General features: G+C 39.4%; 3 protein-coding genes across 15 annotated transcripts; 2 read left to right on the forward strand and 1 right to left on the reverse strand.

Annotated features, from left to right (window-relative positions):
• Window positions 1-18,575: 18,575 nt before the first annotated feature.
• MUC6 (mucin 6, oligomeric mucus/gel-forming) lies at window positions 18,576-65,256 on the forward strand. Its single transcript, XM_037402610.1, is given in 35 exon segments — window positions 18,576-18,624; window positions 24,482-24,544; window positions 27,781-28,021; window positions 29,621-29,747; window positions 30,884-30,971; window positions 32,116-32,225; window positions 34,090-34,297; window positions 36,608-36,730; window positions 37,752-37,872; window positions 38,783-38,921; window positions 39,083-39,187; window positions 39,553-39,625; window positions 39,905-40,042; window positions 40,914-41,075; window positions 41,638-41,732; window positions 42,368-42,500; window positions 43,396-43,645; window positions 44,778-44,830; window positions 44,936-45,045; window positions 45,817-45,968; window positions 46,720-46,861; window positions 47,323-47,433; window positions 50,057-50,242; window positions 50,702-50,941; window positions 51,867-52,023; window positions 52,775-52,918; window positions 53,490-53,552; window positions 54,507-54,554; window positions 56,324-56,506; window positions 58,620-58,667; window positions 59,006-59,258; window positions 60,184-61,009; window positions 61,294-62,101; window positions 63,947-64,049; window positions 64,952-65,256. Coding segments are annotated over 35 exon segments (6,030 nt in total). The 3' UTR covers window positions 65,130-65,256.
• Window positions 65,257-67,857: 2,601 nt separating this feature from the next.
• AP2A2 (adaptor related protein complex 2 subunit alpha 2) lies at window positions 67,858-115,828 on the reverse strand. Of its 4 annotated transcripts, none has more exons than XM_037401704.1 (23): window positions 115,643-115,828; window positions 101,849-101,917; window positions 92,440-92,582; window positions 91,616-91,809; window positions 87,727-87,856; window positions 86,589-86,690; window positions 85,373-85,481; window positions 84,715-84,862; window positions 84,119-84,287; window positions 82,864-83,001; window positions 81,581-81,763; window positions 80,430-80,527; window positions 80,025-80,256; window positions 78,994-79,167; window positions 76,950-77,113; window positions 75,190-75,267; window positions 74,209-74,291; window positions 73,344-73,433; window positions 72,391-72,514; window positions 71,503-71,619; window positions 71,245-71,314; window positions 70,520-70,654; window positions 67,858-69,744 (listed from the first exon to the last, which is right to left on the reverse strand). In XM_037401704.1, exons 1-23 carry the CDS (start codon window positions 115,707-115,709, stop codon window positions 69,667-69,669), a joined length of 2,895 nt encoding a protein of 964 aa, XP_037257601.1. In that variant the 5' UTR covers window positions 115,710-115,828; the 3' UTR covers window positions 67,858-69,666. The 4 variants fall into 4 exon arrangements, with proteins under 4 accessions (XP_037257601.1, XP_037257600.1, XP_037257603.1 ...); XM_037401703.1 differs by having other exon boundaries at window positions 84,715-84,865; XM_037401706.1 differs by lacking the exon at window positions 75,190-75,267 and having other exon boundaries at window positions 115,643-115,827.
• A 254-nt stretch (window positions 115,829-116,082) lies between these two features.
• On the forward strand, window positions 116,083-243,544 carry CHID1 (chitinase domain containing 1). Of its 10 annotated transcripts, none has more exons than XM_037402936.1 (14): window positions 116,083-116,358; window positions 120,937-121,011; window positions 124,457-124,599; window positions 126,007-126,156; window positions 126,938-127,070; window positions 128,039-128,083; window positions 129,388-129,494; window positions 130,937-130,998; window positions 140,286-140,378; window positions 170,685-170,786; window positions 173,165-173,320; window positions 238,750-238,830; window positions 242,118-242,160; window positions 243,278-243,543. In XM_037402936.1, exons 3-14 carry the CDS (start codon window positions 124,474-124,476, stop codon window positions 243,374-243,376), a joined length of 1,197 nt encoding a protein of 398 aa, XP_037258833.1. In that variant the 5' UTR covers window positions 116,083-116,358; window positions 120,937-121,011; window positions 124,457-124,473; the 3' UTR covers window positions 243,377-243,543. The 10 variants fall into 10 exon arrangements, with proteins under 10 accessions (XP_037258833.1, XP_037258836.1, XP_037258832.1 ...); XM_037402941.1 differs by lacking the exons at window positions 116,083-116,358; window positions 120,937-121,011 and adding exons at window positions 121,665-121,767; window positions 239,004-239,005 and having other exon boundaries at window positions 243,278-243,389; XM_037402939.1 differs by lacking the exons at window positions 116,083-116,358; window positions 120,937-121,011 and adding an exon at window positions 121,498-121,521.
• Window positions 243,545-243,793: the final 249 nt, after the last annotated feature.

Consider the following 243,793-nt stretch of genomic DNA (forward strand, 5'->3'; position numbering starts at 1 on the left):
CAATTGTTGTAGTTGGAGCCCAACTCAGCCTCACACAGGGCACCAATTATTGCAGCACAATCAAACTAGTAGACTGCAACAAAGCTTTACCATTGGTCAGATTCTATTGTCTGTGCTGTATCTCCTTCCTCCAGAGGTCAGACCACACTACTCCTCCTCGGTCTGACACCACACACACCCCACCCCCCAATCCTCAGGGCTATTTAACCACTTAGCTGGAACGAGCTACACCTGCACATCATCCATGTCAATCAACCCACTGCCTCTGAGGCAAAGCCACAGCTGCATGTTACCAATGCTAATCAACCCACTGCCTGCATTCCTCTACAGACATGGTCCTGCCCTAGCAGGGGAGTTAGACCCCTTCCAAACTTTAAGATTCTGTGATTCTTAGGCAGTTTTACTCACCTTCTAGCATTACTTTTATAGCCTTTATAATAGGAAGGAAATGAAAGTGAAAAATTTAAAAAGAGGAAGGAATGAGACAAGCTGAACTGAAATTAAGAAAAAAAATTGAAACTACACTGTTTAAGATTTACTAAGACCTATTTAGATAGCATGTTCCAAAGAAAATTTAAGATCATTCTCACAGCAAAGTGATTTTTTTAATCCCACTCATAGAGAATGGATCCCAAATATAAGCTTTCTGTTTGCTGTAGAAGAAAATGAAGTTTCCATCCTCACAAATCTCATACTAATTACTAGATAATGCCTGATAATTTGTAATATATATATAATACCATTATTTTTTTCCCCGCTTATTTTTAAATGGAAGTAGAGACAATGCTTGGAACCAGAGTCCAAGTTAACTGGCAAGACCTAGTAAAAGTACCAAAACCCTGACACTTTAATTAGTTTTGTACCGGGTTTGCATGGCAAGCTTTTTTTTTTTTTTTTGCTTTTTTTTGGGGGGGGGGGGTGCGGGTGGGGTGGTGGAGGTGGGGGGCAGCCTGCACAGGTGGCTTCTGTGAGAAGCTGCTAGAAGCTTCCCTTATATCCAATGGAGCCCATACCAGCCTGCTCCAAGTCAGACCCACCACTGGCTAAGGCCAAGCCCATGAGCAACAGTGGTTGCACCTCTGGGGTAACATATTTAAAAAGGGGGAAAAGTTGCTGCACAACAGCAATTTCTGCCAAAGAGGTGAGTGAGAATCTGTGAGAGCAACAGCCCTGCAGACACCCAGGTCCGTGCAGAAGGAGGGCAGGAGGAGCTCCAGGTACCCAAGCAGAGATTCCCCTGCAGCCCATGGTGAAGACCCTGGTGAAGCAGGCTATCCCTCAGCCCACGGAAGTCCAGGGGGAAACAGATCCCCATCTGCAGCCTGTGGAGAACCCCACACTGGAGCAGGGAGGCGTCCAAGGGAGGCTGTAACCCTGTGGGAAGCCTGTGCTGGAGCAGGCTCCTGGCAAGACCTGTGGCCCTGGGGGGAGAGGAGCCCAGGCTGGGGCAGGGTTGCTGGCAGGGCTTGTGACCCCGTGGGGGACCCATGCTGGAGCGGGCTGTTCCTGAAGGACTGCACCCCGTGGGAGGTACCCACACTGGAACAGTTTGTGAAGAACCGCATTCTGTGAGGACACATGTTGGAAAGTTCACGAAGAACTGCCTCCTGTGTGAGGGACCCCATGCTGGAGCAGGGGAAGAGTGTGAGGAGTCCTGGCCCTGATGAGGAAGGAGTGGCAGAGATAACGCGTGAATAACTGACTGCATCCCCCATTCCCATCCCTCTGTGCCACTGTGCAGGAGGAGGTGAAGAAAATTGGGAGTGAAGTTGAGCTGGGGAAGACAGGAGGGGTGGGGGCAAGTTGTTTTTAAATTTTAGTTTTATTTCTCTTTACCCTATTCTGATTTCATTGGTAATAAACTAATTTTCCAAGTCAAGTCTGTTTTGCCTGTGACACTAATTGGCAACTGATCTTGCTGTCCTTATCTCAATCCATGAACCTTTCATTACATTTTCTCTCTCCCATTCAGTTGAAGAGGGAAGTGGTAGCTTTTGGTGGGCACCCTGCCAGGGTCAACCCACCACAATTTCTTACTTCAGATAGGCAACACTTGAAAGCTCTCCTATAGAAGTTCAGTAATTGTCCCAAAGAAATGCTGCCAAAAGATGTCAAGCAGCTATTTTCTCCGTATCTGCTCTGCTTCAAACAATTCAATTTGGTCCTTTGAACAAAATCTATACAAATAGCCTGAAAATTTCTTTAGATACCATAGGCACAAGGTGTTAGACCAGCAGTGTAAAAGAACCTGTATGGAATTTGCAGAGATACCACAATCTGGTATTAAAACCATCCTTGCTGAATGCAAATACCGAATAGTGACTCACTCACTGCTAGCAATATGTAAACATACTCTATCTATTGATTGCGTAGTTAAAGTCCTGGAAACTTTGTTAAAAGTAAACATTTTAAATTTTATTGGATTCCTTGATATAAAAGTGATGCTGGAGATTATTAACATACTCAGAATCCTGAATTCCAGAGATTCCAAAGTGCCTGTTGACCCTTTAAGATTAAAACAATAATATTTACAACCAACAAAAATCAAAAATCAAACACACATACCCCCCCTCAAACCCCATTAATTATTACTGATTTACAAAATGAAAAGCATTTAAAAGAAAAATATCCTATTATTCAATTTCCTGCTTTTGGCCCAGAACATATGAAGTGAACTTATTTTCTTAGCATGCTAGATTTAAATTACATCAAAACGATGATGCTTTTTGACACCTCACTGGCAACTGTATTTTAAAGGAAAGCTTATATCCTTTTTAATAAATTACAGTAAAGAATTTATGAAAAAAGAAGACTGAAATTTAAATAATCCAAACAGACTAAATCAATCTCATAGCTGAATACAGTTAGATAGACCGTATCTACATAAATGACTGTTGTGCTTTATTGGTTTTTCTTTTATGGTGATGTACTTCAACACAGAGTTTCAAAATTGCACACTACAAACAAAGAAAACATAGGTTCAAATTAAACTGGAGAAACAGGGCTGGGAGAACTTTTCACTTACACGCAAGAATATTGTGTCCTTCAAAGTAAGGATAGCTGTAAAGGCAACACGATCTTTGATAGCTGTAATAATTCCTTTTCCACCAGCAGGTACACAATGTTTTCCAAGTGCGGGGGTTTTTATAATCATCTAAATATGCTTATTATTCACAATATTATTATTTTAAAACCACAGTAGTAAAATTTGGTGTTAAAAATCAGCCAGGTTGCCATTCTCTGTAGTGGCAACATGCCCAACACTCAAGACAGAAAATAGATTCAGGCCTGAAACAAACTCCATCAGGTTCACACACACCAACATCACTAACTTTTATATTTCAGTATAAAAAAAAATCTGGTATTGCACATTGCTTACATGCCATTCCCACTTTGCTGCATGTGATAACCAGCCAGCCAGGGCGCACCGAGTTCCACCACACACTCCTTAAAGCACTTACAGCAAATGCCCCTTCTGAGTGATGGTTTCAGGGAGCGCTGTCAGACTGACCACAGCTATTAGGGACCACAGGGTGCTGACTGACTCCCAAAGAGGCACCTGAGGAATACACGGGAGGCCACGGCTGCAGGGAGGTTTCAGAAGATGGCTGCCCCAGCCTGCTGACAGGGGAGAGCCTCACTCACCCTTCAGCGGCCACAAACTTCCTCCAGCGACTGGTGAAGGAGGCTCATGTTCAGGCAGCTCCCTGTTTCCTAAGAAAACATAAACCCTCCCAATGCAGAGGCACAGGAGGTAGATTCTAACACTAACAGTACCTCTGCTCATACCCCCAAGCAGCTCACCATCCAGGCTCTCTCTGGTATTTGCCTGACACATCACAGAACACAGCACATGCCACATCAGCCCATCTCCCCACTTCAAATAAAAGGGCTAGTACACATGTTGTCCACTTGCCTGCAATTTAGTGCGTATTTTATAGTATTTCGCATTGAAAGAGAGGAGGTGAGCAGTAAAGGAGAAAACCGCGGGCTGTTTCCTCACAGCAGCGCCTCTCGCTGGCGGTGCAGCCCTCAGGCAGGGCGGGGCGGGGCTTTCCCTGAGGGCGCCAGGGCTCGCTGAGGGGAGCGAAGGTTCCAGGCGCGAAGCGGGGAGGGCTGTAGGCGAGAGGCACGGCAGGTGCTGTGAGGAGGGCTGCAGTGCAGCGCGCCTGGCGCTGTTGGGAAAGGTAAGGAGCTGGTATTCCTTCCCAGCAGCGAGAGTCTGAGAACCAACACACAGGGGATTGTGCACAGGGTGGCTGAAGCCGTGGAGGTTTGCTGTCCCAAGTTAGCAGGCTGTGCTGTGAGTGGAGAGCTGTGTTCTCCCATTCCCACCCACCCCTGCTTTATTTTTATCAAAAGGATTCAGTGCCCTGTTGTTTAAAACACTAATTGTTCTAATCTGTTTTTCAGGAAAACTCAGTTTTATTGCGAAAGCAGCTCTAAGGCCTCCCTGTAGTCTTGATTCCACTTACCACAGTGCAGTGTTGAAGGCTCAGATACATCTGGTTTTGGTTAAATTCCTGAGTACAAGAGGTTAAAGTACTCCAATACTACCAAATACACCACCCTATGAGTCACAAACAACTGCTGAAGGATGAGGAATGTTACAGCAGATGTTTGCAATGACACTAAATTCGTAAGTCATTTCAAGAAAGACCATGCTGCCAGGAAGCTGAGGTCTCCCCCGCCTCTAAAAAGAGCCTATGAATAGTCTAGAATTTGTAAAAGATCTTTAATCACATGATTTGGATCATTTTGTAGAGAAATGCTTAAAAGTTAAGTGATGTCACAGCATCTTGAGAAGTAATTTTGTTTGTAATTTTCTGTGTGTTTGCAGTAGTTCTGAGTTGCTAGACATAACTTTTGGCTAACAGTTTCAACTTGCATGGTAGCTGGATGTGCTGCTTTTAACACCCTCCTTCAGCATAGCCTGCCACAGAGGTATTTCATCATAAGTTTATGGACTAAAATACTTTGATCTCACCCGATGGTTTTCTTAATCAGGCATCCCCTTCACACCTGCATGAGCCTACACTGCTGTTGGAACTTTGAGAGTCATTTTCAAGGCCAGAGTCTGGATGAATATGCTCCAACAGAAAACACAGCACATTCATGATTGATTTTCTTTACTTGTGAGTAAGCCTGTAATGAACGATTGCTATTTAGTATAACATTCAATAGCATGAGGGGCTATAGATGGAAATGTTAACTAGTTGCTGGAGAGAGAGAGACTCTTTAGCACTGTATTTCACTCCATACAAACCACAAACAAGCCACTACTGCCATAATTACAGGGTTAGGTTTGTTGTTTTGGGTTTTTTTAATTCCACTGATGAATGCTTCTGTTTCTGCTTCTGTATATTTTTGTTCAGTTAACATCAGTGTTACTGGATAGTAGGTTTTCTGAGAACAGGTCCAATGTCATGTGTCAAAATGTCACAGATAATCATTAAAAGTCTTGTTTTGTCATATTAGAAAGAATAGAATCACATCTCAGTAACTTCTTACTGGTTTTGAATGCTTCTGCCTATTTTTTCATTGGTATCCATAGACCTTAGTATCAGAGAGGTAGGGGAGAACTTCAGCATGTTTTTTGTAATTCGAAATAGAAACCTGGTAAAAATTGAGGAATCAAAATTAATATACAAGCCTAATGTTCGGATTTTGTCTCCAGGACATTCATTATGAGTTGAGTTTATCTGATGTACTCTCAGGTAGATGCCGTATAGCTCCAAACTTCTTAAAGCTGCTCAGAAGTTTCTTTCTCAGATGATCCCAAAGTAAGGATATATATAAAGGATTATACCATATAGGATTTTGGAAATCAGATTCCATGGAGTACTGGAAACAAAATCCTAGCTAAAATGGGAATTTTGATTTGGAGGTGTCTGTCTCAGGCTCATGATTTCTTGAGCATCTGCAGTGTATTGATGGTAAGTTGTTGGCATATTTGGACACTTGGTCCTGGCAAAAGCAATAAGAAATTGATTTGTTAAGATCACAGGTCACAGATACTTTGTAACTGCCTGGTTAATAGAGCCTTTATAATTTCCACAAACTTATGCTGTTGTTCTGCTTTTGTATTGCTACACTGGATACTGTGAGTACAGTACCATTTTGTGTGGGTGTTCAAACAGAAGTTCTCTGGTTCAATGCAGTATTCCACTCAGTAGAAATCTTTAGCCTCCAGTCTCAAGGTATGTTACTGGTCTTTATGCAGCTCATCATTATTTTCAGTTCCAGAGTTACCTTGATGATCTTTTATGTCTCTCAATGCTGCAGAAGACAGCTGCAGAAACATGTCTTTTTAAATCCCTCTTCTTTAATAATGTGTACAGATTAGATGCTGATACTTAACAGTACATACTTGAGTAATGATGAGAGTTTCTCATCCTTCCCTCCTTGCCAGTAGCCTTGAGTGAACATTTCCTTTGGCAGAACCAATAACCTGACTGCTCTAAATCCAGATGCTTCACAGTGCACTAAATACATGGAAAGGCAACATGAAAAGAGCAGATAGGTTGCATCTTCACTGAAAATAAGCAATCAAAAACCTGGAGTCAAATTCCATTTGTATATTCTTATATTTGTATCCATTAGAGAATGTTGCTGTAAATATTCCAAAGCCTCAAAACACTCAAGGATATCCTGATATGGTGAATGATGTTTATGTCATTCTTGGGATACCTGTTGAGTTTGATGCTTGCTGGCAAGAATTTTAATTATGGTCATTTAATAGCTTCTGCCAGTCTCTTTAAGATTTGATTCAGCAAGTAGACAGTATTAAAGTGCTAAATCTTGAACATCATACACAGTATGATTTTTCACATGTTGTTAAAAAAAAAATCTTGAACATTATAAGCTCAGTGGTGCAACTCTGTAGCAGTACATACAACAGTGTCCTAAGTGGTGTGCTGCTTTTATCTGTGAAACTGGAAAGAACTTTCATGCGGGGACAGGGTGTATGGGCAATAAATGTGCCTTCAGCAATCCAGTGGTTTCCCTGTCTGACTGTTATGAAAGCAATTGTATATGAATGATCATATAAATTATGAATGTTCTTGGCACAGATTGTCAAGAGAATGGGCAAGATTGTTTATCTTGTTTGCTTCAACATAAAGATCTTTTCAAGTAAGAATCCCACAATGCAGGTTGTCTTGAGTTCCTCAATGTATTCTAGCCATATGAAGTTGTAGGAGGTGAAGGCTTTCTACTATTTTCTAACAGCAGCTGCTCCACAGTTCTTATTGTTTACTCTCAGTGCTCACACCCTAAACAGGATATGAGGAGAGAGATCTTAAACTGCATTCAAGTTTAGCCACTGTAAAAACTGTTGGAAAACACCATTTCCCCTCTCTCATCATCATTCATCACTGTTGCAAGCATAACAAAATAGCAGAAGATACCATTAGTACTGGCAAAGCCAGCAGAAGTGTTTTGACAGTTACTAATGTATTTCAGCTTAGTAACATTTCAATATAATTGTAGCTCGCAGCCCTTGTGAAATTTTCCTTTCTGCAGAAAAACTACCACCCTTTCTCAGTATAGGCTGTAATGCGTAAGTATTCTCAGATAGCAACTATTGGCTCCAAACAATTCTTTCTGTTGCCTCTCATTGAATATAAGGATATTAGGCTATTAAACATCTTTCCAAACCATGATGTGGGCTTTTTATTGCTTGGCTGGAAGAAACAGGTTATATCTGGACATGAAGTTTTCACTGTATGGGAAACAGCAGCCAGTGAAAAATGCTGCAGAGCACCTTCTCAAACAGTCCTTTACATGTATAGCATGTTTGTCCTTTGTTATCTATGCTGCCTTCCCACACAATTTCAAATCCAGTCCCAGTCCTTATCTTCAGCAGACTCCCTTATCTGAATTCAGTATTCTGAAGTCTGTTGAAAACGCTGAAAAAAAAGGCTGTAGTCATCAGCAATGCTCTTCTAGCAAATTGGTAGTCTTTCCAATAAGCTAACCACTAAGAGGAACAAGCTTACCTGAGAGTCTGAAGGACTGCCATAATGCTCACTACTTGTCATGCATCATGTGCAAGGCATTGACCTCAACATTTCTTTTACCTGTAATGGTGTTGATGTTTTATAAACTCTTTAAAAAAGAGTGCAGCTGCATACATCTTTCTCACCTTAGTGAAAGAATAAGTGATTGAACCAGTACCAGGCAGACGTGTAACCTTGTTTCTCAGTACGTTACTGGAAGAAACTTGAGCAAGATCATTAATGTGATACAGCAGAAGATAGGTATAGCAGTAGTAATTAGTACAAATGCAATATACTGTTTGAAACTGAATTTCAGTCCTCAAAATAGATCTGTGTGGGAAGCCCACCTTCCTATATGAAGCCTAGTAGAAGTCAATAAGGATGCTCCGAGAATTAAATTCTCTTGCACCTGTATTTGTGGTTCTTGCAGGAGAATGAAGGATAACACAAAGAAGGTCATTCCATTTGTTTCTGACTCTGTATGAAACATCTGACATTACAATGTCTGCTGCTTATTGAAAACCCCAAACCCCAGAGTAACCAGAAGTGTGCAATTCCTCAGTGAGGGCAAGGAATACCTGACCTTTCCTTCAAGCTGTTCATTTACATAGGCACCACTGCACCACATAATGAGGGGGTTGTAGTAATTGATGAGAATATATGTAAACATCGTAAGGTCTAGCTTTTCAGGTAAGATCAATGAAACACAAATAAATTTAGTTTTGCCTGGAAATGTATGGAAGAAAGATTAAAATGGTAAAAGAAAAGCTAAAGTTTCACTATTTTTAAATTGCCTCTACATTCTGGTGCTACTCAGATATGAATTTTCCACTGCTTTTGAGATTTGGGGAATATTACCATTAAAGTGCATGAGAGTTTTATCATAGACGTCAGCAACTGCCAGCATTTATGAGTGTGTTGGTTTAGTTTAATTAAAAATATGTAAACACAGGAGCAGTTCAACTTGCCAGATTTCCCACAGGCAGTTTCAGGTTCCCATATACTTTATATTCTCAACAAGCAAGTACTCCACTGATAATCTATTGAGAAACTAAGGTAAGTGTACTATATACAGCTCATCAGTCACAGGCTTTGGAACAACTGTGACATTAACTCGAATGGAATTACTGACACCACACCAGAATTACATCACTGAAACAAAACCTGGCCCTGCACTTTTTTCACATGCTTTGGGCCATGTTAAGTGCTTTGATTGGTCAAAGTTTTCAGTTCTGTGTAGAGTTGTCAGTCTGACAGCAGCATGGTTCTCTGGACTCACCAGAAAAGGACAAAAGAGTATTCATATATGTACAAGATGTATATGTATATACATTTGTATATGTGTGATACACATACAGTATGTGCATACATTTACATACATGGTAAGTATTAACAGGTGGAAAATATATTGAGACTTGTTAGAAAAGTGAAGTTGAATTAGATGCATTTAGCAATGTATGGTCTGACTTCTTAGGAAAACAGCATATTGTACCTTAGATAAAATATACATTTGGGGAATATCTTGTTTATATTGTATTGTAGGGACATAACATATGTACATGTTTTCGTTATTCCTCCCTCTGCTTGTTCTTAAACTGAAAAATGAGAAACTAGAGATTTCAAGTCAATAATTGAAGTAGTGAAACATATCTGAAAGGAAAGAAAATCTAGAATAAAAAAGGTGGAGAGTACCTACTACTAATTTAGTAATCACTTTAACAAAGAGGACAAGGGAGTAGTCATACTCACAAGTACTGAAATTTAATTTGCATCCTACCTAAGCATTCTGAAATAGTTCTTTATATTTGTCCTGTACATTTACATATAAGACACCCACTACCTGACTCAAGGGGAGAAAATCCAAACTTGAAATATTAAAGATATAACTACATGGCACAATGCAGCAATTCAGTGCTGTGTTATGCTTAGTTTAAAAAACGGAAAAGTGAAACTGCCAAATAAAGGCAACTGAATATTTAATTCTCATTTTCCAACTGATTCTTCATACCTTATTATTTTTAATCTTCCTTAGAAACTTTAGAGTGTTAAAAGTGCATGTGTGCTTAATTAAACAGAACTTTCAAATAGTGGGGTTTTTTCCCCATGAGAAAAACTGTTCTTACTGTAACAGTGTGACTGATAATAGCATATAGATTCGATTATATTTAATCACACGGAAGTAAAGAGCTTTCAGGTCTGAATCTGTAGCATATATTAGGGTGAAATTAGGACAAAAATGTCAAATCTTTGTGAGAAAGCATAGTGCTGACAACTTTATTCTGCATGAAAATAAACACAAAATGGCTGCCAGTGTCTCCAGGGAGTGAAGTCTTAACACATTAAATGATCAGCTGACAGAAAGAGACATGACAGAAACATAGCTGTCTGGACTATGAGGCAAAGCAGCCGTAAATAACATTGCAAGTTGCAGCTGCAGTTCCATTGTGTTTATACTAGTCAAAAGTAGAGATTTGCAGAAGTGATGCAAGTTGTTCATTTTTGCTGCAAGAGAATGTATGATCTCTGTGTATGCATTCTTCCTACGATTCTCTATATGTAGTGCTCTCTGGCCATGGCAAAAAATAGCCACACTCTCCTTTGTTCTTAAAACTGTATGCACAGAAACTACCTTCATTAATCCCTTCATACTTTTCACACCTTAACTGTGTTTCATTCTCTCAGTAACTTCATTTCTTTAGAACCGGAAACAGGTTTCCTAATTTCAGAACAAGATATAAGTCATGCTTTTCAAGTTTTTCCTATCATGATTCAGAATTCTAAGGGGTTTGGCAAAGTGAGTATCTCTTTTGTAGGTTTTTGTTGTTGTTTCTAAAATCCAAATCAACCAAAATGCCTAAAAAAGAAAAGGATCAGAACGTATCAAGTAAAGGGTAAAAAGAAGTATATACTTGACTGTATTATCTTAGCGGATATGTTATATTAGCATCAATTGGAGACTATCTGTTCTAAAATGCACACACAGTAAAGGGCAAGTTAAACGTGATTGCCACTGACTTCCTGTTCCAAGCTCTTAATATTTGTGTAAATACAGGTTTTATTTTACTTTCTTACCAGTAGAGGTCAAAGCCTGTACTTAATGGATTCCTGCTTCATATAATGTATTTGCTTTTCATTCTATATCTGGTAATAAAATCCACCTGATTATTAAATTAATAGACCTATGATGTAACAAGGGGCAAATAACTTTATTTTTTCTAAGTCCGGTTTGAACATTAATGAGAAACTACAAATTTGGCTCAGCTCAGCGGCATGGCAATTGTGAATAGAGCAATTAGGAGAACCTAGGCTGTTTCCTGTTTGTGTGACTCAGTGAACTAAGTTCTAAGCTAGAAACGTTTGAGCCACAGCTGCTTTCATGTGTAATGCTTTCCATTTGTTTGCTGTACTGCATGGAGTCAAAATGCATACTTCCCAGAAGAACTGTTGACATGTAATTCAGGTTAATTCCTGAACTTCCCTTAGAGAGGAAATACCAATTAATTGTTAAAGCCTAAAAGCTGGGGAAAAAAATTGGCCTTTGCTTTCCCAAATTTTTGCTTATAGGATAATTTCTCTCCATGCTAATACAGCCCGGGGAGGGGGAAAAATATTAGGAATTTTAAAAAATATAATAATTTGGTATCAACATTTCTATTTGGGCAAAAAAGGAGCAATCCAAGTTTGGATTTAATTCAAAATGAAGTCTAACCTGTCTCTAGACTTTGATATGAGATCATCATGAATAGTCAAGAAATAGCAAGAAGGAATACCTTTACTCTCTCTGCTGGAAGCAAGTGAAAATGAAAGAATCAATGTCTTCCTCTACAGGCTAATTAAGCACTGGAAGATAAATTTGGCCTTAAGAGATACTACACAGATTTTGTGCACAATTACAGTGTTTGAGGGAAATTTTAATGGAAAAGGTCATACTCGAGTATCAAGAGAGAGAAGACAGACATGAATAAAGGGCACATTCCCTCTATGGTTTCTCTTTCCTCCATTGTATCATCGGGTTCTTTTCTGTCAGCACTGCAGCTAAAATTACCAGGATTTAGGATAAAGTGTTGTAGAACAAGCTGTGCAGTCCAGACTGCTCCAGAGATCAGCATGCAAGCCAGTTTGAGCCCAGCATGAACAGCACAGAATTCAGGATCAGGAGATGAGAGCTAACAGTTTGCCTTCCCTGTGTCTTGTGCATGGGAAGGACAACATGGTATTGTGTGTGCGAGCACACTCACGGTGGCAGGCCTTGCTGTTTGTGTAGGGCATTTGTTTTCACCCATGTTTTACTCCAGAAGTACTTCAAATATTTTGTCCAAGTTTGTCTTCGGGGCAGCAGTTATGCTTCAGAGAGCTGTGGGAGTAGCAGGCTTTCTCAGCCTCTCATGTTGGCAGGATACAGAGCGAGAACGACAGCAGGCGAGGTCCCCACAGCTGTAGTATTTGAGATATTCATCAACATGAATGCCAGAGGCATAAAGCCAACACGGGGAGGTCTCAGGCCATTGTACCCAACAAATTATAATTAAAAGGTAAGTGCCAGTTAATGAAGTATCTACCACTTTCAGAGCCATGTGTTTTAAATTTTTTTCTACATTTTTTTCTTAACCAGTATATAGGAAAGGCTTGACTTTACAGTCATTTAAGTACAAAAGTACTTGTGGAACAGTGAAAGAGTGCTGTTAGTTATTTCTTAGTTTATATTCTTTTTCCAGCTATACGCACTGAAAAACAAGAAATTAAATCCACCATGACACCTATAGCCCCTGTATCTCTGTATGTTGCAACAAAACATAATTTACATTGTTAAATGAAATTTTACATTTAAATAGCTGTAGTCAGATACTCAAGGACAGCAGAGCTGGCTCCAGGTGAATGACAGCCCTAATAGTCTACTCAATAGCATTTCTTCTGGTTGTGTGTGAGCTATCTTGTCTATTTTGAAGACTGTATCTGATAAATTTCAGAATTATGGACCATTTCCTAGGTGTTGAGAAAGAATTCTCTTTGGTTTGGTGACCAAAAGCAAAGGACGAATTATGGATTTCTACTAAAACCATAAGGTGGATTATTTAGTGTCTGATGGCACAGTCACACTGGGCTTTTAAGTACTGTTTGGGGAAGGAGATTTAATGGTACAAAAAGTATGAAGAGGTGGGTAGAAAGGCACACAGAATGAACATAAATATCAGAGGATTCTAAAGGTGGGACATAGGCTGAGGACAAGGGCCTAGCTAGTTATGGGGTTTTTTTTATTTCTCAGCTGAAAATACCGTATTTACCACAATTGGAACATTCTCAGAATATGTATCTGATTTACTGTCAGTTTCTTTGGAAAGCATCTTGGCAGCAGGGGCAGCCAGCTGGCTATGTGGTGGTTGCCTGCCAGCTACTCAGACAAAAAGGCAGGAGCCCCTGGTGCGTGCAGTGAGCTTAGCCTGGAGAAGCAGCAGTATATGTAATCCTTCGCTTCCTGGTTAAATTACCTGAAAGATAACAAATACAAACAAGCAGACAAAATGGGAGCCTGTTTTCTTAAGTTTAGGATAGTAATGCCAGTTATGTTGACCTTTGGTTTATTTTGATAGTGTTATGGTAATGAAATAATCTTTCGCAAGGTGAAGCACTAATGCTTCCCCATTTCATTCTGACTTGACTAATAATTGCATCCCTCTTTTCCTTTCTGTCAGCTATTCACAGTACTGAATTTTCTGGCCCTTATTGAAAGTGTTTTATATAAAATGCCTAATACTGACTACTTGCCTTTCTTTCTTTAGTTTTTCACTCTAAGCTGTTTTTGTGAGAACAGAAGACCAGGACATAAAATATTCAGTATGTGTTACAGCATAGGAATAATTCCTTTTAGCTCCTTTCCACTGTAGGGGAGAAATCAAAAATACTCCGTTTTATTCCACAATAGTACAGAGAAAAGATTACTCGGCTCTTTTTTTTTGGTTGTCCATGTCTCATTCAGTTATTCATTGTTTAAAGCTTTGCACAGTCTGAAGCTGAATTCTGTTTATATTAATTACTTGTAAATTTTGCATGAGAGATGCAGTCAGCATATATTCAGTTGTGCCTATAGGAATTTAGTGGTTTTGCCTTATATGGCAGAGATACCACTGTTCAATGACAATCTCGAGTTATGTGGACGTGCTTCTGCTCTTGTCAAATGCAAAATTCATTAAAGGAAGTGAGATATTTCTGACGATCATCCCCATTTGTTACTATTGCACCCCACAGTATGATCTTACTAAGATTTTAAAATGGCTTAGAAACTGAAGGAAACATTCTATCATACCTGTTGTGAAATTTCTAAGGCAAATTTGCAGTGATCTTTTGAACAGGATACTGGATAAAAATTGGCCTGAAATCTTCATGTGGCAATCCTATCTTCCAGTTTCATGTTTGAAGGATTTCAGACTTCTTTCCAAGTCTGTGTTCATACTAGACATGTTAAAATACACATATAGTTAAGGTATACTAATAGAAAATAAATAGTTACTTTGAGACAGTCTGTACCAAAAAAGCCCCACAAATTTCCCTGGAATGTCAAGCTTTCCTACTGAAATTCTACAGTTCATTTGATTGCAGATAGAAACTGAGATTTCCCTGCCAGTCATAGTGGATGTCTCAGTCATACAGAACAAAGATAATCCAGTTGTATTCAAGAGCCTCATTTTATCTAATTCTGATACAGCATTTCTAAGATACTAAATGTTATATTGTACATAAATGATGCTACCATGAATATTCTAAAACATTTGTTTGAAGGCCAGTCATCTACAATAATCTGGAAGTTAAAGTATATATGATTTTAATAGTCTCATGTTAAACCAGTATATCTTACAACAATTTAAAACTTGAGCAAGACAGAAAATCAAATATCAGAGCTCAAAGAAAAAAAAACCACACCAGATCAGCTGCTGTGTCAGATTGCTATCAAGCTGTAGCCAGTATCTTTATATAACAGAAGGAGCAAAGGAATCTTAGAGGCACAAGCTTCAAAGGTTGGAAATGACTTGAACACCCACAAGACACAGGGCTAATCAAACGCTGTATTTTGGTTTGACTCTTTATAAAGATATGTAGCTATTTGTCCAAATATATGCAAGGCTGCTAAAATCATACACAAAGATGGGGTATATTACTGGAAGTGGAATATTTTCTTAGGGATCTTTGTAAAACCATCAAAATATTCTATAATTCATACACCTGTAATTTTCTAGATGCATTAAACTGTGCAAGATGGTCTGTTACTTAAAGTGTTATGACTCTCTCAATATGCATAATTTCTGGCTTAATATAAAGTCCTTTGAGATTTCAGAATCGTCCAGAAGTATTATACATGATCCTGGAAAGTAAACTATACCTAAATACTGAGAAATTTTTACTGAATAATGTAGAGGGCCACAATAATCTCTGCTTAGGTTTACAATGCCAGTTTGTGACAGTTAATGATGTTACTAAGTCAGTTATAATAATTACATAGAAAAAAACCCCATTAATTAGAGGTGTCATTCTTTCACTACAGCTGGATAGACAATTTTCCAGAAACCTTTTCCACATAAAATAATTGTCTGTGTACTGCAGACTTAGTCACTTCTCATAGACCTGCAGCAAATGCCTTTTTCTTGGTCTTGAGTCCTGACTTAAATGTAGTTGTAGATCAATGCTTTTGATTAACTGTATTTACATCATCATTGTATGTCCTTATAAAATACCAAGCTGCCTGCTGAATTGTAAGTATTTAGGCTGATTCAGTGAAATTCTTTCCAGGATAGCTGAAGGTAAAATCTTCTCAGATAGAATGAGTGTTAGTTAAGAACATTGCTACAAATATGGAGAACTGAAAACAATATTTTGGATAAGTATTTGTAGTAACTTTTGCTACTATTTGCATTTAATGAGTTCTTCTTAAGGTTCATATAATAAAGACATAAAAGGTTTTGGTAAACGTAAATGCTACAGTGAGATGCTTGAAGGCATGGTAATGGAAGAGCAAAGGTAGCTGTTAGGTGCTATATAAAGGCTTTAGGACCTTCTCATGCTTTGACGGTGATCTTAATGCCATGAGGTGTCAGTCTGGTACCTCTGATAGCAAAAATGTTGCTTTCAGGTGCCCAGCTGTGGAAATGAGCAAGTCGTGGAATGTTCATTGATATCAGCTATTTTAATTTTTACTACTTGACAGAAAGATTATGTAAATACGTAAAAAACAAAAATAAATACCTGTTTGACAACAGTGATGGATTTTTTTTTTTTCATTTTTTGTGTCAGAGGAAGGTAAATTTCTGCATGACATTATTAGTGATCAAGTTTGAATTGTTAGGGAGCACTTCAGTTCCTGATCTTCACAGAGCAGTTATTTCTTAGAAGTGTGAAAAATGAAATTCTGTTTTGGATTTCATTAGTAAGAACTTAAGAGGTGATTTGCCAGACATTAATGTGATATATACAGTTGTGAAATCTTAGTAATTATAGATTTATTGATCATCAGTCTAATTATTTTGCCTGTTTTGAGGACTTAATATTTTTGCATTTTGATCCAGATTTTCAGAAGTCATGAGGGATATGGGTTATTTGTGGTCACACCTTTTGGGAAAAGGTACTGTTTATTCAGAAAGTGCTGAGCAGTTATGATGCACTTTTAAAGTATATGAACTCCTGCATCCAAGAAGGGAGCTACACAAAAGTCACATAAAAGTTTAATTACTGGAGTCAAATAGTAATTCTCACATTATTACATTTAATTTTAAAATTTCTATTGTTTTAACTACATTAAGGTGAAATCTGTGAAAAGGATCTGTAAACAAAAAAAATATTGCATCAACTGTGACGGAGTCAAAGGTGATGAGATTGTTCTTGTCTTGTGGAGGATTTTAATATTAAATTTTCACAATCCAGTTGAAACCATGGGATATGCTAATGATCAGTATGTAGATGCATAAAATTCTTTCTTAAGTGTCTGAGATTTAACTAAACAGATTTTTTTTCTCACTGAGAATTTTTCTCTTGATTTTGTTCATTTACTTTGTTTTGTTAGAAGGCAGATGCAGATAATTTTCAACAGAAGTTTTGGAATTTAGGGTCACAATTCTTTTATCAACAACTGTATATTTACCCCTTAGTTGCCAGGGGTCAGGCATGGGGGAAGGGAAGAAAAGGCAAAATAATTAAGACAGACCTCAATTTCAATTAAAATTTAATGTTTTTATTTTAATCACAACCAAGTAACCAAGTTGAGCCAGGGCTTAAAATACATTAAAGGATGGTCACTGTCTCTCCTGTGCTTCTTCCCACTACTCAGAAGGGGTAGCTCTCAGAACACAATGAGGAGCCAGTTTTAAGCAAAGGTGATACCAGATAATATATATGGTATGATATATGTGGTATGGTATATATGGTAATGATACCAAAGAAGGATGAAACAGTAGGAATCCAGGAATATAATGAATTACATAAAATAAGTATTGCATAGGTGAAACAGAAAAGGCTGAAGAGATTAATATGGAGAGGTAATCCATACCTTTTATATTTTATGGGGAAAGTTGTCTTCTAATTAGACTTTTTTCCTGAAGTAATAAATGTGCTAGTGAAAAATGACAGGATCAAGCAAGTGAAGGTCTTGTATTGTGGCAGTGATACAGTGAACATTTTCAGTGCATTCAGCTTTTAACCTCTGATGTGGAGAGAGCCAAGTGTTGTAACAGAACTGGAACTGATCTTTTGGTATGTTGGTGAGAAGGTGGAGATCAACTTGTCAGAGTTGCCGAAGTACTGCAGTGCAAGAGCCTTTCCTGTTTCATAACACGGATTGCCCTGCGCGCTTGGCAGTGCTAAGGTGGTAGGCAAGAGCTTACTCAGCTTCCTTGCAAACTGAGGAAAGAAGCTGTAACGTGGACAGCCCTTTTTGCTGAGGCACAGTTTATCATTTTGCATAAAAAGTCACACAAGGGAGAGATTAACACAATCGTTCAGAAGAGTAAATAAAAGTTAATTAAAGAAGATTTAATAAAAATCTGTGATCTGTAGCTCTATTCATTCATCCCTTACCATCTTTTATCCACATGTTCTTCCCAGCAGTTCCAAAACTACTGCACTTCATTCTTCCACTTTGTGTACAGGTCAGATGTTACTCCTCTCTTTATCAGATAGTGATCATAATTTGTGTATTATTTGTCTTTTTGCGTATTGCTTTTGCATATAATAACAACTTTCTTCAGTAAATGAAGTTAAAAGTGTTTGAGCCGTTACAAAAAGAAACCATTGTAAAAACCTTGTAAGAGTGATAATGAACTGGAGGACGGTTGTATTTTCTTTTTTCTTTTCTTTTTTTTTTTTTTTTTTTCTAAATGGCATTTAAGAGTGTTGAACTTGATGAAGAGGAGATCCTGTTTGGCGGGCACTCTGCTGTTGCAGTTTCTGAAAGCCATGGGAATGAGGGAGGGCATTGCAATTCTATATATAAAGCATTCAAGCTTGAAGAGGTAAGCCTAGAAAGTAGCAGTAGCAGCACTGCCCATTTGGAACCGAGGAGAGTACGGGAAAACCTCTCCAGTTAGGACATGCATCATGTTTCCGATAGTAATACTGCTCATCTGCAGTTTTCTGCAATCAGCTGGTAAGTCTTAATATGCCTGTCTTCCTCTTGGTATATGATTTGAAGGAAAATACACATGTATTGAAACAAAGTAGGTGACTCCATTGTAATATTACAACCCATGAGGTTCAGGTCTTGTTCTCCTTTCCCACAACCATCAGCATTAAATCTACACATTTTATTCTCCCTCACTGCATCTTGAAACACAACTGCCTATTTAATAACATGACTGAAATAGAACTATTTCTTCTTAACTGTTTTTAGATATGTGGCTACTGATTTGTTGGATGTTTCCCTAAAACTGGTTCCCTAGGTACAAGGAGTATTTTTTAATGGACTTCTGTTGTGTTTCCATGCTGCTGAGTGCCTTCATCTTTCAGATGTTTATGATCTAGTGATGTGGTGATGTCACTGTGGAAGTTGTATGTCTTATGTGTAGAGTGATGATCAAAACCTTTTTCCTTTGTTACACAGACTGCAAAAAGTATTAAGTACGATCTATGTGAGGGCATTATTTTTTTGAGGAATGATGTAATAGAAAGAATCCTGTGCTGCAGAAAAGGCAAATTATTCCAGTCTAAAAAATTAACATGACTCAAAGTATTCCTTCATATATTATTCAGTGTAGTATAATTTGAATATTGAATATTCAGTCTTTTAAAGAGCTCTGTCTTCACTTTCTTGATCCAACCCATCTGACTATCAGATAACTGTGTAATTTTTTAAAAAAGACAAGTTAATTGACTCTGTAGCTACTCTGCCTTCTTACTTATTCCTCTTCCTGTAGTGTTTTTAATGGATTATTTGAGAGTGAGCCTTTTTTGCCAAGGTTTGGCATTGCTTGAGATAACGGTTTCTTTTTATCTCTTCTGTGTATTCTCTGTAATTAGTTGTTACAGTTCTGATTTCAAGAACAGGCTGCAAGCTGATAAAAAGCATACTTCACTTGCTTTCATTGAAGAAAAGTTAAATATTTCTTCTGTATCGTGTTTACTATATTTAGTTGAAATTGGATGGACATGCATTGCTCTTAAATCACTGACGTAAACTGTAGCATTAAAAAAATTGAAGTCTAAGCAACTCAACCCTTTTGTATACTCTCAGAGCCAATTTCTGATCTCAGCTGTATTGTTATCAGGTATTACTCCATTCACTGTATTAGCACTATTGTAAACAAGATCAAGTCAAGTACCTGAACATAGGTCCTAACCCCAAATGTAGATGCCTGCAAGTTCTTAATCTACATGGTTTCCTATGTTAGATAAGTAGATGTATTACTATAAACACTAATATTCACAATCAAATGGAAAATTACTGTTGACCCCTACTCAGCCACAAGCTTTATGTATGAATTTGGCAGTTACAAGTAGGGCCTCATCTATAAAGTACTGTGTTGTCTCAGATGGAACTTCAATTGGATTTTAACATAAAAACATAAAGTAGGATCTAGAAAATTCTTACAGAGCAGTCTTCTCACTTTGGGATGTATCAACATTTTGGGGCCCTGAAATGCCATGCAAGATTGGAGACTAAAAACAAATAAGGGTTTTCTTTCTGCGAAGTAAGTTTTTGAAAGCAGACAATTTTTGGAGGTATATCTGAACAGTAAGAGGTTGATCTGTCTGTTCTAAAACTGGCCAACAGGCAGGATGCTCATTGTTTTGAACTCTAGACCCAGGTCTTCTCTCTTCAGAATAATTTAAATCAAAGCAAGGACTGCAGTTCTCTCTTCATGGATCTGCATTTCAATTCTGTGCCTTGAGCCTATCTGTAACTAGAAATGTAATTGTAAGGATATACATTTGGTGCGAAGTTTGATGGAAACTGGAAGACCAACTTCCTCTTTCCCTTGATAACTCAAGAAAAGCAGAAAACATGCATTACCCTGATTAAAAAAAACTACAGAACTTTAAGACCAGATTGAAACTCTTAGTTCTAGCTTTTACTTAGTAACAGATGCTGATTCCTTGATTAAATTGATGCTTCACCACTTCAGCTATTTCAATAGTCAAAACTGTGCGTGGATCCTTAAGAGACGTTTTTGTTCAGTCGTGATATTTTTTTCTTACAAAGTACGCAACTAGAAAGTTACCTTGATTTATGCTGTTGAATCATCTTGTTTTGCAAGTGGCAAAGGGAGTTAATTTCATATTGAAGAGAAATCATTGTGAAAATGTGCAACTATTACAGCTATGACTGTAGCACTACCCTTGCTGTTAAATTTCATTTTAAGTTTATATAATTTATTTTAAAGATCTTTTCCTTTCCAGAACTTCTGACATTTCAACATTTCTTTTTGTCTTAAATGAGAAGATAAAAAGTGAACCCTTTACAGAACAGAAATCCTGATTTTTTTCTTTGGAAGTACACAAAAGATTTCATTTCAGTGTTTTACATCGATCAGAAATGTTTTGTTTTCGTTCATTTACTAATGTGAAATACTTTGATTGAAGTCATTACAACATAAGATTGTATTTTCCCATAGGGATATCTCATAGTAACTGTAGTATAGGAACAAAATTACTTCTTTCTTCACAGTAAGTGAGGTTTCCTGTCTGGATTGTATTATGGTCATGAACAAGACAGGCTAACCATCCAGAAATTGCACTTTGAAAGATCTAATTCTCAAGGAAGTCAGGCCAGCTAGAGCAGAGTAGGAATTGAAAGTAAAACTTCCTTTATCTAAGAAAAGTGAAAGTCTGTTTAAAGTTCTGTGGAGCTAATTAAAAATCAAGTATTTCATGGCAACTCAAAATCATCCCATTTATCAAAGGAAACCAGAATACTTGCAGCAATAGTAAAATGACAGTGAGCAAGAGTTCAGTAGTTTAGAGATCTCATTTACCACTAGGATGGCCTTTCCAATGGAAAATTCCTAAATGGTTGTCAGATACAACTTCTGCTTTGGGGCCGTAGCTCTTGCTGCATATATGCAACCTGCCATTTCATGTGGTTGTGAATGGTTATTAATATTGCCAGGATGATTTTACTAATCTCTTCAGAGTTAAGTGTGAGAAAAAGAATGTATATGCTGAGAATAATTACCATACTCTAATTAGTTTAATAGTTTGATCTGACAGGATACAGACTGGCAGATAGTCAGCAAATGGCTTTGTATTTCACTAGCTATTATTTGAGCAAATTGGTAAAGTGAGTTTCATATCCTTAGTTATTTTCAGCGTAACTTTTGCACACCTTCATGTAATCCAGGATGATTATTACCTTCAATTTTTGAATCTAAATACCAGTCCTGGAGCATTCGTAATATTTTGTAAATGTTTGGCATGCTTAGACTTGTGAATTTTGAGTTTGAAAAGCTTACAGATAAGGTTTGTAAACCAAATTGTCTGTTGTCATCTAAGATACTTGTGCATAAAGTATTAGGCTTTTTGTTTTACATCAAGCTCTCTAGATGGATCTCACTTGAAGTGTTTTGGGCATATCTTACAAGTGAAATATCCTCTGAAGGCAGATGTTACACACTTTTAAATCCCATTAATGTAGTGTTTGTAGTTCGGGGTTAAACTGTAGTGATTGGAAAACATTTAAACCAACAATAACAGGTTGTTGAACAAATAGAAATACCAAAATCAAGGGGTTCAAAAAAGGCAGCAGCAACTCTAGGTGTAAAGAATGTTAGCTTGATAGCCACACAAACTGACTCTTACTACGTTGTGTGGTGTACTTACTGTGATGCGTGGGTTTTTAGGAACTTGAAAGGACAGAGGAAGAAGCATGCTATTCCGCAGATGCCTGCTGAGTTGCAGGCTAACTGTCAGGGTAGTATGAAACACTGGCAAGATTTCAAATAATTATTAGCCAGTAATGACCAATTACAGGGGACAAGGCAGCGTGAGTAGCATCTACAATGATTTTCTGATGAGTGTGTCAGCTGTGGAAGTTGAAGTGCTGGTCATGCAGTGAGTATAGCAGCTTGCAATTCAGCAGCTAATGAGATCACTTCATACTGTTTCTTTCTTGTGGAAATGTTCCTGTTTAGTTTATCAATACATTGTTATGCTGCTAACTTACTCCAACTTCAAAAATCTGTGCATTGCACTCTTGAGTTTCATTTTTTGTTTATAGAGCACCGTCCCATTGAAACAGACACTATCTAGGAAGCAGGATAGAGATAATACATCTCACTAAACTTCTGCCTTGGCATTTACACTGCAGATAGTCACCTAAGGTTTCCGCTACACCAGTGGAGAGAAAGAAATTTTTTGTGTATAATCCATTTTTTTGATGTTAGACACATATTTTGCAAATCAAATTGTACTCAGCGAATTTGTATTTACTTTCACAGCCTGTGAAAAGGGTCTTGACAAGTGGCTGAGATGAATGTCATTTAAAGCTATTAGAGCAACATTTGGGGTGGGAGCACTTCTGTCACTGAACTTACATCCTTGATTTATTTCTCTTCTGTCTAGATACTCATTGTATACAATTCCACCAGTGTGTAGTATTTTAGCTCTTAAAAGCGTAGCTATGTTTATCCAGATAACGTCTTTTTCAGTAAGTATTATTTTAGTGAAGAACTGAGGCATGGACTAATGAGGAAGTTGGAGATGTCAGATCCAAAGCTGAAACTCTTATTCTCCAAATTGCCCCCTTGTGCCTTAATCTAGCCTCACATAAAAGGCAGAACCTCCCCTGTTTACCTACCATCCTTGAGATACAACATGTTGCCTCACATTCAGCAGCACAGCATAGAATTGTCTGGGGAGTCAATTACAATTGGTGAGCTCCTTAGAGGCTTTTACTCTCTTCAGTATATAAGAAAGCAACAGAAGCCTGCAGAGCTGTAGTGTGTGTGTGTGTATATATATATATATATATAAGTAGACTTGGCCTGGTTTATATGATTAAAGAAACCTTCTGACATAACATTTTCTCTGTTGCAAAATATCCTAAACGTATAATGGGGAATTACATGTTTTCTACAGGATATTTGTTTATACTCTCTTAAGTAATACTGGACCAGACAAACTTTGAAAATGAGTAGCACATTTCTGAAGCGCCTGGAGTCCTTTTTCTTACAGCTTGCTTTGGTTGTTACCATCCAGCTATTGACTCTGTGAAAGCACACTCCACGAATGCACCACCTCTGTCCCTGCACAGCGCTCACTAAATGCCCTTTCCAACATCTTCTCTCTCTCTCATCACACTTAGGGCAGGAAGCAAGTTGCTAGGTGGAAGAACCTTTGGGTATACATGAACACACAGTGCAGTTGTGCACATGCAGTAGGGCTGGGCTTGTGACAGAAGAGGAACCATACTGTGCTCCACATTTGCTAAACGTTCCTTGGCTTCGCATAACCAGAACAGGCTTTGTGAACAGGTGTGTGGAAGGGAGCAGGTAACAGCTTTCATCGTTCTACCTTAACATGAGTAGCAAAAGCAACAACTAGGCCTGGGGATTTCCTGCTCTTCAGCTACGGATTCCATGATTCTTGTGAAGAACACATACAACATTACTTTTCCTGTATTTTCCCAGTTTTGACTGTTCCCTCCACCGCTTCTTCCCTCATGGTGGAATAAGAATTCAGAAACGTGAGGAAAGATTTATCCCACATTTTTTTAATGAGGCACATAGGATTTGAGGATGAAGTACAAGAAAGCCCATATTGCACAGGATTTATTGCAGGTTTTGGTAACGTTTTACAAGTTGCAGAAGAATTTTTTATTACAAGCTGAAGTACGTGGTTTTCCACTATAATTTCCATTCAGTTTTGTGTGGCATGACACGAGTAATCTGTGTGGACCCTGCTTTGACTTGTACCATGTTTAAAAAAAAAAAAAAAAAACAAACCAACAAATACTCTACTTCCTTGCATTCAAAGAATAACTTCTACCTGTTGTCTTTTTCCTTTCACAGCTTTTGATGGAAATTATTGGCCTCACTTTTTTCTCCAAAAACAGAAAGAATCTCTGCAAAAAAGTAAGTGCCTGACCTGGTGTTTAATGTTCATGTTGAACTGTGAGTAACATTCAGCATCAATTCTATATTGCAGAAGACACCACAAAACACATAATAAAAATAAATCCTTGTCTCAAGGAGCATATATTTTTAAAGCATTACTTTCAAAAATTCAAAAGGAAGAGTTTGCCTATAAAAAGATGGTAGAATATGTTGTCTCACTCTGGTGAGTTTTACATTAAATGGAAAGCACTTTAGTGTGCCATGCTGACATTTTGATGCCTAAGGATAGAAACTGTGAGCAGTTTAATAGCTTTCCACATGTAGAAATTTGCTGTTGAGGTCATTTGTGTGATCTTTTAGATTTCAATTCCTGCAGATCACTGCCTAATATTATCTAAGAATTTAGGAACTTGATTATTTGATGCTGCAGAATTCAGGAAATGAAATAAAGCTGATTCTCCATATAGGCTAGGTCTATGAGATTATTTTAAAGATTTCAGGTTAAAACAAATCTATGTGCAAGGGGAAGATAAGAATATGGAATAATTCTTCCTGACCTTTATAGCTAGCAGCCAGTGGGGAGTCAGGGTATAGATAGATCTCTGCTTCAACATCCTGCTGTGCCAGCCGAAGCTGTTGTTGCCACAGTCCTGTGGCAACAGTTACCCAGAAATTTTCCCTTAACACCTAAAATGGCTTGTGTGCATGCACCCAAATCTGTAAGCAGAATTAACTCCAGCCACCTACTTGCTGCAATTTTTTGCTAGTCCTGAGTCTAAGAAATACAAAATATAGTAAGATACTACTGTCTTACTTGTGTAAAAATGTCATGCCAAAGCACAAAATAATTAGCATATTCTAGCTTCAGTGCTAGAAGTATTAGCTATCAGAAGTACTGTTAGAAAGGCAGATATCATTAAAATATTAACTCATAATTAAAATGGTAGCTTTTGACAGCAGTGATTGTAGTATTTTCTGTTACAAAGAAATTTCACTTCAGTTCAAAAGGAAGCTGCACAAGTACTTGGAAGACAGAGCACAAGGAGAGTAGGCAGACAAATCCCAGTAGCCTCGCAAAATCCCCTGAACTGAAAATAATTGGAGACTGAGAGCATATCTGTGGAAGAATACATGCTTGTCCTGATGGTACTCTTCCTTTGGACAGTCTCTTAACAATCACTGCTGCAAATAAAATGCCAAGCTACATCAGTGCTTGGTCAGAGAACCAATACCACTTTTCACACATCCTTTTCTGAAGAAATAAGAGGCATTAGCTTTTCAATTTAAAATTCATTGATTAAACATTTAGTTTTCCACATCCATGACAAGAATGAATAAAAGTCATCATGCTAAGACATGCTGTTCCTCTGATAAGACAGAATACAGAAGGCTATAACCCTTCTGAAAACATACAGTTTTCACTAGATCCTTTCTAAAATAAATACGGATATCAGTCCTAGTATTTTGAACATTTTTTCTGCCAAATTATATTTATAGTTATTCTTCCTAGTAATCTGTAATCTTGTTTTACATGAAAATACTGTGCTTTCCTGTTTGCACACTGTTAAAAAGCAACTCTGTATACTCCAGAAGTTGCTGCATTTCAGTGGCTGACAATGAAATTCTTAGTCTAGTTTGGGGAAAATGCAGAGGTGTAGAACAATAAGAATGGTCTAAAATGCATATTTATTATCATGACAAGTATTTCTTTAGGCAGCAGAAGTAGAGTGTGGCTTGAACTGGGTGAATTCTCATTCAATGTAAGCATGAAAATGCTACATAAATTCATTCTAAAGGTTCAAATAGCTGAGTGCTTGTGATCAGCAAAAAAACCCCAAATTCAGTTCAGCAACTCACCTCTGTCTTCTGTCTGTTCTTACAACAAGGGGAACAGTAGGGCATGGATATACACAAATGAAAATAAAATCCCTACGTATCACTTAATAGTAACTGAACTCAAAAGTCACTATATAATCTAGTTTTAAACTTTCTTGAGTTATTGACAGTCCTATCTGTTACTTTTCTCTGTTAAGATTTAAATAAAAACAAATACAGTGAAGGCATTCCCTTATTTACAGAAAGGGGCACATATTGCACTCTGACCATTGCACAATGCCAAGCAAAAGCTGGGATTTGATGGTCAGTATCACTTAAACACAATATATTAAAGTAGCTGGAATTGGGCATGAAGAACCAATGGTAGCAGTTAGCCAATTCCTATTTTCCAGTCAGACATTCTGGACAGCACGGAGGTATGGAAGAGGAGTATTTTTTGCTGACAGGTAACAGCTCATTGAGAAACAGTATTTTCTACATGGCTTGAATAAACCCAGTATTCTGTAGTCATTTGATTGCTCTTTAAGAGTAAAAAAATGTTTTGGCTTTAAAGCAGGGAATATAAATTGCAGTTAGACTTTGCTAAACTTACCTGATACTTTGTGCTTCTAAGGTACATTCTTAGACACCTGAGCTTCATATAACTCCATAAGCGAAAATAATTAAAAAATGAAAAGTGGTGATCTGAGTCGGAAAATACATAACAAAGGACATGTTTTAACTTCAGCAGTTCTGTCAACTTCAGAGGGACTGTTCATATGCTTTAAGTAGGTATAGAAATATCTAACATTAAGCGCTGGAGTTGCATCCCTTTTTTATGATTCATTTCAACCTCCTAAAATCTGTCAAATCAGATAAAAATTGATTACTTTTTAAAAATGAAAACTGATTAAAACATTCCATGTATTTACAAGGCTGGCTGGAACTTTGTCACACAATCACAGAGCCAAAAAAGTGGGGACTTGCAAGTTAGGCTTTGAAGACTGTCTGTAGATACCTAATGATCTGACTGTGCAATGAATCATGATGCAGTAATGCCCTAGCTGGCTTCATAAATGTTGTGCCTGAGATGTTGAAGGTCTCTCTAGTAGGAAGCTGTCACAAACAGATTGAGCAGACTGAATTATAAGAAAGTAAACCTTTATGTTACCCATGAAGGAGATGGAAAGGTGTTTCCAAAGCTAGAAAGCTAAGGAGCTCTCCTCTGCTTACAGGAAATAAGAACATTGCTCTGACTCTAAATTTTGTTTCACTTCCGGACTTCAGATAAAATTTTGATGTTACAAAAAAAAAAAAAAAAAATGTAGCTAGGTTGTTGTTTACATAATTAGTCTGAGTAGAAACTTAGTAGCTTTTCCTGCTATTTATATTTGAAATAACGATCAAAATGATTTTTTCTTTCTCTTTTACTTCTATAGTTTTGAGCAAGGATTCCTGTTCTACCTGGGGTGGAGGGCATTTTTCAACCTTTGATAAGTATCAGTATGACTTCACTGGGACCTGCAACTATATCTTTGCAACTGTATGTGATGAAACCAGCCCAGACTTCAACATTCAGTTCCGCCGTGGGCTGGACAAAAAAATTGCGAGGATCATTATTGAGCTGGGACCTTCTGTTATCATTGTTGAGAAAGGCAACATTTCCATCAGGAGTGTTGGGTAAGATTCTGTGATGAATGGGAAAAAAGTGTTTAAAGAAGGCAAGCAGTTATATAGCAGTTGCACTAAAGATTAGTTTGTATCAAAAACGAATTAACAGATTACAGAAATTGGCACACTTAACTGGACTCTACTCCCATTTCTTCCCGTCAAGTATTGACACTGTCTAGGTGAGTATTTCACCTGCATTTATTTAGCTTAGAGTACCTTTGTGTAGGCAAAGGGATAAACTAACCTCAGCCCAAAACAATGCTCACATTGAAACTCCAGTCTCCTAGATACTACCGGTTTGCTTATGCTTCTCTCTACTATGAGCACAGATGAAACAGCTTATACCCTTTAGTAGATACGAGCTGAAATTCCTGTGTTTTGCTTGAGCTCATTTGATTTGAGAGTTGAGTAACTGAACCCTCTGTGCTAAAGGTAACACCTGTATAGGGTAGGAGAGAGACATTTTGAACTACACAACCAACAGAGAAATATCGGAGGGTCTTACGAAGAAGTCCTTGTGCATGAGACCACTGACTGTTCACATTTCAAGGATTACTTTGTCCAGAAAATAGCTGTTTTACTGCCGAATTACACTGATGGGAAACTGAGTCCTGCATCATTCATTCATCTAGACAAATTGCTCCTATACAAGGAAATTTCTCAAGGGAAGTTTTCAGTATTTTTATCAGGTAGGCAGCATTGAATTTTTTTCTGTGAGTACATGCAGATACGGGAAACAATTCACTCTGGATCAACTGTATCTTATTACACTTACCTGGGTACAATAACAATCATGCCAAAAACACAACTTGCAGCTATACGTTAATTTAGCAAACTGTATTTAGAAAAACTTCCTTTAAAAATTTATGTTCCAGGAAAATTATATAAATCCATGATCCTAACCCAATGAGCTGCATTTTAAGTTTTTGTCTTCCATTCAGTAGACTCAAATTCCATGACTGACCTGGTCTATTGTTGACATAGCCCTGCTTCAGGTGGAAGGCTGGCCTGGGCAACATCAGAAAGTCCCTTTCAACCAGCTTTTCTATGGTTATGTCACATACTGAGTATTTAGCAAAATATATTTGTTCTTTAACGTTGTTAGTTTGTAGCATTAGAAGTCGGCTGCAAGGATGAACACCTAATTCTGGCACAACATTCCCCTTACAAGTTTCTGTTACTTTGTCAGTTTTCAGTCATAGCAGTAATTCCTGTATTAACAGGCTGTAGTCCGTAGAAGCTTTTCAGGGTAATCAACAACAGTTCTACCACACAAACTGTATTTTACAAGTTCTTGAAACATATAACTATACCCTAATAAAACCAAACCAAGTGAAGATGCATTTTCATCTGCACCTGTGCAGACATTTTCAGTAGTATAATCACTATGCAACCATGTCCTGGTGATTCTTCTAAGAATCTGCTGACATTCATTTTCAACAGAAATTTTACTGTATCTTGAACTGTTAACAGTTACAAAGGAAAAAAATTCTATTTCATGTTGCTGCAAGTACTGAGGTTGTATGTGTATTATATCCCCCAAAAGGTAACCAAGACCTGCATAATATTGGTATGAGAAGGTCAGTTTCTCTTCTCACCTTCTTACAGTGTCATTAAGTTGCCTTACACCAGCAATGGGATTCAAATTGCACCTTATGGCTGCAACATCCGTCTGGTGGCCAAGCTGATGGAGATGGAGCTAGTTGTCATGTGGAACAATGATGACTATCTTATGGTTAGTAAAATGTTCTCATAAAGCAGAAGAGACTATTATCACTGACTTATTGAATTTACAAGCTCTCTTTAGACTTAGTGGGTAGGTTTTGTATTTCTTTACTATTGGATATTTATTCTTTTCCTGCTTCATCCCTTATTCTTGAAGTAAACAAACTTTGTTTTTTATCCCTGCATGTTCCTTTCACTTCCAGCATTGGTAGTTAGCTAAAGCCACCAATGTTGACATTTATGGATGCTTTCACAGATTTTAAACTTCCCTCAGGCTTTTCCAGCAGCTACAATGTTTTGCTAAAGGGATGTTGTAGTTGTGTAGGATTTAGTAGTGTGTGCCATAGTTTTGTCATTTTCACTGTGCTTTCCCTGGACATCTTTCAGTTTCAAACATACAGTGCTCCTACCAGCTCCTCTGTTTCTTCCTTTTTCTGATACTTTTCATGTTTTCCCTCCAAAATCTCTGACATATTTTAGAGAAGGAGATTACATTTTCTCATCATGATCTGTATATTAATGCCACAAAAGACACTGATTTCTAAATTGGTAAGTTTGCTAAAATAGGGGAAATTGTTATGCAATAAATTATCTGGGAGATTTACGAGCATTACTATCAGAGATATAACAGGAAATACTACTATGACGGGTACACACTGTGCCTCTGATCTAAGGTTTTAATAATAATTCATTGATTTTAGCCAGTAGTAATATTATCACTTTACTCTGCAGAGCAATAGATAATTGAATAACCTTCTGAAAAAAGCCAGATTTTCTTCCTGTAACTTTCAGTTTCTTAAGAGAACAAACCTGAAGTTCATGCTCTGTCAACAAAGATGTGATCAAGGAAACAGCATAATTTCCTTTTCTATTTTTTCTGGCTACTCAGAATATTATCCCCCCTCAATTCTTTGCAAAGTCTTAGAATCTTATTCTTTTATTAAATCAAAAAATCGCTACAATCACTATCGCCTCCTTGGGAAAAGAAGTGACTGCTTTCAAAACTTTTCCTCCAGTCAAGTCACTTAAATTAATGAGAAGGGTTTCCTTTAATTGGATCCTTGAACTGAATTTGTTTGGGAAAGGTAATGCTATATAGATAATTTTACTTAGGGTGATCCTTTTAAATGTTTTGTTTTATTTTAGGTTTTGACTGAGAAAAAGTATATGGGGAAAACCTGTGGCATGTGTGGAAATTATGATGGTTATGAATTGAATGAATTTGTGAGTGAAGGTAAGATCTATGGACAAGTCAGATGGAAGGAGAACTAGTTAAACTGAGTCAAGGTGGAAATTTCATACTGTACTAACGTTACTCTGACTGCTCACTCCGTTTCAGAATTAAGCACTCCCACAGGTCACCAACATGGTTATTTTATCACTATGCTACACACTATTATTTGCTATGATGACAATATTGTGGGTTCTTCAGACAAGTGATAAGGACTCTCCTATATTTTAGAAACAGGTGGTAAGGATCACACTGTCACCCAACTTTCAGAACAGTCTAGGTTCGTAGCAAGGCACAGTTAGGGAAATGATTGCATTAAGCAGAAGCAAGAATGAGGCTATAATAAAAAGAATATAGTGGACAAAAACATTAACAAGTAGTGTGTCTGAATAGGGGTGGATCTTTAGAACAAAATAGTTGGTGCTGAGGACCTGACATCTGCACTATATATGGTTTGGGGTGTTCAGAGTCACTCTAATCTGGTCTGTTGAACTAATGCCCATTAACAGTTGGAGCTCATTACACATGCTCTTGGAGCACATCTTCTGGCTTGGTTTCATCTTGAAAGAACTTTGTATACCAAGATCACTCCACAAAGGAAATAAAATTGTACAGAGTGGAGATGGTTGGAAGATGTGATTTAAAAGCACGCTTCTAATCTAACCTACAGTGCTAGTGTGGAGACATAAAATTGCACAGTACACTAATCGCAGATGAACACAGCCAGATGCAGTTTTCTATACACATCACAGAAGAGACTTGTAAAAATAATACCATATATTTTGAGTTGTGATGATGAGTGTAACCCCACACGTAGGGGAAAATGTAAGAATGGGGGGTGAGGAGAAGAGGCACAGATTAGCTGGCAAAAGATAACACAGCTGGGAGCAAAACAGTAGCAGCTGGTCTCATGTAAGATAGTAGATGTGGTAGATAAGGAAATAGCTCAGAAAAATGATCAAGGTGATAAAAGTATGCTTTACTGAATAGAATCCAGTTAAAGGGAAAAAGAGGTAGCTGTTATCTGAAAGATTAAATAGTAGGGCCTTTCACAGTCAGAGTAGAATCTGAGTTTTGCTACATCACGGCAACAAGTAAAAAAAATCCATGTGGACTTATTTGTGACAAATAACCCTTCAATTTACAGGTAAAATCCTGGATACATATAAATTTGCTGCATTACAAAAAATGGATGATCCATCAGAGATCTGCCTGTCTGAGGAGATACCAATTTCCACGATTCCTCACAAAAAATACGTAAGGAAGATCTTGTTTTTTTCTGCAGCATGACTCCTAATAGAGGTGGAAAGATAGAAACCAACACAGAAGAGGCTGTGGTTTTATAAAACTGGCTTCTGTGAAAATGCATAAAGTAAAAATTTGTATAGCATGACATGGGAAAGAAGAAGAGTTCTTTGCATTAAGAATACATTTTTAAAAAGGCCCATGGTCATTTTTGAGGCTGCATTTATATTGCTCATATAAACCTACCAGCATTTAGCTCACAGCTTTCCTGAAATTCTGTCCAGGTCATCATGGAAATGAGTGAAGCTTTAAAGAACTTTTTATTGATCAGCTAGGGACCTGGCATTGTAAGCTGTACAGGCTTGAAGACATTTTGGTGATACTTAAAACAATTGCCAGATTGCTTGAAGACATTTCAGTGATACTTGAAACATATTCAGATTATGAACAACATTCATAACAGGGCCAATCAACTGCTATCAATTCCAGTCCTAGATGAAAAGAAAATCAGCGTACCTGAAACAGGATGCATCCATGGTTGAAAGACAAAGCTTGGTAGCAGCAAAGAACAAAAGGGCTTCTATTTCTTAGATTTTGCAGATACAGGAACCAAATCCTAATTAAGATGATCCTGTTAAGTGTACCAGAGAAACTCAGATTTTGCATTCCCACAGAGATTTTACAGAATCACAGAATGGTTTGGCTTGGAAGGGATCTCTTTACATCATCCAGTCCAACTCCTCTGCTCAAGCAAGGTCAGCGCAACTTGTCCAGACCAATGTCCTAGTAGGTTTTGAGTATCTTCTGGGAAGATCTTCCAGGCTAAGGAGCTGGAAACTCCATAGTTTCTCTCGGCAGCCTGTTCTTTTTTCTACCTAGGAGGTCATAAAGTCACCATATACCTAATGGCAAGTATTCATTGCTGTACTCTAAAAAGCATTTCACTTCACGTAGAATGATCATGCTCTTTGGTTCCATTTGTACTTCCTCACAAGAACATGATCTTACTTTGTAATTCTCATGTAGTTAATTGTATACAGTATATAGGTTACAGAATGCTTTAAAAGTTTTCTCTTGAAATAGATTTTTCTTTACTTGTTTCATCTTATTTTTCTAGCAACCCAGGAATCTTAGTTTGAACATAGAAACGATTCCTCTTGCTAAAAAGTTTAGCTTTCATGCTAGAGGAAGAGGCAGCTAGAATCCTTCTGAGATTCTCCTTTTTCCCAGAACAGAAAACCAGAGAAACATTAGTTTTATAGCATCCCTTTAACACGAAGAGCAGGAATAAAGAATAGGAGGTTTTGTGGGCCCTCTGAGGAAGATACTTTCAGAAGAAAAGGGTTGTAAATATTACTTGTATTCACACTGAAAAATTACTTTGATCTGGTGGAGAACTTCTGTTGGCTGGGAGTTTTAACCTTTTTAGGTTGTTTCTCTTTGAGACCTACACTGCAGTAGGCACCATAGGCAATACGAATGCATCAACTGTTTGCTCAGAGGGGAACAAAGTGTTACCTTCATATTGGGGATGTTTGTCCTGGGACTGAATCTCCATGAGAAAATATATTCCCTGCCTGTAATGTTCTCGGCCATTTTTAGGGGGATTGATGGTACTGAAAGAATTACTTAATTGTCAGCTTAATGAGGAGCGGAACTAATTCAACATATCCAGATCCTTCTGTTTACAATGGACTTATATTCCCTTCTATTTGTGAATTTCTTATGCATTTTGACTTAAATACATATTACTAAATTGTAGGGGGAAAAAGGCAAACAAACCAACAAGAAAATGATAACTAGTAGTGAAATTCTATTGTGGTTTTCACATGAGGGAAACACTACTAGGAACAGTTTTCTTTCTTTTTTTATTTAGGTTATGATCTGCTCTCAGCTACTTAACTCGGTGTCACCAACCTGCAGTGTGCCGAAGGATGGGTTTGTCATTCGTTGCCAGCTTGATATGCAGGACTGTAGTGAGCCAGGACAAAACAATTGCACTTGCTCTACACTGTCAGAGTATTCAAGGCAATGTGCTATGTCCCATCAAATGGTGTTCAACTGGAGAACGGAAAACCTCTGTTGTAAGTTCAAAGGTTTTATTTATAGCAGATTGTACTTAAACCTTGCTGTATCTTACACAGAGGGAGAATGATGATTAACTGGAATTCAAATCAACTGATAGAAAAGTCTCCAGTGTCTTGAATCAGACAATTTATTTTCTTAAGAGAACAATAGTGGTCTTTGGTAAAGCATTAGGGAGAGTATAGACATCTCAAAGGAGAAGGAGGAGGCATGAAGTGTAGCTCCTGCATCTTGATCAGTGACCATAGAAGAGAGAAACATCCACCAAGTGAAAACTGTTGAATTTCTCCGACTTCCAACAGGAGGCTGCTCTCTCTTAGTAAAGCTTTTTCATTATTGTACTTAACAAATTACCCAGTGAAGAGAGAGAACTTTTAAATGGCCTCTGAAGTCTTTGAAGCTTTTTGCCAACAAGTGCCATAGCCCCTTTTAGTCACAGGAGGTTTTCAGTAGTCCATTTTCAGATGCTCAACCCCCTTAAATACAACTAGGGATTGGAAGTAAATAGGAAGCAAGCCTTCCATTTCTCTCCAAGTCATACATGGTTAGGCACACTTTTTCTCAAATGCCTGCCTGTTATCAAAGTTCTGGTTTGCTTTTTGTAGTCTTTTTGAATCCACCTGAAACTTCGACCTGTAGTCAGTGTTATGTAGCAGGATTATAAAAGAACGTGCTGATAGTAAAAAAAAAAAAAGTCAAAAGTAACTTAAATTGATGTTGTTATTTCTAAACCAACTCACACACTAAATTATCAGAGATGCAGTTCATGTCAAAAAAGAGGAGCTTTCAAAATGACTTTGCTTCATATGGTAATGTCTTTCAGAAGCATATAATTTAATCATGTTTTTATTTATCCTTTATATGAATATATGGTCATGGGTAGCAAATTCATAATATAAATTGCTTTGACAGGAATATATTTCTCCTTATCCTTTGATTCTTATTCTGTTACAAAAATCTGTAATAGGGCTACCATTTAGATTTTAGCATAAGAATAGTGAAATCCTAGTTGAATTATATTCCTGAAATCATTGTTTAACTTGGCATAGTCTCATCATCTCGCCATTGTTACTTACAAGGCTTTGCATGACTTTTCCCGCCCTGCATATCCGGTGCGATATTCTTCTGCTCTCTTGATCTTCACATACTGGTGCCACTCTTCATTTTTTGTTTTGTATTTAACATTGAGTTTTCTTTCATTCTTTTCTCATACTTACTGAAAACCTTTCCTACTAAACTCCATTATTATTTGTGACACTTTAAAATTGTGCTTCTTTCTAAAATAATTTTCCCCTTCCTCTTCTCCAAGGTTATCCATCTTACATAAATTGGTAGCCCATTTTCTTCTTTGGTTGGTCTGCAATTTGTTTTAATCCTTCAAAATTATAAACTCCTTGTGCATTTTATAGATTCAGATAAATACTAGTAAGGCACTGTGTGCTTTCACAGAACTGTATAATAACTCTTACTAATCACAGTAAAATAACAGCCTTGTTTTCTCCAAATCATAGCAGTTTTCATGTTGCCAGTAGGCCTTTATTAGGAGTGGTAGTAAAGTGATAAAAGCTTAAAAAAAAAGAGGGGGGTGGGAGTGGAAACCCTTGTTTCCCCAAAAACCAAAGCTGAGAATCTAAGAAATTACAAATAAATGCCAAATATACAAAGGTAATGAACTTTTATAGTCTTTATTGTTTCTTTCTTTTGGATGTGGCTTTGAGCAACCTGGTCTAGTGGAAGGTGTCCCTGCCCATGGCAGGAGGGTTGGAACTAGATGATCTGTAAGGTCCTTTCCAACCCAAACCATTCTATGATTTGTCATCTCTAACTATCTCTGTTTCCCTATCTGACTTACTTTTAGTCTTTCAGATAAGGAAGAATCTCTGCTGGAATTTGTCACACAATAAAACATGTTCTGAGTTCCATATATTAGAATTGCTAGGTAGCTGCATTCTGAAAAGCAGATAATGTCTGAGAAGCAGGAACTATACAGAAGATCAACAGCTATATTCTTTAAATCCTTCAAGTGCTACGCAAAATCTGATTTGTGGTATTGTATTAGGCTGCAGTATAGCCTGTTCGCCATTCTTCAGGCTTCTGGAAGGAGTTTCTAATAAATAAGGCATTAAAAAATAATAAAAACTAGAGTGAATATGATGGTAATGATGAGTAGTCAGAATAATGAATTGAGTGTTGAGGGAGGATAAGAGAATGTTAGTGCCAGAAATCACAAGGTCTTCTCCATCCTGTGTGGTAAATGTTAAGATTTTTGAAGTGTGAACAGAATCTCTCACTTTCACTGTTTGTTGCAGCCGTAGGAAAATGTTCTGCTAACCAAATCTATGAGGAATGTGGTTCTCCATGTATTAAAACCTGTTCCAACCCAGAGTACAGCTGCTCCAGTCACTGTACCTATGGCTGCTTTTGTCCAGAAGGTATCGTTTTTGTATTCATCATATGCTAAATGGCCCATAGAAACATTTTTGGCATATATCCAGTCAAGTGGCATGGACTTCTTAACAATGAACTACCAGTGCATTTCAGGGCCTTGTACTGCAAGAACTGCCATTTCTTGGATAACATAATATAACTGGAGTCCTAAATAGTCATGGTCCTTAAAGATCCTTGATCACTCTTTGCAAGAAGAGAACTGTGAAAGCATTTTCCTCACAAGACTGTGATATGTTGAACTTGATCTTAAAGGTCTTTTCCAACCTAAATGATTCTGTGTTTCTATGCAATGGGGTATTTTATATGCGGCCTGCTTGAAGTTCTATACTATAATATAAGTTGAGTAAACTTCATGAATTTCCTATCCCAAACAGGTATCTAGCCTTTCAGGACACAGCAAGATGTAGTTTTCTAATAATAGTAATTACAGAGAATTTATGCGATGTTATGAGCATTTTGTAAAATCCCTTTTAGTTCAAGATTAACTTCCTACAAAAATTGTAATTATTACTATCATTTGCATCATGTCTGTTTTTTCAGAACTGAAATATCCTCCAGGGTTACTGTGATGTGGGTATTTACATCAGCATCATCACCATTTTACAGTAGTCAAAAGTAATGTGTTCTGAGCTACATATTTAAAACTAGACAGTATTCTAGGACATAGAATATGTCCATTCTTCAAAATTCCCAACTTAATTAGTGTCCTAGAAAAAAAAATGAAAAAATAACATTCAAACTTGTTATTTCAAATTGTGTTCAAATTTCAAATGAAGGCAGCTGTCTGCACTTTCATATAACAAAGTAGCCAAACATTGTTATCACTTGTAGAGTCCATTTTTTTAATTAAGAGAAAATGTCCTCCACATTATGTTGCTAAGTATGGGCACTGGCTGTGCAAGAATAGCATTCTCAAGCTAATTTTGGAAGGCATTCAAGCTACAATAACTTTAGTGCTAAGTAAAGACATGGAAAATAATTTATTTTGTTTGTCGTCTTTGGCAGGAACTGTTCTTGATGACATCTCAAAGAATCGAACGTGTGTTCACATTAAGCAGTGTCCATGTACACTGAATGGGAAAACATATGCTCCTGGTGAGGCAATGAAAGCTGCATGTAGGACCTGGTGAGTAGCAATGGGTACTTTCGTGAGAGGATGGAGAGTATCCTCACCAAGTGACTGGGAAATTTAGTCTAACTTTTCAGAGGGTAGCTGCAGATGTGTCATATCATCTCTGAGGCCACCTTCTTTGAGTACAGCAAATCATTCATTTATAATTGAAGATGTACATGTCTCATTTCCTGATTAATCTGTACAAATATAAATGCTCCTTCAGGCCACACAAAACTTTGTGGTTTTATTTCCTCTGTAAAAGCAGAGGTAAAATTAGTTCAAAACAGATATCTAGTATTTACAGTTTCTTTCTGGCCATCTCAGCATTACTCATCATTAAATCAGTACTGAAAACTAAATTTCTGTTTGGAAACAGAAAATGATGACTTCAGGCAATATTTTTTAAAATTGGAAATTTTTTCAAAAAAAAGGGGGAATTATGTATTTGTGTGTTACATGTCTTGCTATTCTAATAAAGAAAATAAAGGATAAATAATAGAATTTGATCCTCAGAACTGTAACAATGAATGCACTTTTCATGATTAATCTGTTCAGGAGCGTTTACTGACAAATCTTCAGCAGCCTTGAATTAAGATGAACAACTTCAACTGATATACACAGACAAAGAAAATCAAAGCATAGAAAGTATAAGGGGGAAAGTGATACAAATTACATCTTCCTTTACTAGGAAGTAGCTGATTCCAAAAAAGTAGCTGAGTCTAAAAGACTGTAAAGAAAAGAAATATCAAAGCAGTGGAAAATAAAATTCAGAATGTGTATGTATATTACACTGTGTTCACTAAGCAGTTTTGCATGTTGACCAGCTACAGCAAAACCCCCAGGCAGGAGGATCAAGTTGTTTGCTGATCTATAGTGCCTTAGTATGAGAATAACCTTACACAGTATTTCTTGTTTTCCTCAGTAAATGTACAATGGGTCAATGGAACTGCAAAGACTTGCCCTGCCCTGGAAGGTGTTCACTGGAAGGAGGGTCCTTTGTTACCACGTTTGATTCTAGATCATACAGGTTTCATGGGGTTTGCACTTACGTTCTTATGAAGGTAATTTCCTGCAGTTTAAAAACACCCAATATCAAATCGATATATTTCAGTCTGTCCTTGGTTTCCTATTGGAACACAAGCTGAGGTATTCCTATGCTCTGTTTACTCTACAAATCATCGTTAATTTGTCACAGACTTCCCTTTTTGCTGTTTTCCTCCAGAGTTCCAGCCTGCCACACAATGGAACCCTAATGGCTGTATATGAAAAGTCCGGTTATTCTTATTCTGAGACATCACTTAGTGCTATAATTTACCTCTCTGCAAAGGCAAGTATTCCCTCCACAGGTTCTATCCAGCATTTCAGTAACCAGTTTAGCAAGTAAATACTTAAAGTCATTGCTACTAGCCTGAACTGAAAAATTATGGGGGATAGATACTAAAGGTATGTTCCAGTTCATGCATACACTGTAAAGATCTCAGTTGCCACATCAACTCGGGAAGTTAAAGTATTTTCAAAGTGAAAACTGAAAGCAGTGTGGAATAACATGTGAGAAAAAGATTGAATCAATGTTTTCCTGTTATATAGGTCATTAACAATATAGTTCCTGAATACTGTATACTGAATAAATATAGTTCCTGAATACTGAATACTGTATAAATACCGACAGTACAGATATGTCTTTTCTTACAGGACAAAATCGTGATTTCTCAGAATGAACTCCTTACTGATGATGATGAACTTAAGCGGCTACCTTACAGATCAGGTAAAGAAAAGGGAACATGCGTAAAATCCAAATGACATTAAATGTCTGCTTTACACAACCCAGCATCTTTTCTCTTGCAACTGGCAATAGCAGAGGTTTTATAGGAAGGTTAAAATCTTTCCCATTGCATCTGTCCCTCTGTGGAGAGTTGTGTGTGGAAAGAGAAGACTTGTAGACAGAATACTGGAACACTTATATCTGCATTGAAATCATGACTTTGCAATATCCTATGTCTCAAAATCTCAAAATCTCTGTTTCTAAATTTCTGTGTTCTTTCAGGAGACATCACTATTTTCAGACAGTCCTCAATGTACATTCAAATGTATACAACCTTCGGGCTGGAACTTTTAGTTCAAACATCACCTGTGTTCCAGACCTATGTGAGAGTGGGATCACAATTCAAAGGCAGAACCCTAGGTAAGAAACCTAGTGACCATACGAAGGAGAAAATGTATGGAGTGTAATTTTGAAAGCTTAGTACTCATCCTTTAAGGAATAAACTTCCTTCTTTGGATTCAAGGGGAAAAAAAACCCAAGAAAAATGCCTGCATTGGGAAATTGATGTGCTAAGAATTTGGGGGTTTGCTAATAATTTTAAAATGACTCAAAGAAAATAGATGGGTGACATTTTTCATGTGTAATACAATACTGTTCTTCACATGTTTTGTGTGTGCCTTTTTCAGTATGTGCTTTACTACACAATGAAGGGGCAATAAATTAGCCTGTGTGGTCTCTGCATCTTGGACGTAGTTCTTTGAATGCAGTGCACAATCACTGTAAATGCAACGAGCCTAAGAATCTAAAGGCTTCTCAGCTGATAAGCACCAGATGGAGATGTTTATGTTGATTGCAAAGCAAAGTTAGCCACAAAGGCATATCCTACATTCTAATTATCTATGGGGAATTACAGAGAGGTTTTAGCTTTTAAAAAAATGTAAATGTCATTATAGACTTTATATACATAAAAAAACATGTAACTGCAAAAGAATTTCATGGCCTTTCTGTTACATGATTTCAAACCACTGAAAAAGTCTTTTTTTCTAAAAACAAGACAAAAACTTCTGTATGCATTTTTCATTGAATAGAAGTGGACAGTTGTAACTTGAGAAGGTGAAGGCTCAGTGACCGAATGTGCACATGATCAAGATTCTCTGGGTGTCTGACCTATAGTTTTCATTGACACCATGTGGAATGTTAGAATCAATTTTCTCACTGTTACAGAATGAAACATAGACCATGGGATACACAATCTTTAATTTTCAGCCATCCCTTGCATTTCTGATGTTAGGTTTGTGTGGCAATTATAATGGAGACACTACAGATGACTTCATGACTAGCATGGATATCACTGAAGGAACAGCCTCCCTGTTTGTCGATTCCTGGAGGGCAGGAAATTGCCATCCCGCTTTAGAGAGAGACACTGACCCTTGCGCTTTGAGTCAACTGAACAGTAAGTAGATGATCCTGGTGTAACTGATCTCTCCAGCTAGTTTTGTCTGACACTTCCATAAGTGGGATTGAAAGAGTTTGAGAGAAGCAGAGACTGAAAGGATTGAAGATCACAAATTCTGTCACCAACAAGGCATTTCTGATTTCTAGAATACAAATCTAGTAAAAGCTTATCAGATCCCATTCTAGAGATCTGGGATTGAGATGATGAATGACAGGGTTTTGGTGGTATTTCCAGTGAAATTGCAATATTCATGAATGTCTTAAACTTGCCCAGCAGCTCAATAGTGCTGTGACTGATATCCAGGCTTTGCCTTCTTAAGCCTCTATTGCTAGTGGTCTTTAAAAAAAAAAAAAAAAAAAAAAAAAAAGCCTTACTGAGCTGTTTGAACAAAAGTATAGTCTGAAGCTAACAAGCTAAGACATTGTCCTTTTGCTCAATTCATCACTGCAAAAAGCTCACCTAGAGTAATTTTGTCCAGGTTTTTTTTAATTTCTTTTCCATTTTTTCATTTCTTTTTCCTAATTTTCTCTGTTTAATGTCCATGATTTACTTTCATTAGAAATATCTGCTGAGACTCATTGCTCCATTCTTACCAAGAAGGGTACAGTGTTCGAGAAATGCCATGCTGTGGTGAACCCAATTCCTTTCTACAAGGTAGGAAATTATGGTAGATGCTGTACAGAGGGAGTCCAAATATGGACCAGAATGTACTTGTATACAGGATCCCACTCATTCGAATCAGCAGTGCATAGAAACTAAGGAACAAGTGTGGTTTTGTAAATTGTGTCTGCACCACAGTACAAGTCTGATTGTTCATAGGCACAGTCCCATCCCTATGAATCAGAAGTTATTTTTGCTCATGCTGCAGTTCTCCATGTCAACAACTTCCTATGCAAAGGATTGATTTTCCCATGTGCATAATTGAGCTCATCATATTTGCCAGTCTCCACAGAACATTTTGAAATTTAAAAGTGAAAGCAGTGAATAAACAAACACAATTTTAAGTACTAAGTATATTTTATTCGTCAATCAGGCATTTAATCTGATTTTTTTCATCAGTTTTAGTTATGCAATAATATATGTTTTGTATGATTTACCCCTACAATTCAGCATACAGTCGTAGAATCGTATAATCGTGTAGGTTGGAAAAGACCTTTAAGATCATTGAGTCCAACTGCAAACGTAACACTGCCAAGTCCACCACTACAGCTTTTAAATATTTCCAGGGGTTAGCACCTCCAGATGTCTGCTTCCCAGTAACAGTACACTCTCCATGTATTGGGTTTCAGAGATGTGTTTACCAAGCCTGTAATTACGAAGAGACCTTTCCTTATATTTGTTCTGCTCTGGGATCATATGCACGAACATGCAGTTCAATGGGTTTAATCCTTGAGAACTGGAGAAACAGTATGGACAACTGTAGTAAGTAATTAAACCAACTTAATAGTCTTAATAGTCTGCCGTCAGATGAATGCATGCATATGGGTCTGTCTGTTTCCATTTAGAATATCCCCATGTTTGATTCACCCATGACAACGCTGAATAAAAGCAAGAACATATTTTAAAACTACTTGTCAGTCATTAGAAAATAAGTACATATTTCTATCAGGGAGGCCAACCAGCAGGTATAAAAGCCATATTCCCAGGAGCTGCTGACTTCACAGATGTGTCATAACACAACAAAAAATGTAAATGGTAAAGCAATATCCTAAGCATTGTCCAAATAATCTTAAGAGTAATGCGGGAATTAGGGAAAAAAGAGGAAAGCAGAAAGAGAAATTTTGAATATTCATCTAGTCTGTTTCAGAAAAGGATAGTTATTTTAAGACTACGTGGGAAAGATTACTCATAAGCTTTAAGGTGAGCATGTGGATGCTTCCAGAACTTGATAATTAAGTGATGGAATAGATAGATAAAGCTATACTGTACCATAACATGAGAAATGGGAAAAACTCTGGCTGCAGATGTGATTTTGCTATTATGCAACTTAGGCATAGGTGCAAGTTCACAGTTACTCAAAAATACATTGGTATTTCTGCAAAGATTCTCTTTGCATCATTTTATTCCAAGATACACAAAGACGCAATAAGATATTTTAACTTCATAAAACTTCCAAACAGCTCCATGGTTGGTGCTAAGCCCTGCTCTGCAGTATTTCGTGCTAGAGCTCCACATCCACAGGAAAAGAAGCAATGGGAAGCATTAGGTATTGAAGCTATTGACACAATATATGCAGCACATTATGAACACAGTTATCTTTTACCAGGAAGAGGATAAGTAAACCACGTTTAACATACCCTCTTGTCTTGTTTTATAGCCATTACTTGTACTGGCAATCAAACATTCAGCTACAACACTCAGGCGTGTGACAGGACATGCTTGTCACTCTCCAACCGAGCCCTGGAATGTCATCCAGCTGACATCCCTATCGAAGGCTGCCATTGTCCTAAAGGAACATACCTGAACCACAAGAACGAGTGTGTTCGTAGATCTTATTGTCCCTGCTATTTAGAAGACAGAAAGTACATTTTGCCTGACCAGTCAACAATAACTGGTGGGATTACCTGGTAAGTGTTTCAAGTTTAAAGATTAACAAACTGAAAATGGAGGCGAGGGGTCTTCATGTTTCTGTTGAGGCTTAACAGCAGTAAGCAGCTAAGCACCACACAGCTGCTTGCCTACTCCACTTCAGGCAGATGCAGAAGAGAATCAGAAGGGTAAAAGCAGGAAAATGTGTGGGTTGAGATCGAGACAGTTTAATAACTTTCTTATTAAAAAGCAAAAATAAGCTTATTTAATAAGCAAAGTGGCATGTGCAGTCAAAGCTAAATAAGGAATTAATTCACTACTTCCCAGCAGCAGGCAGATGTTTAGACAGTTCCAGGAAGCATGAATTTGTCATGCATAATGGTTACTTGGGAAGACAAGCATCATAACTCCAAACATCCCTCCTTCCTCCTTCTTTGCCTGAGGTTTTGTTGCTGAGCATGATGTTGTGTAGTATGGAATATCTCTTTAGTCAGTTCAGGTCAGCTGTCATGGCTGTGTCCCCTCCCAGCTCCCAGTTTACTCGCTGGCAGAGCACCGTGAGAAGCAGAGAAGGCCTTGACACTGTTCAGCAATAGCTAAAACAACATGATATTATCAACACTGTTTTGGTCACAAATCCAAAGCATAACACCATCAAGCTGCTACGAAGAAAATTAACTCCATTCCAGCCAAAACAAGTACGGTCTCCTTTACTTCTAATAGCAAGGTTTATTTTTTTATTTTTTAAGACATCTTTTTGCCCTTTCCTAAAACACAAAAATTTTTAAATGAACAAAAAGCATTTCACTTACCTTAAGCTTGGAAATGTTAAGGAAAATATTAGAAAATAATAGATAAGATTGATTATTCCTAGTAGGAGATTTTGTCAACAGCGTCTGGACCTGTTTGAGAAACCTCAAAAATGACTAGATAGGCCATCATAGTAGTGAATGGCCTACTATTCACTTTCAGAATGGATGTAGTGTATACACTACAAAAAGCAGAAAGACAAATTGACTCATGCTTCACTATGAAGCATGGGGAGGAGCTAGTAACATAAATGAAATCTTTCCAACGCTGAGAAACATGAAGCCATTTTACAAAAAAATATTTTTTTTTCTTGTGAGAGAACTGCATTGAAATTCCTTTGTTTTGTTTTTCCCCCCCTAGCTACTGTGTTAATGGGAAGCTAAGTTGCACAGGCAAACCTCAAAATCCTGCAGGTATGGGCCTTACATGGTTTACTGAGAAACATATTCTTTCCCCCGATGTTGTAAAAATGCTACTTCACAGTCTCTCCAATGTTTATTTCTCTTCCTTTTTCCTAGAAAGCTGCAAAGCTCCTAAGAAATATATATCGTGTTCTGACAGCTTAGAAAACAAGTATGGAGCGGCATGTGCCCCTACCTGTCAGATGCTGGCTACTGGAATCGAATGTGTGAGTTTCACAGCTCAGGGATATTTATCCTCTTGAGAGAAAGAATGTTGTGGTTGTTACTTAGAACTTTACTACATTGCTTCTAGTGAAATGAAGGGAGATACTTCTTCTAACATGTTATGGTTAAACATTAGACTTCTTTCCACAGACTGTGGACACAAAAAATGTGCATAAATTCAAGAAGTGATTAAGGAATTATATTGTATGAATTAATTAATTAATCTATATTAAATATATAGAATAAAAATCCATTAAGGATTCTTAATTGCATGGCTATCACTTCTGGCTCATGTACTCCATAAACTGCATGTCACTGGAAACTGGTAGAACATGTGGCTTACGCTTCATGTTCTGTTCTTTCCCAACTCTCTGCTGCTGATGGTCACAGGATGCAGGAGACCTAGGCTAGGTGGACCTCTGGTCTGTCCTTATAGGGCTTTCTTATGCCTTTGTATTAAGGAAACAGACTAATTGGAAGAATTTTAATAAGCTTCCTTGACATAAAGAAACTTCTGTTGTACTTTGAAAGACTGGTAGCAATGAAAAATAGATTTTTCAGTCTTCAAGTCCGTTCAGTATCTCATGCAACAGGTATATCTTACAACTTCAGTGAAACTAGTTCAATTGACTAGTATATCAGTATAAGGAAAATCATAGAACTGATATCAAGTCAAAACTAGAACTTAGCACGGGTTCACTCTTGACACCATTCATGTACAAGAAAAAATGCATCTCACATTTCTTTTCATTTTGCAATCGGCTCCTTACCAGATACCCACTAAATGTGAGTCGGGCTGTGTCTGTGCTGATGGGCTATATGAAAATCTTGATGGCAGGTGTGTTCCAGCTGAGGAGTGTCCATGTGAATATGGTGGTCTTGCTTATGCAAAAGGTGAACAGATCCAAACTGAATGTGAGATCTGGTAAGAATCATACAGTTTTCCATTGTGGAACCTCTGTTTTGCCAACCTGTACAATTGCATAACAAAAGCATTTAGTTGACAGGAGAGTAGGAAATGGCAACAGCTGAATGGAAGGAATTCAGTGATAAAGCTTAGAGGTGACAAAGGGAAACTGAACATTTGACGATCTATATGTATAGATAAAAGAGTCATGGTACTGACTTCAGGTATAATATCTGCCATATGCTTATCCAGGAAGAAGGGCATACAGTAGGGCCTGTAACTGTATAAACTACATAAGGTCAAGGATTAACAGCTCCACCTAAATAACGAGGGCACAATCTTCCTTCTTTTTGGTAGATAAAAGCAAACTCCCCAAAAAATTGTTTCCAACTCTTTGGCAGCATTCTCAAAGTACTTTATTCCCATTGCAGTTACTAATCTAGTATTAAAAAAACACTACCCAAAGTACACAGAACAGTGACATCTGTTCTCATCAGGAGCAAAAATAAATGAGCTTTATGTTCTTTCTTTCGTGAAAAAAAAAAAAGGAAAGCAAAAATTACTTAAGATTTCTTCTTTATCATGAATTAATTTTCTAGGCAGTCCATAACTTGTAGTTATGGTTCTTATATTAATTGTGACTTGGTCACAGTGTACACAAGTCAGTTAAATTAACATCTTATCTATAAATGTGCGTTGTATATAGAGGGAAGCAGGTCGAGGTGGGATTTCTTTGAAATCTGAATATGGTTTCTTTTCTCACTCCCAGCACTTGCACAAAAGGCAAATGGAAATGTGTTCAAAAATCAAAGTGTTCTTCAACGTGTAATCTGTATGGAGAAGGCCACATCACCACTTTTGACGGACAGCGCTTCGTGTTTGATGGCAACTGTGAATACATATTAGCTATGGTAATCTGCCTCTTACTGCTTATTTCAGTAATATCTTAACACCGAGAAAGAGCTTTAAATGGCTAATGAAAATATCCTAGGATATCTCTATAACCACTTTGAATTTTATAAACACTTAATGTGTTTTTGTATTTTCTACTTATTTCAGTACTTAAGATGAAAAGACTTTACTTCTCAAAGCACAGCTTTTTCATGCAATTACAACCAATTTTAGATTTAGTAACATGTTGAAATAATCATTGATAGGTATGTATTTTGTACCAGCCAACTGTATCTTTTAGGGAATTGATGTCAGTTTGACTACCAAATCAGAGGTCATCATCTCCCAAAACAGGCAGAATCAGAATCATGACATTTTAAGTTTTCTTTACTTATGCTTTTATGTTTTAAGCTGGAAGAGTCAGTCCAGACACAGTCTGTTGTGGTTTTGTGCTTTTTGTGGTTTATTTTGGTTTTTTTAGGATGGCTGCAGTGTTAATAGACCTGCTTCCTCTTTCAAAATTGTTACGGAGAATGTCATCTGTGGGAGATCAGGGGTTACATGCTCCAGATCCATCAGCATTAACCTTGGGGTAAGATCTTAATTCTGCTGTTATCTAGCTGAATAGCTATTTTAAGCTCATGTTTGCTTCCCTTTGGAAGCTTTAGCTGTGTCTTTGAAGTGGTGTCTTGTAAGTGAAATTATGTGCTAAATCTAGAGCCTCAGTTTTAGTAGGAATTGCAACCTTTTTTTTTTTTTTCAATTCTCATCTCAATGTTTCAGTCCCCAAACTTCTTGCCTACATAGAAACTATAAACTTTTTAACTTTACTGACTCAGCAGTGAATTGCTCAGTTAAAAATACTGATTTCCACCCCCCTGCCACCCCACCACACCAACTCATGAAAACAATAGTGTGAAACTGGGGGATTCTCATCATGGACAATGAGCCAAGTGTCTCCAAATTTCTCTAAGTCCAGGTAATATCTGCCATTCAAAATATATCCAGATCTTACCTGATATATCCATGAAACTACAGCAGTGAGCATTTATCCTCATTTCCACTGCTGTGTGACAGCTTCCAGAACTGCGTGTTACTGTTCTCAGTTTCATGGGACAGTAATGCTCAGTAGTATCAGATCATCTTAGAGTCTTTCATTGTCTGACAGATAGAATAATATAGACAGATGAGACTTTATCCCAAGGAACAGTCACTACAAGCAGTACGTATTTGCCACATTTCTGAATAAATACTGGCAGTTTCAGCAGGTCAGTGCCATGGTGAAAAAGTTTGTTTGCTTAGGATCCAGCTTCATAAATGCACGCTCCAGACAGATCTTTCCATTGATTATCTAGACACTGAAACACTGCAGCATGGCAGGAGTAAAGTTGTAAGAGTACATGTGAGCATGGGAGATAATAAAAGAGCTCAATATAGATAACTGTTTTCTCTGTAACTTTTTGATTATTGATAGGAACACATGAAAACATACTTCTACTCTGCTGGCTGCATGTAGATGATGATATTATTTCCACCAAATGCTGAGTGATAGTGCACCTAACAATGAGAGTGGAACAATCTCAGATATTTTTTTTCCTGTTCAGGTTTGTGTATGCATACAAAATAATCCCAAGGGGGTAAAAAAGCCTATAAAATAGAATCATAGGATAGAGTAGAATCATATAATTGTTTGTGTTGGAAGTGACCTTTAAAGGTCATCTGCTCCAACCCTGCTGCAATGAGCAGGGACATCTTCAACTACATCAGGTTGCTCAGAGCCCCAACCAGCCTGGCCTTGGATGTTTCCAGGGATGGGGCACCTACAGCTTTTCTAGGCAACCTCTGCCAGTGTTTCACCACCCTCATCATAAAAAATTTCTTCTATCTAGTCTCAGTCTGCCCTCTTCTAGTTGAAAACCATTGCCTGTTGTCCTATCACTACTGGCCCTACTAAAAAGTCTGTCCCCACCTTTCCCGTGAGCCCCCTTCAAGTATGGAAGGCGGCTGTCAGGTCTCCCCGGAGCCTTCTCTGCTCCAGGCTGAGCAGCCCCAGCTCTCCCAGCTGCCCTCACCGAGCGGGACTCCAGCCTCTGCCCATCTCTGTGGCCCCTCTGGCCCCGCTCCAACAGGCCCATGTCTCTCCTGTGCTGAGGACCCCAGAGCTGGACGCAGCGCTGCAGGGGGGTCTCACCAGAGCGGAGAGGAGGGGCAGCATCCCCCCCTCGCCCTGCTGCCCACGCTGCTGGTGACGCAGCCCAGGACGCGGGTGGCTTTCTGGGCTGCGAGCGCACGTTGCTGGCTCACGCCCAGTTTCCACCCACCAGCACCCCCAAGTCCCTCTCCGCAGGGCTGCTCTCCATCCTTCACCCCGTATCCATACTGGGGGCTGCCCCGACCCCGGTGCAGGACCTGGCACTTGGCCTGGCTGAGCCTCAGGAGGTGCAGGTGGGCCCACTGCTGGGGCTTGTCCAGGTCCCTCTGAACGGCATCCCTTCCCTCAGGGTCGTCACTGCGCCACTCAGCTTGGTGTCACCTGCAGACTTGCTGGGGGCCCGCTCGGTCCCACTGTCCGTGTCACTGGTGAAGATATCTAACAGTACTGGTCCCAGTATGGACCCCTGAGGGACACCACTGGTCACTGATCTCCATCTGGATTTTGAGCTGTTGACCACTACCTTCTAGATGTGATCATCCAGCCAATTCCTTACCCACCAAGCAGTCCGCCCATCAAAGCTGTATCTCTCCAGTTTAGAGAGAAGGTTGTGTGGGGGACTGTGCCCAAGGCCTTACAGAATCCAGAGAGGTGACATCTGCAGCTCCTCCCTTGTCCACTGATGTAGTCACTCCGCCACAGAGAGGCCACTAGGCTGGTCAGGCAAGACTTGCCCTTGATGAAGCTGTGCCGGTTGTCTCGAATCACCTCTCTGTCCTCCGTATGCTTTAACACAGCTTCAGGATCTGTTCCGTGATCTTCCCAGGCCCAGAGGCTGACAGGTCAGAGTTCCAGCGGTCCCTTTCTGCCTTTTTTAAAAATGGGTGCGATGTTTCCCTTTCCCCAGTCACCGAGGCCTTCACCTGACATGACTTTTCAAAAATAATTGGAGATGTCAAGAGAGTCTGTAGTAGCATAGCATCTGACCTTCAGCAGTGTGACACAGAGTAAGGAAAATACTGAAACTTGGCAAGTTATAACACCCAGATAAATTTTCTTCCAGAATTTGACATTCATACTGCGTGATGAAACCTTCACTATTTCCGGGGAAAACCCTGGAGTACGATACAGCGTGAAAAAGAATGCCCTTCACCTGATGTTTGATATCATTATCCCAGGAAAATACAACATGACCCTTATCTGGAATAAGCACATGACTTTATTCATCAAGATCTCCAGAGAAACCCAGGTATTGCAGAATAACTTCCTCATAAAACTGCCCCTCAACTCAGAATGAACTGCATATTTGATGGTGGTTGCCTTGACTCTTTGTGATGGCGAATTTTTTTCAGAGATGCTACTAGCAATTCATTTTCATCATTATCTCCAAAACAGCAGAGATTTTCACTACAGGCTGATTTGTAAGTGATTACCATGCTGCATTCAGGAAACTGTTGAGCTAAGTGCTTGTATTTTATACAACTGCATGGCTGAGTTTGATCTCTGCATTATGACAGTTTATAGTTTTGAGGAGAAACACATTCATCCACTGATGAACAGAACCTCGTGCACAAGACACCAAGAATATATGAGAGAGTATTTGTAGAATTACATTCACTCCTAAAGCACGGGAGACTGTCCATCATTGAAAGGGAAGGCAAGTAATTGTAACTTGCTGAATTGATATTCCTGCTTTCATCTGATCTAGGAAACTATATGCGGTTTGTGTGGGAACTATAATGGCAATATGAAGGATGATTTTGAAACTCGAAGCAAGTATGTGGCATCAAGTGAATTGGAATTTGTCAATTCATGGAAAGAGAATCCTCTGTGTGGGGATGTATACTTCGTAGTGGACCCCTGTAACAAGAACCCTTATCGTAAAGCATGGGCAGAAAAGACATGTTCCATCATCAACAGCCAAGTCTTTTCTGCCTGTCACAATAAGGTAAGAATTTATTTGGCCTTCTTTTTATTTATAGGCATAACCTGTATTTTTCCAGAGTGCTCACATTCCAACACTTAATTTTCTCTTCCCCAGAATGTAAAATACATGTAAAATGTTTTATGGCTTTCATTTATGTTAGCCTTCTTCCTTTCTTATTTGCACTTCACCAGCCCTTTTGTAAGCACAAAAGCTAAGTCAGCTGATGAGTTAAAAATACCAGAGTGAAAAAAGAATGAAGACCTAAATATCAGAAATTAGTCAGTCTGTTGATGATGTCTGATACTGATCAATGCACTGGTTACTCTTTTGAAATCATTTTGCCTTTGTCAGAAAATCAAACTTCAGAAAAGCCTGAAAACCCTGGTTCTCATCAGTAAGTCAACATTACTTAGAAGGTGCAGATCAGCCCAAGAGTAAAGGTATCATCAACCTTCCTATCTGATTTAAGTTGCCCACTTTGTGGAAATGAAAATACTGCAAGGTTGATCAGAACCAGGCCTTCTGAAGGTAGATCTCTGTTTCCAGAAGGTGAAAACAAATGCGAAATGTGGATAATGCTGCAGAGCTCATGCAAATCCATGGCGGGTGTAGAGCTGACAAAGAGACACGTGTCCTGAATGGGTGCGAGGGTTTTAGGGGTTTTTAGCTGGCTATACAGAATATGTATACATAGGTGTCTCCACATCAACAATAGAAACTCATGACATTTTGCCACGTGTATGTCTATTGTTGATGTGAAGACCACCTACATTCTTGCTAAAAAGATTTGTATGAAGTGGGACTGTAATTGCTTTGACAAGTGTTCAGAGGAAATGCTAGTTACTCTTGCTTAGTGGAACACATGTTTAGCCCAGGGAAAAACACCTTCTTAACAAACAGGTAGAAAAAGATCCTAGAAAATCCATTACTTCATTTCCCAATGCAGGTGAATCGTATGCCCTATTATGAGGCCTGTGTTCGAGACTCTTGTGGTTGTGACATTGGAGGGGACTGTGAATGCATGTGTGATGCCATTGCAGTATATGCCATGGCGTGCTTAGATAAAGGTATCTGCATTGACTGGAGAACCCCCGAGTTCTGCCGTAAGTTTCTTTAAGCTCTCTTTAAAAAGGTTTAAGGTACTATTATTGTTGCTGTGAGTATATTAACATGGCAATGTAGGTCATTGTTTAATAAGCACCTCCTAAGTTGCATTTTCCTCTATGGGAAATAGTTAACTTCAGTCACCTGGGTTTTGAAATCTGTAGTTTTCATTTGTGCTAAATTAACCAAAATATTATATCTCTTCTTACCGTGGAGTAATGAGAGAAAATAATGTGTTCACAGAACACAGACTGATTCTTTTGCTGCCACTGTATAGTGAACTGTCAGTTTGTCAGCAGAGGGAGTATGAAATTGTGAAAAAATATGTTTTGTTTTAGCTATGATGGAATTCCTTCTGCGTGGATGTCAAGGAAACAGACAGCTGTGTTGGCTGGAACACTGTAAAACAGGAAAAAGATATCACAGTGTTACAGAACACTGTATATGGAGGAAAAAAAGAGAATGAATACGTTATAAATCAATGCTAGAGTTGCTATCTTCGATAGTTTTTTTCAACATTTCACTATATTATGTATTAAAAACTGTGGAAGTGCCTGCACAGTGCGTTTGCAAAAAACAAACTGACTTCACTGGAGCATAAATTTCAGTTTACATCAGAAGCTAATAACTTCAGTGACAAAATTGTTGATTGAAACTGTTTATTGATTTTGTACTCCCTTTAGTCCTTTGAAAATAACATGCCATTAAATTGAAAATATCTGATTTCTCTCTTCCTCTTACCTTTTTTAGCTGTCTATTGTGAATATTATAATTCTCATAAAAAACCAGGAAGTGGTGGTGCGTATTCCTATGGCTACAGCAATGACAACTGCACCTGGCATTACAGGCCTTGTAACTGCCCAAATCAAAACTACAAATATGTCAACATCGAAGGTAATAAGCTGTACTAGTGTAAACTGGGAAACAGTTACAAAATAATACTTTTCAATGCTGTTTTTTACATCACTCCTACCACAGTTAATGGTTAATAGTGGTATTCTAATTGGTGCTATCTTTAAAGAAGCTTTGCTGATCTTTACCTTACTATTACTGCTTTAAATACATAATAATTCAGTACCTGTACTATACCTAGCTTTACATTGAGCTCAGCCTGTCTTGAAGATAAATTCTCTGACTTGCGCCAAATCAAAAGAATATGCCTTACTTCGATAAGAAAACTTGGAGAGAGGAGGTTTGAAGATTTATTTTTTTTTTGACAAATGGGTATAGTTGGAGAAACCAAAAAAATCACTACATAGGCAGACCCTTCTTCTGAGGGTGACATTGGAAATGCTTACCTGAATAGATGGTGTTGCGATTGATATTTTTTTATTATTATTGCAATTGCAATTGATTTAATTGCAATTTTTAATAACAGAAACACAAGATATGAGATTATAGATAGAATTAATGAAATGCTTTTCTTTGAGAAATGTATAAAAAACTTATCTTGCCCTTTCTTCAGGCTGTTACAACTGCTCTCATGATGAATATTTTGACCATGAGAAGGGCAGATGCATGCCATGTGGTAAGCTATATACTCATTCTCTTTCTCTACAGTAATGGGAAAACTATACTAAAACATTTGTCTGTTCTCAAAGAATGTATTTTTCCTGGTACCTCTCGATTTATAATAAATGTTCATTGGAACAGAAGTTTCCTTCAAAATAACCACGTTACTGTACTGCTAGTATGTAAAACTTTGGTTGTAAGTAAAGGGTTGAAAAGAATTTTAGTAAAAAAAAATAAAAGAAAGATGAGGGTAGGGAATGCTCAAATACAGAAGCTGGATGACCCTGGCTGGTTTTAGTCAGCAGCATGAAGTTATGTTCATTGTTAAATGTAAGTACTTTTCAAAATGTGGGTCTTCCTGAAAGTGTGTTGGTATTCTGATCAGTGTGAGGGGCTGTCCCAGCAGAGCTGTGAGTCTCAGGTATGTCCAACACCTTCCATAAAAGAAGAGAACATACAGAAGAGGATGAGACCTAGCTAATGAACTCTACTTAGCAAATCTCTTTTTAGATACTTTTTTTAAAATTTATTTTACCTTTATATTTATTACCATATGGTTTACTTCTGTTAAATAGTGTTTTGGATAGACTCCAGCTGCACAGTTTGGATTTTCATGCAGATGCAAAAAAATTCAAGGACAATTTTTGTCATATTACAAAATTCTAACTTGTGTAACTGGGATCTTGGCTAGTATCTTTCCATTGTCCCTGAAAAATGAGGTGTCCTTAAGCATAAAAATCATAAGAAAGGTAGCAAAAAATTTACTCATGTTCATTATTATGAGATGTATTGGTTTATCATTAAGTCCTTTGATGTGAAGTTTACCACTAAATTATGTAATACTAAGCATTTTTAGGAGTATCTCACTAATGAACACAGTCCTTTGAATCCAATCTGAAATTTGCCTTATTTGAAGTATTTTAATATGTTTTGATTCACAAATTTAACTTGTTCTACTTTTACATTACAGGACCTAAAATCGTTAGTACCACACCTGAAATATCTTCACCTTCAACAGGTTAGTTCACATAGTTGACCAAACTAGTACTTACACACTTATATATTTCAAGTATGTGTTTATACGGTAAGCACTATCCTATTTTGTGCGATATAGTAGCATCACCAGTTTCACATGCATAAGATGTAATGATGAAAAATAACCTGGTGTCATAATTATCACCAAAAAAATCCCAGAGATACTTCTTAGACATCTTAATTAAAAAAAAAATTACTGAGAACAGTGTTTCCAGAGTATACTTAGGCATTTCCAGATATCAGTAATGAAATATCTCTGCTAGTGAAAAAGGACTTCTGTTTTGTCTCTGGTGGATGGTGAGACTGAGCGCGCCCCCAGCACCTCGGAGGTGCAGGTGACACCAAGCTGAGTGGCGCAGTGACGACCCTGAGGGAAGGGATGCCGTTCAGAGGGACCTGGACAAGCCCCAGCAGTGGGCCCACCTGCACCTCCTGAGGCTCAGCCAGGCCAAGTGCCAGGTCCTGCACCGGGGTCGGGGCAGCCCCCAGTATGGATACTGGGTGAAGGATGGAGAGCAGCCCTGCGGAGAGGGACTTGGGGGTGCTGGTGGGTGGAAACTGGGCGTGAGCCAGCAACATGCGCTCGCAGCCCAGAAAGCCACCCGTGTCCTGGGCTGCGTCACCAGCAGCGTGGGCAGCAGGGCGAGGGGGGGATGCTGCCCCTCCTCTCCGCTCTGGTGAGACCCCCCTGCAGCGCTGCGTCCAGCTCTGGGGTCCTCAGCACAGGAGAGACATGGGCCTGTTGGAGCGGGGCCAGAGGGGCCACAGAGATGGGCAGAGGCTGGAGCCCCGCTCGGTGAGGGCAGCTGGGAGAGCTGGGGCTGTTCAGCCTGGAGCAGAGAAGGCTCCGGGGAGACCTGACAGCCGCCTTCCATACTTGAAGGGGGCTCACGGGAAAGGTGGGGACAGACTTTTTAGTAGGGCCAGTAGTGATAGGACAACGGGCAATGGTTTTCAACTAGAAGAGGGCAGACTGAGACTAGATAGAAGAAATTTTTTATGATGAGGGTGGTGAAACACTGGCAGAGGTTGCCTAGAAAAGCTGTAGGTGCCCCATCCCTGGAAACATCCAAGGCCAGGCTGGTTGGGGCTCTGAGCAACCTGATGTAGTTGAAGATGTCCCTGCTCATTGCAGCAGGGTTGGAGCAGATGACCTTTAAAGGTCACTTCCAACCTAAACCATTCTGTGTTCATATGATGTACAATATCCCACAAAAATGTCATTACATTTCTTAGTGGTGATGGCCATAAAACACTTTAACAATTTTAGAAGGTCCTCATGGAATGGTATGACTGTCTATACCCAACCCCTACAGCCTGATTCAAGATAGAAATCTCTATATACTGATCTTGAATTTATTAGAAATTCCATTAATTTCCTTGAAGAAATACGGTATTGTGAAAAAGTTACACTGTCAGCTGTGTGAATAACAAAATACAATTCCATCTCTCCTGCTATGCCGAAGTATTTATGCCATATTCACTTTAAAGTGATGCAGAAGAATGTATAAAGCTTCTGCAAGATTTCCTGTTTAATATAATAACTGCATATAATAGCAAAGGAATAGATGGATAGCTTTTATCAAATGTTTTTTTCTAAAAGATAGTGGGGTTTAGTGGTTGTTACTACTATCACTTACTTAAGAGAGAGTGGTTTTGCTTCAAAAATAATTTTCAACTTGTATAGGATATTATAAATCGATTATCAAGAACTATTCCTTATCCTTTAATTTTGCTTTTTTTTTTTTTTAGTGGCAACAGTGCAGCCTAAAGTAACAAGAAGCTTTACCACAAGTACCCTGCCCACAGTACCTCATATTTCTTCTTCTGCAGCTGTTGTATCAACTGAGACTACAAATCCAACAATAACCTCAAAAATCACAGTTCCAAGGACCTCATCAGCATCACCCCTTGTCACAGTAAAGTCAACAACTGGTAGGTTTTTAGTGTTACCGTCTAAAATAAATTACAGTAAACCCTCTCTATACATAGCTGAGATAGCACTCTACTAGGGAAGCATTGCAAGCTGTCTCAACATCCAGGCATAAGACTCCAGACCATGCCACAGGGAAAGCAGGCTTCTAGAAAGGAGTTTGTAAACCAGAAGCTTCCAGAAGTATAGGTTGAAAGTGCATGTAAAGAGAAAGGATGTAGGCACTAGGTTAAAAGCACAGCTGAGAATCATTTGTGTGACTTATCTGAGAAGCACGTTAGAAGGTCTGTCAGCAGTGAGCCAGCTCAGCTCCAGTTGGCTTTATTAGCTCAGCTTCAGCTTCCTTTCCACAGCTGGTTCAGTTATGCAGTCATATTCAAGGAGGACCCAACCTATCAACTCTGATGAATGTAAGCAGGCTCCGAAGCCAAATCACACAGGTATCAGTGTAGCAGCTTTGTCTAGGATTTACAGAGTCCTGCTGTCAGGAGAATGACTTCTCCAACATAAATTACTTTCCAGTTCTGTGGCTTGTGGAGAATCATAACGTGTAGCTTCCCACCAACATGCACGTCAACTAATAAGCCATCCTGGACCCAGGCTGTCAGGGAAAGCAGAGCTGAAAAGTCCCACAGGAGTCAAAACACAACTTCAAAGGCTTCATTGTGACTCCTAAGAGCTGTGCACTGGGACAAGGCAAGTCCTATAGTGTGATGCTATTTAGCTTTGTAGTACAAATTACAGGAAGCTGAAACTGTGGCTGATTTGGAACATAAGAATAGCCAATGAAATTGTCATTTGGGCAAAGTCCATACAGACCACCCTATAAATGACAGCAAAGCTGACTTCTTAGAAAAATTGTATAAAAAATAGTCTAATACAGGAAAAATACAGAAAAAGAGAACAAAGAAAGATATGAAACAATAGAAAACAAGTAGGAGCAGAGAAAGATTTGGAGAGCTTAAGAGAATATGAATACAAACAATTACACAGAAAATATTCAAAAGATCAAGGGTGAAAACTGGGTCTGTGGAATATGGGTAGCTTCTTCATATTTTATCTATTTTAAAATATTCAATGAATTGATTACTCACAATATATCATTTACCTTTACTCCAAAAGAGCATACAATGTCAGTTTTTACCACACCAAACGTGACTACAACCATCACTGTCCCCTATATAACTACCTCAACAAAAAGAACCATGACCACTACACCAAAGCCTACGGCTGTTGGCTCCTCAACTGCTGCTTCAACAGAGACAGAACAAGTAAGGTTCACCACACCACCCTTCAAGACCACTATCAAAAAGGAAACAACCACCTCAATACCTACTCAAACCACATCTCAGATCACAACTTTCAGCAAACCTAAACTAACAACAGTAGGTAAATACCACTTTCTAAACTACCAACAGGAAGTAAATATCACTTTTTTGGTATCTGCCAGGTGAAGCCATCACTCACAAGACACATGTCAATATACTCCTTATAAAACCCCCAAGCATTCTTACTATTTGTCTTAACCATGTCCTTTGCTATCTATTTGCAATGTTAACTGAAGAAGTGTGATAAAAATAATGGAAATGTATGTGCCTTGCCAATGGAGCAAGCATCTGACATCCAAATATCTTAAACATAACATTTCTCTTCAAGGCCATACTCTACACTGCCTTCAAATACAGGCAAAATCTCCATCTGTACTTCAAAGTGAGTTCTTGAAAACTCACAAGTGACAGAATGTATGTTCCCTCTAGCCGTTGTAACAAATTCTCCCAAAAGTAAATATTAAAAAAAGGAAATTACACTGTGGGATGTCAGGTACTCCATATGCCAAAAAGGACAGTCCTCTGAGGTTGTGGCAACATGAATTGCTAGGTTCACAACTGACACCAGAGGCTGGGACAGTGCGTGGGGAGCAGTCTGCTGTAGTGGGGGCGCAGGCATACACTCCCAATCTATGTGTTTCCCACAAAATACTGTTGGGGTGCACACATCTGGGTTGTCTTGTGCCAGCAATTACAGCCTCCTCTGAGGAAGTACCACAACTCACTTTAATTAGGAACTTTACCAGCTCCCAACCATTACTAATATCCGTTCTTCCTTACGTTACAGAAAGTAAGGGAACCCAAGCGACCACTCTGTACCACCAGGTCCCTGTAGGTGAGTAAGAGGGAGCTAGGTGGTACCCTTGGCCTAAGACTGCTTTACTTAGCCCAGCTTTTCCAGATGATGTTCTTGCCCAGTCTGGAACACCCTGGAGGGAAGACATGCACATACAGAGAGGCTTTTCTTCCCTCGGGAGATCCAGGAAGAGACAGGCGTTGCTGAATAGTCACAGGGCCCCATATTTTTTTTTGTGGGGGGAAGCCACTGGTCCATTTTTCCCGCTTGCCTACCCCCACCCATTCCCTGGGGCTTCCACCAAGAAATTTCCCACCTCCTTTGCCTTCCCCTCTTGCCCTACTATCCTCAATCAACCTGTACTTTTCTCTCCGTAGTTGTCACCCACAGAAGGTCAACAAAGCCACACATTGTCCAGCATCTCATCACACAGAAGACCACCTCTGCCATATCTGCCAGCAGCACCTCTGTCCCAAGAGAGGTCAGCCTTGCCAGCAGCCCAGAAGCCCCACTGACAAGGATGTTTCCAAGCCCCAGCTCTTTACCTGCCACCTCAGCGTCATCTCCTTCTTCTCCCTCCTCAACTGTGTCCTCAACACAGCTGAGACCATCATATCCTGGTAAGGCTCCCTCCTGCTCCTCTCCACACTCCTTCAAGCTCCCACTGTTCTCTTCTAAGCAGCACAACCTTCACGGGCTTCAGTTTTGGTACTCACTCTCAATTTCCACTAGTCCTGCTAAGGGAGTCCTGGGACCCAGGGGTCCTGGGACTGGCCTGCACGTGACCCTGACTGCGTCCTCCTCCCTTGCCACCGCAGGGGTTTGGCTCTGGGGCACAGGCCTTTGTCAGGGTACAGACATCCATGAGTTCCTGCCCTACAACTGGCAAGCAGAGACAAGCTAATACACGCTCCCTCCCCTTACAGTGGTGCGTGAGAATGCACAGTGTGGGGAACAAAAGGCAGTGAAAGTAGAAACACATCTCCAGTTCCGATCTAAAGACAGTTTTGGGTAAAAGACAGTAAACAAGGCATGTCTCCAGCCAAAGGATGGCCGGGCCCAGGCACACCCATGACAAGTGTGGGTCAACAAATACCACCTCCTTGGCCAATGCAGACCCTGGGAGTAAAAGTCACCAGGGAGGGTGGGCAAGAAGGTGTACGCTCAGCTCCAGGCTAAGTTCTCCCACTTAGACCCATCGGGCTCCACATACTTGGGTTGCCTTGGTGTTGAACAGGACAGCCTGCTTTGAGGAGATGCCACAACATGCTTTGCCTAGAATCCTTCCCAAGACTCAACCATTCTTTTCTCTCCTCCCTTTCTTTGTAGCAAGGGAGCCAACCAGAGCTAAGACTCCAACTAGTAAAGTAGTAACAGGTGAGTGCTCTGGTCAGGACAGAGCTGTGAGTCATCCATGGCCAATGCGTGTCTCCCTTCATTAGCCTCGACTCCCCTTTGGATCCTTTACAGCGCAGTCTGCATCAGGCAAATTGTAGACTATCTGTAAACCAGTGGAATTGCACATGAAAGTAGTGATAGCCCTTCCCCTCTCAAGAGCTCCACAAAAAAGGACAGAAACAAACTGCGAGAAGACAAATGTCAAAATGATCACCACCCTGCAATTCCCAGAAGCTGCAGAACGGGATGGGATATACTGGGGGACGTGGACCAATACATTCATATGTGAAACAGCAACAATTACTGGGACCTGGTTCTGTCTTCCTTGTCCGTATCATAGCACGAAGAGTTTACCCCAGAAATGCCCACCTTACACACCTTCCCACCTTACACAGTCATCTTAATTGACCTGTGCTTCCCTCCCGGCAGCCTTCACCCACACAAAGCCCACTATGCCACACATTATGCCGCCTGTCACCACGCAGAAGACCACCGCCACCACCCCTGCCAGCAGCACCTCCAGGACCTCTGCCTCCAGAGGGGCCACCCCCACCAGCTCCACAGAAGCCCCTCTGACCGGGATGTCTCCAAGTCCCAGCTCTGCGCCAGCCCCCAGCAGCGCGCCCAGCACCCGGCTGCCATCTGCCACCACGTCCACAGTGTCCTCCACCACTTCCACAGTGTCCTCCACCACTTCCACAGTGTCCTCCACCGCAGCCCCGGCCACCAGCCCCCAGCCTACGCCTACGACCCTGAGGCCCAGGCCCTTTTCCCTGACGACCAGAGCTCCAACAGAGTTGCCTCCACTGCAGTCCTCTGCACCCTCCACGGCCAAAACCAGCCCGCTGCCGTCGCCTGCATCTTCCCCCTCCTCGACTGTGTCCTCGACTGTGTCCTCAACATGGCTGAGCTCCTCACACCCCGGTAAGGCTCCCTGCCTCCCTTCGCACTGCTCTGCTTGCTGTTCCCATCTCTCATGCTGGGTTTCTTCCATTCTTCCTTCCTAGACGCACACGCTGCTCAGGCTGTTGTCTTAGTACTTGCTCTCTGTTCCCACTTACTTTGGAAGTGGCACTTTGGGATGGCCCTGGAGCACAGGCCTGTCCCACGGGGCCTGGCTGCCAGTCTGGGAGGGAGCAGAGGGTGCGCTGTGCCTGCCCTGGGGGGGGACATCCATATCTGGGGGCGCTCCTTTTCCAGGGAGAGGCAGAGGGCGCCGGCTTGATGAAGGAACCCGTTAGACACTGTCCCTAGTTCCTTCTTCTAGGGGGAGAACCTGGATGGGGATTCTGCAGGCAGGAACCGCCATCCCACTGCTCCCTCTTGCCCATCAAGACTCAGTGTCCATGTTCCCTGCAGGGCGCATCTGCACACCTCCTTTGCCTTCCCCTCTTGCCCTCACCCTCAGATGACCTGTGCTTCCCTCCCGGCAGCCTTCACCCACACAAAGCCCACTATGCCACACATTATGCCGCCTGTCACCACGCAGAAGACCACCGCCACCACCCCTGCCAGCAGCACCTCCAGGACCTCTGCCTCCAGAGGGGCCACCCCCACCAGCTCCACAGAAGCCCCTCTGACCGGGATGTCTCCAAGTCCCAGCTCTGCGCCAGCCGCCAGCAGCGCGCCCAGCACCCGGCTGCCATCTGCCACCACTTCCACAGTGTCCTCCACCACGTCCACAGTGTCCTCCACCACTTCCACAGTGTCCTCCACCGCAGCCCCAAGCAGCAGGCCCACACGTACCTCTGTGCCCCTCACTACTTCCACATTTAGATCTGCTGAGAGTACTCCATATTTTTCCTCACCAAACGCAACATTTAGTCCATATGGTGAAATACCTTCATCAGTACCTCCTGCCACTGTCTCTGCCAAGTCCACTCCGGTGTTGATCCCAACTGCTTTAATTACAACTACTCTTGCTCCCGGTGTTATTACTACTGTTTCTATGGAATCAGCTGAAACGACTTCATTGCGAACAACGTTAACCACTACCCGCACCACATCATCCTCTTTTTCTACCTCTGGACTTTCAACAACTTCATCTTCTGTTGGACCATTTATAGTGCCACAAGGTAAAGTATATCTGTATCATTTCCCTTGTTTTTAGCACATCTTTTCTTGCGTGAGTGTATGAATTCTCACTTTGCATATTCTTTGTCCATGATACTATTTGTATGCACTGTCTCCATCTCCTTGTCCTTTCTGCAGTTTTTTTTTTGTAAAGTATTTGTCTGAATTCCTTCATTTCATAACTGGGTCCCTGCTACATACTGGTGTAAACATGAAAAAGCATGAGTTAAGGAGGCTGACAGGATGCGTATAAGGAAAGTCACAGAATCGTTTGGTTTTTAATCTTAAAATCCCAGCTCAATATTGTAAGAGAGCAAGATACCAAATAAAAGGTATCTTAACTTACCCTGCTGTTGCCCTGTTCGGTCTCTTAGACTTTCTGCACACTAGAGCATTGTTCAGTTTCCCCTCTGCAGCAAGCCTTTTCTCTGTTTTCAGGACACAGTGATGTTTTTTGGCTCCCGGTGTTACTACCTAGTATGTTCTGGCTAAAGGAACGCCACATCCTCCATTTTCTGTAGAATGTCACGTAAAGGGAGGCACACAAAGCAACATCCTCCTTACTGGTTTTAAATGGAAGCATCCTAAGGATGATCAGTATAGGAGTCAGGAACACTGATGCGGACGCACAGGAGACATCTATACATTGTTAACTGTGTTCTCTATAGGTGGCAGAGACCTAGTTGCTAGCCCTACTTGGAAACCGGGAGGCAGACAGGTTTTCTTCAGTGCTCCCTTATAATATGGATTAACCCTTCTAAGAATAAACCAGAATGAGATGTGCACTGTGAATCTCTGAACTGAAGGTAGATTTCCTGCGTGGTTATGTTTTACTTGCTGTGTCTATTTGTTTTAACCACTGTTTGAGGACCCAGAAAAGTTACGCTCTCCGTTTCAGCTACATTGTTGAACTTTCAGTCCAGAAAGAAAAGTTAAATACTAGCCTAGCTCCTAATTTCTAAGATACTGGTATAGCACCTTGGCCTGGGGTCCAGGCATTGCCTTGTTTTCCAACGGCAAGTTTCCAAATTCCTACTACAGCATTAACTGAGCCTTCCCCATAACAGTGTTCAGCTTTACATCCATAACCTGTCTTCAAGCAGGGAACCCAAATGTGCTCTGAAGAGCATTGTACGGGAGCACACGAGAGGTACATAAATTGCCTTCATAGTATTCAACATCTTTGTTCTCCTTAACATAAACTTCAAACACGGTCTTTAAACTCGTAGGAAAACCTGTGCTTTCAGCCAGCGCTTTGCCTTATGAAGCGCTTAGTGTCTTGCTTCAAGTCAGGAGAAAATGCAAGACACAGAATCATTACCCAGGACGTAGCGCTCTCCTTTCTATCCACTCAGCAAGACTTGAGTCAGGCATTTCGGTTGTGATCTGCTGGCTGCCCGAGTCAGTCCTTAAAGAGTATATTTAGCATTTTTCAAAAAAAAACCAAACCCAACAAACTATTACAAAGTCTGTGAACCAGAAATAATTCCAGCAGAATCAGCCAGCTGGTTGTTTTATTTGCATCTTTGTGTTCTCATCAGTGGATTAGAAGGTTTTTTTCCTGCTGGACTGGGGGTGTGCTATATTCCTTAACAGGAATTTTTTTGCTCATTCCTAATTCCTGTGACTTGCCTTTTCTTAGCTGCCCTGCAGGGCAGCCCTCTCAGGTATCTTCAGTGCCTAGTTTAAAACCCGCTCATGCTGTTACTTGTGACTTACTGTCTCATGCAACGGGAACAGTTTTCCATGAAACAGAGTATGGAGGATTTTGGCATCCAGCAAAGGTCACTTGAGAAGACTTTAAGATAAATTTCTGCTCTATTTTTTTTTCTTTTTACATTTGACAGAGCGTTGTGAAGAACACAAATATGAAGAAAAAATAAATTACAAAGGCTGTTCTACAAACGTCACTTTAAGCCGGTGTGAAGGATCGTGCCCATCTTCCACAAAGTAAGGGGGAGCTGACAGACTGCAGGGAACTAAACTGGTTTCTTTTTCTGCAGGTGGCCAAACAAGGTAGTGATCCATTAACGACTGCTGCTTTCTGGTGCAGGCAGAAATATGTGGTTGGCAGCCACCCTGCAACAGAACGTTGCAGTATAAGCCAGCTAACTCGAACCAGTGCTAGTAACACCTTTAGTATGTTGGGATTTAGAATTTAAGCAAGAAATGTTGTCTCAGTTTAAAAAAAAAACAACAAACAAAACCAGACACATTATGCTGCAGGTTTTTGGGCCTTTGTTGGTTTTGGTTTTGGGTTTCTTTTGGTTGGTTTTGTTGTTGTTTTTTTTAAAGGGCAGTTAGAGTACAGATACTTGTTTTCAAATAGCCAAGACGACAAAATAAGAAATTTCTCTCACCTAAATACACGATGTTAGTTCAATTGTCTGTTTTCCCAACAGCGTAACTCGGGGATGGTGTAGGCCCAGGTGGGCTGCCAGCCTGTGCACTCCTGCTTGCTCAGCAGCAAACTACCCGGGGAATCAAGGCCTCAGTGAAAACTAACTCCCTGCAGTGGCCTTACAGAACTCAAAATTATTTGGGAAAAAAGTTGTAAAAGTTTCCAGCCAGGTCTGAGGCCTAACAGCTACAAGCCCTTTGAACAGTCAGTCTGAGAGGTGGGCAGCAGCTCAGTGCGCCTGAACTCCCACCGCCGTCATCGTGAGGACTTAAAATAATCCCTTCCCGCACTGTCTGTGGTTCTCTAGTTGACAGAACCATTAAGCTCTTAGTAGTGGCACTCCTTCCTGTAAACTTCCACCAGAAGACAAAAATAAACGTTCTAATACTCGAAAAGCTGTGAGCCTGGAGCGCCATACACAGCCTCCTGAGCCTCCCTCTCTTCCCAACAGGTGGGACGCTGAGAAGATGCTGGTCAGCACCGCCTGCGGCTGCTGCAGGCCGCTCCAGCTGCTGAAGAAGGAATTCCAGCTCCCGTGCCAGGACCCGGATAACCCCAGAAAAAGGCTTGTTACAGAAATAATTGTATTTAGCAGCTGTGTTTGTGACTTTGACAGTTGCACACACTAGTCAGAGATCCAGATGGCCTCAGCTACTTTTTTTTTTTTTTTTAAAAAAAAACAAACAAAAAACCCACAACCCTTAAACCACTGATCACAATTTAACACTTCCACAGTGGCAGCTCACTGCTGGGAGTTCTCTGATTACACAGGCTAGTGCTGCGGTGAGGCTTCCCGAGCAGCGGCGATGAACTTAGGGGTAAATTATTCCTTATCAGGAAGGGTGGGGGTGCAGGGGAGGAGAAAATCAACCCCAAAACCACCCACCACGGGGCAGGGTGGGAGGGAAGACCAGCTCAGAGGGGTCTCGCCTTGCTCGGGGTGATATTTAACCAGAGGCTAAAAACTGGCACCTACACTGTGTGGTAACAGAAATCTGACTTTCAAATAAAGCAGAAGGAACTGAATGTGTTAACTTCTCATTATCTGACCAATTATTTCAATCGAAAACGGTCTGTTGATTTTACTACAGTTGAACCAGTGACAGAATTATTTACTGTAGAAAAGAAAAATAACCTAAGTATCTACAATGAAAAAACAAGAGAATTTGAAAAACAGAGATAACAGTTAATCCTTAGGAACAGTTAACAAACCATGGCCTTGGGAGAGAGAATAGACACCATAAGTAGGTCAAGCCAAGAGGTAAGGAGATAAGCTGAAGTAGAACCAAATGGTTAATGAGACTAATCAGAAAATTACTTGAACTATGTGTGAACTGCCCTAACTAGCACACTAAAAAGATCCAGCCTCCAGCAGCGAGCCCCCTCGCCCCCCGGCGCTGCCCGGTGACAAGGAGAATGCCCTACCTGGACATGGAGACCAAGCATGGAAGAACCAGTGAGAACGAAGAGTGACTAAACAGAGTTTCTGCACCTTCAACAACTGTTTACAAGGTTTTACTATGTGTTACAGGCTCACGCGCACCGGGTGAACCCAGGTTTGGGATAAGTCCAGGACCTGTGGAATCACCCATCGCATCACTGAGAGAAGCGGCCGAGGTGGCCCGTTCCCTCTCCTCTGAGCTCGGACCCAGCACCTGAGCTCAGCACCACAGCAGCTCTGTGAGAAAGGCAGGTGCTACAGAGCCCAAAGCCAGCTGCGGGCTTCCTCCGCGCAGCCTCGCTGTGCCGGGACAGTCCCAGAAGCAGGTTAGCATGGACAGGCAGCAGCTCTTGGGCAAGGCAGAGATTTGCAGGGCATTTTCTCTGCAAGCCACCAAAGGGCCAGCGTGGCCGTGGGCACAGGGGCTGCTCGCTCCCAAGGCACCTGCGCTGGCGGCCAGCAGGCCGGTTCTTCACTACGTTAGTGGCCGGTCATTGCAGGAGGTTGTATGAACGCACAAAAGCTCACAGTGCCCAGGTATTTATTTCTTTTAGCAAGTTTTAGAGAAGTACTAAGAACATGACGCATACATTTAAAGCTTGCGGGAAGTTATTTAGCAGTCTGATACTTCCTTTACAGCAACATTTTTTTTTTTTTTTCCTTTTTTACACAAGTCCTGCCTGCAGGTAATACAGGTGTGTGCTTCAGCCTCAGCCACACCCCGCTGTTACACCAGTTCACTGCAGCATGTACTGTTAATATACTCACTGTTGTTAAACACTACAGGAAGAAACATTTCACAGCAAGTTGTGGGTTTGGTGGTTTGTTGTTGGTTTGGTGTTTTTTCCCCCATTTTTTCTTTTTTTTCTTTTTTTTTTTTTTTTACAGCAGCATATTTGTACCGTGTGACCAAACACACCAACAAAAAAGCCACTAAGGAACTCCCTGGGGCAGCAGAGCGCTGCAGGCGAGGGAGGGCTCAACTGAACACAACCCAGCAGGAGTTCCCAGGGAGGAATTTACTGTCACACATCAAGTGTTGTTCCATAACAAGTTGCAAGTATTCCCCATGCAAGTATTCTTTACACTTCCATGCCCCCAGACAATAAAAGGACAGTTTGATTACTGTTCTAATCATTTATTTAATCTTAATACGTTCTTCTGATGAATATAGTCTAATATATAGTCTTCTATATGAAAATTCTCCACTTAATTTGACAGAACTTTGTTTTATACAAATAAGACAATCACCATAAAAGTTACATACTGGAGTGTAGGTCAAGAATGAACATATGCTACCTGTTTCGCTATTCAGTTATTTTCACATGTCAATGCCTGAAAATACTGTACTTAAACAATAACACTGTTTACTGCAGAAATTACTTTGTCTGCTCGACAGGATACATCACTTTGGTAAGTTAACCATCATTCACAAAAAAAAAAAATCAAGTATTTGTCCTTAATTTGTTCACTTTTCTGCTCATGACTTCACTACTGAGCTGACATTTAATACAAAGTGTGAACAGTCATAAGCTTAACAAAGTCACCACTGAACAGACACTTCCCCTCACCCCCGCCTCCCCACGCTTGTAACGCACGTTTTAGCGCAGCTTGAACCAAATCAAAGTGACCTGGAGTAGCGCAGTGTCTCCTTCGGTGAGGGCACACAATGTTTTCAGGGGACAGATACACCACAAGATCTGGAAAAAGTCCAACAGAAGCTCCTCCCCGCTCCTTGCCGAGGCTCCCTGCAGTTCAGCACATCAGATTTTTTAACCATGCTGGTGGCCACTATGGTAATGTAACAGGACTAATAAATAAATAGACATACGGCATCCAAGGGACACAACAGAAGGTAGGCCATTAGCATTTTGCCAACTGCCCAGCTGCTCATGATGGCTGTGTTTTCTTTTTTCCCCCAAAAAAAGTGTTTGCGATCAGTGTCTTGATTAGCTACATGAAAGGCCGTAAAAGGACCAATTGTTCAAGAGAACTTTTGCAGACAGACCAGGTCGATAGCCAAATTTTAATTCTTAACATCCATAGTCACCAGCCATTTCTGAAAAAAAAAACCCCAAAAACACAACACAAATATCTCCCCCAAACCCACACACCACCACCTTTGCTCCTCGTTTTTCACCGGCACTCAAGTACGACCACTAGCCTTCAGCCAAACCAAATCACAACCACCCAGCTCCAACACTTAACACACTGAAGACTGACAGCAGGGCAGGCTGAACCGCGTGGAACCCTGTCCCCTGCTGCGCATGGGGCAGCATGACAGCAGCCTCGCTAAAATGTATTTTCACCATCACCACTACCACTCAAAACCTTAATTTCATGGGCATTCATGGCTGCAGGCGTTATGAGACACCAGTGCCAGGCTTCCTTCAAATAACCTCGAGGAAATCGTGATCCGAGGTTCGTTCTCGTGTCAGCAGCGGCTGACTTTGTTCCTTGTGACCTGCAGAACTTGCTGACAACTGCCCGTGGTTTCTGACTGCACTACCTCACCTGCCTGGTGTCCGCAGCCTTTGCTGCGCCTCAAGGCTGGAGGAGCAAGTGCCAAAGTTGTGACCACCTACACCTGCAGAGAGCCCGCAAGGAGTCTGCTGACAGGGAACAAGTTACAAAGGCCTTGGTTGTGAAAACCACTAGAAAAGCTGAACATTTGTGGGCCTTCCACTCTCAGTCTCAACACAAGTCTTCTACACCAGGTTGGATATTTTTACTACCACTGACAGACAGGAAACTGTTTACATATCAGTTAATTCAGCCTCCTGGAGTTTTAACATTAGTGTACACTGGGGAACAAAAATAATGTTTATAATTACATTTCCATCTACAAAGAGCGCATGCCTTACAGCCCTTCAAGGGCCCATCTCTTCCCAGGTCTCCTTTCCCACCATAGCAGGCTCTGCACTAGTTTCATCACATCCTGAGGACCGTTACTTGCTAAGCCTGATGGAAGCAGAGAACACTGAACAGAACATGTAACATCACTTTAACAATGAAGAAGCATGTACTCACTCACCTACCTCATTATCTGAGATAAGCAGAAGGATTAAGAACAGCTTTTGTGTTCAACCCACCTTCCAAAACATTAAGATGTAAAGAATTACAAGATCAACACTTTACAACTCTGGTCCTGTGGCATTTTTCAACTCTAAGGATAGGTGACACTCAACATAAATGTTCACTTGAATCCGATTCAAACGTATCTTGGAATCTGCTCTCCCACCCAGTACAAGCCTCGTGGCAATGTTCACCTGTACAAAGTTCTGACTCTACATGAAGATCCGAGTCCCCCTCAGTGAGCAGCCCTGCACTGGTTTCAGCTCAGAGCAGAGGGAGTGCCTGTTAAAGGCACTAAGGCAGAATGTTACCAGCCCTTTCCAGTTGAAATCCTTGGTTACCACATCAAAATCAATTTCCCTTTAACAAGCTTAAAAGCCTGACCTCTGGGGGGGGAGGAAAAAAAAAAAAAAGCACAAGACAGCCTTCCCAGCCTTTGTGTAACACACTAAAAGCCATTTTTAATGTAAAAAGTCACTTGCCTGTACTGTACATTTTATACCTTAGTTTCAAACAAGGGTCAAGTCCTATTAAGGCAGGGAGCTGGTATTGGTTAACATTGCAGTACTCAAGACAGTGATGTACAAGACATTTATTTGCAGTATGATGACAGTGATATAAATGGAAAACCCCAGCTGGCATGGTTAATATTAAAACTGTTCTGACAGCAATTCACATAACCTCTGAGATACAGCTTCTTTACTTGTTCGTAGTGTGAGCCTATACATCTGAAAAAGAACATAAAACGTTATTGGCTTTTTAAACAGTTTGGCATTAAATGAATGCACAGTTGACTAGTGAAAGCTACCAGTTACCTTTTGTTTTGTTAGATTTCGTAGGAAAAAGACCTCAAATTAAAACATTCTGAGGCAGCCGTCCACTGCGTTAATATGGCTTTTTCAAACCACAGGCTGGAGTACATCTTCCAACCCTTGTTCTAATATTTTTAGTCTTTAACAGCAAGGTGTTGGCCAAAATTTTTCTAGCAGAAGATGTTGTGGAAAAGCCTTAAGACTCTCTACCACCACTTCTTCAGAAAACAGGACTTACCACCCGAAACTTATTTTTAGTCCTCAGTCAACCTTCATAAAACCTTGATCAAGATGCCCAAGGAAAAATATTCTTAACGTTATGTTCATTCGCTTATGTTTTCTTTTAGCCAATCATTCCTTCATTTATTTAAAATGGCAAAGAGAATTGTACTTAATCTTCTCCCCGAAGTGCACAAACCAGAAACGTTAAACGTTTCAAACCTTCACAAAAAGATGAGACTCTGTGGACAATACAATGACCTCTTCCAACAGGAAAGGGAACTGCTCTGAACGGCAGCTTACCAAACTGGGCCAGGGCCCGCTGCAAGTTTCATTTCTTGTCGGAGTCCACAGTCACAATTAGCTATTGCCATAGTGATTTTTAATAAATACCTTCAGGAGTTTCAGATATACCCAGATATTTATTTCAAACAAGAACCTGTACTTCAGCTGTAGATACTTAAACAGCTACCTGTGCCTGGAGGTTGGGTTCAAGGCGCAGCAAACATCCGATCTGAGTGGTTTTTGTATGTATGATGCCAGCACCAACAAAGTTCGCGGGATTGGGATCCACCTCCTCAAGCAGGGCTGATCCAAAGCCAATGATCTATGGAAGAAACTCAGAAGATTTAGATGTGGGGACAGCAGGACACCAATAGCAAGCCTACCCAAGCACAGCCACTGTCAATTAGCAAATCAAATAAGATACTTAACTTTTACTTGTAGTGCTCAAGACATTAAAGAATTATCCAATACCAATTTTATTACAACAAGTTTCTTAAGTGACAGAGTGACCCTGATAACGAGTTCTTCCTGAAAAAAGGTTCTTCTCAAAAATTACTGAGATAAGTCTCTCCTGGTTTTGGTAAAGCCACTCCTGTCTTACACTAGTCACTTCTGTTGTGCCTAAGGCAGCCAGTTGTACAGAGTTACTTGTTTTCTGACTAGTTGCTCTAGTGTAAATGAAGGCCTGAAGTATCTTCCAAATCAGTTTTAAGCACTAAACTGGTATTTTCTTAAACAGCTTCAAGTTTTCAGCTGCTAGTGAAGACTATCTAATAGAGGCCACGCTGAGAAACAGTCTATTCAGCCCAGTTACACAACGTGGACTTGGAGATCCAGCCGCCATACGAACCAAGATGAAGAAAGTTTCTTATACCACGACCCTTACGCTACAAAGTAAAATCACAACACTACCTTTGCCTTTGTGATCTCTGCATCCATCGGGTGTTTTGCTTTAAAGATATTCTGTACTTCTTGTTTTGGGCTGCAAGACAAGGCAATACATGGTATCTAACATGTGTGATGTACAGCATTGTTCAATGGCAACACCAGGAGAGTTTATAACCCACAGGATTAAGCATGGGACGTGGCACCACACCAGCCATGTTCACACCATGCCGTTTCCACTCCCTTGGCCCACCACAAGAGCCCCAAGGATAGGTAGAGCCTTACTTGCTCAGTTGCTTCCAACGCTGAAAAAAGTCTTGAGAAGACATCTCTGTTGGCTGGAAAAATTTATTGAGTGTGATGGGTAATTTTACTGAAAGATTCTGAAACGTTCCGCCATACCTGCACAAGGAACAGAAACATGACCGGGTGCAGCACGGGGTCAGCAGTCTCAGCCCAAACGGACCAAGCAACTGGGGATGAACACCAAGCTGCAACTGTTTGTGATAAACAGTTAAGCTACAGAGAACATTATTTCTAAGATACAGTTTTAATCCACTGTTAAAGAAGTTTATTTGCTCTGCCTAGACGGCACGTGAAAGCGAACTGGCAGAACTTTTAACAAGGAACTCTGTTTTCAACGTCGGTCGCTACCTTTCTAGCTAGCGCCCATCACAAGGGTGAACACACATCCCTGTGAAAATATACCAGTAAGAACCAGTTTAGACTAAAATAACAGAACATAGCCCAGAAATAAGGATTTCCTAAAGGCTGATGTTGAGTGGACATAACAAGATTCTATTTTTGGTGCCTGCATTTCCAGTCCAAGTTGTTTGCAGACGTGTTCTTGGTTTTGAGAAGGGACAGGTTACTGCGTATATTCCTGTCAAGATTTCTTAAACAGGAAGACTGCTGTTTTATGTAGGTAGTGGAAAGAGAAGTTAAGAGACATTTTATCAGTAGCTACTTCATTAGGTTTTTTTAACCACATTGTTCCAAGTAGATTCCCCACCTCCTCTAGTAGCCTAAAGCTTAGTTAGATCCATTTTTCAAGTCAGTCATCTATCCAAGACAGCTTTACGTGTCCACATTCCACACTTCAGTCAGAGAACCAGGAAAAATTTAATACCTTTCATCTAAATAATTCACCAGCATTTGAATCCTGTCTTTTACCTGAATTGAATGTTCAGTATGGGAGCTTCCATAAAGTCTGACACACATTCGATGTTCACCACCTGCTGAACCTGCGCACCTCCATCCACCGTGGGGTCAACAGGTTTCGTCTGAAGATTCAGGCTTAAGAAGTGGTTAAGGAAACTGATCGGGGAATTCCTAACTTTGAAAAAAAAAAAAGTAATAGCAAATCCTCCAATAAGCCACATGAGGAATTAGCATCATGAATATTCAGTAGCACATAGAGACTGAGTGGACAAAGCTCAATTCTTGTACAGCAAAAAAGTTGTAATGTTTTGGGGTCATTGCGCCCCACGCCCCTCCCCCATATTGACACACCTAGAAACAACCACCCCCGCAATTCAAGTTATTTGGATATTCTTAAAATGATGCCCTCAAAATGTATGAAGGCACAGCCAGCCTTCACAGTAAAACACACCGGACTATCTCATTTTGATGTGAACATTACATCAAACACCACTGATTACGCAGTCTCCAAGAAATCCTGGATTTGCAACACCAAGCATTAAGGACAAACTGTAAATAAAAGCCTATTTTAAAGTATTATAATCTTTGTGTACACGTATTCTACCACCTCCATCTCAAGTCTGATGTTATCTGCTAATGCAGCACTTGAAGGACACCACACCTATGGCTCTGCTACTTCATGACTGCAGAGAAACAGGAATTACATTATATATTTATTCAGCCTAATTTCTCCTTATTTTAACAGTAACATTTGCGTTTGCAGCCAGAGCTTTCAGGAAAGAATCTTCCATCTCTGCTCAAGACTTATTCTTTCTACAAGAACTTTAGAGAGTTACCAGCAAATTTCTCATTTCTTCATGTTCAAGGACACCACACCTTGATCCAGCAGCTTTATTGTAACTTTGTGCAGCATAAACCACAAAACCCAAATGAGAACAGACACATGCTACTGCATTTAAGGATATTTGACTGTAGGTCATCTGAGCAGATTACTGTTGGAGTAAAAGTCAAGAACTGTGTTGATGTCTTATTACCATAGAATATGAACATACGTCCTAGAAAGAATAAAAAGGCATCAGAATTTTTAGGTACGTCACATGTAATCATCTTTAACTACTTGTGCTTCAAGGATCTAATACATTGTCTTTTACCTTTCTTTAAAACAGCTTTTAAAAACAAAACAATTTACACTGTTTATCCTACAAGGATATTCACAGTTCAAAATGAAATAACAGATTAAAACAGACCATCAGACTTCTCCCACAGTAGCTGTCACACAGGCAGTTAAATAATTAGAGGAGGTCTTTCAGCTGCCAGAGAACATTACTTTTACTTAAAGCAGCTATTATGGTACCAAAAGCAATGCAGAAGGTGAGTAGCAAGCAATCCTAGTTGTGGCCCTTGTTCGCCTCCCAGTTCTTTCCTATGCGTTTTCAGTATATTGTGTCTATCATAACACATTAATGCACATCTGATACGTATTGTGTATCATTACAGTAAGCCATACTGTAAGACATGAAAACGGAGGAGGAGAATGGTCCTTTATAACCCTGGCTGTGCCAGCCTTACAACTGGGCAGCAACAGCTGGGAGCTTACAGTGCCATTCAACGCTCCTATTTCATTGCAGCTAACACAGCAGCCAAAAAGTTTAAGAAACCAAGAACCCCCGGAGAAGCCAGGGAGACACAGACAGTGAAGAGCCTAAGACAGGTTAAGCCTGAAATCGCATTTCCCTCTTAAGCAGCTGAAAAGGCAGCCCCATCCACATCTCATGCTGGCAGCAGGGTTCATAACGCAGACAGGCAGCCACCTGACCTGAAAGATCTTACCCAGGTTCTGTCGAAATTCAGATTTCAATCCAATTTGGAGCAACTGGTTTTCAAATAAGACTCCATTATTTTTACACACAAACCTAGGGGAAGAGAGGGAAAACATGTTTTAATTGGAGTTGTATTAAGAAATATTTAGAACCACAAAATTCAGGGTTTATACAGAGGATGAAGATTGTGGTTAACCTAGAGTGCATCAGTCTGGGAGGCCTTTGCAGAAAACTGCAGAGTTAGAAAAGACAGTTTCACAACCAAAACCACCACTTGTAGGACACTAAAAGAACTGAAATTTTTATTTGATAGGATGTCTGAGAAACTATGAAGGAAGCAACAATATGCTATACACACACACACACACTGCCTATAAAGGACCAGGCAACAGACTAGGATTTCTCTTATTCATATTCTTGAAAACTTCTGAAACTCATTAGGTTGGTGCAGAATTGAAAAGTTTGAAGCTTTGACTGTTTAAACCTGAAAGAAAAAATTCCCTTGTTTTATCCGTTCAGTACCACGTAAGTCAACTGAGAGCTGTATTCTTTTTTTCCATTTTGAGAGAGGAAGCCCATTTTGCAATGATTTCAGTCCTTTCTGTCACCCTTCACTTGAAAGTAGAAGAGGTGGTCAGCAAGTGTCAGCCTTTTGCATACAAGGCATTTAAAACATACTCCCAAATATCATTCCTTTTGACAATTTACTCTTATGTTTTCCTTTTATTTGTATATTTAGTTTTGCAACTACTCACAACTGGCCTTGCCTCATTTTAGAGCAGTGTGTGATAGCACTGACTTGTAAAAGCAGCTCTAACCTGTGTATTCATGAGCTTGCCATAAAATCCAAATCATCTACAGGGCTGTTCTAGTCACAAGTCTGACAGTACTAGTCTAGTTTTGCTGGTATTAAGTTAATGCACAATATAGTTTTGCTTTATAACTATATTCTGGAAGTTGCCCAGCCTTGCAAGGTTTTAGTATTGCTTACTTGTGAAAAAGCTCATCAGCATCATGCACAGTATCAGCTGGTTCCTCAGAAACTACCTCAGATGAAGCCAGGTCAGGGCTAGTTCAGGCAGCACAAAGGAAGAAAGGCGGTAGCGACAGAGATAGCAGGAGTTAGTAAAGACAGCTTAGTGCTTAGTTCTTTCTTTTACCTCCTTCCTCAAAAACGGCACTGCTGAGTTTAATGCATGAAAAAATTTATTAGCTGCCCTAGCTCAGTACACCTAGAAAGGTTTTAGGCATTAGGCAATGTTTCCCCCCCCACTTCTCTCCCCCGCCCCACCCTGATTGTTAGGAACCAGCAATTCTTCCCAAACACGGCTGAAGGCGTTCATAAGTAGCTTAAACTTACACCTCTTTAGTAATCAAGTTCTTTTAGGTGTTTAGTTGTGACGGCAGAAAAGTTTCAGTTCAAAACCATAAATGTAGAGACATACCAACTACTACAAATGCGTGCATTGAAGTGGAGGTCTCATCAACCTTAGTGGCACTACAGCTGCCCAATCAATTCTTAACAACAAGTATGTATTAAATAAAGGCACAGAGGATGACTTCAGTAAAAGATCAGAAACAAAAGTGACAACAGCACTAAAGAGAGGCAGAAAACTGTAAAAGGCAACTTCTCAGTATCATCAGAGAAGTATTTCATCATCTACAGACAGATCAAGGGTTGGACAACGCCATACTTTCTTTTGCAGAAAACGAAAACTTTTTAGGCAACTTGCTTATGAAGCTACTAGTTCTGGTTCTTTTTCTTCCTCTTTAAAAAAGATAAAGCTTGAACAAGCTTGTGTAGCTTCTTAAGAGTCTTGGTATTGTGTATCATGATTAAACATCGCTTATTGCCTTCTAACAGAAACAAAGGATCAAGTCTTAATCATTGCAAATCTGCAACAATTGCCTAGCATTTTGATGAAAGTCTCAATGATCCAGGAAGCTTACATTCACCACTTACATCTTTTATACTAAAATGCATTGCAAATTTGTCACGCCATCATCCAAAACTTGGTCCTTGACAATAGTAACACATTCTTTGGCCAGTAAGATGATAGATTTTTTTTTAAAGGCATTCTGTGATCTCATACTATTTTGAAAATTTTAGCCAAATAAAATTTTAGTGTAGCCACAGTGGCACTGAATACTGATGGCCTTAACAACATACTACACCCACACTACACTTGGGAATGTAATTAGGAAGATATTTGTATCAAATCCCATTAAAAAAAGCAAGCACCTGTTGGGTTTTTTCCCCCCTTTTCACACCTGTGTGTCAGACAGCAGCAGAACTACTTAAGTGTATCCTGAAATTCTGAGAACCAGTATCCCTGGATATAATCCATCTCACTGTTCCAGTATCAGCTTGCCGTAAGTGGAGACACAAGAATACTTTATGGAAATAGGAATAAATGTGTTCATATTGGGCCAGATAACCCCTAAATTCAACATGTATTGAGATACACAAGAAGCTTTTTGTTTAACAAAGAAGCAAAACCAGCATGAAAACCAGGCAATACTGTGTGGTTAATATCCTCAGGTTGATTCCTACAGGCTCAGTTTTTCCAGGAGCACGGGTATTCTATAAAGACAGCACATCCAGCACAGAGGTCAAGAATACCTCTCTTGCTGCACAGCTAGTACCCAGGAATGCATTCAATAAGCTGGAACAAAATCAAAAGTTATTGTATATCTCTTGTTTTAACAGATGGATTTTTCTTCAGATCCCTTACAGCATGACTTGATTACCTCGCAAAGTTGTCATCAGAACCAGGAGCAAGAGGTGCAACCGCAGAGGCTGAATCTGAAAATACATCCACCAGCAGGCTACCACTAGAGGACGGTGGGGGAGCCGAATTGGTGAGGGGGGCAGCACCCAGACCCAGCAGATCCGCAGACGGAGAAGGAGTAGACTAGGGAAGACAAGATGCTTTGGTGTTACACTACAGTAAAAGGAGAACAAAGCCGTCTCTTCTGCACAGCCAGCTAAGCTATGGCGAAGTGCCTCTCCCCACCCCGCACAAAGCTTTGAATGGACATTGGAGGCTTCACGAATGCAATTACTACGTTGCATTTCAACTTAAGGTAATTTACAGATGTGGGTTTATTCCCTTTGAGGTGAGTTATGTTCATCTAACTATTAAATAAAAAACCCAACAAATTTCGTCCACCTAGAATCTAATTTTGCAGAAGACAGATGACAATGTTCCCCCCCCCCCCTCTTCATTTCAAGGGAAATTAAAATACTGCAAGGAGTAAAATTCAAATATGTTGCTTTTCTTTCATGAAGAATCCAGCAAGAAAAGCAGTGGCTTTTACACAAACCTAAATTAAAACATCACCACATCTTTATAATTGATTATCAGTTTAGTCCTGCGTTTTTGAAGCTTGGCAAACCCTTAGAAACATAGTAAAACCTAACCAGCAAAAAAGCAGAGTCTGTCACTAGTTCAAGCTGCAAACAGTAAAGGTAGAGGCAAGACCTTTAATTTCTGCCCCCCACCCCCAAGAGAACAAATCAGGTAGCCAGAACACAGAATCATGCAATACAGGCCACATATACGTGCCCAAGTCACGTGCAAGCACAAAGCAGACTTAAAACCAAAATGTTCACGTATTAGACATCAGCAGCCTACAATATGCCAGATACAGTGAAGATGAGTCATGAGATGCATTCGGATTGAGCCTGAAATTGTAGGTTTTTTTAAGCCAACTCAAATTTATCATACTACAAATACTGAATTTGATGCAGTCTAACAAGAAATTCCCTGGTGAAAAACTTTCAGAAGCCAATCAGTAAGTACTACTGAAAACAGTTAGAACTCCAGTTTGGAACATATTGTTGGCATCTAGGCCAGGGTCACACCAAAGCCACTAATGAAGGTAATGTAACAGAGCTTCTTACATGGCTGCAACCCGTAAGGTGAAGCTCATAAAGCGTAACGCAGTTTTAACTGCCAGTCACCTCAGTCAGTCTGGCATGCAAAGAAAATCTGGCAGCTTTTCTGCTGGTAAGGTATTTCTGTCCATTCAAAGATGTTGCACTTGGAACATCTACTCTTACATGCTGCAATGACTAAGAGTTCGAGGATTATGCTTTAACAAACTGGGCAGGGAACGTGCTACAACATTTCCTCCTCTTCCGTAATCTACTACTACATCTCAAATGTAATTACAAGTTACATTAGTCATTAAAACCAGAAACAAGGATTACATTATGGGAACAATTCATACTAGCAGCTGTAACTCACGATAAAATGAGAAGTTTCAGCTCAGAAGAAACAAGACACTGACCTTGTCTACAATAATTGAACTCAAACAGTACCATCAAATAAACAGTAACAAAATTAACAAGATGTCCTTAAATCAGTAAGTGTTGTCCAATTCTAGTAAAAACAGTAACAACCTGAAACAAGATGCAAAATATCTACCATGTTAGACAAAGCAGAACAGCTGATACTTCGAAATTCAAGTTACTCCTTTTATGCATGTTAATTTTATCGTCTCACCTTCACTGAAATTTCACCAGCAAGGAAATTCCCATTTCTACGTTTACAGCAATATTTTTAAAAAGCATCAACATAAACAGAATTTTTTTAGGCTGCACTTTGTCCCCATTTACATAAGCTTTCCAAAGCAAAATAGCATCCAAGCATACAGCGGGGGTATAAACACCCACTGTTTTAAATTTGAGATTAGAAACTTTAAATCCCTAAAAAGCCACTTTAAGGAAACCATTCTTCTCTCATTTGCACATCTTCCAAATTAGTGAAATAACAGCTTTTAAACTCACAACAGCACTGGCATTGACAGAGGCAGGTTCAGCACTTCCATTCATATCAGAGCTCCTCTCCTTTTTGATCTCTTCCAAGTCAGTAACTGTGCCTGGGCCTTTCTTCTTCTTGAGTTTAGCCAAAATAGAAGATTCCCTCTCTGGAAAGGGAGGCATTTCTTCCAGCACTGTGGCCTTATCACAGGAAAAAGTGTATTAGTTAAACTTACAAGAGAAGTCAAACCAGCTTCAGAGTCTTCAACAAGATACTCATTTTCTGTGTGAGTAGTAACTTCTGCTCTTGCCTCTGTAAGGGTGTATGCAGTTTATTGCAGTGATAGATAGATTGCTTGCTTTTTTAAAAAAAAAAAAACACTGCAATTTAAAGCTTTCTGAAATCCTCTCAAAACAGTTGTTTAAAAGAACAGAGGCATATAGGTTCTCTGGTATCATACTATGAAATAAAATAAGCGAGAATTAAATCAGCAGACAATGGTCCTTGACTCAAGCAGGCCTAGACTGAAGCCACAGAAGATTACCCCAGATCTAGTCTGACCTACACATTTATTAGCTCTTAAGACTGAGCGTGCTGAGTGTGCCATGCTCTGGCCAGACCCGAGAGCATCAGGTTAACACACTGAACTTCTAGAGGGGAAAAAAAAAACAAAACAAACCAAAACATATTACTAGTCTCAGCACAATTTCAAGTTCCCTGCCCACCATCAAGTCAGCCCTCGAAACAAAGCACTAGCCTTTTGGTATCTGAATACTGTAGGACCCTGCACTACACCAGGTGTCACTGGCTTCCCAACTCTGGATTAGCATGCTTTAACGGTTATTTGTCCCACTAGAGCAGTAACAACTTTCATTTTAGCTCTCTATTAACGATGACTGCAGATTAATTAAATAGACTAAAAGAATCAGCACCCACATTGTGGATCTTTAATCCTGCATTAAGATTTCTGAGCCATCAGGTAAGGTTTAGTGGATTTTACTTTTTGACAGAAGACATAACTAAAGAGTTCTGCATAATAAATAATCTTTATACCTACCAATATATCAGTACTGGCAATAGTACTGAGCCTCAAATACTCAACAGCTCTCTGCTGCAGCTCAACATCAGCATTCTTTAGCTGACTGTCACTGCGCAATACATCTTGAATTGTAGTTTTGATTTCTGGAAACAGGTTCACAAACTTGATGTAGGTAGACAGAAGCAGAGCTCGGGTAGGAACACTACACAGATGAAACTTGGAATGTAGCAAGTTGAACTGGATGAGAGGACTTAAATGGGAAGAAAAATAGTTTGTTCAGTTCTTGTAGACATGGTAATTCTTAGTGCATTACTAGCAAGAGCCTAATCATTTGTTAGCTGGCCTTTAGGAATATTAAATAGACAGTAGATTCTTTACACAAAGCATTACTACTTCAGTTCAGTATTTTAGAAGGTGTTTTACCTTGATCTTGGATCACCTGCTATCAGATTTCCAAATTCTCCCAAGATGTAGCCACCTACTTTTACAAGATTCTCATGGCATGCTGGAGCTTGAAGGGCCTGTAAGAACACATTAACAGTCTGTAATGTATCAAATTTGATACGTTACATCTGTAATGTATCAAAAGTGATCTTCTCTGTCACTTCCATGTCCAGTTTCCTAGTCTACCTTCCTGTAAGAGCAGGACCATCAGTCTAAGTACTACAGAGAGCATGCTTATGAAAGAGGCATAATAGGTGGTATGACTTGATAGAAGAATCTTTAACGTAAGTATTACTTGCTTAAGAGCACTCTTAGGTGCATCTGGCAGCACTGTTGAATTTTGAGGACAGATAACAGGTGCTTAGGTTTCCTTTTACATCTTTAGAAGTGTCGGAAGGATGTTAATATACTCTGTTTAAATCTTGCAAGAATGTGTTGAAGTTGTCCAAAATAAAAATACTCTTTATTGAGTATGAAGAAACACATAGCAAGGATGAGTTCTGGAAGTCAGCTTAAATGTTCAAGGAAGGAAGTAAAAAAAAAAGTGGAAAGCCCATATGAAGAATCCAAACAGAGTCAAAGCAACAAAGCCAGACATTTGAAAGTGTTTTCCTTCAATAGTTCAAATTCCATATTTATCAGATCCTGAAAAGAAGGAATGGATATGCGCTTCCCAGAGGATCATCAAGTTATTTTGACTGTTGTGTATTCCTGCATGCAGAAAACTCAAACAAAAAGCACACTCCCCTGTAAAAAGTTTTTTTATGACATTTCAGTAGTTTTCCAGGTGATGTTATTTCCTTACTAAGCCATTCATTCAATGCCATCCACAAAAGTAATGAAAAATTCAGCATATCCCACCCCGCCCTCCCCTCCCCTCCCCAGAACAGTACCAGGCATATTTTACATAGCTTCAGCCGGAGAAGCTTCTCATCAGCTTAACACAGTTTCTGGCTCTGAAAAATCTATACTACCAGTTTTACAGAAAGCTTCAGCAGTGTTCTGTTGAAATATTCAGGATCGTATTTTTAGTCCTCCCTAGCATGGGGAAGCGCACACACCTGTTAGATCACATGGTGTTTACTCAATTCCTATGCCACTTTGAAAGTTAATTGAAAACTCATTCTCACCTCAAAAACAGTCTTTGCTGCATACCCTTGAACATCATCCCTGTTGATAACAATCTGAATAACTCTGTACCACACTTCTTCACTGACATAGTCACCAGCAATGCGAATCAGATTCAAGATCGTATCCACATACCAGGTATAATCCACTGCATACTTCTCAGCTAGAATTGCAACTTTCAGAACCTGAACACATAAGAAAATAAAGAAGGTTGACTAGCTTCTACCATGAGTTGTGTATTAAGATTCACTTAATACGCTTCAAGTGAATACACCTAGCGATACCCCATGGTAGCCCAGAAGCCTCAGTTTCAGATACATCAGCTTGCTCACTTGCTCCTGCAGCTAGAAGACAAACATTGACATTCTGTGCCAGAATGCACCAGTTGCCAGGTACGTAATGCTTTCCCCGTAACTCAATCAAATATTGCATCTGTCACTTTTCAACTGTGTACCTACACAATCACGAGCAATTTATTAAACTGGTTTTGTTTGCTATAAAGACACCATCAAAACCATCACACCACAACAGAAGCAAGCAGGAAACTGGAGACATCTAAAAAAAAAGTGGGAACTCAAACTAGCAGAGACAGACCAGACTCACCAAAATATAGCTGACTTTTCCAGGTCATACTAAGTTTCCTATATCCTGAAGCAAACAATCAGCATAGGAAGAGACCTCCACATCATTTGTTATCAGTTGCATTTATACTGACCTGTTCTTTTACAAGTAGTGAATTTAATTTACATTATCTGCCAAGTCAGGGTAGACTGCCCACAGCAACAAGACAGTGCAACAGGTAAGTCAGCTAACACAGTATTAACATTAACTTCTCTGAGCAAAAGACTTTAGCACTTAACTAAGCGAAGTAATTTCCATAAGTACAGGTTTTAGCTACCATTCTAGGAAGGTCATTACGAGTATTTCAGCTTATGCACTCTTTTCCTGCTGGAAGAAGAAGATAGAGATCACGCCTCTCTTAGCTGACGAGGTGTTGGTTTAGGGAGTCCTTAGACAGAGAACATTCTCACAGCATACACAGTATGAAGTTCTACCTACAAATAATTGCTTATCTTACTAACTTCTGATGCTTCTAGTTTAACCCAAATGAAGAACATTCTTCGCTATTAGACTACAAACTTAGGTCTTAGGTTACTTTCTTTTTTAAAAAAAGAAGAACCATGAAAAAAAGATTCTGTTACAGACTATGCAGCATCCCGATTGATAAATGACATATATGGTGCCAAACCCAGCTATGAAAAAATTAAGGAAAGAAATTTCTCACAATTTCTTCTCTAATGGAATAATCAGCAGTCTCCAAGTAATTGAGCATTTCAGCCACAATCTGTTGGGCATTGCTTCGGTCACACATTGCGTACAGGAGATCTACAGCTCTTTGTCGTACACTTACATCTCTTTCAGTCTGCAACAGGACACACAGCAAAAAGTCAAGATGATTTCACCTTCACTTGGAAAGCACATGCAATTTACTGAAGAGATCAAACACTAATCTATAATCAAATTTAAAACAAATGCATTTTCATCTTTCAGATGCAGAATGAACTTGGGTATATCCTTCACAAAAGCTATGAGTTTCTCATGTTATTCTCACTTTCACCTAGAAAAAAAAGTCACTGGAGAGTCAAGCAGCTTCCTGCCTTTAGATATTATTACAAAAATTCAAGTCATCAGGTTTTGTTCCTGTAGCATAATATTCAAATCCGTGCAAGTGCTGAAAGGATGGAGAAGTTTCTACAGAATACTCCACTACTACCCTACATGAATGAGTTTGTGGTCTGCTGTGCACTGGGTAACTGGTACTACTGGCCACAAAAGCACTAATAACTGGCTGACATTGTCAAATTGTCACCAGGCCAGTGAACGATTTAGCTACCTGCAGGTTTAGTGTTGGGCTTGCCTTGTATCGACAGAAGCCCAGCTAGAACAGCTACATACTTGAAGGTTAGACACATGTATTAATATGCTACAGCATGAGCTTGGAAGAAAAAAGTACATGTAAACACTGAAGCGTGCAAGTAAATTTACATGCAAATCAGTCTTCCTCTTTTGACTCCTTTTTCACATGAAGATGGCCTGGGCATGTGTCTTTCTGGTTTCCTGACTGTCTGATTCTGCAGCGGAAATTAATCTGCTCCACTGCCCCTCATCAGCTACTGCAGTAGGAGTAGTGTCTGACACCAGCAAGACAGTAGCAAAACAAAATCTTCCCAGCATAAAGAATTATCCATCTTCAGCCTGCAGCTTGAGGAGTTACCACAGTATCACAGGGGCCACAGCTGCAAGCGTCAGATTTACTAGCAAGCTGCAGAAAAACTGAAGCTGACCTATATTGTTGCCAATACAGCAAGATTTTGCAGGATTAAAGAAAAAACCTAAAGCAAACTCCTGAGAATAACTCATTCGGTCTCAAAGTATCATTAGCTTAATTAGGGATAGGGGGCTTAGGGCAGTGGGGGAGAGGGCATTGAGGCAGGGGAGAAGACAACACTCAAAACAGAATTGCACACTTAAATATTTACCTTCAATGCATTGATAACTGTTTCTATGTGTGTTTTCACAGCCTCATGTGAGAATTCAGAGCTGGCAAGCGTGCACATGCTTTCCAGTGCTAGGTAACGCAAATTAGTTTCTCGGTGCTGCAAGAACTGACCTAGCTGGTTACAGGCACGGACTAGTAGATTTGGCTCACTGCACAGAACAGGAGAGAAAGTGAAAGGGTTAAAAGCAACAGGTTTGAGAATACCCAATATAGAAAACTATTTCTGCAGTGGAAATTTCTTTAAATGTCTCAGTGTCTGCCAGAACGCCTCACTGGTGAAATGAAAATTCAAGTACTATGAGCAAATAATGTCAGTTGGACTAGAGTGGTAGGGTCAATACAAAATACCAAAAACACCTAGAAGCAAGAAACAAAGCAATAAAAAGTATGCTGACAGCACCACAGTTCATTAATACTGTTCAATTTCATTGCTGTGGTTGCGTCCCAGTCTAGCAAGCAACTTCATATTCTGTTCTCCTCCCCTTCCCTCCCAGTAAAATTCCATTTAGTGTTCAAGACAAAGCCACAGCTTTTCACTTAAACATTCCTCTCAATAGAAGTGTTCTCACAGCTCACCTGTCATGATGTATAATTAAGCTTATTGCCTCAAACAGCACGGCATTCTTTGCATTTGAGTGTTGTACTTTTTTTGACTTTGGTGGCTCCTGTGCTTTGTTAAGAATAGTTTCCAGGCATTCTGTTAGACGACCACGTACCGCAGGGTCTTCTGGAGAAGAACAAGCCGTTGGACAACTTCGCTTTGCTCAATACCCTAATCACTACCTCAGGCCTTCCACCTTGCTAAATCTGAATAAACTGCAGTATTCTGACCCATCAAAAACAGCTCACCCTCCCGCAATATAAAGTTGGCAAAAGAATTCTAAGTCATAGTTCTATTTGGGTGAGAACAAAAGCCAAGCCAAACGCGATCTACACCGTAGTAAGTTTCAAGGCTTTAATACAGTTGATAACATTAAAGAACATTTAAAACTGTAGTTGCAATTGGTTTGTAAGATGCACACCAGTTTGACACCTTGCTCTAAGCTACGTGGCCTTTTGAATTACACTGTGTTTAATTTTAACAAGCTGAAACACTCAGGAGTACAGACGTCAATATCCTTGTCTTAGGACAGTGTGTGTGCACTCCAAGTTAAGGTAACAGCACAGCACAGTAGCTCTTGGGAGACAGCATACCGAGTAAGAGAAACGGCCACTGTTGTGATTTGTGCATTACCTGGAGGTGGATAGCACTGTAACAGCCTCAGGAGCTTCACAGATAACCAAGGAGCAGGAACAAAGTAGTATGTGTAGTCCTGAAGATCTGTTGATGCAGAAGTCACAATCTGTAAAATAAGCAGACAGCATGATGTCAACTACTGGACTTACATGATGCACAATGATGAGGGGGACCCAAAGAACACAGCAGGTCACCTTTGACAGAAGCTTACAAAACTATGTCACAAAACTACTGTTTAATTTGGTAGATTAATTAGGTGCAAGTTGTCATATTATATCAGAGTCCTTACTAATAGAAATTCATTTTCACAGATACAGTAGTCTAAGTTTACTTTGCTCAAATAAATGCTAATTCTTGCTGCTCCATTACAGTACAGCTGTGCCCTTCTCTCAGTACTCTCTTGCTTTTAAATATTAGACAAATCTTCACATTTGAAAAGAAATTAAATTTCTCTGGACTACAAGTAACCTTGGGTGTAACACCACATAAATCTGGGTCTAAATTACCTTTGTTAAGTAGTATCCTTCCATGTCTTGCATACCTTCCAAAAGACAAAGCAAAACCAACAAAAACAAACAGAAAAGTAGCCTAAGTTTTCCAGCACACAATGCTAACTTACAGAAACTTCTTGCCACTCCTTGCTGCACCCCCTGCCCCTGCTTAACCGCTACACCCATTTACAGGGTATGAAATACTGATGATTATTAACCTAGCAGCAGCTCTAAAGGGGGAACAGGAAGACAACAGATCTTGTAAGAAGCTTTGATACAGTTAAAAAGTATGGGCTGTATTTTTGAGCGTTCTGTGCAGAAGTTTGCAGAATCAGTCTTTGATCCCGCTACTCTTTGCGGTTATAGTAACATAAAACAAGGATTAAACACTCAACTGCATCATGAAGATTCTCTCAAACAGAGTTGCTAAGTAGAAAGAGAACGACACCTTTTTGATGCATAGACTTGGAACCATAGCAAAGATTACAAAAAGAGAGCCTGGGCAAGACAATGCAGTTTTCTGTCCTGGTAAGCAGCAAGCGTTAAAAGAGGTTAGTTGAACAAGCTATACAGTGAAACTGAATCACCTTTGCTTTTAATGGTACACTAAACTAATCTGACCTAGAAAGCTGAATAAATAAGCAACAGTAAGCAAACCTGACCTAGAAAGCTGTGTAAATTAAGCAACAGTGAAGTATTATCAGGGTTATCATCAGACTCACTCTGCTTAATCTAGACACTGCCAAGGAGACTGAAGTTTTAAACTCTTCTGGGTTCTTCTGTGCCAAAGTGGTGATCAGACTTGTAGCTGCAGTAACCACACCCTAGAAAACAACAAAGCAACACAATCAATTTTGTAACAGCCTAAGATGCTGCCAATTAACACCTTTCACTTCAATTTTGTTGTATATTTAAAAAAAACCTTAAGTTTATCCCCCTGACAAAGCCCCACATTAAAAAGCCCTTTATTTGGCTAGCAGCTAGACCAATTAGACATCTTCAAAATACAACAGGATTTTCAACAACATAATACTGCTACAGCTGCAGAGCATTTCATGCTATTTTTGTATAGCTTTGCTTCGTACTTGTACGGTACATCTAAAATAAGAGAGCTAGTATTAAAATAAAGTCTGGATGCAAATTGCCTTATTACACAAGAGAAGCATAAGCAGAAGAAAGAAGATGCAGCAGATCATCCAGGAAAGGGTTCTGACAACCCAACATGAAGAAAGTGCTTTGCATAACACAAACATATTACTGCAGACTAAAGCATTCTTTATTACCACTGAAGCACAGGTCTTAATAGCCTTACTTTCATAAATTAAGTATTACAGGAAGAAAAGTAGAGCCTTTTATCAAGACCAATAGGTTTTTCTGAACTAGCAAGGTAAGAATGACAATGTGGACACCACAGAACAAGGAAGTCCAAGCACTGACAAACCACGCCTTGCATTTTTAGTGCAGGTCTGATGTTAAAATGCCTAGGAAAATGAGTACGACACCTATGCCATATGACTTAGGATCAATAAGGCACAAGATTGAGAGGAACTTTTTATAAGGGCACATAGCAACAGAACACGGGGTAATAGTTTTAAGCTGAAAGATAATAGATTTAGGTATTAGGAAGATATTCTTTATTGAGGGTGGTGAAACACTGGAACAGGTTTGCCCAGAGAAGCTGTGGATGCCCCATCCCTGGAAGCATTCAAGACCAGGTTTTGTTTACCAAAGCTTGAAGAAAACAGCAACCCACTTGCTTGAAAGACTCAAGAAGAAATAAATCAACAGCGTATTTAACAGCAGAAGCTGCGTCATTCTCCATACAGAGTAGGCCCAAGAAACATAATGAAGCCGATTTACCAAGTGCTGATCATTAAGGAGATGCACCACTCTAGATGTCCAGTCTCCCATGGGGACAAGGTCAGGCGAAGTTCTGTACAAACGCAGCAAGCATAACGCAGCACTCTGCTTCACACTGTCCATAGTATCTCTGCAAGACATAAATATGGACTTAAAAATACAGTGATTAAGTCACAGCAATCCTTGCAGGCCAGCATTACGCTAGTCTGCACTGACTCGGCATCCCTAGCCAGGCAGCATCTTTTCAAGAGAAGGTGAAACAGCAGTTCACTAATTCTTCCTATGTTACAGTATTTGCTGTTCTTAATTTTGTCCAGTAAGCTTAACCAATCAAGTTTTCAACCATTACATATGCCGAGTAGCCTCTGTTATGATTCTCTGCAACTCAGAATGACATTTCACAATCTTCAAATCAGAATTTAAAGTTCACCATTAGACAAGCACAAGCTCATCTAATCAAAAAAACAAGCCTGACTTGAACAGCTAAGGTACACTACTATGCTTTTAACCAAAGCTGGATCTCCTGATAGGTCCTGCATATTAAATACAAATCATTAACTATTCAACAGTGTCAGTACCTACAGCTACCATGCAAGTTGGCTAGCTATCACCAAGCATGCAACCCACAAATCTCTTCACCTTGCCATCCATGCTGCTGGCACAGAAACGGAATATTTTAAGATCAGCATGCTACTATTCTAGTTCACCGAACTCCCTTTCATAAAGCAGTCAACTAAGCATTTTGTTTATTGCACAAACAACAGCCAAAAAACGTACAGAGCATTAGCAGTCATAGTTTTAAGAGGCAGTTTATATGTGCAATCTTGCTTAAATGTTCAGCAACCTCCACATACTCAGCAGAAATTAAGTCCACCCATTCTTTATGAATTTACCAATTTTCCATAGATCAATTTGTACCTTGGTTAAAAAAAAGATGCACCAAGAAACCCAAAAACCTATTCCTCCCCTCCCTGACCACTCCTTCCCTCCAATTTATAATTCAAGCCAAAGGAGCTACACTGACATTGCAAGTTTAATTGACAGCGCTCATTCTGCACAGGTCACTCATGTCGTACATAGACATATTTATATATATAAAAGTGTGTGTACATTCTTTTGAAAATGCAAGAGGAATCATGCCCTGAAGACTGATCTTGGAATATAAACAACACTCAAAAGTTCAAACAAGTCTGGACTAAAGGTGCTGTGCTCTATCTGTATTGATCACCCCAAGTGAAATTTATGAAACTTTTTTTAATGTTATCTCATTAGAACCCCACAACTCAGTGTTGTCTCCACTATGCCACATGGAGAACAGCACCTGGCAAGGGCACTGCAGGACAGGACAGCAACAAGCCAGACAGGGGGCCCAGAACGTGCCATCCCTAAACATGCACCTTTACATAGGGAATTCCATGTCTGAGAAAGGTGGAGGTACATGATAGATTCTCCCCATTTCCTCCACTAGACCAGACCCATACTGAGCATCATATGCCAGCTGCTTATGATTCTTTCTGGCCCATACTACATTGCAGCTCCACAAAATAGTAACAGTATTCAAGCGTGGCATTATAGAGACACTATTTCAAGGCACTTGGAAGTATTTCCTAAGACTCTTGCTACAACTATGTATCACGTTATATCCTTCCTCTTGTCACCAACTCAGACAGTGCACATAATACAGTCAAAATTAGTGTTGCATAAGCAAGCACATTTCCAACACTTGCAAGCTCCAGTGCTTGACATTTGGAGAATTAATACAGTTCTTGTGCAACATGTTGCTTTTTTAATATTAATGTAACACATTAGTTTTTTATAAAACAAGATCCATGCATACTCGAAAAAAACATTTCATATCCATAAGACAGTTTAAATGCACTGTTTGCACTTGCACATTTTAAGTTCCAAAATAAATTAGCCCTGCAATCACAAGTTTCATTTCAGATTTACTTAGTTCCAGACATTTGCCAGGTCTGTTTAGAGACTTCTATCTACACAAAGGGAAAGTTAGAAAATTAGTAGTGACCATTTCTCATTTACAGGAATTTGTGTTTACATGGCTAGTAGGGGAAGCAAGAAAGTTCACACAGCAGAATATTCTCACATTCCTTATGAAGTCAGGACCATTTAAATAAGAACTTCAGTTTATAACAAAATTTGTAGCGTAGACCTATTTTGGTTCATTTATTTCTTCTTTTCATCAGGAGAGATAAGGGAAAGTAACACACATTTCAGGAGGGCTCACAGCCACAAAACTTCATCACAGCTGGATCCACAGAACTAAACCTGGATCACAACAAAGCTTTAAAATCCTATGCAAGATACTGACAGAGTCTTTGTTTCCATATTGTACCTGCACATGTATATAAGCGCCTCCATGCTCAGGCATATCAAAGTATCAGCAGTTACTGGAAATTGCCACTGTTGCGGTTTAACCCCATCTAGCAACTAAGCCCCATATGCTCGCTCACTATCCCCAGGGTGGGATACGGGAGAGAATCAGAAGGGTAGAAGTGAGAAAACTTACGGGTTGAGATACAGTTTAATAGCAAAAGCTAAAGCCACGCACGCAAGCAAAGCAATACAAGGAATTCATTCGCTCCTTCCCATTGGCAGGCAGGTGTTCAGCCATCTCCAGGAAAGCAGAGCTCCATCACACGTAACAGTTACATGGGAAGACACAACTCCATCACTCCAAGCATCCCCTCCCCCAACTTTATATGCTTAGCATAGCTTCATAGCTGGTGGCCAGTTCAAAAGTGGTGTTCTCTCAGGGCTCAGTACTGGGACTAGATCAGTTTAGTACCTTTATCAATGACCTGGACAAGGTGATTGAATGCACCCTCAGTGCATTTGCAAAGGACCTGGGGGTGCTGGCTGACAGCTGGCTGAACATGGGCCAGCAGCATGCCCAGGTGGCCAAAGAGGCCAACAGCATCCTGGCTTCTACCCAAAATAGTGTGGCCAGCAGGACCAGGGCAGTGATTGTTCCCCTGTGCTCAGCACTGGTGAAGACACCCCTCAAATCCTGTGTTCAGTTTTGGGCCCATCACCTCAAGAGCTGCATAGAGGTGCTGGTGCGTGTCCAGAGAAGGGCAACAGAGCTGGAGCACAACTCCTGTGAGGAGCAGCTGAGGGAACTGGGGTTGTTTAGCCTGGAGAAAAGGAGGCTTGAGGGGACCTTACTGCTCTCTACAGCTACTTGAAAGGAGACCGTAGGCAGGTGGGGGGTCAGTCTCTTCTTCTGTGTAAGAAGTGACAGGGCAAGAGGAAACAGCCTCAAGTTGTGCCAGGGGAGGTGTAGATTGTATGTTAGGCAAAATTTCTTCACTAAAAGGGCTGTCAAGCATCGGAACAGGCTGCCAGGAAAGCAGTGGAATGACCATCCCTGGTGATGTTTGAGGAATGCATAGATGTGGTGCTTAGGGACATGGTTTAGTGGTGGACTTGTTTGTCAAATCCAAGTGTTAACCCACGACTATCTCAAAGGCCTTTTCCAACCTCAATGACTCTATGATCCCTTTGGACAGTTGGGGCCAGCTGTCCTGGCTGTGTCTTCTCCAAGCATCTTGTGCACCCCCAGCCTACTTGCTGTTGGGGTGGCGTGAGAAGCAGAAAAGGCCTTCATTCTGTGCAAGCGCTGCTCAGCAATAATGAAAACATATCTGCATTATCAACACTGTTTTCAGCACAGATCCAAAACACAGCCCCATACTTGCTACTACGAAGAAAGTTAGCTCTATACCAGCTAAAACCAGCACACAGTCACTATTTGTACTGCAAGCCCAGGGCTGTATAGCTCCTAAGCATAGATTAAGCTGCTGCAATGGAACCAAGTAACTGAAAAGGCTTATTGGTGTTGTATTTGAAGGACACATGCCATACCTACCCAGCTACAAGTATTTTTGGAATTTCTCCAGCAAATGCTTCCGCCATCTCCCGGCTACCCACATTAGCAATACAATGCAGAGCAAGCCCCATGAAGGTGGGGTTGCGGCTGGCCAGATCATTCTTGATCGCATTGTTTATTAAACGAATCAGCTCACTGTTAGAGTTCACTAGTACGGAGATGAAGAGATATCCCTGTGATTCAGAAAAAGGAAAATGAAAATTGATTTTAGCTGACTTCTGTTAATGCCACAAGTCATTCCAAGACATATATTTCTCCTCCAATCCAAAACATATGGGCAGAAATAAATATTCAGACAGCAGAGAAGAGGTTATAAAGATTAAGTGAAATAAGCAAAAATTAGTAAGTTTAGTGATACCCTAATTTACTAAGTGTTTCATCAATCTATTTCAGCATATACTCAAAAGATCATTTTAGATGAATGGGAGCAAATCAAGAATTCAGCTTATTCAAACACTACTAACTTACATGTGCCTGATAAACACAGCCTCACCTAGGAAGATTTAAAGAGATGTTCTGAAAATTAAGAGGTTACTTACCTTTTAATGCAAGACTCAAGGCAGTTTCTTAGCAAGAATAATAATTTCTACACAGAGTACACACTTTAGGCTTTTACCATTAGTACAAGATTCCCTGTACACAAAGGTGTTTAAACTTCAGAATCGCTATTGGATTCAAAATAAGGCTTTTAAGATGGGGGGATGGGGGCACGCTGGAATGAAGCAAAGTCCTTTACAGACTACACAGCCAAGACAGGATATTAGACAGAACAGCCTATCTTATATAGAGACAGAGTTACTCACAATTTGTTTCTCTGTGTATCTATTGGAACTGAGCAGGTTTACAGCCTCCATGTGACCAAAGTCAATGTCATGCCCCAGAAGAAAAATGAAAAGCAATTTGCAGACATATTTTTTCTTACTGTAACCATCCAGAGCCTTGTCACCTGGAAAGCAAAGAAACAAAGAACAATTAAGTCTATGTTGCTCCTATATCCCGTTCTCCTTCCTCCGCAGCTCCACTAAGGTACCTCATCATACCTTAACAGTAAGAAGATTTACAGTTGGACATAGCAATTAAAATTGACACTTGATTCACTACATATCACCCTACAGTAGAGGGACAAACTGAGGGTTCAGCTATTGCAGTATCTGAATTCCACAGATTTTAAATGTGCTAATTATTAGCTTCTATTCACTCTACAGCAAGCAAAATGCTAAATATACCCACTTATCCCCGATTTAAAGGGGTATAAGTCTCTACATTTTGTGCTGAACACACGAAAGTTATCACAAACCATTATCAACAGATGTCAGACAAACAACTCCTCAGTTTTAGAGAAAAAATAGTCTCAGTCATAAAACAGGTAGCTTGTAGCTCTTCCTAATAGCTCGAGACAGGAAAATTCACCACACCGATTAAGTGATAGCTCATCTTTTTCAACAAGACATTCACATAGTACTAGTTTTAAATACTTCTCCAAGTGTGAAATTCATTTAAGGGGAAAAAAACCCCAAATATTTTAGTGCTAATTCCACCCTAAAGGACAATCATGAAATAATGCTGTCATCTAGTCCCTGAATTATCCTGCTATGTCCTTGAAGTATTTTCCTGCAAAGAGACAATACATATGCATTTATTAGATTTTGCTTTTCCTGCTTCTGCTAAGAGCAGCTGTATCTTTCATACACATGCCCTCTTGTTAAACCAATTACAAAATCTTTATCACAGTTAAAGGTCTTAACACACCTCCTGAAGTACACTACAGTAGAGAACTAGGTAGCAAGAAAATAAAAACAGCAAGTCTTTTTAGAATGATAAAGTGAAGAGATTCATATATTTTTTCAAGGCTTTGGGATGTAATGAGATTACCATGAAGTGTTTGTAAAATCAAAGTATTCATAAGTGTTTCAGTTTTCCAAGAAAAATGCATCCTAAATAGATTTTGTCTTATGTTGCAGTACTGCTGTATTGTAGAAACTTGTAAAAGCTACATGGGACAGTACAGCAGCTTACAGCTCATCAGCCAGACCACTTTTCCTGAAGGGCTACACATGAACATACACTCTCTGCTGAACATTCCTTCCCTATCCCAAATCAGGAGACAAAGGAGTGCCCACTGGATCAGGCAAGCCTGAATGCTAACAAGTTCAGTCAGGGTAGCAAAATTTTAATAGACACTGCTGCCTAAAAGGCTACATAAGCTCCTCAGCTTCTGCATTCTAAGCCCAGAATAACTAATCTGTCATACCAGTGTGTATTCCTTAGTGATGGGCAAGTTCAGCCAGAACAGCATTGCATAAAGTAAAGCTTAAATAACATATCCCTAACTCATTGCCCTCATGAAAAAAGCTCCAAGCTGCATTTTTTTTAAAACTTCAGATTTATGTAATAGGCAGCTAAATATATAATAAAGAATCATAGTATAGAAGCATCTCCTACTTCCTTCTCATCCAGTGGTGCAGAAGCAGGTTAGATTTCTCATGCCACGTATCTACAGCTCCCATAGATTTCATGCTACACTCGCTGACCACATGACAGCAATGAAAACCTACCAGTATAAATTTAGCTTGTGACGGATTGAACACTACCATCAATGTGTGAAGCCATGTAATACTAGCGAACCAAGAGAAAGAATACTGGCACGCTTAAGTAGAAGATGATAAAAGGTTATGTCTACAGGCTGCAGCTATGCATTTTGGTAGGTTGGTTTCTATTTTTACTCTAGAAACTTACTTAGTTTTATTTCAGCTGAGAAGACAGATTGAAGCACACAACTGTTATGTTAATACAGAAAACGATACCTTAAAAAGTGTCTACAGATTCAGATTTGAACTGGCACAGACAGCTTATCACTTGCCAACAAAAAGAAGCTTTACCTTAAAGCTGTTTTTATGCTGCACAAAGAAAAATTGCCTTCAGCTCTATACCACAGAAGCCAACACAACGTCACATTAATTGGATACATGAAACAGCATTACCAAATATACTCATGACAGTGAAATCCCACTACACTGGATCCTGTAAAGATTCTCTGACAACAGCTAGTTCTGCAGAATGCTGTCCAAAGATGTTTTCTTCACATCACATTTACCGTTTCCTGCCATAAGGCTATTTTCCTGCTGAATCAGCAAACAAATCCAGGGCAGTTTGCTTTACTAGAAGTCTGATTTAACATTAGAAGAACCAGAGTGAAACATCCAGACTGAGAGGGAGAAAGGTTTGTTTTGTTTTGAAGTGGAGTTTTTTTTTAGTGTGTATGTGTTTCTTTGGTTTTGTTTGGTTTTTTTTCTTCTTTGGAAGCAATATGGCCAGAGGGAAAACTAGATATTCAGCCATGTCTGTCTATCTGCTGTGGTCTTCAAACTATGGCTTGAACAGCCAAGGAATAAACTCATCTGTACTTACAACAAGGGAAATGAGTACCATCTTCTTGGGAAAGTAATATAATAGGAGGTATTTAAGAGCTGAAGCTTCCTGCCACCTCATCATAGCAGGGAGATGCAGATCAAAGATGCCTGCCTTCCTTAAGGGAAGCAAGAGAAAAAAGCCACAGGAAAAGGTAGAGCAACAGCTTTAGTTTTTATGTATATTTCAGCTGCTTCGGAAAAGTTTCTGCAAGCTCTCAAGATTTGTTTTTCCAATTGCTCTTCTGCATGAGGTACGGAAGAGAAATAATCTGTGAATAAGCCAGGGGGGCTTTATATTGCTTTGTAAGAACACACCAACTCATGACAAGCCAGCTGTTTCCAGGTGACTGAACAAAGGGACAGGTAATGCTGAATACCACTACCAGATACTATTAAGGTTCACAGAAGGGGAAACTAAATTAGCTGAATCCATCTTCGTCAGTGCTCCTCTAGTGGCAAACATCCACATAAGTGAGGACTTGCTGTGGTATTTAATAGCATTACTGTAATTAGTTGCTTCTCTCAGAGATACAGATACGCCTACAGGCGTCAGAAAGTAGCCTTCACGTAAAAACATGACCATAAGTGAAAAAACTCTAACTAGTCTCCAAGACTTGAGCTCCTGGGAGTCCAAGAGATTGAACTGCAGCTGTCTGTTACTGTACGATCCATCAGCAATACACAAAGTCACAAGTATAAACCCTATTCTCTCACCTTCCCAAATGAATCTGGTGTTGACTTCGTGAGACCAGAAGGGAAGAGGGAGTACAGAACATTGTAACTCATTTAATGAGGAACATAAGCAGATGAAAGTATGTATACTCCAAACCACACTGATGTTCACAACAAAGTATAGCAGTTGGGGTTTCCCCCCCCCCCCCCAAAGTTTAGGACCCAGCTATTTAAAATGTTACATCCTTCCAAGATAGCAGTACTTTAAGAGCTCAGATTAGCAAAGTCCTTGGATCTTGGGGTATTTGAAGCACTCCTGATAGAAGCTACGCCACACAATCAAGCTCAAAACACGCTGACGTTTCCTTAAAAAGCAGCTTCCTTCTCCATCATGTGCTATCAAAGAACAGTATTTTAAAATCAGTACCTGAAACACTTTAAGACAAAAAATACAGTTCACTGGCTGCTTTCAAAAGCTTTTGGGCCTTGTTTGCAGAACTACAGTCGATGTGAAGGTTCTCAGTAACAGGCAAGCCTATAAGCTAAGGCAAGTAACAGTTCGTATAACTCTTCTTTAAAGCCTTATGATGTTCTGTTATTGCTGGGAACTATTTTTTTTTTAAATTATATTATTTTATTAGCTGAGGTATTTGAAAGTAAGAGCATTGCAGTCAAAGCTCTCACTGTAGTTGTCGAACTCCAGCTGTGTTTTGAAGAAGTCCGATTCAGATTCTTACTGAAATTTCAAGTTTAAATACTCAATTCCTCTCCCCCCCCCACCTCCATGTAGCATTTACGAAGTTATAAAAGTTCTATTTTAAATGTTACTAACAAGTCTCATTGCTTAAGCATATACTAAAATAGCACAGCTTCCCCCAGCCTAAAGCAAACATCCAAACAAGAGCAGAAGGAAATTTCACATGTTCTGTTATCTTTATTGCAATACACAATCATTTCTTTTAACTCAGCTCATTTTAGAATGCTTTCGGGAACATTAGCAAGTACTGCAAATCAAGTCAGCAGAAACAGGAAGGATTCAGAACGCACGTCAGCAGGTTTTGAGCACACTGGGCATTTCAAGGGCTACTTGCTTTCCCTGGAAAGTTTATTAGTAATTTTTCTAAGCTGATCAGCAAATAGTACTATTATTAAGAAAGAATTACTGTTTTCACATTTCTGTGCATCACCCCTCTACCATTGCAACAGAGAAGTTTTGGTTTTCATTGCGCAGAGATCTCTTTCACACAGCCTTCCAAAAAGGAAGAAATAAGGTAAAAATGTGTTATGAGACCCTTTAGTTTCCAGGCAGCACCTTCCATTTCTAATTTGGACCATGAATTAAAAAACAGCACCTGCTTTTGAATCTAATTCAGTACACTTACAAGCCAGCCTGCTGCACAGTTACAGAGCCTGCTACCAACCAGAGAGGACGACAAGTCCTGCCCCCAAGTGAAAATCTCACAGAAGGCCTGACAAACCTAGTCTCACCAGCATTCAGAAGTTCAATTGCCATCTCAAAGACAATACAATCTTAGCTTTTAAAACTGCAGTCAGGGCTTATGCAAAACAGAATGAATAACACCCTTAAGTGGGTCTCTGATTCAGTGTGCATCCTTCCTAGGTTGTTGTTCATGCAGTTGACAGCAATCCATTGCTATACTGTATAAGAAAGCCTACAACTAGCTTAGAGGCCAAGAAAAATGAAGTTGCTTTTTACAAATGTATTTATACTTCCAAGACAAATTTCTTTCAGTAAGAGTGACAGTCCAAGACTTCTAAATGAAAAGCCAAATATTTGTGGCAGATAAATACTAGCTTATGGATTTGTAAGGGTTAGTTACCACACTACTACCACCAGAACAGTTTTACTAGAGTAGCCCTACAACTCTGGTGGTATTTGAAGCCTGGTTTTACTTCCAACAATACACTTTATTGCTGTATGATTGCCTTCATACATCTCTCAGATGACCAGAGGACACTGTGACTAATCAGACCCACCTTAAATACAAAGACCATGCTTTCACAGCCTGCCAGGAAAGCAGTTTACTGTTACAGTAGCTTCTGTTTAACACAGGTATTTAGAGGCTTATCTTGAACTTCCTGCAAAACGTTACTGTGTAGTTTGGGACAATAGAGAAGACTTGCTCAGATTTGGGAAAACAAATGAGCTGAAGTTAAAAAAAAAAAGAAAAAAGATTATCAAGTGACACTGGCATGCTTCTACACAAGCCAAAATTAAGATACGTTACATGTCTGAATTCTTGTAGCAAACAAGCTCTAATAAATACAAACCCTATTAAGCAATTAGAACAAAACTAAAATCTAATGCCAGATCTGGAAAACAGAACAAGCAGAGAACAAAGTTCCTTCGACCGCACAAACAACTTACAGATTTGCAGGCAGTTTCATTAGTATGCAAATTCTGCTCAGAGAGGTCAAAATGACACAACAAATAAACCAGATTTTTCCTCACTCATTTACAAAGCAATTACTATTCTGACAGACTTCAGTTTGGCTCAAGCATGGCAGCAAAATCAGCTTACAGTCTGAATATGTAAAAATGGAAAAGTGTGGAGAAACGCTGAACTCCTACAGCTTCTGCTTTTTTACACTGGTGTAGTTTCTCTCTACTACACACATCTTATCTCAGTTAATGCAGAAACATTTAAAGCAACCGTCAAGGACACACTGACCTCAGCAACAGAGCTTCCTCATGCTGAAACAGGAGACAAAGTCCCCTTAAGTAAAGGGATTCTAGATTCCTCCTGAGCTTGGAGCACAGAAGCCAGATCAGAACCCAAAGCCATAGCCTTACGTCCCATCAGTTCCAGAAAAGTATGGCTTCTCCAGAGACATACAGCCTCATCCCAGCCTATTAAGTACAAGGGTATTTTAAATAGCAGGTTACCCAAACCTAAGGCAGGTAACAGGCTTGCCAGCTGCTTTCATGATAGAACAAATACTTAGCCTCTGTGTGTAACAGTGTAAGAATGTATCTTGCAAGTTACATAGGGTGGGGGTCTAGGTACTGTGGAAGAGCATAAATATCCAGAGCAAAGAAAGGATACTTGTCACATACCAGTCTCTTATGCTACTCTCAGGCAAGAACATACCTGTGTCAAGAAACAGTACTGTCAGCCTTGCTTCTTAAAGTCAGACCTCACCCTGGTTACAGCAATGCAGCCAGCCCAACACCTGCATCTCCTCCCCAGGTAATTAACCCAGGGCTCCAGTATTCCCCATAATTATTTAGCAAGGGACTCCATCTTAAGTTCATAGGCACACTGTTGTCTTCATCCGTACTATGTAAACACATTTCTAGAAGTCAGAGGTACAGAAAAAGAAACTAGGCTAAACTGAATGATCCCCACTAAAACCAAGAATAAAACGCATTATGAGAGTGTGTTTATTTTTATGCAGTCCTTCTGCAAGCAAGAACCATGCAGCACAAAGCCCACACAGAACTTCTGCAGCAGAAAGATAGACAGCTATCACCTCCTCACACTCTCAAGGCCTCAAGCAGTTACAAAAGAAGTTGTCCAAACTCAGCTTCTTCCGAATTGTGACATTTATGTCTAGTTTTTGTTCAGGCTACATCAAATTATTCTCTTCAGTTAATTAAGATTTTTTCTCACCTGAAACCCATGCAACTGCAGTAATATACTAGCCATAGAGGATCAGTTCATGGGAAGGTATAGTCATCTTTCATTCAAGCTACTGAAAGAGCACACAGATATCTATTCAAAACTATTTAAACCGTGCTTACAAGATGCTACACAAAGTAGGCATGCTGAACTTACCGCACTAGTTTGCTGAAACCAACTCTGTTCTCTCATCACTGCCTGACTGTTCTACACAGCTCAAGGTCCCTATAATCTTTTCTCCCCTGCATCACAATTAACCAGTTTGCTGTCTACACACTTTTAGCTATTTTTGTACATAAGCCACAAAATACCTTGCAAGTTTTTATGAACTGTGCCATCATCATCTCTAACCTATGATTACTCAGTGATACAGCACAACTACCTCTGTTAACCAGAGAATGGTATTCTCACAGAAGTAATTTCACTTAGAGCTTCATTACTGCCAAGTTTTCTTGAAGTTAGTAATACAGTGGGCTATACTGTTGCTTTTAGAAAGACATGCACAGGAAAGAACAGTGAAGACTAGCTCTAGCATGTGTTAAGCAGCCTGTTACTAGAGGTGATATTAGCAGCCTTCTAAATACATGTTCATAAGCTCTTCACAGGGCAAGACTCAGGATGACCGATGATGACAAAATATTTAATTCTGTGTCAGCGTTCATTCTGTGATTTATTGCACTTTACTGGTAAGTGCACTCAAAGCATAATCATTATTAGCATGAATTTTAAAGGATGCATTGATTGCTGTGGTACCCAAACAATTCAGATTCACTTCTTTCACACTCTTAAGTTTACAGAAGTATGCAGGTTAACGGGTGTGGATGGACCCAAATGGAGTTTAACTTGTGTTAATTCAAAACACATAAGCCATCATTTTTTCTAGATTGCTTAGCTTTCATACGGAATAGGTTTGAATTTAGTTTCTTCATTTCAGCTCATAGATTAAAGTTTTTCTCATCAGGTGCAAAATCAAGGAGTTGGAGTAGTAAGCAGCAAGTGAGGTACCAACTACTCCTACCTCAAGACTATTACTCAACAGGATTTGACCACAGCCAAACAGCAAGAACGGGACTATATCCCTCCAAGTTAGTACTTCATGAACACCTCTGCAATTCCTTATTGCACTCCTTTACAACAGCATGTTTGACTCTAGCAGTGAAGCAAGAAGGTTTGACAGAACCTCTTTCATGCTTTGTGCACACTGGAACATACAGCTGGCAGTGAGGTTCTACAGCAGTTTCAGTAACTTTCACTTTTTTTATGCCTTTTGAAGTTTTCAGACCTTCACTGCAAACTGGTGACTTCGTCTGAAAAGCTTACAGGTCCATTAATGAAAAACCGATTAGGTTTTACAAACTAAAGCTTGCCCATCAACTAAATCAAGACAAAAAAGGTGGTGTAGCCTGAAGTCAAGCTGCTGAAAGAACTAGATTTCTGTGGTAGTATGACTGCAGGAAGGTTTCCAGCCAGGCATTAACCTCTAGTTGTTCTTCATGATAGAAGGGCATAAGTGGAGTAACTGTTAATATAGCTACAGGGAAGGTAACATGCTGCTTTCTCAAAACATCTGTTCAGTCTGAAAAATTAAGTAAGAAATTTAGGTGTTCAAATGAATTTCCAGCAACAACTGACAAATAATAATGCTGCTGACAGCAAGTAGTTTTACAAACACAGACCAAGAGAAAACAAGTAGTCTTTGTGGCTATACCTTCCAGATTAATGAACAAACTAGTTGAAAGACAAAGTAACAAGAAACTTTGACTAACTTAAGTGTACAGAAACTTATTAAACAGTTTTTCATCAAACTCAGTCTCTTTAGCTGAAAGATACACTAATTTGCCTAGTATAGATCTTGCTTTTATGTTCAACTGCTTTACTTAAAAGTTACAATTTTATGCTTAAATTTACTAGGCAGTAAGATCTACTTTCATCATACAGTTGGAACTATGAAAAATGGCTGCTACTCTTGTATGCAGGTTGCTGGTAGACCCTTGAACTATGTGTGTGGTAAAGATATTGCTTTATCAGCTACATATTTTCATCTTAATTCTGCTAGAAGACAGCTTAACCCATTACTCTCTAAAGGGGTGGGGAAAGGGGTGGTGCATAAGTTTAAACAGATTCTATTTTACCGGCAATAATTACATCTGCCCGTATCTCTTCAGACTAGTTCACAGCCCTCTGGAAGAAGACAGGCCGAGTAGTCACATAATTAAGAGGCAAAGTATTAGAAATAGTTTGTAAACAGTAGCTCAGTTCTTTGATATAGGAGGTATTTTCCTTCTGTTATGGCCAAGAGCCACAGGACTGGCAGGAAGTTCTGTAGTTAAGAGAACACTTTCAGTAGTTATTCTAACAGCCTGCTCTAGCATTTTGCTTGCATCAGCAGTTGACAAAAAAAGTCTAAGCATGTAAAAACAGAAGAAAAACCCATAGAATGTCATGTTAAGAAAACATGTATAGTTTAGTATGATGAAGTGACTTACCTTTAAATTTTGACCGAATGTTTGCTAGTTCTTTATTTATCCTCTTTATCTCCGCTTCTTTACTTTTGCCTGAAATCAAAAGAACACACATCAGGATACAATGCTTTGGACAGCCCTCTGACATCCTAAGCTTCTTTCCACCCAGCCATGCTGCACAAACATACAAATGTCAGGAGGAATTTTTACTCTCCCTTCCCAGTGTTAGGACTAGTTGAAGGCAAACGTCACAGAGGTAACTTGAGCATCACTTCATAGGGGAATCTGAGAAGCTAAAAGGACCTCCCTGTTTCAAGAAGCTTTGTAGACTTTAGATAGTATCAGTTGTATACAATTAATCTGTGAAGCCTTTACTACTGACTTCCACAACCACTTCAGTTTTTCTATTTCTTAAGCTGGCAAGAGAAACCGAATTCTATTTCCAATTTGATTACTAGGTTGACAGGGCTCAGAAGGAAAACATCGCCTAAGCACAATCTTATAAACAGTTTCTGTTAATCCTCACCTTAAGGACAAGCCTGTTGTGTAAACATCCTTACTGAATGGGTCATTCAGATCAACAACTTTAAAAACATTCTTAACAGACACTGAAGAGGAAAAGCAGTAAACTTATAAGTAGCCACAAGACTCAGAAGACCTCAAACATAAGCACATGCATAACTCCAGACTCTCAATATGCCCCATGAAAGTCACTTAAAAACCAGAAATTTTTAAAATTCATGTTTTATCAGGTGACTTTATCACCTTTGGCTTCTCAGCACAGTCCATATTTCATATCAACTTTTGAATCCAAGAATAGGTTATTAGGATTCCTAGTGGCTATTCAAGTTAGATATTCAGGGAAATAAGCTCCAGTTTAGATTCTGATAATGCAAAGTTATTCAAGTAATACTTGCACTGTCCAAAGCAGCCTATTGCTCTTCAGCATTTTAGGTTTTGGTGACTGAGATTCTATAGAGGTCTGGGTCCATTAGCTCCTACATGAGTGAGCATGGTAGGGTAGAACATGCAACTTGGGCACTATGTTCAGTTGCTTGAAGCCCGAGGGAAACAAATGAAGTCTGCTTTAGCAATGTGGAACAGGCCATTTAGTTGTGTTGGAAATTGAGACCTGAACCTATGCAAACTTTCAAGCAGCTTCCAAGATACCAACTAGCAGCAGCAGATGACAGCTTCCTTTACTCTTCATCCCATTTATTTGGGTACAAGGTTATGAATATAAGTCTCCTGGTCCTGTTTGAAAATGGTCCAACCTTACAAGTTGCGGGCATCAGATGCCCTGCTTTCACTCCCCACTCCAATCGTAACTACAGCCATGTCAGTGGAAGAAGGGTATGCAACAAGGCTTGAAGAGCAGATTAGGACCAGCATTCCACAGCACCTCCAATCTCACCCCTTTCTTCCACATAAGCAAAGCAACAACTCACAGCATTTAAACATCCTACTACATTTGCATGTCCAAGTCTCCTGTATCACCCAATAACTGTTAATCACCTCTCTACCATTCCAAAGATGATCGGACAGCAGGCCAGATGAAAGGCGATTAACTCACTCAAGGAAACAAGTGCCTTGGGAGAGGGTAATAACCAAGTATTTAAAGAATAAGGGAAGCCCACACCAAATAAGTATTAATCCAATTTTGTTTGTTTCTTGATTTAGGCTCAAAAAAAAGAAACTGAAGTTGCGTACTTCCAAAACCAACTCTTGCCTAAGATGGAGAAAACTGGTTTATATTAATATGCCTATGATTACGGCCACAAGAGTACAGACACATAGCAAGACTCACAGACTGTACAAATGGAAACAAGTTAGGCCCAAAATAGACACAACTACTTCAGTTTGCCTCGTCACTTTAACAAAACACCTAAAAACTTGCTTAAAATGGAGTCTTTCTGTTCTACAACAATTTTATAAGGCACACTGCTCAAAACACTGAAGTGCTGGGTGCCTTGGTAAGCACTCCACATAGCAAAACAAAACCACCAGCCAACTTCTCCCATACCCAACCCCAGAACACTACTTACTTGTACCTATTTGTCCACTTACTGCTTTTAGAAAGTTAAGCATTTTCAGACTCAAGAGTTCACAATACCTGTTCTGAAACATAAGGTGTAGTTGCTATCTGTATGCATCTTGGTTTTCAGATAAAGCAGGAGCTATGCCCACTGTTTTAATTTGACCTAGAAGCTTCAAATGACTTCTAGAATGACAAAACTAGAGATCACAGTATACTTCCCTCCATTTACAAGATGCATTTGTTAGGATCACAACGTTTAACCAGTTTTCACTAATATATCATGCAACACAAGTTTTCTTCTAATTTAACTTGCCAACCTTAAATACGCTGGTTTTAAAGCAGTAACACTCTTTACTGTATAAATAAGCAGCAGCTCATACAATCTAAGGCTTAAAGTGTCTTCCACTATAGTTTTTAAATTTGTCTTAATTGGATTAGATTATTTGTCCTTCACACATGGCAGAGATACTAAAATGTTCACGTCTAAGATACTTGCCAGCATTAGAAATTCACTACTAGACTGAAGCAACTCTTTTGCTCCTGGGTCCATACTCTATGAACACAGGGCCACACTAACATATGCCAACAGGGTGCAAGTGTTTCTGTAAATAAAGAACACTCCAATTTGTAAGCCATCACATTAGCACTTTTTAAAGACTTGAAAACACCTCCCTTATTTTCAGCAATTTATCTGCTCCAGATAAGTCTTAATTTCTAGAACTATAAATTTATTTTTCCCTTTTACCAAGTTAAGGGCACATCTCATTAAAACATTACCAATGAGTTGGGAGATTTTAAACTTCATTTAGATTACCCGGGCAGAGAACACTGACCTCAGTCCAGTATACTGCTAACTTGAGTACAACATTTAGCTACTTCAGTTTGAAAGCTAGGTCCTTGCTCTATGTCTTCAGATTCTGTCCATAAGGAAAGCACATTGCAATATTTACTTTGAATTATTATTAAGTGTTTCTCTAACCTCAAGCATGGCAATAATCACTGATGTACGTGCCAGCTTGTTTTTCTTAACCCAGGACAAAAATCAAGGCCATCATTTTTTTGTTAATCACCAAAACCTCTCAGCAAACCTTTCAAGCAGCATTAACTACCTGTTATGCTCACAGGTTATCAGTTACTGCTAGAAACTGAGTTCTTCGTGTCCTAAGCAAGTTAACAGAGCACTAAGGGAAGCCTGACTAAAATACTCCAGGAATTTGTGAAGTCAGCACCTTTGGCAGAGATGGACTGCAGCCTCAGCAACAGAAAAATCAAAATCCCACCCCCTGCACACACAGCTATAGCAGTGAGTTGACAGGAACATCCACATTAAACAGGAAGCTCACATCTGAAGGTTTGTTCTCTCAAAGTTAAAAACTTGCATAGCATATGAACAAAATCCTGTTTTGAATAATTCTTTCAGGCAGTTCTATTTTGAATACAGTACATAGTCTCATCTAGACCCTCATAAAGCACATATAAAACTAGCTGGTGATGAAAGTTTTCACTCCACTCATTGGAAATCATGTTGAAATTGAATTGAAATCAAGTGACAAGACAAGAGGAAACAGCCTCAAGTTGTGCCAGGGGAAGTTTAGATTGCATTTTAGGCAAAATTTCCTCACTAAAAGGGTGGTCAAGCATCAGAACAGGCTGCCCAGGCAGGTGGTGGAATCACCATCCCTGGAGGTATTTAAAAAATGCACAGATGCAATGCTTAGCAACATGGTTTAGTGATGGACTCAGGAGCCCTGGGTTAATGGTTAGACTTGATCTCAAGGGTCTTTCCCAACCTGAACGATTCTACAACAATCATTAAGTCTTAAGTTGTCTCCTTATTATTGATTACAATTTCAGGTACATATACACTGTAGTTTTAGGGACCAGCACCAGCATATTGGTGTTAAATGTCACTGAGGACAGTCACATAACAATGCTTAGGATAAATCATGAGTTAAAACCAGGCTGAAGCACCTAAAAATCTATTTCCTGAGCTCCAGTAGTTATACCACACACCTTATTCAAACTTAATTTATTGTTTACACTAGGGGATGACAAAACAAAGCAAAACCTCACAGCAACAGGTGGCTTCAGTTTGTTCCACATACAGTGAAAAAGAAAAGCATCAAAACCCACAGAGCATTTTTTAGCTGCACTTCTGTTCCACTAAGCTGGGGATGGGGGCTATTAAAGAAAATTTGTTTGATTAACATCACATTACTCAGCCATCATAACAGTTACTGAAGAAATTCCACATACGTTTGAGTTTTACCATCACTAGAGTCACTTAAGTAATCTTAAGGATGGTTAAAAAGGTAAGAGCACTACTGATGACAGTCAAAGAAGTGCTGTGCTGCAGAACTAGAGGCTTACATTTCAAAGCTTACAGAGGCAACTGCTCCACCTCACTTCCAGGCTGCTACACAGCTCCCGGTTTCAAGAAATCACCAGAGCTGTATTCCAACAAAATGTGCTGCAGCCAAGCCATTCAACTTTGAGAGGCTTAATAAAAAGTTATGTCATGTATATAAACAGATGGGTAGGACAGTATTTAAGCCTGAGCACAGTAAGATTATGTTCCACATCAGTTCAGCTACCACATCCTCACTTTCACTTATTCAGGCTTTTTCTAGTTTAGCAAGATTATGATTAAATATCCATAACAAGTTTTTAATAGAGGTTACTGCAAGCCAGTAAATTTTGGCTGGCTATTTTGCCAATAAGAGCCCTAGTATGTGACTGCTGTTAGTCTTCTCCAAGACTAGTACCCGAGCAAACAGATACCCAGCCACAACATCCTCCAAGGTGCTTATGAGCGATTACTTATCTGGCAACTTGCCACACTTCAGACTCCACTGTCCTGCCTACTGCCTTCATTAGGCAAGGTAAATTTAGTCTGCAGTGCACTATTATCTTTAATTACCATCTTGTTTAACAAAGATAGACTAGGGAACATCCAAAGTCACCCAGCTCTTCAGAGAGCCAATTATTATTCTTAACTCTCCTAGTAATCCAGGCTACAGCCACAGCTTGAGTACTACCTGAATAACACCTCCGTATCTCAGTGTGGAGTTTTGCATTACAGTCTACAGAAGAATGGTATGACACAAGTTACAGGAAAGGGATCTGTTGATTCTGTTCATTTGAAGAGAACATTTAAGATATTTAATACTAAACAAGTCTACACATCTATTTCCCAAATGAACAGAGAAGCAAGCACTCTTCTACACAAGTGCCTACACAAATGCAGAGCAGAGCAGATTTCTGCAGGCAAGCTCGAGAGACAGGTGCATTGGCAACATTTAAAGCAAAAAAATATAATTGCTTCACAGAAGTTTAGGTGTTTCCCATACTCATCTGGCTCCAATCTGCTTATGACCAGCAGCCAGTGTAATTGAGCCCACCCAATAATTCACTTTTTTTGAATTTGACTGCTGTTAGTCTTCTCCAAGATGAGTACCTGAGCAAACAGATATCCAGCCACAACATCCCACAACGTGCATAGCACAGGTCAGAACTGTAACACTGTGTTACCTCAGCCTTACTTGCCCCATGGCCATCTGACAATCCTACGATTATACATGTGCCATTATTAGCATGAAGAACTATAAACTATGTTGGGTAGGGGACTACTAGCATAAGAAAAAGCCCGCCAGCACTCTGTCATGCTTCTTGAAGGCTAGTAGCCGTGTCGGTTACTATCTGTGGCACTACCATTTGTCTAACAGAACATGCCTGTCTGTCCACATTCAATTATCAAACAGGCCCTGAAGACAGGACAACTTAGTTTTCTGTTCAGGAGAGCTGCCAAATACTGCCAAGGCTGAGAGGAGCAGCTTCTCCCCTGAACTCTGTAGTGGCTAAGAATATCTACTTGGGAAGAACACTGTTCTTACACAAAAGATAAATTCTCAGTTTTAAAGATGTTTTAGATGTTTACCTCGAAAGCTGTGAATCATTGTTTTCCAAACATAAGAATTTTTCCATTTTGTTATGTTTTTGTTAGTCTCTACATCGGGAGTATCTAAGCTGATGGCTGAGTTAGGTGGGACAGACATCACAGTCAAACTGCTACTAGCTTCCCTTCAGTAAAGTATGTTGATATAGTTTCATAATCAGTTTGATTCAAGGCTATACTTCTTAACAGACAACTCCAGATTGTTTCTTAGCACTGCTCTACTCCTGGCATACACATTCCTGTTACTACGTTGTACCACTGCAGGTCAGCTAGGGAGCCAAACAGACAAAACCAAATTGGTTTATTTAATATCCAAAGTGTAAGATAGCAGCTTTACTACAAGTGATGATGCCAACAGAAGACAGAAGAATACATGACCAAGTAGAGAGCAAGTTCACCACATTCACCATCCACACACACTTTAGTTGGTATAAAGCAATCAAAATTACCCACTTGCCTTTCCTATTGCTAGAACTGCTTACAAGCATGACACTAAGACTACACTGCATTCTTAAACCCTACTGTCAGGGGACAGAGAAAAACCAGTTGAAAGAGGAGGCCTGAATCAAAACAAACACTAGCACTTCTACCGTAAAAAAAGTGCAAATACTTATGAGAAAATATTCACGTAGGAGTGATCAGTGCATCTGTTCTTGCTTTTGTGAAACAGTTTTCATATCTCATATCAGCAAATTAAGCCACTACTTTTACCTGCCAGCTGGTCAGATATTCATGTTACAGCTCTGGAGTACAGACTAGCCATTTGCTGTGCAGATCATTGAATTCATGAAGTAAAACACCAGATCCACCCTCTACCCCTCCCTAATGTCTCAGCTGGTTATTATTTAGCACAGCAGGGAAGAAGGACAAAAAAGGAGGCAGGGTACAGAGCAACACATTACGGTGGTTTGTTTGGTGTATGCCCGCCCTCACATTATGTGAGTTTGTGAGAATTCCTTTATTTGGCTGAACTATCTAGAGTACTACAATAGAGATGCAAGTTCCAGGTCCACCTGAGCATGTCTGAAGGAGGATGCTGGTGCTATTGCCTACAAACTCACTGCGCAACTAATCCAAAGAGACTACTATAAAATGCTATACCTTCACAAGGTGTTAGCATGGCTTCAGTTTTGTTCAGAAACTGACCGGTTGAAGGCTGAAGAACAAGAAGCCTTCTGCTAATGACGTATCAACATCCTTTTATGTACAAAACCATACGTGCATGCTGTCCTTTTGCAAGATGTTTTTGATCAGAGGAAAGAAACACCTGTGTCATGTTGAAGATCATGAATGCCACAAAGGCAGTTGAACATTGTTGTGCCTTGGGACATCTTGTTGTGATTAGGTATGCATTACTACAAAGAAATCAGTGACCTACTGATCACATTTAAGAACGCTGTAGAGTTCACGTTCTAATATTCTGCACAGTAAGTGAACAGAACTGACTTCTTCCTGCAGTACGCTGCTAGAAATTTGCCTCTGTAACACTTCCCATGAAACAGCAGGGAGACGCAAGCTTTAATGTAATCCAGTAATCCAATAACTGTCCTTATAAGAGAAGGGAAATAAATGTAAAAGAGCACACAACAGCTTCCAAAGCCTATCACAATTCAGATACTCTAATTGCAGTAATTACATATAAAAAAATTACATTACATAATAAAATACAAGGGTAATAATTTTAGGTGCCTACCATGGATGCTTTTTTCTAACTAGGCGCCACAAATTAAGAAAAACACTACAGCTCAAACAGAGAGTTTGAGGAGTAACTAGGTAATAGGGTCTAGCTTTCCCCAAATTAACTGAAAAGCTTGGTGGAAACTCATATCCAAGTGACTTTATGCCATATAAAACATCCATTTGGCAGTTTAGTTGACAAAACAACATCAACTCCTACCAAAGGAGAAGCTTTACGCTAAAAAGATATGCAAAACCAGAAGTGCAAGGTTAGGCTACTTCATAAAGCAGCTCTTCCTCCTTCCTTGACTGAGCAGCATTAAAGTAGTCATTTCCTTGAGCAGTATAGCTTAAGGTTGTATTAACACCAGTTTAGTACAAGGCACTGTGGATTCTCTTCAACATTAGTTCACGTTCAGATAATAGAAGAACAGTTTTGAGACTTAACCAAACTCTCCTAGTTTAACTATCACTTCAAAACTACTATTTCAGGGGCCTTAAAAAAAATCCTGTATGAGCTTGTTAACTGATGCAAGTATGTAATAGTCTCTGCAACAGCCCTTAACTTCCTCTTACCAGTCCTGATGGGCAGCCTTTATCCACAGGATTTCTAACTCAGCAGATGTTATGTCTTCCAATATCTCTAATGGAGAGGTTGATGTCATATGGAAGACTCTAGCTCTTTACTATCTCTCATCTATTAATTATCATCTTCACCTACTCTCCTCAGCTAAAAATTCAGTAAGTGTAAAAAAACCCAAACAAATAATAATAAAAAGCCACCACCAAAACCTCCAAAAACCCAGCCCCTCAGAGTTCCATGAAATGACCTTAAGAAAGTCAAGACAGAAGTCATGGTAGAACAGTAGCTTCATTTTACACATTCTCCTCAGATTAATCTCATGCTAATTGTGTTTTCCTTAAATCTCTCTCCTGCAAATAGTAGGAAGTGATGCAAGACTTAGTACTTATTATAGCTCTAAGCAGCAGACTCTTAGGGCTTTTTCAGGCCAGAAACTGCCCATATTAGATGAGTGGCCATAGCCTTGCAAGGGAAATAGGAAAGCAAACCAGGATGCTTTGCCTTCAAGTTTCTTTGAAGAGATAAGTAGCCTAACAATACAAATAAAAGTCATTGGTTGTCTACAGAAATAACGCAAGTCCTACTTCAAAACTATATCCAATGCCAATAAGAACCTACACCTCAGAGGAGCAATGTAGTAAGTTTAGCTTACACTCTGAAAGCCACGTTACTGACATATAGTACTAGAACAAACTGTTTATGCCCAACTCACCCTATGTGAAGTTTGTTTTACTGTGTGCCTGTTCTCACAGAGAAAAAAATAACCCTATACATACCCATGTGGTCATTTAATTCATACACATGCCCCTCCCACATACACAGGTAACGCACTCCATTATCTACCATACAGTCAAACGGGTGATCATCATAAGATTAATTTCATGAACCAGCCTTTTTTTAATCCCCACTTGCTTATCCGTAAGCTGATGCACCAGTCCCAATGCAGTGAAGCAAAGCTATTGAAGTCAGACTTCAAAAGGCTTCAGCCTCTGGACACTCTCCGCGTCCAGTACAAGGAAAAATTAATGCGGTAAGTTCTAGGAGAAGAGACAGACCTTTATTTAATACATCTGTTTGGTTTTATGTAAGGAAAAAATATAGCCTGCGGAAAAAGGAACAGTATCTTGGAACAGAACTTACACAGAAACATTTGGAGATCAACCTAAAGGAAATCTTCCTCCCTCTATCCAACTTTTAAGGTGACACTGAAAAGGTAAGACAGTTACCTAAAGTAGCAAGTAAACAAAGAACTGTCTTGTCCTCTAAGCGCCTATGGCAAAAGCAGCTTTTGCCTCTGTGTAGACACATTTCATCAGCCCAAGGGTAAACAACTTCCCGATTTTACAGTGGAGGGGGTGACCAGTAGTGTACTTAATACTGTAATAGAAACTATTTCTACACCACCACCTCCAAAAGAAGGAGAAAAGCAAGCTCACCTAGTTTTCAGGTTGAATAGCAGATAATACTGTTGTTGCAACAGAATTGGTTGAGTGACAAATGACTTTGAAATACTTCATCACCAGATAAGCATAAAGCTATTCTCAAAAAAATGAAAACAGATCCCTGATGATACATCTGTCAGCCGAGACAGCTGGAGAGCTTATAAAGCACCATCTTGCATAAGCCAAATCACTTCAGCAGCTCTGCAGCACATACACAAAAAACAATTTAACATACTATTTAAGAATAAGTACTGTACTTCTTGCAGGAGTCCATATGCTTATAACATATGCAGAATCTTGTTGGGGCTTAGTTCACGAGGCACTTCAAGCAGTGACAAGGACTCTTCCCGACCTGAACTCCTGAGTGGCACTTCACCAAGCCACAAGATTCAGAGCTTTCCAGCTTCACCACCACCAATTATTTCACAGTATAGTCACACCTTACTATTTTCTCAGCAGGTCACCTTAAGTGCTAATTAACTAGGCTATCTTAACCAAGTACTTCAGCTTTCAATTTGTAGTTTTCTTGTCTCTTCTCTGGTGTCCACAAAAGATAAGCTAAACGAAATAGCAGAGCAAATAGACTTTTATGTTATAAACAATCCAACTGAGAAAGTTTCTAGAAAAGTCCATATATCTACTGGCAAGTTGTCAGGCATTTAAAAAGGCTATTTTCTTTAAAACCCTCCCTGCCCCCACCATCTGCACTAGGACCTCTGTATGCAAAATACAGAGCCTACAACAAGAAGCTGCCCTGAAACAAAGTTCTGCAGAGCTATCAGGAGCTGCAGGATAATTAATTTTCTTATACCATTGGATTTTGAAAATTGACTTGATACTTGTATGAATAAAGAACATTTTGCTTTGAAAAAGTTACTCTAAAATATTAGTTTCACAGCAACTACAGCAAAGTCAAAGCATCAAGAACACACTACAAGCAGCATGTTGACTTTTTTTATGAAAAGCTTTGGAGCCTTTTGAGATATTGTCGTATTTTAAGTGAACTTTTAAAAGTTGGCTAGAAAGTAATTCTTACATTCAAAGTCATATGTGGCATAAAAGCATTTAACACACAGATCAAGTTAAATAGATAACCCAAGTGCCGAAAATATGCCTGACAATTGACAAGCATCCTTTTAACTATTTAAGACAGACTGGCAATGTGAGCTGTTCATCCATTCACTCATAATCAATTAGAATTGTAAGCAATGAAAATTGCTATCAATAAGACTTTAAGACTGTAATGGACTGGTAAAAACAGATAGGCAAGACAAGCATCAATCCCAAATCAGTAATATAATGAACTTGTACGAGAAGGATGCATTATTTAGTGCTGCAGATGTTGTAGGTACAACCATCCAAGAAATGAGACTTGATGTAAAAAGATTAGGCATTTCCAAAGGTAGATAGTCTAAATTTACGCAAGTATCCCCTTAAAGTTTAGGTTATTACTTTGAAATTACATGCTGTGCATCCACCTAGGCACAGTTTGCACACAACTGCATTTTCATTCTTCAATACCTGTAACGCAGATTCCTTATCTGTGCAAAGTCTTTCAGAAGAAAGACCATACACCATGTTTCAACAGTATTCATAATCTGGAAGACCTCTAGGCAAACTAGAAGTGTCAGGCCCTTATGGTAGTATTACAAAGGGATAAACAAGTCCAACAGCCAAAATTAAGACTGAAATTCAGAATGCCAGCAGGCAATTTGTACATCAGTGTAACTGTCAGATATTTACTCCAACTTTAAAGCTAGAAATGGAGGTTGAGCTGCACTTGGTGCCTAGCTTCCTTCCCATCTTGGAACAAGAACATTTTCTTAAGATTTGCAAGTCAAGAGATTCTGTTAACCTAAAGAACTGTTACTTTTTGTTCTTGACAAATATCTAGCTCCCTGATCTGAAGAGTGAAAGATGGAATTTAAGCCAACACCAGTGCCTGCAAAACACAGAATTCTCTAGAGAGTGCTCTGAAGTATTTTTGGGAATCTTAGTCAGCACACACCAGCCCACGGTTAGCTGGCAACATTCAGAGCTCACTTAAAGGAAAAAAAGATTCAAATGCCATTAGGCAAGTATTTGGAACCTACACAGGTCACCTACTAATGGGAGCTATCTGCTCTTTCAGAGCTATTTGGAAGATGTAGTTCATACTGAAGATGAGAGAAATACAAAAGTAATTATAGCTCCTGCGTGGACAGGGACAAAACATTTGAGAAACACCAGTATTTTTTTAAACAGTGAAAGTGTTAATATTTGTTTCACAAGCAAGTTACATCTTTGTTACTCTTGCAAACCCTGGGAGCTGAGAGGTTTGTTGTCCAGTCTGGACAGAGAGGTGGTTGTTCCATCAGACTTCCCACACTGCCTACACACTGGCAAGCTTGTGGGGAAATCAGTTAATTTGTTCTATCCTACTACCTTAACTCCTGTTATTCCACCTCTCTACACACAGGTTTGGAACCTACGAGCTTGAATGTTTCTCTTGTATTCCCTTCTACTAAATTCCACTGAAAACAAGAGTGGACAGATGTGTTAACCAACTGCAAGACTTACGACAATGAAGAATAAAACCATATTACTTATAGCTAAATGAATGAGAACAATCATTTAAAAAATAGTGGGTAGATACAACAGCACATCTTAAATGTTACGACAGCAGGTGAAGCTACGTTACATGTGCATTTTGCATAGAATACCAGGACACTGGAAAATTTTCAGTACACAGCTGGGTCAACCACACAAAGCACAAAAGCATTCATGTAACCTTGAACCAATCAATACAAAACACATCTTGTAAGCCTTCTCCTACACATACGAGTGAAGTCTCAAGAAACATAAGGACCTGCAACTCTTGTGGAAAAAAAAAAAAAGTGAGACAGCTTCTGCTGTAAGGATGCTAAACCACCTTGAATTTTACATATGAAGACCCTGTTTACATAGTTAGAAGTCCAAATCACCTGAATTTAGTTTAAGTGTTTTTAAACAGTCTCATTTTATCAATACAAAGAGGTGATGAGAAAATTGTATTAGAAGTCATCAATGTGAAGATTTTTCCAAGCTGGTGTGGTTATCCCAACATAAGCCTAGTTAGGTCATCATGATTTGCAAAAAAAAAAAAAAAAAAAAAATCCACTTCTACCTCAGAGAGGAAACCTTACTGCCATTGCTTTTAAAGTAGCCTCAAGTAATCCAGAGAGGTACACGCAGGTGGACAAAATAGAGCTGTTTCATCACACCAACCACAGTGACCTTAGCCCTTCCCCAGGCAATTCCTGCCACATCATACTTAGATTTCTAACTCAGATTAATATTAAACTACTATCACATGCAGTTTTCAGTCAAAAAGAAAAACTGAGCACTGAAGTGTGCCCCCAGACACACATCTTCCCCGCCCCCCCAGCAGCAGCAATTTGTACCCCTCCCCCCGTGCTGCACAGACGTGCTACCTGCTCTCCCCTCAGGTGAGCACCCACTCGCACCCCTCCCCATCCCATTTTTAATTGCACAGATCCCAAGAGTTGAATTCTGTCAGAGCAGGATTTTCAAGCCAGTGTAAGCGCAGCCTAGCCATCCGCAGGGAAGGCCCCGCTCGCAGGCACCCTTACAGAGGCCTGCTTTCCATCAGTGACGTCTGGCACAGAAAGAAGCTTACAGATTTGGAAGGGGACCAGAGACGATCCCCCCGGCCCACCACAAACCCACCCGCGCCCGGACACCCGCCAGCTTCGCTTCAGCGCCTCATAAACAAGGACGATGGCGGGCAGCAGCCCCCGGCACCCCCGCTCGGCCACCACACCCAGCGCCCCTCCGCAGCGGGGGCGGGGGGAAAGGGGGGGCTGCAAATACCCCGACCAACCCCCCAAACCGCACAAATCAACCCAAACCCACAGCAAAAAAGCGTTAAGCTGCCCCCCCCGCTCGCTCGCCCGCCCCCCCGCCGCCCCCCAGGGCGCGTCGCCATTTCGTGAGGCGGGAGCGCTCCGAGCAGCCCGCTGCAGGGACAGGGAGAAGAAGAGAGCGCTGGGGAGGGGATGGAGGGAAAAAAGCCCCCGAACCCGCGGGGCAGCGGGCGCCCAGGCCCAGGCCGCAGCCCCACCGCGCCTCAGCCGCCACTCACAGTTCCGGATATCGGAGATGAAGACCGCCAGACCCCGCATCCCATCGCCCTTCGACACGGCAGGCATGGTGGCGCGCAATCCGCCCAGCCACACACCAAAGCACCGCAACTACCCCCACCGCCGCCCGCTCTCCCCGCGGGGCTCTTCAGGCCGCTGCCACCGCCGCCGCCTCTGCAGCGCGCAGGCGCCGGGGCGGCTCCGCGCCCCCGCGGGCGGCCGCGCGCGCGCGGCTCTGGCGCCACCTGCCGCGCGGAGGCGGGAGCGCCGCGGCCCGCGCCGGGCCTCCCCTCCGCCGCTGGGGCGGGCAAGGGCCGCGGCCTCGCCCCCGGCTGCCCTGCGGTGCCGCAGGAGCCCGGGCAATCCTCCGCTCCGGGGGGGTGGCAGCTTGGGCCCCCAGGTCGGTGGTGCCGCTGCTGGGACGCCATTAGCAGGCACCGCCGCCAGGGCAAACGGGCCCAGGCCGACGTGAGGGGCTGCCGGCGGGCGGCCCTTCCCCGTGAGGGGCTGGCAGGGCTGCTTCAGGCGCTGGATCCGCGGTGAACCCACTGCGTGCTCCCTGCTCAGGAACGGCCCGATCTCCTACTCTCCCTGAACGCTAATGATCGAGAAGTTTTATGACTTACGAAGGAGAAACATCAGGCTTTGCAGGTGCCTCAAAGGATGTACCTTCTGAGGGAGAAGGAGACGACGGACGGCAGATCAGGAGACAAGATCAGTAAGCTTTGAGTAGGATTTTATTTCTAATCTACTCTAGGATCTTATTTCTAAACTGTGGAGAGCGGGGTACAGATTCTATGGTACAGGTACATAAGATCATGCTTTCCCCAGGGCGGACTGATGGAGCCCATGCCTCAGTCCTCCAGTTCAAAAGGGGCCCCAAAACAGGCCACGGGATCTACTTCACATACCCTGCATAGTCAGTCTGAACATTTGCAAGCCCAAGAGCCACTATACACAGAGCCACCCTTTGTCACATGCCCCTTGTGAGCCTGTCCTCAGCTGGGTGAGGCAGTTGCTCTGCATTACATGTGGCGCCTCATGTGTGTACAAACCCAGGGCTATGTGTTTCTCATGAAGGCTGCAGATCTGCAGAGCAACACAGTCCCATGCCATATCCACTCCTGAGACTGAAAACATTTCAAGGTTAAACTGCCTTAAACATGCCAAAGAGGTAGGACTGCGCAGAGCATTTAATCTCATCAGCTGAAATGGTGTCAAAACTGGCCTAGTCTGCCTAACTAAAAGTATGTTGACAGTTTCAGTCATAACACAAGCGATTGGTATACTTAGTGGATTATAATGACTTGTAGAAAGATGGGGTTTGGGGTAATGGAGATCAATCAGTCACTTCATCTGTTTTCCTGTATACTTGAAGTCATTTCATTTCACCTGTTTGGTTTTGTTGGTGGTGGTTTTCCCACCCCCACCCCCACCTCCCCCCGCCCCCAAACTTACCCCAGTATCTAGCTTTTAGCTCAAGCCTATCTTCCAGAAAGGCACTTAGTCTTGATTTGATGCCATCAAATTTACTGTTCTCCTGGGCAGTTTGTTCCCATGGTTAATTCTACTCATTTAGAGCTTGTATCTTACTTAAATTTATCAAGCTCCAGTGCCTTGAAGTTAATATTACATTTTTCTTTCATAGATAAAGAACTCTTTCTGATAATGGCCATATGCCTCAGTTAGGTCACCTCTCAAATATGTTCTGCATGTTTTCAGCATATACTGTTACATGAGTGCTTTTTAGTTGTGTAAGTATCTATTAGAAAGACAAGATGACAGTATGGGCTGGTCATGCATCTGTTTCTTCCTGGATCCTTTTTGTACACCAAGTGCAACTACAGGCAGTCACACACAACTAGTCTTATATTCAGCTCAAATTCTCTGCGTCTGTAGGCTTACAAGAAGAAAATTCTCCCTTTTCATAGCTTTGCAGACAGATTTTGATGCTTAACAATAATTTCCATCTACCTTTGAAGCTGAAAACTTATGATGTCGCTGAGTAGGAGTTTCTGTTTCAGAAAAAAAATACCTTTTTTGAGGTAGCCGAAATGTTGAGCTTATTTCTACTGTCATGAGCACAGTGACACCTAAAGGCTAAGTCTTTCAGTCCTGTCTGGCGGTATTCCAGTCAATACTGCAACTGCAAGTCATGCAGGTACACACTACCTTTGAAGTGGTGGCTTAAATACTGCTAACAGAATAGCTGTGGTAATATAAAGCTAAGCATGGGCTGCAAATTCTGCTTGAGAACTGGGGTAAATATTCAAGTAGTTAACCCATGTGGCACTCTCTAGTTTTGTAACTATACTGCTAAATATTTCATTGGAAGTGGCTCAGTTTGCAGTACACATACCCCAGTTATTTTGTCATCCTCCTTTGACTGAGTTTTTTTGAGGCTTTACTATATTCATCTTTGCTCCCTGTCTTCTTTTTGCCTCAGCAAAGGCTTATGTCAATTATGGTGAATGTGTAGGTATATACCTGCCTTTACTGCCTCATAATTTAGAATTTATTAGCCCACTTCAGGCAGTTTGGTAGGGAGAAGATACAAATTTTACGTGAATAGTTAGCTGGATGAAAGAGAGACTGTAATGGTATCTAGATGCACCCTGTCTGAAAGAAACATTGTAATGTGAGCTCAGCTGTTACTATACAGCACAGAGTTCATGCCAGGCACAGCCCTTTACAAATGCACTGAGTTAATAAATCTGGAAAATGTTCTGGTTTGAGCTTAAAATCTATAAAACACCAGTCTGTGAAAGAGCAGACTTCATTAGGTCCATCCATCCGAAGATACTGAGATTTGTAAAGTGATTGCTAATTACTGTAAGATCAGCAGTAAAGGGGAAATAGTCCTAAATGCTTTCCTACTATACAAAATGTTCTGCAGCACATTTGTTTGCCAACAAATCCACGATTGTCTGTCCCTTCTTTCCCATGTCATAGCTGCTTTAATAATTTGCAGAATTTTGTCGTACTTTGGTACAAAGACTTGAATAATTACACTGACCTTCATAGAACTATTACCATTAAACTGAATGGATTTGTGGGAACTATAAAAAGGTAATTGTTCCTTTCCCTTTGTCACTGTTCTGTCAGATTTGTTCTGCATCCCATCGTTTATCGCTTTCTTCTGCTCCTCGTGGTCATTCTAACCATTACTGGAAGCAAAAAGAGCTAAGCAAAAAGAGCTAAGGAGAAAACAGAATCAGCGTCTCCTCCACATGTACACCCCATTGTGTCTCTCTACCTGTCATCTAACATTCACTATCCATTAACAGAGAGCACAGGTTTATCAGCAACGCCTTCTGCCATGTCAGAGTATCAGATGGCTGCTTTCAAGATTAAGAAACACAAAGTTAGGATGATAGCACTATCATAAAACCCTAAACTTCCAGAAATTTGGGATGGATCTCCCTTCTGCCTAGACCTTTTCTTTCCTGTGAGCTCCTCAATGACCAGAAGGGGTTTACATTCAAAACAACAGGTTTATATTACAATGTAGAATAGAATACCTAAGCTTTAAAATAAACTCTAAGAAAGTAGATGAGATAAAATAAGGGTTAACAAAGGTTGTACAAACAAGATCTCCTTTGACACCTGCATGCTGGCAATGTCAGCCAGCTGGTGGCTTTGTGAGTTGCAATAAACTCTGTATAATTCCTTCTAGTTCATAGGAGGAGTTTGTGTTGGTTTTGGGGTGGGTTTTTTTGGTGGTTTTTTTTTTTTTTTTTCATTTACTCTCTGAGGTCCTTCTGCTGTTTCTCTTAACCTTCTTTCTCCTTAATGACAGGCTGCCACTCATTTCTTGCTACCACACCATTTTTATTTTCTGAGTATGCACATTTACTTGCCAGCAAAGCAGCACACTTTTACTCTCCCCCAGGTGTCCTATCTTACTCAGGTACTGCTTTAATAATAGTGTACAGACTGAAAAAACAGAAATAAAACCGATATGGTCTATTACAGGCAACTGTACCTCATTTTTAAACATTTATGCCACTTTGACATGGACACAAATGCATAGAATTAAAGCAAAAGACTTACTGTCAGTAAAAATAATAAAAATCAGTAACTGCTAGATTATGAGGAAAAAACAAACAGAAAACTGGTCAGTATTTTATGTGAAATACCTTTGAAGCTTGGGGCCTTTTCATTTCTAGGAAAAAAAAAAGTTAAGAAGCATGAGCTACAATTCCAGGGAAAGCAAAGTGAGATTTAATGAGTTACAATAAATTGCATAGGGGAAATTTAGGTGCTGAGATGCCCACTGTTGTTGCACCCAGTCTTCAAGTACCTGGCCCAAAGAAAGGAATTCATAGTGCCAAGTTCAGTTACTGAATCTGGTAAGCAGTTGATGGGGTGGGCAATGGGAGTTAAACAAGACACATTCACGATTCCAAGAACAGATACAGAATCCTATCTCATTGGGGAACGTTGAAAATGTAGAAGCATAAAGATCCCCTTATCTTTTCGTCTTGCTTAGTGGAATGCCAGCCAATGGTGGGGATTGCCCAATACTTTGCAGATATGCTAACAATCTGTGTGCATCCTTACATGTCAGAAGTAAGAGCTGTGATTCCCTTACAGGTAGCTGCAGGCCTCCTTCCTCAGTGGCAGCATGCACCCTGTCAGCTACTTGCAGCAAACCTTTGGATCAGTCCCGCTAAGGCTACAAGAGAGTCAACAGGAGAATATGATGGGAATGCAACACAAGAAATTATAGATTCAATTACAGAGACACTGGAAACAAAACTGATTTTTCACACCTTTGTTCATGCCTTATTTCTGTCATTCCTATTTAGAAGTGTAACCTGGAAGCATTTAAAGTTTGTGAGAGATGAACAGCATGTTAGGAAACAACAGAAAATCTGGTACCACATTGGTTGTAAATTACTTTAGGCACTGTAGTTATGTACCTTTTAAATTTGGGGTAGCTTATATATGAAAATGTACTGTATTTCAAACACGCCTATCAAGCCGTCCTATGAGATTTAAAAAAATCACCACTTCTTGAGCGAAAGCTGAAGGATTCAGAGGTGTCTTGGTGATACTAAAAAAGTGGGATGAGACATTCCTTTTTCCTGCTCTTTCCTGTAAGTGTGTGGGTCCAAATATACTAGTGAACCTTTCTACCAGTTTCCTTTCTGAAGTCCTTGCTAGAATTTAAATCTGGGTGATTAAGTGCACAAAGTGTATACACTCTTAGCGCTTGCCCAGAGGGGCCATACATCCATTTCACTGTCAAGATTTCCATTCAGAGGAACAGCATTTCTATTTTTCTTTTCAGTGCTAAAGAATGTTCACGAAGATCTTCATTGCACAAGAGGGAATGAAAGAGGAGGCCAGATCAGGAGAAAATAAGGTAACTTTCCAGTTCAGCTTCTGGGAAGTCTCAGCAAGCTGTGACCAGCACAGAAAGCAGGACGCTGAAAGGCTTCTGTTGGGAAGCACGCTGCCAGGGTGTGTCAGGCTTGCCCCACGCAACACATCTGGTTTTATCAAGTCTTTTGATACGGCATATAGTGCCTGCAAGCTGCCCATGAAAGAACATGGGCAAAAACATGGGCAAACCCCAAAGCTCCCGCTGCGGTAAAAATAGTAGCACAGCCATGTTGCACCTAAAACCACAAACTGTAAGGTCAAAAGAGAAGATAATAAAAATCTCAGTTTCAAACATAAAATTTCATTTTAAAGCCTGTTAATGGCTACGTGACCCCTCCTTTCTGCACACGGGGGGGTTAACAATATTGCTTGCCGCTGTCCTGTCATTTTGTTCCCAGGGCAGCGCACATATTATAGCCCACGCTCCCTACTTGACCTACACTCTTGGCTACGGCCTGAACACACACACCGAGAGGCTCTTCAAGGGAATGTACGGTTATCCCGCGCGTATCGTTTGCTTCCTGCAGGCCCCGGCGGCGCCCCTGCCCCCGCGCCTCGCCCCCCGCCGAGCAGGCGCCCAGCCGCGGCCGCTGCGCAGCTGCCCCGCCGCCATGTTGGCGCAGCCCGCTCCTGCCCGCCGCCTCGGCGCTGCCCGGCAGCCGCGGGGCGGGGCCGGCCGCCTCCCCTTCCCGAGCGGCGCGGGCGGCCCAGGGCCGGGCTGGAGGCGGGCGGTAAGGTGCGCTCCGCCGGCGCGGGGGGCCTCGGCCTGCGCCGCAGCCGCGGTGGCGGGTGGCAGGGAGGGTGGCACAGCGGCTGCGGGGGGGACAGGGGCTACAGCGGGGCGGCAGGCCGCGGCGGGGGCGCGCCCTGCGGGACCCTGCTGGCCTGGCATGGCCCGGCCCGGCCCGCTCGCAGGCTGCAGATGGTCGCTCAGGGCAAGTCTCTGGAAAGGGTTGGCATCTCGAGAGCAGATGAGTATGGGCGGCAATTCTAACGGTCAAAGTAGAGTGCCTTACAAGGGGAAAGAGTAATGTTTACACAGGTTAGAAATGGGGTTTTTTTCTGAATATATTTCTGAATCTAGCTTTTGTTTTTTTAAAGCACATCAGCAGCATGCTTCCTGGGCTTCCTTTACAAATTGTAGTAGGCTTCTGCAGCAGTAATTTAGAATCTAGTTTCTTCTTTAGAAGTAAAGTATAAATATTAACCCTGTTCTCCACAGTTACTGTGCCAGCCTCCAAGACTACTGGGTTTCTTTGATTACTTCTTTTTAACAGCCTAAATCTATGCCAGCTTTTCTCTTTTTAATAAAAACATCCATCTGAAACAGCTGACTAAACGTATGTTACTTCATGTGGAGGTTCAGGTTAAACCTTGGGCTTCCAGAGGACAGACTGGCCTATATAGGAGCCTGGTGGACAGAGTCCCTTGGGAGACAGTCCTGAAGGGCCAAGGGGTCCAGGAAGGCTGGACATCCCTCAAAAAGTGAATCTTAAAGGCACAGGAGTGGGCCGTCCCCATGTGCCGAAAGGCGAGCTAGTGGGGAAGAAGACTGGCCTGGATGAACAGAGAGCTTTGGCTGGAACTCAGGAAAAAAAATGTTTATGACCTTTGGAAGGAGGGGCAGGCAATGCAGGAGGACTGCAAGGATGTTGTGAGGTTATGCAGGGGGAAAATTAGCAGGGCCAAAGCCCAGCTAGAACTTAATCTGGCTACTGCAGTACAGTACAAGACAATAAAAATGTTTCTATAAATACATCAAACCCAAAGGTGGGCTAAGGATAATCTGCATCCTTTATTGGATGCAGGGGGGAAACACAGTGACAGAGGCTGAGGAAAAGGCTGAAGGCACTTAATGCCTCCCTTGCCTCAGTGTTTAATAGTAAGCCCAGTCTTATGAGGAGCGGCTGAGGGAACAGAGCTTGTGTATTCTGCAGAAAAGGAGGCTGAGGGGAGACCTCAGCTGTCTGCATCTACTGAAAGGAGGTTGCAGTGAGGTGGGTGTTCATCTCTTTTCCCAGATAAGAAGTGATAGGACAAGAGGAAATGGCCTCAAGTTGTGCCAGGGGAGGTTTAGACGGGATATTAAAGAAAACTTCTTCACTGAAAGGATGGTCAAGCATTGGAACACGCTGCCCAGGGAGGTGGTGGACTCACCATCCCTGAAGGTGTTTTAAAAATGTGTAGATGTGGTGCTTAGTGGAATGGTTTAGTGGTGGGCTTGTTAGTCATGGGTAACGGTTGGCCCTGATGATCTTAAAGGTCCTTTCAAATATAAATGATTCTATGAGTCTAAACAACATTTGTGATCTGGGTTTGAGAGAAACCTGGGCTTCAGATCAGTTCGTCAAAAGATGTCTTAAACCTTAGGTTGTCCGTAGTACCAGTTGAACAAGGAAATAATGAGTCAGTCATCGATTTTTGTCATTTGTCACATTTTGCGGTGACACAGGAAATAAACAAGAGTGCCAAGCTTGTATATTTCTACTCAGTTTAGTTAGAGGAGAATTAAAAGAAAGATGAAGGAAGGTTTGCAGAAGAAAAATTTTATGGGGAACTAGTTATGTAAAGCTTGCCAAATTCATGCTTATGATTTCCATAAAGAGCATTTAAAGTTTGACCAATTCATCTTCATGTAGTAAAGTGATGCTGTCTACTTAATTTTCACTAAACCAATGTTAAGGAAAAAATTATTAAAGTAAGGTTGCAACCAAGAGTCAATACTGGATTGTCACTGGCAGAAACCATTTTGTCACAGGGTCAGTGCTTCCTATAGATCTAGGAGTGAATGTTGACTTACCACTAATTGCCAGATGGATATGATCATGTCAAGGAAATGAGCACATTCTGATATCTAATTAGAGTTCAGTGATATTTTTAAAACTTCTGTTCTTAAGCTGTTAAACGTTAACTTCTCTTCAGGGAAGTGGATGCTGTTGCTAATTGTTTCTGAAAGTGAAATTAAACACTTCCAAATCAATATATACCAGCTTCTGGAAGAATTGATATCCTGTCCAAATAGTTAAGACTTGCATTGACTCTTCAGGCTCTCAATTGTTCCTCTCTGCAGCAGTTTATAGATCCTGCCAGGCTAGACAGCCCAGACTAGATGCTATCAAGAGCAACCTGCTTTGTCCTATTTTTTAGGATATGGAAAACAAAAGGGTTACCAGTGACCTTGAAGTCAAAGTAGAAGCACGATACCTTAACTATTATTAATAGTGAATTTCAAATGGTATAGCAATTCAGCTTTTACCCTGCCATCTGGATCCAAGAAGTGTTAGAAGACCAAAAGCACTGTTAAAACAGTACTGCTTTAGTAAGTCTGATTCTAGAGGGCAGAAGATAAGACAATTGCTTGACTTTTCTTAGGCAAGAAACTGCTATATTCTTTCGTTCAGAGATCTGAACCCTTATGTTTTCAGGGCAGGAGAAAGCTGACATGGGGAAAAACATCATGAAGCTTCTCTATACTTCACTTTCTCTTACTGTGATTTGCTGGCTCGCTGAAGGTACCCTGTCAAAAACAGATACAAAGAAAAGTGCTGCAAAAAAGCTGGAAGAAAAGGTAAGAGAAATAGCTGAAATGCTCATCTTTTCTGACATGTGCAGTGAATTAATTGAACTTTGGTAAATGGACTCTCATTCTGTCAAAACCGTGTTAAAAGCAACCATGCGTTTGTGTTGAAGCTTATGTTCACAATAAGACTACCTGAAGTTGCTCGTCTTTAGCTTTTGTGAGTGTCACAAATGATTCAGTCCTTGAACCAATATCGTGTAGACTTCTGGAGCTTTAATCCCCCATGCAAGCTGCAGAAGCAGGAAGTTTTTGTCCCCTCTTGCATAGCTAAAGGAGATGTGCTTCCATCCCTTTGGAGAGAGGGGTGGGGAGCAGTAGTTTGGGCCAAGAGCACTAGGTCATTTACTGGTGGAAGGAGAGGTGTACTCAGCCTTGCCAATGGGAAGCCTGTATCCTCATAGAAGAGTTTGAAGAGCTTTCTAACCTGGAGTTCCTTTGCAGGCAGAAATGATTCGGAGTTCTGTAGGAATCTGAGCAAATGGAGCCAACACGCTGAATTCTCTCTTAACTTGCTGAGTGTGTTCTTGTTTGCTTCCTGTTTTCTTTCAAAACTGCAAGAAGGCACAGCAGTGCAAGAGAAAGGGTATGCATGGAGAGGAAGTATATTTACTAGTGCATATACTGAGTATATATACTTATCATTGCTAAGCTCATTAGGTAAGAAAGTAGACATGTTAAAATCCTCTCCCTTAAATTACAAGTATCGTTACTTCTTCATTATGCAGATACATCTCATTGTTTGTAGTGCTTGCTTGCTCAGTGTCTACTAGCAAGAAAATCTAGTCTGCAGTTAGTGAGGGTAATGCAAAGTCTTAAGACAGGTCTTATCCCTAAAGTCCTTATCCTGAATCAATAGATGGTTTCTACCTACTCACCATGTGCACTTTATTAGGCCTTCTCACTCTTGTCTGCTAAAACTGTTTGTGCTGTTTTAGTCGAAGCAGATCTTCCTTCAAGACAGGTGTTCAGAACTTTGGCCTTCAGTAACCACAAGGCAGCATACTCAATTTGAAATATATCTAATGTAAAGGTCATCTTCAAATTCTTGATTAAGAACTCCTAACCCCTTTTTTATCATTTTGGAGGCAAGGTGCCTGAAAGCATTGAATAGAGAGCAGTGCACCGTCAGCTGTGGTGAATGATGTTCTTTAGTCTTACCATGCCTTGGTTTGCTTTGTTTTGTTTATATGCTTTTTGCCTTGCAAACTCAGTAAATTTACTGATGATGACAAATCATTTCTGAGCACTTTCCAGTTTTAAATCAAACTGTTCTGCATCATTTAAAAGGAGTGCTCAGAGTTTAATGCTGTGACTTTTTTTCTCTTTTTTAAGTATGTTGCTATTGAAAGTGGCTGCTTCATATAGCTGGTTCTAAAAACTGTCTTCTCCCCCCAGACGCTGCATTCTGATAAAAATGTGCAGGACCGGGGGCTAGTAGTTGTGGATCCAAAGGCAAAGGATATAATACTGGAACACAAAAGTTACTGCTCCAAGAAGATGAAGGAAAGACATTTCTTGGGAGATGTTCTGGGATATATTACACCTGTAAGTTAATACAATGAATACAATTGGTGCTTAGAATGAATATGCAGCAGACTGTGCTAATCTTGCATCCCTGTTTTAAAAGCATTCTATAATAATAGGAATTTCTGGTCAAATAGCCAGAGGATTATTTGAGAGCTGGCTTGGGATTCAGGTGGTCTCAAACTCTTGTTCTCTCATCCATCTCTTATAGGATATCTATCTAGGTCATATTGGTTTCTTCTCACATAAAACAGAGATGGCAGTATGATCTTGTCCTTGGTGAGCCATCCGAAGTTGCAGTAAAGTCTGAACAGGAGAGTTACCAAGTGTCCTCATACCATGCAGCTACCAACCTGAACCTTCTAAATAAGCAGTAAAAATTTATGCTGCTGTCAAAGTAATCTCTTTTGTTCTCCAGTCTTACTGTTATTCATAACATCCTTTCTTGAATAATAAATGTTTATTCCTTTTGTTTAGAGGATGCTTTTTACTTGTTTCACAAGTTGTCTTGAACATAAATGCAGAGCCTGAAAATTCAATACTGTGTTAGAATCTGTGTGTAAATACCTGTAGTTCACCTGAGCTTACATGATTTGAAGATTACCTTTCATGTAGCGATCACAGTTTCCAGGTACTTTCTTATTTAAATAAAAATAATGTCTCAGGATGTTTCCTTGAACTGACAAGTGGGGATCCAGCAAATGATAACATTTGTGCTAAAGAACTTGTATTGGTCAAAAGTATATTTTTTGCTTTTGAGCCTCTCACTTTTTTTTTTTTTTTCTTCTTCTTTCTTTTCAAGTGGAACAGCCATGGCTATGACATTGCTAAAATATTTGGAAACAAATTTACACTAATCTCACCAGTCTGGTTACAAGTGAAAAGGAGAGGGAAGGAAAGGTTCCAGTTCACTGGGCTCCATGATGCTGATAAAGGTATTATTTTCTTTTCTTTGAATATGCGTTGAAAGTAAGATTGCTGGTCTTGTTGCAGACTATGTAGCTTTGGTGGTATATGCATGTGGGTTTTCCTGGCTCTGCCTTATGGTGAATCTTCACAGTGAACTTCTTTCTGTCCCCACCTGCTTCCACATGTGAACATAGTTTATTTGTCCAAAGAGCAAGTAGAAAGATCGGCTTTTCCACCAGGCTGTCTACACATCCCCTCTTGAAAAAAGGAAGGAACAAAGAATCTGTACAGGCAGAAACAGTCTTTGGTGTTTGCACTGTGCAGTTGTATACCTATTGTAGGTTTGGGTTTTTTTTTCCTTTTGCAAAAAAACCTTGGGGTGAATTTGTTTTGGGAATGGAAAACAAATTTCATCTGAAAAGAATTTTTTCCTTCACTGTCAAGAAACTGGCAGCAAGTTCAGATTTTAGCTAGTATGTTCTTAAATAACTAAGTACTTAATAGTTTTCAACTTGATTGAACATGGATCTCATTTGAAACAGCTGTAATTCTTACTGTGTTGGCGCTTGCTAACAAAACTTATTCTAGCGCAATGACTGCCAAGAGTAGATGGGACACTTGAAAGTACCATCTTTTAAAAAAAAAAATTAAAGAAAATTCTTCCCAGGTGATGCTTGGTGACTACAGAAGTATTCTGAGTAGGTAGTAAGATAGTTTCTATGATAGGGCAGAACTGTAAGCAGTAGGGAGGGGCTGGGTAGGGACTATTGTAAGGCTGTAGTAAATGTTGGTTATGCTGTGGTGGAGGTGGATAGCTTCAAACTCTGTGGATCACAGGTTGTTTCATCTGTTGTGGTTGTGAACTAGTAGTCTATGGCAGGAAGATATATAATGAAACTATGCTCCATTACTTCAAGAATGGTTAAAAATAAGTTGTCATTGTCAACATCACTTAATTTTAACAGTTGTTCTCTTACATCATACTGTTTGACAGGCTGGATGAAAGATGTCAGAAAAACTTCCAAAACCATCAGAATAGGTGAGCCCCTGTTTTATGTTTGTTTGGTTTTTATCATCTTTAACTACTAGCAGACCAAAAGACGGCTTGGTTCCAGGTGTATATGGGAGAAAGGAAGGTTACCTTAGCATAGTTGCATACAGGAAGAGTTCTGAGAAGAAAAATAAAACCAGTGAACTATAGTTAAATAACTGAAGTGTTCATCCTAATGGTTGGTGCCCTAATGTTTTGCCTCAGTGTCTTGTCCCTGGTTAAACCCTGGGTCATGGGGCCCTCTCTGGAGGGGTGCTTTGTGTATAACACTAAGGGCTTACCGGGGGGGGGGGGGGGGGGGGGGCGGGAAGCATCTTCAAGCTTGTTGCTCAGGGGTTCTGCTTCGTTAAAAAGGAAAAAATAATAATCCACATACGAGTCAATCAGACTTTCTTGCATGACGGTTGAAAAGTCTTCCATTGGCTCTTCTCCCCTTGAAGCTGGGAACTCAAGGGTTGTGCCATGGTGTGTGTCTTTAGGCAAAATGACGAACATTGCTGTAGAGGTAAAACTGCTAACATTTCTCTATAGCAAGGATTCTGTGGAGCTGTGAAACCCTTCCTGATTCAGAAGGGAGTATGAAACCTGGAATGCATTAGAAAAATTGAGTGCTCGGATATTTATTTCAGCTGCCAGATGATAAAGACTTTGAAATCTCTCAATTCTTCTAACACTCTTCTACATCCTTGGTAGTTAGAAAGGGCTTAGACATAGCTCTGTATGAGTTGTTGGGTTTTCCAGTGTGCGTGATTATCAGCTGTTCCAACAGTAGTTTTTCTAACTATTGTCCATTCATGAAATCACACGAGCTCAAGTGCCTGTGTCTTCCAAAGTTTGTCATAGGGTCTTGAGACGAGTAGAAGAGTGATGTAATATAGGGCTGTGTACCAAAGAGTAAATCAGAGTTTGAGGTGAACTATTCTATCCTCCTCTTGTGGTAGAAAAGATGCACAACTTGCAGAAAGATTGCTTTCTCCTGTTGGTGTTCTTTTTAAGACTTTTCTTGGGGCCCTAAGTGGTAGTTCAGTTAAGATGGTTCAGTCGAGTGAAGGTGTCTTTTCTTAAAACTTGCATCAGTGTTGACCTTTAACTAAGCATAAAATGAAGAAGAATGTTCTACAATGTCAATTTATCTGTGCTGCTGAAGTTGGTCAGAGTAAAAGAGCAATGATCTTAGCCATGGAATATGTTCATCTCTCCTTGTGTCTGCTGTATTCTGTTTCTGCACAAGTATTCTGGTGTAGATAATAAATTCTTGATTTTCAGTACTGTTTGACAACTTTGCTTGATAGTGCCTCGAATTTTGTTTGATGGCTGGACTTACCAGGACTTTGAGAGTGTGTTTGGCAGTGAGGATGAGATAGAGGAGCTTTCCAAGAGCATGGTTCTACTAGCCAAGGTAAAAAACTTTTTTCTAATGCTTATGAAATAGTTTGATATTTGATTCCTTTTGTAATGGGTGTTTTCTCATTTTCAGTAGTTTTATGTTCTACAAAATTCTGCTCAAAACAATAATTAACCAGGATTCTTAATAGTGTGTCCTAGCATGTGTCCAAATCCCGTAAATACAAAGTATAGCAATGCTTGAGTGCAGTCTAAAGTCATGCTACATAAGTCTGATCAATGTCACCTTATTAAGTTATTGTTGGCAGCTGCACTGGTGACTTTTGCCTGCTATAAATTGTGATTGATAAAACCTGTTCCAAACAGCTGACAGGCTGAATGTGACTGAGGCAGTAGTGGGTACCTGATAAACTTCACATGGAGGTTGCATAGTGAGCAGACTGCTTTCTTTTTATGCTTCTATTAAAATAATAAATCTATTAAGCAGGGGCTAAACTGGTTAGTGGCATTGTTTGATAGAGAGGAAAAGGGTCACAGGCGCAGTGAGTGCTGTTTGCTGTGTTACAGGAGTATGTTCAGGCTCAGTGTGCTGGAGCTAAACACGCCACACAATACTGAGACTAACTCACTGAATGCCTGTTACTGTACAGTTTTGCTCAGGTCTGATGAACCAGTTTTCTTAAAATGTTAAGAGGGTGGAGAGAGAAGAGGATTTACCATAGGGAATGATCACTGTTGGCTAAGGTTTTCTGGGCAGCCCCTTAGCTAATGGCTATACATGTGTAGGACTAGAGAAGTTGCACCCGAAAGACATTCAGCTTTAGTGGTTGATGCATGGCAGCCTGCTTAATTACTGTCAGAATAAGTTTTCTCACTTGCTGCACAGTGTAAAGAAAACTTAAGGTCCTCTAGAGGAAGATGGGTGTAGAGGTAAACTGAATAGTTTCTTAAAATTTGTTTTACATCAATGTTGGGTCCTCAGTAACAGCTGGCCTCTTAAGGAAAGAGTACACAAGTACAGCAGTATCGTGATCATGCTAAACATAAATTGTCACAAGTGAGATTAATTGTGAGAGATGTTTGGAACCATACCTATGCCAAGTTAGCATTTGTGTCTTTAGACTCAAGAGCTCATGAGGATTTTTTTTCCCAATATACATGTAAATGTGTGTCAACTGATTTGCTTAACAACCATCTCTCATCAGTGGCTGAATTTTTCCGATCTGATATTTTGTCCTGTAGCAGTAGAAGTCATGGATAAATAACAGAGATTTTAAACTTTTACATGTCTATTAAATAATTTGTGCTTCTCTATTTCATGCAATGCTGCATTAAAGACAAAAGCTGCTATAAGAATACAAAGTATGTTCAACCTGTAATAATACAAGAAAAACTACAGTAGTTGTGTGCTTTTGATACTGTATTATCATCTCTGATACAAGCATAATGAGTAAGCATGGTAATTAAGTGTATATTGTTTCAACTCCCTTTATTTAGAATGAAGATTTTGATGGTTTTGTAGTTGAAGTTTGGAGTCAGCTGGGAAATCAAAAGCAAACGTGAGTATAAGTCTCTAGGATGCAGTTCCTAAAAATCTGCTCTTTTAAAGCATGTTTCTAATTTGTCATTATAAATAGAGACACTTCATTCTAGGACAACTAAAGATTGTTCCAGTTATCTTAGAATGAAGTAGAAGAGTCTACTCCACTCCACATGAGCTCAAAATTACATAGTAATCTTCATAGTGGACCTGGCAGACCACATTAGCCTTTCATACTTGAGTTCTGTAAGACGTTACTGTTGTACAAGGGTGAAGAGGATACCTCAACTGCCTGCTTACTCAGATGTTGACCCTGGCCTTTGTAACATTGATTGGTTTGGGTTACTGGGTGAAGCATGGAAGTATGGGATACTTTCAAGACTACCAGATTTGAGTTGATTAGGAAACCTTCCAAATCTTTATATGGAGATCTTTTAGAGGTACTAAACACAAAATCTCCAACCTGAAGCAAATCTAGGGAGCAACTGGCTTCCAGTTCTTGCAAGCACAATGTATTCTGAACGCTGGAGTAGCTGATCTACCTATTGGTAGCTCCACTATGAGGTTTCAGTGAGTCTGCATTTATTGTAGCTGCTAAACCTAAAAAGCTTATCCATGTTAAGCTGTTTCCTGACATATTCTAATCTGTTTTCCTTGAACAAAATCTGCTTGGCTGGCTTAACACCATGGATAGAGTCAAGGTGCTTCAGGAAGAAAAGGCAGAGCGTGTGGTGAAATGAATGATTCAGTGCAGTGATACCAAACTTTTTGTGTTAGTTCCCTCAGGAAATTCAGGCATCCATTCCCTAAAGCACAGTATGCCTACCAGCTCTCTATTGCCTAAAATGTCTGGGGGAAAAGTAAGTTTAAAAGAAGGCTCCACAGGATACAGGCTTCATTATGGAAGACTTTCAACTTTCTGAAATGGCTACTTCAGGTTATTCTGTTTAGGGCGAGTGTTACTGATTGATGGCATATAATAGTTACTTCTGGAACTGAGTGTGCTGTTAATGGAGTCTTACCTTTTCCCTATAAAATGAACACTTGAGAACAAAGAATTGAAACTGCAGAGTCTTTGTAGCCTTGTCAGGGGCTCCACCATTTGTGCTGGAATGAATATTCCTAATGCTATACGCTTTTGCTCATAATTATGTAATTTGCCAGGCAGTTCCTAAGAGTTGATCTCTCTACTGAGCTCTGAACCTATTGCAATGTCTTAAGGTGGCAAATAAGGTGATTTAGGCAATTAGTAACTGCCAGTCAGAGGTTGGGCGCAGTGGTCAGTTTGTCTACTTGTGCTTACTGTATTTCAGTAAAATCGATGCTCTTCCTATTGGTTAACTGACATGAAAGACAGACTGTATTGTAATTTTAAGACTTGCTAAAGATAATTTAAGAACAGTAGCATCAAAGTGCTGTATTGCAAATGACACACATGAACAATGCACAACACGTACTTTTTTTTTATTAGCTCCAGGATGAATTTACTTGTGGCATAGTAAAATTTTACTCTTTGCCAGGAGTAAAGCTGATTCAAAAGAGCATTGCTTGTCCCATTTTGCGTGATAAGAGCTGTTTGTACTAGAGGAGGTACTGCTGCGTAGTTGCTCTAGCCTTCAGTACCTGAGTGTTACTTCAGTGGTGCTTCTGTCCTTCCCCTACATATTCTGTCTGTTACTGGTAGACAGGAGTGGGAAGTATTTTCAATAACTTCAGAGACGGAGAAGTTTATTCTCCTGGAGCAGAATGGTAGCTGCCTGCTTTGCTCTGAGTCAGTAAAGTTTGATCATATTTGGCCATCTGTGAACAAGACTTCAGGATTATCCTAACTAAAAATGATGTTTGGCAGAAAAACATGAATAGAAGCAGAAGTTACAAACTGCAGGTTTTCTTCCTCTTCAAGACGAGTTTGGGTTTTTTTGGTTTTGATTGTTTTTTGTTTGTTTTCTTCCCCCCCCCCCCTTATTGCCAGTCCCCTAGAAATGGTTAGGGTGTTTAACCTGCAAAACACCTTGTGTTGGGCTTGCCTCCTGAAGACAAGCATTCTGAGTAAGGCTAGTCTTGGCAGCAAGCTGAAGCCTGCGTGTGGAGTAACAGTTGTTTTGTGAAAGCAGAAGTGCATCATTACGTTAAGATTTTGTCTCATGATGCTTGTAAGTTATGGGACCAGTGTCTTCGTTTTGAGATTAAGTCAATTTGTTTATCACTTGCTCTAAAGCTGGATGTCTTGGGTATCCAGTGCCCCAGGGGTTTTCCCTATTAATGTTTTTTTGGAGTGGACAGGTGCTTTGAACAGACCTTTAAGGGGAAGAATTAGGTGAACTTAGCACCTTGGCAATCTTGTATTTTTATTGCACAGAATACTGTTTTTGGGATCTGTTAATTTACTTTTGAATAGCAGAGCGGAGTTATTCCTGATAAATGGGTAAGCATGGACAGGCTCTTGCTTCACTTGTCCCTGCCAGGAAAGAACCGGAGCAGCCCATGAGCTCTTTAGCCCACAGAGTGGCGGTGTTGTAACGCGAGTCATCCCCGACAGGCCTTGTCGAGTGACGTCTTTCGGAGGTGACAGACACCGGTAGTAAAGCATGTCCTTAACCTTGGGAGGTGGGGGTCAGTTGACAGGTAGGTGTTGAGACAGTGATGACCCCTAATCCTTTGGAGATGTGAAGTGCTCATAGAAAAGCAATTGTGCACACTCCATCTAAAGCATCAGTGTTAACTGTTAGGTACACAGCATAGGCTTTCACGATTCGGATTCTTCAAGGTCAAACACATGAAAGCAGCTTAACCTACTTTTAGGTAAAGGAACAGAAGATCACAATGGTGCTCCTAGGAACAAATAGTCTGCCTTCAAATTACTTCCAGAGCTATCTTCACAATACAAGCAGACCTGCCTAGCTAATACAATTTGTTCCTATTTAGTGTGAACATTTTCTAGTTTATAAAGAAAATTCCAGATCAGTTGATTATTTTTTTCTGAAATACAAGGAATAGTCTCACATAAGCAGTTAGCAACACATTATTGAGACTCAACATAGGTGCATAAAAATATATGGGAATATGCTGCAGCTGCCAGCTTGCCTTATGAAATGGCAGAGAGGCGGTATGGATATAGGGAAAATATTTCACTTAGAATCATGATGGCTTTCATTTTTCAGAACCAAAATTAAATAGATACCTAGCTGTTAAATTAATAAATAATAAAATGGCACTCAGTTATTCTAGTGTATCTTTTCATGTACCTGTGTTGAGGGGAAGGCTGTGGAAATGCTTCCTGTTGAGGGTTTTTTTGATAGTGTTATGGAAAAGATCTATAATCGCATCCAGTGCACTACCTTAGGGGTGCAGGAACACTTAATATAGTACAGGTTACTTTATCAGTCCTAAAATGACCAGAGAGGGGGGATTTGCTTGTGGGACACCTGAGCTTGGTATGGTGTTTGAGCTACAAAATCAGCATCTTCTCTCTAAAAAGTGTTTAGTGGTACTTTCTAGCAAAGTACACCAATATTTCTTGAGGCAGGTGAGTCTGCAAAAGAATCTGAAAACTTGCAAATTAGTGTCCTAACTTACTAATGAATTGGGTTATGATTTAAGCACTACTTCATATATCAGAAAGCTGGTTTAATTGCAGCTGAAACTCTACTCAGTGGAACTCAGCTGAGCAAGTGTCCCTTTTTCAATAGCTGAACATGGTTTTTTGTTGGATTAAAAAGGCATGATGACATCTTCATAACACATGCTCTCCCAGTTATCTCTATGTTGGGGCTTGAAACACAGGTTGCCTAAGGACCTTATGACAGTTAATTTTGTAAGTATCTCCATATAACAGGGTAACAGTGCAAAAGCTGTGTAAGTGTGCAAAGGTTCTGTAACCCATATGTCCTGTGACCAGCCTCTTTAAGAACCTGTGATCACTGAACTTTAAAATGAGGCAGATTTAGACAAGCCCTATCAGCCCTTTAGTTGTTTCTAGAAAATCTTGGTTATTTTCTTCTCTTTTTTTTTTTTTTTTTTTTTTTGTGTGTGTGTGTATATATGTACTTGCTGCAACATTAGAAATGAGTGAAAAATCTTCCTGCAAGGCCTGACGAGTTATCTAAAAAGAGCTTTCAGTTTCTTCTTTGTCCTAGCTGGCATTACAGATAAGGTGAAATGTTGCTAAGAAGTTATGTGGCTGGTGTTCACTACAACACAAAATTCTGTGGTTTCAGGCTCACCGTGTATCTTCTGTTTTACATCTTAAGCAGAACTAACTTAATCTGGTTTTGTTTGTTTTCAAGAACAAAAAATTTTCTGATCGTTCTGGTTTGGGATTAGAATTGCCCTGTAACGGTCAGCAGACTGAAGTCTTAAATTCTGTCAATCCTTTGTGATGCTTTCTTTGGCGTATTCATTTAAGCATTGATTTTGCCAACAGTGTAAATTTTATGTAAGAGAATTACGTGCCTAAATATAGCTGCCTGGTTTCATGTTGGGTATCTTAAGCAGCCTGGTCTCTGGCTGTTCATGAAGTACCACCTCTATCTGAAGAACCTGAATTGGCTTGATATGTATGTGTGGACCTAAGTTTTAGGGGATTTATGCTGAGCAGTTCAGGCTCCTGTAGACATCTAATACAGATATTTGAAGTACCCTCTATAGTACTGGTGTCCCTTTCCTGTGATTTCTGGGAATAGAATTATTGATATGCAAATCACAGTGAGGTCCAATTTAATGTGACATGAAAGACTGCATCTAAATGATGATGCCTTTTCTCATGCTGACAATCATTGTGTGGTGAAAAAGTATTCAGCTTCCCATCTTTTATTCCAATGTACAGGAACTTGGTCTCCTAACAAAAATCTAAGTCAGCCTAGATATCCTGTGCAGATGATACCTCAATTCTAATGTCTTTTACTGCATCTTATAGTTTAAACTTGCTTCTTAACTAAATAACTGTCTTTTATCTAAAACTTTCTTGACTGATTTTGCAATAAAATATTCTGAGTTATTCATCCTGTGGCATTTAAGTTTAGAAATGCACTTGGCAGAAATATTGAGATAACTGAGCAAGCAAAGGTTCTCCTGCTTATTTAGTTAACAGCTAGACATGATGATGTCTCTCTCGCTAATCTCACTTGTGGGTTTTTTGGGTGTTGGGTTTTTTTTCCCAAGAGACCTGTGTCATATTGTGAAGAAGGCATGAATATACCATCAGAATCTCACAGCATACATAAAAGTGCACGTTATTCTGATCAGTCTGGCATTAGCTGACAGATGGCACTGCCATCACACAGAATTCATCTGAAAAACGTGATTTTTTTCCTTTTTGTCACCACGTGCTGCAGGCATTTGGTATCATGCAGAAGATGACCTTCAGACATCTTATTAATGTTGGTAGGAGTGTAGGAGCAAAAAGCTCTTCTGGCAGTTCTATCCTTCATGTTAGTCCTTGAAAAATTAATCTATTAATCAAAGATTTCCCGTAATTCACTCCGATTTCTTGGTATTAACTAGGCAATGAAATGGCACAAAAGGGCAATTTCTTCTTGAAGTAGACAGCTTTATTCTGTCCAATTTTCTTGATAAGGCATAAATTTCAGGGAGTACTGACTACCAACTTGTGCAAAAAAAGTGGCTGAGTTGGGAAGTTGCAGAGTTCTGAAGGGTCATGTAACTGAAGGGAAGGATATAACAGTCTTATGTGTCTTCTGCAAGGTTTTTCAAACATACCTACAGCCCACTCTTGTGCGTTGAAGTAAACTGTACTACAAGGTGTCTCAGACACAATAGACTAGTGGTGCTGGAAAAAGGGAGTTCTGAAAAAACAAGCTTCCTGGAAAACTTGGGTGATGAAAATTTGGAGGTCTGCACACTTTATAGATGGCAGGATGCTTTGAAATCATGAACACTTGGAAAATTGACCGACCAAGTAGTGATAATAGAAAGCCTGAAATAGCAGGGATGAAGTAGACCTTAATTAGCTCGAGATAGAGTCTTAAAGCTGCCAGTGTTTTAGTAGCTACTCTGAAGTTAAATTTGACAATGGTGAAATCTCTGGTAAATATTTAACAAAGCCTTTTCAGGAAGATTGATTTTATTCCTGCTTGCCGGCACCTCATTATAGTGTTTAAAATGTCAGTAGCTTTTCTTTTAAAATTACCAGTGGAATATGGGAGAATATTGCATTTAAAACACTGGAAAGTACTGTTGGGACACAGTGAAGTTTTAATTTCTAGCACAATAAATGAGCTTTCTGCTATTGCTGTTCGGGGGAGAGGGGAAGAGTTTGCATTTGATTTACATAATCTTTCTTGGCTGACAAATGGATAAATAAATCTTTGATCATTAATCCTGTCTGATTTGCTAGAAGGTTTTCAGGGCCCAGAATCCTGGTTTGACAGGTTAGTGAGTAGATGTTAATCTGGGTTACTTGATCAAGAATCTGCAGTTGTTCAGCTACCCCTTTTCTTCCCGACCTCCTCCAGGTTGAAGCTAATTAATTTTTGGCCAAAATTAAACTGCTTGGATTTGGTGACAGGAGGAGGGGAAGTGGCCATTTTGGTGGAGTCTGTTTAGTTGACTCCTGTCTGCCAGCTACAAAATAAAACCAGCAATCCAGACTGTACTCCTGCCCCTTTATCAGGCCACAAATCTCTATCCTTTACAGTTGTAAGTTGTGGTTCTATGCTGTATGTCTTTCTAGTTTTAATATATAACAACTTTTGTGCAGCTACTGTTTTTGTGGGTATGTCCTGGCTTTTGTGGATTCATTTTTACCTGTGCTGGCTAACCATCAGTGTCTGATATTGCCAAAGAAGGGGAAGCTTTCAATTTCATATTTGCTTGAATTCTTCTTTTTTTTCTCTGCATCTGCTTTAAAATAATCCCAACTGCTTTTCTTATGCTTCAAAGCATTGCTGTCTGGATAGCAAAATTTTAGGCTCTGAGGCAGATATGTGAAGATGCAAAGTTGGAGCAAGGGTGTTAGCTTTGTTTCTGATTGAAAAAGATGCTGTCTTGCTCTGGACCTATGTTAGGTTCTTTTGTTCTATCCTGCCCCTCCTTTTGTCCCCTTACTTTCTAAAAAATGTAAAGTCAGCAAATGTTTTGCATGGTGTAGAGGTCTCAGTTCCTACAGCTAACAAAGGCAGCCAGGCAGAGAAGAGAGATCACTGCCGATAAACAATGCAGAATGATCTCAGTGCCAGAGGATTTGAATCCTTGGTCAAATTTATCTTATATGTAGTATCTTTGATGGCTAATAAAGGGTACAACCATACTGTAGTTTGGGCATAATTAGTTAAAAAGGTCACTTAGCCGTGAGATACAAAGCAGTGGGAAAGAAGGCTTAGATAGTTTTAATATCATGACTCAATGGGAGGGTTGTCCTGACAGTTTTGTCTGACCCTGTCCTCTGTGCAGTAAACGATCAAGTGTATCTTGCCATTGAATCTTGTTAAACAACTGTTGCGTTGTTTACTATCAAACTTCGTTAAATTGCTGTTTTATACCAATAAACATATTGCTGCCTCTCTGAGTGAAGTGTGTCACTTCATTCCATGACAAGTTTTTGATAAGATTATATCATATGGGTGCCATGATGAGTATGTTGGAGGCAATAAATGTCTGTTTAGTTTAGTGTTGTAATTGCTAATGCGTTCATATGGAAAAGGATTTTTCTTTGCTGTAATTGATTTGTCTGAATAGCGACACACTTAATGTGGAATGCATATGATAAGGAGACGGGAGGGAAAGCTGTTACTTTCCCAGAGCAAGCATGGTAGAAGTACCTGCTGCACAGATGAAAAGCTGATTCCTGTAATCTCATGCCTCCTTCTGGAAGAGAAAATGTAGGTGGCAGTGTGACAGTTCTTTGTCAAGAGCTGTTCAGCACAGCCAGCTCTCAAAATTGTAAGCACAAAATACTGATGGTATTGGGAAAGTAGTAAAACTTGCTTTGTTTGTTTGCCAGGATTTTTAGAGTAATGGCTTCTGTAGTACCCTTAGGAAGCTTTCATCAGGCATTAAATCATTTCAGGGAAAATGAAAATACTTGGTTACCTTTGGATAGTGTCTACAATGTGCAAGTCAAGCATCATTACTGTGATGGATAATCATATGGGAACGTCAGTGATTTCAGAAGAATATCTCTAGGATGATAATGCCTTGAAAGGCATGACAGTACCAAAAGTTGTTTCTGAAATTTCAGGTCTAATCCAGTTTAAGTGGAACAAACAACCTGGAAGATTGCTTATGTATATCCTGCTTTTCCTGGTTTAGCACGTTTAACCTACTGGAATGGGTCATGAAGTTGCTTTCTACTTGGTTCAGATTTAAGCATAATTCTGAACAGATCTAGAATTCTGTCCTAACATCTGCCTGACTGCCTTTGAGGACCCACCAGTGCGTAAATATGAAAGTTGACTTTGTTCTGGAAAATCAGATGACTTAAGGAAGGCACACAGAAGGGCCATATTTATAGTGCAAATTTAAGGTAATATTTGACTCCTAAGATAACAATAGCCATTAAATGGTTTTGTTTCAACAGTCTGTCTCTGAAGGATTTTCTGTTAACATTACCCTTCAAATAACGAAGGCTAAAAATGGTTTGCATGAGAATTTTAGAATTTATTTTCCTATTGATGTGCTTAGAATATGGATTTGAAAATCAGCTCTTGTGAAAGTTTTTAAATTATGCATATGGAAGGTGATACTTCCAGATATGATGTTGTCAAACACTTACTTTGTAGCTATTCAGTAATGTATTGAGAAACAAAAAGATTATACACAGGAAAAAACAGTAGCAGAAATATCTCTAAACACAGGCCTCAGAAATATCCCTGAAGATTGCATGTCTTGCTGTGAAAGACCTTTACAAATTCTAAGACCTCATGTGTAGTAATACAGTGGCAACTTGAATCTATTCAACAGCTGCCTGTTTCAGAGCAGTGTTTGGTTCTTCTGTTGAGCTAATTCCTTTTACTTAATATGATCTCAAGAAGTGACCTGCTTTGATAAGGTATGCTGGTTTTACATGCTAACAACGCATAGTTAGATGAAAATAAAACTAGGAAACGTTTTAGCCCCAAGGTGATCATCAGTTCCAATAAAACTAAGACTGTCTCCAACAGTTCAGTGTTCTTAGTCCTTGAGGAGGGTAAACCTCTGATCGGTCTTCTGCTATTGTCATTTGCTACAAACTGTTGGGCTCTCTTAGCAGCTGGGTCTTTTCAATTATTTCTACTGTTAAACTTGTTCTTACTGATATATAGCACCAGTTTCACTTCCTTTCCCTCTGACAATGCATTTATATTTCAGGGAGTTGATTCACTTGCTCATTCACCTTTCTGAAGCTCTGCGTGAAGCACAACTTAAACTTGTCCTGGTCATCCCTCCTGCAGTTGCAGCAGGGTGAGTATTCCTATTTAGATGGCAGGTTCTAGATGAGAAATACTTCCTTCTCTCATATACAATAAATTCAAAGCTTTGTTCATAGCTGTGCAGTTTAAATGAATAAGAAACGGTTTGAGTTTGATTGGTAGTCCAGTCTATGCATGTTGCACTGAATAGTAACTATGTGCATTCATATGTACCTCATAACTTCTGACGTCAAAATAACAGAGGGACCTCCTGTTGTGGTGCTAACCCAAAATGTCTGGTAAGAACTTCCAGGAGAGCAAGAGCAGAAACAGTTGTGGAGCTTAATGACTTGTTGCCAAGAAGTGAAAAGGATGTCATAAAGGTAGCATATAAAAAGGACTTTCTGAGCCTCTGGGCACAATTTCAGCTAGGATAGATAATAGTTATTCTTTAAGTAAGAAAAACAGGTACAGGAAGGAATTACATCTATAGTAAAGCTGTGGGTTTAAAAAATTACTTGTTTTGACTTGATGGTTTGTATGTACAGAAAATGCATTCAGTAAGAGGATAATATTCAGAATTGTTAATGATTCTGTTTATTTGTGCAATTACTTGAATCTGATGGATGTACCAGTTTATATGCTCTTCTGGCTGAACAGCAGTAAACATCTCTTATTTTTCAGTTTTTATAGCTGAGAAATATTTACTGCCTAAGATTGTACTTGTTGAAAAAACAAAACCCGTGTGGAAAATGAGAATATAATTTCATTATATACGGAAAGGATGTGAATCCTCTTTTTACATTTTTAGAAAAAGATTCTACATTGTCTTTAAGTAATGTATAGTAAAACTGAAAAATCTCTATAGTCTTCTGGAAAGAAAATGGCACTTTAGATTTTGCTATTTTAGGGAGATTGTGTCTAGTCCTTCCAGGTTTTGAATGATGAATCAGTGACTACATCCATGTGAGAGTCAGCAGATAGAACTGAAGACAAGGGCGGAAGGTGATTCGGAATACCAGCATAGTGATGGGACTTCATTATTGTAACTTCAAATTGAAACGTGGGCTGTGCCAATGCTATACATATTTATTAGCAAGAGTTTTTCCAGTATCTATCTACCATTTGGTAACATTTGTTCACATTTGGATGCCCTTCCAGGTCAAAAAGATGCATGGTATCCTTGCACCGTGAGCATAGCTATCCTTGTGGAAACGTGTTTATGATATACAATAGTGCTACAGGGAATACATCGTGCCTTTCAGAGAACTGCGGTGATAAGGGTTATTTTATCCCAAAACCTACCAGGTTCTCAGTCTCCATATTCCACTCTCCCCTTTGCTTGCTTCTCAAAGGTAATGAAAGTTCCTGTTACGTTGTGAATAGGCCAAATGTTAAAGTTATGTACATGTCATGGTTAATGGCCTTTTACTGTCAGAGTGAGAAGCTCCAGATCCCTGCTAGTTGTTTTTAAGAGATTTGGTGGGGACTGTTGTCACACGGGACTGCAGAATAATGCAGCATAACCTGTTGTACAGGATTACATACATGGAACAGTCTTCATAAAGTGGTTGAATATGCTGCAGTGGGTTCTGCTGACTGCGGAATAGGTGACAGATGAGACACACTTGCTAATCCTGTGTCGTGCTTTGCTCCTTATCTCTGAAATTTACCTAATGAAATAGGTACTTTGTTCTGGTTATGCAGATAGTTTTGGCTTACTGTGCTTGACTTGCTGGTAATGATAAGTGGGGAAGACTCATAATATATAGTTGGCAACACAAGATTTTTTTTTTTTTTCTAAGCTTCCTTTTTCCTTCAGGATGTTCAGCAGCCTTATGCCTGCACATGAAAGTTCAGTAATATAAGTCAATCTTTTTATTATTAGGTATTTTTCAGGTGAGAGTTAATAGACAGCTAAAGAAAAAATATTACAATGTCTTATTTTTCTCACTTTGGGCTGTATAACAGTATGGACAGGCTCACAGCCACTGCAGTTTGACAGTTTAACAGCACAGTTTCAGGATGGTGTTGTACAACCTCCTGAATTTCTTGTAGGCTGTCACAGTCTTTCAGTGTGCATTCCTTTTCAGGGCACCAAAAAGGCTGAGACAATGGAATGCTTGAGTATTTGAGCAGGCTTGTAAATGTCTCTTCTGCAGCCGGACTTTTCTCTGCAATGGTCACAAGTTTTTGCTGAATTTTGTGGGAAGGTCTGATAGCACGAGGGGGAAACAAAGCATATCTGCCTGCAGATATCTATGCAGAGCTCACCTCTTCTGTGGGTTAGTGATGTAACCCCATCCAAACCAATTCCTGAATACAGGATATGTGCTTTCTGCCGTCTGAAGACTGGAGGGCCAGAATAATATCTACCTGTAACTGATTTCGGTTTATTTTCTGTAAAGCTATGTACTTCAGGGTGGTTTTTGTGCTTTATATTTTCATCTATTACATGGTATAACTTCTCTATCCTTAAATTGAAGTAGCTAGTTTAACACAATAATCCCTTTGCTTCCATGTTTGGCTGGCCATCAGATTTTGATAGGCAGAGAGGGAGGAACAATGTGTTGAAGATTATTGCAAAAGCAGACAAAATAAATGCCATGTAAATTGGTAACGTAGACAGTCCTGTAAAATAATACTTGTGCAGAGCCCTTTCTTTAGGACTGAAGGGTTCTGACAGCCTAGCTTCATTTTTGAGGAGATTCTTCCCTGTCACTCTAGCCCCTCTGTTTCTACTTCAGTTCTGGTGGTTTTTGCAGTATGTTTTGTGAGATTCTCTTTGTGGAACAGTACTGATTTGTAGTGCATTATGGCATTAAGAGAGTAGATCCAAGTCTCAGAACGACACTAGACTGTTGTTTCTTGTTCTCTAGATGTGGTGTGGCTTGTGCCTTTTTCCTCCCTGTGCTCTGTGTTTTCCATGGTCTCCCTGTGTAAGAGTATGCACCCTATAATCCTGAGGCAGTTTGGCCTCCTGCAACACCCAAAATCTTGTAGTGCACAGAAAGGAATGCACTAAGTGGAGTCAAGAATTTATTGTTTGCCCACTTAATATTTTAATCGTCTGATAGTCCAAATTACCTAGTTAATACAGAAAAGCCTCATGAAGATTATAGCTAGAATTGTTATGCAGAGCCTTCCCACTTCCTACTGCTTTGCTATGGTGTTATGCTTACCTTTCCATTGTTCCTTGTGGGTCCTGAGGTTGACACTCAGTATTCCTTGAGCACAACGATGAGTCATCGGCATGATGAGGTCTTTCTCAGGAGCAGTGTGATATTCATGCTGGAGGTTTTTTTCTTAGTCAGAATTTGGATTTCATTTGGGGCTATTTCCCATGTTTCTTACCACAGCCTGCTTTCTCTCCTTTGGCTGTCAGCTGAAGGTTAAAGTTTGTTCAAACCCCTCAGGTCAGTCAGACCTTTTCCATATGTGGTATTCCCAGAGCTAGAGGCAGTAGTCTCTTGACCACCATGCAATTATTTGAAAGGAAGTTCAGGCCATAAGATGCAGAGGATTTTAATCAGCACTGTTTCTCAGGATGAGGCATCGCGTGTTGCAAGTTATCAGAGCTGCAGGGCAGGGTATGCTGTTCCTTACTGTCAAGGATGTCTTTGTGTGGCTGTTGAGAGCGACTTTTGTGGTTGGTAATACTTGATTCTTATGAAGCCAGCTTGTTCTGTCAAGAGAAGGTTGAGAGTCATCCAGATATGCTTGCGAATATAAACACTTAGGAGCTTCTTCTGATGCATGGATTTCTTTGCTGATAAAACTTTATACTATAGGGAAGGTTCCAGGAACCGAACTGTGCTTTTGGCTATGGACCCCTGAAATGCTGGCATGCATCTCAGTAAGTCAGTGTTACATGCCTTGTTTTATTAGCTCATTGCACCACAGAGCAATAACTGCAATACTTCTTTAAAAATAAAGACGTGGAAACTTAAGTCCTTAAATTCCTGGCTCACAAGATAACAGTCTGTGAATGTTGCAGAGGTTAATACTCTCATTTCTTGCAGATTTCTCTGGAAGATTGTGGGCTGGTATGCCTTAGTGTCACATGGATGTTCGATGGTGATAAATACTCTGAGATTGTTATGCTTTAGTTAAGTAAAAAAATAATGAGAAATTACTATGTCTTCTCTCCTGTCTGTCACTTATTCCAGTCTTTCACGCTGCCCTCTTATGATCTACATTTCATCCCAGTTGATAGTTCCTTTTTAAAGCAATCTTCTGTTGCTTTTAATTGTGGTCTATTACAGATAAAGCAAAGGAGAACACTTTAAAACTTTTTTCTAAAATGCTTTATCAGTCACTTCATCACATGGATGCTTTTTAAAATGCTAATACATGCTCTGGTAGAATTTAAGTAATTGCTGTAAACACTGTTGTTAAAATGCGTTTGCTCCTTTTGGTGGTAGGAACAAAGTGGAGATTAGTACAAACTTTTAAGATTCCTGTTCATCGTGATGCCTGTTGGCATTACCAGATTCAATCTTATAGCCAGAAGGACCTAAATCTGTGCTTTTGATTTTTGGATTTTTTTTAATACATAGTCATATGGGGTTTACAGTGTAGTTTTTCTAAATCCCAAAACAGGAGTTGAAGCCACTGTAACGCCTCTGGATTTTTAAACACATTTTGCCTTGGCTGGAATTTGCTTTAAGCCAGTTATATCTTTCAGGAGTATTTTGCAGCCTACCACCACACTGAGGTTTGGACCTTGTGTTGTCGTTGCTTCTCCTGCTGCTGTCCAGCATAATGACAGAGTAGTGGGTTCACAGTTCCAAAACCTTTCTGAACTGGGATTTGGAGATGCCCTGTTAGAGCTGGGAAGAGCTGCCTGTCTAAAATGCAGTTTTAAACCTGAAATATAATGTGCCTGTCCCTAAATGGCCTTATCTGTAGCGGGGTAGTAAAGTATTTGTGTTTTCCAGCTGCAGGAGATAACACCTGTAGTTTATATGAAAGAATCAGAAAGTTTCATTCCTCTGAACAAGTTATTCTGTTTCTGTATGCATTTTTAAAGTTTCTGGGATTTATTCATGAACCTTAGTGCCCAGGAGAATGCATTAGTCACATTCTTCTCACTGTTACATAAGCCACCTGTCTGTGTATTCCATGTATGTCTCCTATTGCATTAACTAGAAAAAAAACACTTGTTGAGTAAATAGGTAGCTGAAAGTACACTCATAAGTTAGGGAAATATCCTAAAACATTCACAATGTCCATGTACGCTTTAAAGCTAAGAAGGACATTGGATTTAGTGATATCAGTGTTATAAATGATAACAATTAAAACAATTTTATTTTGGGTTCAATCAATTTAGGTTGAGAAACAATAAGCAAAAACAGCGCTGGGTGTGTGGAGAACTCAATTACTTCCATCACACGCACACCTGAGTCCTAAAAGCAGCGTCTTTTATCCCCGGATCTTGACCAATCTCTTCTTGCCGGATGTACGTCCTGCTCTTTCCCCACTGGATCGTTAGGGTACACCTTCTCCTCCTATTGGCTCTCCTTTGGCGCTTTTCAAATCTCAAGGTCTTTGTCTCCTTCAGTGGGCCTTCCCTCGTGTGGTTTCGCTTTCCTTGTGTCCTTTTGGCAGGCTTTTCCAGGCAGCGATTGCCTCAGGGGAAGGGGAAGCCATCACATTGTCTTAAAGGAGAGCCACACGTGCCCACTCACCACAACTGTGATACAGGTCCCAGATTTACACAGGGTACAACAGTTACACTTACCACAGTACATTCTATTTTTGACATGAATCATGACTGCGTTTATCACATCAGTAAGCAGAATCCTGAAATTTCCTTTCTGCCTTACCTGACTTTTTAGACAGTAGCTGTACTTTGAAAAATTTTAATTTATAGGATAACAAGGCTTCGGCTGAAAAGTGCTTCCCATTGTGTATTAAGTATCTCGTGTCTTAACTCACTTTGGGTTTTAACACTTGCACGTGGTTGAAAGTGTCCTTTAATGCATCTTATATTCTTTATTTGTTGGAATCCCTGTCAACTGTTAATTAAAAATACAGCAAAAGGCATGGAAATAAGCACCATCAAGAACCAAATAATATTTTAGAGTTCAGCAGCTGGCAAAAGATGATAAAGGAGACAAGAGTTTTATGTGGAATACCCTAATCAGCTGGGATGCTAGGAGCTGAAACATAGTTCCTTTTGTGTTCTACCCTGATTAAAATTTAAAGAGAGAGCATAGTTAAATGTAAGCAGTTTACTTAGCAATTCGTAATTTAGACTCCTTTGATATGCATTAAGATCAAAGCAGTCTGCCAACAAATGCTATCTGAAAGGAGACACTTTTAAGAGCTAAAAATACTGGTTTGTTTAGGGGAAAACAGTCTGGAAAATACAGCGTTGCACATGAGATCAAGTGCATGATGCAGGAAGGAAACATATTGGGTCATCTGTTTAACTTTTCAGATTAAGCTCTTGCAAAAAAAACCTGAGTGAGACTGATCCTCTAGCTGAATAACTACGCCCTACAACTAAATGATCCAGTGAAGCCTTTGGTTTCTTTGGTTTTTTTTGTTTTCTTGGGAAATGTTCTGGGCTAAAAAAATACTTCACTTGATATTTTTTTTTTTTTTAATCCAGACATTTTATATATACCTTTAAAGCATTTTTCTAATGTATCAGTTTACAGCATTGACCAGAGACAGTTGCACTGACATAATCAAGGGGTGGGAATGTGTGTGGAGGCGGATCAGGAGGCAGCAACCTCTAGCAAGCTTTCCTGTCACAGAGAATGCATGTGGAGCTACCATGGTGGCAAACAGATTGAGATAGTATTTCTATCCACCTGATGTCCAGGAATTGCATGATTTTCCTGCAGACCTAAGTGGTTTGCAGGAGAGGAACAGCAGAAGCCAAAGCTATGCTCTAAAAAGTGTATGTACTGTGATTCTCCTTTGGGACAGGAGACTTGTGGTTGTGTATCTTGAAGAGAGGTGCTAGGATTGCTGTGTTATATAAATGGTTGCTAGAGCAGGTGGTTTGATGAAGACTTCCAGGCTGTCTTTCAACACGTCTCAAAATGTTAGTGTTACTGCTTTTAACATGCATGGATATGGATGCATGTATAAACTCTATGAGTACCATTTCTAAACCAGTAAATGGATAGCCAGGCATATTCTACTCATTGGTGACAGTGGGTAGCTCCATTTGTGCTAACTAATCCTGGCCTTGATTAAATTCCTGGCTTAAATATGTGCACTTCAGCAATTATTCTATTGCAGAAATCATGCTGGTGAAAGCTGTGTGGATGTTTTTATACTGGTATCATAAGCCTTTTCCCGAATAGGGTAGCTGTGCTGGAGTGTGAACTACCTTTATGCCTAAATACACTGTTGGGAGGAAAACAAAAAGGCAGAAAAAAAAAAAAAAAGCAGCAAGTGGGACTTGAAATTTGGTTGCACCTGTTCTCTTAAGTCTGTAAATCACAGGGATTGAGTTGGTTATTTCATTTATTTTCGTGTTCTTCCTCATATTCAGAAGGAACTTCTTCTGTTTCAGTTTGTGCCCATTTCCCCTTGTCCTGTCCTTGGGCACCGCTGAAAAGAGCCTGGCCACATCTTGATGCTCACCCTTAAGCTATTTGTAGACGCTGATAAGATCTCATGTCAGTCTTCTTCAGGCTAACAGGCCCAACTCTCTCAGACTTTCCTCATACAGGAGATGCTCCATCTGCTTATCATCTCTGTAGCCTTCTGCTGGCCCCCCCTGCAGTAGTTCCCCGTCTCACTTGAACTGGGGAGCCCAGAACTGGACACAGCACTCCAGATGTGGCCTCCGCAGGGCAGAGTAGAGGGAGAGGGTCACCTCCCTTGGTCTGCTGCACATGGTCCTCCTAATGTACCCCAGGATCCCTTGGCTTTCTTGGCCATGAGGGCACACTGCTGCCCATGGGCAACTTGCTACAGGCCTCCAGCTTGACTCTGTGCTGCTGATCACCACTCTGAGCTCTGCCATTCAGCCACTTCTCCGTGTCACTGTACCCTCATCTGTTCCATGCTTCCTGAGTTTACGTATCAGGATGTTATGGGAGACTGTGTCAAAAGCCTTGCTGAGGTCAAAGTAGACAACATCCACCACTGTCCCCTTGTCTACCTAGCCAGTTATTCTGTCGTAGAAGGCTCTCGGGTTCATCAGGCACTATTTCCCCTTGATGAATCCATGTTGACTGTTCCTGATTACCTTCTTTTTCTCCACACACTTTGAGATGACCTCCAGGATGAACTGTTCCATCACCTTTCCAGGGATGGAGGTGAGACTGACCTGCCTGTAGTTTCCTGGGTCCTCCTCCTTGCCCTTTTTGAAGATTGGAGTGACACTGGCTTTTCTTCTGTCCTCAGGCATCTCTTCTGTTCTCCATGGCCATTAAAAGATGGAGACTGGCTTGGCAATAACATCTGCCAGCTCCTGCAGCACTTGGGGGTGCATCCCATTGGGGCCTGTGGATTTCTGCGTGTCAGGTTTGCTGAAGTGATCTCTAACCTAATCCTTTCTCCAGACTCTCTCTTGCCTCCAGGGTCCGGGAAACCAGAGGGCTAGCCTTAGCAGTGACGGCTGAAGCCAAGAAGGCATTCAGTAACTCTACTTTCTCCATGTCCTTTGTCATCAGTGCACCCACCTCATTCAGCAGCAGGTCCACATTTTCCCTAGTCATCCTTTTCCTGCTGATACATTTGAAGAAGCCCTTCTTGTTGACCTTGACATCCCTCACCAGATTTGATTCCAAACAGACTTTAGCGTTCCTCATTGCCTCCCTGCATGTTCTGACCATACCCCTATATTCCCCTTAAGTGTACTGTCCCTTTTTCTACATCCTGTTAGTTTCTTTCTTCTGTTTGAGGTTTGCCAGAAGCTCCTTGTTCAACCATGCAGGCCTCCTGCCTGCTTTGCTTGGTTTCCTACTCCTGGGAATGCACATAGATTGAGGTTGGAGGAAGTGATGCTTGAATACTAGCCAGCTGTCTTGGACCCCCTGCCTTCTAGAGTCCTAACCCATGGGATTTTTCCAAGTAGGTTGTTGAAGAGGCCAAAGTTAGCTCTCCTGAAGTCCAGGGTTGCAATCCTACCTGTTGCTCTGCTTCCTCCATGCAGGGTCCTGAACTCCACCATCTCATGGTCACGGCAGCCAAGGCTGCCCCCAACACCTTCATATCCTCAACAGCTTTTCTTTGTGAAGACAAGGTCAAAGAGCACACCTCACCTCCTTGGCTTCTCCACCATCTGTGTCAAAAAGTTATCGTCAATGCTCTCCAGGAATTCATTTGAAAGAACATCACTAACACTTTTGTTCCCTGCTGTCCTGAGAAAGAGCAAAGGCAGACAAAAATCTCTCAGGAGCTGTAGATAAGATGTTGTCTTCACAGGGATTCTGGATCTAGCCGTGGCTGCGTAACCATGGCTTTTCTGGTATTTGTAGCTTCTTACAGACATAAGACATATGGTGTGACTGTGTTAAGGACCAGCTTGGTATATGCAGGTTTATTAAAAGTTGTCAATTTTGCTAAAGGTGGTGTTAAATAACTCTGTATATACAGACAGGTTGTTAGTGGTCACTGTTCTTGGGCTTTTATTGTTCCCTGAAGTATAATCCTTTGCGCAAAGTAGCAATAAGAGAATAGCGTTGGGTGTGTCACTCCATAATACAGCACTGCCCTTTACTTGCATTTTGATGGTTACGATATGGACCAAGCAGTTTGTCCTGTGTGATAGCTATCCTTTTAAAACACCTGTCTTTGGTTACAAGAGAGTAAACCACTCCTTAAATAGCAGATGATTCTTTTTTTCTTCAAGTTGTATGGAATCTGTAAATGAGGAAAAGTAATATCTGGAGTAAACTCAGTTGTTGAGGCGAGCAGCTCTGGTGTCAGCACAATCAGCGTGCTCCAGTGTGGTGCACAGGGTGTTACCCAAACCAGAGGAAGCTCAGGGGAGCCAAGAGTGCTGGCAGGAACCCGCAGCTCACACCGTAGCAGCCGAGGAGAGCTGGGCTAGGCCAGGAGCATGGTGGCCAAGCCCCTGGGCAGCATGAGTGGCCTGGGAGGACAAACAGGGCCTGGCACAGCAGTTTGTATGGAAGGTGCACGGGAAGGGAGCAGTGGTATCCACCTGGTAGAAAGCTGGGACATCTCTAAGCTCTGCACGCACCCTGACTGACACAGCTTCCCAGCCATGCTCGGGTTGCAGGCTGTGCCCCTCTTATGCCAGTAGCAGACAGCAGCCTTGAGCACGGCTGTGGGAGTGCGCCTGCGTCCTGTTTAGGGGCCTGGTCGACAGAGTCCCTTGGGAGACAGTCCTGAAGGGCCAAGGGGTCCAGGAAGGCTGGACATCCCTCAAAAAGTGAATCTTAAAGGCACAGGAGTGGGCCGTCCCCATGTGCCGAAAGGCGAGCTAGTGGGGAAGAAGGCTGGCCTGGATGAACAGAGAGCTTTGGCTGGAACTCAGGAAAAAAATGTTTATGACCTTTGGAAGGAGGGGCAGGCAATGCAGGAGGACTGCAAGGATGTTGTGAGGTTATGCAGGGGGAAAATTAGCAGGGCCAAAGCCCAGCTAGAACTTAATCTGGCTACTGCAGTACAAGACAATAAAAATGTTTCTATAAATACATCAAACCCAAAGGTGGGCTAAGGATAATCTGCATCCTTTATTGGATGCAGGGGGGAAACACAGTGACAGAGGCTGAGGAAAAGGCTGAAGGCACTTAATGCCTCCCTTGCCTCAGTGTTTAATAGTAAGCCCAGTCTTATGAGGAGCGGCTGAGGGAACAGAGCTTGTGTATTCTGCAGAAAAGGAGGCTGAGGGGAGACCTCAGCTGTCTGCATCTACTGAAAGGAGGTTGCAGTGAGGTGGGTGTTCATCTCTTTTCCCAGATAAGAAGTGATAGGACAAGAGGAAATGGCCTCAAGTTGTGCCAGGGGAGGTTTAGACGGGATATTAGGCAAAATTTTCTCACTGAAGGGATGGTCAAGCATTGGAACAGGCTGCCCAGTCACCATCCCTGAAGGTGTTTAAAAGCTGTGTAGATGTGGTGCTTAGGAACATGGTTTAGTGGTGAACTTGGCAGTGTTAGGTTTACAGTTGGACCTGGTGGTTTTAAAGGTCTTTTCCAACCTACGTGATTCTATGAAATATCTCAACTTACTTGATATGCCATTGAGAACTCTTTTGGGGTCTTTTTCAAGGAAGATCACATTTAAGATACTAAAAGTTTGTTTTATCGTACCCTGAATATATGGTGAAGCTCCAAAGAAGCACTGGTTACTTTGTCACTGTTAGGAGTTTCAGAATTATAGATGAAAAGCCTGTTAAAGTAGTGATTACTGCATTTCTGGGGGAAAAAAAAATTAAAATATCTGCTTAAAACCTCCGAAACTTTGGAGTTTTGTATGTGTCAATCATAATTAAAATGCATGGAAGACAGTTTTAAAACCAGATTTTTTTCAATTGTTTAAGAAGCCTCAGGTAACACAAGGCAGCTTTATGCTTTAGTAATTTTATCAAATCTAGCATGGTAATGCTAGATGTATATTAGACCTTGGTCCTTGGTTTAAGTAATAATATGTATAATAGCTGCTGTTCTTACCTGTGTCTTAATAATACAATGCTTACAATATTAATTAATAATACATTACAATACTTCACAAATACAACTCTTTCCAGTACAAAGCAGAGGCCATTGAGCAGTGTGTTTTCATTTAACTTTATGGGACATGGTCTTTGGGATTATTAGAAAGAATGAAGCACATTGTAAACAAATCATTGGAGCTATCAGTGTCCTCATGGAAGTTTTCAAAAATACCACTACTGGTAGATTGCATACAATTTAGCTAGAAGAATTCATTATCTTCTGGCCAGTTTCTGATACTGTATATCAAAGTAGTACTTAAATTTAAAAAACCCCGCATGTTTTTTTAAAGGTGCGCTTAACCGCACAGTTTCACATCTGGCAGAAGGATGAAGAACTAGTGGAAATACGAAGTATGGTTCCTCATCTCTAAAACAAAAGCTCTCAGTATGAATTTGGTGTAAGCGCTGGCTTTCTTAAAATAGTGAGCTCTGCAGATGTGCAACTTTTGGACTAGGATGTTATTTCGGTGGCATGCATCAGCAAACATTGTATGGAATAAATAAACCAAAGTCTGTTAATGACTTTATAGGGTCGTATTTTCTAGCCCTTGGATTGTTCTTTGGAGACTCTCTAGATCTCCTACAGCTTCCTTAATAGATGGTTCCCTGAACAATGTATCTATAGGCACAGCTCTTAGTTTTTTCAGGAAGAAATATATGTCCATATGTATAGAGCAGAATGTATAGGACAGCACAGATATTTGTGTGGCAGATGCCTGGCAGGTCTAGTATATTCTGAATACATTAGACCAGTTATATATGCAGTATAAAAATCAGTCTTTGCTGATCTTCTGCAGAGATTGCTGGACCTCTAAAATCTGGGCCAGAGAAGTGGTAGGGCAATGTATTTCGTATGAAAGTGACCTAAAACATTTTCCTAAAACAGTATAAGGCTAGTGGATTGTTTTTAGGTTTGTGGAAGATACCAGGTTGGTAAGTAAACTTTTAACAGGAGCTGATCAGATCTTGAAGTTATTCTAGAAACATTAAAAACTAGCTGGGACTTATGCCGTGAGATTAAGTAAAGGCAGATATAAATTACGATTTTAAAGAGGGAGAAGGAAAACATGGAAATGCCTGGAAACTTTCTGAGCAGACCTGTGTGAGAAGATGATCAGACAGTTTCAAAATGCCGAGGCAACAGTGCTGTGAGATGTAGGGAAAGGGACACTTTTTATTTTGAGATGATTGACTGAGAACTTTCAAGGTGACAAAAGGTTATTAATTATTCTGGTCTTTGTGCTAGGCAGGTCTCATGGAAAACTGAGTCTGGGGTGCTATATTTATAAGAGAATGTAGCAAGATAAGAGTGTTTAGAGGAAAGCAAGAAAAATGCGTAGAAATATAGATAATGTCTCCTTTGAGGAAAGTTTGAAGAATTCAGTATATTAAAAAGAGGACAAATTGCCAGGAGACACAGTAAGTCTTAAAATGTGTCAACAGTGGCTAAATAAGTGACAGTGATACATTGGTCTTTACATCAGCTTGGAAGAAAAGGATAAAAATTATCATAGTTCATGATAGAGTGTTCTTAGGTTGAACACGAGAAAAAGAGTAATGTCAGATGGCAAGACACTGGAGAAACACCTAGAAAAATTTTGATATCTTCATATGCATTTTGAACTTGATACATATCTAAGTAGCAGGTGATGCACAACTGTGCAAGGATGAAATGGAGAGCAGCCTTTATTAATTTCTTTGGATGGTAGAATCAACGTTCCATAGATGCCTGTTCAGTAGAAGAGTGCAAAGAAGCAGAGCTGAGCCAGTGAAAGAAGATAAAAGAGTTGTTGTGAAACTTTCTTCCTCTGTCGCAGGAACAAATCAAACATTCACAAATACACCTTCCTCCTGTTTCTCTTGAAGAGCTGTGGGCAGCATCTTGTGCAGGGAACACACCTGAGACTCAAAGGCTTTCTTTGTTGAGCCTCCCTACTAAAGTTTTAGGTAAGCTAGAAATCTAGAGAAGGGATTTAAAAAGGGTAGGTGGGGCAGACATAGCAAAGGAATGGAGAGAGCTGAAGATACTTGTCAGGTGTTAGCATTCTGTTATTGAGACTTTATAAGCTTGCTTTTAGCCTCTGAATTTAAATGACAGGTAAACATTTCCATAATGTCTAAAACACTAAGAGGCCCATACTGTTAAATTTATAAACTTATGTGAGTTTTCATGAGTTGCCTAAAACTGGTAAAACATGCCTATGACAAAACGCTTTCTGTCAGATACTGTGCTGGCTCTTTTCTCCTTGCCTTGAAAAGTTTGCCACATATGTATGTGAAGCACAGCAACACTGAAAATGTGTTTCTGCTTCCTGTCCATTCTCAGCTAAGTCCAGTTACATCCCAGCCATAATTTGTAACTGCTGCTTCTTACTGTGGCTGATCTCTTGTTTGATGGGGAAAAAGGAAGTTGAAAATCATAGCACTTCTTACATTTCAAACAGTCTGAAGTCTTAAGATTTGGTAATTGATTTTGGTTATGCTGAGGTTAAGTGTTCTTGACAGTATATTTTTTTCAAAGTGATGAAAAGTTGCTGGAAGAGAGTATTTTTGGTTTACATGTACATTATGAGACAAAGGACTTCAAGAAAAAATGAAAATATCTGAAGGGCCATTACTGTATCACTGTTTTTACAGTTGGCAGATTATAAAGCCTTGACAGTGTTTCACTGTGATTCAGCAATTTTCCTCATTTCAGCCTCAAAAGTGTTTTTGATTTAAGCCATTAAAGAGAATGCATTTTATGTTAAAATGGTGCTTAGTACTACTTTGAAAATCTTCATTGTAGTATGCTCATTGTTCTAGGAGCTGGATCTGTTGACATTCCTGAACAAGGTCAGAAGGAATATTCTGTACTGGTTTTGCTTTAGTTTTGTAGTAGTGGGGGCAGAGAGTAGACAAGATTGATTCTAAATTACTGTAGTTTTGTCATGAAAAGACTAGTTGTCTTGGTAGCTTTGAAATGGCATTTTTTGTTTATTGAACATTAGGGTTTGCTATAGTGAGATGTGAATATATGGACCTAAAGACCTAGCTTCTTTTAGGAGATCACTGGGGAAAAACAAGAGGCAGTTAACAGATTCCTATTTAGTGTCATGCTGTTTAGGCAGAGTTATTCCAAAATTGGTAGAAAGCTGGACAAGTATTTAGTCTTTTCTAAAAACATATCACTGAAATCCTTCCAGGACTGTATGGGGGCTGTAAAGGTTAAAGTATACTGATCCTTTCTTTAGGAAGGAAGAAATTGTATTTGCAGGAAAAAAAGATGTTATCTTGTTAAAAAGAGTTCTTTTAGTGGAGTAGAAAGTGAAGAGAAGACTTTTCTGGAGAAACTGTGAAGCTTTTTCTAGTGTCTCTGCTGTTTATGAAGAGAGATTTATGTAGCAGGGTTTTCTTCCTTTAGACTGCTAGCTGACTGTTCAGAATAGGTGGATGTTTCTTCGTGTTTTTCATTTGCTGTAAGAATCAGCTGTTTCTTAGGTTTTATGGATCAAGATCCACCTTTGTATTAGGGGGAATCCTAGAACTGTTCTGTATTTTGTCAGCAGGTATGTAACAATGGATTTGGGGAACAGACACCCTGTAGCATTGTGAAGTGATTTATCTTTTTAAAATGTTCTTGCTAAAGTTCAGGTTTTTACTATCTTTGTTACACTAAACTTAGTATGATCTCTTAAGATGAATATAAGAAAATGGTTGAACAATATGCATTTTCTCTCTGAACTTTAAAAGAAAGCCAGACAACTGCATTAATGAAAGTCACTCATTAAGCAGGTGGAAGCAGAGATGGCTGAAAAGTAGAATTTCCAATTTGTGCCAAAAACATCCTGCAAAGCAGAAGTTTTGATATTCAGGTTCTTCAGCTTACTCTACTGTAATGCTGTTTTATTACCTCTTTGTTCTTAAGAGAGTTTGCAAAATACTTCTCTGCTAGGCACGGGTCTTGCTCACAACTTGTTACTTGCTTGTGAAACATGTGCAGTGAAATCTGTAGCTGTGCATGTCTTTTGTTTTTAACTTTTTTAGATTCTAGGCTTTGAAAAGAGCATTTTAAAGCTACTGCAGTCTTGGCAAATAATCCATATCAAATTTGTCTGTCTTTATTGGCTTCTTGAGATGCACAGCAGTAGTGCAGCTGCTTTCATCTGAAAGCTGCAGGAGCCCAAACCACTTCGCTCTCTTCAGATATTTGAATATAATGTATGTTCCTCATTCAAAATACAGCAAGCATCCCTAACTTTGGATGTTTATATTTGCATATGTAAGAGTAAAAAAACCCCCAAACCTACAGCCTCTCTCCCTGTTATTAAAGCTTCTCTAGGTCCATAATGTCAGCATATTCAAATCTCTAAATTTCCACTTCTCCAAAAGCAACATTTTTACCTACTCAGTTTATTCTTGCTGCAAAAACATTGTGGATGTAAAGGACTGTCTTAAGTAGCTTCAGCTCTTTCTTTCCAGAGTTTCTATGCAATGAAAATTAATGAAAGTCTTCATTACTGTTATCCAGTAGCGGTAGATACCAGCTTAGTTTTGCTACCGTGCTGCTTGGGAAAGATTGGCAGCAGGGCAGACAACTTGTCCCTCCTTTTACTTTGTACTGTCATGTTCTTTTCTTCCTCACCTATAAATACACAGACATACTTTGCTGAAAAGTAAGAAGAATACATGATAGAAAATTGCTTGTTGACCTCACGGTGGCCCAGCTCAGCTGATGCCACAATTGGCCAGTGTTTTGCATATATGATAAAGGAAACGGGTGTTTTAGTCTCTTAGAGTCGATTATGAATGGGTACTTGTAATTATTAGGGTAATCGGTGTCTTTCACCAGGAGTCTGACATCTTCACAAGTTGCTGCAGATTCAGTTGCCTTGCCATTACTTTGTGTATAAAGAATGATGTTTGTGGGTTCACTGTGCTGGTATACATGCACTGTTTTCCTTAGAAGCATTTCTAGCAAGTAGTATTTATGATACAGAATATGCAAGTAAATAACGGTAATTTTTATGATAATATATGGTAAACAAATTCAAATATATTATATACAGCTTTTAAGATGTCTCTGTTTTTTGAGTGAAATGGGAACTGTCACTTACTTTAAACATTCTCAGACAGGATTATACAGCAAAATGTAAAGCCTTGAAATTTTGTAAGTAAATGCCAGGGACCAAACCAACAGGAAATTGCTTGTTTCAGATGAAGTTTTAAATTATCAGATTATGTCAAGTGAAACCATACTAGAAAAACAGCTTCATAGAGTGGTGCTTATTAAGTAGAATTCTGTTTTACCAGTACCTACACCTTATGAAAGGTTAAAAAGTTTGTGAAAAACCTACCCATAATAATCTTAGTTTGTTGGAATCGATAATACTATTGCTGCACTTTTCTGATCTTCTACACGTCTGATTATCTTCCTTATTTTTCCTTCTGATTTGATAAATGAAGTCACATAAAAGCAAGCAATTCTAAAAATGATCAGTGTGTATTCACTGAGGCTTAGCTAGTATATACACCAAGTATGCTTTCTTATGCTCTCTGTTGCTAATAAAGAAATTTGATGCTGAAAGACAATCTTTTTGGGCAAGTATTTTACAGAAAATGGGACATGGGAAGGAAAACCTGAAAACTATGATTGTACACAGTTTCCTGTTTGTTGTGCCTGGTTGATGACAACACATTGTCCTCCATTATTCCTGTAGTTGTCCATCTTCCTGTGATTATCCTAAAAAAAAAATGCACTGTCAGGAATATGGAGAGTACAGTTACATATCAAGAGATTTTGAAATCGGGTTCTGTGCATAAAACTCAGCACAGCATAAAGCGTAGAAATGACTCTTAAGTGGGCTGTCCAGGCTAGCTGACTGGCATAATAGTTTTTTATTGCATACTAGAGAACCTGTAAAATATGAATGACTTGGATGACAAGACACAGATTGAGACATGAGTTTATGTTGAGGGGAGCAGAAAACTGGGCAGGAAATGACTACTGACTGCTTCTGAGTAACCGTTATTGAGAAAGCTTAATAACCTCTTCAAATTACAGTAATACTATTGAATTGTACTCAGAGTCATACTGTTGGGCTCGTGAGTTTTGTTTCTTCCCTGTATAAAGGCTTGAAATATACATCTGTCAGTCACATCTCTTGTTAGACACAATCCTGTTAGCTATAGTAAACCTGGATGCTTGTTAAGGGCTCTAAACTACATATATTTCCCTTACCAATGACCTGCCTGTTTTTGCTGCTATTTATTTGGCTCAGTACAGCATGGCTCTGGCTGTGGCCATGCAAGGCTCAACACATTTTATATATATTCAGAAAGGACTTGAGAGGAACAAAACTATTCTTAGAAATGGCTTTTTAAAGACTATGCCTTGCTACATAGAATTAATGCAGCCACGGTCTGACTACACTGACACCTGCTGAAGCAGGTGTACACATCAGTTTTTGAATTCCCGCTAGGGAGAATTGTTAAAATAATCTGTAGGTCAACCAACAACGGTCAAAGAGAAGGAAGAGTGAAATGTATTCCTCATCATGTCTGGCGTTTGTGGCTCTACCAATTCTGAGCCAGCTGCTGCAGAGCAATTACTGCGTAAGTTTCAGTGTGAAGCTGGAAAACTTTCCAAAAAAAAAAAAAAAAGAAAAGAAAAAAACCCAAAATGATGAGCATTTTAATCTTTGCAAGGAGGAATTAAGCCTACATTTGATGTGTTAGGGTTTTTAGATTAGGCTCATATGCTCCAGGGTACAAGCTTGTTTTGCGTGATGTTCTGCTATTGGAGCGTGGCTTGCCTGGGCATTAAGCCCTGGCATGAAAGGCACTAGAGTAGTTAGGAAATTAAGAGAACCAAATGGTGACACAGTGGATGTTCATTTATGCATAGTCTTGCTTAAATGACTCTTCTGAAGAGGCTGAAGCAACATAACAGAAACAGCGCTAAAGAAGAGCCGTTAACCTCCCCAAAAATGGAAGCAGTAAATACAATGACAGGTATCAAAAGAAACTTTCTTCTTTGCTATTCACATTGTCTGGTTTTGGCGAACAGGTGAGTTTCTTTTGTTGGCTTAAGAATTTCATATAAAAATTCATAAGTAACTTGAAAAATACAGTGTAAGTGGTGCAGACTGGTCTGCCAGCATGCGTCAGCTCTGAGGACAGCACTTCTCAGGCTCATTTGTCCCTAGGTGTCTGCTGGGTTTTCATGCTTTCTTTTCAGGATATATAATTCTTGGCATGTTTCTCCTTCTTGACTTCTGTTACTGGTTTAAACCAGATGGGCCACAGGTAATTAGTTTGGCTTCATGAAAACTGTGTAGGCTACTCCATGACAAGAACAGATCCCATGTTTCTCCCTGTTTGGAGAGCAAGTACTGCAAAGGCAACAGCTGGGATGGGATATGTATATTAAGGAAGAGTGCCAGCCCTCAATGTTCTGCAAAAAATTCATTTGATACATAAATACCATTTTGTTTCCTGATGAAAATACAGCAAGTTTTTACTTGTCAGTCTGTTATCATTTACAGTCCCTTAGTGATGCGAAGCACTCGTATTGTGTGGAGTAACCACTCCCAGCTCTTCTGCATTGTAAGCCTGTAGCACTCTGTTACAATTTTCTTGTTTGTCAAACTAGCTAGGTTTTGTTGTTGTTTCTTAAATGCCTATCCTAATCTAATCTCAGAATTTGGTAAAGAGATCTTTGCCATTAAGAAAACTTGAATGTGGTAATGCTAAATAAAATCAATCAGATTTATGTTTTTAGGATGCACTTGGTAGAGAATGATTTATTTTAAATTTTGATCTTTTCTGTGGACAACTGACAGATAACCCTTATGCTATTTGAATGCATCTGAATTTTACCATTCTTACAATGAAATTAGTGCAGCAGCCAAAGACAGTGCACAGGCAGGCTTGCAGTTTTTTATTTCTGAATTTAAGCTACTGTTCTGAATAGTAGAAATAGTATGGAAGGTGCGTCATCCTAAGGCAAAATAAACTACATGACTTTTGATAGAAGTTTACCTAACAAGCTCTTAAAATGTACCAGTGAATATTGTTAGAGTGCTCCCAGACTACCTGCACCATTAGAAGGTTCTCCCTAATGTCTAGCACAGGCTTGCTAAAGTAATTACCTTGGGATATTCAGGCTATTCCAACTCGTTATAAACGATCTGCTAAATTGTCATGTTTCCATTAAAATGCCCCTTTTTTTCACTTGCTCATTCTTTCTTAATTTTTATCTGCTGGGATGATATTTCTCTGATTTATTAACAATAAGGTGTAGTCTTTCATATTGCGTGACCAAAACGTGATTTGGAGATGTTAAGAATGTGTGGGTTAGTTGGAAGGGGAAGGAATCTCCTGCTTCTGTCTCTGCATTCATCTGTCCCAACACTTTTAGCGTGTGGAACTGGGAGAGTGTTCTAGAATAGAACCAAGATGAAAAGCCATGACTGGTAGAGTGTATGTGAGCAGTGGTGATATGCTGGTTTTATGGAGTTACCTTTCAGTTTGATTTTTATTTCTATTTTAAGAGAAATTGTATGCAGTTCTTCAGTGCTTGCAACTTTTTGTCCTTAGAAAGGAAATAGAGGAAAAAAGAATAATCCTGTATTACAAACGCTTGTGAATGTATTTGAATACTAAGCGTGCGTGTTTTCTGAAATGCTTAATGAGTAACATGCATCTCTGTAAAAACCTTGATACATTGTCTGCAAGGATGTGCTCGCTGAGGGAGAGAGGTCAGAGGTGGAGATCATGCTGTGCTTCTATCAACTGCATGGAATTCAGTCCCCTCTGTGTAGTAAATCTATTTTCATCTGCCTGAGAATCTCTTTTTTTGACTAATTCAGTATGGTCGTCGTCTTTTTTTTTGACAGCAAGGATTAGATCTATAATTATTGTTTATGGCTTTGAACAGTGGTATCGTGTCAAGGTCCTGTTGTTAACTTGCCTGTTTCATCCCATACTATTGCAGACAGACCTTAATTCTATTTTTAGCATAATTTCTGAGGTAACAAGGTGTCTGTAAGCTTTATCTCTTCTGTTCTTCATCTCTCTGGAAAAGCTTTTTTAGCATTTGACCAGTTTCAAACAAAATTGACACAGACATGGAATTTTAATGGTCAGGTCCCTGCCACTTCATGAAAATAGAGAGCTGGATAGACAAAGATGACGCATCTTTTTTCCCAAGACCCAGCAGTGAAAGGGCATTGTAAATAGAACACCTATAAGACACCAGAGAATCTGATCGCAAAACATCCACAGAAACCAGGATCGATGTGTAACTGTTTTCTAAACACTTGAGAGTGGAGATTTACTTCAGTGATCTGTCATCCTTACAGACTTTTGGAGAACCTAAAAAGAGGTGGGGTAGTTGCAAAACTGCCAAGAGGATTTTTCCTGAAAAGAAAATTGTTTCAGATTTAACTTGTTTATACCTTTGACCACTTCATTATCAATTCCTATAATTGTGTGATGTACAGGGTAGAGATTTTAGCTCTTCCTCCTGTTTGCTAAAAACCAGACTGGCTGCAGGAAGAGACAATGAATTTTTATTCAGTGATTGTGCGTTAACTGAATTCAATGTTCTGTGTTCATAAAATGCAGTAGCATTGTACTTTAATGCTCATAACTGCAAGGAGCTATGAAAACCAATAATATCTCATGGTGAAGAAAGATGGGAGAAGCAAAGATCTGCAAACAGTTGCTTTACAGAAAAAAAACCAGGATTATACACAACAAGAAAATTAAGTCATTACCAAGAAGATGATTTCTGAAATAGATACATACAGGGAACAGAAAATCAATCAGATTTTCCATTGTGAAGGACTACTCAAAGACATGAGTATACAGAAAACTTGTCTTTTGTAAGGGAGGGAGAAGGTGGTAACCAAACAGAAATACAGTTTTTCTTACTTCATTTTGAGAGTAATCATAGTGAGACAACAAGTAATTGAGAATGTAGATTCATTTGAAAGTAAATGAAAGTGGCTTGCATGGTTGAAGTATTTTTCCCAGTCTTTCTTTACGAAAGACTACAAAGTCAAAACCTCATAGAAATACTTATCAGTAAAACACTAATGGGAATTTTGATACATATGACCATTGCTGTTTGGAAGATTCAGGTAGTAGGCATTCTAGGCTATGAAGCAAACTCCCCTGCAGTTATTTTAGATGTGAGAGGACAGAATGGTAGGAAGGGACTGTGAAATTCTAAGCTGTGTATACAGAATTACCAACAGGTGACTTTGCCTAAGTCAGTTGTCCCTATAATGGTTGCTTTATATACATACAGCAGTGTGACTTTGGGAAACACTGACAAATTGTCAGGAATGTGTGCAAATGAGACCTGTGCTCTCAGGGGAATAGCTATTCCTCTTTCACTGTGTTGTCTAGCAGAAATTTGGGTCAGGAGTCTACAAATGGAAAGAGTAAGTCTCTCGACAAAGTAAAGGAGCGCCTTAGTCAAGTCAAAAGTGTCATAGCTAAGAATGGGAAGAAATTAGGACTGGGTCATGTAAACAAGGCTTCAGTAGGAAAGTCAAGATTTTATCCAAGAAAATGCATCTCTTCAAAGCGTGTGGTGGAAGCTACATCACGTCTCAAGAAAATGGGCTGGTCTAAAGCAAAAGTGTTGATGTGTCTCAGGGACAGCTGTTCTCTGTACAAGAAAAGGGCTGTGACACTTACTAGAAATATTTCTGTGTCTTAAACATTATGTGCAAACTGTATAGAGTGCTTTTTCTCTCAGTAACTCAGTGGTTCCCTACAAAGGGACAAGAAAGATAGAACATTTTCAGTTGGAAGGAACCTACAACAATCATCTAGTCCAGCTGTTTGATCGCTTCAGGGCTGACCAAAAGTTATTGTTAAGGGTGTTATTGAAATGCCTCTTAAACACTGACGGGCATGGGGCATCCACCACCTCTCTGGGAAGCCTGTTCTGGGGTTTGACCACCCTGTTGGTAAAGAAATGCTTCCTCATGTCCAGTCCAAACCTCCCGTGCCACAGCTTTGAACCATTTCTGTCACTGGATCCCAGGGAGAAGAGCTCAGTGCCCCCCTCTCCACCGCCCCTCCTCAGGAAGCTGGAGGGAGCAATGAGGTGGCTCCTCAGCCTCCTTTTCTCCAGACTAGGCAAACACCACGTCCTTAGCCGCTTCTCAGAGGACATTCCTTCCAGCCCTGTCACCGGCTTTGTTGCCCTCCTCTGGGTGCATTCAGGGACCTTAAACTGCGGGGCCCAGAACTGCACGCTGTCCTCGGGGTGAGGCCGCACCGACGCTGGATGCAGCAGGATGCCCACCTCTTCGGACCGGCTGGTTCTACCGTGTTTGACGCACCACGGGGTTCGGTTTGCCCCCCTGGCTACCAGGGCTCACTGCTGGCTCATCGTGAGCCTGCTGTCAATTAGCACAAGCACCTGGGATACACATCATGATGGGCGTTTTATCCAGACCACAGCTGAAATGGATGATTTGTGGTATATATAGAATCAGAGGTATGTTTTACTGCAGTTAGTGCCATAAATTGATCTGTGGTGAATTTCTCTTCATGGAGGAACTTTTACAGTCCATATAGATGCAAATTTTGCTGAGGTTAGATGGCCATTTCCAAACCTGAACAGTTGAGGGTTTTGCTAGTATTTAATAAGTTTCAGAGTTAACTATATTGAACGCTGATACCAGAATCATGTAGGAATGCGAGTACATTTGAGCAGGATGTTAAGGAAACTGAATGACATTTGCTTAAGGTATATTAAGGTTAGAAACATACAAATGCAAATATTATATGAAGTGTCTGGCTCTTAGAACAGCAATAAAAAGCGTTTAGTATAAGCTGACTTAAAAAGACTATCCTGTTCTGCTTAAATTTATTCCTTGAATCCAAATTGTTCGGTATTTATTGTGCACGTTGCATAATTTCAGTGTATTTTTAGGCCAGTAGGAGCAGGTTTCTTTAAACAGCTTTCTTTTGTATTGAAATGTTCAATTTCACTCTTTTAATGAGTACATTTGTTGGACACAAAATGAGATGTGATTTTTGAACTGTGTCCTATGGTGAACTCAAAGGTAAAGTAAATGAAGCGGTTCAGAGTTCAGGGTTAATTCTATGCAAAGAGATTTTTCAGATATATTAAATCATTTGCTTTTCGGATTATTCACATTCAGACACCTGACTTGTGCTCTTTCACATTTATGATGTTGATAGTGAACAGATAAAATCACCAAGGGTTTAGTTATCTGACAATTTAATAACGAGCTGTCTTTAGTATTTATGTTGTATGGTGCTGATAAGTGATTATGAAGTTTCTGCCACTTCACTGAGTATTTTGGAAACGGTGTTCAAGGCTTAGAAGAATGACAAGGAAACTTCTGTTCTTCTGGACTTTGCATGTTCTGTGCAAAGCCTCTTGACTTTCTCTGTGCTGGTTTTCTCAATGATGTAATCAGTAGAACATACCTGCCCTTCAGTTACATTTATGATTAAATACCAGAATGATTTGAAAACCTCAAATGAGTTGCATAATAGCTGTTGAAAAATACGTAGTTTTAATCTTTGAGTGCCAATTTTCTTGACTCAGCAATTCTCAAGGCATGGATCGAATAGCCTTTGGTTTTTGCTCCAGTGGACAGTTTCCTGAAGTGCTTGTCTAGAGTAGAATTGACTGGCGGTGCTGCTAGAGCTGGTGCGTGGTGCTTGCTTTCTGTGAAGAGTTGTGGTGTTTTAACGCTACCCATGAATGGACAAAGCATTTTCATTGCTGCTGGGTTTGTTCCAAGTTGGAAATTAATGACCTTGCTCCTCAGATGGCATTCCATTGTAGTGGAAGTAGTTCAGTTATAAGCTTGTTTTGAAGAAAATGACAACGATACCCATTTTAACCAAAGTGTGGGGTTTATTTTTGTTTTGTTTTTTGGGTTTTTTTGGGTTTTTGTTTTTGTTGTGTTGATGGTTTTGGGTTTTTTTCATATTACTTGACAGTATATATGAAAATGGACGTATAGGGTTATATTTGAGGTTAGATGGCCATTTCCAAACCTGAACAGTTGAGGGTTTTGCTAGTATTTACTAAGTTTCAGAGTTAACTGTATTGAATGCTGATATCAGAGTCATGTAGGAATGCGAGTACATTTGAGCAGGATGTTAAGGAAACTGAATGACATTTATATATAAAATATATATATTCTATATATATATATATTTACTGTTATACATAACAGATTTTATAATTATATATATCATTAAATATTGTATGATATGCATATACTATAACATATTTGGTTTTATATAATATATAACAAATTATAATATAATGGCACACGTTATAATATATATTATATAGATAAAATTATAGATGTTATATAATATATATGTAAACATATAAAATATATAAAAATATATATATTAAATGTACAGATTTCATTAAAGTACTACCCAGCTTAATCTATAAAGCGATCCAACTTGCCCTAATATCTAATACACATTATAATTACTTTTTTATGCTTTCCCTGCATGAGTAATCACAATCAATTTACTGAAAATGCTGGAGTTTGCGTTGGGGAATTATTTTGCCTACAGACATCTGAGTTGCCATGACATTATTTCAAAGATGTCTTTCATTTTCTTTTTTCTTGTAAAACAGCTGTAGTTTGCAATTGCGGTAAATGACAAGCAGATAACTATCCAAAAACTGAGGTCCACCAATACATTCCAGAAGTGAAGATTGTTTTAATTTGTTAAAATCCTGGAAGAAGAGGGATGGGATTTCTCCTTATTATAAGTAGATTACTGGTTCTGAAAACTTGAGACTTTCAGGATATCACTATGCTTTATATGCTGGATTATGTAGCTGTAATCTGTATGTCTGGTCAGGTTCATTGACCTGACTTGCAAATATCATTCATACTTTGCTCCCTTATTGCATGACAGGCATGTTAAATGATTTAATGTGCCCCACTCTGTAACCTGTATTCTGTTGAGCTCTTTCCTAATGTGCTGGAACAGAAAGTGTCCTTGCAAACTGATAAATGAATGCTGTTATGCTCTGGTGATCCACTCAGCACATATTGTTGGATGGAGAATTTGCACACTGATCCAAAAGTGATAAGGGTCAAAATAAGTGATTTTTTCAGTTTATTACTTGCATCTGTCACTAAAGCACCTTTTTGGTTTTTACATTTAGGATGGAACGTGAGGGGTTTTAATCATGGAATCATCATAGAATGGTTTGGGCTGGAAAGAAACTTAAAGATTATCTAGTTCCAACCTCCCTGCTATGGGCAGGGGCACCTTCCGCTAGAGCAGGTTGCTCCAAGACACATCCAGGCTGGTCCTGAACACTTCCAGGGATGGCGCATCCACAGCTTCTCTGGGCAACCTGCTCCACAGTGTCTCGCCACCCTTACAGTAAAGAATTTCTTCCTAATATCTAATCTAAATCTACCCTCTTTTCAGTTTAAAGCCGTTCCCCCTTGTCTTACCTCTACATGCTCTACTAAGAAGTCCCTCTCTGGCTTTATAGTAGGCGCTTTTTAGGTAGTGGAAGGCCACAATAAGGTCTCTCCAGAGCCTTCTCTTCTCTAGGCTGAACAACCCAACTCTCTCAGCCTGTCCTCAAAGGAGAGGTGCTTGCTGGATCTTCTTTGTGGCCTCCTCTCAACTCGCTACAGCAGGTCCATGTCCTTCTTATGCTGGGGGCTCCAGAGCTGAATGCAGTACTGCAGGTGGGGTCTCATGAGGCAGAGTGGGAGAATCACCTCCTTCGATGTACTGGCTACACTTCTTTTTACTCAGCCCAGGATTCAATGGGCTTTCTGGGCTGCAAGTACACATTGTCAGGCCATGTTGAGCTTTGTGTCTACAAGCACCCCAAAGTCCTTCTCCTCAGGACTGCTTTCAATCCATTCTCTGCCCAGCCTGTACTGATTTTGGTGGTTGCCCCATCCCAGGTGCAGAACCTTGCACTTGGCCTTGTTGGACTTCCTGAGGTTCGTTTGGGCCCACCGCTCAAGTATGTTAAGGTCCCTCTGGATGGCATCTCTTCCATCCAGTGTGACAACCGCACCACACAGCTTGGTGTCATTGGCAGACTTGCTGAGGGTGCACTTGATCCCACTGTCCATCTCGCCAACAAAGATGTTGAACAGCACTGGTCCTAGTGTGGACCCCTGAGGAATGCCACATGTCACCAGTCTCTACTTGGACATTGAGCCGTTGACTACAACTCTCTGAGTGTGACCATCCAGCCAATTCCTTATCCGCTGAGTGTCCATCCATCAAATCTATGTCTGTCCAGTTTAGAGACAAGGATGTTACGTGGGACAGTGTCAAAAGCTCTGCACAGGTCTAGGTAGATGACATCAGTCACTCTTTCCTTGATCCATCAACCCTGTAACCCTGTTGTGAAAGGCTACCAAATTTGTCAAGCATGATTTGCTCTTAGTGAAGCCATGTTGGCTGTCACCAATTACTCCTTATTTTCCAAGTGCTTATAGTATCCAGGAGGATCTGCTCCACGATCTTGCCAGGCACTGAGGTGAGACTGACTGGCCTTTAGTTTCCCAGGTCTTCCTTATTTCTCTTTTTAAAAATGGGGGTTACGTTTCCACTTTTCAAGTCTGTGGGAACTTCACCAGACTGCCACGACTTCTCAAATGTGATGGATAGTGGCTTAGCCACTTCATCTGCCAGGTCCCTCAGGATGCACAGGTGCATCTTAGCAGGTCCCATGGACTTGTGCACCTTAAGGTTCCTTAGATGGTCTCAAATCTGATCTCCTATAGCGAGTGTTCTTCATTTTCTCAGTCCCTGTCTTTGCCTTCAGTGACTTGGGTGATATGGCTGGAGCTCTTGCTGGTGAAGACCAAGGTGAAAAATTTAGAGTACCTCAGCCTTCTCCATGTCCCAGGTACCCAAGTGTCCTGTTCCCATCTGGCGAGGGCCCGCTTATTGCCTAGTCTTCCTTTTATCACTGATGTACCTGTAGAAGCTTTTCTTGTTGCCCTTGACATCCCTGGCCAGATTTTATTCTGTCAGGGCTTAGCTTTCCTAACCTGATCCCTGGCTTCTCGAGACAGTTTCTCTGTATTCTTCCCAGGCTACTTGTTCTTTCTTCCACCCCCATAGGCTTCCTTTTTGTGTTTTATTTTGTCCAAGAGCAACTTGTTCATCCATGCAGGCCTCCTGGCTTTTTTGCCCAACTTCCTCTTTGTTGGGATGCATCGCTCCTGAGCTTGGAGGAGGTGATCCTGGAATATTAACCAGCTTTCTTGGGTGCCTCTTCCCTCCAAGGCTCTATCCCACAGTACTCTACCAAGCAGATACCTGAAGAGGTCAAAGTCAGCTCTTCTGAAGTCCAGGGTAGCAACCTTGATGCATGCCCTCTTTGCTCCCCTAAGGATCTTGAATTCCGCCATTTTCTGGTCACTGTAGCTAAGGCTGCCCTTGAAATTCACATTCCCTACCAGCCTCTCCTTGTTGGTGAGAACAAGATTCAGCATGGCACCTCTCCTTGTTGGCCTCTCTATCACTTGAAGAAGGAAGTTATTGTCAATGCATTTCAAGAACCTTCTGGACTGCCTGTGCCCTGCTCTGTTGTCTCTCCAACAGGTATCAGGGTGGCTGAAGTCCCCCATGAGGACCAGGGCTTGTGAATGTGAGGTGGGTCCTCTCCGTCTGTAGAGGGCTTCATCTACTTGGTCATCCTGGTCAGATGGCCTGTAGCAGACCCCCACTATCATGTCACCTGTCCCTGCCCCTGCCCACCCTTTAATCCTGACTCATAAGTTCTTGGTCTGCTCCTCATCCATCCCCAGGTGGAGCTCCATGCACTCCAGCTGGTTGCTGACATAGAGGGCCATATCCTCTCCTCTTTTCCCCTGCCTGTCCTTCCTAAAGAGCTTGTATCTTTCCATTCCAACACTCCTGTCACAAGAGTCATCCCACCATGTCTCTGTGATGCTAATCAGATTGTAGCCCTGTAGGTGTGTGTGCGTGTCTCTAACTCTTCTTGTTTATCTCCCAAGCTACGTGCATTTGCATAGAGGCATTTCAGTTGGGCCCCCATTGAACCTGATTTACTGGCTGGAGCAGCTGGATTTCCCTTGTGCTGCTCTTCAGGTGCTCTCCTGCTGCCCTGGGATTCCTCTCTGGGCTCTCGGCACGCCTTGCTGGCATTGGCACCAAACTGGGAGGAGTGGAATGGATTGAGGTTCTCCCCGGCAACTTTAGTTTAAAGCCATCTTAGTGTGTACCTTGTCCAGACAGGGGTTGTCTACTAATTTCTAGATAAAGCAACATCTTCTGATATTACTGGGAAGGTCTGAATTCTTCAGTCTCTCTCCTCTGCTCTCTAGAGGAATCTTGTATGTCATCTAAGTCTGCATCTTGAATGGCAGAGGTGCACCACAGACTTTGTGACTGTTAAACCACCTTTTTTCTTCTTCTTCTTTTTGTTTTCTTTTATAATGTTCCCCTATGTACTCTGTTCTCTTAGGCTATTTAGGACAATATGCTGCTTCTCTATCTGTCTGTCTCATCTTAACATGCTTCAGAGCCCTCTGGCTGAGGACATGGTTCCCCTGGCAGCAGCTCCTCCTTTTTAGTTCAGTCCCATTTTGCAATGTGATTGTGGCTGCCTTATGTTCCCTGCTGTGCTATGTGGGCTGCTAGTTTGAAGTTACAAATTCTCTTTGAAACAGATTCAATGTTTTCAGGCATCTCATGTGCATTAATTGTTTCTGAGATGAATGGTTGAAGGAAGTCAGTAGTCTCTATGAGTCCAAAACTGTCAAAAATACATCCCCTCGCCCATGATGCTAAGGTAGGTATTAACCCAGTGCTAGATTTTGTAAATCAAGAATAAGCAAAAAATGGGGAAGTAAGAGTTGTGTTCCATATTTCATGCAAAGATATGCAGAAGTGCAGAAGGCATAACCAGACTTTTGCCTAAAGGTTGTAGAATGGATTTCTCCCCCTGGCCCGCCCACCCCCCCACCCCCACCCCCCCCAAAAAAAAAAAAAAAAGGCAAGTAAAGAATGTGGGGGGTTTTGTCTACAGAAAAGAGGTTTGTGTAGTCTTTTGCTAAAAGCAGGCAGTTTATTGGCCTTCTGCTCTTTAGGACTTTTTTGAAAGGGAGTGGAAAGAAACTGAAGTGTTTTTCACTAGTGAGAGAAAATTGCTTAAGTACAGTACAAGACAAAATTACCATTGTTTTTGAGATTAATAAAAAAAATTACCTTTTGTTTATGTTTTTGTATCAACAGCTGCACCCATCCATTTATTTAAGTATGGCTTAGATAACTTAGCTTTATAAGCATCAAAAACAGTTTGACAGGCTAAGCAATTAAAGGTTTTGTAAAAGCTTTTAGAGTTCAGTTGATTGCTACCTAAGGCAATTTGATTAGTCCACAGCCCTCATAATCACTATTGTGTAGCCATGCTGGAAGTGCTTATTTAGTAAGTATGCTATGGAAGTCTGATTCTTCCCACTGGCAACAAAAGTAGCATTGAATATTTTTTTGTTCTTAGGCATTTATTATAAGAATGGCACTGAAATATCTGGGTTTTGCCACCTCAGAATGAAAGATTTTTCTTACCTGATCAAATGATATGAAACCCAAAGAAGAGAATAAGCCAGGTTATTGTAGTAATTTATCTCTTTCTGTTGTTTTTGTTTTGCTTTGTTTTAAAAGGACTAACCGGCCGGGAATGTTCACAAAGAAAGAATTTGATCAGTTGGCATCAGCAGTAGACAGCTTCAGTCTCATGACATACGACTATTCAACACCACAACGGTAAGACTCCATCTAACATCAGAAAAAGATTGCTGAAGGAATAGATTCCCAGCTAAGTCACTGTTAAATCTACAGTATAAGTTCATTTTTTTAGTAAAGTGGGTAGTTTGTTTTAACTGTATCAGATACTAAAGTTTTGGATTTGTAATTAGGATAGGTGATATTTGAACAAGCCAGTAACTCAGGACATTGTTTAACAGCAGTGTATATTTGGCAGCCAGGTATTGTGACAGGCTTCATACTCAAACTAAAAAATTATTCTTTTACTAGTTCCTTGACGCTTACTCTTTTCCAGGCCAGGTTCTTTTTAGTTATTTAGCACAGATCTGCAGGTTAGGTACATGAATAATCCAGAACGTGCCATTCTTGAAAAAATTAGCTTTAAAGTTACAATTGACAATTCATTTGCTTCACCCTGAGGCAGCAGGCTGCCTTTTGGCAGCACTGCTAATGTGGACACGCGCAGATATGTTTTTCCATTTTTCCACTAGTCTCTCCCTTGTACCGGTGTAGCTGCTTGTGCAGCAGTTCATCAAACCAGATCAGGGAGCTGATCTGACTGAAAAATAACACAAACCCCCACTCTTGGACATGAATATTCATTTTCAGGAACTTAATAGTTTTAACTGTGTGAAAGTAGAACAGCAATGTAGTTGAGATGTCCTTGAACTCTACGGAGACTATGTTACTGTTCTCCAAAAGCATGGTTCGTTTAATCTCCGGATTACAGGTAAGGATATACTTTTGGAATTCCTGGGAGATTCTGTGTATTGCTTCAAGGTGGCTGTCCAGAGTTAATATTTGTGGTAAACTGGCAGATTTAGAAAAGCTATCTTTTTTTGTGTTTGTTACATCACTAGAACTTTTGTCACCTGTAGTATATTGGCATTTTGATAATGTCTAGACAGGTTTAACAGAAAGGAACTTTTGTCTTTTCTGAAAAGATTTTATATATCTCCTTCCTATCTCTCCCCAGGTCTGTCTGCATCTTCAAGCCTAGCAACCTAGGGGAGTAGGTGAAGTAGGCTAGTGAACATGCGCAGTAAGGCATACTGAAGTTACAACAGTAATTACAGTATTTTGTTACTCTCTTGCTGGAATATGCAGTGTAGAGGTATCCAGTTTAGCTTTCCTCTAGGTAGATCTGATGTCTATGAAGATGAGGCGCTAAGGGCTTTTGTGCAGGCTATACAAACCCATCTGGAACCCTGAATGCATTTTGAAATACTGTGCCATAGACCACATCTTCCCTGTGTATCAAAGCAGCACCATGCTTTATGCCATGTTAAAATCACAGGTTCTTTTATGGTACAGTCACATTACACAGTGCTTTCAGTCGTGCTTTAAGTTGCTTAGACCTGTTGTGGAGCTGCTAATCTTTTTTACTTGAGAGGAGGAGGAGAAGCATTCTTCAGTGCACACCTATTGTATCTGAAATATAGTTTCTGAGATGTAATGCTTTTAGTCTGAGGAAGGATTTTATGAGAAGAATTCAAATCTCTTTCTCTTGCATTTGCTTTGATTGGTCTGAGTATATGAAATATAAGAAATACATAGGTTTTCCTCACAAAATTTTTGCCTTTAAATATGAATACCATTTCCAGCAACATTCCTGTACTGTATTAGCACACTCAGTTTTAATGGCACAGATATCCCAACGGCTTTGAGACAGATAATTAGTAGGGAGTAGAAGATACTGACATTTGTAAGACTAGAGTGTGCTTTTCCTTTTATCATGTTAGTGTTTGTCATAAAGCCTGCTCCTTGAGATAGGAATGAAATGAGCTGATGAAATATATCCTGATGCTATATGTATGACAATTCAGTAACTCCATGTATTAATGCTCTACTCTTTTTCTTGATGTAGCTTTTTGTTAGGTAATTGCCTATTTAGGGTTTTATCCATAAATAAGTGGTAAGCAATCATTGAAACCTGTCTTGCTTACCAGTCACTGATTTTAGAGTTCTTTCTGAAAGTAAATGGTGGATTTTGTCCCAATACGTTGTGCCAGTTTATAGTAAAAACATCAAGGATGGTATTGAAAAATGACTGAAGTCCTATGAGTTTTGAATTAACTGTCAGGCCCGGTGACTGAGAAAATGTTCTAGGTGGAAACCTTTTATTGCCCACTGTGAGAAGTTTTGTGTCCCTTCACCTTAGAGGTGAAACACGAAGTCAAGAGTGGGGCAAGCACGTTTTGTGCATCAGTACTTCAAGACACTGAAGAATGTGCATTTAACCTTCATAGCGCTGTAGGTTAACCTTCACTGATTTTTGTGTGCTGTAGTTTGCTCTTCACAATTACACTAGTCAAAAAGACAGGGCTGGGAATGTGTACATTTTCTGACAACCTGTTTGATTTTTGCTGACTTGACAGACCTGGTCCAAATTCCCCTCTTCCCTGGGTACGAGCCTGTGTTCAAGTACTGGATCCTGATTCAAAATGGAGGAATAAAATACTGCTAGGGCTGAATTTCTATGGCATGGACTATTCTGCTTTGGGAGCCACTGGGGAGCCAATACTTGGTAGCAGGTAAGACTTCTCTGGATAGTAAGTACTTATGTATGATATATTCTCACAAAACTCAGAACTTTACAAGTATTCTGGTTTAGAAATATGGATGTGTTAGTAACACAGAAATAGCAAACGTGATAAATCTTCACGTGAAATAGTAGCTCACTAGTTAGAGTAAGAAATTATCTTCTCGTCGCTATACAGAGGTGCAGATAGATGGCACAGTTATCCTGTCAGAACTCCTATGGAAAAATGATTTGTGTCATTTTCCCTCTTTCCTCTACCCATGTTTTTACATGCAGTTTTCCGTCTTTGTGTTAAAATGTTCTGCAGTTTTCTGTTACACTCTGTATCGTTTTAGGGGTTTGTGCAGTTGACCTAAAGATTGTTTCTCTCAGCTCCTGAAGTTGTTACCTGTTACTTTGAAATTTGATACTGGTTTCAAACAGCAATATGCCACCAGGTTTCTTTTGAGTACAAAAAGCTGCAATAAGCTCACCTGGAGACAAAAATCTATAACAAGATAACGGGAAGTATTCCGAAGCCAGCCTGAAATTTTATATTGATTCTCAGAGGAAAATGGTTGTTTCAGTTTTGGATAATAGCCACCTACAGTAACAGTGAGCTTTGTAGAACTGCAGTCAGGGTACAGTACGTCAAGGCAGAAGAAAAAGCAAGAAAAACAATGTGAATTTGGCAGGCGTATCAGGTTTGTTCAGAAGTTTGTTATAGAGTTAAAAAATGGAACCGAGCCAAATGGAAACAAACTTAAGGCACAAGAGGCGACTGTTCTCACTTTCACAGGTTCCTAAAGTTCATTACACCAGGATATTTCAATATGGTAACAGATTGCTTGTTAGGCGTTGAAATACTATCTGAGATGGATTGGATAAAGTAAGGGCCTGAATTTTTTGTGTCTGTGCCTTCAGTTAGACAAACACTTTGTCATCATCGTGCTTGCCTCTGCTGTCTTCCTGCTTCACCTTGGCTGTTTGCAGGGGTATAATACCATAGACACAGTTTTCTCCCAGCGCTGAATTGTGTCTGAATCTGACTGAGAAACCAAATGGCTACAGGGTGGGAAAAATAAAACCATTGTCTACAGTGAAGGGTATATAGTAAGTATATCAGAATGGCTTCTGTAAAGTTAGTTGGTAGTGGCTGGGAAGGAAAAATACTCAATAATCAAAGTTGATTTACAAGCCTAATTATACAAGCTCAGCACAATTAATGTAGCTTTACTGTAATACTACGTTTCTTTTGCAGGTAGGAGTATAGTGTTACCTAGCAGAATAAAAGGATCTTGCTTTTTTTCCTGAGCTGCAACTTTTGGAATAAAGTTTCCACTTGAAAACATACTGTACACTAGGATGACACCTACTTTTACTTTTCATAGGTTCTTCTGGACTGTATTATAGTATTAATTCATGTTGCTTTTTAATTACGGCAAACATATCCTAGCTAATTGTCTTGTGTGATTAATCTTCTACTGAAAGAGGCTATGTTTACCTGTATGTAGGGCACTGGCACACAGTACAAGACAATTATGTTTTATACAGAGAATGGTCCTGTTAACGTATTTTTTGTTGGCAGACCATGATATTGTGGGTTTTTTCAGATATCTACCAGAAGCAAATTTCTGGACAAAATCTTTAAGAGACTTTGAGTTTGTAGGTAAAACACACTCATTTTCAGTTTGCAGCCTTACATATTAAACGTTGGCCAGCATCAGATTTGTTTTCCAGAAATATATTTTTGAGCATTAGTCTTTTCTGTGTATGTCGTGTAGTAATGTAATAGTAAAATAGGTTCAAGGTAAATCTGCTTCAAAATAGGCCAAGCTTCTGACATAACGAAAACAGAAAAAAAATTATTAGTGTAAAATAAGCTTTCTGCCCCTTAATTAGTAACAGGCTGTTTGTAAGGAAGTCCTGCTTTCTAGCATCTGTGAATCTTTGAAAACTGTCACTACCACATCCAATTGAATCCCAGTATGGGCACAGCTTGTTCAGAGATGCTCTTCTCCACCTCTGTCTAAAAAAAATAGCTTCCTTCTTATTCCATTATTAATACTCTGGCTACATACATCAGGTTTTTTTGTTCTCTAATAAGACACATGGCTGAGGCTGATCCTATTCCTTCTCAATTTTCTATCTGCCACATACAACATAGAAAGGCTGCTCAGAAGCTGTGTCCAGTGGATGGTTTGATTATTTATTTTTCTCACCTTGGCTCCTTAGTGAACTTGAGCTTCCAGTTTCTTGGTTACTGTAATCCAGTGTTAGTCATGACCTGTGAAAAGTGTTGAAGGATTGAGTTATGGCTCTTTTAGGGCACCCTCCATATGGTGTGGTGGTAGCGATGTTAAGCTAAGTTACTGGTATTAAAATTAATTCAAAATCTATTCAGTTAGGTGCAGTATGGTGGGTATCAGCTTTTTTGTTGTAGATTTCTCTTCAGGTTTTTGCATCTGAAATTTATTACTTGTCATCGTGGTTTAACCCTGGCCAGCAACCAAGCACCACGCAGCCACTTGCTCATACCCCCTCACCCAGAGGGATGGGGGGGAGAATCAGAAAGCAGTATAAAACTCAAAGGTTGAGATAAGAACAATTTAATAGGTAAAGCAGAAGCTGTGCATGCAAGCAAAGCAAGGAATTCATTCCATACCTCCCATGGACAGGCAGGTGTCCGGCCATCCCCAGGGCAGCAGGGCTCCATCACGTGTAACGGTTACTCGGGAAGGCAAACGCCATAATGCCAAAATGCCCCCCCCCCGCCTTCCACCTTCTTCTCCCCCAGTTTATATACTCAGCATGATGTCATATGGTGTGGAATACCTCTTTGGCTAGTTCAGGTCAGCTGTCCTGGCTGTGTCCCCTCCCAATTTCCATGCCACTCCAGCCCTCTGGCTGGCAGGGCCCAAGGAACCAAAAAGTCCTTGATTTAGTATAAACATGACCCAGCAATAACTAAAACCATCAGTGTGCTATCGACATTGTTCTCACACCACATCCAAAACACAGCACTGCACCAGCTACTAAGAAGAAAATTAACTCTGTCCCAGCTGAAGCCAGGACACTCGTACAGGTCTCCAGCATGCCAGTGCTCCCGTGCACACTGTTTTGTTGAAACATACTCATTGGAATCTAATCATCTTTAATAAGAGAGCTGGACAATTGTAAGCTTCAGTGGCAAACTATATTCTCAGGTTGTTTGATGTAAATGTAGTATGCACTTAAATTGATTATTATTATAGTTTATACATAGGATTACATGCAGAGTGCAAAAGCCTTTGATGGTCTTGTGCTTGTGTTTTTCTTTAGGATAGGAATTATGTGATGGAAAGAGGCTCTGAATGTAGGTCGATTTCATTCACTGAATATTTTTTCAGTGCAGAAGTTCATAAAATAACTTTCAATATAATTCCTATTTCCAGATAATATTATCATCTAGCAGATAAATACCTGGCAGAATAATTTTATTGCAGGATGTAACTTAAAGACAGAAGTACTTGGCTAACATTTTGCTGAAAAGATACACAACCTTTCCATAAATATGCTTTTTCCTTCATATATGCCATGAGAAGTAATATGCATATGTGTATGTGCTTGAGTATGTGTATATATATTGGGATCAAATGAAATGGAAAAAAATTCTTTTAGAGCACAATGTAGTTTGTTGTTGGGTGTTGTTACAGTAGGAACTGCAGCTTGTATTTGCAGTAATAATGTGTTTATCTTGCAGCTCCATCACAGATATTGTTAATATCAGTCAATCTCAGAGATTATAGCACATTCTGTTGCTTTAATCAAACAAGTACCATTGTTGTTCAGCTGCAGGGAAGCTACATTTCTGTGTATACTTCGTTCTGACGTATTTTCTCTGAAATGCTAAGCCTGAAATAAAGGTGTTGTGCCTGTGATTCCCTAGATCACCTCTAGTGTTTCTGGCAATGTTTTCTGCCCTCTGGCTGTCAAGGATCAGGTGTTTGAACTGCTAGGATGCAGTCATTAAAACTTACCACTATATTAAAAACCTGTCAGAACATAACCATCTGGTGTTGCTGACTTGCTGCTCTAACGATCAGTTTGTTCCAGCATGTCCTCTTGATACCACAACCTGACAATATTTCTTCTTCACCTCAAAAGTGTATGTGTTAGGTAAATAATTCTTCAGTATACCCTGAAGCTTAAGAAATTGTTTATCCTTTCTGCAGAATCTTTACCTTTGAGGCCTTTTTGAGACCTGTAGTTGGTCAGCACGCCCTTCAATTTCATGAGCTTCTTATTTCTGATGTGCTTTTTTGCCTTTAGTTATCTGCTCTTCAGAATCTCTCTTAATCATTGGGACAGAATATTTCAGTTGTGGTAGTGCCCATTGTTTTCTTTTGCCTACTCATGGGAAGTTAGGCAGCAGTGCACCGGTGTTTTCTATTCTGTGCCATCTAAAATCTGTAGCCATTATGACCTGGGCCAAAATGGAATTCATAAACTTCATTGCTAGCTGTGAATGAAAAGCAATGTATATCAAAGCCTATCATGTGGCGAGGGTGCCACTTAGGTTTAATAAATCAGCCTTCTTTATTGACTGCATTCCTGTTAAATTTAATGTGTTAAAGATATTTTGTCCTTCTGGGGTGGGGGTGTGTGTAGTGCTGAAAGAGGGAAGATACATCTCGGGTGTTCACCTGGCTGTATATAACTTTTGAGTACGTTCTGCTTTTGTTCCAAATGTAGCTGTTGAAAATAGATACGTGAATAACTCTATGGTTGTGAGACAATGCTGTGTGTGCTTGCCTTATATTTAAAGGAATCTGAGTAGGGATTTTTATGTTAATTTTTACACATTTAAGAAGATTGATATAATAAATTGCCAGTTGAAGCAAGGGAGAAACTAATTTGACAATGCATTGTGCTGTTCAGAGATAGAAAATAAGATGACTTGCAAGCTATGTGAGAATGTTCTACTGAGAGTTTTATTGGCTGCCTGCCATTCTGTAAATAGCAGGTAATAAAAGTGGTACTTAGAAACAGTTAGAGGTGAGTTTTTTTCCCTGAATTACCATGGCAGTGTCTTTATTAGCAGCAATTTAAGAAGATTTGGGCCAACTGTGACTCATGATTTTGTCTTACAGAAGGTAGCAAAAAACTTGTGCAAGGGATGCTTTTATTCTTCAAGCTTCAAGGCTTTTACGGCATTTCTCTTCATACTGTAATTCTCTCAGGATTTCCATTATTTCTCTGCATTCTGTCTTCTGATTTAATCCGTTTTGCTCATAGTTTATGTAACACTGGGGAGATACCAATGTTTCAAATAAACTGATGGATGAATTCTCTCTGTAGGATTGAACATCCTCTCGATCTGTTGTCCACCTCTCTGCTTCATTGGAGAAACTGTTAAACTCTTTCTTTTTAAATTGTACTGCCAGACCAGATGATAAAATCATGGCAGTGATAGGAGGAGAAGCTACAGCTGGGCCTGGAATTGGAAAGAAGTTATGTCTATTTTACAAATATCTGAATAATTCAGGACTTTTTCAAGAAGTTTATTCCATTAAGTTCCCTCTGGGATATTTTGTTCTAGGTGGTTTCCATTGTATATCTGTCCCACCCTCCCTTTAGGAAAGGAAAGTAGGCGTGAGCTGTTAGCTGAAAATTAGACTAGTTAATTCATATAAAGTAGACAGAATGTCTTACAAAGTGAAATTATGATAGTATTTCAGCTTGTCCAAGTTGTGAATATGATGTTAAATACAAAAGCAGTTGTAATTGCATTTCATGTAAAATGCATTCCTTATTTCTTCTGAAATGAGGGAAAGGTGGCTTGTGTTTATTAGGCAGACGATTGGTTCTGAAGTTCAGTTGTACAGTGGCATATTGGCTGTGGGTGAGCGTGCATATCTCAGTGCATCTGTTTTAAAAAACAATGTAGTCAGTTATGTACATTTTAAGTGGTGGGCATATGGCTGTGAAATGTACTCTTCTCTGTCTCTCAGGATCTTTTTTAACAGTAAATTTGCTACAGGCAATATTTAGGCAGTCAAATGTAGACATAATAATAATGATACAGTTCTTTACTGTCTTATTGTTGTACTCTAATGATTAGAAGATAGCATGTTGGAATTGGGGGAAAAATACTTCTGTGGTTTGAAACTAAGGGAAGGGCTGGAAACCTTTCTGGTAAGTTAAATTTGCTTACATTTATAGAATTGCATGTGGGTGTCTGCACCTGGTATAAAGTAAAAAATAACTCATTGCTTTGGAAGCCTTATTTGGGCTTGTGAGGTCACTAGTGGTGGTGGATCTAAAACCACTACTAGCCCTCACTGAATCTCTTCAAATACACAGTGATTAACAAAGAACATAGGTAACACTGTGCATATCCAGGTTCCTCCACTCTCAGTCCCTTGGCTCCCATTGCCCCGTCCTCTCTCATGCTCAGTGCTGAAAGGATAATGCTTAATTTTTGCCTGGTGTTGACTGTCCACTACCAGGTGCTCATTGTGTTCAGTCACACTGCAGGTCAGCTGGGGATGAGTGTGAACAGGGCCTCCTGAAATTGCTTGTTGTCTTTATACAAGTTAGCCTAGAGCTGGCGAAGTGCACTGTACTGACTTGCGGGATCATGCGCAGTATAGATTCCTCCGGGAAACTTCTGATTCTGAAGGCATGAAGTCCTCCTCTTCTTGAACCAAAAGACTGGATGAAATTTATCAATCACCCTCGTACCTAGCCACTGCTGACAGGGATGCATGGACTAAAGCGTTGGTTCCAGGCAACTGGATATTTTTGCTTGTTTCCAGCCTGGGAGAGTTTTTGACCTTTTTCTAAGATCCTGGGGTTTTGGTTTGTTTGTGTTTGTGGTTTCGTTTTGGTTTTGTTCTGTATTGTTTGTTTTTTCTTGCCCCTCCCAGCTGTTTTATGTCTAAGTTGCTTCCTCCTTTGGTTTTGATGAGGTGGAACAATTCTTTGTCGATTAGCATGTCTGATGGTTGAAAAATCAGGCTGTCTTGAAAATAATTGAATACATGTTTCTGAATACAGATACCGTAAGATAGGGCTTGTTTATCTTGCAACTTAAACAGAGCCAGACTCTGATTGTCTGTTCTTTTTACTAGAAAATTGACATTAATGAGATCATTTGTATTTTGATGAAGGAGGGGCATTGTTTGATGTGTTGCTTGGGTTTTTTAACAGACAAGCTTTTAAGCCTTAAAAGAAAGCAGCTTGGAGATATTTGTACCTTAAACTGATTTTGTAATCATTATTACCTAATTTTAACACTAGTCCGTTCAGTGAATTGAATTGCCATGACTGTGGCGAAGCAGTCAGAATTAAAACCAAAATACGACTTTTTATATGTCTGTTGAAACTAATCTGAGTATCATCAGTCTAGATTTAAAAGTTGGAATGAACTTTATTTCTCAAAGGAAGTAACTCAAATGTAGAAACATAGAATCACTGAGATTGGAAAAGACCTTTGAGATCATCAAATCCAACTGTTAGCCCAGGACTGCCAAGTCCATCGCTAAACCATGTCCCTGTATAATATAGTTTCAGTTGGTTGTAATTGACTTCTTATATATTCATACTCCTTCATTTGCTAAAGCTTTATTTAGCAAACTCTGAAACTTAGAGTAATTCCCGATAAAGTACAGTTCTTTGCTTTTTTTCCTGACCTGCTGAAGTCATGTCTTCATTACTTGGTTATGTGTATGCTGTCAGGCACAAAAGTGGTACTGAGGACCCAGTGCTTACACAGTGAGTCCTTGGGGCTTTTTTTCTTTGGGATGACTCTAGTCTGGTCTTATGGACTGAAACTCATTGGAGTTGGAGTACCTCTTCTGCTGTTATTTCATTCAGAAGAATCATCTATTTCATGTACTCTGAGACTGCTCCATGATGAATACTAAAGTATGGTGTTAGTTTTTCTTGTAAAAGCTCAGTCCTGATGTGGGCTGTAAGTTCGTTATAGCCAGAATCAATCTAAATGCCTCCTTTGATTTTGGCACAATGCTTTTAAACAGTACAATTAAAAAAAGAAAGTGAAAGTTACAAAACATATTCAATACTGTTTGCATAAGGCAGTGAAAACATTTCTATAAAAATATTTTAACAATTCTCAAGGCTGTGTTTTTTGTGCAGTTGTTTCAGAGAGCAAAAATTTTATGTGAACGTTTACTACAATTTTAGAGAAAAGCAGCAATCACAGCAACAATGTGTGCAGAGTGATGTAATTCTGGATGGGGAGGACTTGATAACCAAGTCAAGAGCCAGCATGGAAATATGTAAGACTTAGGAATGGGCTCAAAGCCTTGAAGTCATACTTAAAGAAAATAGTAATGGAGCACATAGCTACATACTCTTTAAAGTAATAGAAGTGCAAGTATGTTCCACAACATTAATTTTGATCTGTGCAAACAGCTTGTTTGCACTTGGAGTTATACAGCAGGTGATTGAATGAGATTTCTGTTGATAACATTCAGTAGCAGTATAAGGTCCAATAATTTTTTCTTTACATTTTTATGAGCTATTTCAGTATATTATTAACACAAGGCAGTAGAGGGAGGTAGGGTGCCCCCGCCGCCCCCCCCCCCGATTAGTTCATGCCTATTGTAGGAAAATGGATCTAGAAATAGAGTAGTAAATTTTAGGTTAAATAGTTTTTTGATTTTGTGCTCTAAAATAGGAGAGTTATATTTCAGAATGTTACTGGAATGTAGTGCTGTTCATGTCTAAAATGGAAATTGAGGCAGACTGATACTTAATCTACTTTGAGGAAAAAAATACAGTATTATGAAAATTATTAGAAATGAGTTATTTGGAAACTCAGTGAAATTTACAAGATCATGCCCAAAATGTATCTATATATCCTAAATAGTTACCTCTTTCTGACAGTTTTATGTATGTCATTTCCATGTTTAAATCAAATGTTAGTTTTGTGACCCTGTTTTAGAAAGAAACCGTCTGAAAAAAGTAAGGAGCTCTCCATATACACATCTTTGTAAACCTTTTGTAGATAGCTTCTGCTTTTTGTTATTTACCTGCCCTTAAGGTTGGGGAGGGGAAAGAAAATTTTTCGAGAACAGTATTTTCTGTGAAGTTCAAGGTAGCTGTGCCGCCAGCCTTAGAGCAGGTACATGCAGTTCCCTGTTTGGGAGTGAGAACGTTGATCAGGCGAGAGGGTTAAGATGGAGTCTGTAAGTTCTGTGACCCACTTTCTGTAAGATTGGGGGATAGTCCTACTGCCAGCCTCAAATACAGGGTGGGAGTGTGGATGGCAGATGGTGCTTACAATCTTGAATATAAAATTATCTACTGCAATGGTTAAAACCCAGAGAAGGTCATCTTACCATTAGTGTTTCCTTGTATTTACCAAAATGTAGAGACATCAGTGTTTTAGAAAATTAATTTTTTCCTGTTTGAGTGAAAGCAGAATTTCTCTGAGTCCTGGGCTTTGAGTCCCAGTAATTTATTTTCTTACAGTGTTTCCAGCTGAGGATTAGTTGTGGGTTAGAGGTCTGTGTTTAATATGCTGATCACTTGGAGCCATAAACCTGGAAAGGTAAAAGTCGATGAAGCTGTCACTCTCCATATTCTTACACTGCTTTTAATAAGTTCTAATGGATTTAGATATAGCTACGTTTCACTGAATTCTGCATTTTAGTGATGAGGCACTAGACAGTTTGAGAAAACTCAATATAGAAGTGGAATATATTTTAGTATTGACAGTGCAAGTGAAGTTATGATTGCTATTGGGAATAATAATCCATAGAATTGGTCCTAGATTTTAGCATTTGTGGATTATGAGCATAAGGAGAGAGATCAATCAGACGTGCATTCTTAGGGAGACCTTTATGTACCAAACCTGGGAAACCGATATGATCACTGCAGACTGGCATAGCTGAGCCCTCATTACCCAGTGAATACACAATGGAAGTGTCTCTGCAGTTAACGCTGAAATTTTAAGTTATAAATACGATGTAGCTATCTTGTATTACCTTGATTGTTGCTCAGTTACAAAATAAACATCTAGTTTCTTCTGTGTTGGGATTGCATTGTTTCTAGTAATGTTTAAAATAATATTTTTTTTTGTCATCATGTTTTAGCTGGGTCCAGGCATTCTGAAGTGTTTGGTTTACCGAGGGTTTGTTTCTGTACTTGAGTTTGCACATTGAAGGCCACCTGAACAATTGCCTTTTGGTGATGTGTGCATCCTCGGGAAAATGAATTAGAAGAGAGGGAAAAGGGTGGAATAGTTAATGTTTGTCATTTATAATTGCTCTTAAGTTTGCCTGGTAAGCAGTTTTATAAGCATCTGTATGTGTAAAGTGAATATCGTGTTGCAAAGGTTTGTATCTTAAGTGTCGGTATCTCTGTAAGCTTTACTTGGAGATACCAATTATAAGATTTTTAGAACTATGAGTTGATAAGAGCAGCAGACACAGTGCTTCCATTTAAAAGCATAGACAAGTATAGCAGTATTGTGTGATACTTCTTCTGATTTAGAAACAGTTATACTCAGGAATATTTAGTTATTTTCATTTTTCCGTGCGGATCTAATAGTGAAAGAAAACTGATCAGTCTGGTGAAGGAAACTGTCAACCAAAACCAGCTTTGTATCAAGAAAATAAATTAAAATTTGAGTCAGGAGAAACTAAGGTGCTTGATAAATGTAAAGTAAATTTAGTCTCTCCCCAGATTAAAAAAAAAAAAAAAAAAAAAAAAAAGCCCTGTAACACTGATGGTAATATGTCAAGCTTACAGAGGCCCAGCAATACATTTCTATCAGGTCTGAAAACCTCTTCTAAAATGAAGAGTTTTCTTTCTGCTCCTTACCCCTAGAGTCTTCCTTGAGAAAACCTGTAAAGGGAATATCACAAGATATTCTTGGAACCCTGTAGTTGACTGGCAGCATTTATTTAGCAGCTGTATTAAGAATAATTGAAAATCTGTGGGTTTTTGAAGAAAAAATCTGATATTGAATCATGAGCTTGCCAAAGTTAAACACTGATAATTTGCAAAGAAATTGCTTGCCATTAGTCTGTTGTGAAATGGTCATCATCAAGCTGCATAATAGAGGAGTGATGGCATGCATTACTATATACAGTAAGACCTTCCAGGATGAGCAGTATTTTGTTAGAATCTGTTTTATAGAACCATGAGAAAGAAGTGTATAAATAGGAGTATATTAGGAACATAAATGTAAAATCTTCAAGTGTATTAGTAGCTACATTTAAGCATTAGGGAGTCTGTGGCCACAGGTGGAGCAGTTTGTTCTGAAGGTCTCCTCAGTGATCTTGAATAGGAATATAAGTTCTCTTTTAGCTGCAGTAAGGAATAGCAAATGTCTTCAAAAATAGTAGTTTTAGAACATGGAGAAAATTTTTTTTTCTAGAGCTGACATAGAACTATTTGTTTCAAATGACAGTAATGTGCATATGTTGACACATGCAGTTCAGAATTACATTCTAAATAATTTCTTTTCCATTCACTTTCTCCAAGTTCACTGCAGCTAGTTACTAGAATCCCCTTCTTAGCAATGGACATAATTTAAGATCACACTCTGCTCTGCCACATGTTGACACCTTCTTATTTGAAATTAGAGTGTTTCTGTTCACATGGGAAGCTATCTTTGGAGTTTTAACAATGTTATTTCTGTACATTGTGTGTAGAAAAACCACTGAAGCTGTCTGATACCTATAGAGGGTTTAAAATTTTAAGAATGGATATTTAAAAAAGTATTACTCTCTTTTTTTCTACCTTTTTAGTATCCAAATTTCAAAATACACTCACAGACCACTAGAGTAGTATTAGGTAATCTATGTTATATTTTTTTATTTGGCTGTTTATATTTCAACCACTGTTCTGAATCTTTCTTTGATTCCAACATTTGTTTGTCTGCTCTATAAATGTCTTTGTCCCTTCTTGTGTGAGTTTGGAAAGTCTCTGCAAGTAAAATATTTCGGCAGCTTGAATTTCTTTTGGTATCTGAATTATTGTAATTGGATGTATACTAAGATGATTTTTTTTAAAAAGCTGCTGATTTATACAATAAAAACTTCTTGTTCACAGGATAATAAATTTATTTTCAGAGCTTGTTTTCACATTAAATTTTCAGCTTGAAATCTTTGTTTTGATTGTTATTAGGAATGAGAAACACATTTGAACATTTATCTCTTTTAGCATATTTTACACTTAAAGCCTGCAGCTCAGATAATCCACATCCATTGAAAAACTACTGGTTCATGAAAATGAGTCCTCAGCCAGCACAAAATCAAATGTAAAGGCAAGAAGAGTAATGGGAGAGAGAAGGCTTTTGAAATTAACCTTCCCACATTTATACAAATGCAGAATGTGAAAAATACTAGTATATTTATTTATTCAGTACTATTATGTCAGTTTTAAAGCTGATTTTACTTTCCCCAGTCTAATTGTATTCTCTGGTAGCCAATAATAGATAAGTTGAACTAGCAGTATTTGTAGAAATACGGGGAAAAATATCCTTGCAGAAATAAGTCTGAGAGTCGTATTATAAAAAAAAGTAGGTTGACTGTTCCTAGGCAGGTGCTGGGTGTTGAAGAAAGCAATAAAAAGCATAAAATTGGGGCATAAGTATAGAATTATATACTTATTTACTGCAAAATGCTCAAATTCTGAATTTAACTTATTTATAAAGCTGTTTGGTTTAGTATGTGGAGCAATGGTTTTCTGTATATAATATTTCATAGCTGTTAAAGGCTGGAGCATCTTGCCATTTAATACGACTATCTTTTTAAGGATACATAAACCCCAAGTAGTTTTAGTATTAGGATGTTAGGCGTAACATATGTTGTAGCTGACCATGTTATAATGCTCTAATGCAATGGCACAAAATGTCCTTAGATTCTCTTGTTCCCTTTCCATTAGTGGCCTGCCATTTTAATCATTGTAATGTACTGACTAATTTCTGTAGGCATGCTTTCAAGTTTAATAGAATAATAAAGCAATCGTTGCTCAGTGGAATCTTTATCTGGAATAACTGTTCCACTGCTTTAACAAAAATGAGCGGCTTCAAATAGTCAGTTTGTCCTGAAGTAGCCATATAATTTAAGGTTGCATTTATGGCCTTTGACCAGAACTTTCGAATCCCATCGCTTGAAACTATGCTTTTAATTAGGTGACCTACCTGCCTTTTGCACCTCCATGAAATGGTTCCTATTTATGTTTAAATACAGCTTTTATTATTCTAAGTTTAAGCTGTCCCTTAACCTGACCTTGTGACATAGGACTTTCCGCCTTCAGGATGTTTTTTTGCTAGGACTGTCCGACTGAGGCCTGCGTCTTTCAATATGGGCTACTGCCACCAAGGTAGCTGAGGAGAATGGTGCTGTGTAAATGCTTTCCTTTCCTTTGTATTTTTACTAAAACTGTATTTCCAGTCAATATGCTTGATAACCAACAGTGCTGTGCTGGGGGCAACAAAGCCCCTCATCCCTCCTCCAAAGCCAACTGTAATGGAGGACTAAAATTCTTGTGGAGTTCGGAAAGCAAATGGTAGGAAAGCTTATTAAAAACACTCAGGCATCTGTGGAGAAAAAGCCTTGTTCTTTTGACTAGAAAGATAAAAATTCAAGGTTATGTTTCTGAAGGGTGAGGAAAAGAATATGATGATGAAAAGGCAGACTTTTTAGTAAACCTAAACCTGCTCTTCTTCATTTTCTTTCTCAATTGTGCTCTTGACTTCTCTGTGAAACCGTAGCAGTTTGTTTAACCTCTTCCCCGTTATTTGAACTATCAGAAAAGCAGACATGTATGTATTTTAGTTCTAGGAGTATTGCTGGTAAGAGATCTGCATTTCAAATTCCACAAATATTGAGATTTTTAGTAGAGATGAAACAGCTTGGAATTAATTTCAATCTGCAGTTTGTGCTTTTGTAGCACTTCTGTGTCTAAATCTGAAAAGATACCACTTAACATAAAAAGGCTGTGGTAAATTGTTCAGAGCTAGGTAATGCAAAATTCAGGAACAGTGGGCAGTAATAGCATAATAAATATTTGGGTGTCAGCTAGAGACCTTAACTGGACTATGCTATTGTTTTGTTTGGGGTTTTTTGTTGAAGTGTTAGAAGGAACATCTGATCTTTTTGCTGAAAGCAGAGATGTGTTTTGCCTTACTCAATAATAGCTTTTCGTATTTTCCAGTTTCTTGAATTACTTTAATCATATATGTTTAATGTTATTTAATGAGTCCTTGGCATTCTCTCTTGTTCTTGATTCCTGATGCTTCTGATTTCTCTTAAAGGCCCTTCCTATTACCCTCATTTCTGCCTTGTATCCTGCATCTTCAGACTCTTGCTATTTTTTTGTCTCATTTTATTGCTAAATATAATCATCGTGAATGGAGTCACTTTGCCTTTTCTCTCCAGACAATTTCTCCAGAGGATAAATTTTTGACAGGGAGAAAAAATGGCAGATGTGGAGTCTATTAAAAAAGCAAAACCTCCACCAGGATTGCTGTAAAGTTGGTGGGGGGTGTGTGCAGAATTCACTCTCATGGGAAATGAGCTGAACTTCTGCTTCCTATACATGTGTTATACTAATAGTGGTTCAGGTAAATAATTTTTATCAGGCAAGTAATGGTACAAGAATCAACTCCTGAAAAGAGCCGGAGAACTCATCTTTTCTCCAGCACTCCATTGCATAACGGTCCTGCCCTCTGTTCCCTTCGCTTTATGGTTGCCAGAGCTACTGGGAGAGAATAAATAAAATATAGTCATAGAATATTTGATAGCCTTATTTGATAGCCTGCTGAAGGGGAGCTGCTTTGGCTATTTTTTACAGCCTTGAAAAAAATGGAGTAAGTTTAGAGTTTGGCGAGTGAGTTGCTTTATTGTGAGGATTTTTTGGCCTTTATTAAGAGTAATCCTGGAATACTGTGCAACAAGGGATCTTGGTTTGGATTTTGGAAATGTGTTTTTGAAAATGTTGACATTTGATATCTCTACCTTCACAGTATTAACTGGCAGCATTTTCCTCCATTACAGCTAAACAAGGAAGGTCATTTTATAGTGTCCTCTTTATAGTAGAAGATTGTCTTGAAACTATATGTTCAAGGATGGTCTAGGGATGTCATAATACTTTCACCTGCTTTGAAATGACTTTGAGGAGATTCCAGGTGACTTCCCCCCCCCCATGTTAGTGTACAGAGTTAAAGTTCTGAATGTTGTTCATTCAAGAAAGAATATCTTCTGTCAGAGAAGGATGTATGATACTGTCTTGTTGCAGTACCAGAGGCCCATTGTAATGGGTTTCTTCTATGCTGGAAACAAATAACAGTCCAATAACATTACCAGTGCTGTAAATCTCATTATACTTGCCGTGTTTTTCTGTTTAGGCTTGTTATTTGATGTGTGATTTTCCAGCTATTTATTAAAAACCTTTTAATACTTCTACTACATATTTTTTATTTGTGTCTTCACCTCATGGAAAATTCACCATACCCATTCTTTATCTCTTATTCTACACTGTGCTAAAGCATATTTTTAAAAAGTTATTCAGTTTATAATTCCAAATTCTACATATTTTACAAACTTTGACACATTGAAATAAAAAGTTCTCAAATAAGAATGCTTTGAGCTGGTATTTAGTGTGTTGCCTTCCAAGAAGCTTAAACCTTCTCCCAGTGCTGCAGCACCAAAAAGGGACATTACTGGTGCCAGAGTTGGAATTTACCTAAACCAAATAAGGAACCAGAGTTCCCAAAGAAAGTTAATTAGATTAACGTCTGAAATTGAAGTCAAGATCTAGTGAGGGTGGCAAGAGAACATGTTAATCTTAAAATAAATTTGAAATATAAGTTAAATATTTGAAGTATTATTACAGGAATTTTGATCACTTTGACCTGCTAGTATTGAAAAAGAGCTGTATTTTAGGCAAGAAGAAATCTAACAGGAAGCTAAGCAGAGAGGGATGAAGGAAGGATGCTACTCATTCACAGCTGTGTAGTAGAAGCAACATTTGAAAAGCAGCAAGACGGGCTGAATAACTTGCATAAAATGTGTTTATTTATTTACCTATGATATGGCACTGTTAAATTGCAGAATTGTGCTTCCAATTGCTAGGAAATGTAAAATATATAAAAACAAATTTCAAGTATTCATTAGTCTGCAAAAAAAATACTGTTTTAAGGACAGAGCTAAAGTAAATTATGTATTCAGATGCCAAAGAGTGAATTTTGAACTAGCAATGAAAAATAGTATCTCTTTATGAACTGCTTGAAGTTTCACTGAGTTTTATTTGCTTTTGAGGTGCTTGTGCATGTTTCATATATATTAGTATTCAAATACATTGTTTGGATTTACTTTAAATTTCATACCTTGAATATTCTACACTTGGTCATCCAGATTATTACTATTTTTCTTGATTTCATAAGAAAAAAAGTTTTATGACTCGTATTGTCTCTGTCAGTCAGCTTGTCCATGCAGTTGTTTTCTGCAGTGTCTTTTCAGTATATGAACTACTTTAAACCAAATTTGACAAAGACCAAAGTTCTTAAAGATAGGAAAACTGAAGTTCTCAAAGATAGGAAAACTCTTCTGAGTATAGGTGGCTTAGCAGAGCTGTAAATTATAAATCATGGTTGTGAAGAGGGTAAGCTTCCCTACCATAAGCTGTCACTGGTTGCCAGAGCATCCACGTAAATCTCAACTGGGAAAAGTTTGCGTTCCGTTAGGTAGAGGGAACTGAATTAGAGCAGCAGTGTATGTTCCTTAGCTGCCTCCCAAGATGAGTATCAGAAGGCCAGCCACCTTGAGGGTGTGCGTGACTATGGTGGAGCTTCTTGCACCCCTCCTGGGAAACCGGCGTGCTTGATTACCTCTCTGAAATACCTGTACACTAACGCATGCAGCATGGGGAATAAATAAGAAGAATTATAGATCTGTGTGGATTGCAGAGCCATGATCTCATTGGTGTCAGTAATCACATTTAAGATGACCTCAGAAACCTCCTTTATTAGCTGCTGTATCAGATACAGACTTCATCTTTCAATGTCTATCACTAACTTGTTCTATTTCCTGAGGAAGAGTCCTTACATGTTACTTGTGTCAACTCTTCCAGGTACTCAAGCTGAGCAGTTTATTCACGTGAAAGGTTCAATAGTGAATAAAAATAAAATTCTGTTCAATGTTAACAATTCTGCTTGAAACAAGCCAAATTATTCTACAAAGCTGTTGTTAAATTATAAAGCTTGTTGTTAATGTAGTATTGTTTTCACATTTGGGAATTAGGTATTTAAAATAGATTATTTAATAGATGCAGATGTATTTAATAGATGTAATATTAGGTAGCTTTCTAATCAGTATATTTTAGAGGAAACATTTAAAATTTATGCTTGCCTTTTGTTTTTCTTTTGCATTGGTAGTGCTGGTCTTGTTTAATTTTTGTCTCAATAAGCACTAAGTCTTGCTTTTCACCTTGTAGTCTTTCATCTTTAAATACCACCAAAACCTTAAAATTTTTTTTTTTTAATAGAGCAGAAGATTTTTTGCCAGACTGCTATCATACATTGTTTGCACTACAGTAGCATGTAGGAAACCCAGATGTGGACTCCATAAGCACAGTACAAATTAAAAAAGGCACTGTCTTCCCGTTAGTGATTTCGGTCCTGTAGAGATGCTTCATTATCTCTAAGTAATCTTTCAATTTTTTTTCACGTTTTTTCCCACAAAGTCTCTACCTTACATGACTGCAAGCTGTTCCTGAATTTTACATTACTTAAGGAAAGGATTTGGAAAAAGTAGAGGGGTTTGATTCCGGTTTTGAAACAAAAAGATCAGGAAAAGGAAGACTGAAAAAGGTATTCTTATCACATTCAAATGCCAGGTAGACAAATGGAGGTGTCAGTGAAGAATGGTACTTGGCTAGGTTACAAAATTTCTATTTATCAAAGATACTGTTCTCAGAGAACTAAGGCTTATTGATGTTGTAGGTAGTTTTCTGGGAAACATAAAACGTGGTAATTCTGTTTGTGTCAGACTACTGTACTTGCCCTTCTTTTTTTCTTCTTTTCCTTCTTCCTTTCAAAACTGTTTGACAGATGCTAAGGTTAATGAATTTCAATTTTAATTTGGCCTTTTCCTTGGGTTGCTGACAGTTCCTTCTACACCATGGGGACCTTTCTTTTCCAACTCACTTCATGTTTCAGTAAGAAGTGGAGCATCTGATGGAAACTTTTTCGTGAATAAGTGAACTCAGCTGGAACACAGCCAAATACTGTCAGAACTGACTCCCTGAATCCCAGTCTTGTGTTTTACCATGGTATAAGAGATTAGATTCATTAACCTCTCATTAGAAACATGTCAATGCTAAAATCCCACAGTATGCAAGATTCAGCCTATTAGAAATCCCAAAAGGCCAGTTAACATAAAAGAATTAACATTCTTATTCCAGAAGTTAATAGTAGCTTCCTCATTTGACTCTGTTCCATTTAATTGATATGGTAACTTGTTAGGTGCTTTAGAATTAGCAGAAATGTTATTAATCCAGACAGAACTGTTTGATAAAAAAGCTTTTGTCATAGTGGAAATACAAGCACTTGCAGTATAAAAATGTTTATTTCATTTTTACATTCCAAACGTATGTGTATATAAAGTATTGCATATATATAATAACATACATATTTAACCTATAAATATAATAACAGTTGCAAGAGTTAATTCTGTACCAGTGATATCTTAACTTAGACACAACTTGCTATTTATAGAAGCATATTAAATCCTATTTGAGCAGATCCAAATGCATCCAGATATTAAAGCTCTGTGTTGAATTCCAGGTAGAGTTCAGAGCATGAGGTGGACTGAAACATCTTTTCCATTGCTTTTTGACTTGAGGAGCTTTCTCCTCTAATGAGAATAAGCCCTGCAAAGTAATTTGAGTAAGATGGAATTCATTCTGCGTCAGTCATATTACATAGCTTCTGCTCAAGCTTGAAGCAAATGCTAGTCAAAATCCATGAAACAAGTAGCAAATGACCCTTTACTAGCTATATATTTTTGTGTGCATTCATCTGCTACTGTGAGCAAAATAAAATAAATTTCTGGTTTGTGTGGTTATTATAAGAAACATAAAAATAATGCTTTTGAATCACTTAATGTCATTACTTGAAATGGAAAACAATATTTTCAAAGACATTGCACTTTGTTACACAGAGCTACGCTTATCAGCCACCTGACTGCTATTTCAAAGTACGTAAGAGTTGAACACAGGGTCATTAGTAGGGAAATGAGAAAGATTTAGACTGGTGGAACCATGCTCTGTCTTCCCTGAGACAGGAACAGACACCATCAAAAAAAACAGTCCCAGGATAATGGGGATCCTGTGTACTCCCCCTGCCAGGCAGGAGTATCTTGAATAGAAGGAGTGAATGGATGTGAATGAAGTCCATGCTCAGGATGGCAGGTGAGCCCCCTCCTTGCCCACCTAGCCTTCCCGGGTGCTCGTATCAACAGCTGTGAGGCTCTGGCTGTGGCAGATCAGTCAATGGATGATGTGGATGGTGCTCCATCTACGCCAGAGGTGTTGCCAAGGTCAGAAAGGACTACCCCCAGTATCATGACTACCTCCATGAGGAAGAGAAGACAGGTTATAGTGGTAGGTGACTCCCTTCTTAGGGGAACAGAGGGTCCAATGTGCCAGAAGACCTTCCTCTTAGGGAAGTCTGTTGCCTCCCTGGGGCCTGGTGAAACACCTCAAAGAAATTAATTTTCTTGGTAGAGGTGTGTTCCTCTAAAGGGGTGGAACGGCCAACAGTGCCTCTGCACCCGTGCACACATGGGTAACAAATGAGGAGTTGGAAGCCTCTGTGCTTCTAGAAAGCTGTGACCTGCTTGCCGTTACTGAAATGTGGTGGGATGACTCTTGTGACTGGAGTGTGGCTATCAATGGCTACAAGCTGTTCAGAAGGGACAGGCAAGGAAGGAGATTGGGGGTGGGGTGGGGGTTGTTTGCCCTCTATATCAAGAAATGGATAGGTTATGAAGAGCTGTCTCTGAAGAATAGCCGTGAGCAGGTTGAAATCTTACAGGTAAGAATTGGAGACCATGGAAACAAGGGAACCTTGTGGTTGGTGTTTGCTCCAGGCTGCCTCATCAAGGGGATCAATACAGAAACATAGTGGTAGAGAATTTAAACTGCCCTTGCTATGTATAATGGCAGTCATTGAGGTAGTAAGAACAAAATGATCAATGTATGGAATAAGAAGTTATCTAGCAGCATGATTTCTTTAAAATACTTTTTCAAAAAATACTTGAGTGATTCCAGAATAACGCTCAGTAGGGAAGGAATGTTATAAATATGTATCTCTGAGTTACACACTGTTGTCAGTATAATTTCAGGATTTTGTTATCGATTTAAATTAATGTTTTATTTTGAAGAGATGGATATTAGCATATTAGAAGCTGAGGCTGTGTTTAGGGTTAAGATATTAGAGAAGCATTCTTCAAAGAAAATGCAGGGCAGGAAATCAGTTTGTTTTGTAGATTGCATCAAGCAACACACGGTTGTTTTCTGCAACAGAAAATTTCACCTGTCTTAATAAAGCAAAGTATGAAAATACATCTCAGTTGCCTTGGTTGTTGAGACGTATTTGGGCTCTATTGTGCACAGCTCAGAGGATTCATTGTTCAGTAGTTCAGGGTTTGTAGTGGGTTTTGGGGGCGCATGGGTTGTTTTGGGGTCTTTTAAAGGGTAACTTTACTAATATTCTTTACAAAAAGCCAAGAAGCTTTTTCCTAGAATGTTAAACTGAAAAGCAGCTGTTTGGTAGAATAGCTATAAGGGAACGGCTGTCTTCTGTCTGCTGGTGTTTTTTAGTTGCCTGTATGCTTTTCAGTATGTGGAATTCCTGCCCTGCATGATTTGAAAGTCACCTGTGAGATGTGCCTTTGTACGCCCACGTGGAACTACCATAAAATTTGTGATGAGTTTTAAGTCAAGAGATTTTTACTTTCTCTGGTGCTAAATACCAGAGGAAATATAGCATATTTCTTAAAAATAATGACATAAAACCCATACTTGTTCACACTATAATGCTTGTCTACTTGTATGTACAAATAGAAATTTTGGTTCACGTTGTAACTTTCTAGAAAATCCATTTTACCAGGAGCTTCCATCATACCTGAGAAACAAAGCTCCTTTCTGCTCACACAGAGTATCTTGTGGCATTATGTGGGCAGTGCTTGTTTTTCCCAGGGCTGACATGATTATGTATATTACTCTGAATGTTCATTTGCAGAGATGTGCTGCATTTCGGAGTGGTATTTTATGAAGCTTTTTGAGATTTGATGTTGAATGGCATTATCACCAAGAGGGTTTTAAGAACCTTAAGTCTCAAAAGTCTTTAACTGTAAACACCTGCTGGTGCTCTACCTCTGTGTTTTCGGCACTGAAGATATACTTTTGAAGTTGATGGGCTTCTCTGTTGGGTTATAGAGGTTTAGGTTTTTTACTTTTTCATACGAAGCAAACCGGTGTACCACTGATTATTACACAGCTTGTTTCTTAAATTGCAATGAGTATTCTCACAAGGGGCGGTGTCTACTAGTGACACACTTTAAAAGATAAAGTAAATGTCTGGGTTCCTGAATGCATTCTGAAAAAATAATAAAAGAAGAAGGAAAAAAAAAACCAACCAGTTTTATATTGCATCATCTTCAGGGGTAAGTTCTGATTACATTCTGTGTATTTTGTTAGGAGGCCAGTTGAACATGAAAGAAAGTTGTTCCTGACCTCTCTCAGTCACAGTTCAGTTTTAGTTTTATATTCTTTCACCTCTAGATAGCTTGAACTCCTGGATATAGCACTGATGGTGCCACATGCTGATTAAATTTGCCATGACCTCTGAATATCACAGGGCCACATAATTTTATTTCTCCTTCTAGCACCTCATTCTTTCAGTGGCATTTTGTGGCAGCTAGGAAGGTTCTTAAGCTGATAGTAGTGAAACAATGATCAGTGTAGTCTGGTGAAAATATAGGTTGCTGATCATGTACTGTATGTGCTGTTACTGATTTCCATGAGAGCTGTCTCTACTTTACATACATGCAAGCGGGCATCATGAGCCCTTCTATAACAATTATTTTGAAAGGTTTGAGAAGGAAGAGTTGTCCTCTGGAAATATTTCTTTAGTTTAGACAATTGGCAGATGATTGGGGTTATTATACACATACTCTCATAAGTATTAGGCAATCCTAGACCATATTGATGCTAACAGGCATAACATTTAAGTTAGTTGCACAGAACACTCTTGAGTCACTGTATGACTGATCCATACTAGTGAATCCATATATGATATTGAACACTGGTAACTAATGCTAGAGAAGAGGTTTCCTAAGGGAAACTTCAGGATACTTGACATTCTACCTGAAATAACAGTATGCACTTTGTTAAAGATGTCAGGGCTTGTGTGTTAGCTACTTTTCTGCTTCTATTTTTGGTCTTGCTGAGTGATTCTGCTAACCTGATCTTACTTCCTTTACCTGCAGGAGAGCTTGCTTTTAAAGTGAGTGCTGGGTAATCTCCTTGTGTACAAACTGTGATTGCTTAGCAGGCCTCTGCAACAGGTTTTTTTGCCTAGCTGAAAGAGGTTGAAAACTATTGTTTACTGTCCTCTAGCTCTTTGCTTTCCAACTTTGGCAAAATAATTCTTGCAACTTTGGAGCTTCAAGTTGTCCAGTATTTCTGTCAGTGATGTTTACTGTGTGATTGATTCATAACTTGGCAATTGTTGCTAATCCAGTGGTTCTGTACAGTTTCTGAACAGCTTTTTTACTAAGCCAAATTAATATATGCATGCAGTAACTGTTTCAGTAACCAGGTCACATGCAGTGTTTATAAATGGGTACAGATCAGCTCTAAGTCCTTTACAGCCACTAACCAGCAAATACATTATTGTGTATTTTTAGAGCTAAGGCAAGTTCAGCCTTTCAGTGGCTGCCTACAATCTCATTTTCAATTACTTTTACATTCAATACTGCTTCTTCATAATAGAAGCTTATGTAAGCTTTCTACTTTTGTCTCATCTTAGCTTTGGCATATGAGTAACTTCTAATACTCTCTAATAGCAGTGTAATTGCCAATACACACTTCAGGGTACTTTCTTACTGAGTTTTGCTAGTGTTTGCAATTCATAAAGACCTCAGTGGTCAAACTGACTCTTCCCCTCCTGTCATTCCGCCCTGTGTGGTGAATTGACATTCAGAAGCTTGTAGCTAATTACACTGGATAATAAGTATACTTCCTTTAACAGTGGCTATTAGTAGAGAGTATACTTGGCAATTTATATGTTCTTTCAAGATGATCTAATTTTGAAGTGGTATCCAGGGAAAGATGGGTCAGCATTTCTTAAATGTTGTTAAACAGATAGTCCTTGAGCACTGCCAAAGAGCCAATACTAGACGGAAGGGCATAATCCTTGTGATGGACCAACAGAAGCATAACTGTTCCACATCAAGAGAGTGTTTCAAGATCCAAGAGATATTATTAAGGCATAGCATTTTGACTTCTTTAAAATGAGAATTAGCTTGCCTTCAGGTAATAAGTGCTTTACAGGAGACAGCAAGTTCTTGTGTTTGAATCACCGTCTTGAATAACACCAGCCACAAAATTTTATGTACACTTTGTGTGTGTTAGGACATTTTGACTTCCGTTGTTCATGTGTCCGAGATGCTTGTTAGGTATTTGAAGTATTTTATGTGGTCACACAGTGGTTCTTGTAAGTCAACGTTTGTAACTGGAATTGTTCATAAAAAGACTCAGGAGACGATTACCCATTGCCTTGTGATCTAAGGATGATGATTCCCACCAACAAAGAATTCATGTATGCTACATCCCTGTAGTTGCTGTGGTCTATCAGTATTCTCAGTGCCCTCTTGGCTGCCTTGGCAACGATTGTGCAGTGCACTGATGCTTGACTACTTTTCACGAGCACCCCCATCTCTTCTGCTCCTTGGTGTTTTCTTTTGAAATCACAGGGCTGCTTTTTTTTTTTTTTTTTTTTCCCCTCCCCCTTTCAAATTTCATAGATACAGTGAAGGATGTACCAGTCATCTTGGGGCTGAGGACAAGTGGCAGAACATGCATGTCTAGGTTTTAAAATAGATTCTTAAGCAGCCTTTCTCACTGAGGAAATGTAAGCTGGGTAGGGGATGCTGGATGCTGGAATGATACGTACTCTATTAACCATGCATGAAGGTGCTGCATTGATGATGCTGAAGCATAATGTTGAAGGGCTGAGGAATTGTTTACGGCCATTCTTAAAAGTGGACTGCTCTACATTTAGTTTGTTTCCATGTTCGTTTGCAGTATCAGTTCAGGGTAATGCATGCAGCTTCCTTCTTTTTTAAATACTTCTGTTGGAGTGCTGTGACGTTGTTGTATTTCAGCTATGTGCAGAGCTTTTTTTAATCTCAGGTCAAGTTAGTGTTCCCCCTGTCTGTAGCTCTGTGAACTATTGCAAGAGACAGACACAATCCCTCCTACTGGGCAGAAGACTGTAGTTAATTCTTGCTGATGTTTCTTCAGAAAATTTGACTTTTTCCATCACACAGGTTTCCTGTAAAACGTCTCCCTTGTCCATCCTCCTTTGTACCAAGTACTCATAATCAGTGAGTCTCAATAAGCAAAGAATATGGAGAAGTAGACCTCAAATCTGGTAATATTCGAAATACAAGCTCAGGGAGGGAGTGTTTCATGAGTAACAGTCTGCTGTTTCATTATTAATCCAAGCTGGCTGTTGCAAACACTCAGTGATTACCTTTTTTTTTTTTTTTTTTTTTAAACAGGTGTTCCTTAATTGCTTTATGTATTATATTACTCTGTAATGGAGTGGGTTTTGCAGCCCACGCCGCTGGCAGCAAAGCTTAGTTGTTTTTTCTTCTTAATGGAAAATCGCTTCATAGAATGACTGATTTCCTTGGCAAAAGATATTCTTGGATTGTTTATTCGATATGTATGAGATGAGAACTTTGTGTCTATTCTGTATTTGAAATATTGCATACTATCAGTGCAAAGACAGGATTTGTGAGAGGTAAGTTGAATGCTGTAATAGCAAATGTCTGTTTCAGGTGTGACTGGGACATTTCAGGTGCTGAATACCTCTTTATGATAATCCGAGTACTTTTACCAGGTAGCACGGTAGGTGTTTTCCAACTGTTCTGTGATATTTCAGTGTACTTATTTTAGAATTCATATGAGTGGTCCCATTCTTTGATCACTTAAAAATACTAATGAAATGACCTATCTTGTACCAATTAGATATGAGTATATGGAAAATATGCTTGTATGGCAGTCTGCTAGACTACGAAAATGTAAACCATTAATTTGCAAATTTATTGAGGGAAGCGTCTTCTAGACTTTAGTGTAACACATCAACCTTTTGATTTTAAGCCAGAGAAATAACAGTTCACTGTCTCATTCTCCACATAGAGCCAAAAAAATAAAGGGGTGGCAGGAATAAATTCATTGTTTTTCTCCTTAGTTGCTATTGAAAAAAGCTGTATGAAGTCATGGGTAAAATATAGTTTATTTATTATTTGGGATTAGTTCAGCTTTCAGTTTAAAGATGTCCATTATTCTGAGCTGGGTGTTCAGGGTGGAACTCCTGATACCTTTGACTTCGCATCTGGGAGTCTGTCTTACTGCTTTACATTAATTGGCTGCATTCATCCTTGGGTGCCAAAAAGATCATATTCATAGGAAGACGTATCCATTTCACTGGAATCATGTGCACTGAGCTGGGACAGTCAGGTGTGGAGTCAGGACCATCCTTTCTACTGTTCTGTGACAGCTGTAAAATTTTCTCTGAAGTGTGTATCCAGCTGGAGACTTTTCATTATTTGTGTGCAAATGAATGGTCAGAAAAGGAAAGGTTGACTGGCAAATAAAATGATTCCCAGGTAGTAATGTTCATGGGACAAGGGGTACAGGATGTTTATTAAGAACGCAGGCACCAAGTTAATCCACTTTCTGGGATTTAGAAGATAAAGCCTATGGAACAACGCATAAAGGGGTGAACTTGAGCACTTGCTTAAGTGGAACAGGCAACCATGCAGTATCTTTAAGAAGAAAATAAAATAAAGACTACTCTGTTTTTATAGATTTTGATGTCCACTTTTTCAAGAAGCATAAGGGGCTGCACTACTGTCAGATTGAGTGTGTGCACGTATTTATAAATATTCTGTCAACATAATTTCTGTGCTTGTATTAGAAATACATGTTGCTTGCCCTGACTTTAATGACTTTACTGATTAGTAGTTTAATGAATTCAGCAAGGAACAGGACTCTGCTCATAATTCTTTTATTGACTTGTATAGCCTTTGGCAAATTGCCTAATATTTGCATTTCTAGTGTTTGAAAAATGTTGGTACTTATCCTTGTATGATGCTTCTAGGGGAAGCTAGCTTTAGAATGAAAAATTGCTGGATCAATTCATGTTTATTTCTAGATATTAAACCCATCGGTCTAACCGATAAGTCTAAAGCCCTATGTTCCTCAGGCAGATGCTCAATTCAGTAGTATCTTCCCGCTCCAGTTTCAGAGGGTTGATTGTGGTATTGAAAGTCAAGAGGAGGTAGAAAGCAGGGGATTGCATGTTTCTTTTCCACATACTTTTACTTTGCTCCCCAGTAAAGCAGAATTCAGCTCCAAACCCAGTGGTACTTCTGTTCTATAGCAGAATGTCCAGACAGGCATGTGGCAATAGAAGGAAAAGGTGATGTGTTACGACTCCAGAAGCACACTGAGAAACATATTGGTTTGGAAGTAAGAGAATACCATTTTTCAAGGAGGATTTTAAACCAAATATTAAAGGCCTTGGATTTTTAATTGGAGTAAAATTTGGTCCTCGTGCCTAATCAACAGTCATGGAAAGCAACTGACTTCTTTGCTAGAAAAGATGCTTATCATTTTATCTACGTGAGAGAAACAAGAGATGAAATGTCTCTGAAAAATCCAGTTTTTCCATGCTTTCTGAACACTAAATACCTGGATAAAGGCATGCTGGTTATTTACATCATGAAAGTTAGTTAGTCTGTGGTGGTAATAATGCAAGTACTTCAGTATTTTCACCATAGTGTTTTGAATTTGTTTTCACTAGAGTTATGCTATTTAATTTAAAAAATTACCAATCCAAAAATGTATAATGTACATACATTAAGATGAGAATGTAAATGAGAGATTAGAGAAGTTCTCAGTGCAACACCATGACAGTTATATTTTAGTGTTACAGACTACTGATGGATGGTGTATGGAAGAGATATGCATAAATCTATTAAACCTGACATTTCTTTGAGAACCTTTCTTTTCAGATTTTCTGATGCTTTTCTGTTTAAAAACTATTTGAAATCTCATGCTTGATGAAAAACTATGACACTAGTTGAAGTACCTTTTTGCAAATAAATATAATACTAACTTTGTGTGTTGCCTGTGATCTTGTAAAAGAAAAACTACAAAATTCTATCCAGTATATGATGAAAGGAGTGGACAGGTTTAAGAGAGCTTAATTATCCAAATGAAAGTTTTATGTATAGAAAGTTATTTCTGATCAAATAAGTAGCACATAGGTTAAACTGTTGAAGGAAGATTTAAATGGGTGTAGCAAGAATAATGTTCTACAAATTTGAGTCTATAATAAAAGTGTGGATGATAGTGATGATAGTGCTTTTATACAGGTTCCACAAGTGTATTATCCACAGCTCTCTGCAGGCTTGCCAGGCTCTGCATTCTTCTGAGCGCTTGTGAAGACAGGCTGTGATGTAACTATTAACTATAAGTATTTTTTATTCTGATGTAATCTTTAAGTATTTACAGAAATACAAGCACGCAAGGCATGGTGCAGTTCAGGGCTCAGACTTGTACGTCTGTGGGTACATGCAAGCGCCTGCCTGTGATCTGTCTACTTAAAGTACCATTTTAGTAAGCGAAGCCACGGGAGGACTGCTGGCAAGATCAGCAGTCCTGTCCCTGAGGGGCAGCCTCCTGCTGCCGGCCTTCTCCGGCAATCTGTCGTGGGACGGTCATGGTGCCAGCATGCAAGGATAGGTGGCTCTCCATCTTTTTAAAGCCTTCCTCTGCCCATGAACCAAATTCCTTCGCAATGTGCCACGACAGTTAATTACTGTATGTTAGCAAAAAATAATAGTCTACTAATAACTAAAACTAGTGAACCAAAGCAATGGTGCTCAATGAAACATTTATTTAAACAGTAAGCAATAGTAGGAGACACACCCAGGCACATACCTGACTCGCACGTGACTCGTTACAGTTATGTGCTGTCTATAGCCCATGCTATGGCTGCTCCAGAGGAGTTGTACTCCCACGCGCCTTCCACGACAGCTGACTGCAGGAGGGCACCCACCTTGGCCGCGATAACTGATGAGGATGGGGTCGTGCTGACCGCTCGGCTTACAAAAGTACTTCAGCCTAGGTCCAACAGAAGGGTGAGACTTCAGTGCTTCTGCCATTGGGGTTTTGATGCTGTCTCCCTTGAGGTTGTGTTTCTGCATGTAGGTTGGCCTGCTGGTAGCTGTTCCTTTTTGGGGAAGGATCTTGGCCAAAATAATATAAAAAGTTTGCCTAGATTAAGCAATTCATCTGTCCGTGTTTCATTCAGGTTTTTGTTACTGCACAGTTTGATGCCCTCTGATAAGAGGGCATTTTTGATCTGTCTGTTTGCAAAAAATGGAACTGTACATGGCAGATACAGACAGGGGTCACCTTTAGTAGCAGCAAAATAAAATGTCAAATTTCTCTCAATCAGCTGTTTCCATCAAAACCAACAACTGTTTCAAAAAAAAAGATTGCATTCTCTCTGTTTTAATTTTTTTTTTAAGTATACAAATCTCATTGCATTCAGATAATTAAAATGCTGTAACAGTTTTCACATTTCATTGCCTAATTAACAGCAATAAAGGCCACACTAAATCAGGATGAATCTGTAATTTCAGCACTAATCACACAAGTGTGAGTGTCAGCATCATAATGAGATGCACAAATCTGGAGGTAATGAGGCTGTGGCTGTCTGGGAAATTAGAGCAAGTGCTGGCACAAATTGTACAGCAAGGTTTATTCCCATTTTATTAATTATATGCTTGCACAGGGAATTGTAACCAACTCAAATTACTTTAATTTGTGAAATTCATGCTACAGTTATGAACTTGACATCTGAGCGTGAAGTTGGGTTCTCCATCCTTCCCTCAGTGCAAAAATGACAACAAACCTCCCCAATGCCCTGAAATTTTTGTTTAGATTTGAAACTTTGACATTCTAGGATGCGAGGGTATTGCAAAGCTGGTGGCAGCACTGTTGCACAAGGATCATTTTGTAGTGATGGTGCTGTCCCACTATATAGAATGTCAAGGCTTTCTGAAGTGGAAAGGGGTTTCAGTAATGCCAAAGTTAAGAGTATGACAAATAAAAATATTTGGGGCACAGATAATTACTGATGTAATGTAATTTCATCCCTTACCTGGGGTACTAAACCTCTTGATGAACTGAAAAATACAAGCTTGACTGGTTTTGGTTAAGGAAAAGCATAATTTTGCATTCTGACAAAAAGTGTTGCAGTGCTCCAGACTAAAAAATACCGATTGATACAATGTTGATTTGTTTTATCAACAAATCATGCAATTTAATCTATGTTCTATATCAAGGCGATGAAATTCTTTGTGCTGATTCTGTCCTGAAACTGTATAATAAACCTCTGGGTAATTTGGACATTCTTACAGTGCCTGAATTAACTTTATGAAACATATGCACATTTTATAGTGATAGGCAAGGATGACAGTGATCTTTCTGGGACTGTAATATTTCACAATCAGTTAATATTCAGCACTGAAATATTGTACCTTAAACTTTTGTTCTAAATACTACTAGAATGGTACATGGAGAATTTTCTGTAACATGCTCACAAAATGACTATTCATTGTATCTATAATCAGGTTTTATGTTGCATTAATGTTTCTAACCAAAGAGTTGATAACAAATCAACTATCATTACGAAAAGGATTGTTCAGAAGGGGTTGAATGAGTTCTATTTCTTGGGCTCTGTTTGTCATGATGTTCAGAAGTTTTAAAGGTGCCAGTGAGACTGATGATTATCTTCAGTAGCATGATAAGCATTTTATAGGAAGAACGCTGACAATCCCATAGTGGATAACAATTTATTCTCTTTCACTAGATCAAGGTTACTAGCAAGTAACTTCTTGTATCAGGAGTTAATAGCTAAAAAAAAGTTATTCTGAACCCATGGATTCTTCTTTAGTCATATTGAACACAGTGTTACTTTTTGTACCAGCCAACCATTCTATATGCATTAAATTTGAGAGAGATATACTCAGATAGTCACCAGGAAGAGTTGTTGTATATTACCTTATATATATACACCTTATAATGGATCAAGTTCCCGATAAAAGACTATGTGAACAGCCAACTTGTGTGTGAAACAGCTCTATATTGTTTCAGACGAGAGATAGCTTTCAGTCAATCACATCAAAGCCTTGATGCATTTGATTGCATCTTTTCTTCATACTAGCTTGTGGTTTTGCTCATGTTTCCAATCTTGTTAGGTGTTTTGGGTCTTTGCATTAAAGGAAAACACTAGCCTTGTAAAAGCTACAATGGTACAAAAAGTTACTCCTCTATCTGGGATTTCTTAATCAGCCCAGCTGGACTTGCTCAGTACTCTGCAGATAGTCTGTGTCGTTAGCCAATACATGGGGTTTATCAGGGTACAAGTGAAAATACATTAATGATTGCCAATGTAAACCCAGTACTCACATCTTCATCTGGTATTAACAGATGGTATTAGAAGAGGTTCAGTATGGTCTTTCCTAAGACTTGCTGACTGCTACTTTAGAAGAAGATTTTCTCTGCTTGGTTTCCTTTTGGCAAAACTTGCTCTTAAGAAATTTGACGTAAAACCTGAAGTTTGACAAAACCATGATTCTGACACATACCATAAGGCTGGCTGTTCTGCCTCAAGATACCATCTGTCAGGTTCCTTGTTTTTAGGTGTCTGTTCCCTGGTAGAAGATTTTGGAAATCACAAAGCTCTCAAAGTTTTTGTCCTAAAGGGCAGGTGAAGGAATGCAGTGTAACCCATATGGACAGTGGCTCTACGCTCTGCTCTGAGGTTATCCATAGTCTTTGATGCATAGCAGGTATGTCCTCTTGACTCTGTTTTAGAAAAAAAACTTTCAATAGAAGCTATGACTTTTTTTCTCAATTTTTATTCTTCAGATTTCCCCACAATGCATTTAGATATTTTCTGAATTCAGCCTTGTTGTATAGATGTAAATCTTCTCTGATCCTTTACTCTGGCTTTATGAATGCTCTGTTGACCATCATATTGCTTTGGAATTTATTATTTGCATCCTAGTACTGATGTGCTTTAATCAGGAACTGAGACTCAGATTTGTTTGGGTTTTTTTAAAGTTTCGTATGTCTGTGAATATCTAGAAGACTTATGAGGCTTGTAAACAAAGCACAATGGGACAGGAAACTTCAGGATATGTTCTATCTTAATATTTATTTTGTATACTGAACTAAATTCTTTATGTAATGTAATTTTTTTCAGTTATTTTGGTTGGATAGAACAGAGGATGTTGATTGGCACAAATATCCCAAAAGCTTTCCAAAAGTGCCCCATGGCACTGGTACCATGCACAGGATGAATTACATCTAGCCACCATCACAGCTCCTAGGACCTTCAGGAGTTTCTGTTCTATCTCAAACATGGAACTGAGATTCAGGAATGTGAATTATCTCAAATCTCAGAGAGGCAGAACTGTAGACAATATTCTTTTCCCAGGTTCTGATACGTTGTGTCTATGCAGAATTAGTATCTTAAGGCTATTAGTAAATTTGTACACTGCACTGGTGGAATTCTGGGAAATGATCAGAGAACAAGTAATAGTATAAGAGGGTATGCAGCAGCTCAGCGCTAAGAAATGGATCTGGTTTTTTATCTACAACTTACAGGTGGTGGTGCTAATCATATATCTAATTATTACACCTTTTCTACCTCTATCTCTTTCTGTTCTATGTAAGTAGGCTTAAAAGATGCCTTTTGGAAGGGTAAAAACATCGGAACAGTATTAAACATTGAATACTTACATTTATTGCTAGAGATGATCTAAAGTAATATCTATAAGACTGTAAAGCAATAATATGAATTGCAGTTGACCTAGTTTTTTGTCACCTGATAAGCTCATACTGGCTTTGAAAGCACTCAGGCTTTTGTACCATAAACTATTATTCTGAAATGTGATTATCCTGTGCAACTGTCATTAAAATTCATTGTTCAGAAGATGGTAGCCTTAACAGTAACTTAAGATACATGTCAGGTTTTTGGAATGCATTAATTCACTTTCCTCATCGATCAACACTTAATGTATAATTATCAAGCAGATTTAGCAATCTGCTAGGACGATACTCTCTATTGCATAACTATTGTGTTCCTCTCACAAAATCCCAAACAGAGAGAGGCAAGAGAGAGCTTGTAACTGCACTGTTGTTGTTCAACAAGCAAAGATACTGCGTTGCTGAATTTCAGAGTGTAGTAGTTGTGCATTGAGTTAATACCAAGTTGGTACTGGAGGGCAAAGTAAAATGGAATATGCTATGTGTAACTCTGGCTTGAGAATTTGAATGTCAGGAATGCATGGATGTGCTGCATAAGGGACATACAGTTTTAAAATGAACCTTAGATGATCTGTAAGAATAACTGAAAGTAGATCTCTCTTGTGTGTGTGTGTGTGTGTGTGTGTATTTTGCTTTCTTGCAATACCCTTCAACAGCAGGATAATTAGAAGGTCTAGAGCGACTTGTTTCTAGAAACACCTCCCTCCCTATATTGAGCTTGCACACTTATAAATGAAGAAATTCACAGGCATAACAAGCTGTTCTCAGCCGTTGTGCTACTGCTTTTCCCTCAGAACGTTTAAGGATGAGCACTGTAGGAATACCTACTTTAGAGCAGTGCTTGAGGGTGTCATCCATTCAGGCATGTAACACTTGAGTATCTGCAGGAGGAATAGATGAACACTATATGCATTTACTTCTTAGGAATTCCTGCAAGTATAACCCCGTTTCAAAGAATCCTTGGTCTGTGCTCTTCACTGGTGAAAGCCTGAGCACTGCTGCCCAGAATGCCGACCAATATGGTAGCTGGACTTGGGTAGTGTAGGTTGGAAACCCTGAAATAAATATAGTATTCGACAGATTCTAACAAGCAAAATCTTGATGATATTCCTTATGTTGTATTGACTTTCTAGGTTGCTCTGAGAACATTGGAAGAGTTGATAATCTCATACGGACATCTGCAGTACAGTATGGCAGTCAGCTGTTCATATGCAACCGTTAAGAGCTGTTTTAGTGATCAATAATACACGCCTCATGTATTTAAACACAATTTTCGTATTACAAGCAGTTAGAAGAAGTTGTTTATGGAGAAAATGAAAAGTTTCTGCACATTGAATACGATAATCTTTTCTCGTGAAATAGAATTCAAATAAAACTACGTTGTATCTAATAACAATTGTGAAATGCCATCATTCTTATAATTCCAGCTGGCTGACTGTTTGGGTGTTAGATGTTTTTCATTGCAAATACTTGCTTAGCCATATGAGATTGTGAAACAGCTGCAATAAAGGCTTGAACAAAGGTGCTGTAGTAATCCCTAGTCAGTCCATCAGAGCACTGACTTTCTGAGGTCACTACTTATCAAACCAAGACACTTGAAAGGCTGTTCGTTTTTATTTTTTTTAATTTTCCACACATCTTAAAAAGGTTCTTCTGACTGCAGCTGTAACCTAAGCTAGCATTTCTCATAGGAACGGGTAAGAGGTAAAAACTGCTGTGTTACCACAGAGTGCAAAGCTGCAATAAGAGTCTCCTGTAAAAGGAGTATCAGGCAGGCAGTGTTCAGCAGTAGAGGCTACTGTATACATGGGAGGAATCGCAAGCATCACTGAAAGCAGCAGCTGTAGCAATTAGCCAATTAAACAGATTTTATTGATGATCTGCAATAGCAAATAAACTTTTAACAAGCTATAAAACACTCCATGGATCAATCTCACTATTAACAGGCTGGATCATAACCAATACTTATTAATTCTAACTAACATTATTGTTTAGAAATGGTAGGAGTAAGTGGACTGTATACCAAATGTAAGAGTGGAGACATTATTCCAAATAAATTCTGGTAATTTAGGGAATATTTGTAATTTACTTCAGCAGATAAAGCAATCTCTTTGAAAAGCAGGGTTTGGGGGCAACTTTTTAGCTTTCCATGTCATTAAGCCAAGAATGAGACTTCCAGCTACGGAGGTACAGCACAATCACAGGAAAGCTGATAAATAAAACCAGGCAGGTTTGGGGGAATATGGGGGTGTTTTCTATAGTTCCATATGACACAAAGCCATCTTTTAAGGAAAACACTCTTCAAAAAGACAGGCCATAAGTAACTTCAGCAATTCCTTGCCTGGTACTATATTTTTATCTGATGGGCTGAATGTTATTTTTCACAACCAAAATGGTTATTTAATGTTACACACTGCCGTTTTGGTTTTTAAAAGATAAATATATAGAAGGCTAATAGGGAGATATTTCAGGATTAAGAAGTTGTAGAAAGTAAAATGTTGACAGATAGGTACTGCTTAAAGTTTCAAAATGCCATATGTTGTAAAGAATTCAAGAAGTATTTAATCAGTCTTGTTGTTACAGGCTAGATTCAGTGTGATTTGTAGAATTTCAGGTGGGTGACTGATAGAAGATGTAACTGAATTCTTGGAAGGTGTTTGCCAAATTTCCAAACAATGTCCACGTTAATAGTTTGCATTTTTTAATTTCTGATCTCACATTTCCTTGTAGTTAGTCCAGAACTGTAATTTCATTGATACCATTACTGAAATGTCAGTTCAGATGAAAATACAGATTGTTTTTCAGGGAAATTGCCATGATTCATGAGTGTATGTATGTACATCCAATTATGCACTTAAAGACGGAAAATAATTTTGCTTAAGTTATGTCCTCTTTTTAGTTCCACACATAAAAAGTGCTTACCTGAAGATAACATCAAGCCCACACATTAAGAGTTCAAACGTGAAATTCTTGCACAAAAATGTAGGCTTCATATGTAATGTATGATGTTTCTCATACAGAGTTGTTTCATGTCCTGGAGGGTTTTTCTTCTATCTTTGTCATTGGTACAGCATTCTAATGGAATTTTTCTGCACCTAAGGTAATTGAAGGTCTCAGAGTATTTTTTGTAAATATTTGCTTGAACGCTTTATAAATATTTGTTACAGTCTGCAAATGTTTGGAGTTGGCACTTAAAATATTTGTAGGTATAGCTACCAGAGAAAACACTCCCATGTAAACTATGTGACAGACACTGTTAAAAAAAACAACTCTTCACTTACCAGGTGGGAAATGCTGCAACAAGAGAAAAATCACACCTATAACCGTCACGGCTGTCTCAGCAAAAGGACTACAATGGTTGCTAGAAAATTAACTCTGGTTTCTTGGCAGTAAGTTAATTTAAGGTATAAATAAATAATAAATAAAAGCCACTGTACTAACAAAAGTTTGGAGTGAAATCTCATGCTACAACTTAAGACTTACCTGGAGGATGAGCAGAACCAATACAGAGACCTCAGGTAAACCAGTAAGGTATTGGCTTCAGCTGACTTCAGCGGGTCTTTCTTGTTCCCAAGTTCACTATAAACACAGTCTAACTTGGAAACAGTGAAGCGTCTAGAATTGCACTTGGTGGTGATTATGGTTCTGTCTGCTGTGCAGTCAAGTACTTAAACTTTTTCATGTGAGCAATAGCCAAATCTTTTTATCAGGTGCATGTGTTCCAAGAAATACTGGGATGAGTGGCTAGGTGGGGTAAAAAAATCGACCAACCCCAAACCATCTCTAATAGCCTGTTCCTATGAGATCGAGTGAGGACACAGATAATTCTCCATAATAGCTCACCTGACTCTTTGAGATAAGTGGAGATGTTTATTTTCCACTTGGAGCAGTTCTAATTAATGTGCTGAGGTTTCCTCAGGGATTTCACAGAAAAATTACATTTCTGCAGTTGTGACTTACGCAGGAAACTCTTTGCAGGAGCTAGAAACAAAAAGCTTGGGCCAGCAATGAAGTGATGGCACAGGCACCATGGTTCTGTTGCTGCACATTCATAGCGCTGGGTTTGAAGTTCACCGTCATCCCTGTGCTCCTACCTTTGCTAGGTCTGGGCTGGTTGCAGTGCTGTCGTTCTTGCCTCCCTGACTGTTTTCCTGGAGGCAGATCCTTGTTTATTGCCTGGTGGTGGATGGTGCTTTGCAACTGGCTTCTCTAAGTTCCCAGATAAGCATGGATCCTGCAGATTCACTGTTAGCCCACACTCTTCCTCAGCTCCTGTTGTACAGTTCCATTTTGCAGTTTATCTCGTCCAATATTTGTGATACTTACAGGAAAAACTAACAATTAAATACCCACTGGGACTTGCTAATGGGTCAAAGGAAATAAACGCTCTTCACTTTAGCTAGAATGAGAAATATACAGAGGCCAAAATAATAAATGTCTGTGTTTCTTACGGCTTTACTTTGCTCATTAAAATTAACATCAGAGCCTCTGAAGGTTCATTATTCCCCTCCTGCACATAGGTTTTACTCTTCTGCTTAGGGAAAAAAAAAAAAAAATAAAATGTCCCTTTGCTATTTTCTCCCCAAAGAGACATTAGGTACCCCCCTCCTTTTAGAATCCGTTGTCTCTCTTTCCCAGCCAGCCTTGTCTGAGGATCAAAGTTCATTCGTATATTTAGAGCCTGTTAGAATTTAAAAGTGAAGTGATTTTTGTCTTGTGTAATGAGCCCTCCTCCAACGTTATTCCCTCTGGAACGTAGCTGGGCAGCAGAGGTTCTTTATTGCACCTGAGCTGGGAGCCCAGCTGCCGCTGTGATGGAGAGCTGCACAGTGCGCCCACCCTGAGGCCATAAGTAGCGCGCGTTTTCATACACGTGTCTTCATAAACCTTAAGCAAAGCTTAAGGTGTGTTTTCATAACCTTAAGCAAAATTCATAACTTAGTGGCATTCTCTCCGAGTTGTCAAAGGTATTTGATGGAAATGCATCTTGAAGAAATGAAATTTGAAAGATTTATTGGGGGATATGTTCAATGACCTGTACTGCAGAAGTAATGAGAAAATGTTCTGAAACACTTATTGTGATGTTGCTTTTGGAGAGAACATGGATGGAATGGCAATGCAAAAGCTTGTTAATGCAAGTGAAAGCAATATGGTATTTGCAAAGGCGTGGATGCGAAAGAAGCAAATGAAGGCATGTCTCTATTACTTTCACAAAATGAAGTTTGTCAGTGCAAGGATTCTGGAATCCATTTCTGTTTAAGACTTTAAATATTGCACTTCATTAGGAGGAGGCAGACTGCATGCATTGTAGTTTTAACATTGCTATTAAACAGCAAAAATTTGCTTACAAAAGCAGAAAAGAATCATGAGATACACTGGATTGTCCAACTTTTGGTTTTCATTTGGATTAAATTTGTAAATCCTATTTTTCTACTTTGGAAAATCTTCATTTTCTATGTTTACATAGTTAAATATTTTGTTATTCTTTTCACTCGCACAAAATGACAAGTGGCTTCAAAACACTGGGGCTTCTTTACACCTTTGTAGTGAAATGGAGAAAATTAATTGCATTTAAATATTTCAGTTTTACAGTTAAGATATAATTTGAGTTTGTTCTTTTTCCTTTTCTATCTGCATTGCACAGTCTGCACAAATTAGGTAGGATTGATGCAAAAATGGTTACTCCAGCTGATGTTTAAGATGTATAATGTATAGACTGGTATTTCCCTAAAATACTAGGAAGAATAATGAGGAAAATTATGCTTTTAACAAGCAAAGCCTTATTCTGACAAACCTTGAGTGCAGATTCCTTCATCTTTTTGCTCATTTTACTTATTCTAGTTAAGTAACTGATTCAGGCACTGCCACTAAAAACTGTGTCAGTCCTATAGGTGTGTTTTCATTGTGGAGGGATGATAAAGTGAGGTTAAATCGTGACTTACTGGTTACTTTGAGTATTTAAATATGTACCATTTGATAGATTAGCCTACTCTTCTTGACAGGGAAAACACTTTTAATATTTTGTGGGTTTACGTCTCATCCAGAAATGTTGCTTGCATTAACAATTGGAGTAAGCTGAAACTTCGTGGGATTGTACATTTACAGGAACACCAGGATTATCCTATGCTATAGCCCCAAACTGGAAAGTAGCAGTGCACATCTGATTAAATGTGACCCTTAGCCTGAATGTTGCTGTTATGATTTGTTAAAATGCACCTGACATACCATAGGCGTCCAAGCACCAGAACTGAGAACTGCATTCAGGATACTTTATAAAGTCAGTGCAACAGTTTGTAGTTCATGTTTCTGCAATTCCTTCTTACTAACTTCTAATACTCTGTTTGACTTCTTGCAACTTTTGAGTGCTAGACTGATACTAACGGAGAACCACCTGTAGAAACACCCAGGTCATTGTTCTGGGTGATAACAACTCATTCAGAACTAATACTGTACTCTCCTCATAGTTACTATTTTGTGTTTATTGGTATCAGATTTTGGTTGCCATTTTACTGCCACATTCATTACTGTGAACTTCTGCAGCTTGTTTCAGTCAAGTTTGGGTTTAATTGGCTCTGAACATTTTCATGTCATCAGCAAATTTTGCAGCCTTGGTAATTGCTCCTTTTTCAGATTTTTATATATATAAATTGAACAGCAAAGGTCGCAACACAGATATTTGTGAAATGCTGTAGCTTACTTCTTTCTGTTGTGAAAACAACCACTTACTATTGCCGGATAAAAAGTCCATATGTCTACTAATTTGATGAAATGCCTTACTCAGTGCAGAACTATGGATTCCTACTGGTATCTTCTTTCCATCTTGAGGGGGTTTGAAGTCAGAAAAAGCCAGGCTTCTGAGACTTTAGAAATACAAAATTATGGCAAAAGTTCATACAATGGCTGTTCTCTCTTTCAGTCATGCACCAGTGTGCCCAGCATTACTTGCAGCCTGCCTTCGCACTGCCTTCAGTAGGAGATACGTGCCTACATCCTTCGGTCACACACATTAGTCTCCTTATGCTAAAGCAGTTGTTGCCTTCCGATTCTGTAATTTCACTTGCTCACAACTAAATTTACGCAGCACACTCTGCTCCCATTTACCTGCTGACAGGAAACGAGTAGCAGAAAATTGCAGGCTGATGGGCCCACACATGACATTTCTTTGTAAGTGACTTTGGGTACCTGCTTGCGTGCTGAACCTGGGAGTGCTCAGATCTCGCACAATGCTTGTGCAGCTCTCGCCTGTGTAAGGGCTGGGCTGAGAAGCTTGGAGAAACACTGCTGACCCATCGTAGCTTTGCCATATCCTTTGTGTTGATCTCTCTGTAGGCTGCAGGTAACATCTAACTGGAAGTGACTGGACGGCGTGCAGGTATTCCCCAGTGTTCCACTGCCAGCAAAAGCAAAAATGCAAGATTTCAGTTTGAAACACCTTCATTCCTCCTCAGGCTTAGTGTTGCGGAAGGGCATGAACACCAGCAGGCAATCTTTGAATTAATGAATTTTTTTCATGAGTGAATAATGCATAAACCCAGCTCTTACTGCCACCAGCAGTCCATGTTGTTTTGTAATGAAATATGCATTTCTTTTATATTTGAAAAATGTAAAGTACATTCATTTTGTGGGTAGTGCAAAATTTATGATCTTAATTATTCATTTCAACACTTCTTAAAGTTTGTAGGTATATTTAAATGACATGATAGATGACCACCCTGTCCCTTACCAACCGTTGAAATAAAATATGATAGATTTGGAACTGTTCAAGCCTGAGCCTTCTTTTTCCCCAGTCACTTTAAATACGAGCTCTAGAGTCTGCAAGCGAGGTTGCCCAAAGGATTTTGGCACTTAGTTCTTGCTGAAGTCTTACTTAGTTCTTACTAAAGTCTTCTGGAACAAAGGATTTTAATAGAAGTGAAACCTGTGAAAATGTTTGAGGATCTGTGCTTCACCACCTGCGAGGCAGTGCTCAGTGCGTTAGAGGATCACTCCTAGCATGGAAGTTTTGTGTTACTGTGTCGTGTGCAAATCAGAGATAGGAGCATTCAATTTGTGTTTCTCAGCCTTGTATATATACCTTTATAGTCAGTATTTATTTATGTATCTTGATTATGAGAATTTGTTAAAAAGAACATTTATCTTGGTAATTGACATGGAGGGAATAGACATTTAGGTTTAAGAAAACCCAGTAATAAATCATGATGTATCAGATCTGGATTGTTACTTCCAAGTGATAAAGAAGAATAGCCGTATACTACTTCTGACTTTCCTTCAGGTCTTCTGTATGAACACAGCTCTAGGTCCTTTAACTTTGTTTTGTGAAATTGATGTGCTTTACAGGTTGTATTTGTTGATGACATTCTAAATAGGATACTTGGAGAAAATCCACAGTGCCTACCATTTTGAGTAATCCAGAAGTGAGATGAAGGGATGTATTTTTGGTATTAATAGGGCTTGAAGTTTTTCCTGAGAGAAATCCTCGCATATGCCTTTCAGACACTGTTTTCTAAATGTTTCTATTTAAAAGACTCGATGTTTTTGACAGTCAGTTCTTTGGAGGCTGTGCACATTGGTTTTAAAGCAGTGGGTTGCAAACCGCAGGATGCAATTCTTGCAGCTGGCTGGACTGTCACCACAGCCGCCCCCACTGCTCCCTCGGTCCTGCAATGGACGAGCTTCCCCATGCGCATCCTCCAGCAGCTACTCAGCGGAGACCTGTCCATGAGGATTACAGTTGATTTGCGTGAACTAACTTAGCAAGACTTTTTGCTGGATTTAGGGGTCTTAGACAGTGCTTTTACTTTGTCACTTACTGGTTTTGACAAGGTTATATTGTTTTCTGATTCAGAGTTGTGAACTGCGCACACCTTCAGTTAGCAAGATTCTTCCAGCATGCCTGTGTTCCTCTCCTGTGTTGGACTGCTCGCTGGGCTTTGAGAACCTATTCAGTTGTAGATTTCTGTATTCACTTATTGCTGTACATCTGATTTTATGACATAAAGAGATACTGAAAACCCCCATTTTTTTGTTTTGTTACAGGTTTAGCAGTGTTCCTTTCACTCAGTGTACTGCCACTATAGTAAGGGAGCTGCCAAGTATTTTGCTATATGGATAGCTCAAATGCAGCAACAATGCTGTCACAGAATGAGAGTTTAACGTGGTGTAACCACCAGACTACAGTGTGCCCTCCCAAGTAGTTTCTTATTTCCCCTGAAATCATATTTAAATTCAACCATTGTCCTGTCTGACACATCAGTCTTAACAGACCACATATTTACTTTTATGAGGTCCTCTTCTGCATTTGACCTGGTTCAGCTAGGGAGAGTTCCAAAAATCACTTAATTCTCTTCGCTCACATGCCTCACCGGGATGGCCAATGCCAGAATGTCACTCATCAGCATTTTCTTTGTTGTATTTAATGTTCTGCTAGTGAATTAAAGCTGAATTTGACCTTCAGTGCATAATGAATCTCTTGGGGGCCACGCTGAGGCACGGTAACAAGGCTCTTGCTGTCCAATTCCATTTTGCATCATCTGGGAGGCTTGATGAGCATCGGGCTTCCTTCCATCTGCTCTGAAAGTGAACTAGATCAGACCCCTTTACTGTTCAACTTCAGCTGTGAAAGGCTTGATCAAAAACTGCTAGCTTTTTTTTTGAATGCTAGTTTTAGAGATTATCTAGTTGGCTCTTTGTGGCCAAAGACAAACCGAAAGGCTTTACAACCATCAAGTATCTTACTATTAAGCATTACCTTAGGTGCCTCATAATTTTTGCCTTTTTTGTGGGGTATTTAACCTATTCCTAAGACCTTTGAAAAAAAGACAGAAGGTAGCACAGTTCAAGCAGATAAATCGTTAGATTTAATTTGTATTTTCTTTTAAACCTATACTGGGATTCTGTTTCAGAACTTTGACCAGAAATAATTCCCGTGTCTCAGTTATCGGCTTAACTTGTCTTTAGAGTTATAAGTGTTCATAACTGGGAAGGCTGGTCTGTGTCCAGTGTTGTTCATGTTCTTTGTCTTCCAAATGTTTCCTCAGTTCTTTCTAAGAGGAGATGGTAGTGCTGGTGTTCATTAGACAGCATGAGTTTCCTGACTGTTGATTTTTACAATGTCTTACTTTGCCTTTGAAATTTTCCCCAAGTTTCAAGGAGGTAGCTGTTATTTCAAGGTACTAAATCATGGATTTATTGAAGTGCAAATAAAAATGAATGTCTGCAACAAGGTAACTAAAAAAAACCCCTTGTATAAAGATCGGGATCAGTCACGTTGTTTTTATAGACTATGATCTGTGATTCATTTAGGTTGGAAAAGACTTTGAGATCATCAGGTCCAACTATAAACCTAACATTGCCAAATCCACCACTAAACCATGTTTCTAAGCACCACATCTACACAGCTTTTAAATACCTCCAAGGATGGTGACTCCACCACCTCCCTGGGCAGCCTGTTCCAATGCTTGGAAACCCTTTTGGTAAAGAATTTTTTCCTGGTAGCCAACCTAAACCTTCCCTGGTGCAACTTGAGGCTGTTTCCTCTTGTCCTCTCACTTGTTACTTGGGAAAAGAGACTTATCCCCACCTCGCTACAACCTCCTTTCAGGTAGTTGTAGAGAATGAGAAGTTCTCCCTTCAGCCGCCCCCTCTCCAGACTACACAACCCCAGCTCGCTCAGCTGGGTCTCACAGGACTTGTTCTCGAGACCCTTCACCAGCTTCGTTGCTTAGTTGAGATTATATTCTAATGGTTGCTGGCTTGCCATTTACGTACTGCAAGGAATTCAAAATCATTTGAGTTATACAGATAGAAGAACAGGATGAAATTAGACTTCCACCAATCAAGGATTGCTGCTAAATCCTTCGTGGTCCTTTCCTATGTTAAAAAAATTGCAGAATTTCTTTATGACCAGGACATACAAGTTAGACCTGAGTCTCTTCATGTAAGCCTGTAAAAGAACCTTGGAAGTACTTCATGTGGGTGTGATACTCAGTCTGAAGTTTCAGTGTGTCCAGTAAAAGCATATATAACCTTGTTTAATGTTGGATATATTCCGTGTTCATAAATGATTTGCCTCTAGCCACAAAAATGAGGTGGGAGTAGCAAACCAGCAACAGCGTTTAACTCTGGTAGCTGTCCTGTGTGCTCAATGCTAGGTCCCACTCCCTCAGGATTTACTGAACGGATTTGAGCAAAACTTACTCTCAACATCTAGTTCAGCCTTGTAAAGTCATCATGAACTTCAGCAAGTTTCACACATACTAGTTACTAATGTTTCTTACGAGTAGTACTGAAAAAAGTGGTTTATTCCCGTCTCTACAAATACAGTTCATGATGTAAGTTGGATTATTTTTGTTCACATCTGATATTAAACAGAATTTTAAGAGTGATGATTTTGTTTTATGTTACATTTTTAATACTTTTATTTGTCTTTTTTAGTACTAATATTTTAATAGCCATGCTGATTAGTATTTTAATTATTCTTCAATCCTAATATTTCTATGTTGGTCCTTAAGTCTTATATACAGTTCATCCGTCCTTAATCTCTTCTGAGTTCTGAAGGTTCTTACAATTTTCAATCTCCCAGTTCTATCCTTTCCTGATCTCTTTCTTCTCCTTCTCCTGCTGTACGTAATCTCCCTCCATGAGTTTCTTCTTTCCTTGAATACAGGCTAGTAATCCCTCCTCGATTACTGCAAATGTAATGACCTTGCTTTTGTACTGTGCTTTTCTCTGTGCTTGTTTTATTTAAGAACACACATTTTTTTTCAAAATTAACTATGTGCAAATTTAACCCAATTCAGTCACACTGTTTTCTAATACATGCTTGGTGTACTAATGATCTCAGTTTGTAACTTCTTCCAGAGGTTTCCCAAGACATGCTTAGTGATTTGTGAATTTTAGCATAAAGAATACGATAATTTTAAACGTAAGGTTGAAGTGTCACACACTTTAATGTATTTTCTTTAAAACTAAAAAAACACTGTGAGAAAAATCCTGAAGAGATTCAGCAACATTCGTATGAGAAGAAGCTAAAATTTTACAGAATGCTTTAGAATGTAGCTGGAGTTGTGAGAATCAAATCTGACTCTCTTTAAGAACAGACAGAAGGAACAGGAGAGACAGAGGAGTATGCCATTGCAATGACATTTTTACCCTGCCACATTTCACTGGTTTTTTTGCAGAAGACTCAGACTAAGCACTGTGAATAGTGATTTGTAGAAATAAAAAGGATTTCTAAATTCAGCAAAAATACTTAAGCATTGCAAAAGTAGAACTTGGTGACTGAAAGCTGCAGGCATCTTAAGAACTCAGCATAAATGAAGGAAAGATGTGTGAAAGCAGGCATGTATTAAGGCCTTTATCAAATGAAGTTAATTTGCAGGCTGAAGTTAGTAACTAATACATTTTGGCCAAATTATTTCTATCCATGAGTGGATAAACTTAATTTTGAAATCAGTGGGGGATGCACTCATTTATTTTACAGTTAACCATATCTAAAATATATACTACCACTGCCCTTGTCCTAGATGTTTAAAATTTCCTAGAAATCAGATTGCCTTCTTGTAAGTACAAAACTACTCTTTGAAATTACTCTTTGACCCTTTCTGGCTTTTTTTTTTTCTGAATTAGAAAGCTTGTGTCTTTCTGAAATCAGACAAGCAAATGTCAGGGCCTACTTAACTTTTTTTTTCTATGAAAAAAGCGGAATATATATTTTTGTATTGTATGTCAGCATATGCATTCTCTATGTAATTTCTAAACTTGTGGAATCTGAAAGTGTTATGAGCTACTGAAGATATCCTTCTTGTTTATGAATTAATACAGAACTTTCTGGAGTGCCAAAAGCAAGTAGTTCAGCTGTACTACTGTATCTCCATTACTGTGTGTTTCATGGTTTCAAAGGTGAACATTTGTCTCACTTTCCTGTAATGCAGATAAATTTGACTTTTCAGCTTTGTTTTGGAGGTACCCTGTGTTCTGACACCATTTAGCAATAGAATCGAGATCTTACATGTGTATATTTAGGATACTCATCTCCTGGGATACAAGTTGTTATTCAGGTAATAATTCCTTTTAAAAGTTGTAACTCAGTTAGACTTAACACTTGGCATATAGTGTGGTTGTTCATAACGGACTTTAAAAATGCAGTAAGGGGAAGAAAGATAAAGATACACTGCGTATAGACTGTAAAAAAACCCAACCAACCAAAACAAACCCCACTGATCGTTCTTTTCATGAGAAACATTTAAAATAGTGTGGTGTATTTTAGTGTGGTTCTGGAATACACTTTTTAAGTCAGTCTTCCATATCACAACATATAGTACTGGCTCATGCTACATATATCCAAATCCATATCCCATTTCTGTTACTTTAATTTACATTGCAGAGCAGTCTTGGAATATGCCAAATGAATTCCTTTTGGACAAGACTGAAATGGGAGCTGAGCGACATGGGGGCATTTAGTTCACTGTCCGTATGGAACCTGAGTCTGTGAAACAGGACTAGGGCTAGTGCGAAGTGACTCCTGAAACACGCCGTGTGAACGTCCGCGGCACCAGCTCTCTGCCTGCACATTCACACAGGGGAAGGAAGAGCCTGGTTTGTTCGTTGAAGCAACTGTGTCCAGCGTGTTGATGTGTTGGTGACAATCCTAGTAAAGAAATCTTTTTCTCAGAGTGTGCGTGGAGATGCAAGAAAGCCAAGAGCTTTAGTCTGAGGCTCTTTGCCTTCGAGCTTGTGGCAAGAACAAGGTGACAAGGCATTTGGAGTCTCTCACAGCTGTGCTCTGGAACATGATAGATAGAATTCTAAATTACTTCACGTAATCTTCTACATATGTCAAAGCAAGGAAGCCCTTTGAGGCTCACGGATTCCAAGTAATTCAAAGATTGGTATGTTTCCCCCCGCTTCCCCTGCCCTTAATGCAGGATTCCAAAGAAAAGTAATGTATGGCTGAAATAACTGACTTCACATTTACAGCCCTTTGTACCTATAAAGCAAAAACTTCAAATACTTGTTAGTCTTGGCTTCTGCAGTGAATTTCCTTTACTACATCTCTTTATTTCTACTGTATGTATTTACAAGTTATTATCAAAGCTCTCAAACTTGCCCAAAGACTAAGCAACTTTTTAAAAAATTCAAATCCACCTATAAACTCTTGAAATTTCCATGGCACCTATTAAAGTTCATCCTCATTTAGTTTCAACAGAAGGAAATAAACTTGTTCTCTAAGTTGGAGTCTAGTTATAGCCTTGGTTTCTTGATAGTCAAACTGGTAAGCAAACTGGGGATTAATCAAGAGTTGTGCTGCTTGTAAATATTGAAGAAGAAAAATGTTATTCAAGTGGGCAGTTACTTTATTTTTCACTAATTGTGTTAAAAATAGTGGATTAAATGTGCTTCAGGTACTTTTGATAATAATCATTTACCAATACAGACATACCATTTTTTACAAGGGCAGGCTTCTGGTCCTGTGATGATCTTGAATACATTGCTCTTGCTGGTGACACAGGTTAACATCTCTGCCTTTTCCTTCATGTGGAAGATGAGCTGCTCAGAAGATTAATTGAATAATGCCAGTGAGGCATTTAGAAGATGTCAGAACATTATGAAAATAAGGTTTATTCCACCTGTCCTTGGAAAAAATCTAAGGAGACCTTTGACAAATAATTATTTGCACTTCTGATTTTTTCATAATTTTATAGAAAATTTTGGAATGAGTAAAGTAGTCTTTATGTACCTTGAGATGTATTTTATGGCGTTTTCACCATTAGTGAAAACTTCTATTTCATGTTATGAGAAAGCAGCTTCTTAATGACTAACTGTCTAACCAGGTTAGCTTGCATGATAAATCAAAACAGCAAGGTTCATTAGCCTTCGTGATGCTTTGGAATACATAAATTATGGAAGTTATTAGTATGTTCTGCATACAGTGATTGCGAAGTTATATTAAAATACACTTTCAGTGCAGTCAAAGTTAAGCAGTCAATTAGTCAAGTTTAAGAGGTGCTGAAGTTAAATTATTCTGTGTTTGCTTGTGTTAATGAAAATCATCATCTTCACTATTTTCAGCAAAAAAGCTTCATGTAAAGCTCCAGTTTCAATTTTTCAGTACTGGCTCATGCAGAAAGATTCTTTCCATACATAAATACTATATTATTCAGTGTATGTGGGGGTGGAGTTGAGTGGCATCAATAATAGCATCCTACCCTTAACAGATCTCACCTCTTGAGATGTGACTTTCATTCTCGACTAATGAATATATTGTTTTCTTAGTAGCTGTGAAAAATCAGACTAACCAGCAGATCACATAGCCTTCTATCACCCTTTGAAAATTCTTCAAGAAACAAGTGAAATCGTAGTTGATGCTTGTTTAAATAGTTGTGGAAATCCTAAGCCAGCAGATTTCAGTACTGTGTGGGCAAATTGAAGGTGTCTGTATTATATAGAGCTGTCTTTCCCTTCCGCAGAAAGGCAGTAACATCAGAGGTACAACATAATGTCCCATATGCATCTCTTTCTAGCAAAATCTGTTTTGTGCGTATGTTGGTTTTCATCCTAATGTGTTTCTGTCCTTTTAAAATACTTTCTTGATCCTCGTAATTTAGTAGCCTTTCTTTCAGTATGTGTATTCGAATCATACGATTAATTCTAACACACTTGTTCCATCAGCTGTTCTTCCATATTAATGCTGAATTGGTAAAGATGGTGATATTGCCCTAATTTTTACCCCCAGAAGTTCATACAATATGTACTCCTAAGAGCTTTCATATGAAAATATTCAAGTATGTTGTACTGAAATATTTAATAGACTTTAAGATATGAATCTTTAAGACTCCATATTTGTTTTAAGAAATAAATAAGATTATATTTATGTTAAGATTTTAAATCTTTTGAAAACAAAGCAAAACCTTGGAAATGTTTTTCATTACAGAATCAGAATATTATGCTTAATGCTAGGCACACTGTTTTACTTGTAAATTCCCGGAGATGCATCTGAAAATCAAAACAGACAGCAAAAAAGAGCTGTTGTGATTTACACAACGAAAGAACTGATTTTGACTACTAAGTAAACATTTTGGATTTATTTCTATATTTTTGTGTTTCCTTAAACGTTACTAAAATATCTTAATGTTTTGAGTAGTTTTGTAATTTATGATTTAGCTAAATTCTCTTTTGGAAATAGTGTGGAACCAAATGCAAGTATTTGTGTTCTGCTATCATTGACTAGCAGAGGAATGGAGGTAGGTTTTGCCTATTTATTCAAGGAAGGAGAGAGATGTTTGATTTGATACTGACAAAATGCAGGTGTGTGTGGCTTTCTGAAGCGCTTGTGACTCCTGGTTTGACTCACAAGTTGGTTTGACTTGCTAAAGACATCGTAAGGTCAAGAAGGAAGGTTTGGTGGTGAACATGAGTATCAGACGCCAGTCAAGATTTTTTTTTTCTTCTGTCATGTTTGAGGTTGTAGTTAGTGACAGGTAATACACTTAGAAAATTATAGTGACTTCCATACATTTTAATTATTAGAGGTGAACCATTCCAAGAAATGTTTTAGCTTCTGAGTAAAACCAAACACAAATACTCGATGTTGGCTTCACATTTAATTTTGAGTATCCAGTAACTCAAATGAAAAGCTAAGAAAACTTGGATATATTACTTGTATTTTTTAAATAAACAATATAGATCTATTTTCTGGAATGAAGTGGTATTTCTGGTTCTGGGAAGCTAGTGTATTGTCTTTCTCCGCTCAAAATTGGAGAACCGGTTCTTTATGAAATGGTGTTTCTGTATCTGAAAAAATGGAGCACATTTTTGAATTAACTTTGAATTACTCGTCCTTTCATTGTGTTAAAAATAAAATTTGCATCTATGTAATTGACCAAATTCAAATGGCTAACAGTGTAATTTGTGTTAGCTGGAAGTTAAACAACCTGGTCACATAACATCCCTAAACTGCTCTTCTGTTAACGTGGTAACTTCTTAGGTCCCCCTTCCCTTCTGTGACCAGGCATTCTTTTGGGGGACACAATGAAGATCTGTCTGGAATGTGTGGAGAAATTTCAAGAGTTTTTATAGTTTTCTGATACCTGTCTTAATTATTTTTTTTTCTAGCCGCCTGCTAATGCTGTTGCAATATTTTAGAAGAAATATTTATACATTGTGGCATATTTAGCTGCTGCCCTTGTAGGGAGAAGTCACAGTTTTATTATACAAAATCCCCACAGTTACTGACTGGGTTGGTAATTGCTTTCGTCTAGTTTTATTTGTAGCATTATCACTGACTTCTGTCTTTCAGAGGAAGAACTTGTTTCCAAATAGATTCTTTATTTTTATCAGTAGTTTTCCCACCTCTATCTTAATTGCTTAATGTTTATGCATCATCCTGAAGTGTGAAATGCTGTGACAATTGATGGCTTTATGAATTCTTTCAGCAGTCTTCTATTCAATATGTTCTCATTTTGTTGTAGGTACAAATTGCAACCAAGATGGTAGGTTTGAAAGCGGGGGTACGGTTCAAAACTTCTGCCATAGGAGAATCTGTAATACCTGCCAGTCAAGTTCATTAAGTTATGTTGTTATAGCAACTGGTTAGCTTCTTTGAAATTTAAAATATCTTGCATCAAATAATTAGTCCTGCTTAATTGTATTTTATTGCAAAAGAGGCAAGTAATTAAAGGGTTCTTGCAATGGCTGTGGGGCCAGAAAGGGTCAGAAACTACTTGTAATTGGAATATATTTTGTGAATATAAATTAATAGGTCTAATAATCTTCATTCCCCAGGATCCAAAAAAGTATCTGGCATATTAAAATTGCTGTTGCTTGCTCAAAAACATTAATGCATAAAAATTAGCTCTTGGCCCCACTCTTTTTTTTTCCTCCTTTGTCTTGTCCTGTCAGCATTAGAAGCCTGGAACACGTGTGATGTATTTAGAGCTTCCCTGATGTGATGTCCACATAGACAGATGGCCCAATAACATCTGTTTTGGCCTTTTCATTGTGCTTCTCTGTATTTTGATGGTCAGTCATGTGGTGCTGCAGGTTCTTTTGGTTTTCCTCCTAGTTAGGTCCTCTGCATGGAACCTCTGAGCATTTGATCAAAGATAGCAGTCATCACAGTCCACAAATGGAGAGCTTTGGTGGGGGGAAAAGATTACTAACATAATATTTGGGATTTCAAGTCAGAATTGCCAAAGCAGTGAGAAAAACTAGTTCAACCGATCCTAGTTATGGACTCGGCGGTTATTGAAAAGCCAAGAACCTGCATTTTTTTCATGGTCTGAGGAAGTAATTTTTATATCTCTTTAAGACTTCTGGATTTGATTGACCAGCCATTTTTGATGCTGAGTACAGGATCCATCATCCAGCAGTAATAGTTCTTTGCTTAAAGAGAAAACTGTGCCATCCTGAAGGGGGTGAGGGAAATAAAAGAGCTGCTGAAGTGGTGCAATAGCTGCGTTGTGGACTGCAATGTGTGTAAAGCAGTACTGAGGTTTATTGCAATAGCTGCAATGGAAAAGGAAAGAGGAACAGAGGACAGCCCTCCACCTTATCTAAAAGTAAGCACAGTTAAAATATACCCAGCCAAAGCCCTACCAGTCCTGAACATAGGTCAGTCAGTCTGTCGGTGACGGCAGGTGGAACTTTTTCATCTAATCCAAGCACTATTCTCCACGTTACTCATGTTCTTGCATAGTAGGGCTTTGCAGTTCTACAGTTGACAGACCCATCTGTTTCTCTTCATCTCCCAGCTTTGCTATCATCCTCTTTTTATGTTTTCTTTACTTCACAAGGGCATTCATACCTAGCTCTGTGCGTAGGACTACATGTAGCAGGAGCTTGTGATAATTAGGTATGTGGGGCACAGGGCATTATTCCCAGGTAGCACCTCTGCCATATGGTTTTGAAATGGCTCTTTGCAAAGCGAAGTAAAGCTTTACTTCCCCCTCAGGCCTGCCTTAAGGTAGAAAAGTTGACTTATTTGTGGCAATGAACCTATTCCCTATCTTGCCAGATTAATTCATTGGAATATTTTTTTTTAAATTAAAACAAATGCTTTTCTTGAGCCTTTGAAAAAAGCAATGTTCTCTGATGAAAGCAGAAGAAAAAAGGGAAATTACAACCTTTTTTCCCCAACAGTTGTTTCTAGATTGTGCTTTTAAAAAAAAAAAACAAGACTGTATCATCATTCTACACCCTATCAGTCTTTTCCGACTTACGCTTTTAGTAATTGATGCCTTGCAGGATTTTTTGCTCTTCAGTTTTGCTTTGGGCTTTCTGGATTTGCCTTCTGTTACATGCATATCATAGTGTTTGTTAATATTTAAGTTGGTTTTGTTAATATTTAACTTGTTTAGGTTTACAGTTACGGAGTGTTTAAAGGACATTCTTCTATTAATTACACAGCTGTAGTGGTGATTACTCTGTGTGTTGGATGACTTGTATAGGGAATTCAAAGTGATAGTATTTTGAAACTGTTATTGCAATTTAATATATTTGCATGTGGAACCACTTAAGATACATAAATGCCCTACTGGTTTACCCTTATCAGTGTACTAGGATAAATTGTGTGTGAATTTGCTCAAATATTTGCAAAAAGCAAATTTCTGTCATTCAAAGACAGCTAAAAGATTTATTTTCTAACTTCCCCAGATGTTAACAAAGCTTTAGAATGTACAGTGATCCCGCCTATGGCGTGAGTATAATTCCCATTTACACTCTTCCTCTAAATCAACTATTTCTTCAGCAAACCAAAGTTCCTTTGTATACAGAGTGCTGTATATCTGGTAGAGGGCTATAGTTACGGTTAATGCAAAAGGTATTGCTGTTTAATTTAAATATTAAAAAAAATTATATACATACCTGTTAGAGGCAAAATAGTATTGCATTTTGAGGTCTTCCAGTTAATACAAGGGGAAAAAATGTGGTGGCCATCATTTTGTCCCTTGATTTGCACTCCAAGCATTGCCATTTGATTTAAGTAACAGTTCTTTTGGAAGTAATTTCGAATATATATATGTATGTTGGTTTTTGCTTTAAAATTTAGTCTTAACCTTAACAAATTTTACCAGCTGGCACAGATATGTTTGTTCAGCAGAAACCAAACAGATAAAAATATGCAAATATTTGTTGGAGTTACAGCAAAGATACGGAAGACATTCAGCTGTTTTTTCAGGATGAGAAGTGCTAGGCTTTTCCTTAAAACTGAACACTACCAAATGAATATGTATTAGTTTAACTAAGTATCAAGAGATTTAAAATTGGTGTTCCCAAGTATTTACTTAACTGCCGTGATGATTTCTTAAAAAGGCATAAATCTCTACTCTCATTGTGTAACATATAGTGTATTACATCATAGGCCATCTTCAATTCAATTCATGCCTAAAATGGAGGAATTATATGCCACCCAGATTATTCTAAAGCATGTTAAAAATGTACTAACACTGTGAGATTTGCATTATTTATGAGAGATTAATAGTCATTTGCATGAATTTGTCATCATTCTATCTTTTCAAAAAATAAAGGCTGAAAGTCTTATATTAGTTCTATTGGTGTAAATCCAGAATAAATCTCTATAACTGTGACTAAAACACGGTCAACTGAGAAGAGAAAAACCCTCTGCCAAGTATAAAAAATTAACTTGAAAGTCAGCAGAAATGTTCTTTGTTCTTCGCTTAACTTGGTCCCAAAATATGGAAAAGCATATATAGTCCATAGCTTCATAGGACACTGGAGGTCTGCAGAAAATCTGCCATAGATTTTCCTTTAGTGTATTTTCCTTCTTTAGTTATAATCCTCCAGTCAGGGATTGAATTTATGATCTCTTTCATATGAAGGCAAAATTATCTGCTGTATTGCGCTTGCTCATTTAAATCTATTACTGTGCATCTGTAACTACTTCATGCCAAAAAACTATCCCTGAACTGTGTTTCTTTGGTCTTCTAGAAAGTGTTTGGTGGTCAGGTCTTCAGAGGTTGAACTTGAGACATGACAGGTGATAATTACAAGACATGGGGTAGCTTGGAAATATTTTTCTGCTTTGTGAGAGCTAGGTTGAAATACTGAAATTTAATTGACATGCCAGCTAAAGTAAAAATTGGAACAAACCCCTGAAAATTATCAAAAACTATGTGTGTGATAACCTGGAAGTCCTATTTTAGTCAGATTATCAGCATGAGAATTTAGCAGGTTAACCTCAGAGGCAGGAGCAAAACTTACTGTGTTTTGCTCTTTGCTACCTCGGGAAGTCAGAGAATACTGCAATATGCTTCCATTTAGGAACATAACCTGAAATAGATTTTGAATGCATTAGTTTTAAGAGACCATGGGTAACATTTATCAGAAAACTGGAGCAGCACAGTAAGATACATAAAGCTTGAGTAACTCTGTAATTTCATAGCTACTTTTAGATAGTTTATCACAATTGCTTTTATGGAATTGAATTTATTTTTTGTAAGGAATTACTTAAATACCATTATTTCAATAAGTATTCTTGCATTATGAAAGCATTTACTACCTAGTTTTCAAGTGAAAAGAAACAGGTACAAGTAAATGGTGGATATTTTGTCCTTGTTCGTCATAGCAGCATTGAAAATTACAGTCCTAGGGCTCTGGTACCTGGGAGTATGGCAGTGTCCTGGATGGAGGAAATAATACCATGAATTAATTTGTTGGGCTGACATTAAGGCCATTCTCAAAGGCATTTATTTGTTGCATTCAACAGGTTGCTTGGAATTTCAAGGGTCTGCAGCGGAGCTGCACAAGGCAGTGCTGAATGCAACCTTCCTGCTTCTTGGACCGTTCTTCCTGCAGTGTATGCTGAAATGCAGGGCCGCAGCAGCAGAGGCTGCCTTCAAGAGATTGGAAGGATACGGATATTCCCAGTGCTTTGAAGGGAGAGGGCTGTTCAACAATTAGGTCACTTCTATGGTTTAGCATTTTGTTTCAACTTGCTTTCACAGGTCACCTTTTACTGACCTGTGAGTAATGAGGTCGTGTGACTGATGAGGCCAGGGAGAAGCAGGCAGAAATACTGGTAGTGGAAGCTGCAGGCATGATACGAATGTCAGCAAAGGAATCTGAACACTCTTCTGAGGCTACTTGCAAGTCGAGATCTATTTCCATGCCTCATTCTCAGCATCTTGGGAAGCAGGTGGGATCCAAAGAGCAGTCACCGTCCTTAGGCTGAGTCTCCTGCTGCAGTTAGTTTTGTTCGTCACCTGAAGTTCTGGTTCTTGGAGACACACACTGCTGCTGTCTGGCCTAAACTAGTTCTGTTTCTGGGGAGAGGACAAAGCCAGTATTTCTCTCCTAAGGCTGTTGCTGACCTGGGTCAGTTTTACATCCCGAGTCCTTCAGCCTGCAAGTTAAGTGCTCTCTCTGCCTGACTAGAGAAGATCACCTGGGAGCTATGCTGCTAGCAGATCTTCCCCTTCAGCATCCTTCTCCTGTCCTTGGTGCTTCTCCCATCCCGCTGCTTGCACCCAACAGATGTGCGCTTTTATTCTCCTTTGCTACCAAGAGTAACCTTTCAGAAACTGTGCCCGGCATGGGGCTTGGCCCCTGCCCATCTGTCTCAGCCAGGACCACTTAGTAACCCTATGGAAAACAGCAGGCTGGAGCACCTACACACCTCCCGGCAGCTGCAAAGGTGGTCCTCCAGTACCCCAGACCCAGGTCAGACAGGGCTGAGGTTGGGCCTTGGAAGAAGAACTGTGCTGCTCCTTTCCTGACACAGGGTGAGGGAAAGATGTTCCTGCTGGCTTTTGTGGTTGATACATCTGGTGGGTGACACTGCTGCTGACCTTGTGTTTGTATTGGGATGGTTTTAATTCAGGAACAGTTGAAAGGAGATGCAGCAAGCATCTGGAAGAGTTAGCAGTGATGTTCACTGGCATTAAGGTCACCTGACCTTTTAGGCAAGGATGGAAGAGAAATGTGACTTTTTTAATATCTGCCTTTTTTAATGAAGTAGACATGGAAGAATTAAGAATATCCAAGTAGGTGACTCAGCACTCAACCTTCATTTTCATAGCTGGAGTGGGTTCAGTTTCATCTCCAGTACACTGAATTAAGATCAACTCGTATCTGACCAGGCTCCAAATCCAGTATACAATAGTTTTCGTAGCTAATCTTTGTAGCATGTATACCTGTTTTGTATATTTTGAGCAAGAGGAAAGTCTGGAAAGCTTTTTTGATGTATGTAAAAAACCTCACAAACCCAACAAACCCAACCTGACGTGCAACAGAACCAGCAGAGTTAGAGTTTTTGTTACCTACAGCTGAAGCTGAACAGCAGATACATTAGTGTATCGGAACTTTGTTCAGCCATGCATCCAAAGATATGCAGCCTCACTTTTCCATGTGCATTGCCTATTATGTCAGTTCTTGGAAGAATCAAGCACAGTATTGTACTTAATGAATTTGAAAACACTTCGACCCCAGTTGAGCATTACTTAAGCATTTCAGAAAATGTACCCTTAAACTAGCAGTTTTTATCTTCAAAGATATTTCTTTTTAGGCTGAACCTGCTGATTCTTGAAACAAACCCATAGGGATAAACAAGCGTTGGTTTTCATCACGTTGAGAAGTAGTTTTAAGCAGAGAGACTATGTCTTGTCTCAGATTTTGTAGTAAAACAGATTATTGGGTGAGCTGAATTTAAACTTTTATGTTGTACAGTCTAGGAAGGACTAAAAGTTCTACCATTATATGATGATGCTAAAATCTTGCATGTGGAGATGATTTGTACCCTGGATTACGGTGGAAACTACGTTAGTATGGTAGGAGTAAGCAATACTTTCACTGCTCAGAGCATATTCTGGCATTGCACCGTAGCATCTTCTGGTATAATTATTCTGAAACAGCATTGTTAGTCTGAGGCTTGTCCCGAAAAAGTGTGGTTATCCATGACTACAGGGAGGCATCTAGAAAGATTTCAGTTTGATACAGATCTCCACGTTCTGTCCTTTTTTTTTTTTTTTCCCCATATGCCACAAAAGATCCAGATTACAAATGCTATCCAGAGATAGGAAAGTAAAGAAACGAGGGGTACCCCATGTATATATGTATGCAGAGATCTGATGAAGCAAATGAACAACAACAAAAAAGAAAGTAAGAAAGCTGTGATTGTCTCTTTTTTCAAAATGGGGAGGTTCTACTTAAATGTTACAGCCTGCAAGAAAGTTAGGTACTTTACTGGCAAAGTCTTTTTTGCTGAGTATTCTCCATCATGCTTTTTTTATTCTAATACTTTTATGTTAGTAAAAATGAGATATTCTACTTTTTCCTGGTATCATAACAAATAATGGAAACATTACATTGATTTTAAAATAAAGTATAAAATCATTGCAGCATTTTAATAACTAAGTACAGATTATATGATTTGACATAAAATGGTATACTAAATAGTGCTGTTGACACATCTACATATTTTGTTGAAATTGTCTTTTCATTAGTAATGTATAGTAATGTTTTCAGCTCTTACGCAGGACAATTTGCATGCATGCAGACATTTCGTATCTCACAAAATAGCACTTGGCTTTTGATTGACCCTGCTAGGAATAACTGCATTGTGCTGGTTCAATCGAACCCTTGAACTGCCATTTTCCTAGGTAGTGTAAACAAGCTATATTGTAGGATTTAGGCAGTATAGAACAGGTCAATCAACTTGGTAATCAGCAGAGACAGCATGCAGTACTGTGTGTGTTTGTATAAATAATGGTGGGGTTATCAGGCCATGTGGACCAGCAAACCTCTGTGGTGCAATGTTTTAATAACTGAGGTATAGTGTTTCCTTATACTGTTTAGGGATGATGGTCATTGGTGTGTCCTGTAGGTTTTCTATTAGGTTTAACATATCTGTGGTTTGTGTTGGTGATGGTGGATGATATAAATTTGCAGGAAAATCAGTTTGTTTTCACAATTTTCTGCATTTTAGAGCTGCAAAATGTAGTCTGGCAATCTGTTTTAAAGGAGGCTTTTCAAGTTGTCCCTGATTTATGGCAGATATAGTTGTGAACATTTTCAATTATGAAATAGGAAGTGTGAGAGAGGGGAGGATCAAATTAATATCAACTTCCAAATTATTAAATTATTTATATTAGACTGTTTTACACATCTACTATTTTTGCTCTTTTGTACTTAATTTCAACTTAGAACTGGGAGAAGGGTGATTCTTGCTTAGAAGTGAGCACATAGGGAGAGCTTTTTCTGATGTAGTTCATAACCGAAGTGAGTTAGAAAAAATGTTAACCTTGAGGTGACCTGTTTCCTAATTTGAGAGAGAATGTTGTTCCTCTTTGTTTGCCCAGTAGCATGACTACTTGGTATTATTTCTGTGATGAATACCAAAGACAATATTTTTGTTGAATAGTCATGTTTTTTAAAGTGTGCAAAGGCAATCAAGACCAAATGAAGATACATTTTTATCAAAGTCTTCAAATTGACCAATACATGGAGTTTATAAAAAAAACTATTAAAAAATAATCATCTGTGGAACCTCTAGCCTCTAGCTCCTAGTCAAACTAAACTTTTTTTCGTATGACTGAACTATGACTAGTTACTTGAGCTAGTCCATAACGGTATGCTTTATTTCATTCTGTTCTCTTGTGCTTTTTTGTTTATGTGAGCTTATCTGAATCTTGCTTTTTCTTCTAGCACAGTAAACTCTTCTGCCATTAACATGTCTTCTGCCTGACAGGAGGGTGCCCTTCGGCCAGAGCAGAGAGAGAAGCCCAGATGATACAGCAGGCTTTTAAAGGCAATGAACTCATTCATGACAACAAGAGCTGCTGAAACCAGCCCCCACTATAAATAGTGACCTGTCATGTGCTAGATTGGATAAATTGGAAAGAAAAAAATCTGTCTAACTGAACAAACACAAGCGAAAAGATTGCCTCATACTTCAGCTGGAAAGTTGAGTCTTGGCAATGGTCAGGAACAACAAAGATTTCTGATAGAAAGTATGCAAAGTTGATGCATGTGAACAAGAAGTAACTTAGGAAACAGTTGCTTTCATGAATAATTTGCACTGGGAAAAAAAAGTTCACATTATGTAGTCCCAGGTGTCTTGAAAAATAGAACAGCAGCACAAAAGACAATAAAAATCTGTATCATTACAAAATAAAATGAAGCTGCTGAACAGCGGTGTGTTATTGAAGGTATACAGATATGCAAACCTTCTGCCTCAATCTAGTTATGTTTCTGTTGCCTGAGAAATATTTATTGGCATAGAAATAAAGATCTAGTTTTCTTTAAGGAGATTTTCATATGTTCCTCTCATATCTGTCAGTTTGAGTCAAAACCTTAAATATATTAACGTTCCCACCTTTTCCTGCCTTGTGTGTGATTAATTCTATTCTTGAATCAATATCTGACTGCAACTTTGTTTTCTTTTTCGTAGAGAACCCCCAGTTTGGTTGTTTTGAGAAGAGTTAGCATGCACTGGAGTACTTTCAGCTGTACTTGCAGTTCCCTGGGGTAATTTGCCAGCGTACCATTGTGTACACTCTCAGATGGGGCGCTTTTTTCAATAAAGCCTCTGTGAAGTTAAATGAGAATAAGGAGCACTATTAACATGTAAACCCGCATGCATGGAAATACTGTAACGTTTGTGCTGTCTTCTGTAGCCATTGTAAGGGACTGAAAGATTTTGATGCTTGCTGTTTCCCTGAGACAAGAGCAAGAAGAGGACGCTTCTAAAAAGCTTGCTGTCATCTTCTGTGTCTCCAGAGTTCTATAAAATAGGAATACTTGGCTGCCTTTCAACAGTTGTGTCCACTAAAGTATTATTGTTTCTGAATTACTTTGAGAATGCTAAACAAGGTGCACTTTTGAAGAGCCCAGAGTAGTGACAGAAATGTTGCTGAGGTTCTGCTTGTTTTCATTGGGCTGGTGCATCATGGCTTGGCTGGTGCACCATGGCAGAAGGTAGAAGGTCAGTAGGTTTGTGTGAGATGGTGGAGAAGCACTGAAAAGTGCTGTCTGTCAAGTCAGCGATGAAGTATTGCGGCGAAATCAGTGAGAATGACTTTATAAAACTTACTGAAACCAACAAACCCACAGAGAAACTACTCTGTTGGAAACCTGTTACTATAGTAAAAATAGTACTATTGCGTTTTAAAACTGACAGAGCAAAGGTGCAGGCGACAACAGAAGGAAGATTAATAGAGAAGCATGGTGCTTGCTTATAGGTTTTTCATTTCTACGCTGCTGTTTGGATACTTCAACAGCTTTACCCAAGACACCCCACAGCAATGAAAGTGAACAGATTGGTGTCTCTCTGCAAACCATATTTAGTTTGAAGTTATTTTACATGAAATAATCTGAAGAATGTAATAGAACTACTTTTGAATAACATACCCTGCAGACAGAATAAATAAAGCTTCCAGAGTGTACTGTTTACTCAAATGCATAAGTCCTCAGAGTAAAAACTGTTTTAATGTTAGTTGGAGTGTTCTTTTGATCCTCTAGAAGATACGTGCTAGCTATGTTTCCTTGGATAACCTGTTTGCTTTTGAAAGAACATGTGGGATTTGTGTTATTAAAATCTGGATTCTTTAATGTGCAAGAAAAGAATATAGTGATACACAACTCTGCCACCTTTTAAAGTCAGAAGTTTATACTTAGATATTGTAAATATGCCGTTATTATTATTATGGAATGGTGAGAGGAGATGAGTAAAAAGGTGCTTAAGTCATCCTGATGGGACCAGTGTGGTGAAGGCTTATTTCATTGTTCAGACTATTACCCACCTTTGTTACTGCATACTATATACACACACAGACACACAGAGGCTTTTCATAAATTTATGCATGCTCACAAAAGTATTTTGAAGGCTAATATATAGAGATCGTTAAATTGCAAGGCATCTCTACCTTTTGCAAGCTGTAATTTTAGGGACTGAGTGAGAACTCTAAATCTCTATATAATCTTTTTTCTTTTGCAAATTTTATTCCTTTTCTGTTTCTGTATATTACCATTGAAGACAGCCCTTATCAAAACTCTTAGTTTCATGGTTGAATTATTTAGTAGCTTGTAGTACATTCACCAGTTTTGCAGCTTTTCTTTAGAAATGATCTTCTAAAGAGGAGAGAAGGCCAGAAAAATTCTCACTTTTAAAACCTTTTCAATTTAAAGTTTAAAAATGTCTCCAGAGTATATTGTTTCTTGACCTTTTCTCTCACCAAAAAGGAAGTAGTTTAAGAAAAGGTTAAACAGCTAAAATGTGAAATTGTCATGGTAGCTGAAATTAAACATTAAATAAAAGAGGTTTTGACTTACAGGTTACATATATATGCCCTTTGAAAAATCTTGTTTTGAAGATGGGTATTTGCCCTTTCACACGCTGTCCTGATGTACATGGAGCAGTGGGGGACTGGCCAGTCCTGTTCGGGAGACATGTACCTTTGGAGGACTGCTGTGAAAACTGTTGGGGAGGTATTTCTGTATTTTTGTTTTGCAACAGAAATCTAAACTCTTGAGCTTTAGGATACAGCTTTTTAGGTAATTTCTCTTACATTTATTAAGAGATATGGCTCCCTGAAAAGGGGGACGATGGACCCTTGCCAGTTGAGTCTAAACCAGCTGTTGCTATGCGTAGACGCTATTTATGGTCAGTGATGGAGGTGCAATTCCTGGTAGATTCAGGGTTTAATAACTGAGTTAAGTTTTTAAGAAGCACACTGAAAAGAAAATGTGTGGTATAGATTTTCAAGCTGAATAGTATTTTTTATCCTTTGACTGAATCACTCAGTTTGCCGTAGTGGAAGATAAGTGCAGTTTGCTGCAGCAGGAGCAGATGATCCTTCCTTCTGATCAGAGACCTGTCGCTTCTAGTCAGTTTGGTTTGTGTGAGAGAACCGAGGAGAGAATGGAAAGTGTTAAGAAAAGAGCATCAAAATGGGATGTGTGTTCAGTAGCGGTTTCCCTTTCACTAAAGCATTTTTCTTGAAGAGTGACTCAGGACTAGTAAAGCAAAGCACCTGAGGATTAAAAAAGTTACCCTTTGTAAATAAATCCTACTCTAAAAATTATATGTGAAGTTATATATTTTCCTAGAGTGTATATTCTTGGTGCAAAAAAGATATACTAGAGGCTTGTTTCTTTATATCCTTGGTGAAAAAGCATTATCCATGAAGATAAATACTTTCATCAGGGCGACTACAGATCATGGTTTTTACCTTAACATATTCCAGTGCCATACTATTTTTCATGTTTTGGAAGAAAAGGAACACCAGCCATAAATGCTGAGAACCTTTCTGCTGAATCCTTTATTTATTAGTTGAATGTGCAGCAAAGTGCAACAGTGTATAGGTGTAGCCATATCAGTGTTGTTTGTAGATACACATCTTTGGCAGAACTGACTGTACAGGTACTTCTTAATGTGTACATTTTGGCTTCTCATTTACTCTGCAGAATTGAATGCTTGTTTTAGTCCAACCCTGCCCAGTGGGTTTGTTATCAGGAGTATCAGAGTGATAAGAATAACAGTCGGTGTCTGTAGACCAAGAAGCGTCTTTTTTGAACAGAGGTATGGCCAGAAGTTGCAGTAAAACACTGCAGGTTTGAAGCCTTGTGTGAAAGGTGGCAGGCAGACTTCAAATCGTTTCCACTCACTTTTGTGTTATGTGGCTGTGTTTTTACTAGGTCATAATTTTTAAACTTTCAAAGGCCAGTTGTGGCAACTGAATTGATACTTCACCTGCTCCACTATTAGCAAGAAAGAATGTTCTGGGGAACAAAAATATTGCTTTGGCTAAGTTAAATCAAGGCCTGTTTAAAGGAGCCAGACTGGCAGGTCTCTGTTTAATAACGAGTATTTGCAAGGTAGATGCGGAGGTGACATCTGCCTTTTGTTGCTATTCCCAGTAATCCATGCAAATTTATCATTTACACATGCTACATTGGTGCTTCATTTGAGACTTGCATCAACACTTCAGGTACTTCATCCCTGCTTGAAAACAAAACCTTGTTTCAGGCTAGGACCAGAGAAACAGCCTGACTTTCTCTGCAAATGGTCACCAGCTTCCCAGGAAATACGTGGTACAGGGCGGTGAAGCTGAGTTTTCAGCATTTAATGTACTGCTGAGGCAGCTTGGTAAAAGAATAAAGCTGGGAAGTTAGGAGCTGACGGATGAGAAGGCAAATGAATTAGTCTGGACAGGCATATAAAACCAAATGTAAACTGGGACAGTGGCAGTCGAAAGAGGGATAAATTAGAAAGAGAGGAGAGAAAACCAGCAATAAATGAGTTGAAAGGAAAAGAGTTTGGTGGGAGGTGGCAAGAAGAAGGAAGGCTGGCTGTGATTAGCTCCCTACCAGTCAATCACTTTTCCTCTTTGAAAACCTGGAGGTGCATCTAGATCTCTCGTACCCCCAGCATACCAATATCCCGTGCTTGTCTAGTTCAACATGATGGAATATTTCTCTTTCCAATTTTTTAATATTTTTTTTTTTTAAATAACTGCATATCAAATATTTGTCAAGTACTGCTTCAACGAGGAGCTAAAATGTTCAGAGTGCTTGGGTAGGCATTAGTTTGAGTCAAGTAAATGTGCAGTATGATAGAGATGCTGCAGTTTTACACGGGAACCCTTCTGCTTACGATGCACATAGTGGGATAGTGCGGAGGTAATGGGAAGTGAGGCCTGTCTGGGAGGTGTTGCCTGTAAAGCTCCTGGATCTTTTTACGGGAAAAAATTGAATCGTGACCGGGGCAGATGACTACAGAGGGGGAATGGATCGTTCCCAGATTAGGGCAGTGGAAAGCCTGTGTGAACAGCTCTGGTTTGTTGCTGCATCTCTTCCAGACTCTTCACAGCAACTTGTTGTCTGGTTGAAAAATGTGAAACTTGACTTACGGAAGTGTTGAGTATGCAGCTGTGATACAGGAGCCTATTGTTTTGAAGGTTGTATTTTGAATTTTTGTTGTCCTTAATACAGAGAATGTAAAAGCCGAGTTAATACGTTTCAGGTAGGTTCCGCAAAATTAATGGATAGTAGTTACAGTATTGGGCCTAATATTTCTTTTTTTCTCCCACTCAAGCTTGGTGCTAGTCTCATCAGCATAGATGTGATTTGAAGACAAACTTGTTCATTTTTGCTCTTACATACTGTGGTGCTAAAAGCCTAGAGGCAGGAGGAAGGGAAATAAATTGTCTGCCTGGCTGGGCTGTGTTCTCATTAAATGCAGTGTGTGCCTGAACAGCTTTAAAATAATCATATATATTACGTATAATAGGCTATAATAATTGTTTCAAGTTGCATTTCTAATTTTAAAGCTTGCTTGTATGTTTGTTGACCACTCTTTAATTTTGTTGGGACTTTGAGCTTGTGAAATTAGGATTTCCCATCTGAAGCCACACCTTCAGGAATAAAGCTGTGTGCCAGGATGTGTTGTCTGGTACTTCTTGTCTTCTGGGCTGTAACATCTTGGTCCCATGTTCTACATGAGGGTTGTTTCCTGTCATGACTGGACTCCCGATTCTGGAATGGGGCAATGTGTTAAAAGCTATCCTTAAATTTTAAATACACAATACTAGATCTCTTTGCATATTTCTCTAGTGGAGCAACGTAAAATTTTGTGTATCTTACAAAGGAGTGGGCAGGTTCCAAGGTGTAACTTGCATTATTTGAAAAGGTGCATTGTTCCAGGGCATGTGTGTGTTGGGGAAGAGTGCAACAGCTCTGCCGTGTGTTTGCTTATGTAGATGTTTAAATAGCATGCCTGGCTTGCGTTCATTTAATTTAAATACGAAATGAAAATCTTTTCTAAAACTGCTAGTAGAAGGCAACAATTTAACGATATATGAATGAGCAAGCCACAACAAAAGAGTCAAGATATTCCCTGCAATGGTGAATGTTGTAATTGTTTAGAATAATACAGAAGGAGAGAATAAATCTTTCTCAAACTAAGAAATACCAATTTTTCTATGGGTTTTTTTGAAGTATATAGTGAGGTGGAATTTCAGCACTGATGGAGGCAGGATAGGGGCTGATGGAAATCAGTTATAATATCTTTTACATAGGAGATGGAAATTTCTTATTTCATAATAAGATGATTTGAAGGCAACTTTCTCCATGCAAATCCTACCATGAGCAGAGATTTTATTGCAAGAATGAGACACATTGTGGAAGAGATGGTTTTGATAGATGTTGCAAAATTAAACAAAGAATTTTAATGGTACCTTATGATCACCGTGTTTGCCTGTGATAGCTTTTTATAATCATGATAGAATACTGATAATGGAACTTGGAATTAAAATTCCTGATACAATCCCCAAGGGAAAAAAGGAACTGGTGGTGCTTGGCCGGTGGCCAAATAAACCCCCTAATGTTTAGTCAGGGAAGCTGGCAGCAGAATGAAGTTCAGCCTTCTTGCTGGCCAAAGATGCAGGTTAATAAGAGACAGAGGAGCATGTGATAGAGACTTTTGCTTTCTGTGACACCCGCGTGGCTTCTGTTGCTGGCAGTAGCTTGCCATCTTCTGGCTTTCTCACATGAGGCAGCAAACAGCTTTGTTTCCCTTGTGCAGTCAAAAATGCAGACACAAGGAGACACTGTCTCTACACTGAGATGATCCTGTGAGCTAGACAAGAACATGAATTTCCAACATACTAACTATTCCACACTGGTTCCCTATGCAGTTTTTTGGGGTTCAAGTAGCATTCTCTCCTCACTTTACATCCTGTAGGGATGAGGTAGGTCATTCCGTGTTCAAAGTGTCCGTGCAAGAGAAGAATGCCAAGAAGCAAGCGGTATCAAAATTTCATATGCAGAATTATTTAGCAGTAATTTTTCCTTGAAAACAAGTTTTTTTTAAATTTCATTTTTAGAAGATTAACTAAACCCCTTTTATAGAACATTTTTCCTGATCATATAATGGTGGCTTATAATTAAGAATTTCATTGGTTAGCCTTGGAGGACACAATTAAGTACAGCCTAAGGATGACTTCAGTTCCTGTACTTGGGCATATAGGAACCAGACTGTAGAAATATTGAAGCACTGCCTTCATGTGCCTTTATAGATTTGTCAATTGATAAACTTAAATTAATTCATTGCTTAAAAAAAAAAAAAAAAAAGCCTAAAAATTTGAACATAGCAAATTGTAAAGTAGCTCAGGAAATTAATTGTCAGCCAGAAGATATTTTTGATACAGTGTTCAACATCTAAGCATGGTAAAACTGATTTTTCAGAAACTTCTTCAATGTCATTTCATAACTGCTTTTTAGAAAAGTTAATTCCATATATATGTTTTTAATTTGTAGGTACATTGAAACCTTGAAGGAGCACAAACCAAAAATTGTCTGGGATGAACAAATTGCTGAACACTACTTCGAATACAAAAAGTGAGTTACATTTATTAACTTATCATTCTGCAAATATTTTTGGGCATGGCCCAGTACACAGTGAATTACCAGCTAACTATAGTATGCAACAAATTGAGCAAATGGAAATTCTGCTGTTTGTGATCTGAATATCAACACTGAACTGCAGCAGAAAAGAGTGCGTCAGGTGAGAGAAGTAAATCAGAGAAGGATTAATTAGATACCATAAGCTAAAACAATCGTTATAAGAGAAGTCTGATGAGTCATATCTTTAGAAGTTATCCATCAAAGTTATCTGCTGAGTATCAGTTAATCAGAGGCTCTGAGATTAGTACTGGGCGCAGTTGGGTGATTACCAACAGTGCGGCCAGAAATAATTCTGGGAAAAATCTGTGAAACAGGAGCCTAATTTTACAAGTCCTAGCGGTAAGGTTGGTCAGGCAACAGACTTCCACTAAACGGAATGGATTGTAAAGAAATGTCATGAGAATAATAATATCAAGTGACTTCCAGGTCAAGTTTCTAAGATGACTGAGAGCATGAAGAGGAAGAGTAATAACTTTCTTTGTCTTCCCTTTTTCCTCGTGAAATGACAAGAGGATTCCTGATGCTAGGAAGAACCTGTTTAAAACAGATTTAAAAAGAAACCCAGCAACATCTTATTAAGCCTCTGATAATTTGCTGTTTTTTATGGAAATTTACAAAAATATGGTAAAATTATACAAACGACTTCCACCTACTTCTACAAAAGTATCTTGTATATCACTCAATGCATTGTTGATGTGAAGGCACGCCACTGAAAAAAAGTAAAAGACCTTTTAGAGTACTTTAAGAAAAAAAATGTCAGAACTACTTTATTTCCCAAATACCTTCTTGGTTTAAATTTTTTAAGTTAACGAACCCTCAAAACAAAGAAACAAACAAAAAAAGCAACCCTGAAAAATGTCCTGCTGTTATCTTTTTTGTTTAATTTTAAAGTTTCTCTCAGCCAGTAATTTTCTCTGGACTTCTCAGCAACACACATTTCCTATCAGGGAAAAAAAGTAATTTACTTGTTGGTCAGAAGAGTTTCAATTTTTTTTCTGTGTCTGTATGAAAGGGCTTGTATCTGTGTTCCTTCATATTTAATTCTTTGGTATCCTGTTACAAAATTCCTTTGTGCCAAACAATTAGAAGGGGTTTTGTGTTAACTAAAGGAATAAATCAGAAGTTTTGTTTTACCGCTCTTCAACGTACAATTCAATTGGAGAGACAGTGAGCACTGGGTGAAAATTTGCTCTCAAAAAGGTAAATCTGAGGGCTGTTGGAATGGCATGCTTTTGGGACTCGTGTTTGAAACACATTTCCTAAACGTCTCCTTGCAAACTGACTGCTTGTCAGTAGTACTGCATCATTTGCTTTGAAAGCCAATTTTTGGAGATTCTTTTTTGCGGGCTTCTGGAAGGAATTCTTCATGCATAAAGCACACTGGATCTGAAAATCACTCCAAACGTCACTTGCTGTGCTGTGCTTGGCAGGCAGCCGCGTGGCTTAGCGTGTCTGCAGTGGTTGGGCTGGCTGCAGGGAGGGTTATTTAAGGGAACTTTTTTGGTTACCGCTTTGGTTTGCAAGGGTTCGGTTACACGGGATGGGGATGGAAGCCAAGCCTGAAGTATGCTTCACTGGTAAAGCATCTCATCTGGAAATCTTGCATCTCTGCAGTTGCTAAGAAATCATCATGAATCTTTAAGCAAAGCACAGCTAATGATTTTGATGTAGCACCCAGAGACTATTACAAGTAGTTACAGAAACCTGTTGTCTCTGAGTGCTTGTCCTAGTGCACTTTACAGGTGAGCGTGCATTTATGTAAGTTGGGAGATTTTAGGAGCAATTCCTACTTGGTCTGTCCACGCACTCTGCATTTCCTTCCAGTCTAACCGGTAAAACGGTGCTGTGAGACCACTTGTAACTCATCCTTCTCATTATTAGGGGTTGAAAATGCAGCCTTGGTATCTGTGCCCAGTGTGGCTTGCCCTGTCTGTATATTTTATACAGCTAGCATTTAATTGAACCTGAAAGATAGTTATTTGGGGAATTGGGGAAAATCTTTCACAGTTTTCATCTGACAACAAAATGTCTTCATCTTTTTCAGATGCGCATTTAGTAGGCGCAACTGTTTTACTATCTGACAGTTTTGTAATCCAGTTGCAACAAGATATGTCAGCGTGTTTACTTAGATCTGGTATCAGACCCTCTCTGCTGTGAGATCTCTTCTTGGATCCTCTATTTTTGCTGTCAACCTTTTTACTTCTCCTAAGAGCTGCCCTCCTTAAAGGCCGCTAGTATGGGGCACATAAGTACCTCCTCTGACTCTGCCTGTACTGTATTTCATTGTAACCAGTTCTTAGGAAAAATGTTACACCCAAAATTTGGGACTTTAATCTTAATCATGAAAGTTACCTGATTTCTTCTCAAACTTTGTGCTAGTGGTAGGAAACTGTGCTCTGTTCTTACGGTGTTTTGAAAGGGCTTGTCCTGATGTCTTTTAAGGAATCCTTTAAACAACCAGGGATTTTTGTTCTAGTTGTGGCACGATGCAGTTGCTGTGCAAAGACTCCTCTAGCAGGTCATTGACGGTACACAGTCATGTTTTGAACTTTCTAACTTTCCAGCAGCTAGCACTGTCAAAGCCCATTGAAGTAGGATGATTTTGTCAGGAGGACCTTTCTGACAAATATTCCTGTAACTGAAACATGCAGGACAGTGTCATGGTTGCATATTTGACTGTCAGATGTGTTGCGTACCTTCTTTTAACAGCTTTTCCTTCCCCACCACTTTGGATTCATGTGCTGTGCTGTATTTCTATCTACAGTAGAAAAAGGGCAGGAGTAGACCTTCTTATCTACAGTAGAAGAGGAAGAGAGGTAGAGAAGACTTTGGCCCGACCCTGCCCCTGCCCTCAGTAGATAGAGTAGCCAGGTGCAAGTATGGAATGAATGGCAAAAGTGTCTGATTTCAGAGACAGAGTGACTCAGGTTCCAGCGTGGAATGAGCGTTGGGTAAGAAATCTCAAAGTTCCAAGGTACTAAATGGCAAGTAGTGTCTGTCTTTGATATGGGTTTATTAATGCTCATGTGCTGAACATACTAGCCTATCTTACTGTTAATAGCAGTCACTTCTTCAAAATAAAATCAGCAGTTTTCTTCAGCCCTGTCTTTGTTTCCTTGTAGTGGGAAGGAATAAACCTGGTTTCAAATTCTAATCTCAGATAAAAACGCTATGGGAATCTATCAAATCTGTTGTGACTATTTGGTTTTCCTGTTTTGCAGAAATAAAGGAGGAAAACATGCAGTCTTCTACCCAACGCTGAAGGTAAGTGCCACTTCTTCACATCAGAGGGCTGAAAGAGGAAAGAGATGTTTACTTGACTTGTTGCATTATTGAGACACTTCAGAAAATATTGAACTGGGTTTAGGCTTTTGTGAACGAAGTTTACCCTTACGTAGTTGTTATGATTCGAAGCTTCAGCTGCTTGTACAAGAAGATTGTTTTTTTCTGTCTCATGCATAACGGGGTTTGGGGATCTTTGAAGACAAGCCATGTCTAGAGATAAGGTACACCAGGACAAAGCAGTGCACAGTTCATGTACTAATAGACATGCTGCTTGTCAGGGAAGAGACTGAAGAAATTTTCCTTCTGATAGTGTTGGCTGGAAGCTTGGGGAACTTTTGCCTTCCTCTGTAATGGGGTTCTGATTCTCCCTGTCAGCCTACATCACCCTGTTTTCTTCAGTTCTGTTTCTGTGGAACATATTTTAGTGTTTTGAAAACTTAAGCATTTCGCCTTCCTAAAGTCCCTTGGCAGGCCATACAATTTCTGTCTATACAATAGGCTGTAATATACCAGAATGCAGGATAAAGTGGTTACTTGCAGCCTTGGTTCCTAGGAAGCTATATTTAGATTTTCTCAAATTAAGCTAAAGGCAGTACGTTAAGCCTCTGCTGGCTTTTAATATTGGAAGGGAATTGCTTCTGTAGTGGAAGTATATCATATTTACAGAGAACAGAGACATTTAGTATGGTTAAACATACATATTTGTATTGTTGTTCTAAGTGTCTTCAGTGATAAAGTTTTATTTTACCCCCAAGACATTTCTGGGATGAGTTAGAATTTCTGTACGCTGTGAAATGATAGCCTAAATAAGAATAGTCCTTTGCGTAGTTCATAAATCTGATTTATTTCTTTGGCATTTTGTCTATTTAGATAGTTATCTTTTATTAGGTCATTGAATTAACTGGTGCAATTAACTGTCTCTTGCTGAATGATTGCTTGCTAACCAGAGAGTATTTGAAATACAGACTAGGTTTTTCAGTATCTGGTTCAAGGATAGATGCTTTTAAAAAAACTGATAATGGCATGAAGAGCTGGCAGCATGGAGTGTCTAATGTCTCTAACTAAAAGGTAGTTGCTTTATGTGTCTTTGTCTTAGTCCATCCAGTTGCGCATAGAGCTTGCAAAAGAATTGGGCACTGGAATATCCATCTGGGAACTGGGACAAGGCCTGGACTATTTTTATGACCTGCTTTAAAATAAGAGATGATCTGGAAAAGACTTTATTTGCTTCACTGAGACTCCACCTTCAATAATTTGGGTAGCCTGCAGAGGTGATTTTTAAAACATTTTTTGTAATTGATATTGTATCTGTATTAAACTTTCATTTTTTCCAATAAAAAACCTTTTGTGATTTGCCACACAGACATGTTTGTTCGTATCTGGTAAAATTGAGAGAAAAAAACCCCAAAAATCCAGAAATTTCTTTTAAAGCTCCTGAATTCAGAGTCATTGAAAATAGACCAACATAGCTGGGATGGTGTCAGAATTGAAAATATTTTCTGAAATGTTTTCTACAAGAAATAAAATGTACAAGTTGGTGCCATCTGATCAAGATTTCAGGCAGAGACCTCTGAAACAGTTGCTGGTCATAACCAAAGTAACTGAACAAATA

Source organism: Falco rusticolus, chromosome 10, assembly GCF_015220075.1.
Source record: "Falco rusticolus isolate bFalRus1 chromosome 10, bFalRus1.pri, whole genome shotgun sequence".
NCBI classification, from domain to species: Eukaryota; Metazoa; Chordata; class Aves; order Falconiformes; family Falconidae; genus Falco; species Falco rusticolus.

Excerpts from the sequence above, each read along its gene's own strand:
- AP2A2 (XM_037401703.1), bottom strand. The coding sequence starts at position 115,709 with ATGCCTGCCGTGTCGAAGGGCGATGGGATGCGGGGTCTGGCGGTCTTC. Across the intron at positions 71,620-72,390 it reads ATACTGAACATTCAATTCAG|GTATGGCGGAACGTTTCAGA; the intron begins GTAAAAGACAGG and ends TTCCTTGTGCAG. Across the intron at positions 71,315-71,502 it reads CGTTGGAAGCAACTGAGCAA|CCCAAAACAAGAAGTACAGA; the intron begins GTAAGGCTCTAC and ends CTTGTCTTGCAG.
- CHID1 (XM_037402936.1), top strand. The coding sequence starts at position 124,474 with ATGGGGAAAAACATCATGAAGCTTCTCTATACTTCACTTTCTCTTACT. Across the intron at positions 130,999-140,285 it reads CTGGGAAATCAAAAGCAAAC|GGAGTTGATTCACTTGCTCA; the intron begins GTGAGTATAAGT and ends TTTATATTTCAG. Across the intron at positions 238,831-242,117 it reads CACTACTTCGAATACAAAAA|AAATAAAGGAGGAAAACATG; the intron begins GTGAGTTACATT and ends CCTGTTTTGCAG.